The 253,270-nt window shown below is 41.3% G+C and overlaps 1 protein-coding gene across 2 annotated transcripts; it reads left to right on the forward strand.

Moving 5' to 3' along the window:
• Positions 1–40,590: 40,590 nt before the first annotated feature.
• LOC126470099 (cholinesterase) lies at positions 40,591–226,819 on the forward strand. 2 transcript variants are annotated; one of them, XM_050097670.1, is made up of 13 exons: positions 40,591–41,165; positions 148,355–148,630; positions 161,889–162,035; positions 166,690–166,843; positions 167,253–167,464; positions 167,834–168,004; positions 168,082–168,283; positions 172,572–172,759; positions 181,846–182,032; positions 185,068–185,173; positions 197,221–197,416; positions 209,512–209,627; positions 221,985–226,819. In XM_050097670.1, exons 1-13 carry the CDS (start codon positions 40,902–40,904, stop codon positions 222,331–222,333), a joined length of 2,568 nt encoding a protein of 855 aa, XP_049953627.1. In that variant the 5' UTR covers positions 40,591–40,901; the 3' UTR covers positions 222,334–226,819. The 2 variants fall into 2 exon arrangements, with proteins under 2 accessions (XP_049953627.1, XP_049953636.1); XM_050097679.1 differs by having other exon boundaries at positions 209,512–209,637; positions 221,985–222,117.
• Positions 226,820–253,270: the final 26,451 nt, after the last annotated feature.

Below are 253,270 nucleotides of genomic sequence, written 5' to 3' on the forward strand. Positions count from 1 at the left end.
CAACTTGTACACAAGAGCAAAAATTCCAGTTACGCTGCGCTCCACGTGAGTGCAATCACGTTCAATGATAATGCAGCTCCACAATGACCTTAGAGAAGAATTGAAACGTTCGTGTGTGTCAGCAGTGTCAAATATTTTCAAGAACGTCTTCCGTTGCTCATCACACGGTGAACTCTGGTTTTCGACAGCGAAATGTGTGGGAATAAACGCCTCAGAGAAAAGGGAGGTTTTATTGACGCCATGCATGCCACCCCCTGCGACCTTTTCGTGCCATTTCTAAATGGCGCTGTCTCTGGAATGTTTTCCTCGGCCACCCATAAGAAAACGACGTGATTTCAAAGCTGGTCGTCGCGGTTCTGACATCCATCAAAAGAAGGGATAAAATTTGGGCAAGAGGGCGTGTAATGACCTTCTGATCGTGCGACTGGTCCACGGTGGCATTGGGCAGAATTGTGCTGAAATTTGGTGTCAATATCGGATCATTAACCCACCTTGAACGTCACATGAACTTCTGAGTTGTGGCTTTTTCTCCCATATGTCGACACTTCGCTGTCTACTTCGCTGTCTGAAGGGTCGTCGATCCCAAGGGTAGCACTCCATGGCGGCACGCCTTTCTATCGTTACAGACGAATATTGTACACATTTTTGAGCCAAATTTTAAACTTAACCATCGTAATGGGTGGGCATTATGTGGTTTCGAAGAAGTGATCCTCTAATTCTGTTATGCAGCGTGATTTAATATCCAGTTGCAATATCTGTCTGTACAACTAGTCAAGTCCTGAGTCCAGTGAGCAGTGACTAATATAACTTGTAAAATGTCCATTTAAGCTCTTCTGGGCAGCGACTGTTTGGATGCTGGTGTCAAACTAATATTTGATGCACTCCCTGAGTAGAACCATGAGTCCGCTTGTATCCACCTTTGTCGAACATATGTTCATTGCGAACTACAGTGAGTCCAAAATGTATTCGTCTAGCTGCATATCTTTTAGAAAACAAAGTCTGTGTAACATGAAAATAAATGCATACAAAATCTAAAGAACCAGTCGTGGAAGAAGTATCTCGGTAAGTCATTTTTGTTGAAAAGCAAGGAAAGAAATACATCCAAATCGACGGTAAGGTTAACAAAATAGAAACTGTAATACAAGAGTTAGTTCATAAAGTATTCGTCCACCATCTGAACATGCCGAAATTCTGCGCGGAGTGATTAAACTGACCCACGGCACACACTGGAGTCAACCGTACGCGGCCCCACTCTATCGCCTGTTGTGTTTCTGAACGGCGCCGATACAGTGCAATTAGCGCCATGGGCCGTAAGAGTAGTGAGACGACGCTGATCGAAAGGAAACTTACTCTGCGCTTAAATAATGACTGCAAATCTTCTTACGAGATTGCTAAAGTAGTCGGTAGACCTAGATCGACGGTTCAGTCGGTAATAGATCGATTTTGCGCAACAAAATCATTAAGAAACCAACCACGTATCGGACGCCCTCACACTTTGACTGATCCTGATGTGAGATTTATCATGCTGGAAACGAAGAAGAAACCTAAAATCAGTGCTCCTAAGTTGGCTGAGGAGTTAGAGTCTAGGGGAAAGAAGGTATGTGCCAACAGAATCAGAAATACTGCATGGGGGCTTAATTAAAAGGGAAAAGGACTAATATTAATGAATAAATGCAATAATTTTAGTAGCTGTGTGACCGGTTACGAAGTCTCGTAACCGGTTGGCCCTGACTAGTATTAGCATGCAATCTGACTGCATAAAATAAAAATAAAGAATGACAAGGAATTTCCATTAACACAATTGATTAATTAAGTCCCCTGCAACTATAAAAGCTACGAAACAACAAGCACAAGTGTAACTGTTCTCTGTGTGGTAGTGTGACTCAACGTACATGTATCTGGCTCGGTTCTTTCTCAATACGACATATATTTTAAACACCATTTACAATGAACTAATTGAAAAACCAGAAATACTATAATTGCACATAGAAACCAGAATTACAAGTCTAATAAATGAACACGAGCCAAATGCCTTGCTGACTGTACCTGTGAGCAAGAGGCATTGTCATTAAAGAAAACTGTAAAACCGTTTTACCTCATTATATATTGACGAAAATTTTCCATTACACCAGCATCATAAATCAAAAGCCCATCTCCTTTCTCAAATACACTCTGAGAACTGCAACTTCTTCCATCTATACATTACACCAACCGAACAGCATCTACTCTCTCGCCCAACAGAGCAACAACTGCCTTCGACATCCTCTGAACTACTACTGCACAAGTGGAGGCGGTGGAATAATAATCTTTGGCGCAATCTCTGGCGCTGTGACTCAGTGTAGCCACCTTTCAATACCTTCAAAACGTATGAGTATGAGGACCAGATAGCTTGCAAGAAATTTTGGGTTAGTGAACAGAATCGAAAGAAACGTCTTCATTTTGTGATGGAACATAGATTCAAAAAGGAAGACTTCTGGAATAGAGTAATATTTTCTGATGAGAGTAAATATAACGTATTCGGGATGGATGGCAGGCGAATTGTGTGGCGTAAGAAGAATGCGGAGATGTTGCAACACAATCTCGTGCCAACGGTTAAACACAGTGTGGTGTGGGGGCTGTATGAGTGCTGCAGGTGCTGGAAAGTTACATTTCATAGAAGGTACAATGGATCACCATATGTGTATCAACATTTTAAAGGACAATCTGAATCCTAGGGCCGAAAAATTAGGTCTGCAAGGAAATAACATTTTTCAGTAAGATAACGACCCAAAGCAAAGCTCTAAATACAAGGCTTTGGCTGCTGTACAATACCCCAAAACAACTTAACACCCCTCCTCAGAGCCCAGATATTAATCCTATTGAACACCTTTGGAAAGTACTGGAAGATAGCGTCAGGAGAAGACACAGTTCTAACAAGAAGACCTAAAAGAAGCACATCAAGACGAATGGGACAAACTTCCAGCCTCTCTGACGGCAAACTTGGTCAAGTCGATGCCCAGACGACTATTAGCAGTAATAGCTGAAAAGGGAAACCCAACTAAATATTAATTTTTCTAACTGAAATCAAATTTTACGACGGTAAATTAAAAAAAAATGAGTGGACGAATACTTTTTTAAGTAGCTCTTGAATAAATTCTAAGTTTTGAAATATTTATTATGGCCATGGATTTTTTTTATTTCCTTGTCCATCAATAAAAATGACTTACCAAGGTTCGTTGCATATGGCTGGATGTTTACATTTTATATTCCCTTCCTTGCACTTGACATATATTCAGCTTTTTTAAAAAAATTACAACTAGACGAATACTTTTTAGACTCACTGTATTTCCGTGACGTAGGGCGGAACCGCTCCCTATGGTGTCGGCCCAAAAACACGCCGTGGTTCTCTGAGGCTAGCCCTGCCGTGTGGTCCGTCTTTGTGGATTGCTGTGTTCCGTATGTTCTGCCAGACACAGCGTGCACAATTGTTCTAATTACGTGTTCAGTTTCACTCACATATGCCATGCCGCACACTCACATCTGCCATACGAAGTTGCATACCAGTATGCTCGTCAGGAAGTGTTTGCTTTACACTGTTAAAAAAGCTCGCCTAAAAGTCATGAACTCTCGCTCTAAAGCGGGGCCAGGCACGGCGTGCCAAACCTCACGCATGCAGTGTGTGCGGACCACGTGCGAGCCAAGGCGCAGCCGGTCAGTCGGCTTTTCTCGGCCCTTCTCGGAAGTACCCGGAACAATGCGACATTTTCGTCTGAACTGTTCATGAGAGTGACGAAGGAAAAGATAATGAGATTTCGCCCCAATTATTTCAAAGACTTCAACGATTCAGAATTTATATTCAGATTTCTATGCCGAATTTATATTCCGATTTCACTTATCGAAGGAAACCATACTTCGTTTTTTCAGTATTATATCTGAGAAACTGGAGTACATGATGGTCAGGTGGAATTGTTTCTCTCTTTTCTAAAAAAAAATACTGTTTATTTGTAGTAATATGCATTTGATTTTAGTACTTCGTGCTTTCTGTCACGTTATTTTTGGAAATTATCTGGAGTGTGTTACAAGTGGAACAGCAATAGAAAGAATTGTTTCGTTTTATATAACAGACAGTGCCGTAATATGCTTGACCAAATCGGAAAACCACTTTAATTATGGGTACTATTTGTCTTAACAGCTTTTTTCATCTTCAGACATAAACGTTATATATTTTCATGTTGCATAATGGTTTGATGAAGCACTAGTGTTTCAGTTTCACTCAGCCGCGTCTTGTCAATGTAGAAAATATTGTACCACACTGTTTTCTATTCGGAATGATCCTTTTTATACACACCACAACAACTTTCCGCCGTTTAGGGAAAATATTAAGATCATAGTGCCACTAATTCTTAAGAGAATAGCATTATCCCACCCACCATTATTCACTGAATCCTGTGAACTATTTGTACTTACTCAAGCTAAGTTTAACACAATAAGATTAATAAGAAAGTTAGTATTTTTTCTTTATTTCTTTTTAAGGGGTGTTTCCTCAAGTATAGTCATAGTAGTTGTGTTTCTCAATTATTAGTATTTTCCACGTAAGCCGATGTATATTTATCATAAAATAATAGTTATAGATGTAAGTTATAAGAGTAGACCAGGAATCTAGTTATTGAATCTGCATAATTGTGGCATGTGAAAGAATTGCCTGTATCAAGTTATTTTCAGTGTCCTTTTTTGTTTAAAATTGGCTAGCTGAAGGTAACTTAAACTGAAATATCCTGTATTGTACTTGTGTGAAGTCCATTTTCCTGAAATTGACGACTTATTATAATTGTTCAGTATAACAAAAAGTTTGATAGTACACTAGTGTCTGGAGGTCACTCAGCCACAACTATAGCAGAAAGTATTGTTCACTCTTATCTCCCACTGGGACCACAACTTTCCATCTTTTAGTGAATGCTTCAGAGCAACAAAATTATCCACCACCTAGCATTATTCCCATAAACATGTAAATTATTTGTGCTTACTCACGCTAAGTTTACACAGTATCTGAATAACTACACCCACATTTATCATAAACTAGTTGTTTTCTGTGTGTTATAAGAACACTGGCACTTGTCATTCAGCTAAGACGAATCTTTAGTTATTGAATGGGCATAATCATAACAGTGGAAGAAATGGATGACAAGTTATGTTTCTGAATGTCTCTTGAATTGTCACACACCATTCTTTTCTTTCTTTCAGAAATGATTCTGTTCCATCAATGAAACAGATACTCAAATATTTTGGCTCTGGTGTTTTCCTTCTGTTCATTGGAGACTTCATTGGTATTGACTAGAGGACAGCCAGCAGGACTATTAAAAGGATGTGTATGACAATGGGCAACATGAACAACAGACAGTTTTGTTAATTATTCTGCTGTTATCATTTACTATGAAAATTATTTCAGCTCTCTGTTGTAATTAAATGAAAATAAAATAAAAATGTATATGGGTTAATATATTTTGTTCTGAGATAATCTGTTTTAATTTTTATTTTCTATTCCTATTTTTGAGCTTTATACAACTTTTTAACCGATACAATTGTTCCTCCCTTCTCTGGTTCATGTCATGCTACTTTTGAAGCACCACCACCCGCAACTCTGTTAATTCTTTCAGTTTGAGGCTAGGTATTTTCATTCTGAAAACAAAATCGACAGTTTTAAGCTACGATTCTAGAAGTATTTAATGCGTCGTCGACAACGTGGTCATTAGGGTCGGTGCACAACGTCAGTTTAGGAAATGATGCGAAAGGAAAGTGGCAGTGCCCTTTGGAAGGAACCATGCCATAATTTGCCTCAAGCGATTCAGGGAAATCACGGAATACCTAAAGGAGGATGGCCGGACCCGGGTTTCAACCATCGAGTCCAGTGCGCTGACCATTGATCTACACCGCTCGATAGTTAAAGTGTCACGTCTCTATTTACGTCTTCCCCTTCACTCCCAGATTGCATATAGCAGCTAGAGGTGATTGTTCAAGCCAAAATTATATACGAGATAATTACTGTTCTTCAAACATTTAGGATGAGATACAATAATACCCTCCAGTTTGGTTATGTGCCATAGATGCAGTTCTCTCTCATAAATACAAAAAAGATTATGGTTGTTCATTGTAAATGTTGGCTTCTGATTCTTCATGTACGTCTACTACAAAAGACGATGCATAAATATATTTAATAGTTCAGCAAAGGCACTTTCTGTAGAATACCCACTGCTGCTGTAATGAATTAATCATTCTAAGACGCAAATAAAACAGCAAGCTCATAATTGTCAGTCAAATCAATCTTTATGACGTCTGTACTGTACAGTTTGTTGGAGACTCTAAAAAGACCAACCATATCACAAAGCTGACTGCATTTAATAGTTGCTACTATATTGGGCGACTTCTTAATAGTTCATCATCATCAACCATATTGCTACATTTGATGGAATATTATCTTGCCTAGATATGTTGCATCTGAGTCGAACTGATGTGGCTGCCTTCTGTTAAGAACTTCATCAGATCGTGTATCAGAGACAGCCTGGAAATTACATTGCTCATACAGGTTGCCATCAACCTGGAGCCTCTGCTATATTTTCCGGATATAATGCGAGGGTTGTTCAGGAAGTACGTTCCGATCGGTCGCGAAATGAAAACTACTGTGGAAAACCGAAATGTTTTATTTGCAACAGTTAGCTATACTTCTCTACATAGTCACCACTCCGACTTAGACATTTGTCATAGCGTTGTGCGAACTTTCCAATACTCTCGCCATAGAAGGCAGCCACCTGTGCTTTCCGCCAACACTCAACGGTGGTCTACAGCTCGTTGACTGTGCCAAAATGTTGTCTTCAAAGGCAGCAGTTCATGTGAGCAGAGACGATTCCAGCCAGTTGTGCGCTTTAATGTAGGTGATGAAACACTTTCCGTCGAAAACGTTGCAGGATCATCTTCATTGCCCCTGCAGAGTGCGGCCGGGAATTATCATGAAGAATTAACTGCAGTACATTTGTGTTACGTGGGCTGCATGGCATTAGGCGGAGTATCTCACCAGGCCCTCATACTTGGCAGGAGATGCTATTTCCTTGCATCTTTACGTGCTCACTGTGCACTCGGAACTGAAAAGAGCGACTTGACGCGATCGACTGGCATACCACAGACACTGCCCAACACGTCTGTGCAGAGCTTTATCATAATTTCATAGTGGTTTCCATTTCGCGACCGATCGGAATTTACCGAATAGCCCTCGTATTTACATGTTTATTTCTTAAACTAAAAAAGAAAAGCGCAAGTTTGTTGTAGCTGCTCCGTCGATCTATGGAAGTTGTTTGTGAATTGAAATTTGTGTATAGGGTTTTTCTCTCATGTTTTATTCGGAAATTTAGAAAGATCTCTTACTTACCAAAAAAAAAAAAACTGATCCTTTAAGTAATTTCAAGATAGATTGTTATATTATACATACAGGTCTCGTACCTTACAAAAGAGTAGTTACATTTTTGAGCTACTGTGATCTTTTCATTACATAAGACCCTATCAGTTTTCGTTTTTCCTACTACATTGTTGAACTCATTCACGGCATCGATCAGCCTCAAAGTGCCCTTAAGTGAATAGTTTTGCGACATTGAACAGTTATCGATCATTTTAAACATGCTATTTCTTCAGACGATGATTAAATAAATAGTGTTCTTCAGTTGTTGCCAAATTAACCGGACGAGAACGCTATTCCAGGAATGACTAACTGGGGAACAAAGTGGAGTCATACAATGTCCTCTCCACATTAATCTGTGGTTACACCAGAGGTTAAAAATACCGCTTTTATTATCACGATCGGTTTGTGGTTCTCAGGAGCCCATTCTCAGGTGTCGCAACTGTTCTGCGCTCATAGGTAGCACACCGCGCGTAGTACACGTCCACGGCGGCGCGTGGGGGCCACAGCACAGTTGCGACACCTGAGGATGGGCTTATGAGAGCCCGAAACCGGTCGTGATAATAAAAGAAATTTACAACTGAAGCGGTATTTTCAACCTTTGTTGTTATGCTCAGCTGCAGATGTTCTTCCAACAGGATTGTTTGTAATCTGTGGTTAGCCTATCCTGGGTTAGCTATTCCAGGATTTATCCCGAGATTGTACAACCAGCCCATTTAAGGCCTGTGCAGCACTGGAGTGTAGATACCGATGTAACGTCAAAATGACGTGTACGCGTCCAGCAGAACATTTCGAGTAAGCTGAACGCGCCACTGAGACTTCCTTGTACTTGTGGGGAGTGGGCTTTGGGAAATCGCAGACACAGCAGCTTAATATTTCACTCTCAGCAGTATGGTCCAATTGGGGACGTAAGAAAGACGATAAATTTCATTATAGATGCTTGTACCAGGCAGAAACGGACTCAATAGAGTCAAAATTTTATTAAAGAGGAAAAGCACAACAACTTTCCGTGAAAGTAACCAAGTGCGAATGTACATCTATTATGCTGATTAAAATTAAAAATATACGAAAGACCCGATCATCCTCGTTGTTAACCGGACGAGAACGCTATTCCAGGAATGACTAACTGGGAAACAAAGTGGAATCATACAATGTCCTCTCCACATTAATCTGTGGTTACACCAGAGGTCTCTGTCTCTAATTACATAGGTGATGGATCATTGTTATGTTATAGATTTCTGATGATAAATAAAAATGGTTTATCAAGGATTACGCTATCTGCCCTCTAACAAGCTATATAGCAGGTTTTATCAAGTAACCTATGTGACAGGTCGTATGTGTATTTTACATTTCATTAATCATATTTTATTAACATTCTCTTCCTTATATGAGGCTTAATAAATTCCTTTAAGTGCTCCGCGTAAGTCACTGCAGACATAAGTAATTATCTCATATATAGCAAGTATTTAAATGCAGAACAATCACTAAAATAAATGCCTCCGGTTGCTAATAACCAGAGCGTTAACGCTAGTCTTTCTTCATGTTATATTGGTCGTCAGTAATTCGTGTTCTGCTTTCATTTTTCTCCTCAGTTGTAATGAGAAGCCATCGATAAATGTCAAACCACATGTGTCCAACGCTAAGATGGAACATCAGTTCAGTGCTAAATGCAGTACCTCTACAAATTTCATGTTTCTCGACACTTTCAGAAGAAACCGTACTAAAAACAATACGTTTTGGAGAGATTTTTTATTGTAAAACGTGTGCACTAAAGCTGTGTTCTTTCTTAATATGCAATTGCAGATACTGAAACCACCAAATATGACATCTTATTGTTAGCTTCGCACGAGGTCGAATAAACATGTGATTGATTATTGGTCCCACAATCTGTTACAAAAGGCAAAGATGAAAAAAAAAAAAAACAGCATATAGCTGGACAAGAGCTTGCGTTTCTCAGGTTCGTAACTCGACATCTCTAACCACTTTTTTAATTTTTTTAATTTTTTTACAGAACTTTTTTTATTATCCAGTACAACTTACATAATTATTTAGCTATTCAGTACTAGTTCCATAGTTATTATCTAACATTTGTACTTCACATTGTTACTAGCTAAAATCTTTCCAAAAGACAATGAGTAAAAATGTCCGAAAGAACAGCCACCACGCATTCATATAACTGATTCGCCTAGGTGGGCAATGGATCCAATTTAATGAGTAAAAAATTGGCAAGTAATTCCTTACAGTTTCTAATCCGTTGAAGTTTATGGTGTTCTGTTGTGAGGTGCGCCCAAAAGTCCTATTCACTATTTTCTTCATTTGTCAGAATGTAATATACATTGTAACCTTTTAGCCAGCTTCACAAGCGTTCCTCTTCATTTTGGGAGAATGGATATCATCTGAGTTGGGGAAATCCGCTGCCATCATTGCTTGGTGTGCAGTCCTCTTGAGATACATCAGCATCTTTCTAATTGTAGTCCATATTGCTGTCACGATTATACATATAAATCTATCTCTTCACTGTTCATAAGGTTACATGTAGACCACAATGGTGGGTCGGAATTTGGTATTCGTTGGAATTTACCGACTACCCGTGGTATACTACTGGGTCCTCACACACGTTGGTAAACATTGGCTATGAACGTTGCTCCATATCGCTTGCCAGTTTGTGTCCTCATGTTTCTTTTCTATAACGTTTCCAGCCTTGTGCTCCGTTACTTTATATTTCATTTACGTTTGTCAATTTCTCATCAGGTGCTGTAACTTGCGTATAACAGTATCAACGAGACCGTTCGGTATACGATTGACGATGATAGGTGGAGTCAGGCAACCTGGCATTACTTCAGTTAAAAAATGTGCGATTTGGCTAGTAGGCGTATTTCTCTACTGTTTACGCGTCTTGCTGAGGCTCATTCGATTCTGGACCGTGTAGGCTGCAGATTCCTCGACGTGCGCCTTAGAGTGGTTGGGTTTCGGTTGCTGCTCAGTAGGTCAGGAGTCCACTACACGCTGGAGGCTGCCATACGGGTAGCAGGGGCTGTGTGGCGCGGACTGAGAGGTTTTTTAGGTTCGAGGACTTCGGTCTCAAAGGGAGCAGGTCGAACACAGGAAGAACGCAGATCCAGGAACCATTAGTATAAAAACTGTAAATTGTCGTAGCTGTGTTAGGAAAATACCTGAGCTCCAAGCGCTAACAGAAAGCACTGATGCTCAAATCGTTATACACACTGAAAGCGAGCTAAAGCCGGAGATTAGTTCACGTGGTGTGTTTTTTCTGTTATTTTGTAGCGAAATTGAAATATTTCCTGTGAGTATGGGCAGAGATCAGTCTTGGCAACGGTAATAAAATAATAATTGGATTCTTTTACCGACCTCGCAACTCACATGATACAACTGAGTCGCTTAGATGCTAAACTGTCCATGTCCACTTTTTAAAAAAACTGAGATGACAACTCTGGATTGTAGAGCATGACATTTTACACATGCTTGAAATGCTATTTATGCTCAAAGTTCTCCATGTCCTATGGAAAACAGCTCACGAAAAGTGTGGTTAGATTCAAAACTATCCATGTCCATCAGTAAGTTGGGTGCAAAACTTGCCTTGTCCCTTTTGAGAAATCGTATTGAAGGCTGGGCTCATGTGACTGTAATGCAAGATGCCTACCATAAGCATGTAAACATTGTACTTGCGTGGTCTCTTACAGCTGTTTAATCTGAAAGTTATACACATTTTTCATCTAAATAAATTATAAATTGCCGGCCGGAGTGGCCGAGCGGTTCTAGGCCCTACAGTCTGGAGCTGTGCGACCACTACGGTCGCAGGTTCGAATACTGCCTCGGGCATGGATGTGTGTGATGCCCTTAGGTTAGTTAGGTTTAAGTAGTTCCAAGTACTAGGGGACTGATGACCTCAGTAGTTAAGTCCCATAGTGCTCAGAGCCATTTGAACCATTTGAATTTTGAAATTATAAATTACGGAACATAAGCAGGGCATGACAGAAAGACAATCTGACCGTTTTAGAAAGCAGGTACGCCGCGAAGACCAGTGGAAACGAAATATGACAAAATTGAAGAGGTATGTATTATTATTGTCTTTACATCATGCAGTAAATGGTGGAAATCTGAACATTAGAATAACAGTTCAGGGTGTTAAGAAAAAATGTATACCCTATTAATCGTATTTGTGTGAAAGTAATAAATACGTGTGTTGACTATTATTATTGACATGACCTAACATTGATCTATGAATAACTTTTTGTTTATATGTGTGATTTCAGATATTCGTCAAAAGGACTTCCTGAGTATCCAAAATGTGGTCATCGAGTCGGATGGGACTGTGTTAGCCTGACAATGACGGACATTAAGTCTTTTCATACCAGCTACTACGCAAAGTGTGATAAAATTTACCAAGATAATTTCCTTCTGAAATACATGAGTATCAAGACACCTTCGAGATCTCGTTGTAGGGGAGAAAGACAAATCAACAGAGGAAAGACAATCTCTTATTTCGTACGAAAGAAAGTACCTGGTGGGTCAGTGAAAGTGAAGGTATGTCGTGAAACATTTTTGAACATTCTTGGTGTTTCAGAAGCAAGAGTGCAAAACATCGCACGCCATCACCTCAAGACTGGAGATATTGCTAAGGAGAGAAGAGGAGATGATCGCCAGACGACGAAGAATGAGCCCAAACGACAGGAAGTAATTGCTCATATAAAAAGGTATGTTCCAACTGAGTCACATTACTGCAGGGAGAAAAGCTGTCGCGTGTATTTACCTGCGACTCTCAACAATAGAAAGATGTGGCGACATTACAATTCCGTGGCTACTCCTGAAAAGCGAGTCACGCAGAATTTTTTTAGGAACATATTTAATACAAAATTTAACATTTGATTTGGGTCTCCAAAAACAGATGTTTGTTCCATGTGCCGCAGACTTTTGGAGCAGGTCAAAACTGAAAAGTGTGACGTTAAGAAAGCTCAACTTATGGGTCGAAAGAGACTTCATAACCTTAAAGCAAACAGTTTCTGTTCACTGCTGAAGGAAAAGCAAGACAACCTTCTAACAATGTCCTTTGACTGCCAAAAGAATTTACCCTTGCCAAAAATACCTGATCAGAGTGTCTATTACAGTAGGCAATTATACCTATACAATTTTGCCATTGTAGTAGGTTCTTCTAAATCAGAGCTTCCCAACGTGTGGTCCGCGGACCCCTTAGGGGTCCGCCGGCTCTTTCTAGGAGGACCGCGGCCACCCTTCACCAAATCGTATAAAATAATGAGTAAAATTATTGAATAAAAATGTAAAAATCAAATTCATCACTATTTTTTTCGTGTGAAAAAGAATGTGTACTTTTACTTCAGGTCGTATTCCCAAGCAGCCTTTGCGGTTTCTAAGTGAGAACGCATACACAGCTTAGTGCCGGAGAATGCGGCTTCTCTGATCGACTGTTTCGCAACAATACGGGGGTCGTTTGTGCGCCGGCTCACGGCGGTAGACGCTCTGAAACCTTTTACGCATGCGCGGAGCGGGCTTTGTCGACCAATCACAGCTCTCGCTGGCACGTATGCGGCCCCAGGCATCATTAAATGTTAAACTTGCTATTTCATACGTCGATTTTTGACCTTCAAGTTGTTTTCATTCATCTCTAAACCAAAGACTATTGATACTTCGGGGGAGGGGGGGGGGGGGTGTCATTGGGAACAGACTAGGGGTCCGCCATAGATTTTCGACTGAAGAAGGGGTCCACCAGCTGAAAAGGTTGGGAAGCCCTGCTCTAAATCAAAGTTAACCACTAATAATGTCTTCATGTACACTTGTCTTGAACATGGAAGTAAGAAGGGGTCAAATGAAATATGTTCAGCTCTTGACCACCGATTGTGCCATACAGACATGAGCAACGTACAAACTTCGAGATTAGTTGCCGGTGGATGCCCTGGGCAAAATAAGAACACAATAGTTGTCTCAATGCTGTGTCACTGGATGTACAAACATGCGCCAGGCGTAAACAAAATAGAAGTTATTTATCCTGTAACTGGACATTCATTCATGCCTCCTGATAGTTTTTGGGCTCATCGAAAGGCATCTGCGGAAACGAGAAGTGATAGTTCAGCCATCGGAGTACCATACCATCTTGGAACAGTATGGGACCCTTCACATTCGAGGAAGAGACTGGAAGGTAGTTGACTGGAAAGGAGCCATTCAAAACATCACTAAACCCGCAGCATCATTCCCCATTCAGAAAACGAAAGTAAAACGAGTGATCATCATCCGTGATTCTCAGAATGCCATAAAAGTCCAAGGGGAGCCTAATTATAATTCTGAAATCAACCTACCAGTGTCCGTATGCAAACGTGGGAAACACTTAGGACACATAAACTCGAGCTGCATTACGAACACGGTTGTTCCTATTAATGAAAAGAAACTGGAGGATATTTCAAACTTCCTCGAGAAACACTATGGTGAGTCCTGGAGGGAACGTGAGTCCCTGTCGTGGTACATGACATTACTAGGTTCCAGCGGGTCAGGAGCATCAGTTGAATCAGAATGCCTAGCAGGAGAAGATGAAGACATTGTTCCAGATATGATGTATTAAGTGGATTGCAGTTTGTCAGTTGTTACACCATGTACCTTCAGAAATATTAAAAGAAATTAAAACTGAACACACAGTTTTATGTTCACCCATATCCTCTCCTCATGTACAACTAATCACGTTCAAAACTGTCCATGTCCATTTCAGTCACTTGCAAAAGTGGCCATCTGCAAAGTCAGATGCAAAACTGTCCAAGTCCATTTTTATTTTGCTTATTTCTAACATGCATTGAGTTCCTGATTTTTTTTTCAATAGCCCAAATGGTTTTGTACTAATCCATACTTACGTATACAACATTCAGTGTAGGGCAGTGTGTATTTACCCAGTGAAAACAGTTTTTCCACTTTTTCTCAAAACCGGTTATGGAGGACATGGACAGTTTTGCATCTAGGCGACTCAATTGCTGAAAGCTACAAATAAAACTTGAGTTTAATTTCAAACACGTACCCGACTCATGCAATTATAGTTTGTGGTGACTTTAATTTATCCTCGATATGTTGGCGAAAATACATGTTTAAATCTGGAGGTACGCATGAAACATCATCCGAAATTGTGAAAAACGAATTCTCTGAAAATTACTTCCAGCAATTAGTTCATAGGGCCACGCAAATAGTAAACGGTTGTGAAAACACACTTTACCTCTTAGCAACAAATAATCCTGAGCTAATAACGAACATCAAAATGGTACAGGGATTAGTGAACACAGGGTTGCCGAAGCGACATTGAATATTGTTACCACCAAATCCTCCAAAAATTAACGAAAAATATACCTATTCAAAAAAGCAGATAAAAGTTCACTTCGAAATTCTATCGGCGACAGTGTAGCCAATGCAGAGTTACTAAGCAAAGTCTTCCGAAATTCCTTCGCCAAAGAAGACTAAGTAAATATTTCAGAATTAAAATCAAAAATAGCTGCCAGCAAGAGTAACTTAGTATTGTGTTCGAACGTTATGAATTACATCAAAGAGAACGGTCTATTGACCACAGTCAACGCGGATTTACAAGACATCGTTCTTGAGAAACAGAACTTGTTCTTTACTCACGCTAAGTGTTCAGTGCTATTGACATGGGATTACAAATGTATTTCCGCATTTCTAGACTTCCAGATTGACTTTGACGCTGTAGTACACAAGCGGTTTGTAGTGAAATTTCGTGCTTATGGAATATAGTCTCAGTTATATGACAGGATTTATGATTTCGTATCGGATAGGTCACATTTCGTAGTAATTGACGGAAAGTCATCGAGTAAAACAGAATTGATTTGTTGCGTTCCCCAAGGTAGTGTTATAGATACTCCACTGTTCCTTGCCTATATAAACGATTTAGGTAACAATCTGAGCAGTCGTCCTAGATTGTTTGCAGATGACGCTGTAGTTTATCGACTAGTAAAGTCGTCAGAACATCAACACAAATTGCAAAACGATTTAGAAAAGATATCTGTATGGTACCAAAATTGGCAATTGACCGTAAGTAACGAAATGTGTGTGGTCATTCACATGAGTGCTAAAAGGAATCCGTTAAACTTCTGTTACACGTAAATACAGTCAAATCTAGAGGCCGTGATTTCAACTAAATTACTAGGAATTACAATTACGAACAAAAATTGGAAAGAACACACAGAAAATGTTGTGGGGAAGCAAAACTGTTTTTCATTGGCAGAACACTCAGAACATGTAACAGATCTACCAAAGAGATTGCCTACACTACTCTTGTCCGTCCTCTTTTGGAGTACTTCTGCGAAATGTGGGATTCTTACCAGATAGGATTGACGGAGTACACCTTGAAAGTTCGAAGAAGAGCAGCACTTTTTGCACTATCGCGCAACAGGGCAGGAAGTTTCCCTGACAGTCCGCAGCTCGTGGTCGTGCGGTAGCGTTCTCGCTTCCCGCGCCCGGGTTCCCGGGTTCGATTCCCGGCGCGCTCAGGGATTTTCTCTGCCTCGTGATGACTGGGTGTTGTGTGCTGTCCTTAGGTTAGTTAGGTTTAAGTAGTTCTAGGGGACTGACGACCATAGATGTTAAGTCCCATAGTGCTCAGAGCCATCTGAACCATTTTGAACCAGTTTCACTGACATGATACAGGATTTGGGGTGAACATCATTAAAATAAAGGCGTTTTTCGTTGTGGCGGAATCTTTTCACGAAGTTTCTATTAGCAAATTTCTCCTGCGAATGCGAAAATATTTGGTTGACGCCGATCTATATCGGGAGAAACGATCATCATAATAAAATAAAGGAAATCAGAGCTCGCTCGGAAAAATATAGGTGTTAGTTTTTTCTGCACGCTGTTCGAGATTGGAATAACAGAGGATTATTGTGGAGGTGGTTCGAGGAACACTTTTCCAGGAAATTGAATGTGATTTGCAGAATATCCATGTAGATGTAGATGTGGATGTAGATGTACGAGGTTTGTCCGGAAAATACGTATAAAAGTTGAATAATGTCTTTATGTTACAAGTTGCAGTCACCGCCAGGTGGGACTACTGCTGTAATCAATCCCATCAACGCTCAGTTCGAGTCAGAGCACTCTGCGTGAAGGTAGGAGTGTGCGACAGCTTGTTGACAGTTACCCTTCTTCACCTGCCGTCGGCATGGAGCTCTCTCTGATTGAGGAACAGCGGTCAACGTCGTTTCTTGCAAAGCTAGGCAAGAATGGCCGTGAGATTTTTGAGTGTTTGAAACAGGTTTACGGAGACAAGTCTCTGAAGGAACCAACCGTGAACAAGTGGTTAAAAAGTTCCGGGATGGCCGAGGAGAAGTGAACGATGACCCTCGCTCAGGATGCCCGTCGACATCGAGTTCCGATGCAAATGTTGAACGAATTCGGGCATGTGTTCTTAAAGACCGTAGATTGACAGTCAGAATGATTGCTGACGAGCTGTCAAAACAATCGTTCACGAAATCCTGACATAAAAACTTGAAATGAAGAAATTGTGTGCGAAAAGTGTACCGAAGCTCTTGACGCCAGAACAGAAAGCAAAGAGGGTTGAGTGCTGTGAGGATTGGTTGGAAGCAGAGGAACGAGGGGGCTTTCTCAACCGAGTCATCCCTGGAGACGAGTCCTGGTTTTACGAATTCGATGTGGAGCTCAAATCTCAAAGCAAAATAAAGGTTCAATTGTTCACAAGGAATTTGTCCCTCCCGGCCATAGAGTGAACGGAAATTTTTACGTTGAAGTTCTGACACGTCTCAGAGCTCGTGTGGCCCGAGTTCGACCAGAGTTGGCAAAATGGGGCAGGTGGATCCTTCATCACGACAATGCGCCCGCTCACACGTCGCTCGTTGTGCGCGAGTTTTGGGCCCGAAGCTCAATCACCGTGACAGACCACCCGCCTTATTCACCCGATTTAGCCCCGTGTGACTTCTTCATGTTCCCGAAATGCAAAATGGTGCTTCGGGGGCGGCAGTTGGGAGATGTGGAAGCCATTAAGGCGGACGACACGGCAACTGAACATCACAACTGAAGACTTTCAGCAATATTATCAACAGTGGAAACGGCGTTATCAGAAGTGTATCGCGTCTCAGGGCGAGTACTTTGAAGGAGATCATATTGTAATACCTGAATAATTGTAAAATAAAGTTATTATTCAACTTTTATACGCATTTTCCGGACAAACCTCGTATAAGCCCACTGCTTTTTTGTGAGGTTGAGACCACCCTTTTTAGGTGCTGGCGTCAGCGTGTTATATTGGACATAGCTTATAAAATGATCTAGCACCGACATAATTCTTTGGTGATGTCTCGAGGTTGTGGGAGGAGCTGGGCCACATGGTGAATGCGTGCGTTGACGAACATTGTTGATCTTAGGATATCCTGCTGGCTTTTACCGACAATGGGTCATTAATTGACATTTAATGATAGGAATTTGTGCCAATGGTGTCGTGTTTCTGATACATCTTCACTGCTCCATTCTCTTGAAACGGCACACTGCAAATTATAATACAAAAAAGCAAAACGCGGCGAAACCAATAAGGCGAATGTCGCATCGAGTGACACGTCGGTGTGACGTCACTTCCCACAATGGCTGCTACTAGGCGGACCAACGAGTTAAAATTTCATAGAGTGGCTATAGGTCCGCCATGTTTGAAGCAAATTGAAGTTCTGGCCGCCATGTTTTCTTTAGTCAAGGCAATCGTCTGCTGTGTCCCGCCCCCTTGTAACTGCGTTTGACTTACTTGAAATAGCCCATACTAGCTTTATTTTTTCTAAAACAAGCAATAGATAGCAGTGATTTCAGTGTACACTGACAGCAAAAAGGGATGTTTTTGTCGAAATATGGCTAAACTTTTCGATGTAGATAACACTACAAGACAACTCAAATAAGTCTGTCCATCCACTATAACGTTACTTGTTGCCCATAAATTAATGCAATTAGAGCAGGTACCACCAGAATATTACGGTGAAACTTCCAAACATGCTGTGGTTAACTATTAGGAACAGTAACTGGCGCAGAAATGCGATATTTTTGGCGCTATGCCTTGGCAGAATAAAAGTGTAGGGTCAGGGCAAATTTCCTTATTTACTGAGAATAATGGCATACTTTAGCACTGCACTGAAGTTCCAATAGCTCCTTCAACAAACCAACTACATGTTCACTGTTTAACATATCAGAAACTGAACTACATAGCCTTCTTCTCAAACCAGCAACTAAAGTCTGTAACTGCACTATTCTTCTTTTGTGTCGTACACTAAGTTGCTTCATTTGCTTTATCCGCTTCTTTAGTCGCACATTCTCTGCTTGTACTCTGTTATATTGTGTTTTCAACTTCTTAGGGCTTGGTAGACAGTAATTGTGGTCAGCAGAAACAGATGTGGGTCCGACAGGCACTGAAAGAATGCAGTTACATCATAAGTTTATAACAGAGTTACACCATAAGATTATAATAGAAAGTATGTAATTCAAAGTAATAAGAACACGGAGTAAAATTAAATTATTGATTTACTTTGTGCTAATGATGTCACTGTAACAGCACTATCTTGCAAATTGTCGAAAGATCGCTTTCTGGGTTGTGGTCGTAATACTTTATTTTGCTTTTGTAAATGTGGTGGAAAGTTAAAGGTCCTGCTTTTGACAAAAGGCGCCTCTGGACATTTGTGTGGTACATATATTTCTCTTCAAAATGAGCTGAACAGAGGTAACTGGCTGTAGTAGGAAACCAGTTTTCTCACTTCATATTTATAACCCATCTTTTTGTAATTTCCTTATCTTTTAAAGGAAATCTGTAATCAACGATAAATAAATTACTTTCCTGCATTTGTCTTAAGCATAGTTACAGTTCCAATGCAAATGACTCTTTAATAAACATTAAAAAACGTGTGTCGTATTTCGGTACTAATATACTTACTTATAATATGAAATATTTGTTGTTTTATCGCTGTGATTTGTGCAGTTGAACGCTGAACACACTGCAGGCATGTTGACTTTATATTTTGTAACTAAAAAGTCAACTGCTGACACACTTCCAACACAAACAACAGTAACGCTTTCCTAATGTTTTGACTAAGGAGAACATGGCCGAGTTAGTGTTGGTTGCCGCTAGGAGCGCTGTAACTAGTATCTCAGCCACTCTATGAAATTTTAACTCGTTGAGGCGGACGGATAGGAGGAGCCGCGCAGGCTTTAACGTTTGCTAAGCCGGTGTCCACACCCAGCGTGCCGGGTCAGCGAGCGGGTCGGCGCACCAGTCGGCCTCAAACACAAAGGCGGGCACTGCGCGTATTCAGGAATTTCCAGGAAATGTAAGTGTCCCGTCGCGAAACTCGCTCGCATGTGGCCAGCTATTTGGGTCGCTAGAGCCTAAAGAAATCGTGTGTAATATGGAATTAGTAAAGGGACTCCTACGATTTCTTAGGGTACCTGTTGGCTTTGCTAAAATCACAGTAAGAGAAAGTGCACAGTAAACTCATTTCAGTACGGGAAACAGTGGGCTAAGACCACTGTTGTTTTTGTCTGCCTGCATTAACCAAGTGTGGTCTAAGGCGCTGCAGTCATGGACTGTGCGGCTGGTCCCGGCGGAGGTTCGAGTCCTCCCTGGGACATGGGTGTGTGTGTTTGTCCTTAGGACAATTTAGGTAAAGTAGTGTGTAAGCTTAGGGACTGATGACCTTAGCAGTTAAGTCCCATAAGATTTCACACACATCTGAACATTAACCAAGTGAAGGCTTCAATACAGTAAGCAGATTCAAATGGATACAGGGTGCACTAGTTATCCATGTACGTAGTTTCTTGCGTGAAAGCTGCATCTAACCAGGCTGTGCATCAAAAACTACAACAATGAACGACATCTTTACAACAAATTTCATTTTACGGATACTCGTGTTGTTTTGCTCATCAAGGCGGAGGTGGATTTAGAGTGGTTTCCCAGTCCACTCGCTTCATTGCAGCATAACTGTTACACTCAACATTAGAAAAGGTACGCCTTATATACTAATATCTAGGTTAGCACCTGCGATTCTTTCCTTCTGTCATCCCTTCAAATACATTTCTCAGTAACATCTCGTGCCGTGATACCTCTCTAACTGTTTTCACCCATCGTTTCATTAAATTCTTTATTATGCTTGTTTTTTTCTCATTGACTCTATACAGAATATGGAACGTTCTTTCTCTTCTGTGGTCCCAGAGCTTCTGTAGTGACTGGTGAAGTTGCCTCGCGGCTGTGGCCAGAGTCCGAGAACTCTCAGCGTCGTTCGGTGCGCAGGTCAAATCATGCCACGTACTGCTCTGCAAAACACTTCCTCCCAAACATTTGTTGGCGGACCTGGTTGATTTCTAGGCCTGCTGTAGCTACGCCAGAAAGTCAGACAAGGGTCGCCGGCCTCGCCTTAAAACTCGCGAGACTGCGTTAAAACGGGCACTCCGCTATACTACCAATCACTGCCCTGATGCCGTCTGACTATCTTCAGAATAGGAACTGACAACTGAACAACGCATCAGTCACCACCACCGTCGCACAGCCGGTTCCTGCCATCTCATCTGCAAACAATAAAAATGTCGTGGGACTAGGGCCTCCCGTCGGGTAGACCGTCCGCCGGATGCAAGTCTTTCGATTTGACGCCACTTCTCCGACTTGCGCGTCGATGGAGATAAAATGATGAAGATTAGGGCAACACAACACCCAGCCCCAGAGCGGAGAAAATCTTCGACCCAGCCGGGAATCAAACCCTGGCCCTTAGGATTGACATTCTGTCGCGCTGACCACTATTTTTTTCATTTTTCTCGATATAGTTAGTTGCGTTTGGTCTGGGCGGACGTCGCAAGACATCCGTTCAAGTTGATCGTTGATTCCTTGACTCAGTTTTTTAATTACTGAGAGCACGCAGCCCTCTGAACGAACACGCTGAGATACCGTGCCGGCGACCACTCAGCTACCAGTGGCGGACTTCTGCAAACAATACAGAAACACGGCCTAAAGTCAAAGAGGGTAAGGCAACTGCACATTTCAAAATTCTGTTGGAGCAACACTCAATTTATTCTTCTTCTAATAACCCTCACCAAGACCGCTTCATTCGTTACACAACGCCCTCACCTAGACAGTTGCTCCACAGTCTATTGGGTGGTCTCTTAGCTAACAGCCCGTGTACGCTCGCTTACATTAACACCCACCTCGAAAACCAGCTATAGATTAAGACGTCTCCCACCCCAACCCAAGACGACGACGCAATTAAACGCGCATCTCGGACTCGCCGGGTATTATAGTTGGTGTTGGATTTCTAGCTTCCACCGCGAAGCACAACGTATATGACCCTGAGTCCAACTGTGACAACGAAGATCAGCCTTTCTTAACAGACGTGTGGCGACGACCTGCTGTATGTGTGTCGCATACTTTTGTTCTGTACAGAGCTCTGAACTTTATAAGTTCATAATGTCAAGCACTTCACTTTTTTACGATGTATACAATCATTTAAGACTATGTTGACAACAGGGAAATGGGATTTCCCACTGAAAAACTTTTTCAAAACCACCAGAAACTACAAGATTTTTTGTGCGTTTAAAAGAACATTAGATTACTATTTTTTAAACATTGAGTATGTTGAGTAACCAAAAAATGAGAAAATTCAATTTATCGCTTGTGATTAAAGATAGAACAATATCATGAAATGTGTCACGGCAAGCTTGCCTAAGAGAAAATGAAGAGCTCGGGATCTTCAGCAATAAATAAATCAATGTCTTCCTCGATAGAAAGTTCAACACTATAGGTAGAGGTTAGCTGCTTTATACGCTGTAACAATTCCAGTCTGCTTCAGCACTTTGTTGGCAGTTCTTAATTGTAGCAACATTGTTCCTTCCTTCTCATTCCTGCTAGAATAGACAAAAGCAAATTCATCATTTCGGATATCATCCTATTTCTCACTTTAGTTTTAATAACATTCAACTGGCTAAAAAGTCTTTCCACTTCCGCATTCGACCACGGTAACAGTAGTCGTCACAATGTACACGTTGCCTATTCCTGAAATGGGTTGATGTCACTTGCATCTCTATATTTAAACACTCCACACCAGAAACTAACGGTGTCTTTGCTTTCCTATCATCTGACAAAAGTTAATTTTTGCTATTGAAAATCTATTTTTGTTGTTGTGCCAGGGCCAATACTACACGATTCAAATAGAGGAACCAGTGGCTTTCCAACGAGCTAAGAGCTTTGGATAATGAAAGAAGAGAGAGTCTCCTCAAAAGTTCAGAGATGTCTGGACGTCTTTACAACAACTGAATTATTAATTGGCAGACAAACTGGACGCATCTCTGACGTAGGATGTATTCTTGTTCTGATTGTGATTGAGATTGTCACATTTCACTAATCTTTTTTTTTACTATCTTCGATATGGTTAGGAGTCTAAGTACTTCTCAAAGTCTAAATTTAGTTTTCTTTGCACAGAATATGTGGGGACAACTTTTTTCATTAATGAATCTGTCAGCACAGCGACATCATTTAACAGCTTGCACGGATCCTCTGAGTTGGATCCAAAATGTTATTAACAACCTGCAAACCTGGAAAATTCGGCTTTAAAAATATTAAATACGCCAAACTGCATTCATCAGAAAACATTGCATAAAGCATTTCAGCAGCGTAACGCTTGTCTCCGATTCGCGGCGTTTCGAAGTGCGTCCTAAGCTTTAACCGCTGGTCTGTAATACTTGTTACCGCAGACCCTATGAAAACCATCGCGTATCATAGGCGCGTGGGATTTTTAGGGATACTGTTCCTTAATTTATTTTTACTGTCTGATAAATATCACAATACAACTGACAGTGAGTTGAAGAAAGCAAAATCCAATTACATGTTTCCCACACTAAGAAGTCAAAATTTCTTGCCAGCGTTTCGCTCGTGGCAGAAGTTGTTGTTGTTGTTGTGGTCTTCAGTCCTGAGACTGGTTTGATGCAGCTCTCCATGCTACTCTATACTCTATCCTGTGCAAGCTTCTTCATCTCCCAGTACCTACTGCAACCTACATCCTTCTGAATCTGCTTAGTGTATTCATCTCTTGGTCTCCCTCTACGATTTTTACCCTCCATGCTGCCCTCCAATCCTAAATTTGTCATCCCTTGATGCCTCAAAACATGTCCTACCAACCGATCCCTTCTTATAGTCAAGTTGTGCCACAAACTTCTCTTCTCCCCAATCCTATTCAATACCTCCTCATTAGTTACGTGATGTACCCAACTTATCTTCAGCATTCTTCTGTAGCACCACATTTCAAAGGCTTCTATTCTCTTCTTGTCCAAACTAGTTATCGTCCATGTTTCACTTCCATACATGGCTACACTCCATACAAATACTTTCAGAAACGACTTCCTGACACTTAAATCTATACTCGATGTGAACAAATTTCTCTTCTTCAGAAACGATTTCCTTGCCATTGCCAATCTACATTTTATATCCTCTCTACTTCGACCATCATCAGTTATTTTACTCCCTAAATAGCAAAACTCCTTTACTACTTTAAGTGTCTCATTTCCTAATCTAATTCCCTCAGCATCACCCGATTTAATTCGACTACATTCCATTATCTTCGTTTTGCTTTTGTTGATGTTCATCTTATATCCTCCTTTCAAGACACTGTCCATTCCGTTCAACTGCTCTTCCAAGTCCTTTGCTGTCTCTGATAGAATTACAATGTCACCGGCGAACCTCAAAGTTTTTACTTCTTCTCCATGAATTTTAATACCTACTCCGAATTTTTCTTTTGTTTCCTTTACTGCTTGCTCAATATACAGATTGAATAACATCGGGGAGAGGCTACAACCCTGTCTCACTCCTTTCCCAACCACTGCTTCCCTTTCATGCCCCTCGACTCTTATAACTGCCATCTGATTTCTGTACAAATCGTAAATAGCCTTTCGCTCCCTGTATTTTATACCTGCCACCTTCAGAATTTGAAAGAGAGTATTCCAGTCAACATTGTCAAAAGCTTTCTCTAAGTCTACAAATGCTAGAAACGTAGGTTTGCCTTTTCTTAATCTTTCTTCTAAGATAAGTCGTAAGGTTAGTATTGCCTCACGTGTTCCAACATTTCTACGGAATCCAAACTGATCTTCCCCGAGGTCGGCTTCTACCAGTTTTTCCATTCGTCTGTAAAGAATTCGCGTTAGTATTTTGCAGCTGTGACTTATTAAACTGATAGTTCGGTAATTTTCACATCTGTCAACACCTGCTTTCTTTGGGATTGGAATTATTATATTCTTCTTGAAGTCTGAGGGTATTTCACCTGTCTCATACATCTTGCTCACCATATGGTAGAGTTTTGTCAGGACTGGCTCTCCCAAGGCCATCGGTAGTTCTAATGGAATGTTGTCTACTCCCGGGGCCTTGTTTCGACTCAGGTCTTTCAGTGCTCTGTCAAACTCTTCACGCAGTATCTTATCTCCCATTTCGTCTTCATCTACATCCTCTTCCACTTCCATAATATTGTCCTCAAGTACATCGCCCTTGTATAAACCCTCTAAATACTCCTTCCACCTTTCTGCCTTCCCTTCTTTGCTTAGAACTGGGTTTCCATCTGAGCTCTTGATGTTCATACAAGTGGTTCTCTTATCTCCAAAGGTCTCTTTAATTTTCCTGTAGGCACTATCTATCTTACCCCTACTGAGACAAGCCTCTACATCCTTACATTTGTCCTCTAGCCATCCCTGCTTAGCCATTTTGCACTTCCTGTCGATCTCATTTTTGAGACGTTTGTATTCCTTTTTGCCTGCTTCATTTACTGCATTTTTATATTTTCTCCTTTCATCAATTAAATTCAATATTTCTTCTGTTACCCAAGGATTTCTATTAGCCCTCGCCTTTTTACCTACTTGATCGTCTGCTGCCTTCACTACTTCATCTCTCAGAGCTACCCATTCTTCTTCTACTGTATTTCCTTCCCCCATTCCTGTCAATTGTGCTCTCCCTGAAACCCTCTACAACCTCTGGTTCTTTCAGTTTATCCAGGTCCCATCTCCTTAGATTCCCACCTTTTTGCAGTTTCTTCAGTTTTAATCTACAGTTCATAACCAATAGATTGTGGTCAGAGTCCACATCTGCCCCTGGAAATGTCTTACAATTTAAAACCTGGTTCCTAAATCTCTGTCTTACCATTATATAATCTATCTGATACCTTTTAGTATCTCCAGGATTCTTCCAGGTATACAACCTTCTTTTATGATTCTTGAACCAAGTGTTAGCTATGATTAAGTTATGCTCTGTGCAAAATTCTACAAGGCGGCTTCCTCTTTCATTTCTTCCCCCCAATCCATATTCACCTACTATGTTTCCTTCTCTCCCTTTTCCTACTGACGAATTCCAGTCACCCATGACTATTAAATTTTCGTCTCCCTTCACTACCTGAATAATTTCTTTTATCTCGTCATACATTTCATCTATTTCTTCATCATCTGCAGAGCTAGTTGGCATATAAACTTGTACTACTGTAGTGGGCATGGGCTTTGTGTCTATCTTGGCCACAATAATGCGTTCACTATGCTGTTTGTAGCAAGTTGAATTGAACGGCCGGCCGGGGTGGCCGAGCGGTTCTATGCGCTACAGTCTGGAACCGCGCTGCTGCTACGGTCGCAGGTTCGAATCCTGTCTCGGGCATGGATGTGTGTGATGTCCTTAGGTCAGTTAGGTTTAAGTAGTTCTAAGTTCTAGGGACTGATGACCTCAGAAGTTAAGTCCCATAGTGCTCCGAGTCATTTGAACCATTTTGAATTGAACGACAAACACATTGTATAAGGAACAAATGCGGAATGTCTATTTTCAAATTGGATATATCACTGTCTGTCGGTTTACTCTTACACAAATCACTTAAGTGATCACATGACGTGATCGCACAATGGTTGGAAACCTCCGCTTGTGTCATTTCTAAAGATTCCTTCAGAGTTTTGAAAGGTATTTTTGATAGTTTTACGTTAGAAAATGGTACTGCAGCCGTCTTGTGTTTTTGTGTCACTGTGGCTTAATATGTCGGCATAACGCGCTAGCAAAGTACTAAGACGAAATTTATAATATGTTTTTGTGACATCGCCTTGAATTATTTCTAGCCACTCTGCAAATATACTGTTGCATAGCTGTTCAGTACGAAATTTACTTTCCACATGTTTAGTTAGCACTAAAACAATATCCAATGACGTAAAATCCCACATTAACACCAGCACTACAGGTATGATCTGTGCATGCAGTTGCAGATTTATTGATACTAAAGCGCATAATACAGGCGCCTTACAATACGGGAACAAAGAATATCGTCATCATGGATCTTTAAGTGATATAAATTTAACGGCTACCAGACGTCAGCATGTTAAATAGTGCTGTTTGCTGTATATTGAAACACGTATGTAACGCAGCAGCGATGGCGAGGCATTGTAGCATCTGTGACCAGAGAGTATGCGCTTGACCGCGCGAGTGTTGCGAGCGGTTCTCAGTCAGTAGTAGTCTTTGCGAGTTAGTTGTCGCTATGCAGAGTAGCAGTCAGTCTGTCGTTGCGAGTCTGTCAGTTTAGTCGTTGCGAGTCTGTAGCTCTGTCTAGTTGAGAGCAGTATTCAGTCTGTAGTCGTCATGCAGAGCGGTCGGTCAGTAGTAGCAGCCCAGTGTGGTTGTGTGATGTAGGCGGTCGGCAACAATGGTCAAGATGAGGAATAAGGTATACTGTTAATTAATATAATCATTAGATAATGAAAAATTTTATTTATGGTAATTATTCTCCAACAAGTCTCCCAATAATAATTTTTTATTTCAAAAGCATTTTCTCAAAAGTTTAATTTTTTTTGAACTAAAGATCTCGTTGCACTTCCCATTTCATTCCACTTCTTTTTGAAGAAAAATTTCACTAGAATTACAAAAAAAAAGGAGAATATTATTATTTGCAATGTAGTTCCTCCAAGTGGTGCGCAACAACAAGAGCAGATATGTGACATCCATTTATTCTGAGGTAAGACTTTAATTCTGATTGTTTTACACAGGGCCAAAGACCAATATTTCGGTTTAATTGAAATTTCTTGTCACTGAATGGACTTTAATTTTGAAGGATTTATATTTGAGTCAGATTGCGAATTTCACGTTTTTGTTGCCATTGTCAGTACATTTCATTGTGGGCAGGTTACGCATAGAGCAATGTCCATTAGCATCCCTAAATAATATTGTCAATTATTATAAATTTTGCGGGGAGGTTACACTTGGCCCCCATTTCTATTAAGTATTGCTATATTTTCTTTTAAAAATTGCGGTGGGGAGGTTACACTTGGCGACACCCAGTCCAGGATCGTATTTCGTTGAGAGTCTTTTGAGCGACAGTCAGATATCTGCTCTTATTTGCTTAGATAATTAGGATTTGGCGCAACGCTTTTAATAATATTGTGACTTTCTTTCTACAGGTCAACGGCAATTTGCTGCTTTGTTGTATTTGTGTGTTGCTTTTGCATTGTGCTTATTTGTTTTGTGAAAATTTTTGACTATTGTAAAAATGCCGCGAAAGACTGTGAATAGTGTATCGCGAAGTATTGTGAATGAAATTACCGACTTAAACAACGTGACCGATAGTAATTGTGATACGCAACGTAATGATGACAATCCTGCGTTCACTAACAATCAGTGCATTCCAACCACTAATGATGACTTTCACCTTAATGATGAACAAACGAACTCAATTGTCTCGTCTGTTAACTTGACGACAATTGATGACGCAGAATGCTCTATGGTAATGAGCGCTGTAGAGCTTAACACATCCGATTCGGAAAACTCAAGCAATGTACAGACAAATTTGTCTAATGAATATGAACAGATCACACAAAGTACGATGGATCTATTTAATTCCGAAATAGTGACCGACAGTATACATACGGCTGATAAACCTTTTTGTAAATTACAGAATGACCAAATGGTCATACAAAACGCGACAATTGTAGAAATACCATCAAACAGTACTGAGAATAGAGTAGGTAATGTCACCTTGGAGCAATTTATGGCAATATTGATAGATATCAAACAACAGAATGAGAAAACAGACAACAATTTCAAACAACTTAGGGAAGATAACAAACACTTAAATGAGAAACTTGACAATAATGACGAAAATCTCAAACAACTTAGGGAAGATAACAAACAACAAAATGAAAACCTCAAGCAACTTAGTGAACAGGTCAGACAACAAAATGAAAAATTTGACGACAATTCGAGGCAGCTTAGTGAACAAATTAAAGCTGTTGCCGCGCAGTGTCATGACACTAAGGAACAGTTGCGCGCGGAAATTGAGGCGTGTTCACAAAAAAAATAGCGAAGAAATTAAGTCTGTTGCGCAAGAATTAAGAGAAATGCAAACAGCCGCAACAGATACACTCAGAGACGAAATTAGCGGAGTCGCCAAACAGTGCTCTGAAAAAGCTACACAATTACGGGACGAGTTTAGAGCAATGACGGTAGAACTTTCGCGCACTATGGACGCAAAGATAGACGCGAAATTCGAACAGCAGAACACTCAGATTAACGAGCGCTTTAGTCAGCACATACAGAACAGTGATACGCGTTTCCGCAGATTTATTCAAGATCAAAACAAAGTAAAACGACAAGTCATGGAAACAATCACTGCACAGAGACAAGAGGACAAACGTAAAATATTCGCGAAAGCGAAGACGTATGTAGACAATAATATTACTACAGTGTCTGACAAAATTAATACCATAGAACAATTGAACGCGGAATTACGGGATGAAATTTCTGATCTTAAAGCAAAAACGGATACACACACAGTAAATATTCAAACAGTGACAGATAGATTCGAACAACTAGATCTAACACAGGATTGCGATGTCATCAAAGCTGATGTTAAAAAACTGAGCGAAACTACGCGCAAGTTGCAAAAACAGATTAATGCGTCTGATTCTAAAACCGATGATCAGGTTAAAATACTGACTGAAAAATGTGATGAATTGGCCAGTCGTATTGATGTTATCGAAAATACTAATGACAATAAATCAGACGATACTGCACCGGTTTCTTTTATCCAAACACCTGAATTTCAAAATTTACAGCTGACAATTAATGAAATCGATTCATCTAACAACACGGTACGTCGGAAGTTGTCAAATTTACAACAAGAAGTAACAGAAATGAAAAACACTTCAGTTAATAACATACAACAGACGCCACTTTATGAACATGTGTCAGAGTCACGCAGCGCGTATAATGTGAGTAATTTACAGAGACTACGAGACGTAAAATCCGAAAAGCCACGCGACTTAAAATCTGAAAAGCTACGTAACTTGAAGTACGAAACGACACAGACGAACAGATTCACACACAAACCCGAACGTGTTATTAAACCGAGTGAGGAGAACGTAGATTTCGAGCAATTTGCATTTGTAAGAAAATGTAAGGAATTTAATAATGACAGCGTACAGGTACACGATTTGCACTGTATACGACAATTTATCTTTGTACATTCACCGCTACTACCTGTGATGCAGAAACTAGCTTTGAACCAGATGCGACAATTTATTTTTGTATTTACAACAGCATTGCCTATAATGCAGAAACTGGAATTAGCACGGATACAACAATTTGCCTTTGGAATTTTTCCGCTATTGTTTGCAACGCAAAAGCTAAAATTTATTTGCAGTGCGTAATAGACCTCAGGGGATTCATTACGCTTTAATGAATATGTGCCGTAGCGAGCATAGGGCCCCGAGCTGTAGTAGTGCTGTTTCATCTTTAGTTTTCTGCACTGCTGCCTTCTCTTCTACTATCCTTTATATCTATCCAAACTGCTCTTTAACTATTGCTCTTTGTAGTATTAAGAAACATGTAATGAATATCCGATGTGACAAACTTTTACCGAATGTGACAATTTTCAGTAGGCACTCCCGTAATGGCAACTACCACCGTAATTTTATTAACAGATAAAATCGTAATCATCAGTATGTGTAAAATTATTAGTAACAGGAACCACATTTTCGTAACAATAGACCTTTTCACCACAATAGCATGAAAGTCAGCCGCTTAGCATACCTAACCAACAATGCAGTCTACAAGGTCAACCAGGCTTTAATGTTTCGCCGCGTGCACGTGTAGTACCAGATCCAACAAATAGTAACGCACAGCAGAAAAGAAATAACTACGTACAGACAACACACTATTTCAACTCGCATCGCTATGCGCCGTATAGAAATTACTATCATGACAGACGTAAAAATGATGAGCACAATTTTCAGCGTACATTTAATAACAGTCGATCTTATGAGCAGCAACAACATCAGCAACAACAAATAATCATGAATGGAACAGACAATAGGTGTCATCCATAGCGTAACACGTCAGTAAGAAATAACAGAACAGTTCATATAGTGGATATGCCACAGCATCCTCCCGTAAATAACAGGACGAACGATAGAATTTAACCAGATACAGCACAGATTGCATACTACAGTAACGCAAACATTACTTTTGACACGCAGAATTTTGTTCACGAGAATGTTATTTGAAACATGCTTTGTTGAATGCTCTACTTTTATCGCACCCAGATCTCACCAGAAATTTTTCCATTGCCACTGACAGCTCTAACACCGCTTTAGGTGTACATATTTTTCAGGAAATTGAAGAAGATGGTTCTACAGTAATTAAAAACATCGCATTTGCAAGTCGCATTTTGTCACCTGCTGAACGAAATTATTCCGTTACAGAACTGGAAACATTATGTGTTGTATGGGCTTTTACGAGATTTCGGCACTTTCTTTATGGCAGACATACCACCGTTTACACAGACCATAGAGCTATACAATTTTTTGCTTTCAGCTAAATTTACTCACGACAGATTAAGTAGATGGAAACTATATTTACAAGAAGTTAATTTTACGATTGTTCATATTCCCGGCACACAAAATGTTATAGCAGACGCACTATCGCGTTCTCTCGGCAACAATCAGCAAGACATCGCAACCAACTTCTGCAAAGCAAATTTCAGCGTCATGTACATTCAACAAGTTGCATTTGAAAATTTCATTTCGTCGTCATTACGAGACATAGTATTCTTTTTTTTTCTTTCACATGCTTTGGTCAGCTGCACGAGCTAATGCTTCTGTCCGTCAGCTGTGTTGTCTTCTGCTGTCACTACCAATTTACGACACTCACAAAACACAAACAAATGTTTTTCAGCAAATGATTAATTTTGACACGTGCAAACTATTACGGATAGTAACAAAGTAGAATCGGAACACAAAAGAACATGTCCGACCTCACTACCATGTTTTTGCTACATCTTTGTCGCTGTTGAGCTCACTTCAAAATTTGTTACTTTCACTCCGTTACGCAAAGCTACTGCTAAAACTGTTTCGAAAGCATTTGTAAAACATTTTCTATTTCATGTAGGGCATGTAATGAAAGTAATTTCTGATAATGGATCTCAATTTCGTAGTAGCGTATGGACACGCATGTTACGAGCTAGAAACATTTCTCCGATTTATATATCCAAGTACCACGCTTCTTCGAACCCTTGTGAAAGATTAATGAAGGAAATTGGTAAGTTATGCAGAATATACTGCCACAAAAGACATATTGATTGGGATACACACATACTCTCATTCCAAGATGTAATTAATTCCATTCCAAATGAATCCACTATGCTATCTCCGACTGTTATACTGAAAAACGTTGAACCACCGAACAAAATTAAAGAATTAATAGAATTTCCCAAAAGTCGTCGCGTACGACACCACGAAATAATTGACATTGCGCTGAACAACATCAAACGTGCCGCAGAGCGCCGGAGAAGACAGCAAAAACGGGTTTGTACACGTCGCGACTTTCACGTTGGACAGAAGATACTAGTACGTACACACTATTTATCCAGCAAATTAAAAGGTAAGTGCAGTAAATTTGAACTTCTATACGCAGGTCCATATCGGATTCGCAGCATCCCTCACCCCAATGTTGTACACGTCGAAACTTTGAGAACCAGAAAATCGAAAGGCAATCACCATATCTCAAACATTAAACCGTTTATTGAATGAAACCACAGTATGATTCAACACACTATGATGCCATTTACTAATGCAATTAATTCACCTGACTAATTACTGATGATTATCGTATTTTTTCTTGGCAAGTGCCCGGCAAGGTAAGGTTAGCAGGTCGCTCTTCTTGTCGTTACACATCAGACCGTGCATATTTTTCCAGATGAATTTACACATTTACGACTATTTCTGCAATTATATTTATGTGACTACTTATTGATGATTATCGTATTTTTTTTCTTGGCAAGTGCCCGGCAAGGTAAGGTTAGCAGGTCGCTTTTCTTGTCGTTACACATCAGACCGTGCACATTTTCCATTTTTTTGTGTATATGACTGTACTCCAGTTTTGTTTGTATGCACTATGAAATAGTTAAGATATAACACACACCAGTCGACTTTGACATTTTTTTTTTTTTTTTGCCTTATGACATCTCGACATCGTGACTGTTTCACATTTTTTTTGCTACTGCATTGTATTATTCTGTGTACATTTTTTCGCATCCGAACACTGTCAATGTCTTGGACATATTACGTTTTCTGTCATGTTATGCTGTATGGTTAATTGTGTCACCATAAACCAGTCATTATTTAGTGGGTATAGGATTTAAATGCAAGACATTAATCTTTGTTCATCAATTTCAGAAAGGAATGATGATTCTAAGAAATAAATTTAACATAAATGGGAATTTCACCTACGGAATAAACGAAAGGAGATGCAATAACTTTATGAGGAAGAGTAAAGGGATCAGGATTAACAAGCATTAACAAGACTATACTGTACTCATCACAGAATAGCAGTCTTAACTAATTTTTTCTTTCAGATTACAAGGTGATTGATGCAGGCTGTCAGACTGAACTACACATCTTAGTTTTAGTGATGAAATATGCTAGAGATAAGGAATAGTTATGTAATGAGTAATGAAGTGATTTTTTGCAGATGATAGTGAATACTGATGAATAATGATGAAGGAAATGGTATTATGAATAATGAAGTTTTTCTCTACAGGTGATGATAATGGTGAAGTTATGATGATATGGATAATGAAGTTTTTTTTTCTTTATGCCACGTAGTTATTTAAGTATTTGTTGCGGTTTGCTTTGACAGCAGGTGTTACATTGCATAGTAGGATGACGGAAAGTTTTGGAAAGGACAGCTATGGAACACATTTTATACACATTTCACTACTTGTTAATTCGAAGTTCACTACTTTTCAGCATAGTGTGCGTTTCTTCTTTCAGGTCAATAATCCGTTTTTGTATTTTTTCCAGGAGAAGTTTTTCATGACACTTACTAAACCTGTTACTTATTATACCTGTTCTAGTACTTGCATTTTTATATTTTTACCCATTTGTGTTTATCATTTATAAATGTGATCACATGTACTGCCTTGTTACATAATCTTGCTACAGCTGACTCATGACGAATGACGTTACCTATCCTCATTTGCAGCAATAGGTCAAAAGCAAAAAGTATTATGCCTCAGCAATTAATTATCGATCCCAACGCAATGCATTGCTACCAAAAAAATGTATTACCAGTCCCACATAATGTCACTAGTTTATGATAATTCTGAATAATACTGATCAACTCTGAATAGCACGTCACTCGAGTAATGACCTCTTAATGAGACTATATTCAAAATAATGCTTTGTCACTAGCTAATAACTGCCACTGTTTATTGTAATGCCTGTGATTACTAATGATTTGACTGTAATTAACTGATTTTTAATAATGACTTTGTAATGATCTGAATAATACTGAATGATGAACTATGTTTTATTCTATTCAATACTTGATGGCCACTGAGTGCCAATAATTAATGTCAATCAACGAAATTGTTATTAATTATGCCATTAATTAACTCTTGTTTTCAATGTTGATACTTTGTTGTTGGAAATGAATGTGACTGTTTCATAATGCTTTGTAATTAGGAAAAGACTAATGATTCTTAATAGATTGGAATGACACATAATTAATTAACTATGGTACTGTTTAATAATGCTTTGTAATTAATTAAGGCTAATAATTCTTAGTATATTGAAATGACAAATGATTAATTAATTAACTGTAATTAGACAAATGATTAATTAACGACAAATGATTAATTAACTGTAATTAGACAAATGATTAATTAAAGACAAATGATTAATTAACTGTAATTAGGAGAAGGTTAATGATTCTTAATTATACTCTGTAACTGAAAGGAATGCGATTATTTCATAATATTTTGTAACCAGGAAAAGAAGGCTACTGATTCTATGTAAAACAATTAATGAACATTTTTCTGTAATACTACATACTTGGTACAGAAATGTTCAATAACTGGGCTATGAATGCCACGAACTATCAATGAAGACTGTAATTGTCAATATTATGTGACTTGATGTCCTTCACCTCATAAGCTGACTACCCTGAATTACTGCAATGTCCATTTGTCCTGTTTATCCCAGTGATCATGGAGCACTATATTTGGTTTTGCACTAATTCTACGTTGGTGTGCCTTGTAAGAGTGTGGTGTTGACACGACATGCTGTCCACCACCATGAGCGATGAAGACATTATTATGGTCCCACTGTTTGGTGTACCTAATGTACTGCCAAAATGAAAACATGGAACATTACTACGACAGTTCAGTGTCTTGGCTACACTGATAAATTCTGATGGGAAAAGAACTTCAAGTTGTGTCACTTGGTGTTGTACTACTGTGGAAAGATATGGACTTTCAGAGCAGCTGTGTGCAATCTAAAGTGCTACAACCATGATGCAATCCTTCCCTTTCCTATCCTGATTCTTGTCACATAAAGAAAAAAATTTTTTTTTGGTAACATCATTTATGTTCATAGGTTATACATTTTTCGATTCGCTAAACTCCAGTGTGAGTACACTTATGTCACTGGTCGACATGATGTTTGCCATTATGTTTATTTGTTGTGAAAATACTAAAGACATTTTTCAGTGCATGTGCACTTTGGACATGAATTTTTTTTTTTTGCCATTATGTTTATTTGTTGTGAAAATGCTAAAGACATTTTCAGTGCATGTACACTTGTCAACATAATATTTTTTGCCAGTCTGTTTATTTGATCTGAATATGCTAAAGAATTTTTTCAGTGCCTGTGCACTTTGTTATCTGTCAAAAAGTTTGTATATACTTTTCTGATTTGCTACTATGTTTAGTATTCACATTTTGTCCTTGTCTGATATATTTTGTACTTAGTGCGTGTGCACAACATTTAAATATTCTGTCAGTGGTAGGATTTTGTTAATTAAAGAAAAATTTTGCCGCGCTTGGCAAGTCCAAATGACTCACCATCGCTGCCAAATTTTTGCCCCCCGAGTGGAGGGTTATGAAACACGTATGTAACGCAGCAGCGATGGCGAGGCATTGTAGCATCTGTGACCAGAGAGTATGCGCTTGACCGCGCGAGTGTTGCGAGCGGTTCTCAGTCAGTAGTAGTCTTTGCGAGTTAGTTGTCGCTATGCAGAGTAGCAGTCAGTCTGTCGTTGCGAGTCTGTCAGTTTAGTCGTTGCGAGTCTGTAGCTCTGTCTAGTTGAGAGCAGTATTCAGTCTGTAGTCGTCATGCAGAGCGGTCGGTCAGTAGTAGCAGCCCAGTGTGGTTGTGTGATGTAGGCGGTCGGCAACAATGGTCAAGATGAGGAATAAGGTATACTGTTAATTAATATAATCATTAGATAATGAAAAATTTTATTTATGGTAATTATTCTCCAACAAGTCTCCCAATAATAATTTTTTATTTCAAAAGCATTTTCTCAAAAGTTTAATTTTTTTTTAACTAAAGATCTCGTTGCACTTCCCATTTCATTCCACTTCTTTTTGAAGAAAAATTTCACTAGAATTACAAAAAAAAAGGAGAATATTATTATTTGCAATGTAGTTCCTCCAAGTGGTGCGCAACAACAAGAGCAGATATGTGACATCCATTTATTCTGAGGTAAGACTTTAATTCTGATTGTTTTACACAGGGCCAAAGACCAATATTTCGGTTTAATTGAAATTTCTTGTCACTGAATGGACTTTAATTTTGAAGGATTTATATTTGAGTCAGATTGCGAATTTCACGTTTTTGTTGCCATTGTCAGTACATTTCATTGTGGGCAGGTTACGCATAGAGCAATGTCCATTAGCATCCCTAAATAATATTGTCAATTATTATAAATTTTGCGGGGAGGTTACACTTGGCCCCCATTTCTATTAAGTATTGCTATATTTTCTTTTAAAAATTGCGGTGGGGAGGTTACAATATTGAACGGATCAAGTGATTTTTAAAAATACTTTTACCACAAAAACATACAAATAGTTTTGAAATCCATCGTAACTCACGTGACGTTCCCCGGCAAGACATTTACAAAATCATTGTAATAGATGTGAAAAAAAAAGAAATATTTATCTGTTATTATTATTTCAATTCTGTATGAACGGTTGTCGATTATGTAGTCTCTGTAAAAAAAAAAAGAAATAATCTATTTTCATTTTTATATAAGTGCAATAATTATGTACCTATATTTTGCAAATAACGCCTGTGGTCGGCGAGTGTAGAAATCAATGATGATTAAAAAGATAACAAAGATGCATATTAAATTGCCTATAAATAGTGAAGGTTAAAACATTACTCTCTCTGTCTTCTCGTAGCCGTTAAAGTTGTAAGAGCCTGTAACGCTCGATTGAATGGTTGGTTAGCTTTCTTTTGTTCCTTGTTCGAGAAAGATGCCATTGGAGGCTGATGAGGGAAAAAAGTGTGTACTTTAAATTTATATTGATTTTTTAATATAGGAATTGTTAAAAATACTTGTAATAATTTATTGCTAGCTTGCCAAGTATTTCATTCCACATTTTTAGCCGTTTTCAGCATATTTAGAATTTTTCATGACACAGAGCTCTGCAGAGATCGCGGGAGCCGCTGCCGCGGCAAATTCAAATTAAATTGAATGAAAGAAGTTTTCCCGCAATTAAGCGGGTAGGTAACGGTACATTAAAATTATTTCTTTCAGCTTCCTGGAGACCTCAGAGGTGAATGGTGGATTTTTTATGTCATTTTCAGCTGGACATGGGCAACTGCTACTACAATATCAGTGACGTAATTAATTTAAGTAAATCAGAGCAATAAAATTTTATTTGTGCGATATGAAAGACTGCTGTGATGAAACCTGTTCTGGCTAACGATACAAAACCCAAATTTCATTTTTAGTTTCATGCTCTCGTGTTAGTCGTGGCAATCAATAGTGTTCATATATTAAAAAATCCACTGCAGCTTTTACGTTTCGCGAACATAGCATACTGTAACTTCTATACATGTAATAAGAGTAATTTGTAGATTTAATAAGAGTAATTTTCAGTGCATTTCAGAGATTAAAGTAGCGAAGGACATGTTTAATTTCATAATTAGTTACAGTAACGATACCGTGTCCCATTTCTAACAAGTCAGATCAGGGTTATATAAAAATAGTTTGCAAATTAAATATCATACGTGCACAGCAGGAAATCTTTTAGTGTTGTGTGAATCCCCACGTTATGGATCAAGGTGCACAAAATTAAAATACAGTATTTTCAACTGCAGAAGCTAATAATGAGAATCGCATTTTATCTGTTGTGCTCGCAACAATAAGCAATATACAGTTAATTAAAATATTGTGCCACGCAAACTGCATATAAAGCCAAAAGCGCGATGGGGATTACGCGACACTCACACTAGCCGCTAGATGCAAAATTGGCGCACGAGACAGGTGTTCAAAACCACCAGATTTAGTGGTAAAACCATTAAATTGGCGACACTGATTTAAGATCATTTCTGTGGCACTCTATGAAGTAAGCGCATACAACGGAAGGCAACAGACAGTTCTGCTTCCTCAGTAATTCGAGCGATAGTAAAAACCTAGGACAGTTGATGCCTTCCTCTTTCCACTTACAAGGGAACCTCCCCATCGCACCCCCCCCCCCCCCCCTCAGATTTAGTTATAAGTTGGCACAGTGGATAGGCCTCGAAAAACTGAACACAGATCAATTGAGAAAACAAGAAGAAGTTTTGAGAAACTGTGAAAAAATAAGCAAAATATACAAACTGAGTAGTTCATGGGAAGATATACAATATCAAGGACATACGAAACGCAGGAGCGCTGTGGTTTCGTGGTAACGTGAGCAGCGGCGGAACATAAGGTCCTTGGTTCAAATTTTCCATCGAGCGAAAATTTTAATTTTTTATTTTCAGTTTATGTGACAAAGTCTCATGTTTTCATCACTTTTTTGGGAGTGATTATCACATCCACAAGAAAACCTAAATCGGGCAAGGTAGAAGATTCTTTTTACCCATTCGCCAAGTGTACGAGTTAGGTGGGTCGACAACATATTCCTGCCATGTGACGCACATGCCGTCACCAGTGTCGTATAGAATATATCAGACATGTTTTCCTGTGGAGGAATCGGTTGACCTATGACCTTGCGATCAAATGTTTTCTGTTCCCATTGGAGAGGCACGTCCTTTCGTCTACTAATCGCACGGTTTTGCGATGCGGTCGCAAAACAGAGACACTAAACTTATTACAGTGAACAGAGACGTCAGTGAACGAACGGACAGATAATAACTATTCAAAAATAAAGAAAGTAAAATTTTCACTCGAGGATAGACTTTTTTTTTTTCTTTTTTTTTTTTTTTTTTTTTTTTTTTTTTTTTTTTTTTTTTTGTAACCATATATATTTATTTAAATATTTTAACAACGATACATTTAAAAAAAAAAAGACATTTTATTCTATTAATCTATTATCCTAGTGATGGTTAATATTATTGTCATTTTATATGTTTTCGTTTTTATATTTTACTTTTTCGTTTTTCTCTTATTGTTTGTTCCTTAAACCCTTTTAATGGCCATTTGTCGTCTTTTTTTTTTGAGGGGAGTAGACATTCCAGGACAGGCATAACAGTTTATATTTGGCATCGTTGCATTGATTTGAGTTTATGTTTCTGTATGTGATGCACTTGTGATGACAAGGACCTCTCGTTCTGCAGCTGCTCACGCTACCACTGGACCACGCCGCTCCTAAATTCACGCTGTCATGATGTTGCCTATGTTGTCTATGGACTACTCAGTTTGTATATTTTGCTTATTTTTTCACAGTTCCACACAACTTCTTCCTGTTTTCTCAACTGATCTGTGTTCAGTTTATCAAGGCCTATCCACTGTGCCAACTTATAACTAAATCTGAGGGGGGTGCGATGAGGAGGTTCCCTTGTTAGTGAAAGCAAGAACAACAACACCCTCATCATTATTTATATTTTATGACAGAAACGTGTCGTTCAAAGTGCTTAAATTAGTGAAATAAAATTTTATTATAGTTGGTCTGTAGAATAATACCTTAAAACAAGTGGTTGCAAAATAATACGTTAAAATAAACTGATACATAGTTCGAAGTAGGGGCTGTACATTTTCACTGGTGCTACGGGATCCGCGCGGCCTTAAACCTGCCCTGTGTCGAATCACTCATTGTTGATCATATGGTATTGGGCCTTCATAATATGATTTAACTGGAGTCGATAACTTGTTGTGAAGGAAATTTCTCACATTTCGAAGTATATTGTTGAACGAAAAAGCCAATTCCGATCAACCATTGCCAGAACGAAACGCCCAGACACATTGTGAAAACGAAACTAACTGTTGTACTAGTCCTACAAAGTGTGTACGATACTTCAAGTTGGACGCTCTATAGAAATCCAGTCTCAATATTTTGTGATTAGTGACATTCACAACGCAGAACCGTAAACGTTGAAAAATCGTCCGCTCCGTAGTCCGAGACCTAGTACTCTTAGTAGCTTCTCTTCCATCCCGTAAGCCGCAGCTGCTTCCAATCTCTTCCTCTGCTGCCATCTAGGGAGGACCGCTGCAGGTCGTTGCGCGCGCTACCTCGCCTGGAACGCGCGAGCTGCGATAGCTGCTGACACCTGCCCGGAAACTTGCCAACTGTGAGGACACCGACGCAAAGACAAAAGGACCGCTTTCCTCTGGTACACCAGAGGGGGGGAATCTCGAAAAACGGCAGGTAGCGCTACCAGGTGAACGTTAGCGAAAACGTTCCAAGGACAAGCCTGACGTTCAGTACAATTCAAACCAGTGCTAGGGATGGCTGTTCTGTAAATAGACGGGCGTGGAACAGCCGTCAATAGCTACCTTGCGATGAGGTTGGTGCAAGTGCTTTCGTACCTACGTGTCACGCATATGTTTACGTATACTTTCTTGTAAATGACAGTAGTAGACTGATGACACGTTGAGGAGTGAGTCGACATCTGTCTATCGCGCGTGGGTTGTCGCCGCTGCTGACAGCATCTGTGTGCGGCAGTCACATGCATACAGACGAACGCGCGTGTTTTGTGTGAGGGCGTTGCCCTGGATACGAAGACAACGGTGGCGTCGAAAATGGCGGCGACCGCACTGAAGACGCCGTTGTTGTTGACATTGTTGTCAGCGTTGTCAGTGCAGTTCGCTTTGTGTCAACAAGTGCCAGGTGGTGGCTACTACAATAGGGACGGAGTGTTCGTACCACCGACCCCCGGGGACCCCAACTACAGGACTTACGTGCTCAATGGTCGTCGTTATGGCCTCAGCCAGCCGCCTCCTGAGTCCGCGTACGGCTACGACAGGAACAGGCCAGGCTTCGACGACAGATACCGGTACCAGCAGGTAAGCAGCAAGCACACCTTTCTTCTACTGCTTCTTTTCCTGAAGAAGGCAGAACCACTATCTCTTCTGAGGGAAGTCGACGCAGGAAAGACAAGGATAACAGTAAACAAACGTATGTTGTCTATTAATTTTTTGTTGATCTTGAACTGCTTGAAATGTAAGCATATCACCCTCCTCAATTAAAAAAAATAAATAAAAAAAACCCACAAGGTTACAGCCGCAGTTCTTCAGTCTCCTTCTTCGGCGTTCTCTTAATCTCGTCTTAAATGGCATGTCCTCTATTTTGCCGATGTATATTGCTTAACCGTAGATTTCCCTTGCTCTCCCTATTCACATGTCGCTGTGTTATTGACTTTTATGATCCCCTTTTATTTTATAAAACGCCCACTTTGCTGCACTCGTCTGGCTATAATCATTTTCCACAGGCCTTCCCTCATCTCATCTTTAAAGAATCTCCTCGTTTCTTAAACAGTCAGTACTTTTGATCTTCATCACGCGTCGTTACACATCTGAAACAAATTTGTGGGCCGATGTCCATTATCCAATAATGTTGACAGTGTTTCTGCTACGCACTGTTGTCTCTGTCAACTCCCTTATGGTATGTTTCAATAAAATGGTTTAGGGGAGAGTAACGACGCTTGGCCCTTTGTGAAGTAAGAGTGAGTGTACATAGAACCGGATCAAACTACTTTTTCCACCGACGGCAAGGCTAGAGAGCCAGCGAGGACAGGAGTACTCGGTCTGCGGCAGAAGGTACAGGATCGAGACCATCTCACGGCTTCTGGACTGTGACGGCTTGGAATACAAATAACTTTCAGCGACTATAAATGTTAGAAATGTAAAAAAATCACGAAGGTGCTCGAGAGAGTTGACGTAATGAACGTGGTTGATGCTTTGTAAACATCACACAGAAAGTAAAACATACAACCTTAAATGGTTCGATGCAAGATAGTAGACGAAAACCATGTAGGGCCTTACGTAAATACTGTGTCCAAATTTGCTGAATATATTTTTGACACCCTGAGTGAAATAATTGTTTACTTAACATTGTCATTATCTCTGTCATGCACCTCACGGTGTTTTGCACGGTATGAATGTAGATCAAGGAGATCAGAATGTGGATTCTAACCATATATATATATATATATATATATATATATATATATATATATATATAGTATTCAGAGTTGCGTCTAAAAGGCGGAAAGTAAATATAAGGCAACATAATTTGCAGAAAAACTACCACTCGAAGCAGTATCTCCGTACTATCTTTCATCAGAGTAAAACAACTTCCAGCTCCCCAGCGCGATGCTTGAAAAATTGTAATGTAAATTTTCTGCAAGCTTAATCTGAAGATGACGGTACAATTAACTCCTCAAAATTAGTAATGCAAATAAATGAATACCCTAGTTCATTAAATGATTGGTTGCAATTGTTATGCCGGCCGCGTTGGCCGTGCGGTTCTAGGCGCTCCAGTCCGGAGCCGCGCTGCTGCTACGGTCGCAGGTTCGAATCCTGCCTCGGGCATGGGTGTGTATGATGTCCTTAGGTTAGTTAGGTTTAAGTAGTTCTAAGTTCTAGGGGACTGAAGACCACAGCAGTTGAGTCCCATAGTGCTCAGAGCCATTTGAACCATTTTTTGCAATTGTTATACGATGGTGTTTAATAACACTGACAGCCGTCAACCTTAAAATGAGATACAATGGACAAGGTTACCTACTCGTTTGAGAGGTACGCTGAAACTGTCAGTTCACCAGGTGGTTCAGTACAGTGTTCAATCTGCTACATGTACGATATGAGATAATTATAGCTTCTTTGATAACTGGTTGTTGCTGCTTCATTCTTCTCTTTCATTCACATTCATACAAGCAAACAATCAATCGCAAATCTGTTTGCGCCGATGATATACCGGAAATGTTTTTCTGTTCGGCTCAATGCAGCTATGCCATGCACGGGGACTATATAAACACTGATATAAGTCATGAGATAGCGAGATGTATATATACATATGGTGGTAGTACGGCGTACACGAGGTATAAAAGGGCAGTGCATTGGCGGAGTTGTCATTTGTATCCAAGTGAGTCATGAGAAAAGGTTTCCGACTTGATTTATGTTCACACAATGGAACGCAGAATGGTAGTTGGAGCTAGAGACATGGGACATTCGATTTCGCAAATCGATAGTAATGTAATTATCTGAAATCCACAGTTTCAAGAGTGGGCCGAGAATACCAGTTTTCGGGCATTACCTCTTACCACGGACAACGCAGTGGCTGGCGGCACTCATTTAACGACCGAGAGCAGCGGCGTTTGCGTAAAATTGCCAGTGCTTAGAGACAAGAAACACTGCGTGAGGTAGCCGCAGATATCAATATGGGACATATGAGAACGTATCCATTAGAACAGTGTGGCGAAATACAGCGTTAATGGGCTGTGGCAACAGACAACCAACACGAGTGCCTTCGCTAACAACAAGACATCGCGTACAGCGCATCTACTGGGCTCGTGGTCATATCGGTTGGACCCTAGGCGACTGGAAAACTGTGGGCTGTTCAGATGAATCCCGATTTCTTTGATGACAGTCGATGGTGGAGTTCGAGTGTGACGCAGACCCTACGAAGCCGTCGACCCAAGTTGTCAACAAGGCACTGTACAAGCAAGTGGTGGTTACATAACGATATGTCCTGTGTTTACATGGAACGGATTGGGTCCTCTGGTCCAACTGAACTGATCATCCACTGGAAATTGTTATATACGGCTAAGTGGGGACCATTTTCAGCCATACGTGAACTTCCATGTTTCCAAAAAGCGATGGAATTTTTATGGAGGGCATTGCGCCATGTCACTGGGCCAGAATTATTCTCAATCGTTTTGAAGAGCGCCCTGGACAATTCGAGCGAATGATTTGGTCACCCAGATCGCCCGACGTGAATCCCAGCGAACATTTATGGGACGTAAGCTAGAGGTCAGTTCGTGCAAATCTTGCACCGGCAACACTTTAGCAATTATGGACGCGAGCATGACTCAATATTTGCTCAGGGGACTTCCAATGATTTCGCTGATAACGTCGGCAGTAAGCTTCTTTCTTCCAACGACTTGTTGAGTACATACCTCTTCGAGTTGCTTTACTGAACCAGGCGAAAGGAGATCCGACCCAATATTAAGAGGTATCGCATGACTTTTGTTGCCTCAGTGTATTCAGTCTGCGACGAGTTGTAACGACAAGCGTATTTACACCAAAAGTAGGTACTCCTGTGAAGAACGAGGATCAGAAGCTCCTCATCGACAAGATGGTGTAATAATAGGTAATCTGTGTAGGACGCAGGAGAGGGAGAGAGAGAGAGAGAGAGAGAGAGAGAGAGAGAAGGAGAAACAATAACAACTTGTATAAGTGGTGACAGTATTACTTTCATCGAAAAGTTGATGTAAAATGGTAAAGCAGTATTGCTATGATGGTTGAATAGGTTTACGGTGGTGCTTTCCGAATCATCACCGCCATAAAAAGAGTGTAGGTAAGGGGCAGAGGCAGATATGAGCTTCACTGATATGGCAGGGCGATACAAGTCTTGAACGTAAAGATGAATTTCAAATTAACTGTTTACATATGGCGACATAACTTTCTGTTTGCAAGACACTGGTAGTAATCGCTTTCATACGATTGCACCGTGAGCATTACCAGGTGAAAGTGGCTACTTTGGTAGATAGCATGTGAAATGTTGAGCTACATGAGACTATTCTGCCTATGAGATCTTTCAGTGCTGTTATTGAACTGGTTAGTAGCACTCTTTCTGTTCTAGAAAAAATGTGCGAAATGTTGTTGCTGTGGTGTAAATGAAGAGAAACAAGCTACGTTTCACTTTTTTCATGGGAGGATCACGAAGTAGATTTATCGGAAGTGTTGTATTGCGTTTATTGACAAAATGCGTCATGCGATAAGCAGACCGATTATCTTCGTTGTCGATAACACCACACCACTCTTGACACTCCGTTCTCTTGATGATACGAGCTCCACCTGTAAAATCACATTCCCTGGTGCTCTTTACCGATAATATGTAGTGGATTCATCTCACATTTCGGAAGTAATATACAGTCGCCTGTAGGGATGACTTTTCCGTGCACCAGAATCTCAGTTTCTTAGGTCACGTATCAGAAACAGAAGCATTCAGTGTACATACAGTGCATAAAAGAGGAAAGAAACACGAAAAAACGTAGTGTGGCAACTCACGTGAGAGGTGACAATATTACTTTTGTCATTTACATAGAAAAGTGCCCTCTAAAATGGTCAGTGTCTTTATGTTGGCTGAGTAGGTTTATGATGGATGGTACGTTGAGAATCATCCTCGTCATAAAAAAAAAAAAAACTGTGCAATTAAAAGGCAGTCTCAGGTATTCTAGGCATGAGCGCGACTGATACGGCGGGACGATACAGGTATTGAACGTGAGATGTATTTCAAATGAAATATACTGTCACAACACCAAACAAAGAGAAGGGAATTCACACTTGTAATTCGTAATTCCAAAACGCATAGGCTAGTAGTTTTAGTTAAACTAATCACTCATGTACAACGGAAGTCCTTGCTTCTGCTGGTCTGAGAGGATTCGTTTTGCCGTTGTATCTGTTTTTCGGCTCATGTTTTCCTTTGTCTATAGTACTTTGACTTCTCCTATGGCTCCCCTCCTCTCTGAGCACTATGGGACTTAACATCTATGGTCATCAGTCCCCTAAAACTTAGAACTACTTAAACCTAACTAACCTAAGGACATCACACAACACCCAGCCATCACGAGGCAGAGAAAATCCCTGACCCCGCCGGGAATCGAACTTCTCCTATGGTAGTTTCCTTCCGTTAAGCTAAGGAGTAGTAAGTAATCAGGCAGTACACTTCCCTTCTAGAAGGGAATAGTTAAAAGCCATGTCTTACTATTCGTATTTACATTTCCTGCAGGCTTTCTGAACCATACCAGGCCAATATTAGGATGCCTCCTCGAAATAGGCCACGTCCCCTATCCTTTCTAACTGAACTACTACTCTGATGTAATCACCTTGACGTCGATACGACGTTTAACTCCCGTTCTTACTCCCTGCCTTCAGACAGGAGCCTTACTTGAACATATTTGTTTTTTGTAATGATATCTTTATTTTGCACACGATCTGCAATTCTTCATCCTGAGAAAAAAATTTATTTCTCTTGCTGTACCCCTGCTTGACATTTACCTATCTGACAATGGCTCTTACTTTTCTTCTTCCACTGTACTTTGAGTATTAGGCTTTTGCCTGCCATGTTTTCTTTGGCCTTCCCAGACTTCTTCAGTCTACCGAATTGTAATTTCTGACTTTGTAAGGTAGTCTGTCAGCGTTCATTCTGTCGAGATGTCCAATCCATTTTATTCTGTTGCTTTTAGTTTTCTTTCTAACGTTAAATATGTTTCGTAACTTTTCGTTAACTCTGAATATGTGTTTGTGAAAGAAACTGAGTCAGGTCACGCTCGCACTACCTTTTCATAGCATGAGATAGTTTCTTAATGTCACTTTAATGTTTAGTAATTTTCGTTGCCTTCTGCCTGTAGGTGGTATAATGGTGGGAAATGGCGTGGAGTGGGAGGGGTCGGAGAAAGGCTTGAATATACGTGAGGGGGGAACAAAGAGAACCGTCCATGTTGCTTCTATAAAACCTGTTTCTGTTATTCATAAACAACATTCACAGTTATCAAGATTAATAGGAAACTCCTGCCTTTGATCATGATGATGATAATGATGTTGGTTTATGGGGCGCTCAACATCGTGGTCATCAGCGCCCATACAAGTTCTCAATCCTTCCATTTCCAGTCTGGCCACGTCTCGAATGTCGCCGGGTGGAGAAAATCCCCGACTCGGTCGAAAATCGAACCCCGTGATCCAGAGGCAGCAACGCTAGCCACTATAAACCGCGAGCTGCGGACTTGGATCATGAATATGGTCCAGAACAAAAAAGCAACTATAATAACGTATTTTTTATGTTTGTGCATGCGAACTGTACTTATATCAGAAGTAATTAGTTACATAAAAGCCGGCCGGTGTGACCGTGCGGTTCTAAGCGCGTCAGTTTGGAACCGCGTGACCGCTACGGTCGCAGGTTCGAATCCTGCCTCGGGTATAGATGTGTGTGATGTCCTTAGGTTAGATAGGTTTATGTAGTTCTAAGTTCTAGGGGACTGATGACCTCAGTAGTTAAGTCCCATAGTGCTCAGAGCCATTTTTGAAGCTACATAAAAGAATTGCGGGATAAACAAATTTTTATTTGAGAACTTTTAACATTGCAGCGCGTCAGCAGTCGTGAATAATTTAATGATTATAAAGAATCCGCCTCGATTGCTAATAGAAACTGGATGTTGACCTAGGTTTCGGCGCGGATAACCACGCCTTCTTAGGAATACATTAAAACTACAAACTGCCTAAAGAGACATTAATGTTGGACCATGCCTCTTTAGGCAGTTTGTTGTGTAGAGTATTCCGAAGAAGGCGTGGTTATGCGTGCCGAAACCTAGGTCAACATCCGGTTTCTATTTGCAATCGAGGCGAATTCTTTACAATCATCAAATTTTTATTGCTTATAGAATGCAATTTATAATTTTAATTCAACAACAATCATGCTAATAGCGCGTGACATCGTCTCTAGCCTCGATAATGGCTTCAATTCGGCGAGGAAGAAAGTCCACATGCTCCTTAAGGTTTGTCGTATGCCAGATCCAGCTAACTCTATCCACTGGTGATTGGATCCCGCGGGATTGGGAGGATATTAATTACTATGCCCCCTCCACTGTTCCAAATAGCAACAGACATTTCCCTTGGGATTAACTACGGGTAATAGAGAATTAACCAACTTGCGACAGAATGCCTGAGTGTTCCTCAAACCAAGGACATACGTGTGCAGTCCTGTGGACATGGCTATTATCTTCGAAAGACAGGAATGTTTACAGTATGCTCATAATTCCGATGGAGGGAAAAAAAATGCAACAACTGATCACCGTGTATATTGAAACAAACATCGTGGTTCACGTTCTCGGTAACGTGTGTGGGTGGACGCAAGTCATGGTACGAAAAACACCAACAAAACATGAGAGAGGCACCTACAAATGCTAAACAAACATATGGAAACACCGGGAGAAATGTGTGCTTGAATATGAATGTAGATGCTAGCCAAGCAAGCTGGTGGCGCTGTTGTCCTCCACCACGAACGGCACCTGTGCAATGTCTTCAATTCGTTATAAATGCCAGTTGTGTTCAGAATAATGTCCTGTGTAGTTGCGACTGTATTACGTCGGGGCTCAGTGAATTCGAACGGCACCACGACAACACGAATGGAGCTCCGAAAGCATGGTATTGTAAGGCGAGTAGAATCCCAGAACCATTCATCAGTGATGAAAATGCATGTAAGAGAACAACTTGGTGCCGAGGCCATAAAACGTGGACAATGGAGCAACTGGAGACAGCCATTTCGTCGAATAAGTCTTGTTTCACATTGTTCCAACAGGTGGCCAAGTTGACATCACAAGAGCGAAACATGGTGAGAGCTCGATGATGACTTGAGTAGGTCATATCGTAGTTTTCCACGAGCTTCTTGGTTACTCAGCAAGGTCACATTATTGCCCAGGTTTATGTGACCATTTGGGCTGTTCATGTCCATCCTATGGTACAATGTTCGTTCCCTAATGATTACGCTCAAGACGACGGGTCCCTTGTTCACTAAGCACGCATCATCCAGGACTGGTTTTGTGAGCACGGGGATGAACTGTTGCATCTCCCCTGGCCTGCACAGTCACATCACCACAATATTGTTGAGCCTTTCTGGCCCACTTTGGAGAGAAGGCTGAGTGATCGCTACCCATCTCCATCATCATCATCTGAGTTTGCCACTATTTTGCAGGAATAATGATATCACATTCCCTTGGAAACCATACAGGACCTGTATTTATCCATTCCGAGACGACTGGAACCCGTTTTGAATGTCAACGGGATTCCTACACCGTATTAGAAATGGTAATAGATTATGTTTGCAACGTTTGCATATTTTTATTCAATTCCTGTACGGGCTAAGCTACACCCTCCACTCTCTACATGTTAAAAGCCCAGTTGGGATCGTGGATTTACTTAACGCTTTGCATTATTTGAAAAGAGACAACATCGCGACTGTCAAGTTAACGTGTTGTTTCGCCGTTTGAAGGCGTATTGCCTCATGTGCTGCTGCTGCGAGGAACGGACTTTCGCGAGGTACTCTCGGGGAAACTATTTCACTGACCGTAGATATTTCTATCGGGTTTGAAACCGATTGTTATTGATAAGGCTTGACATACGCTTCGGGTCTCTTTTACGACCCACTGTTCTTATTCCGTGTATCCTGGCTCAAATGCTACACCTCCATTCCTTGAACACACATAGGACACTCCGCTTCCATACACCAACAAATGGGGAAATTTCATTCACGGTGTGGTCATGGGCACGTCCAAACACGGTAGCTTCTTTCGGCCATTCTGTCACTTTCCACATCGATCCATCTTACTGCGTTGATTTCATACAACCGAACAGTACATCTGATGTCACAAGTCGAGAATCATGTGACCGCTTGGTACCATTTTCACGCCATATACCGCTATCCACAGTGATCAGTGTGTGTGAAATTGGTCAAAAAATGTAGAAAGTTTTTTCTCCGCTCACTAGTTCTGTAGTATGTTAGAAATACTGTCTCGAGTTTTCAGAGTTTAATTCGTGCTATAAATGATGTAAAAGCCATCTTGTTTCAACCAATGCGCAGTGCCACGCCCCTTTTCCTATACGCCTTGTTTGAGATATTTTATTATTCCCTGCCATTAGAGAGATATCTGTAGATTAACGAAGGCTCTGTGCACACTTAGGATGCGACTAATTACGATTTATTAAAGAAATGTACACACGATGGATCAGGAAACCCGAACGAAAGCTTTAATAACGTCATCTAAAAGAAAAGCCCGAAGACAAAATTTTGGTCATCTACTATCGTTAAAATTTCCTCGTATGATGCTCCTCTGGTGTTCAACAATGGTAACACTGGAAGAATCAGAACGCTTATGAGATTATGATTTGATGCAGGTTGCTTCATTGAAAACCTATTCAAGAATACCACTGCCGAACCACACGCCAGAAGGATCAGACTAGAAGAAAGGGATTACATGACGACCAAAAAGACCAAATGTATGACTATGGCCTACTTTGAGGTACTTGCTTCTGGCATAGATCCTAATAAAATTTTGTTCTGCGTTTCCCGTCACTTCATTTTTCACTGCACAAGGAATATTTTCTGCTGAACCATTGCAGACAAAAAGGGTGAAATTTGCTACAGAATTTGTACATACTACAACGCAACTTCCCTCAGTACAAAATTTTTCAAAGGGCTACTTTATTTAAATTTTTTTAAATGAAAATTGCTATGTTTCATAGAAATAAATTTTTAAAAATATTGCGAGACTTCTAAGACTGGTATTCAAAAGCTGGTACACAATTGTTTATCTAATTAATAAGAATAATATACCACATTTAGAAAGTGATAAGTAAACTAACCACCAAAAGTTCCTCATGTAGTAGTATATGGCCCAGAAGTGTCCAGCGACATCCTGATCACAGTATTTAACAAAAAAAATTGAAAAATCCAGATTATAGACAATCAATTTGGACAAAATTTGGTTCAATTATCTTCCGAACAGTAAAAGTTACATTCGTTTTTATATATCCACGTATTTTCTCATACAACCTCCCTTAAGGGGTTGAGCTTATTTCTCTGAGTTGTCGATGATATTTCTGTTGGCATCAGTCAACGTGTTACCGGAAAAAAGCTACCAATCTCGTACTCCGTATACGAGGGGTCTGCCCGGCTTGTGTACTACAGGCATTACTATTCGCCGCACGAAGAGAGTTGCAAAATGACGTGTCGTAAAAGGAAACGAGCTACCGTGCGTGTTTCGTACTCAGAGTGAATGATTCGAATGAGACTTTCGTAAGCACTGGTGAATCATTTGGCCGGCGTAACGGCGCCTTCCACGAAGTCGCTTCGTAGACAGGAAACGGGTACAGATACACGGCGAGAAACGCGTGTCAGCAAATGCTGCAGCACGTTCCTGAGTATCTCTCTCTGCCGTAACAAAACTCAGATAAAAGGCTTAAGCTGGCCTTTATCGCTGTGAAGTCCCCAATTAGCCATCCCTTGTCACACTTAGCTTCTGCAAGTCTACAGAATGGAACACTTGAACATTTCCACATCTTAATGTGAATCAGACATCGGTTGCAATGATACTGCGAGTGGATTTGATAAACAGATCCGCAACTAAAAGTAATTACTAACAAAATCTTCCTGACAGGTTGCAGCTGACTGCAGATAGACGCAGGCGAGCGCCAGTCCAGGATAAGCTCGTCCATTAAGGATACTGTAGTACATGTGGCTTTGTGTTAATCAAAAACAAGTACAGATGACTGTGGCCAGTCACTTACGAATTATTTGTTTATGTGCATAACTGTCTTTCGAATAATTTGTCAGCTCCATCTTCAGATGTGGCATGCAGAAGTTATACAGGGTGGTCCATTGACCACGAAATAAGCGGCAAACGAAAAAACTACGAAGAACGAAACTTGTCTAGCTTGAAGGGGGAAACCAGATGGCGCTATGGTTGGCCCGCTAGATCTACATGTACATGATTACTCTGCAATTCACATTTAAGTGCTTGGCAGAGGGTTCATCGAACCACAATCATACTATCTCTCTACCATTCCACTCCCGAACAGCGCGCGGGAAAAACGAACACCTAAACCTTTCTGTTCGAGCTCTGATTTCTCTTATTTTATTTTGATGATCATTCCTGCCTATGTAGGTTGGGCTCAACAAAATATTTTCGCATTCGGAAGAGAAAGTTGGCGACTGAAATTTCATAAATAGATCTCGCCGCGACGAAAAACCTCTTTGCTTTAATGACTTCCATCCCAACTCGCGTATCATATCTGCCACACTCTCTCCCCTATTACGTGATAATACAAAACTAGCTGCCCTTTTTTGCACCCTTTCGATGTCCTCCGTCAATCCCACCTGGTAAGGATCCCACACCGCGCAGCAATATTCTAACAGAGGACGAACGAGTGTAGTGTAAGCTCTCTCTTTAATGGACTGGTTGCATCTTCTAAGTGTCCTGCCAATGAAACGCAACCTTTGGCTCGCCTTCCCCACAATATTATCTATGTGGTCTTTCCAACTGAAGTTGTTCGTAATTTTAACACCCAGGTACTTAGTTGAGTTGACAGCCTTGAGAATTGTACTATTTATCGAGTAATAGAATTCCAACGGATTTCTTTTGGAACTCATGCGGATCACCTCACACTTTTCGTTATTTGGCGTCAACTGCCACCTGCCACACCATACAGCAATCTTTTCTAAATCGCTTTGCAACTGATACTGGTCTTCGGATGACCTTACTAGACGGTAAATTGCATCGTCATCTGCGAACAACCTAAGAGAAGTGCTCAGATTGTCACCCAGGTCATTTATATAGATCAGGAACAGCAGAGGTCCCAGGACGCTTCCCTGGGGAACATCCGATATCACTTCAATTTTACTCGATGATTTGCCGTCTATTACTACGAACTGCGACCTTCCTGACAGGAAATCACGAATCCAGTCGCACAACTGAGACGATACCCCGTAGGCCCGCAGCTTGATTAGAAGTCGCTTGTGAGGAACGGTGTCAAAAGCCTTCCGGAAATCCAGAAACACGGAATCAACTTGAGATCCCCTGTCGATAGCGGCCATTACTTCGCGCGAATAAACAGCCAACTGCGTTGCACAAGAACGATGTCATAGGTCAAACGGATATCAACTGCGTTTTTTTAAAAATAGGAACCCCCTTTTTTATTACATATTCGTGTAATATGTAAAGAAATATGAATGTTTTAGTTGGACCACTTTTTTCGCTGTTCAGACCAATCTTATGGTGGGAATTGCTTTGCCTTAGTACAGTTGCCAGATCATGAGATTTACATCTCTTAAATATGTTGCAAATATAACAATTTATCCAAAACACCAACAGATTGTGACTGTTCACGGTTACCGTAGGACGTGTTTATAAGTCTATCAAACAGTCACAATCGAAAGCTTCCCGAATGGCTATAAATTGCGGTGGCCAACAATTGCCGTACAATGTTATCTTTACACTAAATCTTGCAGGAATGGGGCAAAGAAATACAGTAGAAGAAGAATGGGTAGCTTTGAGGGATGAAGTAGTGAAGGCAGCAGAGGATCAAGTAGGTAAAAAGACGAGGGCTAGTAGAAATCCTTGGGTAACAGAAGAAATATTGAATTTAATTGATGAAAGGAGAAAATATAAAAATGCAGTAAATGGAGCAGGCAAAAAGGAATACAAACGTCTCAAAAATGAGATCGACAGGAAGTGCAAAATGGCTAAGCAGAAATGGCTAGAGGACAAATGTAAGGATGTAGAGGCTTATCTCACTAGGGGTAAGATAGATACTGCCTACAGGAAAATTAAAGAGACCTTTGGAGATAAGAGAACCACTTGTATGAACATCAAGAGCTCAGATGGAAACCCAGTTCTAAGCAAAGAAAGGAAAGCAGAAAGGTGGAAGGAGTATATAGAGGGTCTATACAAGGGCGATGTACTTGAGGACAATATTATGGAAATAGAAGAGGATGTAGATGAAGATGAAATGGGAGATACGATACTACCTGAAGAGTTTGACAGAGCACTGAAAGACCTGAGTCGAAACAAGGGCCCCGGAGTAGACAACATTCCATTGGAACTACTGACGGCCTTGGGAGACTCAGTCCTGACAAAACTCTACCATCTGGTGAGCAAGATGTGTGAAACAGGCGAAATACCCTCAGACTTCAAGAAGAATATAACAATTCCAATTCCAAAGAAAGCAGGTGTTGACAGATGTGAAAATTACCGAACAGTCAGTTTAATAAGCCACAGCTGCAAAATACTAACGCGAATTCTTTACAGACGAATGGAAAAACTAGTAGAAGCCGACCTCGGGGAAGATCAGTTTGGATTCCGTAGAAATACTGGAACACGTGAGGCAATACTGACCTTACGACTTATCTTAGAAGAAAGATTAAGGAAAGGCAAACCTACGTTTCTAGCATTTGTAGGATTAGAGAAAGCTTTTGACAATGTTGACTGGAATACTCTCTTTCAAATTCTGAAGGTGGCAGGGGTAAAATACAGGGAGCAAAAGGCTATTTACAATTTATACAGAAACCAGATGGCAGTTATAAGAGTCGGGGGACATGAAAGGGAAGCAGTTGTTGGGAAGGGAGTAAGACAGGGTTGTAGCCTCTCCCCGATGTTATTCAATCTGTATTTTGAGCAAGCAGTAAAGGAAACAAAAGAAAAATTCGGAGTAGGTATTAAAATCCATGGAGAAGAAATAAAAACTTTGAGGTTCGCCGATGACATTATAATTCTGTCAGAGAAAGCAAAGGACTTGGAAGAGCAGTTGAACGGAATGGATAGCGTCTTGAAAGGAGGATATAAGATGAACATCAACAAAAGCAAAACGAGGATAATGGAATGTAGTCGAATAAGTCGGGTGATGCTGAGGGAATTAGATTAGGAAATGAGACACTTTAAGTAGTAAAGGAGTTTTGCTATTTGGGGAGCAAAATAACTGATGATGGTCGAAGTAGAGAGGATATAAAATGTAGACTGGCAATGGCAAGGAAAGCGTTTCTGAAGGCGAGAAATTTGTTAACATCGAGTATAGATTTAAGTGTCAGGAAGTCATTTCTGAAAGTATTTGTATGGAGTGTAGCCATGTATGGAAGTGAAACATGAACGATATATAGTTTGGACAAGAAGAGAAGCTTTCGAAATGTGGTGCTACAGAAGAATGCTGAAGATTAGATGGGTAGATCACATAACTAATGAGGAAGTATTGAAAAGGATTGGGGAGAAGAGAAGTTTGTGGCACAACTTGACCAGAAGAAAGGATCGGTTGGTAGGACATGTTCTGAGGCATCAAGGGATCACCAATTTAGTATTGGAGGGCAGCGTGGAGGGTAAAAATCGTAGAGGGAGACCAAGAGATGAATACACTAAGCAGATTCAGAAGGATGTAGGTTGCAGTAGGTACTGGGAGATGAAAAAGCTTGCACATGATAGAGTAGCATGGAGAGCTGCATCAAACCAGTCTCAGGACTGAAGACCACGACAACAACAAATCTTGCAGCCGCAGCATATGTGTCGGCAACTGAGAGAAATTTGCTATCAATAGCCTTTAATGGCATTGCAGGATAAAAGGTGTTAAAACATTTGAAAAGAGTCTCATACATGCTTAAACACCACATTGTAAAAACATGCGTCAAGTGACAGTAACCAGAACCTCTGGGCTAAGCCTGGCGTAGTCATTTCCGCGCTTACTGCTGAAGTTGGCCCAGGCTATCTCCGTTGGCGCAGAAGTCGATCAGGGCGTAATCATCGTATGTTTACAACGTTGTTACTCCCCTTGTCCGCCCCAGTAGCTGAGTGGTCAGCGTGGCGGATTGCCGTCCTCTGGGCCCGGGTTCGATTCCCGGCTGGGTCGGAGATTTTCTCCGCTCAGGGACTGGGTGTTGTGTTGTGTTCATCATCATTTCATCCCCATCCGGCGTGCGGGTCGCCCAATGTGGCGCCGAATGTAATAACACCTGCGATATGGCGGCCGGACCTGCCCCGCGAGGGGCCTCCCGGCCAATGACGCCAAACGCTCATTTCCATACTCCCCTTTCCAACCGTAGAGACGGTCGGTAAATAAATTTGGACACAATTTAGCAAAATGTTATTTTTGGTTTATTTCTTTATAAAATGCCAGGGGCAGATGTGGACTCTGACCACATTTTATTGGTTATAAACCGTAGATTAAAACTGGAGAAACTGCAAAAGGTAGGAATTTAAGGAGATGGATCCTGAATAAACTGAAAGAACCAGAGGCTGTAGAGAACTTCAGAGAGAGCACTAGGAAACGATTGAAACAAGGGAAAGAAATACAGTAGAAGACGAATGGGTAACTTTGAGAGATGAAATAGTGAAGGAGCAGAATTAAATTTAATTGATGAAAGGAGAAAATATAAAAATGCAGTAAATGAAGCAGGCGAAAAGGAATACAAACGTCTCAAAAATGAGCGAGTGCAAAATGGCTAAGCAGGGATGGCTAGAGGACAAATGTAAGGATGTAGAGACATACATCGCTAGACTAAGATAGATAATGCCTGCAGCACAATTAAAGAGACTTTTGCAGAAAAGTTGAATATCAAGAGCTCAGATGGAAAACCTATCCTAAGCAAAGAAGGGAAAGCAGGAAGGGTCTATAGAAGGGCGATGTACTTCTGAGCATATTATGCAAATGGAAGGGGACGTAGATAAAGATGAAGTGGGAGATATGATACTGCGTGAATAATTTGACAGAGCGCTGAAAGACTTAAGTCAGAAAAAGGTCCCAGGAGTAAACAACATTTTATTACAACTACTGATAGCCTTGGGAGAACGAACCATCACAAAACTCTACCATCTGATGAGCATGGTGTATGAGACAGGCGAAATGCCCTCAGACTTCAACAAGAGTATGATAATTCCAATCCCAAAAAAGCAGGTGTCGACAGGTGTGAAAATTACCGAACTATCAGTTTAATAAGTCATGGCTGCAAAATACTAACACGGATTATTTACAGACGAATGGAAAAACTGGTAGAAGCCGACCTCGGGGAAGATCTGTTTGGCTTTCGTAGAGATATTGGAACACGTGAGGCAATACAGACACTACGACTTATCTTAGCAAATAGATTAAGGAAAGGCAAACCTACGTTTCTAGCATTTGTAGACTTATAGAAAGCTTTTAATGATGTTGACTGGAATACTCTCTTTCAAATTCTGAAGGTGGCAGGGGTAAAACACAGGGGGCGAAAGGCTATTTACAATTTGTACAGAAACCAGATGGCAGTATAAGAGTTGAGGAGCATGAATGGGAAGCAGTGGTTGAGAAGGGAGTATGACAGGGTTGTAGCCTACCCCTGATGTTATTCAGTCTGTATATTGAGCAAGCAGTAAAGGAAACAAAAGAAAAGTTTGCAAAATGGCTCTGAGCACCATGCGACTTAACTTCTGAGGTCATCAGTCGCCTAGAACTTAGAACTAATTAAACCTAACTAACCTAAGGACATCACACACATCCATGCCCGAGGCAGGATTCGAACCTGCGACCGAAGCGGTCGCTCGGCTCCAGACTGTAGCGCCTAGAACCGCACGGCCACTCCGGCCGGCAAAAGTTTGCAGTAGGAATTAAAATCCACGGAGAAGAAATAAAAACTTTGAGATTTGCCGATGCCATTGTAATTGTATCAGAGACAGCAAAGGACCTGGAAGAGCAATTGAAAAGAATGGACAGTGTCTTGAAAGGAGGATATAAGGTGCACATCAACAAAAACAAAACGAGGATAATGGAATGTAGTCGAATTAAGTCGGGTGATGCTGAGGGAATTAGATTAGGAAATGAGACACTTTGAGTAGTAGATGAGTTTTGCTATTTCGGGAGCAAACTAACTGATGATAGTCGAAGTAGTGAGGATATAAAATGTGGACTGGCAACGGCGAGGAAAGCGTTTCTGAAGAAGAGAAATTTGTTAATATCGAGTATAGATTTAAGTGTCTTTTCTGAAGATATTTGTATGGAGTGTAGCCATGTATGGAAGTGAAACGTGGACGATAAATAGTTTAGACAAAAAGAGAATAGAAGCTTTCGAAATGTGGTGCTACAGAAGAATGCTGAAGATTAGGTGGGCAGATCATGTAACTAATGAGAAGGTAGTGAGTAGAATTGGGGAGAAGAGGAGTTTGTGGGACAACCTGACTAAAAGATGTGATCGTTTGGTAGGACACGTTCTGGGATCACCAATTTAGTATTGGAGGGAATCGTGGAGGTTAAAAATCGTAGAGGGAGACCGAGAGATGAATACATTAAGCAGTTTCGGAAGGATGTTGGTTGCTGTAGGTACTCGGGGATGAAGAAGCTTGCACAGGTTAGAGTAGCAGGGAGAGCTGCATCAAACCGTCTCCGGACTGAAGACCACAACAATGTGATGATAATCTGTTGGTTTGTGATGAATTCTAAGAACCGCATTCACAGAAATTGCTATAACAGTGGGATTCACCTGTTCTTGATTTCTTACCAAAAAGATATTGAGATACATCTGTGCCGTCATAATTTATTTATTTTGTTAAATCTTAAAAATGGCTCTGAGCACTATGGGACTTAACATCTATGGTCATCAGTCCCCTAGAACTTAGAACTACTTAAACCTAACTAACCTAAGGACATCACACAACACCCAGCCATCACGAGGCAGGGAAAAGTTAAATCTTAATTGATTTTATTTTGACAGTATAACAACTGATAATGACAAAAGGTAAGGAAATACGTTTTGGTTGTTAGTGGCCAACGAGTAACAGAATGAAGAAACTTTGGTGGTATCGGAAAGCAAGGCGGTGCCATTCCTACCTTTAATCTATGCTATTTGCATTTCAGAACTGAGGAAGATTTCTTGTTCGTTGACTTTAGGGAATGATTCTCCGAACTGAACGCTGGTTACAACGCATTTTAGCTACTTACTTGTTTGCGCGATCTCGTATTGTGTTAGCCTTCCTTAAGAACCGAGCGATGTAGCGTAGTGGTAATACGTGTAACTCGTATTCGGCTGGAAAGCGGTTGAAATCTCCGTCCGGTTGCCCAGATTTAGGTCCTCTACGATTTACCCATAAGAGTCCAATTTAAACTAATTGGCAATGAACAGCAAGCGGGCAAAATTGCTGCCGCCAGCAGTCCATCAGTGGGAGAACGGCGTTTCCGGCTCCCACTGCGTTGCTACTCTCTGCGGAGAAGATCGTGTCTACTCGTTCTCAAGCAGGAAAATTCCCTTCGTGCAGAAATTTCACCTACTTCAACATAAAAAATAGATCCGGTCCTAATTAGCACTAAGTACAGTTGTTTGATGTGCTTAGAGACACGAGCTGCCTGCAGACAGTAATTGTCTCGATAACGTCGTAATTTTGGATATTGAAGTCACATGCCAGCTCATTTAAATCACACTACAAATTGCTTAAGCGAATGTCGGGGCTGTTCCCTTGAAAGGACACCACATTCTGAGTTTATGCTCCGTCTCTAATGATCTAGTTGTAGATGGAGCGTTAAACCACAGTCGTCTTCACCCACTTCTGGATGTTCACATGATGTGATGGGCTTCGTTTTACAACTGACATTGTAATCTGGTACTACCGGCTTCTTTCTCTTTTTATGCGCATTTCTTGTGATTATCAAAATGTGAAGTCAGCTGCCTTCAGTACACATCTGGAAATATTGTCCAATTTCTTCATCATCCAGCTATGTTATTTCTTTGCAGATATCGTCAACCAAAAATTTGAATGCTATTGACCAGACCTGATAAACAGTTTATTTTACCTAAGTGGTGACACTTTCCTTAGTTGACTGTTCTTTCATTTTACTTTCAACACAATTGCAGTTTTGGCTGTGTAGTCATTTCAAGTGATTCATTATGTTACTACGCTAATTAGTCACACTGCATTCCATGGCTACACGTCACAAACATTGAAGACATTACATGTCCTGTAACACTTCTTTGGGGTACACGCGATGGTAATTCCGTTCTGTTGATCAGAAAAGTTTCTGAATTTCAGTGGTTAAGTCGTTGAGCCAATCACATATTTGAGAACAGACTCCCTGCGACAGCACCTTGATCAGCGATGGAAGATGTGATACAGTGTTGAACTCCACACATATACATAGGCAGGCGCGGAGAATGTTAATCAGTTCATTTACAGTTCCCGAGACGAGTTCCACATGCGAATGTTTAGGATTGAGTGGATGCCGCCTGAGCCGTATCTTTCTAATTATTTATTAACGTAGGAGATACTGACTGAACCGCTAAGCGGTGTTGGACTATGCATGGCGGGCCGACATCTGCTATTACTAGGGTTATTCAGAAGTTAACTTTTGGTAGAATCGTCAACATTAAGACAACGTGGTTGCCTGGAAACACTTTTTGAACCAGACACAGCAAACTTTGAGCTACTTCTCAGTAAATTCGTATATTGAAATGAGACATTTGTCATAAAGTGGATTCGAGTGTTAAAAGTTTGCCACCTGGTATCGAAACCCAATACGTGACGGCAATCATCATCTCATCACTGTCAGAATGTTGATACCACAGTAATATATTCATGCACCTGAAAGTATTGTAAGACTGGTAGTCCCCGCACTCTCCCAGACCGCCAGCGTATCCCCGTGCTGTCCCATGAAGAATACGGGATGAGCATTGACGTCTATCAGCACAACACCCGCACTGAGTGTTCCGCACGTCTCTTTATGAAAGATCTATGGTCGAAGTGCAGCATCTACTCCACAAGGTCGTCTCTGATGAGGACAGCTGCCAAGTGCGCATTTCGTCAAGGAGATTGGAGATTTTAACAATTTCATAAAATCATTGGCACCAAGAACGCAGTACCTACTTGTTCTTGATTTCCGGACCATTGCCGTATTTAAACAGAGCTGACTCTGAATGCCGTATGGCACTAAGTTCTGTGCGTTTCACGACTTACCACAGACCTAATCTCCAGGTTGGAATCAGAGCCGGCATATTCAGTCGGAATACCGTACGCGACCGCGAAGTGAGAACACCAGACAAAAAGTTAGTCACACCGGGAGACATCACGTTAATACCAGGTAAGACCGACTCTAGTCTACGTAACGGCGTGAAAGAGAGCCCACAAGTTTCTTCAGGTGTGTCATACCCGGCTCAAGCCACTCGTTGATGATTAGACAGAGCTCCCATATTTTGAGGATTTTGATGGCTGCATTTCTTCATCTGTTCCAAATGGTCCTAGACATTTTCAGTGGGATTAAGATCGTGTAGTGGGCCAGTCAAGATGTGACATATTGGCTGAGTGTTCGTCAAACATGGAACGTATGCGTGCAGCCATGTGAATACGGCTGTTGTCATCTTGGTAAGCGGCTGTGTCCACAGTACGCTCATGATGAAAGCATAAAAATAAAGGCAACACTTGCACAGCGAGAATGTTGAAATAAATATCTTGATTTACTTTCTCGGTAGCCTGAATTAGTGTGCCCAAGTATGGTACGAAAAATTCCCCCGAAAAGGGTCTGCAGCACCACTGGCGTGAACTGCGCGCGCCACACACTGCGGATTACACGCCTGTTTGCGGCGTAGGCGCACTCTACCCGTCCACTCGTCGCACCTCACCACGCGCCATCAGTCAGCAGCATCTGTATTGTTTGGCCGTCTGAAGACGCCTAGATTTATTGGAAAAATTCCAAGAAGGGCAGTTCGTTTCGTATTATTGCGAAATACGGGAGAGTGTGTCACGGATATGATAAACGAGCTGGGGTGGCGATCATTAAAACAACCGGATTTTTCGTTGCGGCGAAATCTCTACAAGAAATTTCAGTCAACAATTTTATCTTCTGGATGTGAAAGTATTTTATCGTTGCTGACCTAGTTAGCAAGAAATGATCTTCATAATAAAATGAAGTCAGGGCTCGTACAGAAAGATTTAAATGTTATTTTTCTCCAAGCGATGTTAGAGAGCGGAGCAGTAGAGAAATAGTCTTAAGGTGGTTCGAAGAACCCTCTGCCAGGCGCTTCAGTATAAACTGCAGAATCGTCATGTAGATGCAGTTGTATGTGCTGCTATGGGCAACGGCTTTGTGCAATGTGACAGCCGACCGTGGTGGTCGAGCGGTTCTAGGCGCTTCAGTCTGGAACCGCGCGACCGCTGCGGTCGCAGGTTCGAATCCTGCCTCGGGCATGGATGTGTGTGATGTCCTTAGGTTAGTTAGGTTTAAGTAGTTCTAAGTTCTAGGGGACTGATGACCGGTGAACTTGTTGCGAATCTGCTAGGTCTACAACTTTGCTTCCGCCGTTTTTTCTCGAAGTTCGGGGCTTTCTTGTGAAAAACTTACAAAAAATTATGATTCACAGCATTGCCTATCAATGGCTACTACATACTCCCATCTTTCAGATAGCATACGAATCCTGTGGTGGAGGAAATGGGCGTCTTTTGTGGGTATCCATGAATCGATTCAATTTTGCGCTTGTTCATTTGATCGGAAGTGCTGGTCAGCCAGACTGTATGCCACATCGAAAAAGGTGGTAGTCAGAGAGAGCAACGTATGGAGAATACGGCGGGAGGGATACGACTTCTCGTTTCAACATTTCCATGTATATTTTGACGGGTTTTGCGACATGGGGTAGAGCACTGACCTGCTGCAAAATTACCTTTACGTGTCTATCGCTGTATTGTGGCCGTTTGCGTTTCTGTGCTGGACTCGAACGCATGAATTGCTTTCGATAATGATGTCCTGTGACTGTCTTCGTCTGTTTCAGTAGCTACGAAAACGTTCTATCTTCCACCACCATGCCGGTCTTCGACATCAAAATCACCGTTCTTGAGACGTTGGAAACATTCTCTTCACGTTCTTCCACTAATAGTTCCCTCAACATTGGTCTTACCCAGCATTTTAAGAGCCACAGCCGCAGATTTCTTCATGTTAAAGCAGAAAATTAAAACTTCCCGCAAATGTTGACGTACTTAATCGAGAATAACCTTATGATACAATCACAAATCCACTAATATTTTTATAGCATTATGTTTACAGATACCTAAGCTTATTGTATTACATCTACGACCATCCACCTGAACTCCAATTGCCGCAACTGCCGTCTATTGCAAAACGGGGGAAGCAAAGTTGTAGACCTAATATATTGCTGCTTCATGTTTACAAGGACAATACAGCAAATTCTTATTGTGGAGTAACGAGACCCAAAGCAGGATGGAGCCAAAGGCTTTCCTCAAGTTTAAACATTCAGCCTCGATCCGGCTGCTGCTGTTCACTGCTTCTAGACGTCCTGATCATAAAGGACCTGAACTGGGCACAGTTATTGATTATAGCAAGTCTAGTTCTCTGCACAGAGCAACGTATCACTCAGTGGACAACTAACTATCGGGAACGGGTTGATTTACATTGTCTACCTAGAGAAATCATTGTCACCATCTTTTAGTGAATAAGTACGTTTTACGAAGTTCTTTGTTTGTGACGTTTGTTTTACCGACGAAACCTTGAAGATCCCATTGTTTTCCTCGATGCCTGCAGAAAATTGCTTAAATGTGTGCTTTCTTTACCAATGCAACGTTTTTCCAAAACAACTGCTGTGGGCATCTTGCAAGTATTGTTGGCAGTTCGAGAACAAAAGTCTGCTTTTAACCTATTGTGTCCGCCGCACAGGAAATCCCAGGAAGGCGCTGTTGCTCTGCCTGTATCCAGCCCCTTCTGCCCCATTGTGTTGCCCCGTTTGCTACTGGTGGAGCTGACTAACAGCGGTGTTACAAAATACTGCTTTCGCACTCTAATGTTTCACAGAGTTTCTGCCGTGGAGCTGATGCTGCATCGTTATTTATTGGAACGTGACTGGCAAAGCTCGGCGCGCCAAATGTCTGTGACGTTATAAATTTTTCTTCTGTGTATTTTGACGTTTCATCTGTTTCTGGGTTTTATATGTGAAGCGCAGATAGGGAACGGCATTCTACAGGGCGGAGAAAAATAATCTGATAATAAGCAGCGTAGCGGACGTCGAACCGAGCAAAATTCCCCTTGCAGCCATAGATTATAAATGCACGGTTGAGGAGCTGCAGCTATAAAACGACAGCTTACCAGCGGTAGGCGAGAGTAGGTTGGTCCGGTAAGGGAACGTGTTTCGGTTTGTCTGGCAGTAGTGTTTTTGCAGTACAACGTATTATGTTAGCAAATTAATGGCATTGCCGTTATTTTAGCGCAGGTGACGTAAGAGCCAAGCTTTGCCCTGTAAACATCACCGGAAATTCAAGTTTATCTAGCTGCTTTGGCTGTTCAGCTCTCATACCGTTATCTTCGGCTAACTTACAGAGCAACTGCCCCCTTTAGCTTAACAGGTATTAGCTGCCGCAAGTTAGTTTAAATGCACGCACTACCATGCGCTCGCCGCTGACTGGCTATCGTTTTATGGTTGTTACTCCACAGTGGTGCACTTCCTACTTACGGATGTCCGGAAATTTTTTTTCCATTCGACAACTGCTCTGATCTCATCATCAGGTTGTATTCCCGCACCGTGAGCAACACGTCTATTTCACCTCCCTGTCTTACAAGCTAAAAGCTGTACGCTTCAAGCGTAGAAGGTGAATCACACGATTCTTTGAGCCCACATAACACTCTAAGACAAAAAAAAAAAAAGAAAAACGACGCACGACGAAGAAATTACCCAACTGGGACGGAAATCGGTAAATGTAATGTACGTGTTCAGAGAATCAAATGATTACAGTTTCACAAAAATTTGATAATTTATTCAAGAGGAGGTGGTTCACAAATTGAGTAGTCAATAACGCCTTGCCCCACCTCTGGCTCTTATGCAAGTAGTTATTCGGCTTGGTATTGATTGAGAGAGTTGTTGAACGCCCTCCTGGCAGTATCGTGACAAATTCTGTCCCGTTGGCACATTACATCGTCAAAATCCCGAGATGGTTGATAGACCCTGTCCGCAGTGCACCAAACGTTTTCAGTTGGGGAGAGGCCCGGCGACCTTGATGGCCAAGATATGTTTTGGCAAGCGAGAAGACAAGTCAGTAGACACTCTCGTCGTGTACGGACGTGCATTATCTTGCTGAAATATAAACCCTGGATGGCTCGCCATGAGGGGCAACAAAACGGGGCGCAGGATATCATCGACGTACCGGTCTGTTGTAAGGGAGGCGTGGGTGACAACCAAAGGGGTACTGCTACGTAATAGTTGTCGGACCGCATGCCGGGCAACAATCGGGATGGTACCCCACTGCTGTCCGGGGTGTCTTAGCGTGTATTTACCACCACATGGAAGATCCAGATCACCTAGTTTTACCCAGACCTATAGCAACGAGAGCTTCATGAAATAACAAACCACTTATGAAGAACTGAGTGCATCCAGACTTGTGCTCTGGCGCTGTAGCAGGTTCCGCTAACGTTGCTGGTTCCACGGCTGCCGCTCGCGTATTGTGTTCCACAGGTTCGCAAAACTTTTAACTTTGATTTCTCAAAATCAGCTCATAGGTGCAGCCCACTAGAGCGGTATTCAATACATATCTCAGTATGTACTACAGCCGTGCGAGAGATGTGCGAAATCGATGATCCGTTGGATGTATGCATCCCTTTTGAAATCGTTGAGCCAAGTAAAGATTGTCATTGTCGAAGGACACTATTAATTTTCGAAAAATAGCAGCGCACTAACACCCGAAGGGAAATAGTTCTTTTCTGTGCGACCAATTTCTGTTTTTGGCGGTATTTTTTTATCGAACTGAAAAACTAAGTAATGTCTTCAGAATTAGATTTTCACTCTGCAGCAGAGTGTGCGCTGATATGATACTTCCTGGCAGGTTAATACTATGTGCCGCACCGAGACTCGAACTCGGGACCTTTGCCTTTCGCGGACAGGTGCTGTACCATGTAATGTCTTTTTGCTAGTGGTTAATTCGGTAAAACGCGTTGCTCGTTCTTAAGGAGCCTCTTATAACTGTTCGTGTAGGTAAAACAATTTACCGATGTGTTCAACAGGTCATAATGTAATTACAACTTGCAGGATAAAGAGTAAAATGTGACAGCCATAAGAGGTTAAGATGCAAAGAGGAGCGTCTTCTTTTGTATGTTGGAAAAGACCTTGTCGTGTCAAGATCATTCTGTGCAGTGCCGATAGACTTGAAAGCAAGCGTCAGTATGCCTTCGGCACAATATAATCTTACGAGTGAGTTCGAACGGGACAGAATCATGCGTACATCGTGACATCTCGGCTCACACAGAGCATCTTGCTATGGCAGGATTTAGTCTGTGGAACCAGTTGGTAGAACTGGAGTGGTCTCTGGACCTATCCATCTGAACAAGACGTTGGATGCCTGCGATCTAGATACAGGGGTCGACAGGAATATGGAAAGACCGCGAGAAACGCATGCTTGAACATAAATGCAGATATTAGCTAGGCCTGCAATTTGCGCTGTTGTATTTGGACGCGAACGACGGAAGCGCAAGGCCTTCAATACGTTGCAAGTGTCAGTCGTGATCAGAACAGTTTTCTGTGTAATTGTGACTGCAATATACTTATATGGATATGGTATGATATGGTATCTGTTCTTTCGGACATGTCCGAAAGAACAGATACCATATCCATATAAGCATATAGTTCTGGCAATACCGGCATTGACCTTTCTCTTCTGTGCGGATGCACACATATTACCCGAACTCTTACGGGACTTGGTAAGAATGTCTTCCACGAGTAATGAGTATGTTGGGTAGGGACACTACGAATGTAGTGTGTGGACATATAAGGTGAGAAAGCCAGCCGGAGTGGCCGTGCGGTTCTGGGCGCTACAGTCTGGAGCCGAGCGACCGCTACGGTCGCAGGTTCGAATCCTGCCTCGGGCATGGATGTGTGTGATGTCCTTAGGTTAGTTAGGTTTGATTAGTTCTAAGTTCTAGGCGACTGATGACCTCAGAAGTTAAGTCGCATAGTGCTCAGAGCCATTTTTAAGGTGAGAATGTGGGTCTTGTGGGAGACGTGCGCGAGATAGTCCCTGCAGTCGCACTATCCTCTTAGTGGCGTAGATGGATAGAGTGTCTGCCATGTAAGCAGGAGATCCTAGGTTCAAGTCCCCGTCGGGGCACACATTTTCACCTGTCCCCGTTGATATATATCAACGCCTGTCAGCAGCTAAAGGTATTAATATATAATTCTAATTTCGTGAGTGCACTATGTCGGAGCTACTGTAAGTGGCTCTCAATGTGGGCACATCGCTGGTGTTCGTATGGTGGGTGCTTCGATAACCAAGGTAGCCGAAGTGTTTGGTGTTTCAAGAGGCACCGTGTCGAAGATTTATATCACATACAGGAAAAGAAGAATAGCATCCTCCGCTATGTCACAGCGCGGACGAAAGTGTGAATTGAATGATCGGGACGGGCGGTCAATGGAGAGGACTGTGACAGCAAATAAGAGGACGAAGGCTGCGAAAGTCTCTGCGGACTGAGTGCCGCGCTCGAGAATCCTGTCAGCACCAAAAAGGGACGAAGGGAGCTCCATAAGCGAAGAGATTGCATGGCGAGCTGGCATTCCAAAACAACTCGTCGATGATGCAAACGGCCGTAACAGTAAAACTCCGTGCCGAATTTATACAACCTGCACTGTGGAGCAATTGAAGAAAGCCATTTGGTCAGTTGAGTCTCGTTGCACACAATTTCCAATTTCTGCCCAAGTTTACATCTCAAAAGGGAAACATGAAGGGGGTTCGGTGATTATTTGGGTAGCCGTATCATGGTATTCGTTGGGCCCCGTGGTTACTCTGCAAGGTCGCATTACCGCGAAGGATTATGTGACCAGTTTCGCCGATCAAGTCTATCCCACGGTACAGTGTTTGTTTCCCAATGGTGATGCTGTGTTCCAGGAGGACATGGCCCCTGTTCACAGAGCTCGCGTCGTCCCGGACTGGTTTGTGGACATGAGGATGAATTTCGCATCTGCCCTGGCCACTACAGTCAGTAGATTTCAATATAATTGAGCCTTTATGGTCTATTATCCGTCTCCATCATCAAAAATGGTTGAAATAGCTCTGAGCACTATGGGAATTAACTTCTGAGGTCATCAGTCCCCTAGAACTTAGAACTACTTAAATCTAACGAACCTAAGGACATCACACACATCCATGCCCGAGGCAGGATTCGAACCTGCGACCGTAGCGGTTGCGCGGTTCTAGGGCCTGATGACCTTAGCAGTTAAGTCCCATAATATTTCACACACATAGCGGTCGCGCGGTTCCAGACTGTAGCGCCTAGAACCGCTCGGCCACCCAGGCCGGCTCTCCATCATCGTTACCTATTTTGCAGATAGAATGGTGTAAGATTCCCACGGAAACCATACGGGTCCTGTAATTATCCACTGCGAAAATCATATTCCAACAGCCGTTATTTTTATATCTTTTTATTTAGGCTACCAGTTTCGACTCCTCAATAGTTACCTAAGGGCGCTGTAACGTGAACGACAAAAAGCATTGAGTTATACACGTATATAACGGCGAACCTATATTTGCGCCTGGTCTCCTTAAAAGACTTCACGAGCAATGTAAGTGCTCTTCACACATGTAACAACAAGTGTTGCGTGGACGTCAGAACACTGTTCAAATGGCTCTGGGCACTATGGGACTTAACTTCTATGGTCATCAGTCCCCTAGAACTTAGAACTACCTAAACCTAACTAACCTAAGGACATCACACAACACCCAGCCATCACGAGGCAGAGAAAATCCCTGACCCCGCCGGGAATCGAACCCGGGAACCCGGGCGTAGGAAGCGAGAACGCTACCGCACGACCACGAGATGCGGGCGTTAGAACACTGTCACGGATGAGGACCTATCTGGGTGGACGACGTCTGCTGTGGACAACCGTACCGTAGCGTCGTCATTCATTGCCCTGACAGCATAAACGTAATGGCCGTTCCGACCAAAATACGCTACTGGTCATTAAAATTGTTACACCACGAAGATGACGTGCTACAGACGCGAAATTTAACCGACAGGAAGAAGATGCTGTGATATGCAAATGATAAGCTTTTCAGAGCATTCACACAAGGTTGGCGCCGGTGGCGATACCTACAACGTGCTGGCATGAGAAAAGTTTCCAACCGTTTCACATACACAAATAGCAGTTGACCGACATTGCCTGGTGAAACGTTGTTGTGATGCCTCGTGTAAGGAGGAGAAATGCGTACCATCACGTTTCCGACTTTGATAAGGGGCGGATTGTAGCCTATCGCGATTGCGGTTTATCGTATCGCGACATTGCTGCTCGCGTTGGTCGAGATCCAATGACTGTTAGCAGAATATGGAATCGGTGGGTTCAGGAGGGTAATACGGAACGCAGTGCTGGATCCCAAAGGCCTCGTATCACTAGCAGTCGAGATGACAGGCATCTTATCCGCATGGCTGTAACGGATCGTGCAGCCACGTCTCGATCCCTGAGTCAACAGATAGGGACGTTTGCAAGACAACAACCATCTGCACGAACAGTTCGACGACGTTTGCAGCAGGATGGACTATCAGCTCGGAGACCATGGCTTTGGCTACCCTTCACGCTGCATCACAGACAGGAGCGTCTGCGATGGTGTACTCAACGGCTAACCTGGGTGCACGAATGGCAAAAGCATGTACTCGTCATCGGGATACTGGCGTATCACGCGGCGTGATGGTATGGGGTGCCATTGGTTACACAACTCGGTCACCTCCTGTTCGCATTGACGGCACTTTGAACAGTGGACGTTACATTTCAGGTGGGCTACGACCCGTGGCTCTACCCTTCATTCGATCCCTGCGAAACCCTACATTTCAGCAGGATAATGCACGACCGCATGTTGCAGGTCCTGTACGGGCCTTTCTGGATACAGAAAATGTTCGACTGCTGCCCTGGCCAGCATATTCTCCAGATCTCTCACCAACTGAAAACGTCTGATCAGTGGTGGCCGAGCGACTGGCTCGTCACAATACGCCAGTCACTACTCTTGATGAGCCGGCCGGTGTGGCCAAGCGGTTCTAGGCGCTTCAGTCTGGAACCGCGCGACCGCTACGGTCGCAGGTTCGATCCTGCCTCGGGCATGGATGTGTGTGATGTCCTTAGGTTAGTTAGGTTTAAGTAGTTCTAAGTTCTAGGGGACTGATGACCTCAGATGTTAAGTCACATAGTGCTCAGAGCGATTTGAACCATTCTGAACTACTCTTGATGAACTGTGGTATCGTGTTGAAGCTGCATGGGCAGCTAGCTGTACCTGTACACGCCATCCAAGCTCTGTTTGACTCAATGCCCAGACGTATCAGGGCCGTTATTACGGCTTGAGGTGGTTGTTCTGGGTACTGATTTCTCAGGATCTATACACCTAAATTGTGTGAAAATGTAATCATATGTCAGTTCTAGTATAATATATTTGTCCAATGAATACCCGTTTATCATCTGCATTTCTTCTTGGTGTAGCAATTTTAATGGCCAGTGGTGTATCATCTTTCCGGACAGGTTCTGCGTCAATTCCACTACAGTAATGACCAGTTACGAGTTATTTAGTTTACTCATGTATTCTTTAGCACTTGCAGACTATTATCTGGGTAACTAAAATAGGCATTCAACTCAGTTATTTGCGTGTAATAAAAAAGTAGCAAGCCGCTTAAACTGATGCCGAGTACATTTTACAAAATCTTCTAAGCCAGCGTAGTTAGATGGTGTGTTGCGTGAAGCCACTTAGTTCCGGTAATTGTGCTGGAACCTCCAGTCGGCTGCAGAGCGCCGCTCGGGCTAGAGAGCAGAGCGCTGTTTCCAGGGCGGCTTCCGGCCGGCGCGCCGGCTCGGCCTCCTTAATTGCAGGCGGTGCGAACCCCGGCTCGTTACACAACTGATTGCCGTGGGAGCGTGCCAGGGCCGGCCGCTCGCCGCAATTCCGCGCGCCCACCGGAGCGCTTCCCCAAGGACGGGCCCGCGACCAAGTCCTCGCCGAATCACTTCCGCCCTCGTCGCACAAGAAGCTGGATGGGGCAGTCGCATCAGAGAGCGCATGGGAGCGGAAGCAGTAAATCAAAAGTACTAAACAACCGTTCAGCATCAAGGCGCTTCGCGTTGAAAAGTCTCTCTCTTATCTTTAAATCTACATCTACATCTACATTGATACTCTGCAAATCACATTTTAGTGCCTGGCAGAGGGTTCATGGAACCACCTTCACAATTCTCTATAACAGGCGGGAAGAATGAACGCCTATATCTTTCCGTACGAGCTCTGATTTCCCTTATTTTATCTTGGTGATCGTTCCTCCCTATATAAGTCGGTGTCAACAAAATATTTTCGCATTCAGAGGAGCAAGTTGGTGATTGGAATTTCGTGAGAAGATTCCGTCGCAACGAAAAACGGCTTTCTTCTGATGATGTCCACCCCAAATCCTGTATCATTTCTGTGACACTCTCTCCCATATTTCGCGATAATACAAAACGTCCTGCCTTTCTTTGAACTTTTTCGATGTACTCAGTCAGTCCTATCTGGTAAGGATCCCACACTGCTCAACAGTATTCTAAAAGTGGACGGACAAGCGTAGTGTAGGCAGTCTCCTTAGTAGATCTGCTACATTTTCTAAGTGTCCTGCCAATAAAACGCAGTCTTTGGTTAGCCTTCCCCACAACATTTTCTATGTGTTCCTTCCAATTTAAGTTGTTCCTAATTGTAATACCTAAGTATTTCGTTGAATTTACGGCTTTTAGATTAGACTCATTTATTGTGTAACCGAAGTTTAACGCGTTCCTTTTAGCACTCATGTGGATGACCTCACACTTTTCGTTATTTAAGGTTAACTGCCACTTTTCGCGCCATTCCGATATTTCTTCTTAATCGTTTTGCAGTTTGTTTCGATCTCCTGATGACTTTATTGGTTGATAAACAACAGCGTCATTTGCAAACAACCGAAGACGGCTGCTCAGATTGTCTCCGAAATCGTTTATATAGGTAAGGAACAGTAAAGGGCCTATAACACTACCTTGGGGAACACCAGAAATCACTTCTGTTTTACTCGATGACTTTCCGTCAATTACAACGAACTGTGGCCTCTCTGACAGGAAATCACAGATCCAGTCACATAACTGAGACGATATTCCATAAGCGTGCAATTTCACTACAAGCTGCTTGTGTGGTACAGTGTCAAAAGCCTTTCGGAAATCAACAAATACGGAATCGATCTGAAATCCCTTGTCAATAGCACTCAACGCCTCATGCGAATAAAGAGCCAGTTGTGTTTCACAAGAACGATGCCTTCTAAACCGATGTTGAGTGTGTGTCAATAGACCGTTTTCTTCGAGGTAATTCATAATGTTCGAACACAATATATGTTCTAATATCCCGCTGCATGTCGACGTTAACGATACGGGCCTGTAATTTAGTGAATTACTCCTACTACCTTTCTTGAATATTGGTGTGACCTGTGAAACTTTCCAGTCCTGGGTGCGGATCTTTCGTCGAGGGTGCGGTTGTATATGATTGTTAAGTATGGAGCCAATGCATCAGCATACTCCGAAAGGAACCGACAGTAGGAGAGTAGGCAGGCAGACATGCCACTAAGAGGACTTCGGTGTTCTGTTTCCCCGAGGGTGCGTGTTAACGCTTTATCCACTGCGCAGTGGTTGTGAGAGAATTTGCGAAAATGTAAATTCAGAGATACTCCTCATTATGGATAAAGATTTATTGCTAATCGCCTTTTAATGTTTGTCGAAATATGCTAACGAAGGGGACACGGCAGGTGCCTGAATCCGGTTTCCCAGAAACTTCGCCCAGTGGAAGAGGAGCCAAAATAGCGAACACGTGTTTCGGCTTGTCGATAGATACTCCACCGTTCCTGAGAAAACAGCTGTCAAAGTTTTCGACGTAATTTATACGGATGTTAGTTGTCAATAAGGACAGCTCAATTCATTGTACACCGGCTAGCATCGCGTCCTCTCACTTTTTGCGTCCCGTGTTGGAAAACCGATAATCGTTTCTTTATATTTTGTTTTAGTGTATATTTTCATTTATGTACTCATGTCAGAAGTTTACTACCCGAATATTTCCCATCAAGTTAGAGATACAAGGGCGTTATATCAATTATAAAATTACGGTTTGGTTTCACTATAAGTGTCATACATTTATTTTATAACATACAGGTTGTAACAAAAATGTATGGCACACATTGTAGGACACATTCCTTGCACGGAGACGAAGAAATTACGTTACGTAAACATGGGTCTGCAAACGCTTTGTTTCCCCGTTACAATCATTTTGTCCGACTCATTAATCATGGGAAAGAAACACGAACAGAACGCACCAGCAAACCATATGCAACTCTTTCTCACTGGAGATGTTCAATATGCCCTCCGCGACCATTGATACAACCTTAGACCCACCGTCGCAATGAATCACGGAGGTGCCAATGTAACCCCGGAGTACTGCGCATGGCTACGCAACCTTGTACTGGGGTTCCATGCACAAGAGCTTTCAAATGCCTCCCCAAATAAGAGTCCAGTGGGTTTAGTTCGGGAGAGAATGGTGGCCAGACAAATTAGTCCATCTCTGCCCATCTGTCTCCGCATCTGTTATTTAGAAGCCGACGGACGTTAACACCAAAATGAGGAGGTGCTCCATCGTGCATGATGTACTTGTTTTGTTGCACAGTTAGAGGCACATCTGCTAACAGGTCAGGTAGAAGGTTCTCTACGAAATTACGAAAACTTTGTCCGTTGAGCCTGGGTGGGAGAAAGTGAGGCCTTACCAAACAACCATCAACAAAGCCGGCCCGAACACACACAGAAAATCTTGCTTCAACAGTTGCGTGAGGACTGACGTCTGCCCATACATGCCGATTGCAAAATTTATAGTCTGATATCGCTGAAACTCGCAGGAGAAAATGAGTAGTAGCACGGAAACAAACCGTTTCCAGATCGATGTTCATTAACTTTTTTCTTCGTCCACGTGCGAGAAATGCGTCCTGTAATTTGTGCCTTACTATTTGCTACACGGTGTAAGTACAATCTTTTTAAATTCTCTTATTCTTGTAGCAGTTCTTAATACTTGTATTATGCTTATTCTTCAGGAATATTTGGTGCATTCCCTTAGATGACACAGATCGTAGACACATTCGAAACATAGACATTCGGACACCATCAGCAACGCGAGAAGACAGATTTGTCACAGCGACATTTCTTCGAGATTTCACGTGTTGGCAATAATTTCGCGGCAAACCACGCATAGCGGATTACTTTTCTGAAAAGTGCCGCTTGCGACTGATTACGAATCAGGCTACACTAGGGGAATTTCACCGAAAATAGTTTCAATTATTTTTTTCATTCATTTATTGCTTTTTTTTAAATTCATTCACCAGACATACTATTAGTAGACGAATGAGGACAATGTTATTTCAGTACATATTGGAAAACATACATGTAGTAGTCTTCTACGGACGTGGATAGGTAAACGAAAAACAAAAATAAACATCTGATTTCGAACCCTGGACGCAGAAGTGTGAATAAGCCGTGATTCTAGCCACTGTGCCGCCGCTTAGAGAGAACCATTTATCCTCTCCGAGGCACATGAAGTACCACGAGAACTTCGATCGTCGTTTTCTGAGAAACGGTCGAGACAGCTGTTCGCATATTTTGACTCCTCTTCCACTGAACGAAGTTTCTGGGAAATCGGGTTATGGCACCTGTCGTGTTTTCCTCGTAAGCATGAAGCTTAAGAAAATTTTGAAGCAGTGCACTGTATAACAAGTCGGAAAGTGAACTTATAATTTTTCATAGTAGTTCAAAATGGTTCAAATGGCTCTGAGCACTATGGGACTTAACATCTATGGTCATCAGTCCCCTACAACTTAGAACTACTTAAACCTAACTAACCTAAGGACATCACACAACACCCAGTCATCACGAGGCAGAGAAAATCCCTGACCCCGCCGGGAATCGAACCCGGAATTTTCAAAGTAGTCTAATATAGAAATAAAAACTAACGCTAGATTACTAAACCCTCGTAAAATTTACGGTTGCAGTTGGTACCAATGCGCGGTTCCCGTCCATCTGTTATTGGCAGTAAAGAGTGTAAACCAAGACATTTTGTACTTATTTTGTGTGTGACGGACCATTGGGGACCTTATAATTGTAATTAACTAGTGCATGAACTATAACAGCCTTTGAAAAAATTATGGAGTACTAAAATTTATGATGGTTTAGTAATAATGCAACATTTCTCCGCCTTAAGTGATCTAGGGTTAAATCAGTGTGCCACACTGGGACAATAACCCAGAACTTTGGGTTTTGAGAACAGTGTTCCCGCCAACTGAACTACCCGGGCACGACTGACGACCCGCGCTCACTGCTGCACCTGTGTTTGTACCTTTCCCCTAATCTCCAAACTTCACATGAGCTCTCCTGAATACGCTGTTGGGAGAAAGGATATTGCAGAGAAGAGGCCTAGCCACAGCCTGGGGGACTGCTTCCAGAATTCTGGGTTATTCAAGTCTCGCATCTTCAACCAGATTTGTACGTAGCCGGCCGAAGTGGCCGTGCGGTTAAAGGCGCTGCAGTCTGGAACCGCAAGACCGCTACGGTCGCAGGTTCGAATCCTGCCTCGGGCATGGATGTTTGTGATGTCCTCAGGTTAGTTAGGTTTAACTAGTTCTAAGTTCTAGGAGACTAATGACCTCAGCAGTTGAGTCCCATAGTGCTCAAAGCCATTTGAACCATTTGTACGTAATCTGACTTCCTCAGCGCTGGTTTCAACTCTCGTTGCACTTTTGTTCCTCCTGTGCCTTTTTCTTTCATTGCCTCTATAACCTGTAACAGCAAGGAACAATAACCGTAAGCTGAAAACATCCCTCGCTCTTCTCGATTCAAAGTAGTCTCTTTCTTTAAATTTTCCAACATTCGCGCTCGCAGGACTAGCACTCCAGGATGAAAGGGTATTACAACTTACTGGCTTAGCCATTGCCTAGGGGACTGTTTACAGACCGAATCTTTCACTTTCCAGCGCTACAGTGTGTACTCTGCTGCAATGAGAAACATTCATTCTAATAGCTACATAAAATGGAATGTTATGTGTCTGCCGCTGGCGGCCACACGGCACCGGTATAAGACAACGAACAGAAGTTTTTTGAACACAATTGCCACAGAAATATTCGCCACAATGAAACAAAAGTAAGGAGGGTTCTTAATCAAGTGAGACAAAATGGATAAAGTCATTCGGCAAGTGGAACAAAATAAATGTGTCATAAATAACAGTGAGACGTGGTATTTACTTGTATTAAGGAAAACGTGGAAGGGAGGACCCACCAATGTAACTTTCGTTTCACACAACCTGTATATTTAACGATATAAGATCATAAATTTGTTTTCTTTACAAATTAACAGATTTGTGAAATGAATAAGCTTTTACAAGAGAAATCAAAACAGGAACAGCATGGCAATAATTACAAGGGCCCGCACCTGCAGCCCGCCCGTTATCGAGTGAAACAGCTGTGTTTACTACCGCGCTGGACACAGTTTCTCTCATTAAATGCTCTTCTGCAACACATGAAAACATAAGTAATATGACGACAAGAATGTTCCAATTACTCAAACAATTTTTTTTATTTGGAAACTGTATGTCGAAAAGTTCGGGGTTAAGATGCGCACCTATGCTTAAAGGTTAAACAAATTAGGAAACAATTATGACAATGATAAGGCTTGCTTTAAGCGAGCGACCTTCTCATTTCAATCAGCAACAAGGTGCGACTGAATCTCGACCCGTCCATTTTGACAATCTTATTCTGACTAAAGCCCTGGTTACAGTTGGCTGTTAATATGTCAAAAGTTAAATTGCTTCTCAGGTAGAAAGGCTGCTCAGAAGGAACGTTTTAAAACATCACGTATGAGCACTAATTACAAGAGAACTCACTCGGCGGAACCACAAGATCCAGTTAAAAATACACCAATAATGATCAGGTCTTTCAAAGACAGGAACGCACAGCTTAGTACAACAGGTAGTTCAGATTGTGTCAAATACAATTACAATCAAGGAATTGAACCGGTTAACATCTAAATCTAACCACAAGACTCCTGTTTGTTTAACAGCAACCTGTGCCTTGGTACAATTGTTTCGATTGTATTTCCGACCAGGAGCTGATTCATTAAAACATTAATGATCGGGTATGACCTAGAAAGGAAGGGAAATATAATATCAGAACAAATTTTCAAACTACAACTAGTGTCTATACAATACTACCGTCTATATTTACGACCAAAGAGCCGACCGAGTAAAACTTTGAGGGTCGGTTACAAACCAAGAAATAATTAGGAGGTCGGGTAAGACTAAGATACCAATCACCACGAGGATTACTGACTGTTAGTCCCCTTTATCAGTAAGCAGTTCCATGGATCCACAGTGCGTCGCGGAGGTTACTGAGTGATGCCGATGACAGCCAGATAGAAGGGGGCATCCAGGCCACGAGCGGTCGTCCGACACGAATGTTGCCAACCAACCGACGGGATGTCGGCCTGCTGCTTGCAGTCGACGCTGACCCCGGTAAAATACTCAGCTATCCTTCCTCTACGCAGGCCCTCCTTGCGTACCTCGTGGCTTCGACCGCCCGGGCCTCGTGACCGCCTCTTGACGCGACGCTACCGCCAATCCCCAAACATCGTGCCTCCTTTCTCGGGTCACCGAACCCGAATATATATCGCCAAGCAAAGAGCTTCTGAGGACACAGCCCACAGATACCAACTCTTCCTCATAGATATTGGCAACAGGGCCCCGTTGCGTTAGTCGATACTACTTTTGAGCTAGTGGCGCCAGACAGAACAGTCTACTAACTTAATGGCGCCACGGCTCAAACAGTCTTTTAAAATTCCAGTAAAGTAAGTAAATAAGTTCCGTGATCTTGAAAGAGTTAGACGCGCTTCAGTGAACACAATTTTAAAATGTTAAGAGTTTTGCGTTAAAAACAGTGATTTGAGTTTCTGTAGTCAGACGCTCTTTAATGAGCAGAGTGCTGAAGTCCTAATAAGTTAAAACAGAAAAATAAGTTCATCATTTCAGGTTTAAAACCAAAGACCAAATCTAAGCCTCAGTCAAGAAGAACAAACAACAACTCTTATGGTGTGCTTCGCTTGAACAGTAAGGAGCGCCAACAGTAACGAAATACCAGATTCCAACAAGGATAAAAACTTCCAACCTGGCACTATCCTGTCGGCTAGAAGAACAACAGTACAATTATTATCAAATTCCAACGAGCGTGTCGCCTACCAGTTGTTAGTGTCCCAGCTGAGGAGGCGGCGTGATCTCCACAAGTCGATGGCCCAGTCTTTGACGCGTAGTGGAGATCTTCAGGCTGCTGGCTGCAATGCGCCGGCCCAGATACCCGCCTCGCACATGGCTACTATTTTCGGCACATGACGTGGCAGATGTATGAAGAGACTTGGTTTGTCAGTGACCTTTACCGTCGCCGTGTACACCGCCTGGTGATCTGGCTGGATTGCTGTTGACGCCCTCTGCTCGTCTGGCCATAGAGTTCCGGGATTGCGAATTTCCATATCATATGCACTGTAGCCCGCATGATGAGTAAGTTATGCATGGTACCATCAGCAGAATGACCGCATAAAAAAGAAGAAAACGTTAGGAAAAGCAGCTGCCAGACAGATTCATAGGACGAATCTTAAGGAAATGTAATTCATACACTTAATATCAGTGTACGATACACATATTCGACCGATTCTTGAGTATTTCTCATTGGTCTGGGATCCTTAACAGGTTGGTTTAATAGAAGAGATCGACAAGATCCAACGAAAAGCTGCGCGCCACGTCACGGGATCGTTTAGTCGGTGCGAGACCATTATGGAGTTGTTGAACAAACACCAGTGGCAGATGGTACAAGAGAGGTGTTGTGTATCACGGAGACGTTTACTAACGAAATTACGAGAGCGTGCGTTCCGGTAAGATTTTGGCAGCCTGTTACTTCTTTCCACATACATCTCGCGAAATAACCACATCGAGAAAATTAGAGCTATTACACTGGTTTACCAACAGTCATTCTTCCCACGCGCTGTTCGCGAATGGAACGGGAAAGGAGGGATCAGACGGTGTTACCAGAAGTGCCCTCTGGCACACACTGTAAAATGGCTTGCGGAGTACGGATGGAGATGTGAATATAATGGCTGGCGGAGGAAGACCCCAGCATGATGGCAATTTTACTGGTTAAACATGAACCATATACGCGCTAAGCAATTGTCTTTATCTCCGTTGTCCTGATAACAGGCCACTGTGTTGAAAGGCTGTGAAAACAGGCTGCCGATTGGACGGGTGTTTCAAAGCTATAAGGTTTCCTGTTTATCTTCCTCCTTACTCCTCAACAATCTACGACATTCCACGAGATTTTAGGAATGCCAGGCCTTTGATAATATCATGCCGGGAAGAGGCAGTAGTGATGAAGTTGATGCCGGCAACCACTTTTTTTTCATTTGAGTTAACCGTGTGTGTTTCCATCTCTTCTAATCGAAAATGGTACAGGTGATCATAGTATCTATCCGCAATAGAAATATTTATAAAAGTAACCCATATCTGTAAAAACTTGTATCGTTTTCCTAAAATGTGGTACCGTTTTCAAAAATGTGACTCTACAGGAGAATAAACCGAATGACTCTACAGGAGAATAAACCGAATGACTCTACAGGAGAATAAACCGAATGAATCAAAATTTTGAGGATAAACAGAGAAATATACCAACAATAAGTAGTTAGGACGCAGAAAGTAGCGGCCTCTTTTGTGTGCACACGAAGATCTTGGCACACTAAGTTCAGTGTGTGCTGTGAATTGTCGTTAAGCGAAGTGGAAACAAGAAAGCAAGTGTCGGTAAGGGTTGAGCACAGTATACCTTATGAGAATCATGGTTTACCATGGCATTTCGGCTGACGTACTGCTATGGCTGGGATAAGCCTGTGGAACCAATCGGTAGAACTGGATTGTACCTAGGGACGAGTGATATTTTGACCGCGCCATGTCACCAAAACGCTGGATGCCTCCTTTCTAGGTCTCATCGCAGTAACGGACTATGAAGTTTCACCGTAAGAGTTGCGCGACGCTGGAACACTGTAACCGTGTGACGGATGAGCACCTGTGCATGTCGACGGTGTCTGCTGTGGGCTAGGTTGATGACAACCATGTCACTACATTTTATTTATTTGTTCTTGACAGTTACAGCCTATTATACGAATAAGTAAAATAAGCCACGCAACGCACATATCTGCGTGTAACAGAAAGTGTATATAATAGTTACTGTTACTCAGCCTTATTAAAACTACAAAAAACTAAGGCAACGAAGATGGAGCAGGCAAAAATATTAATTTCTACCTTTGCAAAGCTACAATTTCACTTCACGGATCGCTACTATATCTAGATTGAACCATTGCTATTCCCTTTTCAGATTTCCTAGTTTCCCTGCCACGTTCAAGCTTCTGATATTCCACATCCAGACTCCTAGAACGTTATCCTTTCGTTGATTATTTAATCTTTTTCTCGTAGTCACCTCCCCCTTGGCACTCCCTTCTCGGAGATCCAAATGGGGTTCTATTCCGGAATCTTTTGCCAGTGGAGAGATTATCATGACTCTTTTTCAGTTACAGTCCACATGTCCAGTGGGTACAGTTACGTGTCTTTAAGCAGTGGTTTGCATTGCCTTTTGCATCCTCACGCCGTTGATCATTGCTGACTATTCCGCCTCTAGGGAATTTCTTACTAATTTAATAGACGTATGTTCTATAATACTCGATCTCTTATGCATATAACAGTGTCCTCTCTCGCAGCAGTGAGTTGTCTTTGTCAATAATTTACAAATTAACTGTGGAACACGCAAATGGGAGTAAGTATTCAGACACGTTGATATCTGCTAAAACAAACTGTCAGTCAGAATAAAAAGCTTAGAAAAGACTGACTCATTTGCAAAAGAATGAAAAGGTAATTTATTCTCAACCCTGTGTGATGTATAAAGAAAATTTACAGACTAGTTATTTTATGACGCTTCCCTTCCAAAGAAGAACATCTTGGATTTTATCACCAATACTACGTTTTTCGTTATTTCATTACGATAAATTGTACCAATACGGACGCGTTTTCGAAAGTTCTTCAATGTGCTGGTGTTTTGGAACAGCATTTATTCGTAGGACATAAGTTAAATGAGCTGCTGCTTTAATTCGTGTGCTAGAATGGGGATTCATCCTTTATAATTTTAGACCAAAGCTTGAAACTATTTTTCAGATTTTCTGAAAATAAACTTACGTTTTTAAGACTCCTTGATGAACCCTGCTGAGCCGCACGGAGTGGGCGCGCGGTTAGAGGCACCATGTCACTGACTGCGCGGCCCCTCCCGCCGGAGGTTCGAGTTCTCCCTCAGGCATGGGTGTGTGTGTTGTTCTTAACATAGGTTAGTTTAAGTAGTGTGTAAGTACAGGGACCGACACACACATTTTAAACCTTGCTGAATATACAGGGTGGTCCATTGATCGTGACCGGGCCAAATATCTCACGAAATAAGAGTCAAACGAAAAAACTACAAAGAACGGAACTTGTCTAGCTTGAAGAGGGAAATCAGATGACGCTATGGTTGGCCCGCTAGATAGCGCTGCCATAGGTCAAACGCATATCAACTGCGTTTTTTAAAAAATAGGAACCCCCATTTTTATTACATATTCGTGTATTACGTAAAGAAATATGAATGTTTTAGTTGGACCTCATTTTTCGCTTTGTGGTAGAAGGCGCTGTAATGGTCACAAACATACGGCTCACAATTTTAGACGAACAGTTGGTAATAGGTAGGTTTTTAAAATAAAATACAGAGCGTAGGTACATCTGAACACTTTATTTCGGTTCTTCCAATGTGATACATTTACTTGTGAACTTATCATTTCTGAGAACCCATGCTATTACAGCATGATTACCTGTAAATACCACATTAATACAATAAATGCTCAAAATGATGTCCGTCGACCTCAATGCATTTGGCAATACGTGTAACGACACTCCTCTCAACAGCGAGTTGTTCGCCTTCCGTAATGTTCCCACATGCATTGACAATGCGCTGACGCATGTTGTCAGGCGTTGTCGGTGGATCACGATAGCATATATCCTTCAACTTTCCCCACAGAAAGAAATCCGGGGAAAGTGCTTCGACGATCAATCCACCTGTCATGAAATATGCTATTCAATACCGCTTCAACCGCACTCGAGCTATGTGCCGGACATCCATAATGTTCGAAGTACATCACCATTCTGACATGCAGTGAAACATCTTGTAGTAACATCGGTAGAACAAATACGTAGGAAAGCAGCATACATTGCACCACTTAGATTGCCATCGATAAAATGGGGGCCAATTACCCTTCCTCCCATAATGCCGCACCATACATTAACCCGCCAAGGTGGCTGATGTTCCACTTATCGCAGCCATCTTGGGTTTTCCGTTGCCGAATAGTGCATATTATTCCGGTTTACGTTACCGCTGTTGGTGAATGACTCTTCGTCGCTAAAAAGAACACGTGCAAAAAGTCTGTCATCGTCCCGAAATTTCTCTTGTGCCCAGTGGAAGAATTGTACACGACGTGCAAAGTCGTCGCCATGCAATTCCTGGTGCATAGAAATATGGTACGAGTGCAATCGATGTTGATGTTGCATTCTCAAAACCGACGTTTTTGAGATTCCCGATTATCGTGCAATTTGTCTGCTACTGATGTGCGGATTAGCCGCGACAGCAGCTAAAACACCTACTTGGGCATCATCATTTGTTGCAGGTCGTGGTTGACGTTTCACATGTGGCTTAACACTTCCTGTTTCCTTAAATAACGTAACTATCCGGCGAACGGTCCGGACACTTGGATGATGTCCAGGATACCGAGCAGCATACCTAGCACACGCCCGTTGGGCATTTTGAACACAATAGCCATACATCAACACGATATCGACCTTTTCCGCAACTGGTAAACGGTCCATTTTAACACGGGTACGGTTCTAGGCGCTTCAGTCTGGAACCGCGCGACCGCGACGGCCGCAGGTTCGCTTCCTGCCTCGGGCATGGATGTGTGTGCTGTCCTTAGGTTAGTTAGGTTTAAGTAGTTCTAAGTTCTGGGGGACTGATGACCTCAAATGTTAAGTCCCATAGTGCTCAGAGACATTTGATTTAACACGGGTAATGTATCACGAAGCAAATACCGCCCGCATTGGCGGAATGTTACGTGATACCACGTACTTATGCGATTGTGACTATTACAGCGCCATCTATCACAAAGCGAAAAAAGTGGTCCAACTAAAACATTCATATTTCTTTACGTAATACACGAATATATAATAAAAATGGTTTAAAAAACGCAGTTGATATCCGTTTGACCTATGGCAGCGCCATCTAGGGACCAACCATAGATAGCGCCATCTGGTTTCCCCCTTCAAGCTAGAGTGTTTCGTTCTTTGTAGCTTTTTCGTTTGATGCTTATTTTGTGAGATATTTGGCCCGGTCACTAACAATGGACCGCCCTGTATACGTTATTCGATTCAATGCTGGCTGGCTTCATTTCGTCTTTGCTTGTAAATCAACAAGACTTCTCACATTTTGGGTTGATAAAGATGTGTTAGAAAAAATAGTACAACAGTTTCAGTAATTTTCTGAATTAATTCTTGCAAACCCCTTCACGCCTTCCTTATCCATAGCCCAGTTTGCAGTAATGCATAACTTTCACATTTATACAGAACGTTAACTTGAAGATTAAGGTACCGTGCAGTAAAGAAAATGCGAAAATTTGGGCGGATGTTGTTGGTTTGAACGGAACGAAAGTCGATAGATGGCTCATTCCGTCTTCGATGGAACGTTTAAGGTTCAGGTGTCGTGAACTTGGAAGTGCTGCCGGCTCGTGCGCACGCAGTGCCATCTGTCGACGCCGTGGTGCACCGTTGCCGTGGTCGCGTGCGCCAGCTGTCTCCTTTATGACGGGCGGCGTGTGGTTGCGGCGTCACAGGCGGCCGCCCACGCAGCCAGTTAAGGCGCCGGCACGCCCCGGCACCGCGAACCGTGGCGGCCAGTGGACAACGCATGCCGTCTGCAACCTGGTGCCGCTCCGTGGCCAACGCGATGATGCTGCTGCAGCTGCTGGCGCTCCTAGTGGCTTTTCACACGGCGACAGCGCTGTGGTCGGTGAGCTGTTTGAGCTGTTCCCATCGACATTGTCGTTCTGCGACCCGAAAGTGTTTGCTCCGCTATCATATAATCATACAATAAAGGATCCTCCTTTCTATGTATCCGCAATACATTACATTTGTCTACGTTAAGGCTCAGTAGCCACTCCCTGCACCAAGTGCCTATCCGCTGCAGATCTTCCTGCATTTCGCTGCAATTTTCTTGTGGTGTGCGTACTGTAAGACTTTCGGTACACACACCATCAGATTTTTTGACTTGTCGCTCTAACGAAGTAGGCGAGTGTCAGCAATATGTCTCGTGGTCTTATCGTGGCGTGTTTATCTTCTGCCGTTAGGTCAGACGATAGAATTGCCACTTGCTCGCTTAGAGAAGCAGATTGACGGTGACCAACTTTAAACAGAACTTGATTAATTTTCACACACATTTATTAAAATAATAAAAAGCATAGAAATTACTTGATTGTGGATCCTGTTTACAATTGACAATCTGAAGTTCCTTTGGTCTTGGTAAGTTAATCTTATTCTCACATATCTCTGATACTTGACAAAATGTCTATTCATTTATCTTCATGGCTATGTACAGGAATATGGTAATCTTATTAGGCGCAGACTGAAACTTGACTATAGACTGGTACAGACAAATGCAGACTGACTAATCGGAGGTCTATACACTCGTTATAATACCTCGAGCGTTCAGGTATCACTGCGGGAGTGTGATCCGCGAGGAGAAAAGGGTCTACGTTAGCAGCAATCTCATTGGCTGCGTTACATTTTAATACGCGGATCGGCGGAAGCAGAATTTGGTCCGTCTCTAAGACAGCGCCATCTCGTAGTGCGGAGACGGACGAGCGCTGCGCCTGCGCTGTTGTGCTTAGCGGGGCGCGCTCTATTGGGAAAGTTGTGCACGCGCTGACTACGCGGAACTATGTACACAACATTTCTAATGCTGCAGCTTCTCTGTATACTACAGCATCATCCGCGAAAAGCCGCATGGAACTTCCGACACTATCTACTAGGTCATTTATATATATTGTGAAAAGCAATGGTCCCATAACACTCCCCTGTGGCACACCAGAGGTCACTCTAACGTCTGTAGACGTCTCTCCATTGAGAACAACATGCTGTGTTCTGTTTACTAAAAACTCGTCAATCTAGTCACACAGCTGGTCTGATATTCCGTAGGCTCTTACTTCGTTTATCAGGCGACAGTGCGGAACTGTATCGAACGCCTTGCGGAAGTCAAGGAAAATAGCATCTACCTGGGAGCCTGTATCAAATTTTTTCTGGGTCTCATGAACAAATAAAGCGAGTTGGGTCTCACACGACCGCTGTTTCCGGAATCCATGTTGATTCCTACAGAGTAGATTCTGGGTTTCCAGAAATGACATGATACGCGAGCAGAAAAACATGTTCTAAAATTCTACAACAGATCGACGTCAGAGATATAGGCCTATAGTTTGGCGCATCTGCTCGACGACCCTTCTTGAAAACTGGAACTATCTGTGCTCTTTTCCAATCATTTGGAACCTTCTGTTCCTCTAGAGACTTGTGGTACACGGCTGTTAGAAAGGGGGCAAGTTCTTTCGCGTACTCTGTGTAGAGTCGAATTGGTATCCCGTCAGGTCCAGTGGACTTTCCTCTGTTGAGTGATTCCAGTTGCTTTTCTATTCCCTGGACACTTATTTCGATGTCAGCCATTTTTTCGTTTGTGCGAGGATTTAGAGAAGGAACTGCAGTGCGGTCTTCCTCTGTGAAACAGCTTTGGAAAAAGGTGTTTAATATTTCAGCTTTACGCGTGTCATCCTCTGTTTCAATGCCATCATCATCCCAGAGTGTCTGGATATGCTGTTTCGATCCACTTACTGATTTAACGTAAGACCAGAACTTCTTAGGATTTTCTGTGAAGTCGGTACATAGAATTTTACTTTCGTATTCACTGAACGCTTCACGCGTAGCCCTCCTTACGCTAACTTTGATATCGTTTAGCTTCTGTTTGTCTAGGAGGTTTTGGATACGTTTAAATCTGCAGTGAAGTTCTCTTTGCTTTCGCAGTAGTTTCCTAATTTTGTCGAACCACGGTGGGTTTTTCCGGTCCCTCACTGTTTTACTCTGCACGTACCTGTCTATAACGCATTATGCGTTTGCCTTGAACTTTTTCCATAAATACTCAACATTGTCAGTGTCAGAACAGAAATTTTCGTTTTTATCTGTTAAGTAGTCGGAAATCTGCCTCCTATCACTCTTGCTAAACAGATAAACCTTCCTCCCTTTTTTTATATTTCTATTTGCTTCCATATTCAGGGATGCTGCAACGGCCTTATGATCACTGATTCCATGTTCTGCGCTTTCCTATTCTCCAATTGGATTCAAGCCCCTACGCTATTGTCGTCTAGCTTTGCATTTCTACAAAATACAATCACTTCATTCCAATCCTTGAATACCATGCACGACTTTTCTCTGCTCGTCCCCTTATCCTTCCTTCCACGAGTACTTTGCCAGGTAATCAAATTCCCCTCTCTCCTATCCCGTAGTGAACACCTCCACATATCATGCACGTTCAGCAAACCTGACCCCAAAAGCCCCAACGTTTCCTCTCCAATTTCCGCTCGTATTACACTGCCGGACCCACACATGCATAGACTCTTTAACTACACACGCTGCGCATCCTCCCTTGCGCAACCAGCATTTTCTTTCATCCTGTCAGTGAAATCTGCCTCCTTTCATTAGTAGCTTACTCCTCAGTAGATCTCCCATCTACCTTGTCATAGTTCCTTTTACTTTCCTTTTCTTAACCATATCTGGCGTACATCTTAAAAACTTCATATTCCAAGTTTCCTGCAGTCCACCCACCTTCTTTCTCTACCAATCCACTCGTCATGCTGACATCCTTCACTTAACCTTGCTTCTCCCAACTTATTTTTCTGTGATGCTGGTCTTTCCTTTTTAGTGTAGTGAGTGCGTCATTTCATCATCCTCACTTCTGTCAGTATCTGTTTTAATGCAACAAGCAATTTTTCATGTCATCAGTAAGAACTTCGTGTTTAATAATTTTAAAAACTTGTAAATATTGTTTTTTGTTTTTTCATGTTTTAAATATATCTGCTTCTGACGCTTTGGCTTAGGGTTGGCAAACTGTACCGCTGACAGTGAATATGAAATTGTAAGTAACGGAAAAAATTGCTCTTTGTGTCTTTTCGCTCTTCATTGTAGCAGACCTCACCCTCTGTATCGCGGTAACTTTAAGTGACTTCTGCCTACTGATTAAGAAGTCCATGTAGAAATTAGTCATTCCTTCCATACATCAATACTTCATTATGTCCAATGTCAGACTCCATCTCGTGAAATTAACACTTCCTTTCTGCCTTTTAATGCGCCCAGTACTCTGAAATACTGTGTTTTCCTAGGTGGTATGTTATAATACAAAAACCACAAAATGTGTCTCATTAGCTTCAGGACTATGTAATCCAATATAATGTCTGCAGTGAGCTGCATTCCACGTATAAAGGGATCTTGCATTTTCTTCACGTTCAGAAAATAGGACTTGCTTCGTATTGTTGGCGAAGGAAAGTCGGAAACGCCACGCAACTTTTATATCCCAAACAATGACGTCACCTACTCGTTACGGTTGACGTCTGCTTTCACGTTAGCGTCCACGGTCGTTGTAATTACAAGTCAGAACTGAAACTTTGCCACCAAAGATTTGTTGTAGTGACTTAACAATCGGGGCTCGTGAAAGTCTAGATCATGTGATACGATCTGGGATAAAACTCCATTCTTGCATTCACTGCATCCGGATGCGCAGCAGGACGGAAGTTGAAGGCATCTTACAGGCTTCCCTCAACACTCATCCACCCGTTTTGACAATAGGCCGGCCGGGGTGGCCGAGCGGTTCTAGGCGCTACAGTCGGGAACCGTGCGACCGCTACGGTCGCAGGTTCGAATCCTGCCTCGGGCATGGATGTGTGTGGTGTCCTTAGTTTAGTTAGGTTTAAGTAGTTTCTAAGTTCTAGGGGACTGATGACCTCAGAAGTTAAGTCCCATAGTGCTCAGATCCATTTGAATTTATTTATTTATTTATTTATTTTTTATTTTTTATTTTTTACAATAGGATACCTCACGGGACGCTCCAGGCCGGTTGGTTTCCACCTCAAATTCGTTGTTATGATCCGAAATACTGAAGAGCACGTTTGCCTGCTCTGACAAACAGTCAGGTTAGCATTAAACGAGAGGGGATGCAGACTTACGTAAAGTCATGTTAAAAAGCAGATTGTTAGGGCCGGAGCTTCAAATTAGGTGGACAAGAATAAGCCAGAAATGTGTCGTGATTATGACCTGTAGGAAGAAACCATATCGCCACCAGCCTGAGATAATTTGGGGAACTGTGGAAAATTTAAAGAAGGTTGGGTGGGCAGAGTTTGATTTCTGCTCCACACGAATACGACACAACTGCGCCACCTCATTCGGTTACGTGACAGTGCAATACAAGTTGTGAAAATTATTCTGCATGAAAAAAATAAGTTTTTCTTTCGATGTTTTGTATTTAAATATGCTACATGGTTTACAAAAGTCATCATATATTATTTGTAACTGACATTCGCCATTTTAACATCCGTGTGTTGTAGATATAGCGTGTTTCATGTGACAACACTTGTCGGAAGATTGTTCATAGGGTGATACGGATAAACAACAAAAGCTGTCAGCAACTTAACCGATCTAGGCGCTGCTGCGAAAGACTCCACAAAAGTTGTCTCATATGCTATACAGTTCTGTCAATCTGGTTCATGTTTCATGTATTTTTATTGCGCGGGTCCCTCCGTCAGAGGTTCGAGTCCTCCCTCGGACATGGGTGTGTGGTGTCCTTAGCGTAAGTAAGTTAAAGTTAGATTAAGTAGTGTGTAAGTCTAGGGGCCGATGACCTCAGCAGTTTGGTCCCACAGAACCTTACCACAAATTTCCAAATTTCCAGGATATTGACCGACCTGTTCATCCAGCAAAGCCACAATTAATTACTTTCTCATTCCATCCTTCGATTCAAATTTGACAGTGCTCCGTATTTAATTATTTCACTATCGATTTTTGTCGAAAAAAAGACTATTGCAGAAATATGAGAATCCCTGTTCGCACCTCAAAGCAATGGGGTGCCAATAAGTACTCTCGTATTCCTGCAGTAGTCCATTCTGTTCCAACTGTCTGCCAACAAAACATCAAACGAATCACTCCAGAAGTGTCGTCGGATTATAATCCCAATAGCGTATCTTTTCCCACTTCTCTGACTTAAAAAATAACGTTTCGCGCCTACTAACTGACAGTAGAGAATACGTCACCAGAGGTGCCTACACACAGACTGGACAAGCAACAGCAAACCATCATCTTAGTACTGCAGCTTTTCAATAGATCCAGACAAGAAACCACACTTCCATTTTGCAGTTCCCTGTTTAGAATATGCGCAACGCGTCTTTCGAATATCTTTTTAATTTTTTGTCTTCTAAGTAGCGTGGCATGTGGAGGTGACTGAGGATGAAAACTTGGAGAACAAGTTTGGATTCCGCCATCATGATGTAAATTTTCTATACTTTCCCTCATTCAGTTCAAGAGTATGACAGAATGGCCCTTCAACGAACCTGCGGGCAGTTGCTTTCCTCTTCTGATGATTTCCTGATATTGTCAGCTGTGTTGAAGGCGAGCTCATAATCTAAACACAGTTGTTCTTTTTATTACAGAAGTTTATTCGCCCAGATCCCACAAAAATATCCAGTGATGAACAGTCGACGAAATGGATTGGCCGTGCAATTTTGTTTTCATACGGATGATCTGAAGATTGCTATTTAATTTCGCTGAAGCCAATAAGCATTGCATATTTTGTGATATCTGGATGAATAAACTGTAATAAGAAGAACAACCGCGTTTAGCTTCCCACTTCGTTTTAAAATCATTGCTATTGATCCGTTTCTAGAGCTCTATGTGAATGGGGGCGCTAAACTTTTTAACTTTCCTTCCTTATATGTTATGATGATGTGCGGTACTAACGTAGTCATAAAGCTTTAACTATCGTTAAGTGAATCCGCAGTTGCGAATAAGGAGAACCATCAACTGTAGGATGGAATGATGGCAATCAAAATTTGTGCCGGACCGGGACTCGAAGCCGCATTTCCTGCTTATCGCGAGCGGTCGCCTTACCAGTTGGCTATCCGTGTACGGCCAGATCCAAACCTCCATATGTCGTCAACCATGCGTCTACGACCATTACTCGTATATCCATTATATATATTCGCCTACAAGTCAGACTTTGTACAAGGGTAACCCCAAAAGTAAGGTCTCCTATTTTTTTATAAGTACAAAACTCTTGTTTGTATGTCAGTTTGTCACACTGTTATGAAGAGTGCTTCACGCGCTGTGTGTAAACATGCGCACGTCGCGCTGAGGCGTCAGTCTTGGCTTGGAAGCCGTTGAGAATGGAGCTCCCGTTGTATGTTCCAGCCAAGTTGAATTGCGCGCAGTTGTTGGGTTTCTGAACGCAAAGGACACTGCGCCGACTGAAATCCGTTGCCAATTGACGGAAGTGTATGGTGAGTCGTGCATGGATGTCAAAAATGTTCGTAAGTGATGTAGAGAGTTTGCAGCTGGTCGGACCGAAATTCACAACGAACAGAGGAGCGGGAGACCGTCAATTTCTGAGGAGACTGTGTTGAAGGTTGAGCAAAGCATGCGTGAAGATCGGCGGATCACTCTGGATGATCTCTGCATGTTGGTTTCTGAGGTTTCCCGAAGCACCGCTCACAGAATTTTAACGGAAACATTGAACTACCGGAAGGTGTGCGCAAGATAGGTGCCACACATGCTGACCAAGGACCACATGCGGCAACGAGTTGATGCTTCCCGCACATTTCTTCACCGCCTTGCAGCCGAACAGGACAACTTCCTGGACTCAATTGCCACGGGTGACGAAACCTGGGCATACCACTTTACACCTGATACCAAGCAACAATCACGCCAGTGGCGGCATCCTTCTTCGCCAAAGCCGCGGAAATTCAAACAAACACATTCTGCTGGTAAAGTCATGACAACCTTTTTTTGGGATTGGGAAGGGTTATTGGTAGTCGACTTAATGCCCACTGGGACCACAGTTAACGTTGACAGGTACTGTGAGACTCTGAAAAAAAAACTCAAACGGGCAATTCAGAACCGGAGAAGAGGAATGTCGAGCAAGGGCGTACACATTCTCCATGACAACGCTCGCCCACACATCGCTCGGAATACCGTTGCTCTCCTGCAACAGTTTCAGTGGAGCATAATGACTTGGCGCTCAGTGACTATCACCTGTTCCCTAGGTTAAAAGAACATTTGGTCGGAAAGCGATTCAGCCCCGACGACGACGTGAAAGAAGAGGTTCATCACTTTCTGAACAGCATGGCGGCGAGCTGGTATGACATGGGCATACAATAACTGCCACAGTGTCCACAAAAGTGCATCGACAGAATTGGTGATGATGTCGAAAAACAGACTGATGTAAACCATTGTAGAAATAAACAGGTATATGTACTTATAAAAAAAAAAGGACACCTTACTTTTGGGATTACCACCGTACTTGAAAGTCGCTTGCCCAGTAGCAGCAGACAAATACGATATTGCAGTGCCTGTGTTATTCTCATTACGATGCAAAGTTCCTTTGGACGTGCATCTATGTTCAAATGGCTCTGAGCACTATGGGACTTAACATCTGAGGTCATCAGTCCCCTAGAACTTAGATTAGAACTACTTAAACCTAACTAACCTAAGGACATCACACACATCCATGCTCGAGGCAGGATTCGAACCTGCGACCGTAGCGGTCGCGCGGTTCCAGACTGAAGCGCCTAGAACCGCTTGGCCACCAGCGGCCGGCTGCATCTATGTCCAAAGGCACTTTGCAATGCATCGTAATCAGAATAACATACATGCATGTCCAAAGGAACTTTGCATCGTAATCAGAACAACGCACTGCAATATCGGTTTTAAGTATCGCTTTGAAAAAATAAAGGTAGGTAATTAATATTTATTGCTTGTCTGCACGCACAGCGTACACATTGAAATCCCCGCGCGCGCCACAGTACAGTGCACGGTGCTAGACCAGCCAAAGCAAAACGGCTTCTCTAATGGCCTGCTACTGTACTGTGGCGGGCGCGGGCATTTCAGTGTGCACCATGTGCTTGCAGACAAACAATAAATATTCATTATCTAGCCTTATTTTTATGACTACCCTTCTCACGCATTCCACTTCAGCAGTGTGGTCCGTCACTTTGTTTTAAAACAAGGTTGTTCCTACATCGCATCCAGTGCTGAATTACTGGTGTTGGCTTGACTTTGGTTCATTCTTTGTTAGTATATAACATGACCACAATTACGGTAGTCCTTGCAAACTGGACTCTGAAGACCACAGTAGCAGGAAACAATTGCACCTGAGGGGCCAGTTCCCTTTTATATGTGTCAGCTGGCACAGTTTGAGCGTCGGTCAGTGGATACCTGCACGGGCGGACAAGTTAACGGTCGGAGGAAAAAAGGACAATGCGGGTGGGGTGGTGGGGAGCTGGTCTTGACCGTGACGCGGGAAAGTTGGGGAGCGCCGGCTGGCCTCAAACATTGAGCGCCTGCAGCCTGCCGTCCTTGCATTGGCTGATGTACCGGGCTACTGCGGCTGTTGTTGACTCAGGCACTGGTTTGTTTGTTATCTGGTGACGCCTCGAAAGTAAGCTTTTGGCCCACCAAAGATTATAGTGCTTTTAGGTCAATGTTGATTCACATCTGCCATTTATGCCTGGGCTCTGCTAATAGAAATTGATTTGTGCAACCATCTTTCTGCAGAATTACGCGGCGTTGTCTCCCTGTGTCGTACGAGCAAGGTAGCGCTGAGGTACATCATTAGAATGCAGTGGTTCAAATTCCCGTGTGGCCTAGCAAGAGGTGTTTTCCGTGGTTTGCCTAAATTTATCACCATAGGTGCCGGCACGATTGCTTTGAAAGCGACACGGCTGACTTCCTTCTCCAGCCTTGCCTCATTCCGAGTTTTGTGATCGTCTCTAATGACGGGTTGTTAAACCCTAATCTACATCCTTATGTCAGCTTAAGGACTAGAAATCGCGGAAAAAATACTAAGAGCTGCAGTAATTCCAAGTCGTTACCATTTCTCTGTGACCAAAATGTCTGATTTTCGGTCACATTGGAACTTTGACGCGAAAAACCGTGTTTTGCGAGTCAATGCTAATTTAATCACATCATCCCTCCACTGAAAAATCCAGCCGCAGAATCCCGTACACATAACGTCCGCGTCTTTTGTGACTGTGAACGGATCCGCTCCACGATATTGAAACAAATACATTTTTTATTAAAAGTGAGGGCTCTTTGTGCTACTGGCTGCAGCCTAGACAGCCTGCGCGTAAATGCGGCCTCGAGTGTCTCCAGGTCTCTTCTTTCGCGGTTGCCCACTTTACACTGGGCATTCATTCAAGCTTTTGCAACAGGCAGCAACTGTGTGCTGTCAGAATCCCGTGATATTTTTTGACTTTTTGGAAGAAAATTATGGAGTTCTTACAGCTGCAGCAACTGGTATAAAGTCCTACATAATTACTGTATAGTGATAATTTTTTACTTACGGGCCGTCTGACAGCAACTGAATAAAACACAATTTTTGTGCCATACGCGTTTCGCCTTTATTTTCTGCAAGGCATTATCAGTGGCCTGGAATATGTACATATGTTTGCTATTTAATTTACATTTTTGTCACTGTACCTATAGGTTATTAACAGTTCTGGTGGTTGGTATTTCCTATTAAGCAGTAATGTTTTGAACTGTACTTACAGGTTGCATGGACGATTTCCTACATATTACACTCCTGTTGCATTTTTGGTGTTGTTCTTCTTATAAATGCCAATTTGCGGTTTTTTTCCCACATGGTCAGACGGTCCATAAGTAAAAAATTATCAGTATACCGTAATATTACACGCAACTGAGGAAGACAAGACTACAAAAGTTGAAGATGGCCTAAATAATTGCTTGAGAAAAGCAGAAACTGACAAACCCGTTGTCCTGCCAAAAAAGATAACAACGCTTCGGTCATGCCCAGCTGATTCCAAGTGTTTGCAATGATTAAATTGTGGCCGTGCGGTTCTAGGCGCTTCAGTCTGAAACCGCGTGACAGCTACGGTCGCAGGTTCGAATCCTGCCTCGGGCATGGATGTGTGTGATGTCCTTAGGTTAGTTAGGTTTAAGTAGTTCTAAGTTCTAGGGGGCTGATGACCACAGATGTTAAGACCCATAGTGCTCAGAGCCATTTGGACCATTTTATTAAATTGTGTTCTGTGTAAATTCGATCAGACTGTTACCCCTTTCGTTCCATTCTCCCCAGTCTTCGTTCCCCTCTTATGGTTCTTTTCTTTCTTCAGTCAATATCGAATCCCAGTAACCCATCGCAATTAAATTTTCGTCTCGCTTAATGCACTGAATAATTCCTTTTATTATACTTCATATGCGGAGTTAACTGGCGTGTGTACCTCTGTTACAGCGAGAGCTCGTGTCTTTGTCTCCCTGCCCCCACCCAGGTAAAACTGAATACATCTAGTTTGAGTTAAGGGATTTGGCGACAGCCCGGCGCACCGCCTCAAGAGCGAACCTAAGTCATTATGGTGTTTACGCCTCCATTAAACAGCATCCGCAGTATGTCTGTTAAGGTCAGTTTATGCCTCGAAAAGTGTGGTGTAAAATACCCACAGAATATTAGCCACAGGTCGATTCCACTTATCGGTAACTTACTAGACACAGTAACGGTTTCACAGTGCTAGTGAGTACCCTCATCCAACAGACTACTACAAACACGTTGCAGCAGACAGCCCCGTTGCTTCGCCGGCGTTCTGAACCAGACGGCCTTGGATTGCGGAACGCTATGACGTCACAGGCGTACGGAGGCAACGCGAGGACGCTGTGTTACAAAGAGACTCGGCATTCGTGACTCACTCTTGCAATCCACTTTGCGTGCAGTGGGCGAATTTTCAAAGTTGCAGAAGCACGGAGCGTGGATGTAACGACCTTAGAACTACTTCATAAAGTAATTACTGGGTATTACGTGACGGAGGTACTGTTTGTTGGACAAAATAATAATATTTCTCTCAATGATGGAAATGGAAAATGAAAATCAGTGCTTACCTGTACCTCAGAGTGCCGTAATTTCCGTAATTTGTGAAATCGTTACGATCACTACAGAAGCAATACATCGGACGTATACGAATGCCCCTCTGAAAGCCACTTCGTTAAATTTTGTAGACAGGTTTTCGCCAGGTAATAAGCATCTTTCTTCTAATGTCTATCGATTCAAACTGTTTAACATTTCAGTGACTTTCCCTCGACTCAAATAAATCTCTTAAGTTGCTGTTTTCTTTTCTTCCATAATTTTTTCATCTTTTCGTGATTACTCTTGTTTCCTTTCTTCGGATTACTTAACAAGTTATTTCTTACAGCTCTTGCTTTGAAATCCTTCTAACTTCAATACTTTCCTTTCCAAAACGTTTATTTCTGCGTATTCTTTTTTTAAGCTTTCTATTTAAGCTTTTTCGCAACTGTGTTTTTAGTTTCTTATCCACAAATGCATGAAGATGTGTTTTACCAAGACGTAATCCTCCTCGAGAATGTTTTGATAGCCGATTGTCGTTCATTCTATAAAATTGTCTGAAAAATATGAGTCTTCTTTTATTGTGGTTTCTGTTTCATCTTCTTCGTTTTGGTATATTTCATCAATAATTTTCCTGTTTTTATCCTCCTTTCCCTCCCCCCATGAACCATGGACCTTGCCGTTGGTGGGGAGGCTTGCGTGCCTCAACGATACAGATAGCCGTACCGTAGTTGCAACCACAACGGAGGGGTATCTGTTGAGAGGCCAGACAAACGTGTGGTTCCTGAAGAGGGGCAGCAGCCTTTTCACAGTTGCAGGGGCAACAGTCTGGATGATTGACTGATCTGGCCTTGTAACATTAACCAAAACGGCCTTGCTGTTGTGGTACTGCGAACGGCGGAAAGCAAGGGGAAACTACAGCCGTAATTTTTCCCGAGGACATGCAGCTTTACTGTATGGTTAAATGATGATGGCGTCCTCTTGGGTAAAATATTCCGGAGGTAAAATAGTCTCCCATTCGGATATCCGGGCGGGGACTACTCAGGAGGACGTCGTTATCAGGAGAAAGAAAACTGGCATTCTACGGATCGGAGCGTGGAATGTCAGATCCCTTAATCGGGCAGGTAGGTTAGAAAATTTAAAAAGGGAAATGGATAGGTTAAAGTTAGACATATTGGGAATTAGTGAAGTTCGGTGGAAGGAGGAACAAGACTTCTGGTCAGGTGAATACAGGGTTATAAATACAAAATCAAATAGGGGTAATGCAGGCGTAGGTTTAATAATGAATAAAAAAATAGGAGTGCGGGTAAGCTACTACAAACAGCATAGTGAACGAATTATTGTGGCCAAGATAGACACGAAGCCCACACCTACTACGGTAGTACAAGTTTATATGCTAACTAGCTCTGCAGATGATGAAGAAATTGATGAAATGTATGATGAGATAAAAGAAATTATTCAGGTAGTGAAAGGAGACGAAAATTTAATAGTCATGGGTGACTGGAATTCGAGAGTAGGAAAAGGGAGAGAAGGAAACATAGTAGGTGAATATGGATTGGGGGAAAGAAATGAAACAGGAAGCCGTCTGGTAGATTTTTGCACGGTGCATAACTTAATCATAGCCAACACTTGGTTCAAGAATCATAAAAGGAGGTTGTACACATGGAAGAACTCTGGAGACACTAAAAGGTATCAGATAGATTATATAATGGTAAGACAGAGATTTAGGAACCAGGTTTTAAATTGTAAGACATTTCCAGGGGCAGATGTGGACTCTGACCACAATCTATTGGTTATGAACTGTAGATTAAAACTGAAGAAACTGCAGAAAGGTGGGAATTTAAGGAGATGGGACCTGGGCAAACTGATTAAACCAGAGGTTGTACAGAGTTTCAGGCAGAGCATAAGGGAACAATTGTCACAAATGGGGGAAATAAATACAGTAGAAGAAGAATGGGTAGCTCTGAGGGATGAAGTTGTGAAGGCAGCAGAGGATCAAGTAGGGAAAAAGACGAGGGCAAGTAGAAATCCTTGGATAACAGAAGAAATATTGAATTTTATTGATGAAAGGAGAAAATATAAAAATGCAGTAAATGAAGCACACAAAAAGGAATACAAACGTCTCAAAAATGAGATCGACAGGAAGTGCAAAATTGCTAAGCAGGGATGGCTAGAGGACAAATGTAAGGATGTAGAGGCTTATCTCACTAGGGGGTAAGATAGATACTGCCTACAGGAAAATTAAAGAGACCTTTGGAGATAAGAGAACCACTTGTATGAACATCAAGAGCTCAGATGGAAACCCAGTTCTAAGCAAAGAAAGGAAAGCAGAAAGGTGGAAGGAGTATATAGAGGGTCTATACAAGGGCGATGTACTTGAGGACAATATTCTGGAAATGGAAGAAGATGTAGATGAAGATGAAATGGGAGATATGATACTGCGTGAAGAGTTTGACAGAGCACTGAAAGACCTGAGTCGAAACAAGGACCCAAGAGTAGACAACATTCCATTAGAACTACTGATGGCCTTGGGAGAGCCAGTCCTGACAAAACTCTACCATCTGGTGAGCAAGATGTATGAGACAGGCGAAATACCCTCAGACTTCAAGAAGAATATAATAATTCCAATCCCAAAGAAAGCAGGTGTTGACAGATGTGAAAATTACCGAACTATCAGTTTAATAAGTCACAGCTGCAAAATACTAACACGAGTTATTTACAGACGAATGGAAAAACTGGTAGAAGCCGACCTCGGGGAAGATCAGTTTGGATTCCGTAAAAATGTTGGAACACGTGAGGCAATACTGACCTTAGAAGAAAGATTAAGGAAAGGCAAACCTACGTTTCTAGCATTTGTAGACTTTGAAAAAGCTTTTGACAATGTTGACTGGAATACTCTCTTTCAAATTCTGAAGGTGGTAGGGGTAAAATACAGGGAGCGAAAGGCTATTTACAATTTGTACAGAAAGCAGATGGCAGTTATAAGAGTCGAGGGACATGAAAGGGAAGCAGTGGTTGGGAAGGGTGTGAGACAGGGTTGTAGCCTCTCCCTGATGTTATTCAATCTGTATATTGAGTAAGCACTGAAGGAAACAAAAGAAAAATTCGGAGAAGAAATAAAAACTTTGAGGTTCGCCGATGACATTGTAATTCTGTCAGAGACAGCAAAGGACTTGGAAGAGCAGTTCAACAGAATCGATAGTGTCTTGAAAGGAGGATATAAGATGAACATCAACAAAAGCAAAACGAGGATAATGGAATGTAGTCGAATTAAGTCGGGTGATGCTGAGGGAACTAGATTAGGAAATGAGACACTTAAAGTAGTAAAGGAGTTTTGCTATTTGGGGAGCAAAATAACTGATGATGGTCGAAGTATAGAGGATATAAAATGTAGACTGGCAATGGCAAGGAAAGTGTTTCTGAAGAAGAGAAATTTGTTAACATCGAGTATAGATTTAAGTGTCAGGAAGTCATTTCTGAAAGTATTTGTATGGAGTGTAGCCATGTATGGAAGTGAAACATGGACGATAAATAGTTTGGACAAGAAGAGAATAGAAGCTTTTGAAATGTGGTGCTACAGAAGAATGCTGAAGATTAGATGGGTAGATCACATAACTAATTATGAGGAACTGAATAGGATTGGGGAGGAGTTAGAGGCACAACTTTACTAGAAGGAGGGATCGGTTGGTAGGACATGGCTCAAAATGGCTCTGAGCACTATGGGACTTAACATCTTAGGTCATCAGGCCCCTAGAACTTAGAACTACTTAAATTTAACTAACCTAAGGACATCAGACACATCCATGCCCGAGGCAGGATTCTAACCCGCGCCCTTAGCAGTCCCGTGGGTCCGGACTGTAGCGCCCAGAACCGCACGGCCACCGCGGCCGATGTTAGGACATGTTCTGAGGCATCAAGGGATCACCAATTTAGTATTGAAGGGCAGCGTGGAGGGTAAAAATCGCAGAGGGAGACCAAGAGATGAATACACTAAGCAGATTCAGAAGGATGTAGGTTGCAGTAGGTACTGGGAGATGAAGAAGCTTGCACAAGATAGATTAGCATGGAGAGCTGCATCAAACCAGTCTCAGGACTGAAGACCACAACAACAACAATCCTCCTTTCTGGGCCTAAAATTATTCTCTCAGATAATTTACACTGCTATATTTTCAAGTCTTTGTGTGGTCAAATTAATTCTCTTGGAATGATTTGGGACTCTAATCTTTCCCAGCCACTGAACGACCCGACAAAATACTTTCTTAACGATCAGATGGTTCAAATGGCTCTGAGCACTATGAGATTTAACATCTGAAGTCATCAGTCTCCTAGACTTAGAACTACTTGAACCTAACTAACCTAAGGACACCACACACATCCATGCCCGAGGCAGGATTCCAACCTGCGACCGTAGCAGCAGCGCAGTTCCGGACTGAAGCGCCTAGATTAAAGATCGGTTCATTAGCGAAAAAAAATCCAGTAGAACACAACACGACGTTACCGACCCAGGCATCTGGTTTACCTAGTATTTCACAAGCCTCTCGCAAACGCCAAATACTGAAGACACTTCTCTCGATCTGTTCGTAATAAGCACGTAACAAAAATATGTACCTTAGCGTTCAGACCATGAGGACCGCCAGGCGCTGTGACATCCTCTGCCATGTGGCGTCATTCTGGTGCGGTATGGAGAGGCAAGGGGCCTGCACGGCGCCCTCCCTGGCGTTGTCAGCTTCCAGCGGCTACTTCTGATTCAAATAGCTCGTCTATTGGCATCAAGAGGCCGAGTGCTCCCCCTTCCAGCCCTCCTACCGATAAAAAGCCTTTGTGAGTACCTTAATTAAAGTACTGACCAGAAAAAACAGCCTAGTTCAGAGACCCGTCACATTATTGTCAGATCAGTCTCTAAACAACAGTTCGTTTTCCTGTCCAGTCATTTGATTTGACTTCTTTCTCCAGAACGGTTCATTCATCAACCCGAACATTGATTTGATCACCAACCCCGTTTGGTGAAGATTTTTCTCTCTAATCGTGTGGTTCGTGTTCGAAGAAACAATATAGAACTTGTAGGCTCGTTTTAATGGAAATGAAAGTGAAAAAAAAAATGCAGCCTACGTATACACGTTTCGAAGCAGTTTTTTCGCTATCGGCGGGTTTCTCTTTCTTTTTCTTTTTTCAGGTATTACTTCTTGGCTTTATCCAGCCAGCCGGCCGCTATGCCCGAGCGGTTCTAGGCAATTCATTCCGGAACCGCGTTGCTGTTCCGGTCGCAGGTTCGAATCCTACCTCGGTCATGGATGTGTGTGACGTCCTTAGGTTAGTTAGGTTTAAGTAATTCGAAGTCTAGGGCAGGGGTCTCCCAACTACGGCCCGCGTTAGCTGGCTGGACATGCCCGGTGTTCTGCCCGCCAAATATTTGAGGTGGTACCTATACTGCCAACAACTGAGTTTCGAGGCCTGTCGCGACCAATACACCGCGACATTGGCTCTGCTACTCGCTACAAGACTACATAACTAAACTTATTGTTGCGCCGCTTGAAATAACAATGCGTTGACATAAGGTCGGGACACACACGTCCGGGCCGTGTCAGGGCCGAGCGTCGGACGAGTGACGGCCGTACTCCGGTCCGTTCCTGCAGGGGCCACACATGACCGGGGCACGTCCGTGTCTCTGTTGTTCCTTGTAGTGACTCGGACGCGGTGAGCTGTGTTTCTGTTTGTGAAAGCTGTAAAACATGTTCACTAATTTTCGTAATAGTGAATTAGGACTTATAGCACTTGCTTTAGACGAAGAGGAAAACGAACGAAGGCAAACAAGAAGAAGAAAATTATGGATCCACAGTGCCTGGAAAACAAGACCAGTACAGGGAGAGTTTCGAACACTATTTTCTCACCTCGTAGATGATGAGACTAAGTTTTATGAATATTTTAGGATGACGCAGTACACCTTCTGTGAACTTTTAAAGAAACTAGAACCAAGGCTGAGAAAAAATGACACGTTCTGGAGAGTATCAGTTTCACCCAAAGAACGACTGGCTGTTTTTTTACGGTACGTTAAAGAAAAGTACACAGAACACAAATAAATAAGAAGTTTTAAGGACAGCATTTTTATTTTATTACTTTAGTAATTGAAAGATAAATACATAAGTTAGTAAATAATACAGTTAAATTTCTACTACCCTAAGAAAAACAAATGAGGACTATTCAGTGAATTAGTTTCTGAAGCTGATGAGGATGCAGGGGAACTTGGAGGATGATGGCTTTGGTTATTTATATACGAATTGTGCGAATCCCTTTGCAGGTCCAAAAGCTGCTGTGTAGGTTTTGTTGACTCGTTTCCCACAGGTGAAGGATATGGTGTTGAAACAGATTTTGCTGAGGAATTGGAGGATGATGGAGTGAATTGATGGACTGATACGTCATTCATGAGTTGCTTCAGTTCAAAGTCTTGTACAATTGAAAAAATCCTACTTTTAGCTTGATGAAACAGTAGTGGATGCAATGATTTTAGGGCTGGTGCTATACCAGCCAAAAAAGCATCAACTGGGTTTTGTATATCTCTCTGTTTTTCAGCTTTTTTTTCTGCCAAAATGTAAGCCATGAGCTGGCTTGATGCGGATTCTTGTGGTTTAACCTCACGCTGAAATTTTCGTTTCAGTGGTGGTTTCATAAACGTGTTCTTCTTTGAAGTGACGGACGAATGAGCTGAGGGCGTCTGGGAATGCCGAGTGCGCTCTATCAAATTCTCTGTTTCACTATCCTGGGTTTTAATGATCCATTCTTCATCTGCAATGTCTTCTTGTGTAGACTCTTTTTCGTTTTCAACAATCGACTGCTCCTCTTGGGAATCTGTATTTGATTCTTGTTTATGCTCATTATTGTCTCGCGTGTAAGGAACATTGGAAACTGTTTCTCGTTCTACCATGTAAGGTAGCAGGAACGTTAAGAGATCTTCATACTTGTATTTATGTTGATGAACAGCGGCTTGTCCTGACACAGTTTTCCTTTTCTGCAAGGTCTTCCTTAGTTGGTCACGAACAGATGCCCATTTTTTTTTTTTTTTTTTTGCATTCCTCTATTCCACCTGTAGCAAAAATATTTTAAATCGCGTATTTATATTACAATGTTTAAAATGCTGCAAATATTTTATAGATTATACAGTATTTCTTATCTTATACATTCAATTTTTTTCAGGTTCCTTGCTACAGGAGATTCCTTTAAAACTATTTCCTTCAGCTACAGGTTGGGAAAATCCACAGTTGCAGCTATCGTCCATGACACCTCTAGAACAGTTATCGATTTATTGTTAAAAGAGGTGATGCCTGTGCCGAATGAAGAAAAATGGAATGCTATAGCTGAGGAGTTTTGGACAAAATGGCAGTTTCCAAACTGCATTGGATCTTTAGATGGAAAGCACGTAACAATACAGGCTCCAAACAACTCAGGAAGTCTCTATTGGAATTACAAAAAAACATATTCCATTGTGCTTCTTGCTCTGGTTGACCCATGTTATAATTTTATTGCAATAGACGTGGGAGCGTACGGAAAAAACTCTGATGGAGGCATTCTAGTAAATTCAAATCTTGGAAAGTCATTGGAAAACAATACGCTTAGCGTCCCAAAGAGTAAAACTTTACCCGGAACTGATGTTGAACTTCCAATGGTAATTGTAGGCGATGAAGCTTTCCCTCTCAAAACATACTTGATGCGACCATATCCTGGCAGGAACTTAACAAATGACAAGGCTATATTTAATTATCGTTTGAGTCGGGCAAGAAGAATATCCGAAAATGCATTCGGTATATTGCAACAGAAATTTCGAATATTTAGAAGAATCCTTCAGGGAGATCCTAATAACCTTACAATGATTGTGACGGCTGCGTGTGTACTGTACAACTTTATTCGAAAAATGGAAGGTTATAGGGTGCCCGAACAGAGGATGGATCAAACGGAAACTGCTGAGGGATCCGGAAGTTCATCAAATCTTCGAAACCTACCTCGAATTCGTGGGAGATCAACAGATGCTGCATTTGCTGTACGAGAACAGCTCAAAAAATTCCTGAACTCTCCACAAGGGACTGTGGAATGGCAAGAACATGTCGCCTTGGCGATATAACGATGACATAAACCAAACATCTGTTTGTAAAATAAAAAGTAAATAAATATCTTTCGGGTATTAAAACTTTTATAGTTTTTATCTTACCTTTGGCTTGTAGATCTGTTGCAATTGTCTTCCAAACTCTGTCTTTGTACTCGATATTCCTGTGATTTTCACTTCCCTGATCGTAAAGAACAGGAAACTTACGAACTTCCTCTATTAGTCGTTCCACATCCATGTTTTGTACACAGAACAGTTTTGCGCAGTTGCACAGCTCACAAGACAACCCCACCGTCAGGCCTTGTCCGTCACGTGAAAATTTAAACACGGCGAATCACGCCCGGCCCGGCCCCGGCCCGTTGACGTTCCCCGTGCACGGCCCGGTCAAGTGGGGCCCGCTGCATTTGTTTTAATGTTGTATTTCGTAGTCCGGGTGACGGCCGATACTCGGACGTGTCTCGGCACGGACACGGTCCTGACATGTGTGTCCCGACCTATACTCTACCTCTGTTACGTCTTGTAGTAATACTGTTGTTAACAATGATTTTGAGACTTCGTTAACTTTGCAGGACGCTTTCGTGAAGAATGTGCAGAGACATACTTTTTTGTCGGTGAAATTCGCCAGAATAAAATACACCAGAATTTCGGTCAGGTACGTCCACCAATCAAAATTATGTAATTAAATAAAAATCATAGTTCGTTTCAGTGCTAGCTATTCCCACAACCTTAGATTTTTGCGATTTCATCTTTCCTTTAGCCTTACATTACGGTGATTATGGAGTGCTAGGGTGCTTTAATCCCACTAGGTAGATCTTGGCCCTTATGACTTCATGGAGGAGTCAATGTGGCCCGCGGACTAAAAAGTTTGGAGACCCCTGGTCTAGGGGACTGATGACCTCAGATGTTAAGTCCCATAGTGCTTTGAGCCATTTTTTCCAGCCTCTGCAGGTTGTGTTTGACATTTCATCATTCCATTTCAGATGTGTTTATTATTCAGTGTGAAAGTCGATTAAGAGAAAAACTTACACCCGAAGTCATCTATTAATTTATGTTTTGACAAACTTTGCCCTGTTGATGAGAGTTGAATATCGTGTTTGTTGTCCTGTGGATGTCACTAATATGTCTTTGCTTCGATCGCCATGTTCTCGGGCATAATTTGCCATCGATAGTCAGTTCACAGTGTTGTACTTTAGGCGTGATTGTGTTGGTGAGAATATGCCCTCCTTTTTCTCCAACCGCACCAACACAGTTATCCGAATCACGTTGCAACTAGTCTTTTTACGTTAAGGACCGTTGACAAATGTGACTGCCGTGTTCAGTGCAAGGAAGAAGTGACTGACGTGTTCAGTGCAAGGAAGAAGAATTTTTGTGTAGGAAAATTACCCCAGGCATTTGGACCTGAAGCCTCACGCTTAACCGCGAACAAAGTCACCCCAGAACGAGAAGTGAACCCCTGTCCGTGTGTGGTGGCCGAGCCAACGGCCAGCGTTCATCGGCCTGCCATGTTATAATGCACAGCGAGCTGTGTCCGCAGTTTAAGCGCACCGCCGGAACCGCCGCACACAGCGGTATCCGCCAACCGTGTCTCCGTGCGGTACTCCTGCATTGCGCAACCCGCCGTCTGCACGCTTCGCAGAACGGAATGAACGTCTGTCTCCAAATGGGCGGTGACCCGTCTGCTATTACCAGCCTGCCGATTGCTGAATCACCTCGCCGCCTGTAGTACTGCAGCTAATAGCATCTCATTCCGTTTCATTCAACCCTCTCTCAGCCTGTATACCGTTCCCCTGAATGAAGCGGGCCGATATCGATTCGGATCGATAACGCTGGCCAAAATCGATTCTTGAAACGTTCAGTGTCTTGAAGCTTCGAAAGCAGGCCACGTTAAACACCAAAGCAACAAATGTACGAGAGCGCCTAAATGCCATAAATTATCAAAATACTCCTGATATTTGAATCGTATTAAGCATGTACGAGAGCTTACTAGCGTCTAATTCGAGCCGATATAGACACCACTAAAATGTAGACTTCCGTGAAGAATGCACTGCCGTTCTCCAAGCAGTCTTCATGCAACCAATCATAAACATAGCAATCGTAGAGCCTCTCATAGAGGCTGAGGTTGTATTAACCTCGTACTAGTTAACAGTGACTGAAATTTCTGTTTACTACATTATTATACTGTTAGTATTATGCTAGGCGCTCAGTCCGGAACCGCGCGACTGCTACGGTCGCAGGTTCGAATCCTGCCTCGGGCATGGATGTGTGTGATGTCCTTAGGTTAGTTAGTTTTAAGTAGTTCTAAGTTCTAGGCGACTGATGACCACAGATGTTAAGTCCCATAGTGCTCAGAGCCATTTGAACCATTAGTATTATGAAATACTAACCATAGAATGAAGCAATAAACAGGATGTCCTAGGAGGAATGATGAATATTGAGGGATCTATATCTCCATCTAGATACATACTCTGCAAGCCAACGCACGGTGCATGGCGAGGGGTACCAGGTACCACTACTAGTCATTTACTTTCGTTGTCACACTCGCAAACAGAGCGGGAGAAAATGACTGTCTAAAAGCCTCAGTGCGAGCCCTAATTTCTCGCATCTTATCATCCTGGTCCTTACGCGAAATGTGCGTTGGCGGCAGTAAATCGTTCTGCAGTCGGTCTCAAATGCCGGTTGTTTAAATTTCCGCAGAGATTCTCTTGGATTCCCATTTGGATTCACGAAGCATCTCCGTAACTTTTACGTCCTGTAAACAAATCTACCAGCACGTCTCTGAATTGCTTTGATGTCTTCCTTTAATCCGACCTTGTGCGGATCCAAAACACTCGAGCAGTACTCAAGAGCCGGCTGGAGTGGCCGTGCGGTTCTAGGCGCTACAGTCTGGAACCGAGCGACCGCTACGGTCGCAGGTTCGAATCCTGCCTCGGGCATGGATGTGTGTGATGTCCTTAGGTTAGTTAGGTTTAATTAGTTCTAAGTTCTGGGCGACTGATGACCTCAGAAGTTCAGTCGCATAGTGCTCAGAGCCATTTGAACCATTTTTGAGTCCTCAAGAATAGGTCGCACTAGCTTTCTACACGCGGCCTCCATTACACATGAACAACTCTTTCCCAAAATTCTCCCGGCGACAGAGGTCGAGCATTCGCCTTCCCTACTACCAACCTGACGTGCTCATTCCGTTTCAAAACTCTTTGCAAATTTACGCCTAGATATTTAATCGATGTGTTTCCAGCAGCACTCTACTAATGCTCTATTCTAACGTCACAGCATAATTTTTCTCGATCATCCGTATTAACATACGTTTCTCTGTTTTTAGTCCGAAACTATCATTCGAAGCAAAAAAAATCCAGTAAACATGGGCTCTAAAGTTCATACCTGCAGATCTATGAGCGCTTCATCACCTTAGATACTGCGAAACAAATCTCTTCTACAGCAAGCTCATTGCCTTCCATATCTTGGGAGGAGGTAGTATGGACGAAAACATGAAAAGCTGTCCGGTAAACATGGGTTCGAAAATGTATACCTTAAGAACTATGAGCACTTTTTCTGTAGAAGAGGTGTCTTTCACAGAAGCGAAGATGAACATGTTCTCATGAAACTTCGTGGCAGATTACGACTGTGCCGGACCGAGACTCGAACTCGGGACCTTTGCCTTTCACGGGCAAGTGCTCTACGTAATTTTTTTTTCTTTTGCATTTTGTTCGTAATTGTTCGTTATATTTGGTCGTAGCGGACGTCAGTTGACATCTGTTGAAGTTCGTTGTTGATCCCTTCACGCAGTTTTTTTAATTTTTTTATTTATTTTTTATTTTATTTTTTTTAAATTTTTTTTATTACGGAGGCCAGCCAGCTCTCTGACCGAACACACTGAGGTACGCGGCGGCATATCGAGCGAGCTACCCAAGCATGACTCGCGACCCGTCCTCACAGCTTCAGTTCTCCAGTGAGGACGGGTTGCGAGTCATGCTTGGGTAGCTCGCCCGGTATGTCACCGCGTACCTCGGCGTGTTCGGTCAGAGGGTTAGCTGCCCTCTGTAATAAAAAAAGACTGAGTCAACGAATCAATAATGAACTTGAACAATCGTCATGGGATGTCCGCCCTGAACAAATACAACGATCAACAACGAACAAAATGAGATCAACAAAAGTAAAAAAAAAAAAGTTGCTAGAGCACTTGCCCGCGAAAGGCAAAGGTCCCGAGTTCGAATCTCGGTCCGGCACACAGTTTTAATCTGCCAGGAAGTTTCATATCACCGCACACTCCGCTGCAGAATGAAAATTTCATTCTGGAAACAATTCTCATTCCTCTTAAGGTATGAACCTTAGAACCACTGTTTACTGGACTTTTTTTCCCCTTGTTTTAGTCCATAGTATCTCTCATAATATGGAAAGCGAAGAGCTTGAAGTAGACGCATTTTGTTTCACAGTATCAAAGATTAAGAAGTGCTCATACCTCTTAAGGTATGCATTTTAGAGTCATTGTTTACTAGATTTATTTGCTTCGAATGATTGTTCGTGTCATATCCCTGGATATTGACCGTTCCTCGTGGGATACCCCTGTATATGTGATTCCGCCTCAACGGCCAGGTGCAAGTCTTTTAATTGGGAGCTGCTTCGGCAGCTAGCGTGTGCCTAGCCTAGCCCTGTTACGCAACCAGGAAAAGGCAATCTACGCTCCAACGTGGAATCCGAACTACGTGTCGTTCCTGGCGGCTCTTCACATTGAGACAGATCCGCATCTCGTGGTCTAGTGGCTAGCGTTGCTACCTCTGGATCATGGGGTCCTGGGGTCGATTCCCGGCCAGGTTGGGGATTTTCTCTGCCTGGGGACTGGGTCTTCGTGTTGCCCTCGTCATTTCATAATCTTCATCATCATTCGTGACAGTGGCTAGATTGGACTGTGAAAAAATTGGGATTTTGTACGGGCGCTGATGACCGCGCAATTGAGCGCTCCACAAACCAAACATCATCATCATCAGCAAACATTGAGACTGGAAGGCTGGATTAATGACAGATTGAAAAGTTCCGTAGTCCGGCTGGCATTCGATCCCACGACCGCTCAGTTTATAGGGACACGCTCTACCGCTACACCACCACGCCTGATTAATGGAGCAATTTAAAATTTGAGACTCCATGCAGATTCGATGGTAGCGGGAAAGAAAGAAAAACTGAAAGAGAATGCGAGCTTTATAAGCGAATTTCGCTATCCATATCTTTAACATTACGTTATAGAACACATTTTTAACCTTTTGACTACCCCGTGGACGAAAGTATGGTTTTTCACGTGTAATGGTTATGGGGAATAGGGATCTGAAAATAAAAATTCTGTGTCACATACCGTTTGCCACGGAAAGAAAAGTGTTTTGTTTTATAATCTGTTTATTCAAGCGCTTTTGGATATACAATATTTTTGGTTTTTCCGCTTGGTACGTACGCGAATAAGCCATACGATTTCCCGATGCGTGAGCACGCCAAATGTTGTCCGTGTGCGAAGCCTTCACGGTCATTGCATTGCGAGTCGCACCGAGAACTGTAAGCATCTGAACTCGAATGGCTTATCTGTTGGCACCATTGAGATGCGTTGTACCCGTACGTCTTCTGCTCAAAAATTTTCCTTTTAATATTGTAGCTTCAATAATACTGTTCATCATTTTTTCTTTGGAAGTCTGGTACTGTTGCAAAGTCGTGGTGGATTGATATTCCTTAGAAGAATGATAAGCACGCTAGTTTTATCGATGGATATAGGACGTTCACTGAGCCACTGCTGACTTTTATAGTTCTGTGCGATATTTTGGAAAAGTTTTTGAACTAATTCCTTTCTGATTTTATGTAAGTTTTTCTTCCATGCCTTTGCCAAATATGTTGCGAATAGCTATAGTGGTGCTGAAGTAATAAAACAAAACGTGATGTCTGACGCGGCAGTTTTTCACACATCTCAATGTTTATGACGTCATATCACCTGAAACATGTATCCGACAGTCACATAAATTTGCCGGCACATTTAGTGATATATGTGGATACCGTATACAAAATATACTGCGAATGGATTTAGTAGTGACGAAGTAATCGATTAAAACGTCATGCCCCATGCGGCACTTTTACGGCATGTACAGCCGAAATTGTAGCAAGCTATAACCATTTTTCCTTTCATCATTTTGTGGGATTTGTCAGAGAGAAAAATTTTCGCAAGGTTTTGAAATTATAAATCATGGTAAGATTGTTGCCCGACGCTAAGCGCTCTCATTCCAAACAGTGGATGCATAAATCAGACCATTTTCGCGCGGTCTTATCTCGTTGTTTAAGAAGTCATATCACTTGACATATGTGTCGTACAGTGCTTTTTTTCCTTCAGGAACATCAACGGGCGTACGGAGACTAGTGAATCCCGCAATGCTTCGCAATTACTAAATATATGTATGAGAATTGCTTATACATCCTAAAGGCCTTGCTCTCCTTTCTCCGCCAGTCTTTTCATCTCCCTCTGTCTTCATGCCGCTCGGGATTAGCCGAGCGGTCTCAGGCGCTGCAGTCATGGACTGTGCGGCTGGTCCCCGCGGAGGTTCGAGTCCTCCCTCGGGCATGGGTGGGTGTGTTTGTCCTTAGGATAATTTAGGTTAAGAAGTGTGTAAGCTTAGGGACTGATGACCTTAGCAGTTAAGTCCCATAATATTTCACACACACATTCTCTCTTCATACATCTCCTCCTCCCCCATCTCTCTGTACATAACCTCCTCCCCTCCGTCTCTGTACACCTCCTCCTCTCCCCTCCTACCTCCATTTCCGTCTCAATGTTCAGGAGAGTATCGTGTAAAAATCTGAAGTAAATCAGTCAAATCTTTTCGAGATTTTTGGTAACAATATTTTCACTTTATATATTACATACATATCCACCGGATATTACAAAAGTCTATGTCCGTCCGAATGTTAGAGTATCGTGTAAAAATCGGTCAAGAACTTTGCGAGACTTGTGGTAACTACACTTCCCTTTTATATATCACATCCTCTTTCCATCCGAATGGTCGTTAGACTGTTATGTAAAAATTTGTAATAAATCGGTCAAGAACTTTGCAAGATTTTCGGCAATAACGTTTCCCCATTATATATTATATATGAATTTATATATTGAACACACAGTATAACTGTCAGACTGATCATTTTTGCTATGAAAACTTGTGACAGCAAAACTGTGGAACTGAACTAAAAAAAAAAAAAAAAAAAAAAAAATTGTGCACTTTTTCATACTAAAAATACCGTACCATCCACAATTACGAACGCAACAAAGGCAAGTCAACCAGATCTTTCGAGCCTTTCTTGAGTGATGATATTTCACAATTTATTTCCATTTCTGATCTTTCTGGTGGATTTTTCAAAAATTTTCTTTCGATAAACCTTGTCCTCACAGTAACGAACACAACAAAAAAAGTTAACCAAATCGGTCAAGCCATTATGAGGTAAAGGCCTTTCATACATGTGGCAACAGATTTTTATTTACATAGATGAAAAATACGTAATTTTGAAACCTTGGGAAGACAAATGTTTCACCCAAGGCTAAGTGCAGAAGCACGTTTTGGTCGTTTTCTTTTGTATTCATGTTCTGCAGTGCCCCTACCTAAAGACTAACAGTATTCTGCCAGCATGCTGCAGTTCCATAGCCCCACAAACCGCTTTTCCATTATTGCAAACCGAGCGAGGTGGCGAAGTGGCTAGCACACTGAACTCGCATTCGGGAGGACGACAGTTCAAACCCGCGTCCAGCTATCCCGATTCAAATTTTCCGTGATTTCCCTACGTCGCTTCAGGCGAATGCTGGGATGGTTCCTTCGAAAGGACACGGCCGACTTCCTTCCCCATTCTTCGCTGATCCGATGGGACCGATGACCTCGCTGTTTAGTCCCCACCCTCAAATCAACCAACCAACCATTACTACAATATCCTGGTGAAAACGTTCCCCGTGAACTTATATCACCCAAGTTCTGACGAAAAATCAAGAGGGCAAACAAGAAAACTTGGTGAAATCTGTATCTTGCATAAGCTGTCGTGTTTCCGGGCCAATAAATACTCCCTCTTTAATCTTTGGACCGCTGATATTGGGAAACTTTGTTTTCAGGTGTGCGGAGGCTGCCCAATCTCTGTCCAGCGCTTTTATAAGTATCTTCATTTTAATATACAGGGGTGGGAGATACACACCTTTAGGATTTGCTAACGGCTCACACGACACACTCATTTTGCCTGGCATGTAGGCGTTTCGATTAGTCCGCTCTTTACGTGCGTAATGTTCTTTCTTGTTGCAACTGTCCTAATCGCACAGAAAGCAGCAATACTTCATGTGACCCGATTGCCCTATTACTTTCACATCTGCGCACAATTTCCAGTTATACAAGTCCTAGTGTAAGTAACTGAGCAAACCTCTCATAGTTTCATAAGTCTCTTTCTTGTTAACCGATTATCGGACTGGAACTACGGGATATTTATAACCGTTATGGAGGAGGCTTGCCTTTAAACTTGATTTCTAGGAACCAATAAAGAGTTGAATATGACGCAGTGCTCCAAACAAACCATTGGTGTCACTACAGCACATAAACTCATTGGAGGAAGAGAAAAACGTTTCAACTCACTCTGGCGATTCGTACGTGAAGTCACTCGATCCTTGCAGTTGCGACGCCTGTAACCCAGATTGTGCTTGTGACAGATTCAAGTTCCCTCAGATGTCCTTAATTTCCACCTGCGTTATGCAATGAGATGATGTTGATTGTGGTCGCAAATACTCCGAATCCGGACCAACACGTGCTGTGCTGGTTGCAGTGCTGTAACGTTCCCACTGCTGACGGATAGCATCTCTGTACATTGTTGGTCAATGGTCCAGTCACTTGGTCGCTTACGAGGTGGAGAAGAATCGTGACGGACTGACCATATGTCTGAAGGTAGGTTTGAATATTGAATAGCATGTTTCGATTTTGCACAACACCCTTTCACTTTGGTCAAGCAAAAATTGCAGTCAGCGGCTTGATCCTTCTGTTCGCGCATCACCATTTGTACCATAAATGACATTGATGCTGCCGGCCGCGGTGGTCTAGCGGTTCTAGGCGCTCAGTCAGGAACCGCGCGACTGCTACGGTCGCAGGTTCGAATCCTGCCTCGGGCATGGATGTGTGTGATGTCCTTAGGTTAGTTAGGTTTAAGTAGTTCTAAGTTCTGGGGGACTTACGACCACAGATGTTGAGTCCCATAGTGCTCAGAGCCATTTTGACATTGATGCTCTAGTATCCTGCACCTGCAGTCATTTATGCAAGTTACCTACACATGTGCCACAACATAGATGGGGAGCGAAAGACTTACCGTGGGTCCAACTAAATAAGACGCGTAATATTATGGCTTTGGCTTTTCACTGTATATTCTCCACACTTGAAACAAAACGTATTGGGGTTATTTACACACTGTCTAGACATTTTGTACAGTGGTTTATGGCAAAAATATGCTCGTATGTCAGAAACGTCACATAAGCACAACACACAAAACAGCACTAACTGCCACTACAGTGTAGCAGTAGTACTCTTTCTTCGCAATTGCGTGAATACTCCAGGTGGCAGCACAAGGCACAATAGTGACTCCTGCTTATGATTGCCTAACACTGACAGTGACCAAAATACACACAGAGTAGAAAGTGTCCCTGTTGCATGTGAAATGAAATTTATTTAAATTAAAGTATATTTGCGTAACAAAGAAAAAAAATGATATCGAGAAGAAGCTGTAAGTAATGGAGAAAAACTAAAATAAATGTGCATTCAGCATACGGAAGCGGTCATAATCAGAGCAAAATGAGACTTGTGCAGTGTTACCAGCTGAGTAACAGCGTTGTATTGTAAAACTTTTCGACAAGTTTACTGCCCTTTATGTAGAGAAACAATGGATCGAGACACTCCAGTTTGTCAAATAATGATTGAGAAAGATTTTATCATCATTATGGGCATTTAACAATTTTAGAATACTGACTTATCTTCATATATTTGATATTTTTGATATTTAGTGGAACTAGTTTTAAAATGGCTTTCGGGACGTGCAACAATTTTCGTCTAACTTCCTGGCTACAGCAACGAAGTACTAACGGAGGGATTTAGAAGGTAACAAGAGATTGAAATACCTTCGTCATCTCGAGGTCTTTAGAGATTGCTCAGGAATTCAGTTTCGATGAAAGTGTGGGAAGGAACTGTACTGGTCGTACCAGCGTTGGAGGAAGCATCCACCCTTCCTAAAGGAAACCTAACTATGGATGATCCATCTCGGATATGAACTAGCGTTTTGGAGCATAGCGGCCTACACGGCATCGCTTCAGCCTGCAACAGCAAAAGTTTCACATTAAGTTTCTTTGCCTCGTTACGGAGGCAGTTGGAGGCAGTTAGAGGCGCTTATCTTAACGAGGCAGATAATGTAATAGTCGCACTTACAGCTTCTATACAAGTGTCTTCAGGCCTGTCACCCAGTGTTTATGAGGCGTGCAGTGTTTTGGAAAACTCATGGCAGAGGCAGCAATGAGGTTTAAGTTTTAACGTCCCGTCGGCGACAAAGTTATTAGATACGGAGCAGAAGCTGATGTTGTGGAAGAATGGGGAAGGAAATTGGCTGTGTCATTTTGAAAGAAATCATCCCAGCATTTCTGGATGTGACACAGCTGAGGTTATAAGGTAGCGTTTTCCTCTGCCAGCGCTTTTAATAGCTCTTCTCTCTAAACTGCAGGGATGGAAGGGATGAGAATGTGAGAACAAGGTGGAATAGTAGGACGATGGGGAGGGGTGTGACGGGAAATATACGCTGGTGGAGACTGAAGGATTAATAGTTCTCAAGATGCGGCATTGAACACCTTATTTACACAGAGTCATATTAGAGAGTTGCAAAGGAAATGGTTTTGTGGGACCGTGCATCGACGAAGTGGGACCACCCGCTGAATATGAAAATATTGTCCCCGTAAGCAACTTGCTGAGAGAATAGCTTTTGTATTGAGCGTAGAAAACATTGCAGACATTGTGGCTCAACACGCACGAGTACAATTGGTGCTATAAACTGCATTTGAACCACTTAATATTGCGGGTCTGTGAGGGCTGGATGGACACCACAGAATTTTCGAGTACTTTGGTCGTGATGTGTCAGATCTGTATCAGCGTTGGTGCAGGTAATCCAAGAAAGGAGCACCTGATAGCCATCTTAATTCCAGAAGGTTGCGACACAGAGATTCACGCCTGGACGGCCGCTTCAAACGAGCAGATATTGATGAACATAATGACCAGTGCACCCATTGTATGAGGTAGCAACTTCAGGCCCATCTCTGGGCGTCACAGTGAGACCTACAACCTCATAGTCGTCTACTGAGTGATGAAAAAAGCACTGAACCGAGTTGGAAACAACCGGAACATCACAATTAATAAAATGTTCCGGGCTATTATGCTGTGGTCACATTTAAAACCCACGTTTCGTCCTCATTTGCGGAGGACATTTTCAAAAGTGATCTTAGTTTCTTTGAGTGTCCAATTTACACCCCAGCTCGCTGACTGATGGCAGCAAACTTCTGTTTACGCATGCTTCTGCGTAATGGCGTGACGGGGCGAAACGGGTCTAAATGTGTAATCCATCCGACCACGGCATAATAGCCTGGAATATTTTATTAATTGTGACATTTCCGGCCATTACAGTTTACATTTTACAACCAGAACATCAGTTATTCATTCCGTAGCGATTCGTGCAATAACAGAGGTATATATTGTTGCAGTAGGACAATCCCCCTTCACACTGTTCAGGCGTTATCCAAAAAGCTTTCCAGGATGTTCGTCAAATCCTTGGCCCTGTCCGATCTTGAACATAAGTCGCACATGATTGGATGGTATCTGGTCTGGACTGAATTACTGGCAACATCCCTGGACCAGCTGCCACAAGAGGTGAAAGTAGTGTGAAATACTATCTCTCAACATGACATCCGACACATTTGTTACCATTTCTGTGTAGGACTGTAGGTCTGCATGGTTGGTTCAGGGGGCTGTGTAAGTTAGTGAAAAGGTGGACGTATGCAGTATTTAGCCTATATCGAGTGTAAATAAACGTCATTGCTTCAGGAAGTTCATTGTTCATTTTCCATTTGTGTAGATGTACTTAGATTTGTCGATCACGACGTAATACTGTCAAACGGCAAATGACATGGAAGACCAGTTGAACGCAATGGATAGGATTGAATAAATACTATATAATGAACATCAACTAAAGTAAAACAAGATAAATTGAATATAATCGAATTAAATCAGGCGACGCTGAGGGAAACAGATTAGGAAATGAGACTCTAAAAGTGGCCGATGAGTTTTGCTTTTCTGCATCGACGATAGCCGAAGTAAAGAGAATGGAAAAAAAAAATGTTCAAATGTGTGTGAAATCTTATGGGACTTAACTGCTAAGATCATCAGTCCCTAAGCTTACACACTACTTAACCTAGATTATCCTAAGGACTAACACACACACCCATGCCCGAGGGAGGACTCGAACCTCCGCCGGGACCAGCCGCACAGTCCATGACTGCAGCGCCTGAGACCGCTCGGCTAATCCCGCGCGGCAATGCGGCTGGAAATGACGAGGAAAGCATCTCTTAAAAAGAGAAATTTCGTAACTTCGATATAAATTTAGGATGTATATTCTCCTAGTATTTATCTTGTGTGAAGCTTTATATTAGAGTAAAGCCGGGTGGTGTAGCCGAGCGGTTCTAGGCGCTACAGTCTGGAACCGCGCGACCGCTACGGTCGCAGGTTCGAATCCTGCCTCGGACATGGATGTGTGTGATGTCCTTAGGTTAGTTATGTTTAAGTAGTTCTAAGTTCTAGGGGACTGATGACCTCAGAAGTTAAGTCCCATAGTGCTCAGAGCCATTTGAACCATTCGAGTAAACTGTGAATCATAAACAGTACGTACAAAAGGAGAATACAAACTATTGAAACGTGGTAAAGCAGGATGCTGAAAGATGGAAAGATAGGAAAACTAATAAATGAGTTACTGCTTTGAACTCTAGAGAAAAGAGCTTTATGTTACAACTTGACTAATAAGGGGTGAGGTGATAGCACCTATCGCGAGGCATCAAAGAATAATGGAATCGGTAATTGAGGAAAGCTGAGGGGGGGGGGGGGGCGGTTAAAATTATAAATGGCAGGTTCAAATGGAAGTAGGTTCGCAGTAATTATGCAGATATGAAGAGACTTGCCCGGGATAGAGTTAGCGTGGATAGCTGCATCAAAGCAGACTCCGGACTGAATACGTAAACAACAACAGCAGAAACAAAGCAAAGGAGGGCGACGAGAGATTGAGGAGGAACGCTCGAGTACGAGAGTTAGTCGAGGGTGCACATTTCCAAGAACAGCAGGTAAGAAGCTTTAGTTCTTCTTTTTCAGAAGGGGAATTCAAAAACCTTGTTCCCAATGTCTCCATGCTTGCTGCGGGTACAGTCAGACTTACTAAAGGCAATACATGTGTGACTTTTACATTTCCAACAATTCTTTTATACACACGTATTTCATTTTTGCAGACTTTATGATTTCTGTAAACACTTGGGCAGTTCAATTAAAATTTGCTGTTTCTCACAATATCTTGTGTGCATTTTTATCATCTGCAGGACGTATTAGTGATACGTAAGAAATCGGGTATTCTACCAGTAGATGGCCACGCCTATACATGCTTAAGTTGTACGCTGATGAACATCGGAAGACAACCGAGCGTCGTGCAGAAACGAAACCAACACACGTACTCGGGGAAACGATAGAAAAACGTAACCACAGCTTACAAGCAGGCAGTAATGATCACTTAGTACGCCTGTTTCCTTTTCACGGCGGTGGTGCTATGCGTTTGACCTCTAAGCCCATTTTAGATGATGATGTTTGGTTTATGGGGCGCTCAACTGCGCGGTTATCAGCGCCCGCACAAAGTCCCAATTTTTTCACAGTCCAATTTCTTTTTACAAAGTCCAATCTAACCACTGTCACAAATGATGAGGATGATGATGATATGATGAGGACAACACAAAGACTCAGTCCCCGGGCAGTGAAAATGCCCAACCCGGCCGGGAATCGAACCCAAGACCCCGTAATCCAGAAGCAGCAACGCTAAAGCCCATTTTAGACAACGTATCATGTACACTGAGGTGACAAGTATGGGATAGTGATATTCACATGTACAGATGGCGGCAGTATCGCGTGTACAAGGTATAAAAGGGCAGTGCATTGGCGGAGCTTCCATTTCTACTCAGGTGATTCACGTGAAACGGTTTCCGTCGTGATTAAGGCCAAACCATTGGAATTAACAGATTTTGAACGTGGAGTGGTAGTTGGAGCGAGACTCGTGGGACATTCAATTTCGGAAATCATTAGGAAATTAAGTATTCCGAGATCCACGGTGTCAAGAGTCAGTCTAGAATACCAAATATCGAGCATTACTTCTCACCACGGACGACGCTGTCTTCGACGGCCTTCATTTAACAACTACCGTGAGCAGAAGCGTTTGCTTAGGGTCGTCTGTGCTAGCAAACAAACAACAGTGAGTGAAATAACCGCAGAAATCAATGTGGGACGTACGACGAACGTATCCGTAGGACAGTGCGGAGAAATTTGGCGTTAACGGCCTATGGCAGCAGACTACAGACACGAGTGTTGCCGCGCGGTTAGAGGCGCCATGTCACGGATTGCGCGGCCCCTCCCGCCGGAGGTTCGAGTCCTCCCTAGGGCAGGGGTGTGTGTGCTGTTGTTAGCAAAATTAGTTTAAGTAGTGTGTAAGTCTAATAAGCGATGACCTCACCAGTTTGGTCCCTCAGGAATTCACACACACACACACGAGTGCTTCTGCTAACAGCACGATATCGCCTGCAGCGCCTCTCATGGACTCGTGACCATATCGGTTGGACCCTAGACGACTGGAGCCTCGTCAGATGAGTCTTGATTTCAGAAGTGATGCTAGGGTTCCAGTGTGGCGCAGACCTCATGAAGCCATGGACCCAGGTTGTCAACAAGGCACTGTGCAAGCTGGTGATGGCTCCATGATGGTGTGGGTTGTGTTCACATGGAATGGACTGGGCCCTCTGGTCCAGCTGAGTCGATCATTGACTGTAAATGGTTATGTTCGGCTAGTTGGACATCATTTGCAGCCATTAGTGAGCTTCATGTTTCCAAACTACAATTGAATTTTTATCGTTGACAATGTTCTATGTTACCGGGACACAACTGTTCGCGATTTGGTTGACGAGCATTCTGAACAACTCGAGCAAAAGATTTGGCCAACCAGATCGCCCGGCATTAAGGCCATCGAACATTTAGAGGCCAGATGGCGCACAGAATCCTGCAGCGGCAACAGTTTCACAATTACGGACGGCTATAGAGGCAGCATGGCTCAATATTTCTACAGGAGACTTCCAACGACTTGATGAAATCCGTGCCACGTCGAGTTGCTGCACTACGCTGGGCAAAGAGAGGTGTAACACGATATTTAGACGTTTCAAATGGTTCAAATGGCTCTGAGCACTATGGGACTTAACTGCTGAGGTCATCAATCTCCTAGAATTTAGAACTACTTAAGCCTAACTCACCTAAGGACATCACAAACATCCACGCCCGAGGCAAGATTCTAACCTGCGACCGTAGCGGTCGCGCGGTTCCAGACTGTAGCGCCTAGAACCGCTCGGCCGCTCCGGCCGGCTTAGACGTTTCCTGGGAGTTCTGTCATCTCAGTTGATATTGGAATCGCAATGAAAAAGAGTCTATGTCCCATACAAAAATTTTTAAAAAAGTTTAAGACTTTTTCAATCAGGGGAAATACTGCGGTGTAGGCATACACATCCGTTTCCGTAAGTTGTCTTCTGTTGTGTATTTCTGAGCAAATAGCAGGCAGCTATTAAGTGTCGGAACGCTGAAGCATCAGTGTCTGCCTTCTGTATAGAATATAAACGTATTCTTCGGCATATGCAAAAATGAGAGCCTTTTATGCTGTCGTTGGTCCTTCTCATCAGTTACCTCCACCACCGTTATTTTTCAGAAATATTCATTATCGTTCATTGACATCGTCACTGGACAATTAGAATACAATTTCATAAACTTTTACATCGCCTACCGCATGGACCATGTGCAAAGTACCATCAGACGCGACAACATAGCGCGAAATATCGGAATGAGTCATTCTTCCAATGAGGTCATGTGACTCACGGTGACGTAGATATCTTAGGGAATGCCCACACATCAAAGCTGGCGAAGCCAGCATCACTCTGTGACGTAAAAAAACGGTCTGATCAGCTGTGTGGAACGCTGCGATGCTTTAGTTGACAAACACGCCCACGGGCGGTGCTCTGGTCCGTGGCCGCAGGGCAGGCGCTCGCGTCAGCTGATGAAGAGTTTCTCCTCGCTTTCTGAACTCCTATCAGGCGGCAGTCGCTTCACTTTCACTGAGTACCTGTCGGCTGTCGCACCGCTGGAAGAACCCTGCGATGTGGCCCGCGGAAACGACTGTGCTAGCCAGTTTAGGGAGGAGCGCAGGAAAACAGGTTGTGACGCGCTGCGTCGTTTAAACGCCGAAATTCGACTAAAGTACTTTGTCAGAATGTAGCACAAGATGAATTTGCCTCGTTCTTTTTTCGTCCACACAAAAGTACTTTTTGGGCGGAAAATATTGTCTTGCAGCATACAAAGCAATTGTGATATAAATTCTTACTTTCTTCGAAGACAAAACAAAAAAAGGAATTATCCGAATGAGACGAAAATAGGTGGATGTGACGCAGATATACAGACAAAGAAATGATTACAATTTCAGAAACATTGGAAGATTTATTCTATAGAAAGAGCTTCACAAATTGAGCAAGTCAATAATACGTTGGTCCACCTCTGACCCTTATGCAAGCAGTTATTCGGCTTGGCATCGGTTGATAAGTGTGTTGGATGCCGTTGTGAGGGATATTGTGCCAGTTTCTTCTCAGTTAGTGCGTTAGATCATCAAAATGGAGGACCCTGCCTCTAGCGCTCCAAATGTATAAATGGGGGAGAGATCTGGCGACCTGTCTGCCGAAGTAGGGTTTGGCAAGCACGTAGACAAACAGTAGGAACTCTCGCCGTGTGCGGGACAGCATTATCTTGCTGAAATGTAAGTCTAGGATGGCATGCCATAAAGGGCAATAAAACAGAACGTACAATATCGCCGACGCACCGCTGTGCTTTAAGGGCGCCGCGGATGACATCCAAAAGGGTTCTGCTATGAAAAGAAGTGGTACCCCAAACCATTAGTCGTGGTTGGTATGCAGGCGCTGCCAGGGCCGTCTCTAGACACATCTTCGGCATGGAATCTCATTGACTAGAGTTAAAGTGTCTTCAGTAGCTATGGCCGAGCGGTTCTAGGCACTTCAGTCCGGAACCGCGCTGCTGCTATGGGCGCAGGTTCGAATCCTGCCTCGGGCATGGTTGTGTGTGATGTCCTTAGGTTAGTTAGATTTAAGTAGTTCTAAGTCTATGGGACTGATGACCTCAGATGTTAAGTCCCATAGTGCTTAGAGCCTTCCCCCCCCCCCCCCCCCCCCCCCCCCTCAGTGATGAGTCCAACTTCGAAGAGAGCTCTAATGGCCAGCTGCTCTTTGCTCAATTTGTGAAGCTCTTTCTCTTGAATCAATCATCCAGTGTTCCTTAAACTGTAATCATTTGTTTGTGTGTGTATGTACATCACATCTACAGGTTTCCGGATAATTCCTTCGAGGTGCGTTTTTTTAAAAATCTGTTTCTCCAGTACATTACTCATCCATTATCTGAATGCTCCAGTGGGCAGTTTGTTTTCAAAAGGAATTAATATGTTTGCGGAATTCTATCAATTTGGCATTTGCCGAAACAGTTCGTAATTTATTTTCTTCGAGTACTTAATCTGCGACAAATGCAAAATAATCATTCCTAACCGATTATTAAAAGATCTCTTTTAAAGATACTGATTTATGAATAGTAGTATTCTTCTCGAAATTGTGGTATCTATTTTTCAACAAATATGCTTCTGTGGCGGTGTGGCTCTGAGCACTATGGGACTTAACATCTGAGGTCATCAGTCCCCTAGACTTAGAACCTAACTAAGCTAAGGACATCACATACATCGCCGGCCGCGGTGGTCGTGCGGTTCTAGGCGCTCCAGTCCGGAGCCGCGCTGCTTCTACGGTCGCAGGTTCGAATCCTGCCTCGGGCATGGATGTGTGTGATGTCCTTAGGTTAGTTAGGTTTAATTAGTTCTAAGTTCTAGGGGACTGATGACCACAGCAGTTGAGTCCCGTAGTGCTCAGAGCCATTTTGAACCATCACATACATCAATGCCCGAGGCAGGATTCGAACCTGCGACCGTAGCAGCAGCGCGGTTCCGGACTGAAGCGCCTAGAACCGCTCGGCCACAGCGACCAGCGAGGTGGTGTGAGTTACTATTTAGTTTAGGGAAAAAAATCACCGTTACATTTAAGGAGGTAAAGCGTCAGTAGTGTCTGAGTCCTATTTTTATTCGTTTATTAATATTATAATATTGTAATAGAATACGACAGTAGTGTACAGGGTGATCCCAAATTCCGCCGATACAATTTCGGAGGTTGGTCAGAGATATTTTCTGATTTTTTAATACAAGGGTCGTTACAAAGTAATGATGTTATTATCATTTATTCGGTTTATTATTCCATTTACATTTCTTTTTGTGGAAACCCCTCCACAACAATGAAAAAGCCTGTGATATGCAGTCAGTGAAACGTACAACACAAAACACAGAGTAATACGACAACCCTGAGACAAGACGCGTACTCCGTGATATGGCAGCCGTCGGGTCCATTTTACCAAAACACTCAGAAAATATCTCTGACAATCTCCAGAAGTTTGTCGATGGAGTTCTGGTTAAGCCTGTGTATTTTAACGTTTGAGTAAACTGCTACACCAAGAAGGATGCATGTGTCCGACATCGACTTTATACCACGGATTAGAGTTGCGATAATGATCACAACTGCGAAACTACAATGACCAAAAAAAGTGCAACATAAGAAGTAATTAACGTACATTAGTGAAATTTTTGAAGCACATTTGTCTAGCTAACGTATTTGAGTGATTATCAGCGCAAGACCACAGGTTAATATAAGTGCGAGATAAGCCATTGCAAACGTTAAATGCCGGTACATTAATAACCGGTGTAACCGCCAGTCTGTTAAATACAATCATGCAAACGTGCATGCATTATGTTGTACAGGTGCCGGATACGGTTTGTGGGATGGAGTTCCATGCCTGTTGCACTTGACGGTCAATACATAGTCGATTAATGATGTTCACTAAATGAATTTGCAATTGCGATGAGGACCAGTACTCGTACCTACATTAATGTATATTCCCCTACAGGTCAGACGTAGTACTTGAAAGTCGCTTGCCCGGTAGCAGCAGATAAATACAATAGCGCAGTGCCTGTGTTATTCTGATTACGGTGCAGAGTTCCTGCGGCGACTACAGGTGCTTATCGCGGACGCATGGCTGACGACATTTGGAAGTTTGGGTCGGGCCGCAACTCGTGCACAGATAGCCAAGTGGTAAGGTGGCCGCTCACGGTAAGCGGGTAATCCGGGTTCGAGTCCCGGTCCGGCACAAATTTTCATTGTCGTCATTCTGTTCTACAGCTGATGGTTGTCCTTCGGCTGTACTCGCCGCAGTGTCTGCTCCTTTGGACATGCATGCATCGTAATCAGAAAAACACAGGCACTACAATATCATGTTAATGAGATTTGTGGATGACGCTGTAGTTGTTGTCCGATATGTCCCATGTGTGCTCGATCGGAGAAATATCTGGTCATCGAGCAGGCCAAGCGAACATGTCGAGCCTCTATAGAGCATATTGGGTTACAACAACGGTGTGTGGGCGAGCGTTATCCTGTTGGAAAACACCCCCTGGATTGCTGTTCATGTAAGGCAGCGCAACAGGTCGAATCACCTAACTGACAAATTTGCACATGAGGGTGTGTGGGATAACCACGAGGAGTGCTCCTGCTGTGATACGAAATCTTACCCCGCACCATAGCTCCAAGTACAGCTCCAGTGTGCTCAGCATTCAGATAGGTTGGTTGCAGAACCTCAGCTGGCCTCATCCTAATCAACACACGTCGTTCACTGGTACAGAGGCAGAAGCAGCTCTTATCAGAAAAACACAACAGACCTCCCTTCTCCCCTCCAACGAGCTCTCACTTAACACCACTGAAGTTTCTAATGACGGTGGTCTGGAGTCGGTGGAATGCACGCTACAGGGTGTTTGGCACGGATCTGTACTTGCAATAACTGATTTGTAACAGTTTGTTGTGTCACTGTGGTGCCAACCGCTGCTCAAACTGCTGCTGCAGATGCAGCACGATACGCCACGGCCATACGCCGAACACGATGGTCTACCCTCTCAGCAGCGACACGTGGTCATCCGGAGCACGGTCTTCTTGCGACCGTGCGTTCTCGTGACCACCGCTGTCAGCAGTCATGTACACTGGCTACGTTCCTGCTAAGTCATTCTACAATGTCGCAGAAGGAACGTCTAGCTTGTCGTAGCCCTATTACGCGACATCGTTTAATCTCAATGAGGTTTTGATAATGGCGTCTTTGTCGCCTTAACGATTTACTTGACTAACATCAGCTGACCACGTCCAATCTCTAAGGTAACTAACGCTCAAGAGCATTACAGCGTATAGTGAAAGCAAACCTGGTTCTCATCCTCACAGAGGTGTTTCTAGCGCTATTCTTATGCGACTGGTGCGAAATTTGAATAGACATCATCTTACAGATGTAGAAACAGGGCTATCAATTTTCGTTTATGTTGCACAACTCATTCTTGGTGTTGCGACTTTTTTCCGTCAGTTGGTTGGTTGGTTGTTTTTGGTGGGAGGAGACCAGACAGAGAGATCATCGGTCTCATAGGATTAGGGATGGAAGGGGAAGGAAGTCGGCCGTGCCCTTTAAAAGGAACCATAGCGGCATTTGCCTGGAGTGATTTAGGGAAATCACGGAAAACCTAAATCAGGAAAGGATGGCCGGACGCGGGATTCAAGCGTCGTCCTCCCAAATGCGAGTTTCCGTCAGTGTATGTATCTCGATGTACCTTAAAAAGGCCGGAGGATCATCAAGAACTAGTTTCAGACTAGTCGGAGCCCAGAGATGTTCCGCAGGAGACATATGATACAATTGTACTGGATAGCGATAGAGTTATAACTCTTAACACTTGGTCGGGCATACACCGCCTGAATAGAAGCATACGAATTAGGATGAAGTGGGGAAGGGGGCACAACCTTGGTCTCCAATAGCTGCCTTATATTGCTGCTGCTTTTTTGTTTGCCCTAATACGAAAGAATCGAAATTGTGTGTCGAACCCGTTGCCTCCCCAAACCATAATGTTTGAAGTTTGTCCACTGCTGTACCACATGGCGGTGTTCTTATTTGCACTTGAGCAAAGACAAGCGAACGAGAATCATCAAACAGAACTTTCTCTCCGGTGCAAATAGTAGACGAGCTTAACGAACACTACTGTGTCGTGATCGGTTAGCATTCGCAAATGTCCCATCGTATTCATAAAGTTGTCGACCTTTCAGCTAATCATTGAACGAATTTTGCGCACTTTCTGCTTCGACGGTGATGTGAGGAGCACAGAAATCATTCGCTTTTGCATTCTGTTAATTTTCGCCTGTGTGGACAATAGAACACACAGAAGAGGATATAATGTTAATAATACAAGAAAATAGATGTCGCAGGGTCATTGGCAGAATTCTCAGAAAGTTCACGGGACACACGAAGGAGGTGGCCCACAAAACCCTCGTTCGACTAATACCTGAACACTGCTCGCCAGTCTGGCATCCGTACCAGATAGGACTGATGGACGAAAGAAACGAAATCGAATGAACAACAACGCGTTTCGTTGCATATTCATTTAGTAAGTACGAAAGCGCCACGGAAATGCTCAATCAACTCCAGTGAGGGAGAATGCATATTTCTCATTGTAAATTTGACGTAGTCTATGCTATCGTGCAGTCTCATACATCGAGAAATCTTCTTCTCTCCTGCCCCTTTCTGATAATGTTTAAAATACCGTACGTATCTGTATTTTTCTGCATGTTTGGGTAAGGTTCTACATATTGTGGTGGATGACTAGTTGGTGTTATAGTGTTGGGGGATGTTTTTTAGATATTTGCTAATTTTTTTTCTAGTGGACAACCAAACGTTGTTTGCATCCTCTCATACAAATTGGTGTTCTTCGGTGTCTATGGGGTTGCAAGTGGCAAGTGGCGCACAAGGAGAATCTACCAGATAATGGAGTATAGTATCGAGCATTTTTTTTCTTTAGTATCCCACTTTACCCGTAAGCATCCTTGTTTGGGGTCCGTGGTGTTATAGTTTATTTTCTCCTACCAATCCATTCCTCATCCCATAACCCCTGCACACAAATAATTTGACGTCACTCCCACTTTTCATATACCACAGTTCTCTAGATTTTAATAATAATAACAATAAAAGTATAAAAAGCTCTAATACAGGGTGTTACAAAAAGGTACGGCCAAACTTGCAGCAAACATTCCTCACACACAAATAAAGAAAAGATGTTATGTGGACATGTGTCCGGAAACGCTTAATTTCCATGATAGAGCTCATTTTAGTTTCGTCAGTATGTACTGTACTTCCTCGATTCACCGCCAGTTGGCCCAATTGAAGGAAGGTAATGTTGACTTCGGTGCTTGTGTTGACATGCGACTCATTGCTCTACAGTACTAGCATCAAGCACATCAGTACGTAGCATCTTGATTGGGCCCCATGTTCTTCCACCTACGCTCAATGGAGCACGTCATCATGATTTCATACGGGATACTCTACCTGTGCTGCTAGAACATGTGCCTTTACAAGTACGACACAACATGTGGTTCATGCACGATGGAGCTCCTGCACATTTCAGTCGAAGTGTTCGTACGCTTCTCAACAACAGATTTGGTGACCGATGCATTGGTAGAGGCGGACCAATTCCGTGGCCTCCACGCTCTCCTGACCTCAACCCTTTTGCTTTCAATTATGGGGGCATTTGAAAGCTCTTGTCTACGCAACCCCGGTACCAAATGTAGAGACTCTTCGTGCTCGTATTGTGGACGGCTGTGATACAATACGCCATTCTCCAGAGCTGCATCAGCGCATCAGGGATTCCATGCGACGGAGGGTGGATGCATGTATCCTCGCTAACGGAGGACATTCTGAACATTTCCTGTAACAAAGTGTTTGAAGTCACGCTGGTACGTTCTGTTGCTGTGTGTTTCCATTCCATGATTAATGTGATTTGAAGAGAAGTAATAAAATGAGCTCTAACATGGAAAGTAAGCATTTCCGGACACATGTCCACATGAAACGTCCCCTTAGAACAATTATACAAGACTGTGCTTAAACTGACACACAATTTTTTTTTTAGCGCAACGCAATCTGACTTTCAATAATCCCTACAAAAGAATGGCCCTGACTAACATTAACCTATACCTTTCACAAATCACTTACCTCACAAAAATCTTCGTTACTCGAACTACTGCAATACAGCGAGCGCCACTACTGCCAGTTAAATAAAAGATTCAAACTACGGAAGGCACTAACTACTGTTAGGCATAGATAGCAAATGAAAGATTTTAATAGAGAACAAACAATGTATTTACCTTAATAGTCATAATATATGTAGCAGTTCATGACATCCAGTCTTACAAATTTCAAAACTCCGCCATCTCTCTCCCCACATCCGCCACTGCTGGCGGCTCACCTCCAACTGCGCAACGCTACGTGCTGTTCACATCCAGCTGCCCAACACTAGAATGGCAGACAACAATGCAAACTAGCCACAGACTGCACACAGCACAGCCAGTGATTTTCATACAGAGCGCTACGTGGCGTTACCAATATAAAAACCTGAACAGCCTACTTACACACATAACACTTTTCTTTCTTTGTGGGTGAGGAATGTTTCCTGAAAGTTTGGGCGTACCTTTTTGTACCAACCTGTATAATAAGAGTGGCCATGGTGGCCTACTGGATAGAGCAGAAGACTCCGGTCCTGGAGTTCCCTGATCCAATCTTGGATAAGAGGGGGCATATTTCCTCGTCCCAGTCATCCAGGACGGCTTCAGGCCTACTCAGCCAGCTATCAAATGGGTGCCGGGGATCTTTCCCATAGGTAGAAGGTGGCCAGAGCGATGTGCCCGGCACCCTCACCATCCTAGCGCCGTAAAGAACAAAGGCTGCACTTAACATGCAGTAAGCCCAGTAGTCCGGTCACTGACTAAGACTTTTAACATAACAACACAGAGATCGCAAAAGTCATGGGATACCTCCTAATGTCGTGTCGGATGTCCTTCTGCCTGGCGTAGTGCAGCAGCTCGACGTGGCATGGACTCATCGAGTAGCTGAACGTCCCATGCAGAAATATTGAGCCATGCTGACTCTGTAGCCGTCCATAATTGCGGGACTCTTACCGGAGCAGGATTTTGTGCTTTAACTGACCTCTCAATTATATCTTATAAATGTTAGATTGGATTTATGTCGAAGATCCTGGATGGCCAAATCATTCGCTCGAATTGTCCACAACGTTCTTCAAACAAATCGTGAACAGCACTGCTCCAGTGACATATCACATTCTCATCCGTAAAAAATCCATGGTTGTTTGGGAACATGAAGTCCATGAATAGCTGCAAATGGTAGCCGAACATAACCATTTACAGTCAATGATCGATTCAGTTGGACCAGAGAGCCCAGTCCATTCCATGTCAACACAACCCACGCCATCGTGGAGCCACCACCAGCCTGCACAGTGCCTTGCTGACAACCTGGGTCCATGGCTTCGTGGGGTCTGCGCCACACTCTAACTCTACCATCAGCTCTTACCAACTGAGATCGCGACTCCTCTAACCAGGCCACGGTTTTCCAGTCGTCTAGGGTCCAACTGATACGGTCACGAACCCACGAGAGGCGCCGCAGGTGATATCGTGCTGTTAGCAGAGTCACTCGTGTCGTCGTCTGCTGCCATAGCCTATTAACGCCAAATTTCGCCGCACTGTCCCAACGGATACGTTCCATACTGATATCTGCTCCTATGTCACGCTGTGCTGCTTGTCTGTTACACTGACAACTCTCCGCAAACGCCTCTGCTCTCGGTCGTTAACTGAACCCCGTCGGCCACTGCATTGTTCGTGGTGGGAGATAATGCCTGAAATTTGGTATTCTGGGCACACTTTTGACATAGCGGATCTCGGAATATTGAATTCCGTAACGATTTCCGAAATGGAATGTCTTATGCTTGTACTACAACTGCCGTTCCGCCTTCAAAGTCTGTTAATTCCCGTTGTCCGGCCATAGTGACGCCGGAAATCTTTTCATATGAATCACCTGAGTACAAACGACAGCTCTGCCAATGGATCGCATTTTTATACCTTGTGCTCGTGACACTACCGATGTGTGTGGTGTATATCCACTTCACTATCCCATGTTTTTTTGTCACCTAAGTGAATTTGTACACAGTGTGTCCCAGTTCCGTTAGGAATGCTTTAGTGAAATTCCAGACTGCAATGCTGTCTCGTGGCTACTTGCTACGATATGATCCTTAAGTTTCAAAAACAGCTGTGTAGAAAGTCGAAGCTGCTTCAGCAGGTATCCTGGCTGCGAATGTAACCGTGCGTGCCTGACACTCTTTGGAAAATGGCAGCGGAGCAGTGAGACAAGAAGAAGCATTTTGAGTGCTCCAGCGTTTATGGGCTAGAATTCGTAGAATTCGACCAGAATACTGAAAAGCAGATTGCTGTATCCTACCTCTGTTGGCAGTGCTGACACACCCGTCCACCAGTTGGGGTACTCAAAGGTGTGCGCTTGCTGGGTTCCTCGCTGCCTAACAAAAAAACCATAAACAGCAACGGAGGACCATCTCGGCAGAATAGCTTGCGCATTATGAAACGTGGGTTCATCACTTCGAACCGGAAACAAAACTGCAATTCCTGGAGTGGTGCCACACCAGCTCTCCTCCGAAGAAAAAGCTCAAAGCCGGACACTCAGCCGGTAAAGACTTAGCGACAGTCTTCTGGGACTCTGAAGAAATTATTCTGCTACATACCCTCCCTCATGGTAAGACGATCAACTCTGAAGTGTTTCGTGCTACCCTCAGCAAACTGAAGGAACGACTTCAGCGTGTTCGTCGCCACAAAAATGCAAACAAACTTCTCCGTCTTCATGACAACGCAAGGTCTCACCCAAGTCTGCGCGCCCGAGAGGAGCTCACAGAACTTCACTGGAATTTTTTTCCCTCATCAACCGTACAGCCCAGATGTCGCGCTTTCTGACATTTCTTTGGCCCAGTGAAGTATGCACTGCGCGGGAAGCAGTACATGGGCGACGGGGAGGTTATTGATGCAGCAAGACGGCTCCGACGTCGACCAGTAGAGAGGTACCAAGCGGGCGTACAGGCCCTCCTAGTGAGGTGGAGTAAAGCCGTCGCACTGAGCGGAGATCGCGTTGTGACTTAGAGTTTTGTAGCCAGAAGAGTGGGGAATAATGTGGTGCATTGGAATCCTGAAAAAAACCAACCTGCTTTCAGAAAAAAATGTGGCTGATTGCTTATTGAGCGTCCTTCGTATATTGCTGTAGTACAACTTGCAGTTCAGGAAAATAGATAATTTTAAAAGCACCCGCCCCAAATTTGAGAAGCTCATGTGTCACGATATTGATTTAAGGACTGTGACAGCACCAAATACACATAATTTTGACAACGTCACGATTTACACGATATACACTACTGGCCATTAAAATTGCTACAACCAGAAGAAATGCAGATGATGAACAGGTATTCATTGGACAAATATATTATACTAGAACTGAGATTCGATTACATTTTCACGCAATTTGGGTGCATAGATCCTGAGAAATCAGTATCCAGAACAACTACCTCTAGCCGTAATAATGGCCTTGATATGCCTGGGCTTGGCTTGGATGGCGTGTACAGGTACAGCTGCCCATGCAACTTCAACACGATAACACACTTCACCAAGAGTACTGACTGGCGTATTGCGACGAGCCAGTTGCTCGGCCACCATTGATCAGACGTTTTCAACTGGTGAGAGATCTGGAGAATGTGCTGGCCAGGGCAGCAGTCGAACATTTTCTCTATCCAGAAAGACTCGTACAAGACCTGCAACATGCGGTCGTGCATTATCCTGCTGAAATGTGGGGTTTCGCAGGGATCGAATGAATGGTACAGCCACCGGTCGTAACGCATTTGCAATGTAACGTCCACTGTTCAAAGTGCCCTCAATGCGAACGAGAGGTGACCGAGATGTGTAACCAATGACACCCCATACCATCCCGCCGGGTGATACGCCAGTATGGTGATGACGAATACACGTTTCCAATCTGCGTTCACCGCGATGTCGCCAAACGCGGATGTGACCATCAGTATGCTGTAAACAGAACCTGGATTCATCCGAAAAAATGACGTTTTGCCATACGTGCACCCAGGTTCGTCGTTGAGTACACCATCGCAGGCGCTCCTGTCTGTGATGCAGCGTCATGGGTAACCGCAGCCATGGTCTCCGAGCTCATAGTCCATGCTGCTGCAAACGTCGTCGAACTGTTCGTGCAGATGGTTGTTGTCTTGCAAACGTCCCTATCTGTTGACTCAGGGATCGAGACGTGGCTGCACGATCAGTTACAGCCATGCGGATAAGATGCCTGTCATCTCGACTGCTAGTGGTACGAGGCCTTTGGGATCCAGCACGGCGTTCCGTATTACCCTCCTGAACCCACCGATTCCATATTCTGCTAACAGTCATTGGATCTCGACCAATGCGAGCAGCAATGTCGCGATACGATAAACCGCAATCGCGATAGGCTACAATCCGCCCTTTATCAAAGTCGGAAACGTGATGGAACGCATTTCTCCTCCTTACACGAGGCTTCACAGCAACATTTCATCAGGCAACACCGGTCAACTGCTGTTTGTGCATGAGAAATTGGTTGGAAACTTTCCTCATGTCAGCACGTTGTAGGTGTCGTCACCGGCACCAACCTTGTGTGAATGCTCTGAAAAGCTAATCATTCGCATATCACAGCATGTTCTTCCTGTCGGTTAAATTTCGCGTCTGTAGCACGTCATCTTCGTGGTGTAGCAATTTTAATGGCCAGTAGTGTAAAATGGTTATATGCGTCTCCATTATAAGTATCCCGCCTAACACTACGCTTGTGAACAAAAGTGTGCTGACTACGGCAGTGTAACTATTTAAATGGAAAGAGTTATATTTTTTTCAGTGCTTTTCGCTTCTGTTCGGGTATGTCAATCTTTGTGTTATTTCTTTCTTGATGGAGGGTCTGTCTTGCTAAATTCGACTTGCTGTGGTTTGCCGCTTCGTGAGCAGAAACTGGAAACTGGTGTATGTGCAAATATAAATGCTTCCAGTAGAATGCTTTTCTGAGGCAGGGTGTCACCATCCTCACGACCCTCTCCCTACCCCTAGCCCCTTGTGCCAGCGCATGTCTGCAGGCCTATCGTCACCGTTTCCTCCACATTACTTCCGCAAGGAATACGAAAAACAATGACAGTGAACAACCACCTGACTTACTCATGCCCTACTATGGGGATGTGGTGCGTAACTCATCACTCCAGGCGACCTTTCTCCCTAAGAATCTGAGCAACACTTGCGACGTTCGATGAACCTCGACCATCGCCGTTAGATTCTACTTGGAAACATGCGGCGACGCTGGCGCAATTCCGATGAGTTGTTGTAAATTGAGGCCGAATGTGGGAAAGAGCGTCGCGAGGAGCAGAAGCTGGCAGGACAGGCCGGCAGGCGGCAGGCGACGCCAGGGTTAACCAAGCTGCCCCCGCTTCCGGCTAGGGTTACCTCCCGCCCACCCGTCGCTTCTGGGGGTCCGAGCCCAGGCGCAAACAACCCGCCACCCACGGCAAGGGGCCTGCTAAAGTGACGGTTCTCGGCAGCTAAACCGCTTCGAGAGACTGATGTTGCTGTTCACCTCAAAAAACAACAAAATCTCCAACCCCGCATTATACTCATTTACAATGCACGCATCGTCTTTCGACTTCTGAAGCCACATTGTGACAAATTTGAGGAGTACCGTGCTTAGACAAATGTTTTGAATGCAGCTCGTGCACCTTGTCTTTCGCAACGCCCGCTGTGTGAGAAGCCACATTTTCCAGGTAAAAGAGCACTTCCTTGCGTGTGCTTCTCCTTCAACGCATTATGCATACGGAATGTTTCCTGGTAGAAATCACTGTCCCACATCTTCCAGATTCTCAGTCGTAATGGTAGGCTGTGATAATCGCCGTCATTTTTACTGAAGACTAAACTGCCTTCGCTTTTTACTGTGCACTTTCACCATTCTTAATGATTGCCGCGGGGTCGTCTGAAGCGCTTTTCATATGAGACAAGTGCCTGTATTGCAGCGCCCCTGGCTTTTTATTCCGTACTGAGTCTCGTCTGTTTTGGGTGGTCATTTTCGTTTGTGTGTCCGTGCCGAATATGCCTGTGTTGTGAAAACTGTATACTGTGGGGTTTGGCATCTGAATGGTGAAGGTGAGGCTATGAGGGACTATCCGTTTTATGGAAAAATCGAAATATAGTAACAAAATGGTTCAAATGGCTCTAAGCACTATGGGACTTAACATCTGAGGTCATCAGTCCCCTACACTAACCTAAGGACATCACACACACATCCATGCCCGAGGCAGGATTCGAACCTGGGACCGTAGCAGCAGCGCGGTTCCGAACTGAAGCGCCTAGAACCGCTCGGCCAGTGTGGCCGACGAAATGTAGTAACAAAATGTAGGAAAAAGCTGTGACAAAAGTGTCATCCAAACATATCAGAACACTCATACGTTCATCTGCTCTAGAAAATATATGCTTGCAAACACATAAGACAGTATGTAGAATGTAGTAAGTAGCATCTGTTTTCCACTGTTGAAATAATTTTCACTAAAACACGTTTATCTGATTACTTTCTTATCCATACACAGCGTAGGTTCTTTCTCCGTAAAACGTAAATACTTTCATTTCGTCTCTCTTGTAGGAGAACACTGGTAGCAAAATAATAATAATGATACCAGGACCATGCGTTACTTTTCAGTGTGCAGAGCGAACAACACAATAAAGATCAAGAAGACACGAAATCACAAAATCCATTTCTATAATAGGAGTAAACTTGATCGTAATAGGTTATAATTTCCAATGTTAGCAGAGGCAGCCATAGTCGCTTGTCTCTATCCATGCGAGAGTGCAGCATACTCGGAAATTTAGAACTCCACTCTCGGCACAATCTATAAATCATTGACGTCATAGACGCGCTCGCGACATGGTTGGTTGCTAATTTACACGCAGGCACGAAAGACGCGCTCACTTCCAGTAGCCGATTTTGACCAGAAAGTCTCTCGTGTGAAATAGGCTGTGAGTCAAATAACACAACCAGAACGCCATTGGAATATGCTTCATCTTTGCCAAACGCATTTTTCTTTTTCTTTTTCGAATGCTTTTAGTCTGGAGTCAATATAAGTGACATCCACAGCACAGTTAGTTATGTGTGTTACGTACCGGTTATATGAGATTACAAAGGGATTGGACTTGAAAAGGAACAGGAAGAAGGTGAAGACGAAAGGGCAGACGTGATGCTGCGACAAGAATTTGATAGAGCACTGAAAGAGCTAAGTCGGAAGAACACATCCGGCACAGACGAAATTGCCTCAGAATTAGGGAGATTCTTCAGAGAATGTATCATGACAAAACAAATACACCTGATGTGCAAGATATGAGACAGGCGAAATACCCTTCAGACTTCAAGAACAATATAATCCCAATTCTAAACAAGCAGGTACTGACAGGGGTGAATACTACCGAACCTTTAGCTTAAAAAGTCATGGTTGCAAAATACTAACGCAAATTAGTTACAGAGGAATGGAAAATCCGGTCGAAGGTGACCTCGAGGAAGATATCGTTGAGCTCTGGAGTAATGTACAAACGTGCGAGACAATACTGACCATACGACTGATTTTACAAAATATGTTGAAGAAAGGCAAACGTACGTTTATACCATTTGTAGAGTTGGAAAAAGGTTTTGAGAATGTTGATTTAACTACCCTCTTTTCGGAAGTCTGAGGGTAGTAGGGATAACTTACAGGGAGCGAGAGGTTGTCTGTAACATTCACAGAAACCAGATTGCAGTTAGGAATAAGGGACATTACAGGGAAGCAGTAACTGAAAATGGATTGAGACAGGGTTGCAGCCTATCCGTGATATGATTCAATTTGCACATTGATCAAGCAGTAAAGGAAACCAAAGAGGAATTTGGAAAAGGAATGAAAATTCATGTAGAAGAAACAGAAATTTTGAGATCTGCTGATACAATTGTAATTACGCCAGAGACGGCAAAGGATTTGGGGGATCAGTTAAACGAAATGGATAATGTCTTGAAAATAAGTTATAAGATGAACATCAACAAAAGAAAAATAGCCTAATAAAGTTAAGCATTACAACTGGAATTAATTAAGGAAATGGGTCACTGTAAAAGTAACAGACCAGTTTTGCTATACACTCCGTCCAAACAGGCCTTGAAGGCCTAGCGTTACTGACCGACCGCCATCTCATCCTCAGCCGACAGGTGTCACTGGATGCGGATATTGAGGGGCATGTGGTCAGCACACCGCTCTCCCGGTCGTTGTGTTTTCGTGACCGGAGCCGGTACTTCTCAGTCAAGTAGCTCCTCAATTGGCTTCACAAGGGCCGAGACCCATCCAAGCTAAGCATGACAGTGCTTAACTTCGGTGATCAGATGGGAAACGGTGTTACCACTACTGCAAGACCGTTGAGTTTCGCTATTAAGGAAGTAAAATAACTGTCGATGTAAGAAGTATAGAGGATGATAAAAAACATTATAAGCAAAAGCAGAGAGTTTTTCTGAAAAAAGGGCAAACATCAAGATCCATTATAAAGTAGGAGTAGATCGGATAACCAGTGGAGAGGTACTAAATCGAACTGGGGAGGAAAGAGTTTGATGCCACAATTTTCCTAAAAGCAGGACACATCCTGAAGCGTCAAGGAATAGATAATTTGTTAATAGAGGGGACCAGAGAAAAAAGTTCTACTCTCATCTCTGCGATATCTATTAAGAAACCACAGGATGTGGACTGTGATGTTGTCCATACGTGCGGGTGCGACAACCTCTTAATATGGTCCAGTATAGATACAATACACAGGAATTTTTGGTAGCCGTATACGTCAGAGGGAAAAAAAGTGCCACGTCAAGCCAAGGGAAAGAAAAACAATGCCACAATCTGGACGGGTGATAGGGCTACTGGCGGATTTACACTGCTAACTGTGATAGTTCATCCAAGGATACGACTGTTAGTAGCAGGGAATTTACCGTTGTTAGTGGACATCGGCGATGTCTCTTGGGCCAGCCGCAGCGATCTCGATCCATTAACACGTCAAGGTCTACATCAGAGTAATCAATTAGATTATAAAATCAGCCACTCAGTGTAAACTATCGGGTGGCATTTGTTTTTGACTCTCGTGTCGTCATCTTCTCTGCACAACCGATTGTCTGGCTGTTTTACACTGAAGCGCCAAAGAACGCATGCGTATTCAAATACAGAGATATGTAAACATGCAGAATACGGCGCCGCGGTCAGCAACACCTACATAAGACAAGAAGCGTCGGGCGCAGATGATAGATCGGTTATCAAGATTTAAGTGAGTTTGAACGTGGTATTGTTGTCGGCGCACGAGCGACGGAACACAGCATCTCCGAGGTAGCGATGAAGTGGGGATTTTCCCGTACGACCACTTCACGAGTCTACCGTGAATATCAGGAATTCGGTAAAATATCTACTCTCCGACATCGGTGCAGCCGGAAAAAGATCCTGCAAGGACAGGACCAACGACGACGGAAGACAACGCTTAACGTGACAGACGTGCAACCCTTCCCCAAATTGCTGCAAATTTCAATGCTGGGCTACCAACAAGTTTCAAAGTGCGAACCATGCAACGAAACATCATCGATATGGGCTTTCGGAGCCGCAGGCCCACTCGTGTACCCTTGATGACTGCACGGCACAAAGCTTTACGCCTCACGTGGGTCCGTCAGCACCGACACTGGACTGTTGACGGCTGGAAACATGTTGCCTGGTCGGACGAGCCTCGTTTCAAATTGTATCGAGCGGATGGACGTGTGCGATTATGGAGACGACCTCATGAATCCAGGGACCCTGCATGTCAGCAGAAGACTGTTCAGACTGGTGGAGGCTCTGTGCAGTTTGAGTGATCGGGACCCCTGATAAGTCTAGATACGACTCTTAACAGGTGACACGTACGTAAGCGTCAGTGATCTAAGAAAAGGCATGTACATGGACGAAAGTACGGGGGACCAATGTTTGACTACAGTAAACAGGTTCAGATGGATATAGGATGCAGCAGCTATGCAGAGGTGAAGAGATTTGCAAAAGAATGACTTGCGTGGAGAGCTGCATCATACCGGTCTTGAGACTGAAGACCGAAACAACACTTCTACTCATCTATTAGCAGCGTGTGTGTTTAATGGTAAACAGGAAGCTTTGGAGAGTAGTCCTGTATAAGCTGGTTAAAAATTTAAGTGGATACAAGACAGGAAGGTTGAGGTTTATCGTTTCGCCGATCTCGAGGTCGTTACAGACGGATCAAAAGGAAATCGGCCGTGCTCTTTCGAAGGAACCGTCTAGGGATTTGCCTCAAGATATTTAGGAAATCACGGTAAACCTAAATTCAGATGACTCGACGCGGATTACACCGCTATTATGCTGAATACGAGTCCAATGTCTTATCACTGCGCCATCACGCTCGGTAAAGTGGGCAGGTACGGTACGGAACGAGAAGGCGAATAGATTAGGTGGGGAAAGAAGCGGGAAATATTTATCGAAAATGACGACCGGTTGGTGAAAGATGGACGAATTAATTAATACATGGTACAGCAGACAGAAAACGAAAGGGAATGAACTGATGGCATATACGCGAAAATGATCAGTATCAGCTTATTTTGTATTGGAGCAAACTGTAAAGGGTTCAAATGGCTCTGAGCACTATGGGACTTAACTTCTGAGGTCATCAGTCCCCTAGAACTTAGAACTACTTAAACCTAACTAACCTAAGGACATCACACACATCCATGCCCGAGGCAGGATTCGAACCTGCGACCGTAGCGGTCGCGCGGTTCCAGACTGAAGCGCCTAGAACCGCTCGGCTACCCGGCCGGCAACTGTAGATGGAAAATGTGCATAGTATATATATCATGACATTATGAGGACATAGATGGAGGTTGGCACAGAACGGACACTGCGTCGGCCGCGTATAAGAACTATGAATTCGACAATAATACGTGCACAGTCTGTTCTATCGCGCCTGCAGAAGTCGACTTAAGTAAAGTGTGAGGGCGACGACCTCGTTGCCTGCATGGGGTCGCTGAACTCTGAAACTGGTTCGTCTCTGGGCGGCTCCACAACGCAACTCCGCTTCTGCCGCTGTGTTCCTTCTGTTTTATAGGCTATTAACTGCCAAAAGAGCGATGGAGTATCAGTCGTCTTTGATTGCTGATCCACTCGCTGCTGATTCTACTATCAATTATACCAGAGGTGTTGCTGTTTGCACTACTTAACATTTTTTGTAAGCGATGGGCTTAGAAAACCGTTGATAATGGAGAATTTTTTAATGAATATACTTCAGCTTATAAAAATAAGTTTCTTCTAGATATCGACATAATACGTTTTTCTTATTATATTTATTTGTTTTCTTTGTACGTCAAATGCCTTAAACACATTTATACTTGCAAGGACAGCTTGTATAACAATTTCTTTTATTTATTTTTATCAACTCAGATGAGGATATTCTTTCTTGTCGAGCGCAATATGCTTAACGAAGAATCAGGTACAGAAGTAACTTCAAATGTGGCTGAGGCAAGTGTAGCAGCACCATTGTCATCGACGTCACACGTATGGACGACTTGTAGATGATATAAATTGTATTCAAAGAGCGTGTATCCAGGACGAAGGAAGGAAAACGTAGTGCACAAATATCCAGTCCACGATTTCAATGTGGTGCAAAGATTTGGCTCCTGGCTTTGATTGATGAGACATGTCAACTTGTGCACTCATCAGAACACAAAAATGTAGCAAACTTCCGACTGTAAGGTGCGTATGAGATTTTATACAAACACCTAAGATCCAATATATGTAGGAACAACACGTAGAATAATGACAGTGGTTTATCGAAGGCAAAGCAGGGCGGACTTCAGTTCGTCATAGTGATCTGGTAAACGAAAATTTATTTACAAATGAAACTGTTCATAAAACTCTCGACCAATCTGCAATGATTGTGTGAGGGATCCATACGACGTTGGACTAAGTTTTCCAAGTAGCCCATTATCAAGAGAACCCAGTCCAGTGCATATAAACACAGTCCACACCATTATGTAGCCAAGTGGGTCCATGGATTTGTGCGATCTGCGCCACACTCGAACCCCACCTTCAGCTGTTGCCAACTGAAATCGGGACTCTAGCCAGGTCACAGTTTTCCAGTCGTCCAGGGTCCAACTGATATGGTGAGAAGCCCAGGAGAGGCACTGCACGTGATGTGCCGTTAGCAAAGACATTTGCGTCGATCGTCTGCTACAGTAGCCCATTAACGTCAAATTTCGCCACACTGCTTTAACGGATACGTTCTTCTTACGTCCCACACTGATTTGTGCTGTTGTTTCACGCAGTCCTGCTTGTCTGTTAGCACTGACAACTCGTCATAAACGTCACTGCTCTGGGTCGTTAAGTGAAGGCTGTCGGCCACTGTATTGTCCGTAGCGAGAGGTAATGGCTGCAGTTTGTTATCGTGGGCACACTCTTTACACTGTGCATCTCAGAATATTGAATTCTTCCAAAAGTGTCGTTTTTTTTTCGTGACACTTCGTCAGTGTTTACAGTGTCATTGTAATGTAATTAATTAGAACAGAGGTTCGACAATATGAATAAATAAATGCAATAGAGAACGTAAAAAAATGCTGTTGGCTGTCACTTCTTATTCCGTTACTGAAAAACCATAAATAAAGTGGAGTCCAACTACAGGGTGTTTCAAAAATGACCGGTATATTTGAAACGGCAATAGAAACTAAACGAGCAGCGATAGAAATACACCGTTTGTTGCAATATGCTTGGGACAACAGTACATTTTCAGGCGGACAAGCTTTCGAAATCACAGTAGTTACAATTTTCAACAACAGATGGCGCTGCAAGTGATGTGAAAGATATAGAAGACAACGCAGTCTGTGGGTGCGCCATTCTGTACGTCGTCTTTCTGCTGTAAGCGTGTGCTGTTCACAACGTGCAAGTGTGCTGTAGACAACATGGTTTATTCCTTAGAACAGAGGATTTTTCTGGTGTTGGAATTCCACCGCCTAGAACACAGTGTTGTTGCAACAAGACGAAGTTTTCAACGGAGGTTTAATGTAACTAAGGGACCGAAAAGTGATACAATAAAGGATCTGTTTGAAAAATTTCAACGGACTGGGAACGTGACGGATGAACGTGCTGGAAAGGTAGGGCGACCGCGTACGGCAACCACAGAGGGCAACGCGCAGCTACTGCAGCAGGTGATTCAACAGCGGCCTCGGGTTTCCGTTCGCCGTGTTGCAGCTGCGGTCCAAATGACGCCAACGTCCATGTATCGTCTCATGCGCCAGAGTTTACACCTCTATCCATACAAAATTCAAACGCGGCAACCCCTCAGCGCCGCTACCATTGCTGCACGAGAGACATTCGCTAACGATATAGTGCACAGGATTGATGACGGCGATATGCATGTGGGCAGCATTTGGTTTACTGACGAAGCTTATTTTTACCTGGACGGCTTCGTCAATAAACAGAACTGGCGCATATGGGGAACCGAAAAGCCCCATGTTGCAGTCCCATCGTCCCTGCATCCTCAAAAAGTACTGGTCTGGGCCGCCATTTCTTCCAAAGGAATCATTAGCCCATTTTTCAGATCCGAAACGATTACTGCATCACGCTATCTGGACATTCTTCGTGAATTTGTGGCGGTACAAACTGCCTTAGACGACACTGCGAACACCTCGTGGTTTATGCAAGATGGTGCCCAGCCACATCGCACGGCCGACGTCTTTAATTTCCTGAATGAATATTTCGATGATCGTGTGATTGCTTTGGGCTATCCGAAACATACAGGAGGCGGCGTGGATTGGCCTCCCTATTCGCCAGACATGAACCCCTGTGACTTCTTTCTGTGGGGACACGTGAAAGACCAGGTGTACCGCCAGAATCCAGAAACAATTGAACAGCTGAAGCAGTACATCTCATCTGCATGTGAAGCCATTCCGCCAGACACGTTGTCAAAGGTTTCGGGTAATTTCATTCAGAGACTACGCCATATTATTGCTACGCATGGTGGATATGTGGAAAATATCGTACTATAGAGTTTCCCAGACCGCAGCGCCATCTGTTGTTGAAAATTGTAACTACTGTAATTTCGAAAGTTTGTCTGCCTGAAAATGTGCTGTTGTCCTAAGCATATTGCAACAAACGGTGTATTTCTATCGCTGCTCGTTTAGTTTTTATTGCCGTTTCAAATATACCGATCATTTTTGAAACACCCTGTATGATATTGTGGCGAAAAAGTACAATACCATTGCTCTACATATCTTTAAGCCAACTTCAGTTCCTGGTATCAAATTATTAAAACATTTGTCAAACGCCTATAAAAAGTTTCACGGTAATTGTGAAGGTAATCTGTAGCAGAGCAGTAATAACACTCAGAATACGCGAAGCCCTGTACGAGCTAAATTGCGCCGTACCAAAATCACGTGACTTGAGTTGCAGGAGATGTTGCGGACAGAATTCTTACTCTGCGCAACCGAATGCACACTCCTTATTCGCGGGAGATTCACGAAGATATGCAAATACTTTAATATGTTATTCTACAAGTAAGACTAAAGAAAAAAAGTTCATATAAACATAGGTCCGCAAATGTTAGTTACTGAGTTACGACTAATAAAAGATTTTGCCTGAAATTTAGCAACTTCGCTAATATGAAGCCATCGCAAAACTGCGCGAGGTTAAAGTAAAGCACTATTTCCATTTATTTTGTTGTTATTGGTCTGGTGACTCTAATAAAACATGTCCCAGACGTGTATATGCAGCAATTATTATACGAGTAAATTTGTTTACTTTTCATTAAGAATGTAGAAACATTTAAGTCATTGTTGGCAATCGTTAGTGATTTGTTTCAGTCGTTTCCTAACCTTCAAACGAGTTAGTTTTCCGTATTGTTCAGTGAAAGAACATAATAAGAACAGTGTATTTAAGTGAAACCACATAGTAACTGTTTGTAGATTATTTTTTGAGAGAGGGATGCCTTTCAAATTTACGACAGAGGAATACATCGATATGGTGTTTATTTGTGGCAAATACACGGAAGGCAATACTTTCTCGCATTATGAATGCAATAGACGAAATTAAGAACAACCCTGTGAAACTGAAACGAGCAACAAAACTTGTTCATACACGTGCAGCTAAATGAACTGAACTCGGTGGAGACATTTTTGAACATTTATTGTGAAATGGTGTGTACATTGTACAATTTCCTTAACACTGAGCTTTGTTTTTTTCTGGTTTAACATTAATTTGCATGTGCTGTGGTATTAATAAAAAAATATTATCTTACATATTCATACAGTTTCAGTTAACGTTATTACCATCATTTTTCCAAAATTAAAATTTCTACAACTTCTATTGAAAACTTGGTGCAATTGTCTGGAATTTAAAAAACAAATTGGGCCAAGTAGTTAATAAATTAAAAATTTCACGAAATCGCTTCTTTCCTTCTCTGGATGTTCTGGAAAACTGCTGCATAAACACATCTGGGACATGTTTTATTAGATTCACCAGTTCAATAACAACAAAATAAATGGAAATCATGAATTGCCTTAACCCCTTACCGTTTGGCGATGGCTTCACATTAGCGAAGTTGCTAAATTTCAGACAAAATCTTTTCTTAGCCGTAACTCCGTAACTAAACATTTTTCGGACCTATGTTTATATGAACTTTTTTTCTTTAGTTTTACTTGTAGAATAACATATTAAAATATTTCCGTATCTTCGTGAATCACCTTGTATTTACATCTACATCTACATCCATACTCCGCAAGCCACCTGACGGTGTGTGACAGAGCGTACTTTGAGTACCTCTATCGGTCCTCCCTTCTATTCCAGTCTCGTATTGTTCGTGGAAAGAAAGATTGTCGGTGTGCCTCTGTGTGGGCTCTAATCTCTCTTATTTTATCCTCATGATCTCTTCGCGAGATATACGTAGGAGGGAGCAATATACTGCTTGACTCCTCGGTGAAGGTATGTTCTCGACACCTCAACAAAAGCCCGTACCGAGCTACTGAGCGTCTCTCTTGCAGAGTCTTCCACTGGAGTTTATCTGTCATCTCCGTAACGCTTTCGCGATTACTAAATGATCCTGTAACGAAGCGCGCTGCTCTCCGTTGGATCTTCTCTATCTCTTCTATCAACCCTATCTGGTACGGATCCCACACCGGTGAGCAGTATTCAAACAGTGGGCGAACAAGTGTACTGTAACCTACTTCCTTTGATTTCAGATTGCATTTCCTTACGATTCTTCCAATGAATCTCAGTCTGGCATCTGCTTTACCGACGATTAATTTTATATGGTCATTCCATTTTATATCACTCCTAATGCCTACTCCCAGATAATTTATGGAATTAACTACTTCCAGTTGCTGACCTGCTATATTGTAGCTAAATGATAAAGGATCTTTCTTTTTCTGTATTCGCAGCACATTACACTTGTCTACATTGAGATTCAGTTGCAATTCCCTGCGCCATGCGTCAATTCGTTGCAGATCCTCCTGCATTTCAGTACAATTTTCCATTGTTACAACCTCTCGATGTACTACAGAATCATCCGCAAAAAGCCTCAGTGAACTTCAGATGTTATCCACAAGGGTCATTTATGTATATTGTGAATAGCAACGGTCCTACGACACTCCCCTGCGGCACACCTGAAATCACTCTTATTTCGGAAGACTTCACTCCATTGAGAATGACGTGCTGAGTTCTGTTATCTAGGAACTCTTCAATCCAATCACACAATTGGTCTGATTGTCCATATGCTCTTACTTTGTTCATTAAACGGCTGTGGGGAACGGTATCTACCTGGGAACTCGTGTCTATGGCCCTCGGAGTCTCGTGGACCAATAGCGCGAGCTGGGTTTCACACGATCGTCTTTTTCGAAACCCTTGCAGATTCCTACAGAGTAGATTTCTAGTCTCCAGAAAAGTCATTATACTCGAACATAATATGTGTTCCAAAATTCAACAACTGATCGACGTTAGAGATATAGGTCTATAGTCCTGCACATCCTTTCGACGTCCCTTCTTGAAAACGGGGATGACCTGTGCCCTTTTCCAATCCTTTGGAACGCTACGCTCTTCTAGAGACCTATGGTGCACCGCTGCAAGAAGTGGCGGGGGTGGGGGGTGGGGGGGGGGGGGGCGCAAGTTCCTTCGCGTACTCTGTGTAAAAATCGAACTGGTATCCCATCAAGTGCAACGGCCTTTCCTCTTTTGAGTTATTTCAATTGTTTTTCTATCCCTCTGTCATCTATTTCGGTATCTACCATTTTGTCATCTGTACGACAGTCTAGAGAAGGAACTACCGTGCAGTCTTCCTCTGTGAAACAGCTTTGGAAAAAAACATTTAGTATTTCGGCCTTTAGTATGTCATCCTCTGTTTCAGTACCATTTTGGTCACAGAGTGTCTGGACATTTTGTTTTGATCCACCTACCGCTTTGACATTAGACCAAAATTTCTTAGAATTTTCTGCCAACTCAGTAGATAGAACTTTACTTTCGAATTCATTGAGCGCCTCTCGCATAGCCCTCCTCACACTACATTTCGCTTCGTGTAATTTTTGTTTGTCTGCAAGGCTTTGGCTATGTTTATGTTTTTTGTGAAGATCCCTTTGCTTCTGCATCAGTTTTCTAACTCGGTTGTTTTACCACGGTGGCTCTTTTCCATCTCTTACGATCTTGCTTGACACATACTTATCTAATGCATATTGTACGATGGTTTTGAACTTTGTCCACTGATCCTCAACACTATCTGTACTTCAGACAAAACTGTTATGTTGAGCCGTAAAGTACTCTGAAATCTGCTTTTTGTCACTTCTGCTAAACAGAAAAATCTTCCTGCCTTTTTAAATATTTCTATTTACGGCTGAAATCATCGATGCAGTAATCGCTTTATGATCGCTGATTCCCTGTTCTGCGTTAACTGTTTGTCACCAGAAGGTCCAATATGTTATCGCCACGAGTCGGCTCTCTATTTAACTGCTCAAGGTAGTTAATACTCTTATGTCAAGAATCTGCGTTGATACGTCAACAAATTGTGCTGCTTATTTCACAATGTGGTCATGGACAACTAATATTTTGCCTGCTGAGCGTTTTTTACGCCTCCCGTGAAGGACACCAATTCCGTATTCACTCGTATCGTGCCTCAAAATATCGAGGTCTGAAATACAGTCATGGAAATAAGTATCCATGCAGTAGGTGGTGACAAACTACGATGGTGTGTTGGGATAGTAAATCATCCACAGCGCCGATACGAATAAGTGCGATGATGTAGCGTCAGATAACCATGTTCTTGGTAATGAAGCTTCCCGTATGCCATGAATCTATTATGGGAAAATAAAATATGTTACACTCCGCACGGTCTTCGACAGGGCAAAATGTATTCATGCAGCGGACTACTTTCAACCAAACAAACGGCTGACGCAGCCCCAGAGTGCATGCCACACTTGCATAGTCGTGTGGCAGCCGTGAAGCAACAGCACGTCGGACGTGGGTACCGTGGAACAGCAGAATGGGCCGCAAGGGAAAGGAAACGACCATTGAGGAACGAAACATCGTTGTCGCCCAATATCTTCAACACAAGTCGTATGCCGAAAATGCGAACATCATAGGACGAAGCCGAGCGTCTGTGCAATCTAACATTAAGCAATATAAGGACAGACATGTGGTAATGAACATTGAACAGAAGCTTACAACAAGAGAGACCAGAATGCTACTAAGAATCATCAAGAAAAACCCGAAAACGACAGCGTCGGCACTATCCGCATATGTACATGACCACTTCCGAAAGGACATCACTCCAAGGGTAGTTCGTGCCATTCTCAATCGTTCGGGCTACAGAGCCAGGGTCCCGAGACGAAAGCCCTACATCAGCAAAAAGAACAGGAAGTGGCGGATGGAATTCGCGAAACAGCATGTATCCAAGACAGCAGACGTCTGGGATACTGTATTGTTTAGTGATGAAAGCAAATTTAATATCGTGTACAATGATGGTAGGATCTTGGTCTGGAGAAGACCGAATACAGACCTCGACCGAAACAACATTCTCGCTTCCAGCGCCCGGGTTCCCGGGTTCGATTCCCGGAGGGGTCAGGGATTTTCTCTGCCTTGTGGTGACTGGGTGTTGTGTGATGTCCTTAGGTTAGTTAGGTTTAAGTAGTTCTAAGTTCTAGGGGACTGATGGCCATAGATGTTAAGTCCCATAGTGCTCAGAGCCATTTTTTCGAAACAACATTCGACCCACGGTGAAACACGGAGGTGGTGGAGTGATGGTATGGGGCTGTAGGTCAGCCTCCGGTGTCGGAAAATTAGTGTTTGTGGAAGGTACCATGGACAGATTTGTGTATATGAACATTCTCAAACAGAACTTACAACAGAGTGTTGACGCCTTGGCTCTTCCAAGAAATGATTACTTCCGACAGAACAATGATCCCAAATATACGACGCAAATTGTCTGGCTGTGATTGCTCTACAACACTCCACACAGTCTTAAAACACCAGCTCAGAGTCCGGACCTAAATCCCATCGAACACTTGTGGAGGGAGCTGGAAACACGAGGGAGAAAACACGACATTCATATAAGGCCTCTTTGAAAGAGGCTCTCCTTCGAGAATGGGAAGGTATCACGTCACAAACTACAAGAAAATTGGTCCATTCCATGCCACGGAGGTTGCGAGAAGTAATACATCGGAAGGGTATGCATACGAAGTATTAAACATGTTCTGGCCTTGTTAGAAGTGTCATTTTATGTTGGTGTATGATTACTTAATTCCCAGCGCAGTAGAGAACTTGGCAGACGTTTTTGTATTTTATTTTGTAAAGGCTTGTTCATTCTCGTTCTATATACCAGCATAGCTGCATTGACGACTGGCCAATGTGTATAGTGCATATCCAATTAGTGTTTTTGGTTTCGTATTGTCAGGACAATATTATGGAAATGGAAGGGGATGTAGATGAAGATGAAATGGGAGATACGATACTGCGTGAAGAGTTTGACAGAGCACTGAAAGACCTGAGTCGAAACAAGGCCCCGGGAGTAGACAACATTCCATTAGAACTACTGACGGCCTTGGGAGAGCCAGTCCTGACAAAACTCTACCATCTGGTGAGCAAGATGTATGAGACAGCCGAAATACCCTCACACTTCAAGAAGAATATAATAATTCCAATCCCAAAGAAAGCAGGTGTTGACAGATGTGAAAATTACCGAACTATCAGTTTAATAAGTCACAGCTGCAAAATACTAACGCGAATTCTTTACAGACGAATGGAAAAACTGGTAAAAGCCGACCTCGGCGAAGATCAGTTTGGATTCCGTAGAAATGTTGGAACACGTGAGGCAATACTAACCTTACGACTTATCTTAGAAGAAAGATTAAGAAAAGGCAAACCTACGTTTCTAGCATTTGTAGACTTAGAGAAAGCTTTTGACAATGTTGACTGGAATACTATCTTTGAAATTCTGAAGGTGGCAGGGGTAAAATACAGGGAGTGAGAGGCTCTTTACAATTTGTACAGAAACCAGATGGCAGTTATAAGAGTCGAGCGGCACGAAAGGGGAGCAGTGGTTGGGAAGGGAGTGAGACAGGGTTGTAGCTTCTCCCCGATGTTATTCAATCTGTATATTGAGCAAGCATTAAAGGAAACAAAAGAAAAATGCGGAGTAGGTATTAAAATCCATGGAGAAGAAATAAAAACTTTGAGGTTCGCCGATGAGATTGTCATTCTGTCAGAGACGGCAAAGGACTTGGAAGAGCATTTGAACGGAATGGACCTTGTCTTGAAAGGAGGATATAAGATGAACATCAAGAAAAGCAAAACGAAGATAATGGAATGTAGTCGAATTAAGTCGGGTGATGCTGAGGGAATTAGATTAGGAAATGAGACACTTAAAGTAGTAAAGGAGTTTTGCTATTTGGGGAGCAAAATAACTGATGATGGTCGAAGTAGAGAGGATATAAAATGTAGACTGGCAATGGCAAAGAAAGTGTTTCTGAAGAAGAGAAATTTGTTAACATCGAGTATAGATTTAAGTGTCAGGAAGCCGTTTCTGAAAGTATTTGTATGGAGTGTAGCCATGTATGGAAGTGAAACGTGGACTGTAAATAGTTTGGACAAGAAGAGAATAGAATCTTTCGAAATGTGGTGCTACAGAAGAATGCTGAAGATTTGATGGGTAGATCACATAACTAATGAGGAGGTATTGGATAGAATTGGGGAGAAGAGGAGTTTGTGGCACAACTTGACAAGAAGAAGGGACCGGTTGGTAGGACATGTTCTGAGGTATCAAGGGATCACCAATTTAGTACTGGAGGGCAGCGTGGAAGGTAAAAATCGTAGAGGGAGACCAAGAGATGAATACACTAAGCAGCTTCAGAAGGATGTAGGTTGCAGTAAGTACTGGGAGATGAAGAAGCTTGCACAGGATAGAGTAGCATGGAGAGCTGCATCAAACCAGTCTCAGGACTGAAGATCATAACAGCAACAATTGTCAATAAAGGCAGTTTACTTTTCCACGCTGTAGTGTATGAATACTTATTTCCATTGCTGTATACAGAGCTAATTAACGTACCTGCAGACCATTTTTACTAGCGGCACTTGAAAGAGCCCCTTGTGATTGTTGCAGGACAACAATGGCGTGCCGCTGCCGGGCGTGCTGGCGGGCTGGCGGCCGGACCTGCAGGGCAAGGAGCGCGCCGACTCGCGCCAGCTGGAGCGCGACGTGCTGGTGGAGACGAGCTACGGCCAGGTGCAGGGCTTCCGCGTCCACCTGTACGACAACCCGCTGCCCGAGTCGGGCTTCTGGCCCGGCCAGACGCCCGTGGAGCGCGTGCAGGCCAGCGTCTCCGTCTTCCTCGGCGTCCCGTACGCCATGCCGCCCGTCAACGAGGGACGCTTCAAGGTGACCACCACCTTCATTTGCGCGGGACTCACTCGCACTGCAGCGTCGCTCGTTTTATATAGTGAATCCTTGCAGTCCGGTTTACGTAAGTTAGCATTAGATAGCGAGCTTCTGGCCTGCTCCCGCCAGCAATACATTAGTGGGAGCTTGGTGTTGCCAACTTCCACAGTGTCACCACTTGCAAAGCTCGAAGCCCGTCCATTTTCGAGTGGGAAAGTTTCCCTTATGCGAAAAATGTTGCCTCTTTCATAAAAATTCGCGACCCTGTCATCATCATCATCATCAATCATTTAAGACTGATTATGCCTTTCAGCGTTCAGTCTGGAGCATAGTCCTCCTTATAAAATTCCTCCATGATCCCCTATTCAGTGCTAACATTGGTGGCACTTCTGATGTTAAGCCCATTATTTCAAAGCCATTCTTAACTGAATCCAGGTACCTTCTCCTTGGCCTACCCCAACTCCTCCTACCCTCTACTGCTGAACCCATGAGTCTCTTGGGTAACCTTGCTTCTCCCATGCGTGTCACATGACCCCACTATCTAAGCCTGTTCGTCCTGACTGCTACATCTATAGAGTTCATTCCCAGTTTTTCTTTGATTTCCTCATTGTGGACACCCTCCTGTCATTGTTCCCATCTACTAGCACCTGCAATTATCCTAGCTACTTTCATATTCGCAACTTCAACCTTATTGATAAGGTAACCTGAATCCACACAGCTTTCACTCCCATACAACAAAGTTGGTCAAAAGATTGAATGGTGCACAGATAACTTAGTCTCGGTACTGACTTCCTTCTTGCAGAAGAGAGTAGATCGTAGCTGAGCGCTCACTGCATTAGCTTTGCTACACCTTGCTTCCAGTTCTTTCACTATGTTGCCATCCTGTGAGAATATGCATCCAAAGTGCTTGAAACCGTCCACCTGTTCTAACTTTATTCCTCCTATTTGGAGCACTCAATCTGTTTATATGTCTTTCCCACTGACATTACTTTCTCTTTGGAGATACTAATCTTCATACCATAGTCCTTACATTTCTGATCTAGCTCTGAAATATTACTTTGCAAACTTTCAATCGAATCTGCCATCACAACTAAGTCATCCGCATATGCGAGACTGCTTATTTTGTGTTCACATATCTTAATCTCACCCAGCCAGTCTATTGTTCTCAACATATGACCCATAAATAATATGAACAACAGTGGAGCCAGGTTGCAGCCTTGTCTTACCCCTGAAACTACTCTGAACCATGAAGTCAATTTACCGTCAACTCTAAATGCTGCCTGACTATCTACGTAAAGACCTTTAATTGCTTGCAAAAGTTTGCCTCATATTCAATAATCTTGTAGAACAGATAATAACTTCCTCCTAGGAACCCGGTCATATGCCTTTTCTAGATCTATAAAGCATAGATACAATTCCCTGTTCCACTCGTAACACTTCCCCATTGTTTGCCATAAGCTAAGATCTGGTCCTGACAACCTCTAAGAGGCCTAAACCCACACTGATTTTCATCCAATTTGTCCTCAACTAATACACACACTTTCCTTTCAACAATACCTGTGAAGATTTTACCCACAACGCTGATTAAAGAGATTCCTCTGTAGTTGTTACAATCTTTTCTGTTTCCATGTTTAAAGATTGGTGTGATTACTGCTTTCGTCCAGTCTGATGGAACCTGTCCCGACTCCCATGCCATTTCAGTTATCCTGTGTAGCCATTTAAGACCTGACATTCCACTGTATTTGATGAGTTCCAACTTAATTTCACCCACCCCAGCCATTTTATTGCGCTGCAATCTATTGACCATTTTCTCCACTTCCTCAAATGTGATCCTATTTCCATCATCATTCCTATCCCATTGTACATCGAAATCTGAAACATTACTGATCGTATTTTCACCTACATTGAGCAACTCTTCAAAATATTCCTTCCATCTGCCCAAGGCATCAACAGGATTCAACAGGAGTTTTCCTGACCTGTCCAAAATACGTGTCATTTCCTTCCTGTCATTAATTTAAATTAGTAATTGATTTTTTCAGAGATTATAGAGATCCATACCGCGAGTGAATTTCAGAATTTTAAAGTGATTTTCCTACGAGACAGAAATGTTAAACTTCATACTTATTTTGACATAGATATTGACAAAATTGCAGAAAAATTCCATTTCCCGAAGCTGATGCCCGGCAAGCGCAATGCGATACCAAACTCTGGAACAGTTAGGGCTATCTCAAGCCAGCACTATAAACAATCTGTAAACACGGTAACACTGTAACGATGTTCGCACCCTTCTAGCACCTTGGGAGCGATAATTGCGACGCGCTAGTGCATTCAGTTCTTAGCAGAAACGATTGGCAATCTCCTCGTTCATACTGTAGCTGAGTGTTAAATTGCATTTTGTTTCATTTATAATACCAAATTTACAAAACAAGTGAAGACACTAGAACCATGTTATTCTTTGCCTTCCAGGAAGACTCTGACACACAAACAGTTAAATTATCGTTGTCTCAAAATTAGATTAGTTATTGGCAATATGCTGCCACCAAATATGTCACACTGACTGCTGACGTGTGAACCAACATAAGTACACAAGGGTTTTTGACAGTATCAGCGCACTTCATTGTCTTGAGCAGCAGAAGCTGCATTCTGCTGTTCTGGCCACTGTGCACATCACTGATCAGCACACTTCTGAAAACGTTACCAAGAGTGTTAAAATAATTGTTTCTGGATGGGGAATAGGTGACAGTGTTTTCTCTTGTCACTGACAACACTAGTCTTATGGTGGCTGTAGCAAGGAAAATGAATGTCGTTCATTCGAGATGTGCTACTCACAAATTTAATTTATTAATGTCAGATGTGTTCAGCCATTCTGAATCAGCGACACCGAGCTCCTTGAGACAGAAATGTCCAAAATCATCAAGTTTTTAAAAAGCAGTAAGGTAGCCACTACTGAAGTGGTAGACTCACAAGTTTGGTGGAACAAAAGCAGTTAAAGCTGGAACAGGAGATGCACAGCAGGTGGCACTCTACTGTTCTTCTGATGTAGTGCCAAGTGTTGGTCAAAGATGCCCTCACAATGACATTTTCATGTGTTACCTGTGAATTTCTTATGACAAATGAGGGAGGGGGATATTTTAAAAAGCTACTTTCCTCTACTGGAACCCCTGTTCGAGTTAACAGAAGAACTGTGTAGGGAACAGTTCACAACAGCCTCTGTTGTAGTCCTGCTAGTTCAAGCATGCCAAAGAACATTGACAGAGAACTCCAACGGCTAAGGTGGGTTGACATTTAGAAAACATCTACTAGAGGCCCTGTCAAAAAGGCAGCTTATGAGGACAGCACCGGCTTCTGTGCCAAAGCACTATTTTGGCCCTTCTGTTCAAAAACTGTGGTTTCAGGTGTCTGAAAGTGCTGAAAACCTTATGAGTGAGATCATACTGGGGATTAGCCAAATTCCAAACAATGGCAGAGTTGTGGTTGACAGTTTAGTGACTCAAGCTGAAGATTATCTATCACAAATTAAGAAGAAGAAAATGATCTGGACGCTTTTCATCGAACAGAAAAACAAAAATGAGTCAGAATCAGTGGAATTTACAAAGGTGCAAGAGGACATGCCGGTCTCCGTGTCCAAAAAGCTTCTGCATATAGAGGAGAAGCATGATCCACCGATTTTTTGGAAGAAGTATCACGAGTGTAAGCCATCTCCATCTCAGCTGCCGTATTTGTGTGTTCCAGCCACTCAGACTGAAAAAGTATGTAATTAAAATCACTCATACTCAGAGACTGAATGAAAACATTCATATAACAGTCACAACTGACAGAGACTTGTCAGTTGGTTTTCTTGCATTGAATGAAACCATTCAAATCTTATGAGTGGGTGAAAATGTTTGTATAAACCACTTTAACCTGGTGAGTGAGTGAAAATGTTCATACAGCTGACTTGGCTGCAGAGACTAGTTATATTCAGTCGTATCATTCAATTGGAAAAACTGATTAAACAAAAAAGGACAAATTGACTGACCAGTCAGTTGCTAAAAATAGTCATTTGTCCCATCACTAGAGGCAGTAAAGACTGATAAGTGTGAGAACAGGTTAACAGCTCACACATCCAAGTTGTTGACAATAATAATATACAGAAAAATGAAAAAGAACATTTAAGATCTATTGGATGACGATAATTTGATGGATCAGAGCAATACTATCATAACTAACATTTTAACTTTACAGTACAACAAATAGAAAGTTTCAGTATTTCCCAGAAATCAACCTGGAAACGTGCACTTACAAATGCTGCTTAGAATGTCCTGTTGTTCCATTGTTATGAAGTACTTTATACCAAAAAATGTCCCAGAAGTTAATTTAGAGATGGAGTTATTTATAAAGGTATTGATGCCTGACATTAATCTTGTTTGCAGTCATATTTCACTGAAATTGGACTACATCAGCATGTGGCTACAAATGTGAATATCATATTTTATAAATTCAGTTGGCAGTAATAATGCCTTTATGACATTTCTTATTTCCAGAGCTTTCTACCACGTGAATATGATAATATGTAAGCACAAAACAATGACAAAGAATAGTGACCAGGAAAAACAATAAAGCTGTATGTTATAATTAACACTGAAAAAGCATGTGGCAAGTCTTCTACAGTATAAAACCTTAAAACTTGTGCATTGAATCAGTTATGTTGTAGTTTGAGTAATTTTCATATTTAAAAGACACCATCCATGGTTCTTTGTCTCTCACGATTATTACTCTGGTAATCAGCCTCTCTTTTCTTTCTCCATTTTCAGCTTTAGTACAGTTTCGGACCTTCAGTGAAGTTCCTTTGAAATCCAAAAAGATTCTTCTGTGACATCTCATATACATCATATCTTTTACCACTTTGTGCTGCTGAGGTACATAAATGGTTTTCATTTCTCCCCCCCCCCCCCCCCCCCCCCTCTCTCTCTCTCCTCTCAGTAATACTGTGCATGTTGTCTCCTTCATTCTGGGTGTACCCATTCTCAATAACAATAATAATAATAATAATTCATTGGTAATTGATTCAGTTTGTAGAGTACTCACACTGTACTGTTACACAGTTACATGTTTTGGTTCTGACCACAGCAACTGTCAAAAAAAAAAAAAAAAAAAAAATCTTGTTGCCATTCTCACCTGGCTGCTTTATGAATTTTGTAGACACAGGTAACTACGCCCATGCTTCCCTCTGCATCCAAATTTTCTCATAGCGCATGAAGACCCAAAATCACTTACCTTGGTACAAAAAGGGGGTCCAGTATTCAGGAACACATGTTTTCAATAAATTCTCTTCTGCATTCCTGTGTCATAGCCAGATTGTAGGTGCTCAGCTTTCTTTTGCAATAGAGCAAACATACTTCACAATGCAGAGTGTGGAGAACCTCCTGAAAATCAAAACAGCTACATAGAAATGTACTGTCAGTTTGCACCTTCAATTTGTCTGCACCTTTCCTGTGTCTGCACCTTTCCTGCTCCAGCCATGTATTTGTTTTTCAGATATCTTTGTATTTTTTCTTCTAAAGAAGTCTTATTTTCTGGTTCAGCGTTCTTGTAGGGCTCCCACTCTTCACATACATCCTTTTTAGGTTTGAAAAAGCCAAGGTTGTATTCTGTTTTGAAAACTTTTTCATACATCCTAGCTCATGCATGTTCCTTCCCCTCCTCTTGGCACTTCCAAATGTACATTTTATATATCTTTCGAATACTGACGGTGCTATCTAGATATTATCATAAACTATCCTTTCTAATGGACTCTGACTCTACTCTATCAAATGAATCTATATGATTTCTTATCCCTTCCATAATGTCATATAATGTTAGTGTGCTTGCCATATTTGCTCTCACTCATTAACCTTCTGGACTAGGTTTCCCTAAAGTTGTTTTTACACACTGATCAGTAATACCAAATGTATGCAAGAACATTTTGCATTCTTTTCAAGGATAAATGAATACTGTAATGTGGAATGACTACTCTTGTGTAGTGTGCCTTCATGTCTTGTGTTTTCTGATAAAGAATCTGGTTGCAGAAGATCATCATTTCGTGCTTTCTCTAAATCTTTTTGCAACATTTATATGGCATGGCTCCTTTTATGCTTACAACCAAAAGACAAAATGCAAGCTAGGTTATGCTATAAGCATAACCTGATTCATTGATTGTTACCACAATATCTTTAATATTATCATTCAAAGACAGTGATCATACTTACACCTCTGATTGCTGGGTGATATTAGATAATAAACACAACACAAAGTAGATAAAAAGCTTCAAACACCACCTGCTGCTTCAATCAACTCTTTTCCCATGCTTCACAATGACAGAAGTGTTCAATGATACCAACATAACTGTGCCATGATACACAAACTTTATTTGTTTATTCAAGGAAACAAAATCATAAATCATTTAAGATAAATCTGGTTAGTAAAATGGTGAATGTCCTTTCAGACTATGATGCACAAATTTTAATGCTAGAAGGCTTTTGTACTCAAACAAATGTCACATATAATTGCAAACTATGTGGGAAATTCAATCCAATGGCAATAGGGAGCTTTTTAAACATCGTTAAGGAACGAGAGTGGCAGGATGTTTATAGTGTCAATAACACAGATGACAAATATAATGCTTTCCCTAACACATTTCTTGTGCTCTTGGAGAGTTGCTTTCCATTAGAACATTCTAAACAGGGTACTAGCAGTAAAAGGCAGCCTTGATGTCTGACTAGTGGGATAAGGATATCATGTAGAACGAAGCGGGAATTATATCGAAATGTTAGAAGTAGTCACAATTAAGCTACAGTAGCCCATTACAAACAGTACTGTAAGGTGCTTAAAATGTTATTAGGAAGGCAAAGAGTATGTGGTACACAAATAGAATAGCTAATCCACAGGATAAAATTAAAACCATATGGTCAGTTGTGAAGGAAGTGTCTGGTCAGTAGCACAAAGTCAACAATATAGTCAGTTCGTAGTAATAATATTTCTGTTACTGATAAATCAAATATATGTATAGTGTTTAACAATTGTTTTCTGAGTATTGCTGGTGAATTAAATAAAACTTTAGTTTCTAGGGGGAATCGTATAACATTCTTGGCAAATGCCTTTCTGCTATTGATGTTTGAAATACTCCTCTGTGATACAGATAAGGGGGAGATTGAGTCAATAATTAAATCACTGAAGACTAAGGACTCTCATGGATATGATGGAGTGCCTAGCAGAATATTAAAGTACTGTGTTACACATGTTAGCCTTGTATTTAGCCATATTTGTAATTTTTCCTTTAGGAATGGTCAGTTTCCAGAATGATTAAAGTACTCAGTAGTAAAGCCACTTTATAAAAAAGGAGCAAGAGATAATGTAGACAATTTTAGACCTATTTCTATGCCATCATTTTTTGCTAAAGTTATTGAAAAGGCTTTGTATGTAAGGATAATTGATCATTTTCTACCACACAATTTCCTATCAAATGTACAGTTCGGCTTTAGAAGTCATTTAACAACTGAAAATGCTATATTCTCTTTTCTGTGTGAGGAAGTGGATGGATTAAACAAAAGGTTTTGAACGCTAAACGTGGTGTCACCGCCAGACACCACACTTGCTAGGTGGTAGCCTTTAAATCGGCCGCGGTCCATTAGTATACGTCGGACCCGCGTGTTGCCACTATCAGTGATTGCAGACCGAACGCCGCCACACGGCAGGTCTAGTCTAGAGACACTCCCTAGCACTCGCCCCAGTTGTACAGTCGACTTTGCTAGCGATGGTTCACTGTCTACATACGCTCTCATTTGCAGAGACGACAGTTTAGCATAGCCTTCAGCTACGTCATTTGCTACGACCTAGCAAGGCGCCATATTCAGTTACTACGACTGTATTCTGAACAGATAATATTGTGAATCATGTACCATCAAGAGCGACGTTCATCATTAATGAATTAAAGTTAAGTATCAAACTAATTATGTCCGCTTTCTGAATTCTAATTCCTTGTCATGTTCCAGACCTCACGTCAGTATAGTTCTTCCCTCTTCACGCCAGCCTGAGTGAGCTAAAACGCATGCATTTCGGCCTCCACTAGTAACACAGTGTTGGCTCTTCTGCCAACACTAAGCATATTTTTTTATTTAACTAAGGCATTTGATTGTGTTGATCACAAAATATTGCTCCAGAAGTTGGACCATTGTGGAATATGGAGAGTAGCGCACAATTGGTTCACCTCTTACTTTAGCAATAGACAGCAAAGGGTCATTGTTCACAGTGTTGAGAATGGATATGATGTGGGGTCTGAGTGAGGTACGGTCAAATGGGGCGGGGGGGGGGGGGGGGGGGGTGCCCCAGGGATCAGTGTTGGGGCTTCTCCTGTTCCTTATTTATAAAATGATATACGCTCTAGTATTACAGGTAACTCTAAAATATTTCTGTTTACTGATGACACTAGCTTGGTAGTAAAGGATGTCGTGGTCAACATTGGCTCGGTTTCAAATAGTGCAGTTCATTTGAATGGTATCTGAAGTAAGCGATCGTTCAATACGAAAATTAGTCTACTTTGCTAATTTTCATTTGCATATGTTGTATGGTTTTCTATTTTGGGGTAACTCTTCCCGTTCTAAAAGAATACTTTTGGCTCAGAAACGGGCGGTTCAGGCAATAAGTGGTGCAAGTTCACAAACCTCTTGTCGACCCCTGTTCACTAGTCTGGGTATTTTGACATTGGCTTCTAAATATATATATTCTTTACTGTCATTTCTTATTAACAGTATCAGCTTATTCCTAAGAACAAGCAGCTTTCACTCAGTTAATATTCAGCAGAAATCAAACCTGCATTCGGATCGGACTTCCTTGGCTCTTGTGCAGAAAGGTGTGCAGTATACTGGTGCATCCATTTCCAATAAGCTATCACAAGAATTCAAGAATCTTAGCAGTAATCCATGTGCTTTCAAATCTTAACTGAAGAGTTCCCTCATGGGCCATTCCTGTCAAGGAGTCCTTGACAAATTAAGCTGATTCTTGTTGTAGTGTTGATTGCATTTACTTAAACTTATGACATGACTTTTTTGGGTTCATAAACATTTTATTTTTATCTGTTATTACTTTTACATTGTAATTTCATGTACTGACATCTTCCATGACCCTGGTGATTTGCTCCTCAGTTTGGTCCTACGGAACTTGACGTGTAAATAAATAAATAAAAATAAAAGACTTCACTATCTGCCAAAGATATGAATGCAAAAGGAGCATAACAGCAGTTGTGATAGTGTTACACTGAAAATATTTAGAATTTGTTGTTATGGTGCTTTGGACATCATCTTTGTATGATGGATCAGCAAGCAGAGCAGTTACAATTTTATTTCACAGACAAAACATTAGTTTGTGGCACTGTAACTTCATTTTCGCCCAAAGTGTAGTTACAATAGTATTGTTCTGAACTGTCAAACTTTAGCTTTAGGATAGTTAAAGACATCACAGAGGCAGTTGTGTGACATTGTGCTTGAAAAACGAAGTTATATAAGACAGGGATGTTCAATCTATACTGCAAAGAAGCAATGATGGAAATAAAGGAAAGTTTCAGGACTGGGATTAAAATTCAGGGTAAAATGACATTGCTGTCCTCAGTGAAAATGAGGATGAACTGCAGGACCTGTTAAATGGAACTGATAGTCCAATGAGCACACACTATGAATTCAAAGTAAACCACAGCAAGACAAAATAATGAGGTGGAGCAGATATTTTGATGTCAGTTTAGGTGGTCAGTTTCCAGAACAATTAAAGTGAAAATCACTGACATCAAAATTGAGAATCATGAAGTAGATGAAATGAAGGAATGCTGCTACATATAACAAAGCAGGGAATATAAAACAATCAGAGAAGCACAGAAAAAGTAGGCGTTCATTACTAAAACAGTCTACTGGATCAAACATAAGACATAATTTGAGGGTGAAGTTTCTGAGAATATATACATCTGGAGCACAGCATTGTTCAGAAGTAAATCTTAAACTGTACGAAAACCAAAAAAGAACAGAATAGAAACATTTGGGATTGGTGATACAGAAGTGTGCTTAAAATCAAGTGGACTGATAAGATAAGAAATATGAGTTTCTCTGCAGAATCAGTGCAGAAAGGAATGCATGGAAAACTCTGACTAAAAGAAGGGACAGTACAATAGGACATGTATTAATACAACAGCAAATAACTTTCGTGGTACCAGATTGAGTTTTAGGGGTAAAAATTGTAGATAAAGATAAAGATCGAAATAGAGCCAACAAATAATTGAGGACTTTGAGTAGAACTGTTACGCTGAGATGAAGGAGTTGGCTCAGGAGAGGAAGTCATGGTGGACCACATGAAAACAGTCAGAAGAAAAGTATGAATTGTTGGAAATAAATCATCTGTATTGAAATAACAGTATTTGGATAAATATATCTATGTGGTTCATGTGTTCACCATACTCCAACCTATCCTCCTAGACACTCTTCTGCATACTGGAGCACCAGCCATCTTGTAATTTTAGCCAGTTTCTTGTTTGCCTTAACAGTAAACATTGTATTGGTTAAAGTACTGAAACATTTCTTTCTACCATGCTACACACACATGCACAGTCAGCACTATAGCAGCCATGTAAATCTAATGAAGGAGCAAGTTACATTCTGCGCCAGTTCTATGATGCTCCATACTGTAACAATAGCTGCCAACAAGCCACTGTTAATTGTTGATGGAGGATATTAAGGATGAATAAATTTCTCCAATATATTCTGTAATGCTCCATATAGTTTGTATCAGTCAAACATAGTGATCAACCCACTTTCAAATTCACGCAAACCAGAGTTTGGAGAATATTTTGTCCTATGAACTAATATGTTAACCTGCTGGAATATCTCATCATAGAATATGTGCTTGCAAACATGTGTGTTTTTTTGTATTTGTGTGAGTGTGTGTGTGTGTGTGTGTGTGTGTGTGTGTGTGTGTGTGAGAGAGAGAGAGAGAGAGAGAGAGAGAGAGAGAGAGAGAGAGAGAGAGAGGGGGGGGGGGGGGGACAATGATCTGCAAACATGTTTGTGAGCAATGAGCTATAAACACTATCCAAACAGTCTTTCACAATGACCTCTATAACCTGAACAGTATGAAAGTTCACTTGATGCAGGAGTACAATATGCAGAGACACTAGTGCTTATTGACATACAGGAGTCATTATTTCATACAGATTTGAACCAGATCCAAACAACAGGTCACTGAGTTTCAATCCTCTCTTAAAAAAGACAGTAATTTGAAACTGATGATCTGCCTTGTGTACTCTTACCTTAATAAAGGCATTCTGGCGAGTCTCTCGTAAACTAGCCACTAGCTTCTGATACTGTAGGATAAGTGTTAGGTTACTCGTCCATTAACTTCTGGAGTCACATTCCTGTCCATGGTGGACAGTATTACTTTCTGTACAGCAGGTGTTTCGCATATGACGTGCTTGTTCACAGCTCCAGTAGTGTCCTCTGTCCACCGGACACCCATTCTCATGTTACCTTCAATATCATTACATTGTCACTGTGATGTTAAAAGCACCCATGTCTGTCATCATTGAATGTAAAGTAACAATAAAGACTGAACTTCACATTATAAAGCCCTTTCATTAAGCCCTTGCAAATGCATGTTGTCTTGCTACTGTATTTAGTAAATCACATATACAGTGTACTTAGTGTGGAGAAAGGGATGTAAGTTGTTGCAGATTTGCTATGTATCCTTCAAGGAACTCATGCCTTGCTTTTGTTTCAGACTAAATACATACTTTGAACTGTAGATTTCCTACAAGATTCTGGCTTCAATTCAGTTGTTCACTCAACTGGCAAGGGGAAAAAAATATTTTTATGTGATATCTCTTCAGATATGTCACTGGCTAATTGAAAAGGGTCTAGTAAAGGTCTAAGTTAATTTATCCGTAAATTTTGTTGTCCCATCTATACTATTCACAGGTGGAGTACAGCAAGAAAAGATATTGCATAATATTGTGCCACCTGTGCTTAATCTCTATACTTACAGAACAATATACACTAATGTAGACACAGTAATTCTCAGAGAAAAAAGAATTAATGAAATGTAACACTCAAACACAAATGATGAGAAAACCAATGCAGTTTGTAAATTATATACAAGGTTTTCTGAATGTCATCCAACAGATGAGAATGGTTTTTAAAGCAGTCTGTATTGTAGTTATTAACAGTATTCTGATTATGCTTCTCCAAATATAAAAGACAGCCAGTTATTGTTCGCTAGTGAACTGAATGTTAACGAGGTTGACTACTTGATGTTGGGAGAGAAAAAAAGAGAGCGAGCACAACATTTTATGGGACAAGGCCAACAGCATAAAAACTGCACTGAATATATTCTATTTTGACATATTCATCAGATCTGCTTTACGTGTTTCTTGATTTTAGAATGCCAAAATCTAAAAATATAATCAGTGTACTTGTGCAACTTACAACTTACAACTTGATACCTATTTGGTTAACAGAACTTTTATATTTTAAGTTTCAATTCTAAATGCAGCACATGACCTATGAAAGCCCATTATTTATTGCAGTATGCAGAAAGAAGCCACTTTTATCCTAGCTAGAACTGATTCTCAAAATAAATAAAAAATAAAGAGTAATTTGTTTCATCTGTTTCATGTTGTGCTCTATTCTGCGATCTTACTTCCCCTTCCCCCAAAACATGCACAGACGCACATGTGGTGAAAGTGTGCTCTTCTGGTATTATTACAGTCTATGTTCAGTATTATCTCTTACCATTCCATGAGAATGAAACAGAACAAATATTATCTGTGACACTGTTTGAAAGTCTTTTATTTTTCTATTCACAGTGGCTGGTGGATATTTTCTGAAGATATTAGCAGATTACTTGTCAATAACTGTTTCTTGTGTTTAACACTATTTTCACTCCATGGCACATAAACTAAAAATGTTGAATTGTTCAAGCATCAATGATGATTTATTCAGGACCACTGTATTTGATTATCAGAGCTTGTTGAAGTATTTTTATGGATGGTTAAGAGTTGTTGATTTACCAACTTTTACATTACAGGACCAAAATTTTCTCTGTAATAAATATAAGATTTTTTTATCTTAGATTAGTATACTATCTCAGTTATATATTCTGAATATTAAGTTTCTTTGTAGTGGCGTCTACAGAGATTATGGTGTAACAAACTTCTCTCACCACAGGATATTTCATGAAGTTACTAACTTGATGTTATAATTTTTGGCAGCCACCAAGAGCACATCGAGGCTGGCAACTTATACAAGCTGTGGACTTTGGCCCTGCTTGCCCACAGCCAATACAGTACATAGGAGCAACAAAAGGAATTCGCGACATGGATGAAGACTGCCTGTACTTAAATATATATTCACCAACAGTAAGTTAACCACTTGTCTCCAGAGCATACAAGATAAACATATGAATTTTGTTTTTGTATTCACCTGCAAGACATAGAAAGTTTAGGTACTAGGATAAGTTAACAATCTCTGCAGAGACTCAAATTTCCTCGAACATATTTTCAGGTGAAATACAATTTTTTGTCATCATCACCTTCTGTTTTAGACCTTGAGATGCACCAACTTTGTCCTCCCTGAAAAAATTAACTTTTCGCTCTCAGGCGAGTTGCAGCTACAGTGTTTTGCCTGAGCCCTACCTACTGATACAAATCATGGAGTTTCTTTGAGTGAATTGGGCATTTATGTAGATTCTTGAGTAATACAGAGTGCTGCCAGTGTTTACTTGGGTGCAAGGCAAAGAAAGAAACGCACCTTCTCAAACTGAGTACCTTAGCTCCATGCATTGTGTTTAACTTTGAGAGTCATTGTCAGTAGGGATGGGAAGTTAATTGCAACTGATAAATTAAATTATTTCAGTTTTTTCACTTTGGTTTTAGAGTCTGTTGAGTGTTGACTTGTTGTCTATGACATGATTAAGGAAAGAAGTCCAACTGCCTCCTAGTACTCATTGTACAACACAGGCACAAGTCAGAACATATCATGTCAACCATGTTCTGTTTATGACTGCTCCCAAAACAGGGCCGTAATAACAGTAGTGGCTCTTAAGTAGTTTGGTGAAGTATTGTGTTGAGTGCATCAGGTCAGAAATAAATAATGTAATGTAAGGTATTTCTCTATAATGTCACTAAACCTTGTTACTTTTATCGTAATTTATACCATATCTGCTGATCAGTATGAGGTATGTGAACCTGTGAGTTGTCAGCAGTGGACAGAAATGGGTAAACATTTCCCCCTTTCACATTCCCTCATCGCTCAGTGACAATGTCATCCTTTCTCTGTTCCTCGCCCACCTATGAATCACTTGAAAATTAACCATGTGTCTCTGAAAGACAATCACCTAAGTATTCTGGTAGTCTACTTCCCATTTTGTTACAAAGTTCAAAAAATGAACAGCAAAAATAAGTATATAGTTGACTATGTTTTACTGAAACTAAAGTAAAAACATTCATTATTTCACAGACACTAGTTTTGGCAGCATGCAAAAAGCCATAGAACAAGCAATAGGATTCATACAAATAGTTTTGACAGTAAAATGAATAGTTACATACATAAAACAAAGTGTCAGTATATCAGATAAATTTCAGAGACTTCAAATGTTTGCTGGAAAATTGGAGTGCAAAAATTCTTAAGCTCTTTGAGCAGTTCTCCACAACACAGAACTCAATTTTTTAATACTTCAACATTTCATTTCTTTGTCAGATGTAGTGAGCACTGATATGCTAACAATCAGGAGATCCAAATATGCTCAATGGTTATGAAATTTCAGTTATAAAAGAAACTTCTGCAGCCCTTATGCTGAGTTATGGAAGAAATCAGTGATCAAAATTATGTAACAGATAGCAAAGTAATACCCTTTATTTATTTGTTGTGAAGAAAGTTAATAGACGCAGATATTTTGACACCAGAATGTAAAAATCTCAGAGAGAATCTCCAAGATCAATACCAAAGACGCATTCAGAATACTGAGAAGACCAAACTGTTGGCATTGTGCATGATTCTAGATCCTTGCTTCAGGTGGCTCCATTATCAAGATACCTTGGTGATAACTATGGCCATTAGCACATTATATGTCATGTTCAGAAGATGCAGACACAGACAGTAGCCCATGTCAAAGAATCACAAGTACGGTTACCAGCTACTGCAGAATATGAGATGTGTAACACTCATGAGACATTTGTTTCAATACAGCAGTAGCACAGTAACAACAAACAGCCAGGATGTAGTCTCTAATTCATCTTACACCAAAACGTAATCCACTGAAAAAATGATTCCCTTTTGCAATTCTGGAAAGACAATGAGGCAATGTATGCTTTTCTGCATAGTTTGTCTTGCAAATATCTGGGAATAGTAGCTTCCTCCATACCTTCTGAAAAGACTGTTTCCTAAGCATAGGACTTAGTAACAGATTGCCGTTAGAGACTCAGTGGAAAAAGGTTACAAATTAGTGTTCATCTGTTCACTTCCTGAAAAAACTGGTGCTTGTAAGCATGTTCACTATATCATCTGTGATAAAAATTAATTAGCTTTACTAATAAATGTTGAATGGGTGTATATTTCTGCTAAAAATAAAAAAAATGATAATTATGTAATTGGCAAAACTGAGCAACTACTGTTAGTTATGGCTTGAAAAGCATAAACATGATGGTATCACTTTTTCTTAGAATAAGCCTTTTTACCACAAAAAAATTATTTTAGGGGAATGCTTAATAGACCTAAAAATAAAGACATAAAATAATGACCTATCAATAACTGGTTATCAGGATACAGTTAATCAACATGATTAATCAATTAATTTAAGTCATCAAAAAGGCCAATTAATCATTTCTTACTCATCATTATCGATCCTGAGTTGTCAGTTGTCCTTCTCTCTGATAGTTTTACAAATTCACCCCTGGGAATTCCACAGTAATAAATGCAGAATTTTTCAGTCTTCCTGTTTTGTCTTGCATAAGCTATTTTGGATACCATCTGACAGTCTTATATATGTATATATTTTGCAATTTAATACAACGTTACGGTTGTTTCTCACATTCTAGCTCCCAAAATCTCCAATCTTTGCAATCTTCTGCCTGAAAATTTCTCTCTGACATAGCTCATCTGATTCTCTTTTTCCGTGTTATTTTCAGGGATCCTCTTCTTCTCATATCAGCTGGAATCCATTCCATCATCTTCTTAGGGCATCTGTCCGCACCCGAGTAGTATACACTCCCATACCATTTCAACCGTTTTGCTTCGGCTGTATCCACTGCAGTTGCATTTCTCAACCCTTTGTTCCTTTGAGGCATACCAGAGTTGTGATTCAAACTTTCGCAAGACACCTACATTTGATCTTTTTCCTAGAGACAAATAAAGCAACCACATAAAGTATGTACATACAATACATTTTTTAAATTATGGAACAACTATATGAAACAAATTTTAAAAATTTGTTATGTGAGACTCTTGAATAGGAGCAATTATTTTTTATTCTAGAAATTTTATTTTTGGAAGATTAGAAGTCATTAAAAGTCTCACAACACACCTGACATGTATTTGCAACACACCAGTGTCTCTTTCAGAGACTGTGATCATGTATGCGTGAGTTGTGTTTGCGTGAGTGTGTGCGTGTGTGTGTATGATGTCTAATTCTGACAAAAGTCTAGATGGCCAAAAGCTAATTGTGTGACAGTCTTTTTGTTGTGCCTTTGCGACTCAGCATCTTTGCTATGTGGTGAGCAGCAATTATTCTTTTCATTGTATTGTACACATCCGCAGCTTTGCACATAACAGAGATTTCTGCCCATCTGCTAACCCTCAGCAGGAAATACATTCAAAAGAACATTGTTCATGAATGTTAAGCACAGTTCCAAGTAACTTCTCTGACATTTGATAAGGATGTATGAAACATGAATAGATGTCAGCCAGTGATAAAATGTGAAAGTGCACTTAATGCTTAAAGCAAATGTTCTTTCATTATGAAGAGAAGTCATGATTATCTCTTTTTTGTTATTTTCATTAGATATCACTTGCAAAGTATCTCTCCACAGGCAAAACTGTCACTAGGGAGTACTAATGGACAAACTGAAGGATGTGCTTCAGGGGCGATTCTAGAAGTCGGTCATGGGAGGGGGAATGGAATATCACTTAACTAAAGGAGAGTTTGGGTCCTCTGTGGACAAATTGCTAAAATTTAGTGTTGCTTAAAGTAGTTTTTGGTAACTGTTTTGGAGTTCAGGGTAAAAAATGTGTTTTAATAAATAATAAGACACCTATTTTAAGTTAAATGATATTTATTGGTTTATATAGTAAGCTATTTTCCACTCTTATTCTTTTGTTAAAATGTGTTTGAAATACATTGTAACCTATATTGCTAAATAATTATTAAAAAAAGATTGAATCTGTTGGAGTAATATATTCACTGATTTCTGAAGTCATTTTATCCAGTGTAATATGATACTCCATGAGGGGGGGAGGGGGGGGGCTATAGCCCCCATAGCCCCCTCCCCCCCTTGCCACTGCCCCTGATGTGCTTACAGCTTAAAGGTCAGACATTGCCAAGAAGGAAGTTCTGTTCCATCACAATAACACATCATCACACATATCGTTTGATTTTTGCAGTAAAACTGTGTGACAGTTGCATCAAAACACTTCTGTATCTGCCATATCCATCAGAAGGCTGGCTAGATGACGTTTATGTCAAATAATACAGCTGAAGCTTTGATGGACACTTGTTTTGTGTTGTTGGATAACTTTGATTTTATTGATGGTATTGAAAAGTGAAATGTTATCCACAGAAATGTATTAATCTAAGGATGAATTTGTTGAAACCTTATAAGAAAAAAAAAAAAACATATCTTATATAAATCTTGAGTTTCTTTATCAGCCTGAGAAGTTTTTTAAGGTTTCTTGCAATTCTTATGGCTGTTTTCCTCACTTGAATGTCATGTAGTTCACTCATTGTTACATGTAAATATTACTGTACTTTCCACTGAGTTCCAGCACAACCAGTAATAAGATTTTCTGTTCTGGTTCCAGACAGCATCAGGGAGAGCACAGCCTTTTCCTGTTATGGTTTATATACATGGTGGAGATTTTACCAGTGGTGCCTCAAACTTATTTCCCGCTCATATGATGGCTGGTTTTTATGAAGTGGTTGTAGTGACTATAAATTACAGACTGGGAGCTTTAGGTGAGACAATCTTAAATATTTAATTCAGACTGTAAGTTAATAATTTTACTAACCACCTGATGTGTTTTAGTGTTACATTTAGTACATAATTGGGTTTTACTGGTTATGTAATTGCCCTTTTTCTCTTATTGTGTCTATATTCCTTCTTTTTAATGCTATCCCTTTGTGGGGAAAACAGCATTTTGCATTAGACATAGAAGTTGTATATAGTTTGGTGGAGCAGTAATGAGAGAAGTAGTACAGACAAACTGAACTGGCAGAAGATCTATTATTCATCTGACAAAGAATCATATCTGTTCCACAGAACTTTCATAAGAAGCCTACATTAACATTTGTTTTTACCTACAAGTCAATTCTTGCAACAAAGCAACTTGAAACATAACATAACATTTATGTTTTCTGTTTAAAGGTTTCTTGAGCACAGGAGATGAAAACTCACCTGGGAACTATGGTATCCTAGACCAAGCAATGGCCCTAAATTGGATAAATGACAATATCAGGTTCTTCAATGGAGATTCTAAATCAATCACTCTGTTTGGGCCTGGAGCAGGGGCAGCATCAGCAGGATTGCTTATGGTGGCACCCCGCACAAGAAACCTAGTCAGCAAAGTGATCGCACAGGTAACCAATCTTAGTTAGTACCTTAAGTCAGCTTTATGTAGGCAAGTGTCCATTCAAAGAATTGCTTGTGAGGTAATGTTTTTCACATAACATTGTCTGCCAGTTTCCTGACCTTATTGGTATTATTTATCTTGGCCTGAACTATACAAGAAGTTAATAGTCCATTACAGTGGACCAAAAGTAAAACATTCATCTTTTAAAATCAGTAACCCATATCATACTTCGTATTGTGGCAAGAAAGAACTTATAAAATTATTTAAAATCATTGCACACCTAGCATATTACCCATGAATTTTTAAATGTGTCTTCTGTTGGTATCAACGCTGTAATATGTATTAAGATTGAAAATGAGTTTTTTTTTTTAAATAGAGTGGCTCTGCATTGGCTGACTGGGTATTCACCATAGACAAATACAGAGCACAAAACACAAGCCGAGTATATGCTCAGCACATAGGATGCAGCATTGAAACATCATGGAAACTGGTCAATTGTTTGAAACAGGGGCGTTCCTATATTGATCTTGGAAACAGCAAGTTCCAGGTAAAATGCAGCTTGTTATTCAGAAAAAAAGTGAATTTTCTTTCAGTGGTCTAAAAAGAATTCTCTATTTTTTTTAGCCTCAGGTTGGTACCTTCCCTTGGGCTCCGGTATTGGATACTAATTTTACTATGCCTGGTGACAGCTGGTATGAGGGTTGGAAAGAAAGAGATTGGAGATTTCTCTCAGAAACACCTGAGTCTTTAATCAAAAGAGGTGAATTCAATAAAGGTTTAAGCTACATGACTGGTGTTACAACCCAAGAAGCAGCATACATGATATGTAAGTGAACCAATACGACATTTTGTAGTAAGCCCAAAATACTATAACCAAAAACAGACTAACAGTACACAATAGAGAAGAATAGCAAATAAATGCACTTTACTGAAATTTGGAAAAATGAAACAACATTCTTCAAAACACAAATAACAAAGTACCTCAAAGATGAACTTTTAAAATAGGTTTTCTTCTTCATCAGGAGCAAAGGACAATGGTCATGAGGAGGGAACTGCTAAGTGTTGAGAAAATCTATATACATTCTGTTCCGATGCAGAAGCAACACTACACTGAGAATTGCATTGAGGCTTTTGTTTAATATCCATAATCGATACACCTGACACTGAGGTTGTGATAACTAAACAAATTTTTGTGTCACAATAGGAACTCATTAGTATTGCTGTGGGTAAGGCTTATATGCCACATAAAATAATGAACACAAAATTTAAGTATATAGGATTACCTTTGTGTTTCTAGCTACATAAAAACCCATTTGTAAACAATATAGGATAACTAGACAGTGAGAGTAACTCCAAAGATAAACTTTGAAGCAATGGTAATACACACTACAGTCAATTACTGGATCAATTATTTACACAGGCTCCCTCCCCCACCCCCACCTCTCTCTCCCCACCCCACACCAGCCCCAGCCCTTAATAGTGCAGAGCACCTGGAGTGTAGAAGAATTTAAAGTTTATATTTACTGGCTGGCTCTTTTGCAGGCTGTTGGCGGCAGTGATCAGTGATTGCCATCATGGGTGTGGCTGCTGGCGAATGGAGTGGGGGGGGGGGGGGGGTAACCATAGGTCCACAGGTCAGGTGTGCATGAATGTCTCTGCACTTGGTGATACTTGTAGCATTGATGTGTTATCTGCTAAGAATGAATGTACGACCCACACTGCCTTGACTCGAAATAGAGACCTTTATGATTTTGCAAGATCTCTGAGATGTAGTCTCCCCATTGCAACACCAGAAAGAGCTGGTGTACAGTGGTTGGAGTGGTCATGTTTGCTCATGGGTGTGACAGAGTGTGAACATTGTTAAAAGCAGCTTGGCAGAGCTTTAACAAACTGTAGGGCCTTGGTTTCTGCTGGGAGACATCACACCAATGTGTTAACTTGGTGCCTGACAATGGGATCTGGGTGAGTCACAGTCCTGTGGAAGAGTTGGCCAATAAATGCTGTAGTCATATATTTGCATTCTCAGTGGTGGTGAGTTCTTTATAGTCCATGGTTTTTGCCAAACCACAGGTGCAGGAAAAGTAATTGGAATTGTTTTTTACTGCCTCTTATATGTGTTGCACATCCATTGGGATCTGGGTGATGCACTCATGTCTGAACTACCATGGAGCACACTTATCACTGTTGTTGTAGAGAGCAGATGCTGTTGGTTTGTGCTTAGGGTGAGCTTTAATGTGGGGACAGAAATATTTAACAGCTTCATTAAATTGCAAGCAGTTCTCTTTAATACATGCTCCACCACTACTATGCTAGTTACTACTTTTTGGCAAAAAATCCTACAGTTACCAATTTTAGTTGACCTGTTGATGCAGGACTGCACCAATTGCTGCTGACTAGCACCTGTGACTTGTCAGCAGTGTAGATGGCACTGAGTGAGCGAGGAGCACTGCACTAGTTTGGCTCGCCTGAAGTTCATGGTTTTGTGCATTACAGTGCTTGCTGTCTGAAATGCCTGTGATACCAGCAAACATTAATTAAGTTGCCTCCAGGGTGCTTGTAATTTTGGAGTTGTTGCACTGTGGTGTGTCAGAATCACATCTGTTTAATATGTCCTTTCCGTTGCTAGTGTGACCAAACTTATCCTGCCAGCACCTCAGCTGTGGTGCATAAACTCTGGAGCTCTTTGGATATGCTCAGCAGGTGTAGGTCATGATAGCAACACACTCTGCTGTTTTCTCTTTGGGTATGTTCAGCGTCTGCCAGATGTAGTCAGCTGATGACATCATGGCAACTGATTTTGGCATCTGCAGTGTGGTGTGTATACTATCGACCACTTGTTTATTGGTTGATCTTTGTGCACTAGCACTGCTACTTGCACTTGTGCTTGTGATGGTAGTTGCTATTGCCAAATATGTAACAACACATCACCCGAAACTGTAAATGTGTTTATCATACCTTATAGGGGCTGCCAAGATTCTGAAGGGGTTTTGTTTTGTCATTTTGTTTTTCTAGATAAATCATGTGTTTCAGTTTGGCCGGGCAATTTGATGCAGCGAGCAATTAATTCAGCTTTTAAAGCAATGCAAAGATTATGAAGTGGTGGTTGCACAAAAATGTCCAGCGCCAATGCTATCATCCGCTGGTCTCAATTGCTGATGACTAGCATAAATTGCTCACAATCTCTGGTAACTTGCTGGTGCAAAAAATATTTTCCCTGACTGTGAATCAAATTTGTGGTTGGTTCGGAATAAGTGTCAGGGCTCATAACTGCAAACAAAGCATGGAAGAACTGCTTGAACCAGTGGATGGACATTTGCTCCTGAGTGTGGGTGCAGTGCAGAAGAAATCATCAGAACAGTCAACATTCTCAAATCTGGCATCATTTTACCTTCTCGCATAGTGGAAAGATCAAATGCACTGTAGTGTGTAGTTCTTATTTTCATTTCATTTGTTGAATCAACACGGGGCTTTGTACTGTTTTAAAATACCAGTTCGTTGCATTGTACTGTGTTCACTTTTTGCATTGCAAGAAGAGAGAGCTCCAAATCTTTTATGGCAAATTTATTGAATCTCATTCTTGATGGCACGCCACTGATTGTGAGTGTCTTTCATTTTTGTGGCACTGTATTTAGCTGTCTCCAAAATAAATTATCCACACTTTATAATTGTTTCTGTAGTGTCAGGGTCACCAGTTGTATGGTAAGGCTTATACAACACACAAAATAATGTACTCATATTTAAGGGCACAGAATTTACTTCTAACTACACAAATACCAGGTTGTAAATGGCATAGGATAACTTGACACTGAGAGTAACTTCAGAGATACGATTTGTACCAGTCATACCACACACTACAGTCAGTTGTTGGATCAGTTATTCCCACATCACTTCATAGGGGAAAAAGTACTGTATCTCCTTGGTAAAATGCCTTTTACCCTTTTATCTTGGCAGTAAACCACTAACTATGATTAAATATATCCTGACAGTTATTAGGAGCCCATTTTGTGTACAAACTAAGATTATTAAGGGTGTGCTTTTGGGAGTACAACTGAGTTGTAGATTCAGTTTTTATGCACATTTTAGAGATGCTACTCTTCTTTCATGTCACTATTTCCATTGCTCTTCTTATGAACTAAAGTTGGGATGGTTGCAGAGAAATGGAAATTTATGGTGGCTGCTATCATCCATGTGGCTGATGGCTGCTCAGAAGTTTGAAACATCCCGTCCCACTTCCCCCCTCATCTCTCCCCCCCGCCCACTTGCTCTTATGCTTACATGGCTTATTTTATTCCCTCCCTCTCTCTCTCTCTCTCTCTCTCTCTGTCTTTTCAATCATTTCCTCATCCTGTTCAGTACATCTCATCAAGATTTGGTATATGTCAAGCATTAAAGCAACAAAAGGTTTCAAAATGTCCTGTGATGCAGTATGGAATTTCTCATTGTCTATATAAAAATTCATAAAATAAAATAAATAGAATAGTGAGCTATCTTCAGCTATTTCCATGCCAGTAGAATGTTCTATTACTGGACATTCAATAAACATTTACAGAAATGACATGAAATAATGAACACGTGGGATTTATGTAAGTACTTACTTACTGTGATAGTTACAAAGAAAAGAATCTTGAAACGGAATTAGTAGTAAATAAAGATATAAATTTTCACTTCTGACAAACACTTAATATGCATGAACAGAAGCTGAAAGAAGAATCCCTTCACAGTCTGATTTTTCCCAACATTTTTTTCTCTTTTCTCACATAAAGCAAAGTCTGATTCAGGTAACTAGTGGTTCTCTCTAGGTAAGTATTAAGCTTTCTGTTTTTATTTGGACATACTTACAGTAACAGTTATGCAGCAGGTTTCTTTGGAGACTTGAATATCATTTTGTAATTGTGAGGAATAACACTGCAAGTGAAGAATGCATTTTTTCACCACTTTTTTATGTCAGGCAGAATATTTCAAGATTCTGTTTAATTATAATTAGTAAGTCAGAAAAGACTATTCATAAAATTGACATGTATAATGTGTTGTAATTGACATGTATAATGTGTTGTTTTTACTTTCTAATATTTATTTCTTGACAATAATAATTTATTTTCACCTCATGTTTTCAGATGATAATGACACTTTAGCACCTTACTATACTGTGGACAATCAATTCTTTGATCAAAAAATAAGAGAGTTGGTTTTTCGTTATAACTACACTTTAAATCCTGAAGGAATATATCAAGCAATTAAGTACATGTACACCTATTGGCCTGAACCTAACAACACCAATTATATCCGTGATCGCTATATTGATGTAAGTACTTGTCTTATATATTATTAATTAATTCCTTCTTTTGAAAATAACTAAAAATTAGTATGGATGTGATAACAATATTTTAATCCTCCAAAGAGATATAAAATAGACATTAGTAGTTAAAGGGCTTTTATATGTCTCAAATGAAAATTAATTGTAAAAATGAAGTGGAAAAAAGACTAAGATACAAACATTTAATGTATATTTGATTCTTCCCATCATTAAACTTTTATGACCTGCAGTAGATTTTTGAAAAGAAAGCAAAGCTCACAATTTTAACAACACTAGAAATCTAGAATGGAAAATATAACAAAAATGGAAATTTCTGGATCACAGCAATAAATAAAAATGAGGACAGGCAAACACTCATCTGTAGGAGAGTTATGTAAAATTTTACACAGTGTATATTAGTTCATAAAAGTTAGAGCAGCAAAGACAAGCTGCAGACAGGTAGATTTTAACTGAGGACACTGACAGCAATGGTCATGAGAGAATAGGTAAAGGAAGAGAAACATGCTAGGACACATTTAACAAAGAGAGGGGAAAGAAAGTACCATCAGTGACTGAGACAATAAAAGAGAAAGACTCAAAACTGGGAGAAGAATGGAGCATTGCAGTTGACAGGTAGTAATTGTTATGCATGAGGACAGACCATCACACTGGCTAGCCATCAGTCTATAGTGTGTAAAGATAAAACCTATGACAAGTATTCATGCATTGGTACAAAACCAGTTTGAAAGCAGTAAAAGAAATGAGAACACTGCCAAGTCTGAGTCAACTGTAATAAAATAAATTGTGGCTGCACCAGCAATTTTCAAACATGTAATACACTGTCCAGTCACATTAATGTGACCTTCTGTCAAAAGCCCGGATAACCAACTTCTGCAGCATGGACCACTGTGAGATGTGCAGTAAGAATGTCGATGAGCTTCTGGAAGGTACCAAAAGGTATGCGGAGCCAAGCCAACTCCAATGCTGTGACAAGCCACACTGGGTTTCTCGGTTGCAGATCCATGGCGCAAACAACCTGATCGAGGTGGTCCCACAGATTCTTGAATGAGTTTAAATCTGGGGGGTTTAATGGCTGGTGGAGTACGGTAAACTCATCCAGGTGCCCTTCGAACCACTCATATGCTATGTGAGCTGTGTGACATGTTGCACTGTCCTGCTGGTAGACGCCATCCTGCCGAGGAGAAACAAACTGCATGTAGGGGCATGCACAGTCCCCAAGGATATGTGCACACTTGTGTTGATACATTGTACCTTTTAGAATGACGAGATCTTCCATAGAATGCCACAAAAACATTTCCCCGACCATTAACATTTTTGCAGGGTGTTAGCTTTCCGAAGTTTCACACCATACATCCGAACGTCCATTGGTCCGATGGAGCATAAAACGTGATTCATCTGAAAAGGCTGCCTGTTGCCACTCAGTGGACATCCAGTTGCGGAACTGGCAAGCAATTTCCAGCCTTCATCATCGATGAATAGCAGTCAGCATGGATGTATGAACCATGCACTTGCTGTGGATCCCCCAGACACAGCAACATTCACCTAATGGTCGTTGAGGAGACACTGTTGGTAGTCCCTTGGTCCATCTGGGCAGTCAGTTGCTCAACAGTTGCATGTCTATTAGTCCATGCACATTACCGCAACTATTATTCAACCCTGTCACCTATGGCCCGTGGTGCACCATGGTTGCCTCAGTGCCGATTTTGGATAGTGCCATTTAGCCATGCATGGTATACTATAAGCACAGTGGCATGTGAACAGTTTACAAACTTTGCCTTTCAGAAATACTTCCACCTTTGGCCTAAAAGCCAATGATCATGCCCTTGTGAACATCAGATAAATTGCTCCGTTTATGTATTACGACAATGACTGCCCTGCTTTCTGTATCCCTCCCCAATGTGCTTCATATACCCTCCACTGCTAGTGCTGCCACCTGGTATGTGTGACTGGTTATTGCACACTGACATCAAATGCAGGTGGTGGTCACCTTAATCTGACAGGCCCATGTATAATCAGCAGCCGAGTGCGTGTTGAGGTGGTGACTGTCAATGTGCACTCAGCTGCTCATTTTATTACCTATTTGATAGCTGCCAGTGCTGTGACAATTTATTTTATTACAGTTGATTCACACTGGGCATTGTTCTCAGTTCTGATACTGCTTTTAACCTGTTTTTATATCTGTTTTATGTGTGACTTCCTGTCATAGGTTTTATCTTTGCTGGAGAGCATAGTGTCTGTCCTTGTGTATGACAACTATCACTTGACAATGGCATCATAACCAAAACTGGCCAATAGTGGATAGCAAACAACAGTTACAGTCAATGGTAGAAATGTTGTCATTTCAGGCACAGCTAGGATACTAATTAAATGAGACTCATATTGTGATTATTATGAGATGAGAGGTACTTGATGTCTTATGTGAGGTCCCAGGCTGCCTGCACATTGGAGAGCCAATGAAACAAGCAAACTGTATAGTAGTCTGGCTGCAGTCGTGCTAACTAAGCATATCAAGCACTGACGTGTTCAAAAATATGGATGTTGCAGATGTAACACACATAAACATTCATGGTTCTAGAGTTTTCACTATTCATGCCATGATGGATTAACCTGAAATAATGAAGGTTCAACAGTAGAAGTCATTACATAAGTTTATGTTTCACATCCTCCACATGCACCAAAACTTCTGGAGGACTTAGAGGTAAGCGGAAGTCTTCCTGCACATGTTCAAATGGCTCTGAGCACTATGGGACTTAACATCTGAAGTTATCAGCCCCCTAGAACTTAGAACTACTTAAACCTAACTAACCTAAGGACATCTCACACATCCATGCCAAAGGCAGGATTCAACCTGTGACCGTAGCAGTCATGGAGTTCCGGACTGAAGCGCCTAGAACTGCCCAGCCACTGCGACCAGCTCCTGCACATGTCAAAATTATATTTTGTACCATTGAGGCTGACATCGAAAGATATACCAAGTTCTTCACTGTCTTCCAATATGGATTTCAGATACTATCAAAAAGAATGAGAGGCTATTCTCCATAGAGTTCAGACCTAAGTAATTTCTGGTAGAATGCTAAAATTATTTGGGACTTCTTTGCATTCAGTATAAGTTATTGGTTTTGAATCCATCTGACTACTGAATACAGACTAATTCATCTTCAAGCCTAGCACATAACACTTCGTAGCCAGCACCCATAAAAACATAGATGCTGCTAGCCAAGCCAAAAGTCCAGTCTTTGTGATTTTATGGGTATGTTTCCTCAGGGTTTCCTTTTTTTCCTTACCATATTCTATGAATCGCCACTACTCTGGAGTTCTCAGTCAATATTGTAGTTGCCAAAGATTGGGCCAGTACATGGTGCGGGCATGCTGGAAAAAGATATTTTTTTCTTTTTTTCGATCTTGCCAGTGATAAGCTTTTGCCATTTCAGCTCAGTTATTCATCATGGTGAAGCATGGTCTGACCACTGGTGAAATGCTCATGATTTTGAAGAGAGTGACATCAGTTTTTGTAAAGGGAAACACCTAACAACAATGCAGTGTACATCAACCATCTGTGGACATCTTGTAGGAAGCAGAGATATCAAACCACAGCCCCATAAATCAGAACTCACCAGACTAGCTACCAGCTAGTAGATGCTGCAGCACAGTCCCATTTCTTGGGCCTTTTTTGATGAAAAGCTGACATGGCTGCCCCATATTCACCACCTGAGGATGACATGCATGCAGAAGCTTAGTACTCTCTGCTTCCTGGCCCACATATCTTGGGGTGCAGACTATGCTACTCCTCTCCATCTTTGCCATGCTCTGGTCTTGTCCGAACTAGATTATGGAAGTCAGGTTTATGACTCAGCAGCTCCTTCCACTCCAAAAATACTTGATCCTATTCACCGTTATGGGGTACATCTGGCTATTGGTGCCTTTTGCACTAGTCCCGTTGGCAATCTCCTCACAGAAGCAGGGATTTCCCCTCTGCAGATACGATGAAGCCAACTTCTGGTTTCTTATGCCATCACCATTCACAGGTTCCCTAACCATTCCGTGTACTCTGTCTTCTTTACAAGCAAGGGACATCTCCCTCCTGATCACTGCCTACAGGTGGGATGGCCGGTTGGAATACGTCTCACTTCCCTCTGTCAGGATCTCCATCTCCATTCACTGAAATGTGCCCCGTGTATTTCCTCTCACTTCCCCCCTTGGATGGTGCCTAGACCGTGGATTAGGACTGACCTATTCCAGGGTCCTATGTTCTCTGTCACACCTATGGTCTTCCTGCATCATGTAGTGTGTTCACAGTAGAGCTGCTAGCTATTACCAGTACGCTCCATTTTGTTACTCAGGCCTCCTTCCACAGTGTCTTAATATGTATTGACTCAATGAGCAGCCTGCTACTCTCATCATCCTTTGGTCTTTGCTATCCATGACCTTTCCTCCTCATTTGGCCGTGCCACCTGCTCAGTTGCCTTCCTCTGAGTCCCAAGTCATATGGGTATCAGGGAATGAACTGGCTGACCGTTTGGCTAAACAAACTGATACTCACCCTCGATTCCCTTTCATGACTCCAGCTGTGGATGTGCAGATCTATGTCAAATCTCTCTGCGCCCTAAAGTGGGATGACATCTGGTGTGCTACTGCTCTCAGTAATAAACTCCGCACAATCAAGGAGACTACTACACTTTGGTGCCCTTCCTTCCTCTCCTCTTGGAAGGAGTCCACTGCTTTATGCCATCTACGCATTGGTCATACCAGGTTCACCCATTGTTTCTCCTGTGTAACAAACCACCCCGACAATATGGTTGTGGAGCCAGACTGACGGTATCCGTTACTCCTGTAGCAGATGCAATGTGGTTGTGGTTGGGGCCTCTCTTCACATTTTATTAGTCTAGGGGCGCATGACCATTCCCCCGTGGAAAAGCCTCTCTTATTTTCCAGTTTTTAGATTTGGTCTAACCTTTTATGCCTTTAATGTGTGTGTTGTAACTTCCTTGTTTTATAGTCTGACTCCCCTAACGGGATCCATCCACTTTTAGCGGACCCTCTTTCTTCTGTCAGTAACTTTGGAATCATGGGCCTGACGAGCTCGCCATTTGGTCCCATAAACCCTCTCAATCAATCAATCAATCTCAAAAATTGTCAGTGAAAAATGCTAAACTTGTCTGGAAATTAGGAAATATCAGGGAATTTCACTTGGGGAGATTTATGGCAACCCTGATACCAATTTAAAAAGCTGTGCAATGATTCCAGCAGAGTTTGTACATGACACTGCTGCTTTCACAGGTGGCCCAACCTCTGATGAGGTAGGATAAGCCTGTGACAGGACTGGAATAGGGAGTGTTGGGTGGGTGGATTGGTTAGGTCTTGCACCTGGCTCTTCCACTGGGATACGATTCTTGCAGCAAGAGGTTGGGATTGGGAGTGGCATAGGGACGGACTAGAATTTGTGGAGGTTGAGTGGGTAACAGGACACCACTTTAGGAGGGGCGAGAAGGTTCTTAGGAAGGATGTCCCTCATTTTAGGGCATGATGATAGGTAAAGCCCTGATGAAGGATATGGATTATTTATTCTAATCTGGGGTGGTACTGAGTGATGAAGGGGGCACTTCTTTGCAGCTGGTTCTTGACTGTGGTGGGAAGATTGGGATGAGAGGAAATCACACAGACAATCTGTTTATCAACTAGGTCTGGGGGGATAGTGCCTCTCTGTAGAGGCTTTGGTGAGACCCCACAGCGTAACGGGCAAATTCTTGTCACCTCCCCCATGTGGCCAGGCTGTATGGAAGGGAATTTTTGGTGTGGAATGGATAACATGTAATGAAGGTGCTGTTGGTGTTTGGTGGGTTAATGTGGACATAGGTGTGGATGGAGTCATCACAGAGGAGGAGGTCAATGTCCAAGTAGGTGGCACACTGGGTTGAGGAGGACAGAGTGAAGCAGATGGAAGAGAAGGCATTGATGTTGTCAAAGAATGAAGATGGGGTGTCTTGGCCCTGAGTCAAAATCATGAAAATAAGCATGCTGAGGATGTCACCAAAGTCTTCACAGGCAGGCGTTATTCCCCAGATCTAGTCCACAAACAGATCTCCAGTGCCATTTCCTCTCACACCCCAACTCTCGTACCATGTCCAAGAACCAGCTGCAAAGGAGTGCCCCTTTCATCACCTAACAGCACCCCAGACTGGAAGAAATGAACCACATCCTTCATCACACCTTTGATTACCTATCATCATGCCCTGAAATGAGGGACATTGTACCCAAGATCCTTCCTACCTCTCCTAAAGTGGTATCCCATCAGCCACCCAACCTCCATAACATCATAGTCCATCCCTATGCCAGTCCCAATCCCGACCCCTTGCCACAGGGACTATATTCCTGTGGAAGACTCAGGTGCAAGACTTGCTCAATCCACCCACCCACCATTTCCTATACCAGTCCTGTCACAGGCTTATCTTAACTCCATCAGAGGCTGGGCCAAAAGCAGCCATGTCATATACCAGCTCTGCTGTGATCATTGCACAGATTTTTATATTGATGTGACAACCAACCAGCTCTGCACAAGGATGAATAACCACTGCCAAACTGTGGCCAAGACCAAAGTAGACTACCCTGTAACACAACGTTCAACTGAACATAACGTGCTTGATTTCAATGACTCCTCCACTACCCGAGCCATCTAGGTACTCCTGTCCACCACCAGCTTTTATGAACTGCACAGATTGGAGTTTCCTTACAACACATTCTCTGGTTCTGAAATTATCCTCGCCTTAACCTACAGTAACCTACTGTTCCCACATCTGCCACCCAACAGTTTCCATCCCTTCTGTCATATTGCTTCCTCCCTATTCTCATCTCCCATCCTCTTTGTGTGCTGCCCTCAGCTAATGACCCTACCCATTTTTCCCCTTCTATCCTCCTCTCCGATTTAGTTCCTCATTCCCCCTCCCCCTCCCCTCCTTAACCCTTCTAAGTATAAGTTATCTTACACTAACCAACACAATATGCAATTCACTTCTTCACAGAAAAAATGAGAACAAAAACTAAACTAAATTCTGTGCATACATAGAAACCACTACAGCTGCTGGCGTTTCTGCTGGGCTCCACAGCTGCAACTGAACTTCTTCATTCTAACAACAGATCTGCAGAATAAATGTAGTTATAGTATTCTCACAGTGGCAGCAGATATTGCACCCAATAATAAACAATGAAACCAGATACATTAGATTTACTTGTACAGACACTGCATGCACCACCAACAGACATTACTTTCAAAGATCAAACTCCTAAGAAGATTACAAAATTCACTAACTAAAAAGTTATAATTTCTTTGGATTGTGAAGGTGTTTCTATTGAAATATTAAAATCTTATAGTAACTTGATAGGACAACGCTTAAGCTATCTTTGTAATAAATCAGTGGCATGTGGCAGTTCCCTGATAAACTTAAATATACAGTAGTAATAAATCTCTGTAAAACTGGAGATGAGAAAAACCACCTCCAGGTATAGACCTACTCTTTCATAAAGAACCATTCACAGAAAAGGCAATACAAGACCACATGAATGAGGTCCTGCCAGGGCTAAATAAGAAATATTATCCTGTTTGTATTTTTATGACCATGCCAAAGCTCTGGGTTGTGTAGATCACAAAATTATATAAGCAAACTAAAGTGTTATTCCATCAGCAGCAGGGTCTCATTGGCAGACTGTATCACAGGCAAGAAACTAACTTCAGAATAGGGGAACATATCCGTATGGGGTACCATAAGGATCAGTAGTGGGGCACTCTTGTTCTTAAACTATATAAAATATAAAATGTTCTTTTAATGACTTTCGTCTCACAATGACTCATGTTAAAACAATCAAAAATGAACTGATAGCACCAGAAATAGGCAGTAATACTGATACACTAAACAAAACACTGTATAAAATAGTCAGAATCCAGAAAACCGTGTAAAATATTCAGGATCCAGCTGGAAAAGAAAGTTGGAATTAAGTCAATGCATAGATCAATTAAACAAGAAGCTCAATGCAGTATGTTTTCCCTTAGAACCGTCTCTCATTGTGTTGATCTAAGAACAACAGTTTTGGCTTATTCTGGATATTTTCTCTCTGTGTTTTCTTTTAGAATTACCGCCTGTGGCAGTGCACTTAATGTAAATAAAATTGATTTTAGAGAAGTGTTGTCCACTTGACAAATGATAACATTACTTGTTCAGGAAATAGAGTGCAATATGCAGTGATTTATGATTCTGGATTTAAAATCACCCAAACTCATAATGACTCATAAGGTATACAAATAAAAGAGTAATGTAGTGGCCTTCTGGCTACAAGAAATGGCTGAAATGACTTGTTGTTCTTCTACATGATACAACTCTTTCTTAAGTGAGAATAGAATAGATCTATTTCTAAAGAACATTGATAATGCAGATGATTTTATAGATATATACATGAAAGCACAGTGTAAAACAGATTTGAAATACAAATGCCGAGAAAGCTCCCAGTCCAGAAATGTTTGAAGTCTCAAGATCTGTCACAACAAATAATGTTAATCCATTGCTGATATATTTGGGTACTGATTTGCCCTTAGGGCATAATTGCTTACTTGTTCTAAGAAAATTGCAATTGAGGAGACTCAGTGAACTGAAATGTCTCTTCAGATTTAAGTTTGTTGTTTTTCTTCATGTAGTGTTGGTCTGTTGATCTAGTAGTAAACTGCATAGCTGGCAACTGAAGTGTTATGGATCAAATCCCAGTCAGAGCTTGGAATTCTTACTTTGCCAGAAATGATGCATTGTTCAGCTTCCACATTAAATTGTAGGTCCCCTTTATGTAGTAGAAACACTGGGGCAGGTTAGGAATCTGTATGTCACTGAAGTGATGTCCAATTGTAAGACTTGCACCAGACCACTGAACCACACAAAATTCTTGTTGTTATCTTCATATGATTGAAGACAATTTTGCTTCACCTCCATTTATGTATCCTGTCTATATTGCTTCTCACAATTTACTTTGCTAGTAATTTTTTAAACAGTGACTTCCAGATGCGTTAACATAAGATTTAATATATTGTTTGCTTCCAGATGATGTCTGATTTTCTGTACAGAGCACCAACAGATAAAATAGTGAAGTTACTTGTTGACAGAAATGTACCCGTATATATTTATGTTTTAAACACAACAGTGGAGGCATTCAAACTTCCTCAGTGGAGAAAAGTACCTCATAATATAGAACACTACTTTCTAACAGGAGCACCTTTTATGGATGTTGGTGAGTACATAAAATGTGATAATTTTTGTTCATTTTGACCAAAAGAAAAATTTCCTAATGCCTATCTTTGTTTAAAAAAGTTATAAGGTCTATTCATCATTCTAACTCAGCAATACATACACTCCTGGAAATGGAAAAAAGAACACATTGACACCGGTGTGTCAGACCCACCATACTTGCTCCGGACACTGCGAGAGGGCTGTACAAGCAATGATCACACGCACGGCACAGCGGACACACCAGGAACCGCGGTGTTGGCCGTCGAATGGCGCTAGCTGCGCAGCATTTGTGCACCGCCGCCGTCAGTGTCAGCCAGTTTGCCGTGGCATACGGAGCTCCATCGCAGTCTTTAACACTGGTAGCATGCCGCGACAGCGTGGACGTGAACCGTATGTGCAGTTGACGGACTTTGAGCGAGGGCGTATAGTGGGCATGCGGGAGGCCGGGTGGACGTACCGCCGAATTGCTCAACACGTGGGGCGTGAGGTCTCCACAGTACATCGATGTTGTCGCCAGTGGTCGGCGGAAGGTGCACGTGCCCGTCGACCTGGGACCGGACCGCAGCGATGCACGGATGCACGCCAAGACTGTAGGATCCTACGCAGTGCCGTAGGGGACCGCACCGCCACTTCCCAGCAAATTAGGGACACTGTTGCTCCTGGGGTATCGGCGAGGACCATTCGCAACCGTCTCCATGAAGCTGGGCTACGGTCCCGCACACCGTTAGGCCGTCTTCCGCTCACGCCCCAACATTGTGCAGCCCGCCTCCAGTGATGTCGCGACAGGCGTGAATGAAGGGACGAATGGAGACGTGTCGTCTTCAGCGATGAGAGTTGCTTCTGCCTTGGTGCCAATGATGGTCGTATGCGTGTTTGGCGCCGTGCAGGTGAGCGCCACAATCAGGACTGCATACGACCGAGGCACACAGGGCCAACACCCGGCATCATGGTGTGGGGAGTGATCTCCTACACTGGCCGTACACCACTGGTGATCGTCGAGGGGACACTGAATAGTGCACGGTACATCCAAACCGTCATCGAACCCATCATTCTACCATTCCTAGACCGGCAAGGGAACTTGCTGTTCCAACAGGACAATGCACGTCCGCATGTATCCCGTGCCACCCAACGTGCTCTAGAAGGTGTAAGTCAACTACCCTGGCCAGCAAGATCTCCGGATCTGTCCCCCATTGAGCATGTTTGGGACTGGATGAAGCGTCGTCTCACGCGGTCTGCACGTCCAGCACGCTGGTCCAACTGAGGCGCCAGGTGGAAATGGCATGGCAAGCCGTTCCACAGGACTACATCCAGCATCTCTACGATCGTCTCCATGGGAGAATAGCAGCCTGCATTGCTGCGAAAGGTGGATATACACTGTACTAGTGCCGACATTGTGCATGCTCTGTTGCCTGTGTCTATGTACCTGTGGTTCTGTCAGTGTGATCATGTGATGTATCTGACCCCAGGAATGTGTCAATAAAGTTTCCCCTTCCTGGGACAATGAATTCACGGTGTTCTTATTTCAATTTCCAGGAGTGTATTTAATCAGTCAAGAGGACACTTGAGGTACAAACATTATGACAAAATGTGTTAATGTAGTAAGCAATACTTCCTTAGAAATGTTAATGGAAAATCCTGAATAGAATGAGCAAAGGCAACTACTCACAATGCAAGAAGTCAGTGAGCAGTAAGTTCTCACACATACGAGAAGTTATGGAATATGGGTATCATAGTAGATACATGTAGTGGCATGTTGCTCACTGGGGTACAAGGGAATGCTGTGACTGAGACTCTACACACCTATAAATGTAATTGAAGTGATGGATATGTATGAAGCTGGTGAGGGAGAGGAGTGAGATCAGAAAATGGTGCGCTGTAGGTGAAGGACAGGGACTAGTAGACATTGCATTCAGAAGGACTGCCATTCTAAAAGATGATAGTTTTCCATAATTCCACATTTGTACAATTCTCAGAAGAAAGGAAAACTTAATGGCTGATCTACTCAAGCATACCATTTGTGCTGATTAATATGCACTGGCATTGGATGAGTGTACTTACTCATGGACAAAGTATGAGTGATGTAATTTACTTTCATGCAGTGCTGTTTGGTGGTAACATCCTCATAAACACCACACAATGATTGTGATGCTCTTAAATGACATCGTTCCTTACATGGACAACACTGCCACTGATGTGGTAGAATACAGAATTGACAGAAATAGAATAAAATGTGCAAGGTGGATTCATGGCATGTAATCAGATGATAAGAGTTTTCATGTGTGCTTCAGTGTGTGTACATTTTCATGTTTGTGACATGTTATTACCTCTTGAATGTAAATATGTTTCAGATTTTTTTCTCCAAATCTGTGATGACCATATCACTTAGAATCTGAGGAAGTAACATCAGCACCTCTCTACATTTTCTAATATGTGTAGTGCATCCTTATTTTATGATATGTTCTACATATTAAATGATATCTTCACTTTGTATTTATTGAACAAAATCTCCTCTTTGTGTCAGCTAGCCACTATGTTGCCTGTCTCAGATGGTTCAATAAAAACTTCTTTCATCTTAAGCCCACCAATAACACTTATACTGTGATAGCTACCATCCTTTCCAGACCAAAAAAATAGCAAGAGATAACCGTGAATTTTGACTCTCTTCTTCATGTGTAAATAATAGTGCAGTTAGTGAGGAATAGTTCCTACAATTTTTGTTGTAAATCATGCAAAAAAAAAAACAATTAAATAAGGTTAAACTGTCAGCTTGCTGAAATTCAGTACATTTATTTTTAAGTAAGCCTCATCATTTGTTAGCAGCCCTGTTTTAATCTCTTTTGCATCATGGATACAACAAATTATTTCCAATTTAGTCAGGAAAATAATAGTTCCTACATTTGTTACTTAAAAATAAAAATAAAAAATAAACAAGAGAAGGCTAAATTGCTTCAAAATGGATTTCTGTATCTCTGTTAAAACATTTTATGTAGTGCTATTTAATTTTCAAAAAATTACAAATACATGTGAACATTTCAGAATTCTTTCCAAGAAAACCACGCTTAGAACGCACCATGTGGACACCAAATGATCGAAATATGAGCCATTTCTTCATGAAAGCTTACACTAATTTTGCAAGATATGGGTGAGTTTACAAATGAAACATCTTCCATCATCATTGCGTCTGTGTTTTATTGAAGAACTAGAAAGTTAACTTGATCTCATTCTCCACTGTAGTGGTAATTAAAGAATGTACAAGAAGCATATTTCATGAATAATATTTAGTAACATAACATTTAGCTAATTCTAAAACATTAGTACATCATATGCACATGTTTCTTCTATAAATTATTCCAGCATCATGTCAGACATTTTTCATGTCAAACATTTTTGTATTGAATAAAACCATGAAAAATGTGTAACAGGGATTTTTTGTTGATCAGCTACTGCTAATTAATTTTTATAGGTAAATAAATCATCATAATAGACAATTGTGGATATTACTGCAAAGTAGTTGAAATGGTCAACAATGTGAAGACAACCTATGGTTTTTCATGTTGGCTGCTGTAAAGCAATCAGCTTAGATGGATGTGGGTAGCCTTTGGTGCTATAGTAGTTGTGTTCATCACACCATGATTCTGGAGTAAGTCAATCTTGAAACTCAAATCTAATATGCCACTAGTATAGGCAAAATTAGAACTGCATTTAGCAGCAGTAAAGTTAAGAACATGGTATATGACTGGTTAATATCTTCCAGATCAGGTAAGGGGTTCAAAAATACTGTAAGACTGCTACCTTTAGTAGCTACCAATGGCTTCACAGCTCTGGAGATGTAGACAAAAGTGTGCAGACAACACGAGTTCACGAACACTGAAAATACAGGGGAAAAAGTTCAATGTAATGTTAGAAGTAGCAAGGAGGTTGATAACCAAGAAGCTGTGCTGGAAGTAGTTGTGGGAACTTGGATTAGTACAGAACTGCCTGGGTACTGAAGACCAGGTACACAAGAACCTCATTTATTTGGCCCTCATTAATCCAGATTTGTGGTTTAGCTATATATATTCTGGTTTACACACACACACACACACACAAAACACACACACACACACACACACACACACACACACATGCGCGCGCACACACACACACATACACACTCACTCGCTCACTCACTTTCTCTTTGAAGCCATTTCACTCATACACACTAAAAACACAGGAGCAAAATAACAATAATGGTACAGTTTCTTAGCACTGTAAGGAGAAGACCCATGCTGAATTTAGTAATGGTACCTGGAAGCAAGACCGAGCGAGGCGGCGCAGTGGTTAGAACACTGGACTCGCATTCGGGAGGACGACGGTTCTATCCCGCGTCCGGCCATCCTGATTTAGGTTTTCCGTGATTTCCCTAGATCACTCCAGGCAAGTGCCGGGATGGTTCCTTTGAAAGGGCATGGCCCATTTCCTTCCCCATCCTTCCCTAATCCGAGCTTGTGCTCCGTCTCTAATGACCTAGTTGTCGACGGGACGTTAAACCGTAATCTCCTCTGAAACCAAGGGAGTGATGATCTCTATGCTACTTGCAGTGCTAACAACATAACAACTGTATATATGTCATACCATACCATGTGTGTGTGTGTGTGTGTGTGTGTGTGTATAAAATGGAAAATCCAGGATGGAATGTAACAATGTAATGAAAAAGATAGTTGCTACTCACCATATAGCGGAGATGCTGGTTCGCAGAAAGGCAAATAGAAAGTTTTTGTTCCTTTACCACATGGTGCCCTGCTCATCACTATTGACCTAACACCCCAAATGCCCATGGCCTTACCATTATTGAACACTGCCTATCCCAACACCTGACAGATTCCAAATCAATTACCTCCTACCTAGTCACCATGACCATCTGTTTCCTCACCCACAATAACTTCTCCTTTGAAGGTGTCACCTGCAAACAAGTCCCTGGTATGGCAATGGGCACCCACATGGCACCATCTTATGCCAACCTGTTCATGGGCCATCTAGAGGAATCCTTCATAACCACCCAGAACCTTCACTTGATCCAGATTCATCAATGACATCTTCGTGATCTGGATTGAGGGTAAGGACACCCTATCCAAATTCTTCCAGAACCCAACACCTTCTCCCCCATTCACTTCACCTGGTCCTCTCAATCCCACAAGCCACCTTCCTTGATGTTGAGCTCCACTTCAAAGATGGCTACGTAAGTACGTCCGTTAATATCAAACCTAACAACCACCAGCAATATCTCCACTTTGACAGCTGCCACCCATTCCATACCAAGAAGTTCCTTCCATACAGCCTACCCACCCATGGTTGTCACGTCTGTAGTGACAAGTGTTCTTTCTTGAAATATACCAAGGGTCTCACTGAGACCTTCACAGACTATAATTACCCACCCAATCTTGTACAGAAACAGATCTCCCATGCTTTATCTCTCCAGCCACACACCACCTAACGAAGTCCCACTGTCTATCTGCAGAGGAGCATTCCCCTTCTGACTCAGTACAACCCAGGACTGAAGCAACTGAATCATTATGCTCCAGAGTTTTATGTACATCTTGTCATGCTGTGGAATAAGGAATGTCCTCCCACAGTGGTATTCTACTGCCCACCAAACCTACACAACATCCTTGTCCATCCCAATTCAGCCACTCCTCACAACCCCTTGACTCATGGCCCATGTCCTGTAATAGAACTAGATGCAAGACCATATATCCTTCTACGACCACCTACTCCTGTCCAGTCACAAGCATCACCTATGCATCAAAGGCAGGTTTACCTGTGACACCAGTCACATGATCTACAAACTAAATAGCAACCACTGTGCTGCATTCTACGTGGGCCTGGCAGCCAACAAGCTCTCTGTCCACATGAATGGCAACCAACAAACTGTGGCCAAGAAACAACAGGACTGCCTGTTGCTGAGCACATGACCCAACATGATGCCCTTCATTTCAATGACTTCTGTAGATCCTGTGCCATCTGGATCCTTCCCAGCAACACCAGCTTTTCTGAATTGCACAGGTGGGAATGCTCCCTCCAATATAACCTATGTTCCCCTAACCCTCCTAGCCTCAACCTTCGTTACCAGTCTAGCCTCTTCTCTGTTTCCATTCCAGTGCTATACAGTCCTCATTCCACCAATGCACACAGTCTTTTTACTTCTCTCCAGCACCCTGTGTATTACCTCCCAACTGCACATAGATGCCCTGCTCTCCACCTCGTCCCTGCACACTCCCTGCAGCACTTAACCAACCCCCATCCTTACCCTGCTATCTCTCCCCCTCTGCCCCAGCTGCCAGAGACTGTGGTCATGTGTGTGTGAGTTGCATTTGCATGAGTGTATGTGTTTTGTGTGTGTGTGTGTGTGTGTGTGTGTGTGTGTGTGTGTGTGTATGTTTTGCCTAATTTTGACAAAGGCCTTGTTGGCCAAAAGCTAACCTCCTAACAGTCGTTTCATTGTGCCTTTCTGTGACGGATCATCTCCACTATGTGGTGAGTAGCAACTATCCTTTTCATTACACACACACACACACACAGTTGGTTGTTGGTACAGTTGTTACGTCATAGGCACTGCATGTCATTACTACAGTCAGCATGGGTATGTTCCTTACAGTGTTAAAAAGCTGTACTATTATTGTTCTTTTGCTCCCATGTTTTCAGTGTGCATGAGTGAAATGGCTTCAAAGACAAAGTAAGCTGTTGTTTCAGTGGACAGCAGGTTGAAAGCACTACACAAAACAGACAAATGGGAACTGCTAAAGAACATGGCTTCAGATTGTGGTGCACGGACATCAACTTGCCAGACTGGAAGGAGAACTGAAAAGAACTTGAAGATTCCTGCTTCAAAATGATGATTAAAGATCAATTGCAGAACTGTGGTACAATAAAGAAAGTAAGAAGTTAAAACCAGATGAAGCATTATTCATTTGGTTCAGAGAGAAAAGAGAGCATGGTGTTACGATATCCGGTCCAGTCCCAACTTAAACAGCAAGCCAAGGCTTGGCAGAAGGATGGAAAGCTTTCAGTTACGGGTAAAAGTTTTTGGGGGATACAGTGGCTGCAAAACATCAAACATGTATACAGAAAACATGTACTGGGTAAATTAACTGAAGAAGAGGGAGATGTAGGTGTGATTTCTCTACTCAAAGACGTAAATTTTATGGTTGCATCTTCTTGTATCGAGTTACTGAGCTGTCAAGTCTGAAGTCATGGAAAAACATTATGGCCTGCTATTCATGATTCCCTTGCTGAAGTTTGTGAAGTTTTCAACACCTTTGAAGTTTCTGAATTGTCAGCAAACATTCCTGGTTGTTCAGATGTAGCCAGTAGTGATATAGATGCCTGGTTGCAGAATGACAGTGATACTGGTTACGGTGTGATGGCCAATGACAAAATATGCATTGCCACCTGTCATCCTGCAGAGGACAACGTTGTTGGTCAACTGGAGAACAAAAGTGGCACTTCGGGGGAAAAAATGTCTCATGTGGAGGCAATAGCACAGCTGTAAAAACTAGTTGTTTACCTAGCATGCCAGCTGGAAATAATTCCAGTTGAACTGATGTTAGTGAAAAATCTAAGTGATCATGCTGCTCTCAAATGCCACACAAGTTTGAATCAAAATAAACTTACGCATAAATTTCAGTAAATAAATGTGAGTGCATTGTAGTAACTATAGAGTTTATGTGCCAAAAAACTGTTTCATGTTAGCACCAAAATCAAAACTTTGTAAATTGTAGTAGATATTAGAATTTTCGTATTTAGTAGAATATTTCCACATTATCTAGATTTTTGATAATATGGATTACATCTGATCCCACCTAGTTCAGATAAATGAGGTTCTTGTGTAACTGTGGAAAATCCGGGGTAGATTGCTACTCACTATTCACTGTTCTCATTGGGCAGACATAGTGGTCATGTGTGTGTGAGTTATGCTTGTGGGAAGGTGTGTGTGTGTGTGTGTGTGTGTGTGTGTGTGTGTGTGTGTGTGTGTGTGTGTGTGTGAACCACTATAGAAGAAGGCCTTTCGGCTGAGAACTCACACGTTTAGCAGTCTCTGTGCTGTGCCTGTCTGTGTCTTAACGTCTCCTCTATGAGGTGAATAGCAATCTATTGTATACATAATTGTTATTGTTCCTGTGTAACAGTATTTTTAAGCCAGGTGCAAGGCTCAGTAGTGTCACCTATGAGGTAGGTTTTCTAGGAAAACATTTTGGTAAAGAAGATAATGTAATGGTTATTCTGGGGTGCGGAAAACAAATTTGAACCATAACCTTAATTATGCAACTGAGAATGACATCACTGCTGGGAGTTTTCCACTCTTTGAATGAAATGACAAGCAGTGTATGAAGTGATCCATTGAACATGTAAGTGCATAGCTTCAAGAGTTTTCCAACAGACTGAGGAGAGATCACACAGTAATGTGATTGATATGTTGCCCTCAAGTGGTCCCACCAAACATGGTATGATCTAAATCTGAAAGCTTCCAGTGAGATGTTACTTGCATGACTAATTCCCAGACCCATTCAGTAGTACCAATACACAGTCCAACCCCTATAATTCCAATATTTTCACTAGGTTTTTCTAGGGTAAATGTTTCCAAAAGGCACAACTGCAAAATAACTATATACACAGTGGCAGCTTGAACATGTTCCATAAAGAGGTCGAATTGAATACTCAAAATGTGTCTCCTACTGTAGGAACCTGTAAGACATTTGTAGCCATCCTGAAAGAGGCATCCAAGACGTGTATGCCATGGGGTTTTCATAAGGATTAATATCAGGTTGGATACGGAAGTATTACTAAACAGATATGAAGAAACTGGAGATCCACTGATTGGAAACCAAATGACAGAATTATTAAATTCCACCAGGGAACAGAGATGAGAAGAGACTACAGAAGAAATAAACTTTACATGCCCCAGTAGGAAGGAGTGGAGCCTCCTCAGGCATTTGGGCACTGTTGCTCCCCCACCGGAGAAGACAGATCACATAAACCCCAACAAAATTGCTGATCGCCGACAGGAAATTTCAAAATCTTTGTCCTCGAACAGGATATTTACCAGGGAAATGAAAAGGTAGTAACTCTAACAGCTCATTCACTCCCATGTGATTCCCAATGATCATGGGCATTCTCAATGGAAGACACAAATGAAACTGAGATAGACACCTGACCTGGATGGTGTGTTCCTTGAGTTCTTGAAAACCCTAGGTGCGTAAGCCAAACAGTGGCTGCTCAATTTCTACAACAAGATCGTCAAGAGTGGTGGCATCTCTAATGATTTTAGGAAACCCAAAATCCTTGCTCTTCTCAAACCAGGAAAGCCAGCAGATAGTCCATCAAGTTATTGGCCCATTGCATTGCTATGCAAGTGCCATAAACTTCTACAGAGATTATTGTACAACAGAATTTCCCCAAATACTACTCGAAATGGTGCCTCAAACTTAATCCTCATAACTCAGAAGTAAGTTCTTTCTATGGTAACAACAAGTTAGCTCACAAAAAACTTGTCATTTACTTTGGCGAAGAAAAAGTATGGCACAACACCTACCCCACATACCTAGGAGTCACTCTGGATTAATTATTGACGTATAAGCAACATCTGACAAAAACTGTACAGAAAATAAAGTCTAGGAACAACATCTTTCAGCAAACTAGCTGGAACCTCATGGGGAACAAATGGGAACACTTTGAGAAGTGCTGCACTGGCTCTAACCTAGTCTGCTGTAGTACTGCACTTCAGTGTGGTATAGGAGCCATCACACCAACAAAGTTGATGTCCAGCTAAATGAAGCAGTGAGGTTCATAACAGGCACACTGAAATGCACTCCCATTGTGTGGCTTCAGATCCTAGCCAATATCGCACCTCCTCAGCTCTGCAGAATGGCTCAAAAGAAGTGGTTAAAAGTAACCAGCCAGGAAAATTTGTCACCCCATCCAGAAAACTTTTCACTTTCCTCTACCAAATCATCTTAGGTTTTGTTGCCCTATCTGGAGAGACACGATTTGTAGGACAACTGTGCCATTGTTGCCAAATGGACTGAGCATGTTGCCGACAATAAAGAAATTAGGAACTTGGACATTATTTCACAAGCAGCAGAGAGAACTCCGGGAATGGAAGTACCCCATCAAAAATGAAGCCACCTGAACCAGTTTAGAGTAGGCACTGATAGATGTCGAGGCATGTTGTTCAAATGGGGCATGGAAAGCTCATCAGAGAGCAGCTGTGGAGCACCGAATCATACCACAGACCACATCCCTTATGAGTGCTCCAGCAGATCAATACCAGGTGGTATCATGGAGCTGCAACCTGCTTCTCCAGCAACAGTTGCTTGGCTCTCTGATCTGGATATAACTGTATTTTTATGTTTATTTTTTTACTGCACTTTTTTAGACTAGGTGTATTTCATACACAAATGTGTACCTCGTAATTGTCTTAAATGAGTACATTGTGTATCACACACACACACACACACACACACACACACACACACACACACACATTGCTGCAACAATCATTGGAGAAACAAAACATGTCAGGTTGTATGGTACAAAGGGTAACAATCATACTACAATTTGTACTTCTCCATCAAAACATAAGGCGCTTCGCATAACAATACTGGAAACTGATAAATGTAAAGGTATTTATACAGATGTACTGCACATAATTGAACATCAACTGGAAGTCCCAGAAACTGTTCACCGGCACCTGTATGGATACAAGTTATTATCACATTACTGGACGTATTATATGAGGAAAGGAGGAGTAACTACTTACACATAAAAGTGGGGTAAAGTCTCAGGCCGTAGATCTCAGTGAGTACTGTGTTGCACAGCTAATCTGACAGTTTATAGGCCCTCCCAATGGGAACTGTTTTAAATTTCATTAAGCAATGAGCAGAGGCACCAGCAAGTTTTAGTAGAAGTAACTGGGAAGTGATTTTACTTGGATATTTTGATAAAGCTTCCTGTTTGAGGGCACCTAGACTTATTGATGTACAGCTTTGTTCTAGCCATCACAGTAATATTCCAAACAAATAGAGGATACAGTGCAACAGCGATTGATAATTTATTTCTAAATCCAACTGTCTTCAATGAAATAGATGGAGCTTCATAATAAATAGTTTGTTTATCATACCATGATGATCAAATGAAAGCAATAAAGCATTCCTTAAATAAGGTTTAACTGAGAAGGAGAAAGTAAAATTTCATAGGCTTGTAAATGCTGACTCAATTAAACTATTTAGAGAGCATTTACAAGGTAAATAATCGCAAGAAGTTTATCAAGGACACACAGTAGATGATAAATGTAGTTCTTCCCTAAAATTATTCTTACAACATTAAAAATCCAGTTTGTTTATACATGGGATCAGGGATGTTTACAATGGAAGCTGTATCAGAATAACTTGTACGAGGAAGAGAGAGTTTTATTTAATGCAAAGGACTAGCTCTAATCAAAATTTAAAAATGCACTAAGGCACAATTGCAAAATTCTTCAGCATGTTATTTAAAAGGCAAAAACCATGTACTTTGCACAAAAAATTCGAAATTCCAAGAATAAGGCAAGGTCAGTTTTCAGCATTATTAGGCATGAAATGAATAAACTTGTCTAGGCAAATGGTACTGAACTCCCAGATGACAATAACATCAAGACAAATCATGTGAAATTCAAATTATTGCTACTTAATTCAATGAATGCCTTTTAACAGTAACTGAAAACAAGAGTACAAAAAATGGTCTCAAAAACAGAGCCCATAAACATACATAGGCAGATTAGACATACCCATTACCAGACATCAGTTTTCCCAACTCATCTGTTGCACATATCACAAAAGTTATCATGTCATTAAAAATAGAAACTCTTTTGACTATGATGGTATCTCGGCCATTAATACTAAAGTCTTGTGCTCATCTGGTAGTGCTATCCTTGATTTATACTTGTTACTATGTGATGAGTCACGGTGTATTCCCCGGAAGACTGAAATATGCAGTATTAACTTCAAGTGGAGGTAAGAAACAGACCTATAATTACAGACTGATTTTCCTTCTTCCCATGTTCTCAAGAACTTTCAATAATATACTTTACAGCAGAACACTGAATCATCTTTCTGAGAATACTGTTTTAATAACAGCTCAGTTCGGCTTCTGTAAAGGCTTCTCTACCTGGAAAGCAATGTATCTTTCTGAGAATACCCTTTTAACAACAGCTTGTAACTTACCGAAACTGCCAGTTTGCCTTTGGTTGTCTCATAATCTGTTGTTTCAAATTACTCTCTTACTATTAATGCATTTGACTGACATTCATTAAAAGATACACAGTACACTGCAGCACATAGTTTTCAATTTCTTCACATTTATAAAAACACAATTTTACTGTAAGATGGTCAAAAACCTCAATATTTAAATCAGATTGCTAAGTTATACTCATTAGCAAAAAGTGTGACATTTAACTAGTGGCAGATTAGACCAGTCTACAGCTACACCTGAACTCCACAAGCCATAGGTGCTTTGTGTACCACTGTCACTTCCCCCTTCTCATCATGTGCAGTTCATGGGAAGATTGCTGGTAAACCTCCATGTGACCTCAGATCTCCCTAATTTTATCATCGTGCAGTTTGCAGTTAAGTCTTCGAAGGAAGCACTTGAGAATTCGCAATGTCCAGAAACAGATGGCCCCAGTATGCCAATATCAATAATTATTGAATGGTGCAGATGGGGCCAGAAAATGGCAATTTTGCCAAAACTGGTAGTGAAAACAAAATAAAATAACTTCTCAGTTTGCATGGCTGTTTGTCATATTTCTTTGTTAAATAAATATGGTGTGCCACAAGGCTCATTCTTAGAACCTATCCTTTTCTTGGTCCACATAAATGATCTGGGATATTGGAGGACTCTTCAAAAACTAATTTTTGCTGATGACAAAGAACATTTGATAAAGGAACCAAACACATGCATACCTGACACAGCCAGAAGAACAATGGAACCGCTTTAACACTTAATCTTACAAAATCTCGTTTTATGCAGTTCCAGACAAATGAAGTTGACCTAAAAGTACCTAAAATAGATATCAGTGGACATACACTGTATGAGGCTCCATTGTGAAGTTCTTGGGCATCTGGGTGAATAATAAATTGAGGTGGTAGTTAGTACTAGCATATGAATAAGATTTAAAAATAAATAAATAAAAAGGCTCAATTCTGACTGCTTTGTACTCAGAGATATCTGTCACTGTGTTGACCTGCAGACAGGATTGCTGGCATCCTTTGCATGCTTTCACTCAGTTCTGTCCTATGGCATAATCTTCTGGCGCATTGCAGCTAAGTATTTATTCAACAGGAGTATGCAATAAGAATATTGTGTAAAATTGATAAACAAACACCTTGCAGAAGCTTCTTCAGGGACCTAGCAGTTTTTGTATTTACATGATAATCATACTCCTTGATGGTACTTGTGGTTAATAACATTTAGGATAAATATACAGATTCAGAACCACAACACTAGAAATTATAAAAGGATTTCATACAGTCCATCTGTATCTCTTTAGGGCTCAGAATGGAGTTTTATACTCCAATGCAGAAGTCTGCAACAAGTTTCCAGTGAACTTCAGGGGGAAAATCAGAAATCCCTTAATGTTTAGAAACAAATATTTAAAAACAAACACAAAAAGTGTATATCATCAGACATTTCTACACTTTATCAGAATACTTGGAATCAAGAATGTAAATTTTGTGTAATGTTAATATTTGTATTAGATATATTCTGACTGTCAATAAATAGAGAGCTGATAGTAGTCCATGCAAAATTACATAAATGCTTTATTGAAAGTATTACATGGAAAACAGCAACTGAGTAGTGAAGGAGGAGGAGCAGTCATTTTTTTATTACTTTCATATATATCAAATAATATAGAAGTAACTAGTACAATTATCAGTTTGTGTATATTGACACCAGTCATAATTTGTTCTTAGTATACTTTAAAGAGGTAGTCAGCAGTGGTTGCTTTCACCTGTTAATGTATCACTTGACTCTTTTCACAGCTGATGAGTGGACACACCCATTTAAAATGCTGAGCAGAAATTGCAGCAGAGCTAGTATATGAAAAGACTACTTTCATACATGGCCCTGTCTCTGATGGGGTAGGGTAAGTCTGTGAGGGGACTGGAGTAGGACATGCTAGGAGGGTGTATTGGACACATCAGTCTTCCACAAGGTTATGGCGTGCATGGTAAGCAGTTGGGAGTGGATGTGGCATAAAGATGACTGGCAGAATACCAATTTAGTAACGGGGGGGGGGATTGTTGGTAGAATGTTCCTCGTTTGCGGGCAAGCCTATAAGCTCTGACAAAGCATATGATTCAGTAGCTCCCAGCATAACATGATTGATTTCAATGACTGCTTCACAATAGCACAGCATGCTCTATTTCAGTGGCTGCTTCACAATCCATACCATCTGGAGCCTTCCCTCCAACCTCAGATTCTCGAAACAACACAGATGATAGTTGTCCTTGCAACACATTCTTTGTTCTTGTAATCCTCCTGGCCTCAATGTCCACTAACACCCTGCCCCCCCCCCCCCCCCCCCACACACTACCATCCTGGTATAGGACCTCTTCATCACAACCTCCTCTTCCTCTGTTCTATCACCCTTCCCAGTCCATTCCTTCAAACCATTACTGCTATGCTCTGCAAAGCATCATCGTCATGCTCTGTACGAACTCGCATGTGCACCTGTTGTCTCTTCCTCCCAGCTGTCACAGCCATCAGCCACCCTTCCCCAGCAATACTTCATGCATACAAGTGCACGTGTGTGCTCTAGCTCAAAAAGGGATTCATCTGAAAGCCACAAAGTTTTCAGTCTTGTTTATATGTCTCTTGACAACTCAACATGTCTACTTTTAAGTGACAGAGCAGTAGTAGGTAGTAATATCTGTTGACTGAACTAGTCACAACTGATGCATCATGTTTATATCACCAGTTGACAGTAGTTTTATTGTCACTTAGAATAATTTGTACATTTCTTTCATGTGTGAGGAGACCTGGGAGTGACAATTTTGACTTAAATTTGAATCTGTCTTTTATTTATTGTTCTGGTTGGATGGGCAGGTTTTCTTAAAGATAGAATATTTCTATTGTAGCTGCAAATAATTTTGTGTTTTCTGGTTTATTTTACAGGAACCCAACACATACACAGATCCTGGGCCTGCACTTTGACATGGCTCGTAGTGGCCAGTTGAAGTATCTCAACCTCAATACGACATACAACTCAACAATCATGCTCAATTATCGACAGACTGAGGCCGCATTCTGGACTAATTATTTACCAACAGTCATTGGTCGCTTACTTCCAACATATCCACCATACACAGAGGTGATTGTTTTTGCTTGTTTATTATTATTATTATTATTATTATTAAAATGCATGTTAAATCTATTATCAGTCTGTTCAGCATTGAAACACAAGAAAAGTGTGATAAATCTGTAAAAGTTTACTCGAGAGCCAACCGCTTTTATGCAGAAAACGGGTCAGCATTTGTGCTGATAGAAGGAGGATTTTTATTTATTTATTTAGTCTGACTAATGGAGTGATATGCAAGCAATTACCATTTGCTAAACCTACTGTGATAATTTTTCAGAATGATACTGTGTTAAGAGTGTCAGCAAATATTATGAGGATAACAACATTATAAACAATGGATTAGTCTCCAGAATGAATAATTCACTCTGCAGTGGAGCAGACACTGCTTTTAAACTTCCTGGCAGATTAAAATTGAGTGCTAGTCTGGTACACAGTTTCTTTTAAAGTGTCATTTACATTCCAGAATTAGTAGGACATAAATTTTCATTAGGAGTACCAAAAATACTTCTTTTACTGTTTGTTAGTATTTAATTTACCATACATTTCTTCAAAAGTAAAATTGTATTCCTCCAAAAACCTGAAAGTCGGATTTTTCAGTATTTAAAAATGTTCTTGAACATTTGAAACCTGTTTTTTGGATTTTTGGAAGTTCGTTCTGTACAAGTTATGAATTTAGGAGTGTCACGCACAATATCACAAACGTATTCTAGTGCGTAGTACACTATAATAAAAAAAATGATTATCACTTGTTACAATATACTATGTTATTGATCTGTATTTTCTGCACAATCTTCACACAGTATTACAAAATGAGACAGGCATAGCCATTTTCATGTATCTTACAAAAATATTTTGTTTTATTGTTTTTGCATTGAAAATGGCGACGTTGTTTGCCTTCTGGAACAACTTCCCTCTCAATGGTAATCCTAGATAGCCATGCTGCCAATCCTAGATAGCCATGCTGCCAGCTTGGGAGATTCTTCTGGTTAGCTCTCTGTGCTATGTGTGGTTCTATCAGTTCCGGACCCAGTTGCTTGAGAAATAACCTTCTTGAAATATCCGATCCTGTGTTTGCTTTGTATACTACAAACGCATTTATACCAGCAATATTCAAAGTGGCATGAAACATGTGCAATGGACAACGTCTTGTTTTCCTTGCAGCATTGTATTATGAACACATCTCATCAACCACATCCACTCCACTCTTTGTTGAATTATAGAATATAATCATCTCTTGCTTCTTCAAATTACCTGTTTCTTCATCAATTTTATTATATGTATGCATTGATAACAGCAAAATTACATGTTTATTTTTCATTGGCACATATGACACCAATGCAGAACAGAATATGGACAAATGTATTTATATTTTCTTGTGAGTCAATAATTCCAAGAGAATTTATATATAAATGGATAGATAAAAAATCAGCAATGGCAGGGGAACAAACACACAAAAGGGTTTAACTTTTACAAGCTTTTGGAGCCAGTGGCTCCTTCTTCTGACAGAACAGTTGAAGGGGAAGGAAGTGGGTTGAAGGACCAGAACCCCAGGTCAGTGGAGACTTACCAGACAGGACGAGGAGGAAAGATGATTGCGCCGGATGAGATTTGGAAACCTGAGAGCTTAAAGGTAGAAGACAGAGTATATGCAAGACAGAGATTATTCCTAAAACATCGTGGACGTGTTAATAAGTGTGAAAAGCTAAGTGCATTGTATGTAACAGAGGTGGGAGAACAGATGGTGAAAAATAGACAAGTCAGAAAATGAAAGATGTAGAAAACTAAAACAGAGTGAAGAAAGGAGTAGTTACTGTGAAGAAATGCTGAGATAGAAGGAATTAACATAAATTAAGGCCAGGTGGGTGGAGGGCACGCATGGTGAAACAGGCACCGAGGTCATGTCATGTTGTACAGCATGCTATACAACAGGATAATGTGTTTTGCCCATGTATAAGGCCAAACAGTGTTTACATAACAGCTGGTATACAACGTGTTGTTTCACAGGTGGCTCTCCCTTTGATAGTATATGTTTTGCCAGTTACAGGGCTGAATCAGATAGTGGTAAGAGTGCACATAGGGCAATTCTTTCAATGGGTATAGTCACTGGGTGCAGAAGGAGCACAGGATCTGAAAAGAATATTGTGGAGATTGGGAGGATGACGAAAAGCTATTCTAGGTTTGGTGGGCAAAATCTCAAGACAGGTTGGATCTCATTTCAGGGCATGATTTTAGGAAGTCATGGCCTTGTCTAAGTAGCTGATTAATACGTTCAAGACCAGCATAATAATGGGTACACATGTGCTGTGCTCTGAAGTTGTTTTTGGAGGAATCAGCAATACCTGAAGTACCTGAAGATGTTGATCTCATCCTCATAAAAGGCCAGCTACACACCTCCATCTACATCAAACCTACTAAAAAACAACAATACTTACATTTTGACAATTGCCATCCTTTCCATGTCAAACATTCCCTCCCAAACAGCATTGGCATTCAAGGCAAACACATTTGTTTGGATGCAGACTCTTTACAGCAATACACCACCACTCTCACTTAAGCCTTCACTGGACGTAATTATCCCAACAGCCCAGTTCAAAAACAAATTTCCCCGGGCCATCACATCCAATCCTGGTACTGCTGATCCCTCCAAAAAATACTTCAGAGCACATCATTTATCACCCAGTATTATCCTGGTCTTGAGTGTATTAATCAGCTACTTTGACAAGGCCATGACTTCTGAGAAATCATGCCCTGAAATGAGATCCATCCTGTCTGAGATTTTGCCCACCATATCTAGAATACCTTTTCATTGCCATCCCAATCTCCACAATATCCTTGTCAGACCCTATGCTCCTTCCGCATCCATCTTCCTACCCTATGGCTCCTACCGCTGTGACCATCCCCACTGAAAGACTTGCCCTATTAGCGCCCCTACCAACATCTGTTTCAGCTCTGAATTAGCAAAACATATACTATCAAAATGAGCGCCACCTGCGAAACAACACGTTGTATACCAGCTGTTATGTAAACACTGTTTGGCCTTATACATGGGCAAAACACATTATCCTGTTGTATAGCATGCTGTACAACATGACATGACCTCGGTGCCTGTTTCACCATGCGTGCCCTCCACCCACCTGGCCTTAATTTATGTTAATTCCTTCTATCTCAGCATTTCTTCACAGTAACCACTCCTTTCTTCACTCTATTTTAGTTTTCTACATTTTTCATTTTCTGACTTGTCTATTTTTCGCCATCTGTTCATATACCAGCTGTTATGTAAACATTGTTTGGTTTTTTACATCAGCATGAATACCGCACAGTTATTAGTCAGGATGAATGGGCATAGGCAGAGGATGTATACGGGCAACACACATTATCCTGTTGCAAAGCATGCTGTACAACATGACAGTCATGACCTCGGTCCCTGTTTCACCAAACGTGCCTTCTGGATTCTTCCCCCAGACACCAGTTTCTCAGAACTCCGCAGATGGGAACTAGCAATACAACATGTCCTTGGCTCTCACCACTCATGTGGTCTTAATTTACGTTAATTCTTTCTGTCTCAGCAATTCTTCACAGTAAAAAGAAAACTACTACTTTGTTCACTCCATTTTATTTTTCTACATCTTTCGTTTTCTGGCTTGTCTATTCTTTTCTGCACCTCCACCCACATCTTTCACATACAAGGCACTTAACTTTTCACTCTTATTAACTCATGCATGATGTTTTAGTAGTAATCTCTGTCTCACTTATGATCCTGTCGTTCACCTTCAAGCTCTCAGGTTTTTAAATCTCATCTGGTACAGCCCCCAAAAGTTAAACCCTTTTGTGGGAAAACTTATTATCTGTGAAATGTTTTTCAGCAAGTATGTAGCCAATAAACCAATTCTAAAGGGTAATATACCTTCCTGTACAGTATTCTTCACTGACTCTACAGTCTACAAGTATTAGCACAACATCATCAGCTGTGGTACTGACTTAGAAGAAACCTGCAGACTGTAGTCTCACACATACTTCCAAATTTTATACACAGTGTATTTCTGTGTCTGCCATGATAAATATAATGACCTCATACTTTCCAGGTTTGGAAGAAATGTATATTCTGAAAGAATAATGTCCATGAAAAGACAGTAACGTTTCATCCATTGTAAGGTATTCACAAATTGTCTTATGTCTTGTGCAGTTTTTTGTGAACTCTCCATAACATCATGTACAGGTGTCAGTTCATCAATTTTTTATATTCCTCTCTTGTGTGAATGTTATTTTATCTAACACATTTCAAAATAAAACAAAATCTTCACAGTGACATACTTGGAGGGAAGATTTCTGTCCCTGTGGCACAAGTGTCGCAAAATTATTTTATATTCATTTTGTCTCTGGGAAGAGCACCATAAATATAAAAACACCCAAAAATGCCTTGAACTTTTCAAGTTTATTGCACTATTTGGATTACTTTTATAAAGAGGTTTTACGTGATTTGTGTAAGTATTTCCGCTCTCTATTATCAAATCAAGCAAATCGTCATCAGTGAACAGTTCCCTGGTCTTGACAATGGTGTTAGCATTTCTGTCTTCGCCACTGACACCAGACAAATGCATAATTGTATTGTGAGATATAGTATGGACATTTTGGTTGTGAACATTTTTCACCCATTTAGTTTATCCATCTCTTGACAAATAGCAAGGTAATGATTCACTGGAAGATGGACTTGAACCAGCTACTCTAGTCAGTAGAGAATCTCAATTAGCATTAGTGAATGTACTCACATTTCTGATGGGAATAACCAAATTATCTTCACTGTAACAGAGTTATCTTCACTGTCCAGCCATCTGTCAATCATGAGAACTTTTTGTGTTGTGATAACTTTCGGGACAAAAATTACAATCTACATCCAAACCACCGTTATCAGTTTCTAATAACAGTTTTTCAGTTTCTTATCCACTGAGAGGACATCGAAAAGCCATTTTTAAGCAGTTTTATTGGTCAAAATCACTATAACAATGAACATGCATAAGCAGGCAAAGCTGATGTAAATAGACAGATAGGGTTTTTTTGACCCAAATCGTGTTTATTCCTGCATCAGCAATCGACTGACAAACAAAGAGGAATGATGAAACAAGTAGTGGCCTCTAGGGATGTTCACTAAAAGCTACAATGAATGGCTTACTCATAAGAAGTGCGCTCTTGTGGATATTTTTAAAACAAAATCCACCTGTGTCTGGGAGACCCACCCCATTCATTCTAGGATTAATCTGCCAGAAAGCTTCTATAGAGTAGTCAGTCACACAGGTATGTATTGGTAAAAATAGTCAAGTCTATTAAATCAATTAACGTACAAATTATAACTTTTTTACTTTGTTCTAGAAAAGTCAGTGAAAAACAAAATGAAGTTATATGTAAATACACTCTGTAGTAACTTAATGTAATTGACATTTATATCTGCACAAAACAAATATGCACACTGCTGGCCATTAAAATTGCAATATACAGAGTGTGGCATATGACAAATGTCAAATTGGCATGAAGTTATTATATGCTTTGATATAAAATGATTAGCAAGTCAGTGAAACTGCAAAAAGAAGGTAGTCACAACACCACATATGTTCTGTATATAAGGAAAATGTGGGTAGTGAGTTTCTCATTCAGACATCACATATGAATGCTCACTGTGAAAAGATCATATTATGCGTCATATATAAAGAAGAAACATCTACAAGCGTATGTTGCAATTTAACAGCAGCAGGATCTTGGCATATCCAGATTATGGTTTATCATTCCACACTACTGCTGCTCGTGTTGGTTGGGATCCCATGATTGTCATGCAAATATGGAATTGACGGGTACAGGAAGGTCATAAATAGCGCCGTGCAGGATCTCAGTGGCTCCACACAGCTAGTGGCTGAGAGGTCATTGTCTGCTTGGGGCCAAGAGGTCATTGTCCGCTTGGCTGTGAAGGAATGTACAGGCCCATCATGTACTGTGAGCAGAAAATGGGCTTTTTCATAGGAAGACAAGTAGCCAGATGGACAGTGCCACATCTTGAGTACTGTGGACTGACATCATGGCAACCTGTGTTGCAGCTTCTCTTGATATGGCTGCAGAATGAGGTACAACAACAATGGTGCACCCTATGATAACACTAAACACAAGAGTGGCACCATATTGTCTTTTCAGATGAGTCCTAGTTCTGTGTACAGTTTTACTATGGACACATTTGTATGTGAATCTCTGAGGAGAACATATGTTGCCAGTCTGCATTCATAATCGCATACAGATCCAGCACTTAGTCTTGATGGTGCCACTGGGTACACAACATAATCAAGGTGTGGTTCACATAGCCTTTGATTTGGGCTACAGCTGTTACATGTCTGATTTGTTGAGGATTATGGCTGTTCCCTGTCTATAAGATTTCCATGTTACAATCTTTCAACAAAATAATGTAAGATCACTTGTTGCCTGTACTGTTCTGACTTACTCTGAAAACAGCAGGTCACGGTTTGCCAAGAGACCAGTGTGCTATCAGTCGCCAGCTATTATAATGATGAACTCTCACACAGAGTTGAAGCTGTATCGGATAACAAAACTGTGCCTTTCATCTCAGTTCAGTTTGACTAAATGCCCTGTTGGATTAGAGTCATTGTTACTGCCACAAGGGGCAGGTCTAGATATAAATTTCGCACCTTCTGTACTCCGAGACCACATACAAATTTGATCATGCATTTTCCCTATTGTACTGTTCAATCTTAATATACAAAATGTCACACCTTTTGCCCCACTCCCAAATTCATTTATGCAGAACTTAAAGACCTTCTCTCCTCCTCGTGGTCCCTACAGTGGAAACACCTTTTTGCCACCAACACTACCAAACAGACTCACACAAAGACCAATATTGAACATTTCTCAAGTCAGTTCACTCCTCCATCCAACCGTGATCCACCCCCCACTGCCCCCAAACAACCCCCTGTTTACTTTCTAGAATTCCTTATCTTGAACCTTGCCCCACCATCATTTCCCAAATCCCTCAACATGCAAACTAACTTTACATCCACAGAAAGACCACTGTCCAACATCTAAAAACTGATCCTGACCTTGTAATCCTACCTGTGGACAAAGGCTCCACCACTGTTGTTTTTAACTGCAAGGATTACCAGGCGGAAGGACTCCACTAGCTGTCAGATACTTCCACCAACAACCTTGCCACAGAGACCCTATTCCAGTAATCCAGCAGGAGTTCCAGTCACTACTTGAATCCTTAGGCCCATCCCAGAACCTCTCCCTGGAGTCCATCTCGCTGCTCACTGGTACCACTCCCCGCACTCCTACCTTCTACATGCTTCCTGAAGCTCACAAACCTAACCACTCAGGGTACCCCATTGTGGCCAGTTATTGTGCCCCCCCCCCAACCCCCACCCCCTCTGAGAGAATCTCTACTCTCATACTCTCACAGACCACCACCTTCAACCTTTTATCTGGAACCTACCATCCTATATAAAAGATACCAACAATTTCCTCCACCAACTCTCCACAGTTCCCGTCCCTTTACCACATGGTGCCCTGCTCAATACTATTGATGCCATCTCCCTGTACACTAACATTCCTAATGCCCATGGCCCTACTGCTATTGAACACTGCCTTTCCCAACGCCCAACGGATTCCAAACCAACAACCTCCTTTCTAGTCACAATGACCAACTATACCATCACCCACAATTGCTTCTCCTTTGAAGGCATTACCTACAAGCAAATCCAGGGTATGTCTATGAGCACCTGCAAGGCATCATCCTATGTCAACCTATTCATGGGCCATCTAGAGGAATCCTTTCTAAACATCCAGAATCCTAAACCCCTCACCTGATTCATATTCATTGATGACATCTTCGCTATCTGGACTGAAGGTGAGAACACCCTGTCCGCATTTCTCCAGAACCTCAACAACTTCTCCCCCATTTGCTTCACCTGGTCCTAATCAACCCAACCAGTCAAATTCCTAGATATCAACCTCCACCTCAAAGATGGCTACATCAGTACCTCTGTCCATATCAAACCTATTAACCACCAGCAATACTTCCACTCCGACAGTTGCTGCCCTCTCCAAACCAAGAAGGCCCTTCCGTACAGCCTAGCCACCCACAGTCACTGCATCTGCAGTAAAGAGCAGTCCCTCTTGAAATATACCGAGGGTCTCACAGAAGCCTTCACTGACCATAATTATTCTCCCAACCTTGTACAAAAACAAATATCCCGTGCCTTATCTTTCCAGTCTCCCACCACCTCCCACAGTCACATCGTCTGGCGATGGAGGACCATTCCCCTCATAACTCAGTACCACCCAGGACTGGAACGACTGAATTACATTCTGTGCCAGGATTTTGATTATCTCTCATTATGCCCTGAAATGAAAAATGTCCTGCCCACTATCCTTCCCACACCTCTTACAGTGGTATTCCAATGTCCACCGAACCTACACAATATACTCATCCATCTTTACACAACCTCTGCTCCCAATCCCTCACCTCATCGTTCATATCCCTGTAATAGACCTAGATGCAAAACCTGTCCCATATATCCTCTCACCACCACCTACTCCAGTCCGGTCACTAACATCACCTATCCCATCAAAGGCAGGGCTACCTGTGAAACTAGTCATGTGATCTACAAGCTAAGCTGCAACCACTGTGCTGCATTCTATGTAGGCATGACAACCAACAAGCTGTTTGTCTGCATGAATGGCCACCGACAAACTGTGGCCAAGAAACTAGTGGACCACCCTGTTGCTGAACATGCTGCCAAACATGATATTCTTCATTTCAGTGGCTGCTTGACATCTTGTGCCATATAGATTCTTCCCACCAACAACAGCTTTTCTGAACTGCACGGGTGGGAACTTTCCCTTCAACACATCCTACGTTCCAGTAACCCTCCTAGCTTCAGCCTTTGTTAGTCACTGTCCTCACCCATCCAGCCCCTTCCCTGTTTCCATTCCAGCACTACACAGCTGTCATTCCACCACCACACCCAGTCTTTTTATTTCTCTCCTTTCCTGTCACTACCCCATCCCCCTCCCCAGCTCTCCCTTGCCCTCCGTCTAACCTACAGCACTTCACTGTCCATCACCCCCACCATAGTATCTCTCCCCCTCCCCGCCCCAGCCTCCTCCTTACCCCCACCCAGTAGCTACTCCCATCATGCAATAGTGCTGCTGCTCGCAATGTGGTTTCAGTTGCCTGAGACTGCACAGACGTGTGTGTGTGTGTGTGTGTGTGTGTGTGTGTGTGTGTGTGTGTGAGAGAGAGAGAGAGAGCACGTGCGCATGCGCACACATGCGTGTGTCGATTGTTGAAGAGGGCCTTAGTGGCTGAAAGCTATAATTGTGAGAGTCTTTTTGTTGTGCCTCTCTGGGACTCAGCATCTCTGTTATATGGTGAGTAGCAACTTTCCTTCTCAATATTGTTACATTCCATCCTGGATTTTCCATTGTTTGAAATGTCACTATTTGCAATCCTATCTGGTACTGCAGTTTTAAATGCCTAGGATGTATTAATGTTCTGAAAACCTGGCGAAGCCTACGATTGCTATTGATTTTAATGAACAAACACATTCTTGTAAAAAAGGAACTTTGTTAATGAATGAAGTTCTGCAAAATTCTAAATTTAACACTAGACTTCACTATTTGTTCTCTCTCAGTCATTATTTGGGACATGATTAAAGGTTTCCATAATTCCTCTGAAAGGGAGCTCAGAGCTAAAATTTGACCTATATATTCCATGAGTATACTTAGAATATTATCATGGTAACATAATTTTGCTATCAAGTGTAAGACACCATACTTACAGAGTAGAAGCTTTAATCTGATGAGAGTTGTACATGACTCTGCAGTCATTTTTTTTTCATTCATCTGCCATGTTAAGTAGAGGAAGTTATTCTTTTTGAAAACTGTCATCCGCAATTAACAGCTGGAAAGCGCCATAGTGAAATGTCTAATAAAAATTCATTTCAATAATAAAAAATTCTAATGCGCTACTGGCAGGTCCTATGTGGAATGCAGACAGTGATGTGATGTGCAGTAGACAAGCACATAAGAATGTTGGACTTGTAATTACACTTTCAAAGTCCTTACTTAAAAATTAACATAGCACTGCAACCTGATTGACATTGACAATAATGTAGAGTTGTGTTTGTGTGTTTTTGTGTGTGTATGTTAATAGCTGTGATGAAGGACCTTGTCTGAAACTTTAGCTACAAGTTCAGTCCTTTTAATGTGCCTGTCTTCCACTAAATCCCTTGGCTGTAGGATGTGTAAGTACCTTTTGATTGTAAAGAAATATCTTAAGATAGAAATGGGTGATTTTATGACCAGTTGTTATTGAGATGAGGCTTTCATACATTTATTTCAAGTGTATCTTATTTTTGGACCATTCTCATCTGGGTTACAGTTATTCATTCCATATTGTAGTAGAACTTTTAATTTTATAGTTTAGTAGCTAAGTATCCAGTGTTGCCTGGATATGTGTTTATTCCAGTCTTCTATTAGTCCACCTCCTCCTTCCCACACTCTCTGACCATCTTCTCCCTCGCTCTCCCCCCCCCCCCCCCCCTCTCTTCATCTGTTCCTCCACCCTCTCTCTGTCCATCTGCTCCTTCCCTTCCTCACCTCTGTAAGTCCATCTCATCCTCCCTCCTCTATCTCCTCTCTGTCCATCTCCTCTTCTCCCTCTCTTTGTCCATCTCTTCCTGTCACCATTCTCTGGCTGTCTGCTCTCCTCCCCACCCCCCTCTCTCTCTGTCCAGGTCCTCCTCCTTCTACTCGTCTTCCTCTCTCTCTGTACACCTCCTCTTCTCCCCTCACTCTATCCCTCTCCTCCTCTTCCCTTTCTTTGTGCATTCCCTCTTCCCTCCTTCTCTGTTCATCTCCTCCTCCCCCCATCTGTGTCCATCTTCTCTCCCCCCCCCCCCCCATTCCCCTTCACTCTTCAGGTTATCACCACAACCTTATAGGATGTTGCTGGTTCTTACCCCAAAAACATTTCTTTCCAAGTAGTAAGGAATATATGAATCGATCCTGGGTTTAAAGAGAAGCTTTTCAGTTGTGGCTTTGCCCATATATGTACATGTTACCTGTATTTCACAAATATTTAACGTATTTCACACATACTTGTTCGCATATTTACCTGTATCTCTAGCAAATTTCGCTCTGCAGTTTTGTTTTCATGCAGCTCAATGTTTACGACATCACATCTCATGCAATATATGTCATACAATGATATAGTCTGCAAATTTTGCAGTTATGTCCAATGGTATATTTGGATACTGTGTGAAAAATGTGTTGCAAATAGAGTTAGTAGCAAAGAACTAATAAATTAAAACATCATGCAACAGTTTTTCACGTGTATCATAGTTTACGACTTCCTATCATTTTTGTGCCATCCATCATACAATGATATATTTGTGCAAATAGATTTAGTGTGGTATGTGAATACTGCCTGCAAAATGTGTTGCAGATAGAGTTAGTAATAAGGAAGTAATAAATTAAAAGGTTATGAAGCATCAGTTTTATTGCACGAACAGCAAAAATTAGTAAGCAATAAACTTTATTCCTTTCATTATTCAAAAGGCTCTTAAAGGTTTGGAATTATGTGTAAATTTGGTTACAAGTCATTACATGATCATATTCTCAAATACTGGATGAATATAGTCTGGAAATTTTCAAGTTGTCAACTACACTTAATTTTCACCCACACCCACATCCCCATCCCTGTGAGAGACAGATGATTCTTACTTCCACACTGGTTCTTTTCATACTGTAAGTGATATGTGTTGAGTTTGGTTGAAATTGATCGAGTGGTTTAAGAGGAGATGTGGACCATACACACATACATAACTACATACACAATTACAACAGATATGGGTTCGCTATCAATGAGACACAACAAATATGACACATAAAAACTTCTATAATAGTATTCACCATAATAATTATAACAAATAATTCTCTTGCACATCTAATTAATAAACTCTTGGGAACATTTCAGCCAAGTAAGAATTTATTGAAATGTTATGTTGTAGCTGATTCATGAGACTTGTCACGAAATATATTCTCCTATTTTTCAGTTTTGGTGGGAACCCAAGGAACCACTGCAGATAGCTTTCTGGAGTGTTTCAGGTGCTTGTCTGTTACTGATTGTCATTGTAGTAATCTGTTGCATTCTGTGGAGGAATGCCAAGAGGTAAGCACAGGTAATTCAATACATGTCCAGAATATCAGGTAAAGGTGCTTTCTGATATAAAGATTAATGCTTTGTTGGTGGAAGAGTGACTAATCCTTACACATCACTTTGGGATGAGGAATTTTGCCTGTGTTTGCTGAATTCACTTGAGTGCACAGTAGTTAACAAAATTCTCATTAGACTCCATTTGAAATTATTGGTAAAATTTTATTGCAATGTTCATTTTATAAGCAAAATGGCTGTTTTTCACTAAATTAAAGAGGCACTTTAATAAATATCACCCACTACATTCATCTCTGAGATATTCTCTGTGAAATTTATTAATAGTGTGCTTCCAGATGTTCCATCGAGTTGATGTTTCCATTTCCTGCACTATATTTCGATGGCTGACCCATCCATCATCTTCAGGTGCTGCAAGGATTGTTGTTTTGTCTACTGGCAGTCTGGACTCCAACCAAATGGCGAGGTAGTGGTTGTTTCACACTACTATTTACAGTTGAGTGAGATTCACAGTGCCCACTATGCCCTTTGACGCTCTTTTGCTTTTCAGAGCTCTCAGCGGTGTTCCATGAAATGCAAATTCCCTCAATGTTTGGCATCTCTGGTGTATGTGATGTCCAGCAAGATTTTAATAAACTAAGTGCTGGACCCCAAGCCTTGTATAAATTGAAGTCTCTGTCCCTGTTTATTAGGTATTTTGATATCTGTATTTCAATAGACTCCTTAATTATGCTGACCCAGAAACTTGGTGTTTACATCTCAACACTGTTCTCATTACATTTACTTTCATGATTATATTTGAGTCAGTGCTTGGCAATAGTTGATTTCCATGGGTGCTTTAGTTGGGTGTGTTGATAATGTTCATTGCATCTTTCCTTGGCGTTTCTCATAGTCTGCCCCATGTATGGCACGATACATCCGCATGAAATTCAATGGACACTAGTCATTTTGGGACCAAAATTATCTTTAACATTACAGTGAATACTTTCTGTCTTAGATGAAGGAAATGAAATACAACTGGATGCCATGTTTCCATATGAGTCTACCAATGTTTCCTGATATTGGGCCAGGATAATGTTGATAAGCAATTTTCAGTGTGTCTCAACCTCTTTCTCAGAAATTCTTGATTTTAGGTGCATGACCCATTCAGTTCAATTATCTGAGCAACCATTCCTGCAGGTTATAATTCTTTGGTGGGAGTCTCCTTGTCTGAATGGACCAGTCTTTAGCACTGAATTTCTGTATGATGGATGGTGATAGGTCAACACATACAGATAGGGGTCAGTGTGCATAGGTTTTCTATACACCCTGGTGATCCAGCGATCTGTCCAGTCTTCTCTTAACTAACACATCAAGGAAAGGGAGTTGTTCCTCTAGTCCCAGTTCCAACATTAATTTTGTAAGCTAGAGTTTAAATGTTCCAGGAACTCTTTGAAGTTTTTCCTCTCCATGTGATCTCACCACAACTTGGCGGATTCTAGTGCCTTTGCTTCAAAGTGTTCCATGTATAACAGGGAATCAGTAGATGTCAGAACATATCTAAAAAGTTTTGTGAAATAATCATTAAATTTTTCTGTGATTAGCTCCAAGGAACTCAAGGAATCAGGAAATGGAACACTCATAAAGAGGGATACTGCATCGAAACTGACATAATATCTGTATCCTGCCCTTGCAGTTGATTGAGGTGATGTACAAAGTCAGCATAGTTGTGAATATGGTATTCCCACTTCCCCACATATTCTTTAGAAACGCAATTCAGATATTTTGCCAGCTGGTATGTAGGTGCACCAGTATTACTAACTGTGGATCTTAGAGGAATTCCTTCATTGTGTACTTTAGGAAGGCCATATAGCCTTGGTGGTACTGCTGCTCATGTGTTAAGGCCTTTAAACCTTTGACTGCTAGGATCGTGTTAACTCGTCATGCCTCACCGTTCTCCTGGTGCGCCCGACATGTTTAAGCACGGCCCTTGGGTTTTCCCTACAGCGCTAAGGACGTGTTGACACGTACCATCACAGCTACCTGAGCATGACAGACGTGTAAACACGCATAGCTGTCTTTCCGCCCAGCTCTCCCAGTAGCTATTCAGTGGCCTGACTGTATGGTTGAAGAATGTGTATACGTTTATTGCCTTGTTGCCACTTTGCAGAATTTGACTTTGCCTCCCATGGTTTCACCAGTTTTCTTGTTTTCTATGGGACAGATGTCATGTCGCCCTGGTTGCACAAATAAACGAGATCCTGGATATGCTCACTAGTAGCGACAGTGAGTGTGAATTATCTGATGTTGCTAGCAGTGATGAGTCTTCAACAGAATCTCAAACCTGTAGTCCTCAGCTCTTTACGTCAGGTGGGAAGCATTAATTATAGTTAGCAGTTCCTCTGAATCCAAGGAATCAAAAAGTGACAGTGAAACGGTTCAGAAAAGAGTGTGCTTAAGTGACAGGAAAGAAACCGATTTCCAGCCATTAACCATTACTTTGATGACTTGACTTCAGGACACAACTGTCAGATAGATACTGATCCAAGTATTCTTTCATTTTTTGTGATATTTATGTCTGAAGAACTGTTGCAATTTATTGCAGATGAAACAAATTGTTTTTATGTTTACATCAGAGAAAAGACTATAGAATCTGTGGATTCTTGACTATCAAAGTGGAAAGACACTGGATTTGAGGAAATATGTTGTTTTTTTGCTATTTGCCTTCTAATGGGACAAGTTAAGAAGTTAAAACTAAGTGGTTATTGGTCCAAAGATACACTTTTGAACACAACAGTTTTCGGTGAAATTATGTCCTGAGACAGTTTTTATCTACTTCTGAGAATGCTACATTCAGTGATAACTCTGCAAGTACTGGAGGCGACAGTCTATTTAAAATTAGGATGATTGTTGACCTAGTTCATAATTCATTTCGTCCACATCACAAGCATTGTATAGATGAAAGTTTCTTGCTGTTCAAAGGACAATTATCTTTTAAGCAATTTATTCCAACCAAGCGAAGTAGATTCAGAATAAAGACATTTGTACTGTGTAACTGTCAGAGTGGATATATTCCGGATTTTATTGTATATACAGGCACAACAACAGAAATTGTGTTCCACAATTTAGGGACAAGTGGCGACGTAGTAGCAACACTTATGGGACTGTATTTGGATAATTGGATAATTGATACTCCAGCCCAGACCTGTTCCTCTGGCTTCACAACCATGGAACAGCTGCATGTGGCACTGCTCATAAGAATAAGTGCAACATGCCAAAACTACAGAAGAAATTAAAATGAGGATAGATTGAGTTTAAGTCCACTGACAAGGTCCTTGCTATCAAGTGGTGCACTAAGAGAGAGGTGTGCATGTTGACCACAAGTCACACAACACAGATGGTTGAAACAGAGAAGACTGACAGAAATACCAGTGAAAAAAATAAAGAAAGAGCAATGTATTGTAGGTTACAATTCGAGTATGGGTGCAGTTGACCGTTGTGACATGTTACTGAGCTCAGTGGGATCAGTGTGTAAGACTGTGAAATAGACAAGAAATATTTTTTTCACATTTTGGATTTGTGCATTCTAAATGCTCATGCTCTCCACCGGTCGGTAACAGGGCAAAAAATGGCACTCACAGAGTTTCACCTTTCTCTTGTAAGGGAGATTGTAGAAAAATATGCTACAGACACAAAAAATCTGGTAGGGGAAGGCGTTACAATAACGAGAATCCACTGTGATTCACAGGGAGACATTTTCTGGCTGTTATTGTGAGTGAACAATTGCAGAAAAATATGCTAATGCGTAGATGTGTGGTTTGCATGAAACAGAAAGTGCGCCAGGAAACTAGATGCCAATGCAAAACTTGCAACCTTCTATTATCTGTTGTGCCCTGCTTTGAGACTTATCGTACAAAGAAGCATTACTACTAATCACTGGGAACTAAATCTGAGAAAATTTATTGACGCTTCTGAATGAATTACTAAAACAAAGGGCAAAAAATGTAAAAAATATATAAATTTATTTTTAACTTTGCCAGTGCCGGTCCAAAGCCTGGATCAAAAACAATGATGGGAAACAGATGCAAAAGGAGTAATATTATTCAAACAGTGCCTGACTTCTTCGTATGTAGCAGTTTTCTCAAAAATGAATGGACCTGGTGACTGAGATGGCACAATATCTGTTCTGCAGCAAATGTAATTACGCCGAGTACATTGCGCCAGTGTAACAAAACCCGTATATTAATCTACATATGATACATTTAAATTATTAACACGTAACATATACAGTTATATTCTTTTATCCTTAGTATTACAAATATAGATCACATTTGGTCTACTTGTACTAAATGCCTCTGATCAACAAGAAATAGCATAACAAAGTTAAAACTCTGTTCTCAATGCAATTTTGTCTTGCTACGTCGCCTCTGTTCTTAGTCAATATTGGAAATTAAATTCACTGTTCTGGGGAGGGTGGGGGATTTAAAATTGGTTCTTCAAATGGGACTGGCTTTGAAACGTTAATAGAAAACAGTATTTGTAAAAGAAGTATTGAATATACTTTGCTTTTGTCTTTTCATAAAAATCAACATGTTTTCAACTAATTTGTAGATTATTGGATAATAGTAAGGGAATAAAAATTTTTATTGCGCATCTTTGTGCTATCAATCTATTGCACCGTAAATTTCATTTGGATAATAGTAAGGGGATAAAAATTTTTATTGCGTATCTTTGTGCTATCAATCTATTGCGCTGTAAATTTCATTTTCATCATGTGTTCACTGTACTGGATATGCAAATCCAAGGTTTACATTGTTTTCAGGCCTGATTTTCGCGCCCAAATTTCATTCCAATTATACAGCTTGGAATGTTTTACAGAACATAGTTTTGTAGCAAAATCAGAACATAAATACTGCGTTTTTGACGTTTTTAAAAAATCTTCAATTTTGCACTTAATTCAATCACTACTGGAAAGTGCTATGCAAATGAAACTTTACGTTTGATAACCATGTGTTGTTAAGTTACGACATGCCAAGTTTCACATTCGCTATAGCATTATTCCAGGAGATGCAAGAGGCCAAACTTCAAAATTTTTTCTGGCGCCTATTGTTTTGGCCGATTTTACCTATAATTTTCTGGCTGAATATGGCTCGTAAAATTCTTTTCATTATTATTCTTAAGAGACCACATAAAGTACAAGATAGCCACATTTGATTTCTTTACAAAAACTTTTGTCCAAGATATTACAGCTTAAAGTCGCCAAAAATTCATGCTGGCTCTGCGCAAGTCATAATAAGTGCAGAAGTATTCAGCACAGGGCGGGTTGGGCAGCGCAGGCCGCTCTGGTCCCGGTGGTGGCTCCAAGGGACAGGCACACAGTGCAGGTAGCTGGATTATGCCACAGGCTGTGGCACCTCAGTGTGCCAACCAGATGATGTGCCTCCAGCAGTCAGAGGGTTAATGATGCTAAAGATAAGCATGACTCATTGAGAAGAGTCATCACCTTTCTCTTGATTTTATTTGTAGGGTTTACATATCTCTGTTTGTTTGCAACATCATTCAAAACATCAAAAATCTTCTTATTGTAATCAACACAGGGTATTAGAATGATAGTGTTGCCCTTGTTGACTGCTAGAACTATAATTTTCTTGTCCTCTTTAGGCCAGTAGGTCCCTCTCGGAGATATTGGACCTTAGCATTGGTGCCTTAGTGAGTGCTCTACAGGTTTCATGGCCAACCTCTTCTGCTGCTTCTGGTGGGAACGAAGCTACAACATGTTCTATGGAGCTGATGTAATCTGCTACTGGTGGCCCTGTTTTATGGTGAACTTCTTATGCTCTTTCCAGTGGGAGAGAAACTACAACATGCTCCATGGAGCTGATGTAATATGCTATTGGTAACTCTCCAGCTGGAAGCAGCAGAAGAGGTTTACCACAAAACCACTTATCAAGGCACTAATGCCAAGAGCCAACATTTCCAAGGGGAACGAATAGCACAGAGAAATTTGTGGGAGGACAAGGAAACTGTAATGCTACCAGCCACCAAGGGCAATGCCCTTTTGTGGACTTCAATATGAGGAGTTTTGATCTTTTGAATGACATTGCATACAAACAGATAGTTGTCAACCCTATGAATTAAATTAAAATTAAAAGGAAGATGACAACTCTATTCAGTGAGTCAGGCTCAGCATATAACATCAGTGGCTTGCTCATGGTTTTTTTTTAGGCTAGGCAGTAGTGCAAGGTGTCCTGATGAACACTCACCAGTCGACGTGCAGGCAGGGAAATCAGGACGCGCTCAGTGTAAAGACACTTCAGCTATCAAGATATTAGCAGTAAATTTTCAGAGTGTTCGGAATAAAGTTCCTGAATTTACTGCCCTCCAGGAAGCGTGTGGCGTGCAAATTATTCTTGGGACTGAGACCTGGCTGAACCCTGAGATAGGAAGTTCTGAAACATTTAGTGAGGGTTGGAACGTGTATCGGAAAGACAGATTAGACTCCGTAGGAGGTGATGTCTTCATTGCAGTTGACAAAAATCTTGTGTCTACTGACGTCAAAGTAGAGTGTGATTGTGAAGTTATCTGGACACGTTTAGCAGGGCTATGAGAAATAAAGTTAATTGTTGGGTGTTATTACTGGCCACCAGGTTCCACCATGACAGTTCTAGAATCATTCAAAGGGAGTCGACCCTCTGTATCGCAGAAGTACCCAGATCATGCTATATTAGTCGGAGGTGACTTCAACCTACCTAGTATAGACTGGGATGTCTATGGATTCATCACAGGTGGTACAGACAAGCCGTCGTGTGAATTACTTTTGAACACATTATCCGAAAACTGTCTTGAGCAGCTGAATCGACAGCCAACACGTAATGGAAATATTTTAGATCTGTTAGCGACGAACAGACCAGATCTCATGGACGGTGTCAGTGTTGAGACAGGGATTAGTGATCATGATGTTGTCATTATAACTATGGTTACAAAAGTTAAAAAGTCGGTCAAGAAGGCTAGGAGAGTATTGTTACTAGAAAGAGCAGATAAGCAGTTGTTAGCATCCCACTTAGTAAATGAATCGACTTCATTTACTTCCGGTACGATGGACGTGGAAGAATTATGGGCAAATTTTAAACACATTGTAAATTACGCATTGGACAAGTATGTGCTGAAAAAGTGGGTTACGGACGGAAAAGACCCACCATGGTTTAACAGAGCAATTCGGAGAATACTTAGGAAGCAAAGACAGTTGCACTCGCGGTACAAGAAAGATCTGGAGAATGAGGACAGGCAAAAGTTAGCAGAGATTCGTGCTGCTGTAAAAAGAGCGATGCCTGAAGCATACAACCACTACCACCGTCATACCTTAGCAAAAGATCTTGCTGAAAACCTAAGAAAGTTCTGGTCTTACATAAAATTGGTAAGTGGATCGAAGGCTTCCATCCAGTCACTCACTGATCAGTCTGGCCTGGCAATGGAAGACAGCAAAACGAAAGCTGAAATTTTAAATTTAGCATTTGAGGAATCTTTCACGCAAGAGGATCGTATAAACATATTGCCGTTTGGGTCTCGTACAGATTCCCATATGGAGGACATAGTGATAGACATCCCTGGGGTTGTGAAGCAGCTGAATGGGTTGAAAATAAATAAATCACCAGGTCCTGATGGGATTCCAATAAGGTTTTACAGAGAGTACTCTACTGCATTGGCTCCTTACTTAGCTTGCATTTATCACGAATCTCTTGCCCAACATAAAGTCCCCAGTGACTGGAAAAAAGCGCAGGTGACGCCTGTATATAAGAAGGGTAGAAGGACGGATCCTCAAAATTACAGACCAATATTCTTAACATCGGTTTGTTGCAAGATTCTCGAACATATTCTCAGTTCGAATATAATGAATTTCCTTGAGACAGAGAAGTTGCTGTCCATGCATCAGCACGGCTTTAGAAAGCATTGCTCCCGCAAAACGCAACTCGCCCTTTTTTCACATGATATCTTGCAAACCATGGATGGATGCCATATTCCTTGACTTCCAGAAGGCATTTGACTCGGTGCCCCACTACAGACTCCTAACTAAGGTACGAGCATATGGGGTTGGTTCCCAAATATGTGAGTGGCTCGAAGACTTCTTAAGTAATAGAACCCAGTACGTTGTCCTCGATGGTGAATGTTCATCAGAGTGGAGGGTATCATCTGGAGTGCCCCAAGAAAGTGTGGTAGCTCCGCGGTTGTTTTCTACCTACATAAATGATCTTTTGGATAGGATGGATAGCAATGTGCGGCTGTTTGCTGATGAAGCTATGGTGTACGGGAAGGTGTCATTGTTGAGTGACTGTAGGAGGATACAAGATGACTTGGACAGGATTTATGATTGGTGTAAAGAATGGCAGCTAACTCTAAATATATATAAATGTAAATTAATGCAGATGAATAGGAAAAAGAATCCCGTAATGTTTGAATACTCCATTAGTAGTGTAGCACTTGACACAGTCACGTCGATTAAATATTTGGGCGTAACATTGCAGAGCGATATGAAGTGGGACAAGCATGTAATGGCAGTTGTGGGGAAGGCGGATAGTCGTCTTCGGTTCATTGGTAGAATTTTGGGAAGATGTGGTTCATCTGTAAAGGAGACCGCTTATAAAACACTAATACAACCTATTCTTGAGTACTGCTCGAGCGTTTGGGACCCCTATCAGGTCGGATTGAGGGAGGACATAGAAGCAATTCAGAGGCGGGCTGCTGGATTTGTTACTGGTAGGTTTGATCATCACACGAGTGTTACGGAAATGCTTCGGGAACTCGGGTGGGAGTCTCTAGAGGAAAGGAGGCGTTCTTTTCGTGAATCGTTACTGAGGAAATTTAGAGAACCAGCATTTGAGGCTGACTGCAGTACAATTTTACTGCCGCCAACTTATATTTCACGGAAAGACCACAAAGATAAGATAAGAGAGATTAGGGCTCGTACAGAGGCATATAGGCAGTCATTTTTCCCTCGTTCTGTTTGGGAGTGGAACAGGGAGAGAAGATGCTAGTAGTGGTAGAGGTACCCTCCGCCACACACCGTATGATAAATTGCAGAGTATGTATGTAGATGTAGGTGTAAAGTTCTTAAAACATGAGTAGCAGACCCACCAAGACTATATGGCCTTCCGAAAGTACACAAGAAAGGAATTTCTCTAAGGCCCATAGTAATACTGGCTCACCTATGTACCAGCTGGACAGATACTTGAAATGCATTCTCAGCGAATATGTGGGAAAGTGCAAACACCACAATCATAACTCCAATGACTACACATCACCTCAATAAAGTTGTTGCTCAGGATATAGATATTATGGTCAGTTTTGATAGAGTCTCCCTCCTCATGATAGTTCGACTATCTGATTCTTTGCAGCTAGTGGTGGAAGAGTTTGACGACTGTTTTGTACAAGCTTTTAAGGCACATTTTGACACATACTTATTTCCCATTCAGTGGAAAAATATTATGAACAAATCAAGAACATGCCCATGGGTAGTCCATTATTGCCTATTATGATAAACCTATACATGGAACACTTTGAAGAAAATGCATGAGAATCTGCAATGTTGAAAGTAACGTCTTTCCGTTGGTACCTGGATGACATGGTTTTGGTGGGGCCACTTGGAGCAGAGAAACTTCAAGATTTCCTGAAACATTTAAACTCAATCTACTGTAATGTAAAATTCACAATGGAGTCTGAAAAAGAGGCCCAACTACCTTTTCTCGACATGTTGTTTAAGAGAAGAGGGGATCGATCTTTGGGTCACAGTGCGTATAGAAAATGTATGCACACTGACCTCTGTCTCCATGCATCGAGCCACCACTGTCCATCACAATGAAATTTGGTACTAAAAACAACAGTCCATCTAGATCAAATATTAACAGACAAAGAGAGCCTCACCAAAGAGTTACAACACCTAAGAATAGTGTTCTGAAGGAATGGGTAGTCAGATCATCACATTCAACTGGTGATGTAGTCGAAATGAAGAACACTTGAGAAAGAGGTTGAGACTGAGACCGATGAAGAAAAGCCAGCAGTCGCTTATTTACCATATACTGTCCCAGTATCAAAAAACATCCATAGACTCCTAAGGAAACATGGCACCCATTGTGTTTCACTCACTTAGCTAAAAACAGTATTCTTTATAATGTCAAAGATGCCCTACGTCTCCAAAAGCTGGGTGTGTACTGCATTCCACAGATGTGGCATGTGTTACATGGGGCACACTGTGAGAACAGGTGAGTAGAAATACCAGGAACATCAGTGACACTCCCAGCTAAAGCAACCAAGCAAATAAACTGTCAGTGAGCACTACCTCAAATATTATCATGATATGGAATACAGTCAGGTCAGTATGGTAGTGGAAACGGCAAGTTTGTGGGACAGTGTAATCAAAAAGTGTATTGAAATAAAGATATCAGAAAACCTAATAAACAAGGACAGAGGCTTCAATTTTAAAAAAAGCTTGGGTCCAACACTCAATTTATTAAAATCTTGCCAGAAATCACAATAGAGTTGGGAAACACTAAGAGAATTTGTGTTTCGCAAAATATCAGTGCAAGCTACAAAAAACAAAAGAGTATCAAAGAGTGTAGTGGGCATCACAGATCAATAAGTATCAGCACGAGACTGGCAATAGTTCACAGTCTAGTTGAAATCCAGACAGTGAGTACACATAACAGCAAAACTCACAGAACCTGAAGAAGATGTCTGGGTCGTCAACGAAATATTGTGCAGAAAATGGAAGCAACAACTTGGTAGAACACCTGGAAACACCATATTAGTGACTATATTAAATACTTCTTCTTTTATTGAATGTGGTAAGGAAAGTTCTGGCTTAATGTAAAGAATTTAGGAGTAAAGGAGCAACTTACTGAATAGTAAAAGCGCTGATCTTCAACAGGCACCATAAATGTACGACTTTGTTAGCTTTCAGATGAATCCTGTAACAAGCTGTAGAACTAAACACACACACACGTATCTCTGTGTGTGTGGTTTGGGGCAGGGGGTAGGGGTGGGGTGGGGGTGGGGGGGGGGGGCCACACACACACACAAACACACACACACACACACACACACACACACACACAGAGAGAGAGAGAGAGAGAGAGAGAGAGAGAGAGAGAGAGAGAGAGAGAGAGAGTGAAAAGTAATAACACTGATTTCTTAACTACCAAAGTTTTTATTTTTTTAAAACAAAAATATCTCCCCTCCACAGTAGTTGCCTTTGGCAGCTAAACACTGGTGGAGCCATTGTTCCAAGTCTTGGTATGTGCACTGAAAGGCTTCGATTGGTAGGACATTCATCATGCTGGTGATATTCTTTTGAATGTTCTCCAGAGTCCTAAAATGATGTCCCAAAATAATGTCCTCTCACTAGAGCATGCATACATTTGATGATTTTTGTCAGTTTTTGAAGTTGGAGATCTCCCTGAGCAAGGTTCATCTTCAAGATGTTCTCGGACTTCCAAAAATGATTCGTGCTAGCAAAAATCTTGTGCCCCTGATAGGTATGTTCCACATAGGCCTGATTAAATTTTTCAAAGATTGCAGTTGGCGGATTTTCCAAGTTTAACACAAAACTTGATGGCATAACATTGCTCTAAATTCTGCTGTTCCATTTTTATAACATAAGGCACTCTTGAAAATCATGTGATGGCTGTGGTGGAGCTTAAACTTAGACTGAGCACTGGAAGGGAAGAACACACCAGACTATGCAAGTAAGACAACACAGTCATGCCACTCTGCTAGCAGTGTTGTCAGTCTCATACTTTTTTCACATGCTTCATGTGTGTGTGCACTCTAGCTCGTTAAAGGATTCATCTAAAAGCTAGCAATGTTTTTTTTTTTTTTTTTTTTAAATGCTTTGTTCCATAGCTTTTATGCAGGCATTGTCAATATAGGTTTGACTCCTTTCAATCATATGTGTCCAGCTGTTGCTGAATCTTTTTGCATCAGGCAGCTTGATGAGTCTCTGGCTATGTTTGTTTCTGTCCTTTGTGTATGATAAAATATTTACATATAATTCATGTCACTACCTATATACCAGCTTCTAATTGATGATGCTGAGAACATTAAATTCATGGCTTCTGTTGTTCTTTTGGAATGCCATAGATCTTAGAGAAATAAGTACATCTTTTCACAAAATAAAAGTACTACTGTATTGTGCACTACTTCATGTAAATTTTGTCCCAAAAGATGATTTTGTGTTTTTAAGAAATAGTGATACTGGTTGTTTTGAAATAGGCACAAGGCTTTGCATGTTTCTGCATACATTGCTTCCCTTACAAGCAGTTTTCATAGACCAGTTTTTCAGATCGTACATTTTCTTGTATAAATTAACTGAATTTTTATGTGTTTCAGACAATCTGATCGTTACTATGGGGGTGATATCATGCTACGAGATGAAATGGGAGACACTCATGAAGGAATTGACAACCACAGTGCTACAAATGTGTACGAGTATCGAGATACACCACCACCTAAACAAAAACAAAAACAGCAGCTCAATCACTATGAACAGAGGAGGAGTGCTAGTACTCCCTCATTAAGGACTGGAAGTGCAATATCATTGAAAGACTCTAGCAGTTTTACAACTAGCAGTCCAACAGGTGAACCACGAAAAGTTCCAGAACAAAGAAATACACCTGTTGTTCCAAGGAAGCCGAAAACTCTTTTGGGAGAAGATGGTGTGCCACAAACACAAGTTTAAAATGGCAGTGCTACTGAATTATATACGTATGATCTCATAAGAGTTAAAGCCAATAATCATTAGATGATTAGAAACAAAGCAAAAATATAGTACAAATGGCATCTGATGTTTCTACTGTTAAACTTCACTTTATTCTTTAGTGATGTGTGAAGTATGAGATATACATCATATAGGTTTAGTGAAAAGAAACAGTCCTTACATGTCATCTGCACAAGTGAAAACTTTTATTCTTTTAGAGTGCCATACAGCTTTTTGTCAGCTATGATGTATTTTGTGCGTACTATTAGTTACTCAAGCTTTCAACAAGAGGCTTTACATACATGAAGAGTTGGAGTGATTCCTATGAACATAAAGACTGGTTTTGAAATATTTTTAAGCCTCAAATTCTGAACAGTTGGAGTACTCCTGCTAGTTCATATTGCAACAGCATTCCAATGTATTGTTGTTCAGCATATTTTAACTACCAGAAAACCTGAGCAATGTCAAAGAAATTTCATTCAACTACTACATACAATTTTTGTGATGCATCCATAGATTCTATACAGACATAGTAACATCATATTTTTACTTAAATTTACGACCCATTTTCATATTCAATTTTAAGGATATTCACTCAGGTTCTGTGAAGAATTTGCCCTATACAATATCACTATTTATAATCCTTTTCGTAATGTGTCTCATCAGAAATATTTCCTTATTTTTTGTTTTGATCCATTCGGCCCTTAAAATAAATAGACTCTCAGATTTATGTTGGAAGTAGTTGGACTGCTAGTTACCTAACTGTCGTAAATTTCTAGAGTATTCAGTTTTTACTTTAATTTCACAACAGATCACATGCCAGACCCTCTTGGACTGTATTCTATTTCTTAAAATGTGAGATAAAGTTGCGCAAGTAGCATTCGCTGGCATAATTTGATAATATTTGTCTCTTGATACAGTTAGACACTCAGATTTATGTTGGAAAAATTTGGACTGCCAGCTAGGGAATAGTGATAAATTTTTTGAAAAATCAGTTTCTTTTACATTCAACTTCACTAAATAATACATTCAGCACCATCTCAACTTATTTCACATTTCATAAAATGTGAGACAGAATTTTGCAAATAGTGCACTGTCATAATTTGGTAAACTATTGAATATTGCACTTTATCAGTATGCAAGGATAAGATGTATGGAAAAAAGTTAATCACAGTTTGCCTATTCGTGACAGAAAGCTCTATTGGCCAATGTTAACTTGAGATGATTACCTCAAATGATGGGAATTTAAAAAATAAAAAAAAATAAAAATAACTGGTGAATTGAAAACTAAACCAAAATATTTGAAAAAGGAGACTGTAATACAAGAAATAAGAGCAGATGAAAAAATTAAAAGATGAAATACTTTTAAAAAATATGTAATCATTTAATGTAACTTTACATAAACACTCAGAGCTGTTGATCTGTTTCTCAGTATGTACTCATAATAAAAAGAAATTCCTTAGCAAGCCAATTTCAACAAGTATTCCAGTGTCCATAACAAACTGTCACTTTAAATCACACTGAAATTGCTTTATTAGTTGAACCTCAAATAGATTTTAATTTTATGAAATTGGAGATGAAATAATGAATAGTCACAGATCATCAGTCATAATCACATGTGTTTCAACAATATAAGGAAAAGGGTAGACTGCTACTCAGTGTAAAGATGATATACAGTGAATGTCATCTTTATGGTGTGTGTGTCATCTTTATGGTGAGTAATCATCTTTACAGTGATGAGTAGCAATCTATCCTTTTCCTTATTTTGTTGATATTCTAACTTGAAATTTCCATTGTTTCACATGTACTTCAAGTGCAGATAATTGTATCATCACCATATATTTGCATTTAATCAACATGCATGCTTCTATGATTATTAAAGGCCAACTTTGTAATATACATTTGCAAATGAATTAGATAATCAAAGGTTCTCTGCTTCATACATTAACTAAAGACATTTTTTTAATAATGGAATAAGTTGCTTACAGTTCAGTTAGTCTAGTCAGAATGTTGTTGATGCACTGAAACATGATATTTATAATCATAAAAGCAAAAGAAAAAGCTGTCATCTAAGAGAGGCTATCATAATTTTCTCTTAGAAAGATAAAGAATGGATCAGGGAAGCGATGCAACTATTTTTTTTAAAAAAGAAAAGAATGGAGATATTTTTGCTTTCAAAAAGAGCACATGCAAGGGAATATTAACATAACATTTTAAGAAGCTGTGAAAATGTAAAATACTGAGACAAAATGGCATTGATGTGTGGAAGACAATTGTCAGCTTCTCAGCAAAAAATAATGATTACATCAAGAAAGACGAGCTCTGTAGGTTGGGCAGTTTGTGTTATCTTTTCCCAGAAAGTATTTATATGCAACGGATAAGTACTGTACTGTAACAGAAATATAAATATTGTACATATTGGAAGATTGTTATTTAGCACTAAACAGCATCCAAAAGATAGAATGGTATTTGCATAATCTTCAGAATACCTATTCTGAGGACTTAAGAGCTAAATACAAGGTGAAAATGGGTAGAAAGTTGGCAGAAATTCAAATAGAAGAAGTGATTGATACAGAGGTTGTAGAATCTGCAGCTCCTTAAGCTATCTGGACGTAATAGAGCTATAAAATGTTCTTATTTAAGTTTTTTAACTGGTTCCGTCTGGACTTAGTGGAATTTCCATCCATCTCAGCAGAACTGACACTAGTGTTATAATGTGTTTTCTCCTTCAAAACACTGTGTATCGCTCATATAAGTTGTCAGAATGAGTTTGGTGAATGTGCCTTTTTCAAAAAAAAAAAAAAAAAAAAAAAAGGCTCAGAATTTGATTTGAAAGTATCTATCAGTAAAACTTCAAAAGATACATTTTTGCATCTCCAATTATGTATACTGCTTTTGAGAAATTTCATAGGGAGTTCTGGTATACATACGTATACTCTTTGTGTTACCTTTTCAAAATATTTACATGTCTTTGAAGAAACAGATTCAGTGAATATGAAGCAAGTTTTCCAGAATTGAATAAAATTCTTTTTTGCTGATACACTATAACTGACATGGAATCTGTATTTCATAATAGCAAAACACCAGTGATCAGCAGCAAGCAGCTACTTAAACTGGGGGGAGGGGGGGCTGATTTACAATTCTCTTCCTAGTTTTAGTTACAGATACAGAAGAACAAGTGCAAAGCATTGGTTCATGTATAGTAAATATCCAGGATAAGTTTCTAGATAATTTTTAGAGTGACCCACAAATATCAGGCTAAAACCTTGATGATCCTAACTTTTCAGTAATTTAGCACTACTTTTGTGGTATTCATCTGCCTGTTGGAAACACTGCTGCATTGTTGTCATTACTGTGAAGGTAGAAATTACTTGCACAACTATGGCAAAGCTGAGCATTATCTGTCCCAAAAATTAGTCGCTGACTACTTATTACTTTATTTTAAAAAAAAGGACAATATTTATGTACAAAAGGAACACAACACTTAACTAGGCTCTTTCACTGTGGTTTACATTTTTATCTTATTATCTGAAATGCTAGAACAAGTTTGGTACACAGAGAGGTAAACAGAACATACTTTTAGTAAACTGTGCTTGTCTCAGCAGTAAAAGAAAAGGAGGGGTGTCTGTTTTTTTTTTTTTTTTTTTTATTGATGCTAATGTACTAAATCAATCCCAGTGTATTGCCTACTGCATAAAATTGAACATTACACATGTGAGATAAGAAATCTATTTTTTTACTGTAATAAATTAACTATAATGACAATGTGAACTGATCATGTTAACGTAAAATTTAGAAATTTGACACTTCAACTAGTCCATTTCTAAATAAAACTGAGAACAAATTTTGAGCTGTTTACACTCATTTTCTTGAAGTGTACATAATTATGGAAGAAACATTTGTCCTGCTAGCTATCATGCCTGCAGCATACTGCAGAGGACCCAAATTTTATTTATCTTGCTGATCACTCCATACGCAGTAGTCAAGCAAACTGTGCAATCATGTTTCATAGTCAAACAATGCATGGATATTTTTTGTGCTTATTTATGTTGGTTTCAGTACAGTGTTAATCTGGAATATGTACTTTTAATGACTGATAAAAACCTTCAATTTTGCATAAATTGCTGCTGTAATGAGTGAGTATACTTTTTTAAAAAATTACAAGGGAAACACTTCTTTCTGGAACATTGTATTTATATATAAATATAATTTTATTTAGTATTTATAAATAATAGTGTGCATGTGAATTTGTGTGAATGTGTGTGCACTATTTTGTACATATGTGTGCACTCTGTAATTTTTTCTTTTTGTGCCTGAACATATCTCTTGGTTAGAGGAAGTGCCAAGGATCCGTCCATTCCTTAAAGTCTCTGTTGATTGTTCACCTATGTTATAAAATTTTATAGTTCTTGTTTGTATATACTGATAACTGTTTTTGTACTTCAATAAAATGTTTTGTGTGAAAATATTTTTGTCATGTAATTCTATTTACCACCTACCAACTATAATGTACATAAAAATAGTATCTTTAGTTTTCTTTATATTAAACAGCAATGTTTTATTGCCAATTTTCCATATACAATATCATCAACAAATTGTCCAAACAATTTCACTACTACAGGCAACATATCAGTCTCAAACACAAATAAAAATAAAATGAAAACCCATCTCCCAAAATACATATTGCCTTGGTACGCAGATATAAATAGTCTACAATAAATAATGACACTCAGCATATCCTTGTTCCATAATACTTACCGCTGTAGTTGTTTTGGATGCATCATATTCAATGTGCATATATACATAGAAAGATTTAGTGTAACCCCACAACTAAAAACTAAATTTATTAAATAAATGTCTGCCTGTTCACAAAACTACATCACCATAACTACCCATGATCCTTTAGTAACAACAAATTCATACAACATGATGTTGTTGTTGTTGTTGTGGTCTTCAGTCCAGAGCTCTCTATGCTACTCTTATTCTGTGCAAGCTTCTTCATCTCCCAGTACCTACTGCAACCTACACCCATCTGAATCTGCTTAGTGTATTCATCTCTTGGTCTCCCTCCACGATTTTTACCCTCCACACTGCCCTCCAATGCCTCAGAACATGTCCTACCAACCGAGCCCTTCTAGTCAAGTTGTGCCACAAATTTCTCTTCTCACCAAATCTATTCAGTACCTCCTCATTAGTTATGTGATCTACCCATCTAATCTTCAGCATTCTTTTGTAGCACCACGTTTCAAAAGCTTCTATTCTCTTCTTGTCTAAACTATTTATCGTCCATGTTTCACTTCCATACATGGCTACACTTCATACAAATACTTTCAGAAACGACTTACTTACACTTAAATCTATATTCGATGTTAACAAATTTCTCTTCTTTAGAAACGCTTTGCTTGCCATTGCCAGTCTACATTTTATACCCTCCCTACTTCGACCATCATCAGTTATTTTGCTCCCCATATAGCAAAACTCATCTACTACTTTAAGTGTCTCATTTCCTAATCTAATTCCCTCAGCATCACCTGATTTAATTCGACAACATTCCATTATCCTCGTTTTGCTTTTGTTGATGTTCATCTTATATCCTCCTTTCAAGACATTGTCCATTCCGTTCAACTGCTCTTCCAGGTCCTTTGCTGTCTCTGACAGAATTACAATGTCATCGGCAAACCTCAAAGTTTTTATTTCTTCTCCATGGATTTTAACTCCTACTCCAAATTTTTCTTTTGTTTCCTTTACTGCTTATTATTTAATACCCAATAACATGCAGGTGTCAGTATCAACAGTGGTGATCTGATCAGAAAGTAACCTATTAGTATGTGTAGAACACATCACAAGCTATGTCTTAAAATGACCTCTACATCATTAACCATTCACAAATCTTTAAATTTCTTTATTTGATCACACAAAAAGAAGTCACCTGGATTAAAACAAGGAGTGTGTTTGTTACCTCACTAGTTTATCCTTATTGTACAAAATGAAGCAACATCAAATAAATACCAGACTGATTGTGTAGTAAGTCCAAACTAGTGCCTGCTATTTGAAGGGTACTCAAAAGTAAAGAGAACAATCCAAAATAGACATTTCATGTTTCATTGAACATGTCCAAACCCAATGCAATTGTCTCATTGTTTCACACATTGGTGGGGACGTTCTTGTATTTGTCAGAAGTTATGCTGTGCAGTGCTTAGAGAAGTATTTGTTTTCACTCCTTCACTGTTCATTCTGAGAAGCAAGATATAAGGTTCAGATGAGGAGAATACTCTTGTCATTTTATTTTTGGCCAAAAACTGCCTGACATCCAATGTTGACAATAGTAGAGCTATTATGCCAAAGTGTACATCATTTATTAGTAGCAGTAGTACCTTGGGTTACAGATGCATGATGCACCATCTTCCTCCTGTTGCAAAAAAATCACACCTACATTATTTTCACATTTGTTTTCGCCCATATTTTTCTTTCTTTTTTTTCATTCCACAGTAAAGAAGCAATGTCCTGCTGTCTTGATTTTTGCTTGGTTTCTTCTGAGTTATCCCACAATGCATCATGTCATAACCTATAATGGTTATTGACAAAAAGTCAGAATTGATTTCGTGATTGTTCTTTCAGTTCCTATAATGCACATAGATAGCTCTCTGTTATTGGAAAGCACATGCAGAATAAATTTTATTACAATACATTTCATATTTAATTCTTTGATCAAAATGTGTCAGTATGAAGTCCAAGATATTACCATGTGTTCGTCCCATTAATTATTTGTTCTGATATGATCATATCATGGAAATTTTCAATGTTTTTGCCTGTTGTGGGATTGAAGGGTATCCCAACCATGGCTAGTCTTTGATAGACATCCAACCGCTTTCCTTTCTGTATGATTGCCAAAAAAGACCAGATGATTTTGCTCCTGATTGCTCAAAAAAAGAAATGTAACATGATGATATGACATTGTTGTTTCATGTCTGAAATTGCAAAACTGGCACAAGCTTGCAACAGCACTTACAAAAACATAAATCCGAAAGTCAGTAAATTCCCATAACACAACATTACTGAAGTATGAGAAGTTCAAAGTAGTGCAACCTGGAGGGAACCTGATAAATGCTTGGAATCAGAAGGACAGAGTTTAGGTGAATTTATGTTGGGGGAAAGGGCAAACAATCAATTCTGTGAATGCATTAGCACGCTCAAAAATCTTAAAGCACCTGTTTCACCAAGTTAATGCACCATAACTCTGATACCTTTTTATGACAATATGAAACTGCACACAGGTGCTGGGACTGTTAGCACACAGGTGCTGGGACTGTTAAACTTGGATGGGAAGTTGTGTTTCATCCCCTATGCAGTCTGGACTTGAAGCCATCAGATTACCTTCTCTTCAGGCCATTAAAGGAAGCTCTCGACTTTGAAGATGCAGAGACTGTGCAAAATTTCAAACTCCACTGATTGAGGAACAGCAGCAATGACTTTTACTGTTCAGGAGTATATGTCCTTGTTCAAAAGTGGGCAATATATATTGAAAATTATGGAGGATTTTCAATATTTGGACAACTACTCGCAGTTGCATGTTGCAGAAATGTTGCTTTACTTTTTTGTGAACTGAAAAGGAACTAAATTAGGAAGCATCAATTTCTGATTAACACTTGTCCTCTGCCATCATCGCAGACAGATGCAGATGCAGATGTAAACATAGAGGGAAATCAGCACATGACCAAATGTAAAAACTTCCTCTGTGCGCCATGAGATCTGTCACAACAGGACACTACATGCTAAAAGTGGAGCATCATTTCATTAATGTTTGTTAAGGTGTTTCCTCTTTCATGATAATAATATCTATCTGCAGATGTAAAATTAGATGCATCAGCTTTCAAAACAATGAATAACAAATTGATGTCAGTTCTAAAGGCTTCCTTGCAGGATAAGAGTCGCTAGAAACTCTTTGAGAAATCCTACTCTCAAGAAATAATTTGATAGTTACTATGACTACAACAGTGTATCCTGGTACAATAAGTAAGGTGTGCAAAAATTTTACATTTGGACTGCTGAAGCAGTGAATCAGGAATTATAATTTTACCAGCAAAAATTTGAATGTACAGTACCATACTGCTTACTTGTATTGTAGCTTCCACTTGTCTACATCCTAGATGTAAATGCTTTATAGGTACTGAGCAGTCTTCCCTTTGTTCTAGACAGTTGTGTAACTTAACTCAGTGTTTAAAATACCACACCTGCAAAGAATGTAAAATATGAAACATAAAAATACTGACACATTAAAAATTTTATACAGCTGAAATGTTTAACTATTTACATATTTCTGCAAACCGAATATTGTACTTTTGTCTTGTGGGTAATATTTGAATGAAGATATAACAAATGGTCTATATTAAAATTTTCCATGCAATGTATAACAAAATAGTACAGCAGGATATGATTTAATTTCTCATCTGATCAGGATAATAGCTTCCTAAAATTTCAAGTGCAAGCTGAATGAAACAGTATATTGTTATTCACTGAATTGAGAGAGGAGTCAGTTTGCTTTGGTGATGATAGAATGTCAGACTGACAACGCTGTCATGTCATTATGGTCTACAGTCAAGAGACTGGTTTGTTACAGCTCTCCATACTAATGCATACTATGCAAGCTTGCAAGCTTCGGTCCTTCTCTACAGTTCACTCCCCCCCCCCCCCTCCCCCCACCTCCCACCTTTCCATGCACACACTTCCCTCCATTACCAAATAAATCCTTGAGCCCTCAGGATGCATCTTATCAATCCTATCAACCAATTATTTCTTTTAGACAAGTTATGACTTCAATTTCTTTTCTCTGCAGTTTTATTCAGTAGCTGTTAATCAATTATCTGATCTACAAATCTAATCTACAGCATTCTTTGGTAGCACCACATTGCAGAAACTTCCATTCTCTTCTTGTCCGAGTTATTTACCACCTACATTTCACATTTCCATACAAGGCTGCACTGCAAGCAAATACTTCCAGAAAGAACTTCCTAATACTTCAATTTATATTGGATGTTAGAACAATATATCTCTTTTTCAGATACACTTTGCTTACTATTTGCCAGTCTACTTTTTATATATTCTCTACTTTGGCCATTGCCAGTTATTTGGTCACCCAAACAGCAAAACTCATCTACTATTTTTAGAGTCTCATTTTCTAATATTGTTCGCCCAACTTTGTTTGTCTAATCACACTACAATGTTTGTTTCAATTTTGCTGATGCCCATCTTATAATGTCTTTGAAGATGTCATCAATTCAAGCCCTTTGCCATCTCTGACATAATTACAATGTCATCAGTAAACCTTCAAGTTTTATTTCTTCTCCTTGAACTTTTATTTGTTTCCAGATTTCTCTTGCTGACTAACATGTCTCACTCCCTTCATAACATCTGTCTCACTTTAATACCTTTCAATCCTTATAGCTGCAGCTCAATTTCTGTACAAGTCGTAGAGAACTTTGTGCTCCGTGTATTTTATCCTTGCTACCTTCAGAATATCAAAGACTGTACTCCAGTTAACACTTAAAAATCTTTATCTAAATTTACAAACACTGTAAAAGTAAGTCTGCCTGTAACAAAAATATAAGGAAAAGATAGGTTGCTATTCACCCCAAAGATGACACATTGAGTTGCAGACTGGCACAACAAAAGACACTTACACATTAGCTTTTGGCTAAAGCCTTCTTCAGAAAACAAGACACACATGCATGGCTGCCATCTCCAGCAGCTCGGACCAGAATGCATCTGTCACTTAGAACAGAAGCAGCAATCTGAAGGAGGGAGGGGGGGGGGAGGAGGATAGAGGGGTACAAATGAGAGGACAGAAGACCATTGTCTGGTGCAGCATGCATGGACTAGACTGCCAACAGATGCAGTATCAGGAGGCTGTGTGGCAGGCAGGTGGGAGGGGGGGGGGGGCAGGGAGTGAAAAAGGAGAGGAGCAGGGAAGGGGAAAGACAGGCAGATGCACTGACAGAGGATGGCACACAAAAAAGCAGGAGATGAGTACAGGAAGGAAGTGATATCACAGAGGGGTTGGAAACTTGGGTTGAGGTGTGGGGACAGAGGATTACTGTAGGTTGAGGGCAGGACAATTTCAGGAGTGGAGAATGTGTTGTAAGGGTAACTGCCATCTGTGCAGTACAGGAAAGCTGGTGGTGGAGGGGAGGTTCCAGATGACTTGGGTAGTGGATCAGCCATTGAAATCAAGCATGTTGTCTTCAGCTGCATGCTGCACCACAGGGTGATCTCATTTTATCTTGGCCACAGTTGGGCAGTGGTTGTACATCATGGTCAACAGTTGGTTGACAGCCGTACCAATCCAAAACACTGAGCAATCATTGCGGCAGAAGTGATATATGACAAGGCTGCTTTAACAGGTGGCACAGCCTCTGACGGGGTAGAATAAGCCTGTGGCAGGACTGGGATGGGGAGTGCTACATGGGTGGATTGATCAGGTCTTGGATCCCTGTGGCAAGTGGCCAGGATCAGGAGTGGTGTAGGGATGGAATATGATGTTCTGGAGTTTGGGTGGGTGATGGAACACCACTTTAGGAGGGATGGAAAGGATTCTGGGTAGTATGATGTCCCCCATTTCAGGATATGATGATTGGTTATCAAAGCCTTGATAAAGGACATGAGGCAGTTGTTCCAGTACAGGATGGTACTGAGTGATGAAGGGGGCATTCCTTTGTAGCTCATTTTTCTTTTTTTTGGGGGGGGGGGGGAGTGGGAGGGTGGTTATTATTGAGAGTGTGTGGGGAATGTGGTTGGTTCCTGGGGGGTGGTGGGAGGATTGGTGGTATGAGAGAAAATGGTGTGTGATATCTGTTTGCGAAATAGGTCTAGGGGATAGTGTGTGTCTGTGAAGGCCTTAGTTGAGTCCCTCAGTGTACTGGACAATGGAGTTCTTGTCACTGCAGATACACCATCCCCTGGTGGCCAGGCTGTGTGAGAGGGATTTTTTGGTGTGGAAGGGATGACAGCTGTCGAAATGCAGGTGGTTGCTGGGACAGAGGTGTGGATGGAGCCATCAGAGAGGTGTAGGTCAACGTCCAGGAAGGTGGCACCCTGCATTGAGAAGGACCAAGTGAAGTGGATGGTAGAGAATGTGTTTACATTGTGAAGGAATGAGGATAGGGTCTCTTGGTCCTGAATCCAGATCATGAGGATATTATCAATGATCCTGAACCAGACTAGGGGTTTGGCATTTAGGCAGTTTGACTGGAGTTTGAAGGATGTTGGGAAAAGTAGCATTCAATAGCTGTAAGACCATTGGCATGAGGGATGTTGGTGTACAGGGAAGTGGAATCAACAGTGACAAGTAGGGATCCAGGAGCTGAGGGGTGGGGATGATGAAGAGTCGGTGAAGGAAGTGGTTGTTATCTGTGAGGTGGGAGGCTAGATTATGATCCAGTTGCTTGGAGTTGTTGGTCAGTGAGAGCTGAAATTCTTTCAGAGGGGGCACGATAACCAGCTTATATTGTAGATATTCCAGCCTCGAGTTTCCATTGTTTGTTAACCTTGCTTTATTCAATCTACCCTCTAAGATAGGCCAGAGGGTCAGTACTGTCTCATGTATCCTTACATTTCTCCAGAATTCAAACTGATTTTTCTAAAGGCTGTGTCCTTCCAGTCTTTCTGAAGTTCTTTAAATAATTTGTTTCAGTATTTTCCAACTATGGTTTATTAAAAGGATGGTTTGGAAATACACCTAAGAGCATGTTCCTTCTTTAAGTTTGTTTCATTTGTGTCTCTTTCTATTATTGCTTCCACTCTCTAGCCTTCCCTTCTTTGCTCAGTGCTAGGTCGTCATCTGAGTTGTTGATATTCATACAACTGCTTCACTTTCTTCCAAAGGCTTCTTAACTTTATATATAGGGACTCAATCTTTCCCACAGCCATGCATGCTTCAACAGCTTTGTATTTCAACAGCTGTGCTGGCCAGTGTGACAGCAGGTAGCACCACCAGAGCATCACCTGATGTGTACTATGCCCAGGCAACACTTTCGACAACAGGGTGCCCAGCCAGAGGAGTTTGAGAGGGGTCGCATCATAGGGCTGCAGGAGGCTGAGTGGTCCCATCATCGTATAGTGTGTCATACCAGTTGTATGGGCACCATCACTGCCTGTTATTGGTGTCAATGGATACAGGAAAACATGCTTGCATGACATGGAGGCTCTGGAAATCCAACAAACACCACAAGGAGGGAGAACTGACAGACTGTCTGCCATGTGTGAACAGTTCCAATGGCAATGATAGGAGCCATTCAGTGGGCTGTCTGCCTTCTATGCAACAAACTGCAAGCGGAAGTACCTTTTGCATAATGCAGGGCTCTCCACACAACACCGTTTCAATGCCTGCTGCTCATACCGCTGCAGCATAAAGCCTTGTGTTGGCAATGACAGACGTCCTGCAGACTGGCAGTGGGCCATGTTTAGTAAAGAGTTCCAGTTCTGCCTTGGAGGTGAAGACCATCAGGTCCCTGTCTGGATGCACATTGGACTGTGCCTTGAAGAGTAGTTTGTGGTCTCCCATTACACAATGCCCAACCTGGTGTGGCAGCGTGGGGAGTGATTTCCTATTGTGTCCATTCACTGTTAGTTCCTAATGGGCTCCATGAGAACTGCAGAGTATATAGAGGAGGTCTTGCAACTGACGGCTCTGCCGTTCACGAACGTACACCCCCAAGCCATATTTCAACAGAGCAATGCTCATCCCCATGACACTACCACTTCCTGAACGTGTTTTGCAGCTGTGGATACTCTAGCATGGCCACCTGCATCACCCCATCTTTCCCCGATCAAGAATGTGTGGGTGCCATGGAGTGTCTCATCAGAACTCCACTACCACCCACCAATCTGCAGGAGCTGCACAATAATGTGCAACCAGTATGGGCTGGAGTATCGCAAGTCTACATTGGAGACCTGTACAACTCCCTGCCATAATGTCTCAACATTTGTATTCTCAGCCTTGGGGGCGCAATGCCATACTAATGCATACGTTTTGCGGCCATGTAGTGCAATAAATTTTGGTCTTTCAAAGTTGAAAGTGTAATCATTCCATTTGTGTAGTCCCACCTGCATGCCTGGCAACAATGATCACAATCTGATTTGTCTTCTGGGCAATATTTTCCACATGTACAGCCTTCTTTCATGATTCTTATACCAAGTATTTGCAATGATTAAATTGCGAACTGCACTAAATTCTACCAGGCAGCTTCCTATTTCTTTTCTTTTCCCTGGTTCATGTTCTACTATTTTTCCTTCTCTTCTCTTCCTACTATCAAATTTTTGTACACAAGAAAAAAGTAATCAAAAGAGAAAAAGTGTAGTCAAATTTTATTTTTGTGATTGAGTTGCCACTTTAAAGCTCTTATGTATTCATCAGGGGGAAAAGACCTCGCAAATTATACTTTTGGTAATTTGGATGCTTCAAGTTGCCATTTGCTAACCTATCATTCCAATAGAAGAACAAACAAAGAATGGAAATGTTACTGAGTCATTCTGCCTAAGATTCAATGATGAATCTACAATTAATCTTCATAATTAAGCCATTTTGGTGATTAAATCTGAACCTCTGCAAATGATTCATAATCGAAGGATTACCATATTAGGGAAAAAATAGATTAATTCATGAAACTTTAGCAAGTCAGCTAAAAACCTTCATGCTGAATTTGAGTAACATTCTGTAGAACTCACCAAAGATACCCCTACTGACAAAGTATTAAAACTTGTTTAGATATTTCTGTATCTTCCTTTGGCAGTTTCACAAATCTCCACAAGAAATCTGATCAAAATCTAAGATGGTTGAGTGGCAAAAATTTGTAAAACTAGACTCCTTGAGATGGAATCACCCCATTCACATTAAGTGATTTAAGGAAGTCACAGGTAAATCCATGAGGCACGTTCAGAAAATAAGAGCCAGAGCCAAGTACCGTTTTGGAGCTGGGGGAAAAAACCCACATAAAAACATTTTTTTCTTTTCAAAGTAAAACATATTTTTAAAAGAAAGAGCATTGCTTGAAATAGTTTTCTACGCAGCTGCCACCACAGTTCAGACATTTGTCATAGTAGGGAAACAACTTTTCTATGTCGTCTTCATAGAAAGATCCCACCAGTGAAGACGGCCATTCCTGACCACCATTTTTTGCATCATAAGTGCTGTCAAAACGCCTTCCTCCAAAGGAAGGAGGATAAGTAGTAGTCAGAAGATGCGAGAGTGGGGCTGTACAAATGGCAATTGGATGTGTGAGATCAGGGCTGTACAGTGGGTGATCGAACTGCTCTCAACTGAGTTTTTGAATAAGGTTTTGAGTAACATCAACATGATGGGGACATTGTCATGAAGCAACAGGACAACTTGACAGAGCATTCCATGCCTTTTGTTTTGAATTGCCCTGATCTCACACCTACTGGTTGCCTCTTGTTCTTGAACTTGAGGCATGATTTTGGAGAAAGGCATTTTAACAACAATGAAGATGCAAAGAATGGTGTTCGGCAGAGGCTATCTTCGCTGGCAACATCTTTCTAGGACGAGGTCATATAAAAGTTGTTTTCCCACTACGACAAATGTCTACACAGTAGTAGCGACTATGCAGAAAATAGTTTATAAAATGCTCCTTCTTGTAAAAATAAATTTTGGTTTGATTTTTTTTCTCCAGAATAGAACTTACTTTCTGGAGATGACTTGTAAATCTGAATGGGAATTTGAAATCCTTTAAATGTCTGAATGTGAGTCCAGTGACTTACCGCATTGTCACTAAGTTCGGTTTCATTTTCCAGTGCCACAGTAAATCACCAGCTTATTTTTTGTTAATGTGACAGTGTAAAGCAACCTTCTGCTCAGATAAGACTGACACTAACTAAATACCTTTTTCTAATTCCATAATATTCTAATGTATTTGGCAATACACCAATGTTGGCACAGTCAAAAGCTTTCGTTTATCCCACAGACAGTGACCACATATTTCTTTTTCTTTGTGATAAATTCCACTGTATCATTAAAAAAAGCATACTGTCATGACAAATGATGTGCCATTTGAAAAACTAAAACTGTGAATCTGTTAATTGGTTACACACAGAGAAATAGGTACCTATTCTTTTGTACAGTGCCTTCTGACACATACTAACCACCTCTTATTTCGAACGAGGTGGGAAATTCTACGAGTAAATAGATGGGGTTGCCATGGGTTACACTTTACATCTGGATATTGCTAATCTATACCCATACCTGGGGGCAAGAGAGGGCCATACCACCCCCCCCCCCCTCCCCCCCTCTCCCCAACTCACAGGGAAAGGAAAAAACATAATGTAGTCAGGGGGTTTTCTGTTCAAAAAATGATTTAAAAGTTGGTATTCTACAGATTTTAACAGGGTTGGAAACTGAACTTTTGTATGTCTCCTTATGAGTTGTTATCCACCTTCCAAAATATTAAAAGCTCTCCACACCCACAGATCAAGTGCCTCTCCCCCTCCCCAAGGGGGGAAACCAACGTGTTCTACAGATATGTAGATGACATGCTTGTGGTGTGGCCACATGATAGAGAAAATGTACAGGAGTTCCTACATCACCTCAGTCGCATACGTGATAGCATCAGTTCACAGTGGAGGTAGAAGAGAAAGGAAGCCTACCTTTCTTCGACATTTTGATCAAGAGAAACTCGACATCATGTTGGGGTACTTGGTCTATAGAAAGAAGATGAACATGGACCTTTACTTTCATGCTCAGAATTTCCACCATCCAACACAACACAGCTTGGTACTAGCCATGTTAGTACATAGAGCCCAGAGTCCATCTGTGATTCAAAGAGTTTACTGAACGAGTAACAGTGTTTGTGGGAACATTTCCACAAAACAGAAAGATGACGCAAATACAATGTGCCTTACAGACTGATATGGGGAGGGAGGACAAGAAGAAGTAGAAGAAGAAGATGCCAAACTTGTGTCATTCCTGCTGTATGTGGGGCCACTGTCAGCATAGGTCATGAGAATAATGAAGAAGCACCAAATAAAGACTGTTTTCCACCAAATGCAGAAAACTAAGGACATGCTTAGCTTAACTGAAGACTGGCTGGGATTGCAGATGCCAGACATTTATGGTATTGAGTGTGAATGTGGGCTGCAATACTTCAGACTGACACAGTGATGCATCTCACAACACCGTACAGAGCACATCATAAACGTTCAACTGGGGCAGACAGACACGTCCACAGTTTCAGAGCAAGCACTGACAGGAACTTACCTTCGATTCTGAACGAATGAAGAAGATATGCAGTGCCAATAGATTCTGGGACTCAGTTGTCAAGGAGATGGTATAACTATGTCTGCACAACAATCTAATAAACTGGTATTGCGGATTTCAACTCAGCATGGTAAGGGATTCCACAGCTGTGAAAGCATGACAGGAACAGTCCATTCTGAAGGTGACAGAATGGACAGCCACTGTGACTCGAAGCCCACACCAGCATCATGCCACATTCCCCCACCACTGGCCATTCCCCCCCCCCCCCCCCCCCCCTCCTCCAGTACAGCACCCTCTTCTGGGGGGCATGTGATTGGCCCACCTACAGAAATAGTCAGCAGTCCAGCAGTTGTAAGTACATACAACAAGGCATCTTGGCACATTGTCTGAAGATGAGGGGTCAAAACTCATGGAAACACTGCGACAACAACACCACTCAGATGATCACCCAAGGTTAGTTTATCACTGAAATATGCCAAGAAAGCCTGCAACACACCAGTTTCAATGGAACTGCCATGTAGTTATCACCATATTTTTCTCCATTCTTTTGTAGCAATCTGATTATGGAATATGTATCTCTGTATGGTTAATAGTGACTTGAAAAGATGTGTTACACAAGTAACTAGGCACATCTATGATAGAATGCAAAAATCTTTACTGCCCTACCTGATATCTGATAATAACTACACAACTCCATTGCCTACAAAGCACTGCCAACTGTTTAAGCTATTGTCTTGATTATGAAATTAAAGAACAAAATTACAAAAACCAGTGTGAGAATCATATCAAACTTCAAAGCATTTTGATTAATCCTTGATACAGTATTCTGGTAAATATCTGGTACCGAGCACCACGACTTGAATCTGCGCCAGACAGCATGGAACTCAATGACCACTAGAGATCTCTGCAGCAGTCGCGCCGTAAGCCGTAGCTGTGCGCGCTCCTGGCCCTGAGTCTAACGTGAGGGCACCAGTGGAGCACGTGGTCCAAGCAGCCAATAGTGACATACCCTGTTGTGTATTTAGGCGGCTGCCTCTCACTCAGTGAGTCTGCCTGGTATTCACATTGAGTCGGTTGATGTCTCACTTACAGATATCATGTTTACGTTACGTGTGCTTACTTCCCGTTTACGAGTGGACATTGTTTTGATTTTGTGAGGTTATCTCTTGTGACCCTGTTGCTTAATACTTGGTTGTTGATCTTGGTGTCTTGCTCGGTTGTCTGTCATCGTGCTTGTCCTTCCATTCCCGTTCGTCCATCTTGTTTGTTCGCGGGCCATTCCCATTCAGTCCCGCCGCGTTTTCGTTAGCGGCCACCCCATGACTGTTTCTGTCGTGGTTACAACAAAATAAATGAATGAAAGTCTTGGAAAGTGGCAGATGTTTGCGGATGGTCAGACATATTACCTGACTATTGCAATACCAGGGACGTGAGACCATCATAAAAGTCATAGCAGCATCATAATGCAGCATTAAATAGTTAATTGTGCAGTTACACCAAAAGCATGACATCTTAAATGGACAACATTCCTCTCCAACGCACATTAGTTCTCTTTTGTAGGGTAAAATGGAAACTTTTTGAAAAGTACTCGTAGCTGAAAAAATCATTAAAAATAAAAGCAGCTTCATGGCATGCCAAAATGTTGGAATTCTGTTACAAATTCACAAGATAAACATTATTATAACTATTATCTCCTCAAAATGTACTTTTTATTAAAGACAAGAAATGCTCTTCCCTCGTCAAGAAACAATAAAAGCAGATGAAAGACTTCCTGATTTGATCTGTTGATCAGAATGTAATGTGATACCCACTGAAATCAAAAAAGTGCATGTACAATGCTCCCAGTTTAATTATAATTGTGGAACCAACTGAAACAAAGCTGATGTGACAATTTGTGCCACAGAGTGCACAAAATCATACAGTCTATAATTAGTTAACACAGCACAGAATAACTGTTTCAAATCTAGTCACATAAAACAGAAAGTTCAACTCAGGAAATCGCTTAAGTTACCGAAAAGAGAAAGGCTGGCCAGTAGTTCCAGTAAGTACTTATTGGCTTTTCAATCTCTCTTGTGATTTTGACAAATTGTTAAAACTATTGCAGTAAACAAAAGGAAATAAGTAAAATATAAGTAAATGAACTGATTAAATTCATGATTGTAATAATTTACATCTATCTCAACCGTCTCCACAAAGGTACATACAGTCTTAATAAAACTCCATGATGACAAAAGTGAGACCATTGTCTATGAAGAAAGTAATATTAATTTTCAGTCAGATTATTGCAGTGACAGAAAGAATCACCATTTCTAATGGATCCTACTTTTACACATAGACTACACCACAATCAATGGTAAGAGATTTACCATGTAAACACAGAAGATTTGAAATTTAATGGAAACAACAATCGAAATTTAATTTGTTGACAAACAGATATATGATTATGGCTTTGGTGTGGCAGACACTGTTTTTTCAAATGACAAGAAAATTAAATTTATGTTTGAAATGCGCTAAATAATACCTGCAAAGTAATTGAGCACTACGTAACAAACATTCATTAATGAAAACAACATTGAAAGTGTGCACCAGGCTGTTTGCATGTCCTGGGCAAGTGCTTGACCAACTGAGCTGTCCAAGCATGACTTGCAACCCACCCTGACGGCTTTACTACCATCAGTTCTCTTTTTCAACATCCCAAATGTTACAGAAATTCTCCTGCATGTCTTTCACTCTGCAGTGGAGGGTGTGCTAGTTTGAAACTTGCTGGGAGATTAAAACTGTGTGCTGGTCCGGGACTTGAATCTGGGACTTAGGCCTATCACAACTTATTACAGAAAGAAAAATGGCTATGAGTGTACAAAATGAACAATATAAATGAAAAATTCAACACTTTCATTGACACATTAACCCATTTCTTTGAACTTGCATTCCCACTGAAAACATTAACCATACGGGGAAACTCTAGAACAAACAGCTGGATCACAAAGGGAATAAGGGTTTCATGCCAGATGAAAAGACTACTTCATGAAATATGTAACTCCAAAAATTCCTCACCTGTAGTACACACATACTATAAAAAATACTCCAAAATATTAAGAAAAGTAATAAGAGCAGCAAAAATAATGCAAAATGATGAAATTATTTATAATTCAGCTAATAAATCAAAGGCTATGTGGAGTGTTATAAAAAAAGAATGTGGGGAATACAGACAACCTTCCAGAAATATAACACTAGCTCATAAAAATAAAAAAGTAACAAACCCCTTAGAAGTAGCCAACAAATTTAACAACTTTTTCACAGGTGTTGCTGAAAATATGTTACAATCAAACTTTAAGATCACCCAGGCAAATGAATATAAAATAAGTGCATGTAGAGGATCAATGTACATCAGTTCTGTTTCACAAGATCAAGTAGCTAAAGCAACAAAAGGACTAAAAAATTACAAATTGGCAGGTATTGATGGTATACCTGCAACAATGTTAAAGAAGAGCGCATCAAACCTAATTGAAGTACTCACACATTCATGCGACTGCTCACTTCAGGCAGGCACTTTCCCTGATGTGTTGAAAACATCAAAAGTTATTCCTGTATATAAAAAAGGGGATAAAGAGAATGTAAATAACTACAGACCCATCACAATTTCCTCCTGCATCTCTAAAGAACTGGAAAAAGTTATGTATGAGAAACTTATGAAATTTATAAATAAAAAGAGCATCCTATGTAGTGAACAACATGGATTCAGAAATAAGAGGTCAACGACAACTGCTGTCTATGAGTGCATCAATTCCATCCTAAACCTGATGGACAAAAAACAGGAAACAATAGGAGTCTTTATTGACTTGTCAAAAGCTTTTGATATGGTGGACCACAAAATTCTGCTATCAAAGCTAGAAAGATATGGTATTCGAGGTCTGTCCAACAAGTAGATCAGTTCCTTCCTGACAAATCGTATGCAGGCAGTGTGCATCAAGCACACAAATATTGAACTAAAAACTGTATCAAATCACTTATCTGACTATAAACAAATAAAATGTGGTGTACTCATCATATTTGCAGATGACACCACGATTCTACTAAAAGGAGACGACAATGAACAGTTACAGCAGACAGTAAACACGGTCACGAAACACCTTAGCAGCTGGGCACAGAGTAATCAGCTTGTAATAAACAGTAAGAAAACCATTGCTTTAAAATTCCACAATGTTCCTAACAAGGACATGTTTATCCCATCAGTCTCTATCAATGACGAACCAGTTGGTAACAGTACTGAAACCAAATTCTTAGGACTTTGGCTGCAGAGTAACATCAGATGGAATAAGCATATTGAATATCTCAATGCAGAACTGAGCAAAACATGTTACCTTCTTTTTTCATTAAAATCATGCTATAGTGAGAAAACAGTATTGAATGCATATCATGCGTACTTTCATTCTCGTCTTAGATATGGGGTCACCTTCTGGGGAAACTCTAAAACAGGTAATAGCACTTTTAAACTACAAAAAAGGGCCATTAGAATCTTGTTTGGGTGCAAGCCTAGAGACTCTTGTAAACCCCAGTTTAAGAAATCTGGTATTCCTCCATTACCATGTGTATACATTATGGAAACCCTTTTGTTCTTTAAATTAAATGTAATAGGCAAGGACCGGAGACTGCAAAAAAACTGTGATATACATGAGCACTTTACCAGACAAAACAGAAACTTACATAAGGCTCAAATCAGCAGAGCACTGTGCCAAAAATGTACTTTTCACATGGGAGTTAAGCTTTATAACAAACTTCCTGAAAACATAAAAGCTATCACTGAGGTCAATACATTTGGAAAATCTCTAAAGTCATGTTTACAGCATCACTGCTTTTACTCCATTGAAGAATATTTAAATTTATGAAATGTGTTATATAAATACTTATGTGTAAAGTGTATTATTGTAAGCTTAAATACGTATGCCTTGAAATGACTTTCAGCCTGTATATTTATAACTTGACTTGTCCAATGTTTTATGCATAAGCTGCTATGTAGACAACAGGACCAATAAAATACAATCTACAATCACAGGCAAGTGGTCTAGTAACTCAGCTGACCAAGCAAAACTCACATTCTGTAAACATTGGTATCAAAGTAACTGGCTAGTAATTGTCCACATTTTCTCTTTCACTCTATTTATAAAGTGGTTTCACTAATGAGTGCTTCAATTTGTAGGGAAACTGACTACACCTGGAAAACAGAGTGCACAAGTGACTGAGTACGGTACTAAATTATGGTGCATTGTTCTTCATAGAATTTGAAATTTCATCACACCCTTGGGAATATTTACTCTTTAATGTTACAATAATTGATTTAATTTCATCTTTATCTGTTCCCTGACAGGCATCGGATGTAGTTGTCTCAGGACATAAGCTTTCAACAGTTCTGCATATTTATCTATACCAATAAAACTTTTATCTAACATTCTAGTGAGAAGAAGTGATTATTAAATGTTTTGCACAATCTCAAACAAGAGAGGTGTAATATGTTGAGCATTTAGCTCCATTATTCACTGACACTTCCTTCACAATTGACTATATAGTCTTGCTATTGTTCTGAGAGCTTCTATCTGGCTGGTATAACACATTGTCCTAGCCTGTCTAATGACATTTCACAGCACTTTGCAGTATTGTCTGTAGTGAAATTCTGTTGCTGGGCTCTGACTTCACATATTACAACAATGTTCCCATTTCCTCCTTCATTAGTTGCTTTTTATTAATGGATATTTGTCTGCAATTTTTAATGAGAAAGAGCTGTCAAAGAAAGCGATAAAGGTTTAAAGAAATGTATCATGATTGTCACTCAGGTTACCTATATGGTAGACTTCTTGCCGAGTTTGATATTTGAGATTGGCCTTAAATGTCTGCACTGTAAATGGGCTCATATATCTAAGTCTCTTCTTCATTACTTTGGGATATGAGTCTGCCTTGATCCCTTTCAGAATTATTATCTGTTGATCATGATCTGCTGGGACATTACCGATTTTGCTCACTCTGTGCCCATCCACTCAGGGCCGGTTTGAGAACATTTTTCCACAAAAGCAACTTATCACGTGATGCCCCCTCTCCTCCCTTTCTTCCTTGTACACTTTCATCCATGGCAGTTTTCGCTATTAATTGTAATACACACTATATACAAATCCTGCACTTTGCCATCTCCTCAGCTGGTGCCTCCAAGAGGCCATTAAAATTGTGACTCTTCTTCTATTAAAGTCCTACAGTCGTGATGTCTCTGGCACCCCTCTCATCTTGGTGCCTCAAGTAGAGGCTTGTGCCACTTTGGCCTTACACTGCCGCTGCATCCACTAGAGAACAACTGGTGAAGATAATGTCTATGATAATGCAGCTGTTTCCCTGAACTTTAGTTGGAAAGTGTACTGTTTGTGCCTGGCTGTAAGACTGAATTAAGTCCATTAACTTTTTTTCTCTGAACAAACAGTCAGAAAGTTTATATTGAAATCCCCAAACTAAATCAACTTAATGTTTTTCTTAAGCACCATGACTAGCATAGCGTCAAGTCTGGAGATGAAAACCCTGTAGTCAGAACTGGGGGATCTGTAGAGGCCTGTAATGGAAAGTTCTTTTTTTCCATGAAAATTCAAATGCTCTGAAATATTTGGCCTTTATAATGTTTATCTCAGCTCTTTTGTTTGAAATTTTACATTTGGAATCAACAGTCACACCTCCCTTCTACAACAAACTCCTTGCATAGATATCAAATAAGATGTAATCCTCCATAGGAAGATTAGAATTTCTTCACTACATAAATGATGGTCCGAGATCTATTAGCAAATTATACCTACTATATCTTCCCTAATATTTTGATTAATTAAGCTGACTCAACCTTCTGATCCGCATTCCCCATTTATTGAACTAATTTTCAGCATTCCTCAAGCACGGAAACTTCCTACTTGACTTCATCCTAAGAAAAGTTCTTGCCCTTCAACATGTTTCACCAGAATTTTACCTGGAATGAGTCCAGATCCACCTCCTATAATGTCAGTTATAACTTTCCAACCATCACTTCCCAATTCTAATCAGGTGTATGAAGGGCCTATTATATCCCAACCTACGGGTACTCTTACCTGACACCACTGACATGTTTGCCTTATCAGCAGTCATCAGTGCCCTCTCAAGTCTCACTCACCTCATGGCACTGCCAAGATAGTGTGGATTGTAATGCTGGAACAGCTGCAGAAAGTGAACATAAGTGATCCAAGTTTGAGTAGCAATCCTGTCCAACAAGTCACTGCCTATATCATATGCCTAGTACCTTTCAAGATTACTCCCTGCCTCTTCCAGTGTTACTATCTGATCCTCTTTAGTAAAGTCTTTGTCATCTTAATGAGTCTGGCACTTGGTTTAAAACTGCTAGTGACTTGGTATTCCTTCCTAATGTCTCCTGCAACTGCAGCCTGCTGCACTGCGGCCATTATTGCTAACTAGCAGCAACAGAACTCTCTTCTTAATTTTCCTATCTAAGTTAGGCTTCCTAATGATGTTGGGTATCTGTTGCATCTTAGCTGCTCCTGCAACTACTAGAAGATCCTCTACACATGATTCTGACAGCTGGCTAAACCTATTCTCAACATGTAAGGAGATAAAAGTAATTAGGACTCATATAAAGGCATATGTGTGAAGAATGGAACTTAAATAGTGTCAACTATTTATTCACAATCGATATAAAAGAGTTACATGTTTGCACCTGTTATGTCCTTCAAAGTAGTCACCAGTGTTATGTAGAACCTGTTACCAGCGATGTGGAAGGTGTAGTATACCGTTAGTAGAGCCTGTTCTGTTGATGGTGTGAATGGAGCAGTCTACTGCCTGTCAAATCTCTGGAACAGTTCTGAAGCAAATGCCACGAAGTGGTTTCTCCATCTTCGGAATCAAATCAAAGTCACAAGGACTTAAGTCCGGTGAGTATTGTGGACGGTACAGCACTTCCCAGTCCCATCAACAGAACAAAGCAGCTCTGTATGTGCCTGCGCAATGTCGTGCAAAATGATGGGTGGGTTGCACAGAAAGTGTCACTACTCCTGATGCTGCTCATGTTGGCAGTCTAGTCCTTGCACACTCCACCCCAGACAATGTTTGTCTCTCTCCCCAACCATACACCCTACTATCCCCTCTCCTTCCCCGCCCCCTCCAGATTGCTGCGTGCATCCCATGTGATAGTTGCATTCCAGCCAGAGATGCTGGAGTTGGTGGTGCGTGTCTATTACTGACGAAGGCTGTAGCCGAAAGCTTTATGTGAGTATCTTTTAATTGTACCTGCCTGCAACATGATGTATCTTCTTTATAGTAAGCAGCAATCAGTCTTTCCCTACATTGTTGACATTCCTACTTGGAGTTTTCATTGTCTGGTTCTCTCTGAGACATGCACAAACAGTGCTGCAAAACAAAATGCAGCTTTGAAACCATACGTGGTTAGCTATAGGAAGATATACAGGAAACTTAAGTGGCAGCAAAAAGTTAGTAAATACCTCAGCTATTAAACAACAACAAAGTAAGAAATGAAATCCGTCTGAAAAGTTGTTATTAAAAATGAGGGAATAAATAAAGTAAGGAGCAGAAAATTCATCACAAAAACTAAAAGATGGGCAAATGATGATGCAATATAATCCACATAATATGTGAAAGTACCAAAGGACTTTGATTTGTCAATCATGATCTACTTTGGAGGAAATTATACTGCTCCACAAAACAAGTGAAGCATCCAGAAGGGGAGGAAACAAAATTAAACTTAATGGTTTGGGAGGGTGTGATGTTATCTGAGTGTTAACAAAAAATCAAGGTAAACTACACAGAACTTGGCCGTATGAGCCCACGTATATAATGTTGCACCTCCTCCAGCCTGGGTTCATGCACTGATTCAGATGGGAAGGATGTCATAAAGCCATTATATCCTCTCCTGAGGCAAGTTGCCCCACAACCGTTGTGTTGTAACTGGTCCTGTGATATCCTGTACATTGGCACTGAGAACGAGTTGACATCCAAGCTTGTGCCACAGATGCTACATGAGGGCCACATCTGGGGATATTGCTGGACTGCAGGAATATCTCAGTGTCATGCAAACAGTCCAAGGAGTCACATTCCGTGTGTGGTGAAGCATTGTATTCTTGAAAAATGGCACCATGATACCATCACACGAGATGCAACACATGAGGATGCAGGATATCTAAGACATATCATTGTGTTATCAGAATTCCTTCAGTCATTACCAGCCACAACTTGAAGTCAATCTCATGGTTCTTCACCTCATGATATCATAAGTGACAGCACAGTGCCTCTCCAAAACATTAGATGAATGGGATCTCCCCCCACGTTGCCAGAATACTCAATGACGATGATCATCTGTGGTAGTGCAGCAACATGATTCATTGCTGAAAACAACACAATGCTACTTATCAGCTGTCCATGTTTCCCAGTAATGGGGCCCCTCCAAAAGCAGCTGCTTGTATTCTGATGTTAATCGCAGCCTAAAGTGGTTGGTAACTCTGTAGTCTGGCTGAATGGAACTGCTTGTGTTCTGGTGTTAACGGCAGCCTACGGTTGTCAATAATTCCCTAATCTGGCTGCTACTAGTCTCTGACCAATGGCATGGGGAGACGCAAAGTGTTGCAGGGAGTTCATTACTTGTTCTTGGTTGGCAGTTGCAGATGGGATGGGGTTATGATGTGTTTGGTGCACAATGTGGCGAACCTCCCTTGCAATGGTCATATGTGGTCAACCGAAACCTTGATGATGAGTATGCCTGTCCTCAAGTTCCCTTGCAGCCAAACATCAAGCCAGTGTCACAACCGAATGTCACACAACTCTGGTTATTACACAATTCAACCAGCTGGGCAAATGAAGACCACAAAGAGCCCCTTTCAAGCACTGTTGGGTGCTGATAATACTGTTCATGTAAGTAGTGGCATTTCTGTGTCCTTTACACCGATCACTCGACATCTGATTCTGTTGATGCCCTTATAGACCCTACCACATCTAGTAACACTAAACACTAACAATATTGATGCACTCTGGTAGCCATTCTACTTGTCTGAGAATTGCAAGCCTACACATTTACATACCCACCAATGGTGTGTACACATACAATGTTACATTTGACATCCAGTCATGTCTTCTGGGTCCTTTACTTTTTTGTCAGGCAGTGTACACAAATGCAGTATCTGCTGAGTTGTAAGCAACTGGTTTGAGCCATATCTTTTCAGCAGGCAACAGATACTAGCAGTATGTTATGAAAATAAAAGTTATTTTTCAGGATACAAGAATGTTTGTTAAGGAGAGCCTCACTGATCCATGTTAGGCTGTTCATTATTCTTGATTTCTATAGATGATTTACCATACCATTTGCAGCACCAAAGCCAGCATTAATGTTACTTATTAAAGGATACACTGCATCTGGTTTACAGATTTTCTGGTTTGGTTACATCCTCAGAGACAGCTGGGCATTGGCACTCTGCAGTGTGCAGGTGTGTTTGCCTATAATTCAGTTGTTGCCTCTGCCTTTAAGGTGAAACAGTTATGTCTTGATTGTCATTGTGCCTCATTCACCAGACCACTATGAATGCTTGTTCCTCACCAGAACTGGCGGACTTGCACTTGCTGTACAGTGAAGCTAGAGGCTGTGAATGCTAAGCAGCATGTCTGCATCAATGATTCCCCAATAAATAGCCATATCACACACTGTTCCAAAGGCTACATCAGTGACTGCATGAGTATGGGATCTTCTACACAGATTATGAGGGCATAAACACAAGAGGTTTGTGTATGCTGCAATTTGAAGAGGAAATAATGGACAGAGTTGAAGTCAACCCATTTACAGGCACATGAATGATTGCAAGAAATATGGGCAACACCTCCATGTGAAGAGTGCTCCATTGGCACCAGTTAAGTTCATTCCATTTGTAAGAGGTACAGGCTCTTGGACCAGCTGACTTGGAGACCTGTATGCAATTTTCACAGTGATTTATATAGCAATGTATTGTTAATCCTGAGTTTACACCATGTTTGTTGTTTACAGATGAAGCACATTTTACGGGAGATGGCTACGTAAATACCAACATTAGCTACATGTGGGCAGAAGAAAACGACTGTGAAAGTCTGGCCACACATAACCAACAACAGTTTTCAGTAAATATGTGAGCTGGTATTGCTCGCAAACATAATACTAGACTTGTTACTCTTTCAGCTCGTCTAGACAGCCAGATGTGTGTCAACTTTCTAGTAAATGACCTACTCGAGCTGCTACACGATGTTCCAATAAATAGACAAGCGAAAATGTGGTTTTGATGTGATAGTGGACAAACCAAATTTTAACCACCACTGTGTGTGCCAGCACCTCACTGACACATTTATTGTGAACTGGACTGGGAGAGGCGGCCTTGCACCTCGGCCACCTGACAGCATGCCAGTCGATTTCTTCCTGTATGGAGTCACATCAAAACTTATGTGTATACTATCCTTTTAGAGTATTGAGTCATTCTCGTTGAATGCAATCAGGCAGCATGTAATGCAATTGAAACCACTCCTGGCTTATTTAAGAGTGTCCACTTGGGAATGCATGAGGGTTGCAACACTCGTAATCACGTGGAAGGCTGCCACTTTTAGCACTTGCTCTAGCTGGAAGGACTAAATTTATAGTTACATGTTCCACAGCAAAGAAGTGGGAATACATTAGCCGTGACAGACTTTAAGCCACACGGTCTGAGGTGTCTTGGCACAGTTCGCTCGGCTGTCCCCCCCTCGGAGGTACGAATCCTCCCTCGGGCAGTGGTGCGTGTGTTCTCATCAGTGTAAGTTAAAGTTAGATTAAGTAGAGTATAAACCTAGGGACCGATGACCTCAGCAGTTTGGTCCCATAGGAACTTACTTCCAAAAACAGACTTTAAATTTCACTCTCTCTCTAGTGTTCTGAAGTGTCAATTGTTTTAGACGTGCTTTCATTATGTCTTGTCCTGGTAGCCATTGTGGAAAGAGGTGTAGTTGCTCACAGGAGAAGTAAATTGTTGTAGTTAAATTGCACTGTCTTACAGTGTGTAAAATAATACAAGGAGCCTCAGCCTTGTTTAGAAGTTAATCTGTGGCTTTCATTGTGAGGAAATTATACTCATATTCCCAAGAGATTTGTATGAAATTGTCGGGAAATCTACTTCCATAAGACCAGAGCATATGGATCAATTTTAGCGCAAAGTAGGTTTTGGAAAAAGCTAGTCATAAGGGAGGAGAAACTATAAGAACTTGTAAGAATATGCAAACTATCCACATTAAATCCCTGCTGTTGGGATGACGAGATTTCACCTACCAAGCAGGATCTACTAACCATATGTGTTGCATCTGCATGCCACCTATACCAATAAATTGATAAGATTTTCTACTAAAAAACCTTACAAATGAGTGTCTCTATAGAGAAAGATATTTTAGAAGCAAATCAGGAACCTTAATTTTGCTCGGACTACCCCCTTTCATATGGTGCAGATGACTGGATTACAGACAACACACAATGCTTGTACACGCCACACAGTGCCTATATCCTGCCACCTCTCAGGTACACACTAAATAATAAAGAGAGACCTAGTATTGCTCGTAAGCATCAGCAAATATTTTTTCTCTAAAGGAAGTTATTCCCCACGTCATGATCTGAATACGAGAAAATGAATATACAAATTCCAAAGTCTTTAAAGACACATCTGCAAGATGTATGGTTGTCTACTTTACAGAATATTATTTCCGCTCACTTCACAATGGATAAATACTTTATTTACTTCAGACGTATTGCTTCAGGACAAATTCCTTAAGACAATAAGGATTGAAAACAGACTGAACTGACCTTCTTGATTAGTTTCTTTATGCGTTGACTTCATTTTAAGTTGTTATTCGTCTACACCCCAAGGAATCTTTCAAAAGAAATTTTCATTTAACATAGAACCTTTAACATGCAGGCCCTTCTTTGATTGTTTAAAAATCATACATCAATATTTTTATGAATAAGACAAGTTTTCCTCCCAATAAGTTGTATGCTTGTTTAAATATCTTCTGGGCAGTATTCGGAAGGGAGTGGGCCCTTGATTGGTATGCTTGTGCCATCAGTAAACATTGTTTTGAACTGTCCTTTAGTCATTGGAAGATCATGTATGTAGGTTAAGGACAGGAATAAATCCTGTACTGAATCTTGTTGGACCCAACATGTTATTCATTTTATATTTAGTCTTATTCCTATGATAGTCTGTCAATGTAATCCTCTGCTTTCTGTTATGAGAGTAGGACTTCCATTCACGTAAGAGGGCTGCCATTTAATGTCATATTATTGTAGTTTGCTACAAAGAACTTTTCCTGGAGAGTCTTTCACAAAAGCCAAATTGAGAGGCAGTTAACAAAATATGCTTGAAAAATTAGTCAACATTGTATCATAGACCATTTTAACAAATATTATTGAAAATAATGGAAAGAATGAAATCTGAGATTAGAGGTGGTTTGTTTTTGTATCACATTATATGCATTGGTGTTGCTAAAGCATTTTTAATCAATCAGGATAATTTATACCCTGAATCACTATCAAGTCAACACAAGATTTTAAGACCAAATGAATTTTGTAATCTCTTTAGGAACTGTATTTTTGTAACTAGTATCTGTCTGACACGTGTACAATATGTGCTGAACTGAATTTAATGCATCCGAATTTGACTGTTGCATTAGGACTATAATAATCCAGCATGCTAGGGGATCTGTCACTGCTGGATTATTAAATATGCTAGATTATCAAGGCCATTTTTAAAAACCTGGTTTTAAAAAAAGGATAGGACCAAAACTTAAGAGTTTTAATGTACAAAAACAAAATAAATATTATTTATTAAAAACAATAGGAGAGGTTACAGCATAAAAAAATTTAAATAGTGTATTACTTTTCTCTAAAATGAAAATTGAATTAAAAGGCAAATACTGTACTGCTCTATCAAATCAGTTTGTGGCTCAAACTTTCATACAAGTTCAATATACATAAAAAAATTTCACAAGCCAGTTATGAAATAAAATAAGCACCAGTGATCTAAAACGATCAAGAACAAGCTAATTAACAAAAAAATGTTACTAAGAATATTGGAATCAACATCCTTAGGAATAGTGCGGATATCTGATGCCATTTAGAGCACAGAATATATTGGATTGGTTTAGTTGAGACCCTGGAACATTGCAAAAAGGATTAACTTGTTTCTTGGATTGACCTCTTTTTTGCACAAAAATTATCCTGTATGATTTACAGATTCATAATTTCAGAAGTGTTGTATTGTTGGTTACGCTCAGAGAATTTCACAGAAGTGTTTAAACCTTCTGAAGCCTCAGCTCAAGAGATTTGACTTGTAGGAGATTCTTCTTCCTCACCCTCAGTTTCTGGTGCCTCCTGTGTGTCGAAAACAGCTTGTAATATCACACTGTCAGTCAGCTCTTCTTCAATAGATAAATTTCTGTCCATGTCGATCCATTTGTCTACTACTTCTGCTAAAAATGCAATCAGTTCATTAGTGGATGCAGGATTTATCACTTGTACAATATAAGAGCGATCAGTTGTTGACTCATTATTTGTACTGCTTTCCATTTTGGCTCAGTGAAGCAGTTGTTAGTGCCACATCAAATGGT

Source organism: Schistocerca serialis, chromosome 1 (genome assembly GCF_023864345.2).
Source record: "Schistocerca serialis cubense isolate TAMUIC-IGC-003099 chromosome 1, iqSchSeri2.2, whole genome shotgun sequence".
Classification (NCBI taxonomy): Eukaryota; Metazoa; Arthropoda; class Insecta; order Orthoptera; family Acrididae; genus Schistocerca; species Schistocerca serialis.

Coding starts and splice junctions, on each gene's coding strand:
- LOC126470099 (XM_050097670.1), top strand. CDS start 40,902: ATGGCGGCGACCGCACTGAAGACGCCGTTGTTGTTGACATTGTTGTCA. Junction 41,166..148,354: donor ACAGATACCGGTACCAGCAG/GTAAGCAGCAAG, acceptor TGATTGTTGCAG/GACAACAATGGCGTGCCGCT. Junction 172,760..181,845: donor TCCGTGATCGCTATATTGAT/GTAAGTACTTGT, acceptor GTTTGCTTCCAG/ATGATGTCTGATTTTCTGTA.